Raw genomic sequence first — 288358 nt, 5'->3', positions numbered from 1 at the left:
TGAAAGTTATTTCTCCTGTTATGTTATCAAATATTCTTCTTCCTTTCCCTTTCTCCAGCAATGGTAGCTGTGGTTAAAACTCTCCAGTGGCTTTATAATAGAAATTTTCAGTGCTCAATTGTTGACTCCTTATCAGATATGTAGGTTATTCTATCTTAGCAGTAAATTTTTGGAAAATGTTATAGGAAAGTGATAGAAACAAACCCACTTGCAGACAAGGCTCTACTTAAGGGATACTCATGCATATAGAATTACTGTAAAATTCAAGAAATCAAATATAAAGTGCTAATATCAGGGGAAACTGGATAAAGATTATATAGGAACTATCTGTATTATCTCTGCAGATTTTCCATACATTTAAAATTATTCCAAAACAAAAAGTTTATTAAAAAACAAAAAAGCTCAGGGAATCAGAACCAAAGTCACAGGTAATTTATCTTCCCTCTAACCGCTTTACCAGATTGCGGTCTCTTTTCCTCCTTTGCACATTTACTTATGTATCTCACATACACAGGATCCTTTACATCTGCTAAGAGATTGGAGCTGTCATCTTACTCCTGAGGAGAAAGGCCAGCTTGGTGGCTGCTGGTTTGAAGTTCCCTGTTCAAATGCCAATGTAGATAAAGACATGATTGCTCTGAGAGCTTAGCCAGGTCACTTCCCTCTCTATGATTTCCTTTTGTCTTATGCCTAAAGGGACAGATAATTCTTACCTCCCACCTCTACCAGAAAAGGATAGAAAGTTAAAATGTTAATCTGAACATATTTTTTAAAAGTAAAAACACTTTTAAGTGCCAGTTTCATTCACAATACAGAATATTAATATCTACTGGTTTTGTCAGCCTTAGATAGTAAGCACCTCAGGACAGATCCTGCTTGTTGAATCACAATAGATACTCTTGAGTCCTTTCACAAATAATGATTCCAATCCTTAACCCTAAGGTTTTAATCCTGAAATTTAGGATTCCTATATAGTAGCTTCTGTAGTATATCAGTATTAACAATGCACCCATTCTCATTTCCTAAATATTTGTTTTACTTCTAATACAGCACAAAGATCTCAAAACTCTGGTTTTGTAACACTGCTTACATCCTGAGAAAGGACTTGTGCCCAGAATCATATAAACACATAGATACCTACTCAAAGACCCACTTGGACTCTCCCATTTGGCTGCCATTTCACTCCTGCCTCTCTCTGCGTTTAACCTTTTGTCCCCTTCAGAGCAGTTAGCAGAAGCCACAGTATGAGGAATGGGGGTTCTTAGAAGCCGCTGAGATCAAAAGGGTCCACCCTGCATGAAGAGCATTTTTCTCTTCCTGGGCAGTTTCTGCTACTGCTGGGGAAGGGCGACGGGGGAGATTTTTCTACTAATTCCAAGCTGACATCTTCAGAGTAGGAATTTAAAAGTTTCACAACTAGAAGAAATGCATAACTTAATGGTTACAGGTGATGTACACAGCCTTCTGTGTTAAGAAGAGAGGCAAAGCCTAAAGATTCTTACCCCAAGTGGAGTACCACATAAACTGTGTATGAGGAAATCTGTTGAACAAATGTTAGCTGCCTACCCTCCTCTACCTTCTGACTGCAGATTTGCTTTTCTTTGGAAATGATAGACCTTTTCTTTCCTACAAATCCAGACAAAATATCATTGAGCCTCAAGAACTGAGAAGTCCCCATTGTCACCTCCTAGAGTCCATCCCAACATTTTGCAACTCCAAGGTACAAGTCACTCCTGCTTTCCAGAAAATACCCCAGAGCAGGGGGCGCAAAGAGCAGAGAGGGCCTCCACCTTAGATGCAAGAGAAAGTCTCCGCCCACCCCTTAGTCACCTTGCTGGCTCTGCAACCTTTCCAAAAATATAGTGAGAATTATCAGTATATGGAGGGACCTGAATACAATCAGATTTTTAGAGATCTGACAAAGTTCAAATATATGAAAATTTAGAGCTACACTGCCTAATACGGTAACCAGCAGCCACATATGGCTATTTAAATTTAAATTACTTTAAATTAAATAAAATTGAAAACTCTGTTCCCAAGTCACACTAGCCACTAGTGGCTATTGCGCTGGACAGCCCAAATATGAAGCATTTCCATCACTGCAGAAAGTTATATTGGGCAGCACTGATATAGATGGTACAGAGAAGTACATTTGGACTCTTAAAACCCTGGTATCTCATCTTTAATTCCTTGAGTAAACATGCACTGAGTATTTATTTCATGCAAGACATTGGAAAAAAGTGCGATGAAGCATACAAAGATGAATAGGATGGTAACTGGGCATTGGGAGCTTACGTTTGAGATTTAGAAATATACATATAAATAACTACCTATATGATAAGACAGGAATATGTACTATAACAGAAGAACAAGCAAATTACTGTGCTTAGACAAGTAGGGATGGATAAAACCATTTCACACTCATCTTCGGCAGTCCCGGGATTCCAAGATAACCAGCACTGCCCTGACTGAGAAACTGCACATTTCCATGCTGTCAGCTCCATGTAAACAGCATCTGAATGCATTCCATCCAAACTGATTTGAAAACTTGTCCAAAATAAAACTTCCTTTGGTGAGGAGATGTAAGAAACATAAGAGGTACCACATGCTAATGGAAAGAACACAGGACTCAAAGTGAGAAGAGCTGTTTGAGAGCTAGTCCTATTTTTACAAGCTGTGTGACCTTGGGTAAGCCTCTAACTTCTCTGAGCCTCAAGATCTTCATTTTCAAAGTGGGGGAAACAATTCCTACCCATATCTGTCCCATAAGCTACTACTGTAAGAATAACCATGAAAATGAAAGCACCTCAGAAACAGTAGAATGTTGTATTATTATTATCATTGAAAAGTGACATGAAACTTTGGAGGACATATAAATCCATTGCTGGCACGTAACTCTGGACTGCATGTGGAGGGTTCAAATTCTGTACAAGGAATGATACCAAATTCTGAATCTGTAAATCTTTATCTAGATTTAAAAGCAAAAATACATACTCCCCGTCATCACACCTATCTCTTCTACTGGGGTCATGGCCATGGAGAATTCACTGCATCTTAATCCCAGAGGACAATTTGCCTCATGCCAGCATGAAGGAGGCCATGGCACTGATGGTGAACTTACCTTGAATGATGAATTAAAGTTTTCCTGACTAGGGCAAATCAACAAATGAATGGGAGAGGGAGAGGTTTGTTTGTTATGGAGAATAGAATGGATCAGTGGGATCATTGCTACAATGTACAAATGGAAGGAAACGAGGTCTTGGAACAATTGCTAGATATGTGTTCTGTTGATTTCATGAGGAATTTTAATAAGAATTTCACACTTTGTAACCACAAGCCTTTGAGTCTGTTGGTGAAAATGCTAAATGCTTCTGTAAACGTAAAATGACACCACTTTTACTTTCCTGCAACTCCTGGCAATAGCATGGGATGATTTCTTTTTCAGCAGTGTGTGACTACATTGGGTTTTTTTCCAGATGTGTAGGGAATGGTTTCAATTACCTGGTGCCATGCCTTAATTTTTGAGCACCCCCTCGAACCTATTGGGTTTGGCAACTCCAGTAAAAGGGTGGAACCATGGAGGGGGCCTTCCAGCCATCCAAGCTATGGTTTCACCATGCTCACCATGTAGCTGGCACAGACTCACATACAATAGAATAGAAGTGCTTATACTGGGATGCAAGGCCCTGAATAGCATAAATTTTCAACAAGGAGGCCTAAGGTTAAAATAATAAACTTCAAATGATGTATGCCACATGTGACATTTTGGCTCCAGACGTAACAACCCAAACCAAGGTCTTTTGCTTGACAATTCCAAAACAATATTACTCTCCTAGGTTTCTGATTTTGATTTTGCCTCAATTGCTCACAGATTACACTTTGGCAAACTTGGAGACAACATAGTACTGTTTAAAATGCATATGCCGGGAAGCCTGCAAGATGATCTGCACTAAATCATCCCTGAATTCTTCGTTCCTGTGGTCACTTAACCATTTCCACAAATATGGCATGGACTTTTTCTTCTGGAGGAAAATTTGAAATAATCGCTCTAAGTAAGTAGTACAGTGAACTCTCCCCCTCCCCAAATAAAACTATAGACATTTGTTCTAATATAATTGGCCATTTATCCCGGATCTCAGCAATTTATAGCTCAACTGTCTGAAACTGAAATCACAACATTTTAATAGCAAATTATAGACTTATCAGTCACAGAAAAGTCCGGAAGTGGGCTCCAAAAAGGCCAAACTTTGGTATGCATTTCATAACCTAGTTAAAAGGTCCAATAGTCTTTGCATTTCTTCATTTTGAAGTTATATTTTTAAATTTTGAAGATTTTGAAGCACATATTTTATCTTGAAATGCTTCAGCCTTAATGTCCTTAAGTTCAGGAGTATAAAACAATCATGGAAATAACCATTATTTAGTTTTCTCTTCTATCACCTTATCTTTCTGAGGAAGGTAAGTTATTGATAACCTTCCCTTGTTACATTATAATAAGCTAGTATGAGACCCAAGATCACAAAAGCGATTAGTAATGAAAACAATGGTGAATATTTAGGGACTTGAAGGTGACCTTATCTGAAAATATAATGATGGATTTTTCCATACTTTAGTTGAACTACATAAGCATAGGTAAATTTGTAATAAAAGTACTATATAATACAATAGTAAAATATTAAAAGATCAATGAGAAACTCAACCAGACTGTTTCTAAATCACAGAGTAAATGCATGAGAGGTGGCTAAATGTTTTTTTTTTTTTTTCTTTAAAGCTCTTCAGAAAAACTACTTAAAGGCAAAATAATATATCAGTGGGGCACAGGCAGAAGTGGAAAAATGCAAATCAAACGTAATCCAAGTATATACAGATAAAAGCTAAAGGAAGCAATGCACTCTGGGAGAAAAGCCAAAGGGAGTCAAATGACCATAAAATTTCAGAGCTGGGGAAACCTGGGAGCTTACCTATTCTACCCCAGTATTTTACAAATGAAGAAAATAAGGCTCAGAAAAGGAATCAGCCTAAATTGAGGACAGGGAGAGAATCACAGTTAAGTCCTCTCCTCCTATTCAACCAGTGCTCATTCTACTAGACACTAGTCTTTAGTCCCATTTCTGGCCAGGACACTTAATTGTCCATGGGTGACAATGGACAAATCACAAAATCCTTCCATACTTCTGATTTCTCCTCTGAAAAAGCAGGATAGTATCAACTACTCCATCGTCTTCATTAGATGATTGTACAATATTATTATATAGACAATTAGCATAATAAAGTTACATGCTCAAAAGAATGAAAAGATAAACATCAAAGTAGTTTGTTTTTTAAAGATTATTTGAAGTTACAAATGGACAGGAAATTCTCAAAGTTCAAGGCCCTAAAGAAGGCTAGAGTCAGTACATTCACCGACCAGTCATAAAACAAAGATGTTTTATCTTCTTTCAAATGCTTTTCCAAAGTTATCCAAGTCAAAATGATCATGGAGGAGAAAAGAAAATCATGGCATCTGAATTAATAGGCATTAGACACTTGAAACATGGAACTGCAATAAATGAGCAAATATAAATTTAGGAATTTTCCTTTTGTGTTATCCTCATAGTTATTCATGATACAGGTAATACTATTTGAAAGCAAAGATAAACATTCTACACTGATGCCAGCAAACATTCTTTGTAGCAAAAACTTACTAATGAACATCTTCTCAGCAGCGGGTCCCTACTACCTACCAAGAAGAAAAACAAACTACTTATTTTTCTTGAATTTTTTTCAATTTTTATATTATCTCGTATATTAAGCAAAAAGATGACTGAGGGGCTTCCCTGGTGGCGCAGTGGTTAAGAGTCCGCCTGCCGATGCAGGGGACGCGGGTTCATGCCCCGGTCCAGGAAGATCCCACATGCCGCGGAGCGGCTGGGCCCGTGAGCCATGGCCGCGGAGCCTGTGCTCCGCAACGAGAGAGGCCACAACAGTGAGAGGCCCACGTACGCGAAAAAAAAAAAAAAAAGATGACTGAAAGCCTCTGGGCCCTTTAAATCATATTTTATTGCATTTCCCTTCACCTAGTCATATTATGGGAAGAAAGAGCCCGTTCTTGTTAATACTTCTTTATGAAAGATACCAACATGTGATTACTTCTCACCCAAATTATATGAAGAAATTGGCATAGAAATATATTATTAGCTTATTTCATTATAATTAATGTGCTTATGACGACTAAAGAAAATAAGGATTCTTGTATGACCCTGTGTCTTGAAGGTTCTTTGCTCATAGGAAAACCCTGTCCTTTTCTAATACATTCAAGTCTTTCTAGCTTAAAAGCATGGAAATAAGCACAGATTCCAATTACAACAAATATAACCAATATAAACAACCAATAAGTTGTTTTATTTTTCATTTTTTAAAATTTATTTATTTATTTTATTTATTTTTGGCTGCGTTGGGTCTTCGTTGCTGTGCACGGGCTTTCTCTAGTTGCAGCCAGTGGGGGCTACTTTTCATTGCGGTGTGTGAGCTTCTCATTGCGGTGGCTTCTCTTGCTGTGGAGCACAGGCTCTAGGCACCCGGGCTTCAGTAGCTGTGGCACATGGGCTCAGCAGGTGTGGCTCACAAGCTCTAGAGCACAGGCTCAGTAGTTGTGGCGTGCGGGTTTAGTTGCTCCGTAGCATGTGGGATCTTCCTGGACCAGGGCTTGAACCCGTGTCCCCTGCATTGGCAGATGGATTCTTAACCACTGTGCCATCAGGGAAGTCCCAATAAGTTGTTTTAAAAAAAGGTTTATTAGAAAAAAGTTCAGGGACTTTCCTGGTGGTCCAGTGTTTAAGACTCCATGCTCCCAATGCAGGGGGCCCAGGTTCAATCCCTGGTCAGGGAACTAGATCCCACATGTCATGACTAAAAGATCCCACACGCTGCAACGAAGATGCCGCGTGCTGCAACTAAGACCTGGAGCAGCCAAATAAATAAATATTTAAAAAAAGAAAAAGAAAAGAAAAGAGTTCAGAAATGAACCCATCACATAGGCCACCATGCTATCACCTGTATGATCTGAAATCTTAAATATATCAAGCACACAGCTACACATACTCCTTCAGTTACTGATGAGTTCATTTTGTTCTGTTCTCTGATGACAGACCGATTCTCTGATCCATACCACCATCTGTCCTGCTCAGACCCTTAGTCATAAGAGAAACCTAGCAAGAGCGTATGGTGTAAAAGCAAATCCCTCACCACTACAGTACTGAGGTGGGATTCTTCAAGGCAGAGACCCTATGGTAAAGTAATGAGGACTAAAAATGGAAAAGGACTTCCAGTTCTGGCCACAACAGAGAAACTTTTCCTCTTAAAATTATTAAGCTTGACAAGACATATGAAATAATTGTTTTCAGATGTTGGATAACAAGCAAAATCTGATCCCTGAAAGAAGGGAAATGAACAAGGTGAGCCTGGAAGTACTTTACAGATCTCAGTGTGGGGTGGGAGGAAACAGATCAGAATTCAGGGCCACTGAGGCAGCTGGAATTCATGGGGCATGGTACTAGAGAGAAAGGGGCTGTGTAATTTGTTTGTACAAATACACAATTCCAAGTTGAGAAAAGTGCTATAAAAGGATAATAGGAGCTCCAGAATTCTGCACAGGGGCCCCCTTGAGACTTTGGCTGAATACTAGGCAACAGATGCACAGAACAAGACTCCACAAAGCCAGGAAAGAACAACTATAGGGAGCTATGGGCCTAACAACTACCACAGTTTCCCCAAGATTTGGAAATGTTCAAGTTTCAATCTGCCAAAGTAGAGAGACCTCACTAAACACTCTGAGCATTTGACAGAACCTAGGAACACCATGCCGTAGGAAGAAGACTACTCTAGTCCTGGTAAAGGCACTCCATATCTGCCCTAGCAAAGCTGAAAATCAAAGCTGAAAAATCTCAAAAGATCAAACTACTGGCTGTTTTGCCAACCACACCATGTAAACCCCTTAGTAATACAAGGTGTTAACTATGCTGCTTGTCATTAAATCATGGCCAGTGTGTGTTTATGCTGCATTAGATCAGACAATCTTACTCCAGATCTACAGACAAAATCCTAAGCGATTAGGAAGTGAACTAGATGGAAACTATATGTGGACTCTGTTCTTTCTTACCTGGTATTTTTCAGTACCAAGGCAGAAGCCATGGTTTACAAATTCAGCAGTCTTACAAGGAGATCCCTCGAAACTTATCTCAGTATTTTCAAAAATCCCACAAACACTCATCAATGGCATCAAACTCCTTTCTCCTAAAAATACTAACTCACACTCACATTTACAAGTGTTTGTTGGTGTCAGGCAATGTGCTGAGCTCATTACATGCATCATCTCATCTTCACAATCCTATGAGATGGGATTAATGTTACTCTTATTTGCAGATGAGAAAAGAGAGGCTTGCAGTGGTTTGGTATAATGTACTAAATGTGACAGGTGGTAAGGGATGGAGGAGGGTCTCTAACCCACAGCTGTAGGATTCCAAAGCCAGGCACTTAAACACTCAACTGATTCCCTATGTTGAGAGTGAACATATGGATTCTACTCTCAGAATTCCCACACAAAAATTTCCACAAGAACATAGCAATCAGGTAAGTAAATAAAAGCCAGACTTTCCCTTATGCCTCATGCCTGATTTCTTCCTATCCCAGGCAGCTAGGGCAAACTAAATTGTATGACTTTTGTTTTGATCTGGGCATGGGTTAAGGGGTGTGGTAGCATCTTTAAATTTTAAATTATGGGGTCTGAATAACTTTTTCTCTGTTGTGGTATTTTTATCAAAAATGGCAATTTCCAAAGGAGCCCAAATTTCTTGATATAGTCTACTCTAAACTCTCGTCTATAATTTTCGCTCTGAACATAACTTTCCCTATTGGTTCAGCTAATCATTTAAAGATGCTATAGACATTCTTAAATATTTAGACTTTCATGAAAGACCTGGCTGCTACAAAAACTCACAGAATAAACCTAGACAAGTCAGTGAATCTTCCTGGGTCACAGTTTCCCTGTCTACAAAGTGAGGATCTTGAAATACATTGGCATTTGCCAAATTACATATGACAGAATACCTGTCCTAAGAGATGCCCCGCCCTCAGACCAGGTCAAATAAATAGGAGAAAAACTGCAAACAGCTGCTCCCATGTAGAGACTCATGACGCATTAGCAATGGATACTCTGCTTGCAAATTAAAGCCTCAGGAAAGTTCAGCAGTAAAGAAATCTGTTTAACTGTGTTTAATTTGGAATTTCCCACACCTATTTGACTCTAAAACCATTTCCCTGAAAAAATGTCTACAAACATCCCATGGAAGTAATATCCATTTATTTACTCAAAAAACTATTTATTGAGCATCTACTATATGCCAGACAGTACACTGGGTACTGAGGATACAAAAATAAACATAGTCTCTGTCTCCCTCAGAGTCTAGAGTTTAGTTGAGAAGATAGACAATAAATAAGCAAGAAGTAAACAAACATATGATTTCATGTTAAGAAAAGTACTATGAAGGAAATAGTTTTTTAAATATAAAATAATGACAAGTTGGGCGTTTTTAGATGGGATAGTGAGAAAAAGCCGCTTTGGCCTCTCTAATATCATTAAACATTATTAGTATCATTTAAGATGATATTTGAAGGATGAGAACGAGACTGCATGTGAAGAGCAGGGGAAGGCATTCCAGGCAAAATATGAGCATCTGTGAAAACCCCAGGGTGTGAAAATGCTTAACGAGTTCAGAGAATTGATAGGCCAGTGAGGCAGAAGAGGAGGAGTGACTTCAGGAGGGACTGGAGAGACTGGTAGGGGCCAGGTCATGCAGGGCTTCTGGGCCACAGAAAAGAGCTTGGGTTTCATTCTAAGCACAATGGAAAGGAGTTTAAAATAGGAAGTCACCTGACAACATTTAGGTTTTTTTTAAAGGTCACCCTAGGGGCTTCCAGGGTGGCGCAGTGGTTGAGAGTCCGCCTGCCGATGCAGAGGACACGGGTTAGTGCCCCAGTCCGGGAGGATCCCACATGCCACGGAGTGGCTAGGCCCGTGAGCCATGGCCGCTGAGCCTGCGCGTCTGGAGCCTGTGCTCCGCAACGGGAGAGGCCACAACAGTGAGAGGCCCGCGTAATGCAAAAAAAAAAAAAAAAAAAAGATCATACACAAATGATCAAGTGAGATTTATCCCAGGGATGCAATGATAATTCAACATATGCAAATCAATCAATGTGATACACCATATTAACAAGTTAAAGAATAAAAACCATATGATCATCTCAACAGATGCAGAAAAAGCTTTTGACAAAATTCAACACCCATTTATGATACAAACTCTCCAGAAAGTGGGCATAGAGGGAACCTACCTCAACATAATAAAGGTCATATATGACAAACCCACAGCAAATATCATTCTCAATGGTGAAAAACTGAAAGCATTTCCTCTAAGATCAGGAACAAGACAAGGATGTCCACTCGCGCCACTATTATTCAACATAGTTTTGCCACGGCAATCAGAGAAGAAAAAGAAATAAAAGGAACACAAACTGGAAAAGAAGAAGTAAAACTGTCACTATGTGCAGATGACATGATACTATACATAGAGAATCCTAAAGATGCCACCAGAAAACTACTAGAGCTAATCAATGAATTTGGTAAAGTTGCAGGATAAAAAATTAATGCGCAGAAATCTCTTGCATTCCTATACACTAATGAGGAAATATCTGAAAGAGAAATTAAGGAAACACTACCATTTACCACTGTAACAAAAAGAATAAAATACCTAGGAATAAACCTACCTAGGGAGACAAAAGACCTGTATGCAGAAAACTATAAGACACTGTTGAAAGAAATTAAAGATGATACGAACAGATGGAGAGATATACCATGTTCTTGGATTGGAAGAATCAATATTGTGAAAATGACTATACTACTCAAAGCAATCTACAGATTCAATGCAATCCCTAGCAAATTACCAATGGCATTTTTTACAGAACTAAAACAAAAAATCTTAAAATTTGTATGGAGACACAGAACACCCCTAATAGCCAAAGCAGTCTTGAGGGACAAAAACCGAGCTGAAGGAATCAGACTCCCTGACTTCAGACTATACTAAAAAGCTATGGTAATCAAGACAGTTTAGTACTGGCACAAAAACAGAGATATAGGTCAATGGAACAGGATAGAAAGCATAGAGGTAAACCCACGCACCTATGGTCAACTAATCTATGACAAAGGAGGCAAGGATATACAATGGAGAAAAGACAGTCTCTTCAGTAAGTGATGCTGGTAAAACTGGACAGCTACATGTAGAAGAATGAAATTAGAACACTCCCTAACACCTTACACAAAAATGAACTCAAAATGGATTAAAGAACTAAATGTAAGACCGGACACCATAAAACTCTTAGAGGAAAACATAGGAAGAACACTCTTTGACACAAATCACAGCAAGATCTTTTTTGATCCACCTCCTAGAGTAATGGAAATAAAAACAAAAATAAACAAATGGGACCTAATGAAACTTCAAAGCTTTTGCACAGCAAAGGAAACTACAAACAAGATGAAAAGACAACCCTCAGAATGGGAGAAAATATTTGCAAACGAATCAACGGACAAAGGATTAATCTCCAAAATATATAAACAGCTCATGCAGCTCAATATTAAAGAAACAAACAACCCAATCTGAAAATGGGCAGAAGACCTAAACAGACATTTCTCCAAAGAGAAAATACAGGTGGCCGAGAAGCATATGAAAAGCTGCTCAAAATCACTAATTCTGAGAGAAATGCAAATCAAAACTACAATGAGGTATCACCTCACACCAGTTAGAATGGGCATCATCAGAAAATCTACAAACAACAAATGCTGGAGAGGCTGTGGAGAAAGGGGAACCCTCTTGCACTGTTCGTGGGAATGTAAATCGATACAACCACTATACAGAACAGTATGGAGGTTCCTTAAAAAACTAAAAATAGAATTACCATATGACCCAGCAATCCCACTACTGGGCATATACCCAGAGAAAACCATAATTCAAAAAGACACATGCACCCCAATGTTCACTGCAGTACTATTTACAATAGCCAGGTCATGAAAGCAACCTAAATGTCCATGGACACATGAATGGATAAAGAAGATGTGGTACATATATACAATGGAATATTACTCAGCCATAAAGAGGAACGAAGTTGGGTCATTTGTAGAGACGTGGATCAATCTAGAGACTGTCATACAGAGTAAAGTAAATCAGAAAGAGAAAAACAAATATTGCATATTAATACATATATGTGAAACCTAGAAAAATGGTACAGATAAACCGGTTTGCAGGTCAGTAATTGAGACATGGATGTAGAGAACAAACGCATGGACACCAAGGGGGGAAAGTGGGGGGCGGGGGGTGGGGTGGTATGATGAATTGGGAGATTGGGATTGACATGTATACACTGATGTGTATAAAATAGATGACTAATAAGAACCTGCTGCATAAAAAAATAAATAAAATAAAATTCAAAAAATAAAAATGAAATAAAATAGCTTAGCAGAAGTCTTGCTCTAAAACAGGGTGTGATCTCTTTAATGTACTGTGAAGCTTTTGCATGTATGGCCATTGTTGATTCTCCTACTCTAGTTTTTTCGGGTCTCTTATTGGTGCCCTTTGCTCGAATTTCTTTTCTTTTATCTTAGGTATCTCATATTTCTCAACATCCTGCTCAAGGAAGTTTCTGGTTAGCTTCTGACACTGTCTTAATTTATAACAAGAAGTGAAAACAAATTCTCCATCCATAACTGAAACATAGCACTATGCCTGATATATGGTTTTGAAAGGCCTTGACATGTTTTCTCATCTATGTCACCCACAGAATCTTATTCTACAGTCTGAACTTGGTTTTAATATCCTGTAAAATTCTGTAGTTGGAGAGAAGACTTAAAAGGTTTTGAGATTTTGCTAGTTTCTGGAAGGTTTTTATGGGCTGCAAGTCATGAGTGAAATTATTTACTTGCTATTGAGTTTACTATGTAAAACAGACTTCTAGTCCCCTCCACCTGGAAGCGTACAGAACCCACTGAACCAACCTTACCCACTGGGGGCAGACACCAAAAAAAACAGGAACTACGAACCTGCAGCCTGTGAACAGGAGACACCAAACACAGTAAGTTAAGCAACATGAGAAGACAGAGAAACACACAGCAGATAAATGAGCAAGGGAAAAACCCACCAGACCAAACAAATGAAGAGGAAATAGGCAGTCTACCTGAAAAAAAAGTCAGAGTAATGATAGTAAAGATGATCCCAAATCTTAGAAATACAATGGAGAAAATACAAGAAATGTTTAACAAGGACCTAGAAGAAATAAAGAGCAAACAAACAGTGATGAACAGCACAATAAATGAAATTAAAAATTCTCTAGAAGAAATCAATAGCAGAATAACTGAGGACGAAGAATGGATAAGTGGTCTGGAAGATAAAAAGTGGAAGTAACTACTGCAGAGCAGAAAAAAGAAAAAAGAATGAGAAGAATTGAGGAAAGTCTAATAGACCTCCGGGACAACATTAAATGTACAAACATTCGAATTATAGGCGTCCCAGAAGAAAAAGAGAAAAAGAAAGGGACTGAGAAAATATTTGAAGAGATTATAGTTGAAAACTTCCCTAACATGGGAGAGGAAAGAGTCAATCAACTCCAAGAAGCGCAAAGAGTCCCATACACGAAAAATCCAGGGAGAAACACAACAAGACACATATTAATCAAAGTATCAAAAATTGAATACAAAGAAAAAATATTAAAAGCAGCAAGGGAAAAACAACAAATAACATACAAGGGAATCCCCATAAGGTTAAGAGCTGATCTTCCAGCAGAAACCTTGCAAGCCAGAAGGGAGTGGCAAGACACATTTAAAGTGATGAAAGGGAAAAACCTACAACCAACATTACTCTACCAAGCGAGGATCTCATTCACATTCGTCAGAGAAATTAAAACTTTTACAGAAGAGCAAAATCTAAGAGAATTCAGCACCACCAAACCATTACAACGAATGCTAAAGGAACTTCTCTAGGCAGGAAACACAAGAGAAGGAAAAGACCTACAATAACAAAACCAAAACAATTAAGAAAATGGTAATAGGAACATACATATCAATAATTACCTTAAATGTAGATGGACTAAATGCTCCCACCAAAAGACATAGACTGGCTGAATGGATACAAAAACAAGACCCATATATATGCTGTCTACAAGAGACCCACTTCAGACGTAGGGACACATACAGACTGAAAGAGAGGGGATGGAAAAAGATATTCCATGCAAACGGAAATCAAAAGGAAGCTGGTGTAGCAATTCTCGTATCAGACAAAATACACTTAAAATAAAGACTGTTACAAGAGACAAAGAAGAACACTACCTAATGATCAAGGGATCAATCCAAGAAGAAGATATAACAATTGTAAATATATATGCACCCAAAATAGGAGCACCTCAATACATAAGGCAAATGCTAACAGCTATAAAAGAGGAAATTGACAATAACACAATAATAGTGGGAGACTTTAACACCCCACTTTCACCAATGGACAGATCATCCAAAATGAAAATAAATAAGGAAACACAAGCTTTAAATGATACATTAAACAAGACGGACTTCATTGATATTTATAGGATATTCCATCCGAAAACAACAGAATACACTCACTTCTCAAGTGCTCATAGAACATTCTCCAGGATAGATCATATCTTGGGTCACAAATCAAGCCTTGGTAAATTTAAGAAAATTGAAATAGTATCAAGTATCTTTTCCGACCACAATGCTATGAGACTAGATATCAATTACAGGAAAAAATCTGTAAAAAATACAAACACATGGAGGCTAAACAACACACTACTTAATAATCAAGAGATCACTGAAGAAATCAAAGAGAAAATCAAAAAATACCTAGAAACAAATGACAATGAAAACACGATGACCCAAAACCTATGGGATCCAGCAAAAGCAGTTCTAAGAGAGAAGTTTACAGCAATACAATCCTAACTCAAGAAATAAGAAACACCTCAAATAAACAACCTAACCTTACATCTAAAGCAATTAGAGAAAGAAGAACAAAAAAACACCAAAGTTAGCAGAAGGAAAGAAATCATAAATATCAGATCAGAAATAAATGAAAAAATAGCAAAGATCAATAAGACCAAAAGCTGGTTCTTTGAGACGATAAACAAAATTGATAAACCATTAGCCAGACTCATCAAGAAAAAAAGGGAGAAGACTCAAATCAATAGATTAGAAATGAAAAAGGAGAAATAACAAGTGACACTGCAGAAATACAGAGGACCATGAGAGATTACTACAAGCAACTATATGTAAATGAAATGGACAACCTGGAAGAAATGAACAAATTCTTACAAAAGCACAACATCCCTAGACAGAACCAGGAAGACACAGAAGGTATAAACAGACCAATCACAAGCACTGAGATTGAGACTGTGATTAAAAATCTTTCAGCAAACAAAAGCCCAGGACCAGATGGCTTCACAGGAAAATTCTATCAAACATTTAGAGAAGAGCTAACACCCATCATTCTCAAACTCTTCCAAAAATAGCAGAGGGAGGAACACTCCCAAAACTCATTCTACAAGGCCACCATAACCCTGATACCAAAACCAGACAAAGATGTCACAAAGACAAAGAAAGAAAACTACAGGCCAATATCACTGATGAGCATAGATGCAAAAATCCTCAACAAAATACTAGCAAACAGAATCCAACAGCACATTAAAAGGATCATACACTGTGATCAAGTACGGTTTATCCCAGGAATGCAAGGATTCTTCAATACATGCAAATCAATCAATGTGATACACCATATTAACAAATTGAAGGAGAAAAACCATATGATCATCTCAATAGATGCAGAAAAAGCTTTTGACAAAATTCATCACCGATTTATCATGAAAACCCTGCAGAAAGTAGGCATAGAGGGAACTTACCTCAACATAATAAAGGCCATATATGACAAACCCACAGCAAACATCATTCTCAATGGTGACAAACTGAAACTATTTCCACTAAGATCAGAAACAAGACAAGGCTGCCCACTCTCACCACTATTATTCAACATAGTTTTGGAAGTTTTAGCCACAGCAACCAGAGAAGGAAAAGAAATAAATGGAATCCAAATTGGAAAAGAAGAAGTAAAGCTGTCATTGTTTGCAGAGGATATGATACTATACATAGAGAATCCTAAAGATGCCACCAGAAAACTACTAGAGCTAATCAATGAATTTGGTAAAGTTGCAGGATAAAAAATTAATGCACAGAAATCTCTTGCATTCCTATAAACTAATAATGAAAAATTTGAAAGAGAAATTAAGGAAACACTCCCATTTACCACTGCAACAAAAAGAATACAATATCTAAGAATAAACCTACCTAAGGAGAAAAAGGACCTGTATGTAGAAAACTATAAGACACTAATGAAAGAAATTAAACATGATACGAACAGATGGAGAGATATACCATGTTCTTGGATTGGAAGAATTAACATGGTGAAAATGACTATACTACCCAAAGCAATCTACAGATTCGGTGCAATCCCTATCAAACTACCAATGGCATTTTTCACAGAACTAGAACAAAAAATTTCACAATTTGTATGGAAACACAAAAGACCCCAAATGGCCAAAGCAATCTTGAGAAAGAAAAACAGAGCTGGAGGAATCAGGTTCCCTGACTTTGGACTATACTACAAAGCTACAGTAATCAAGACAGTATGGTACTGGCACAAAAACAGAAATATACATCAATGGAACAGGATAGAAAGCCCAGAGATAAGCCCACACACATATATGGTCACCTTATTTTTGATAAAGGAGGCAAGGATATACAATGGAGAAAAGACAGCCTCTTCAATAAGTGGTGCTGGGAAAACTGGACAGCTACATATAAAAGAATGAAATTAGAACACTCCCTAACACCATACACAAAAATAAACTCAAAATGCATTAAAGACCTAAATGTAAGGCCAGACACTATCAAACTCTTAAGAGGAAAACATAGGCAGAACACTCTATAACATACATCACAGCAAGATCCTTTTTGACCCACCTCCTAGAGAAATGGAAATAAAAACAAAAATAAACAAATGGGACCTAATGAAACTTAAAATCTTTTGCAGAGCAAAGGAAACCATAAACAAGACCAAAAGACAACCCTCAGAATGGGAGAAAATATTTGCAAACGCAGCAATGGACAAAGGATTACTCTCCAAAATATACAAGCAGCTCATGCAGCTCAATATCAAAAAAACAAACAACCCAATCCTAAAATGGGCAGAACGCCTAAATAGACATTTCTCCAAAGAAGATACACAGATTGCCAACAAACACATGAAAGAATGCTCCACATCATTAATCATTAGAGAAATGTAAATCAAAACTACAATGAGATATCATCTCACACCGGTCAGAATGGCCATCATCAAAAAATCTACAAACAATAAATGCTGGAGAGGGTGTGGAGAAAAGGGAACCCTCTTGCACTGTGGGTGTGAATGTAAATTGATATAGCCACTATGGAGAACAGTATGGAGGTTCCTTAAAAAACTAAAAATAGAACTACCATATGATCCAGCAATCCCACTACTGGGCATATACCCTGAGAAAACCATAATTCAAAAAGAGTCATTGGGCTTCCCTGGTGGCGCAGTGGTTGAGAGTCCGCCTGCCGATGCAGGGGACACGGGTTCGTGCCCCTATCCCGGAAGATCCCACATGCCGCGGAGCGGCTGGGCCCGCGAGCCATGGCCGCGGAGCCTGTGTGTCCGGAGCCTGTGCTCCGCAACGGGAGAGGCCACAGCAGTGAGAGGCCCGCGTACAGCAAAAAAAAAAAAAAAAAAAAAAAAGAGTCATGTACCACAATGTTCATTGCAGCTCTATTTACAATAGCTAGGACATGGAAGCAACCTAACTGTCCATCGACAGATGAATGGATAAAGAAGATTTGGCACATATATACAATGGAATATTACTCAGTCATAAAAAGAAACGAAATTGAATTTTTTGTAGTAAGGTGCATGGACCTAGAGTCTGTAATACAGAGTGAAGTAAATCAGAAAGAGAAAAACAAATACCATATGCTAACACATATATATGGAATACAAAAAAAAATGGTCATGAAGAACCTAGGGGCAGGACGGGAATAAAGACTCAGACCTACTAGAGAATGGACTTGAGGACAAGGGGAGGCGGAAGGGTAAGCTGGGACAACGTGAGAGTGGCATGAACATATATACACTACCAAATGTAAAACAGATAGCTAGTGGGAAGCAGTCGCATAGCACAGGCAGATCTGCTCAGTGCTTTGTGACCACCTAGAGGGGTGGGATAGGGAGGGTGCGAGGGAGGAAGATGCAAGAGGGAAGAGATATGGGGATATATGTATATGTATAGCTGATTCACTTTGTTATAAAGCAGGAACTAACACAAGAATGTAAAGCAACTATACTCGAATAAAGATGTTAAAAAACAAAAACAAAAACAAAAGGAGTCATGTACCACAATGTTCATTGCAGCTCTATTTACAATAGCCAGGACATGGAGCAACCTAAGTGTCCATCAACAGATGAATGGATAAAGAAGATGTGGCACATGTATACAATGGAATATTACTTAGCCATAAAAAGAAACGAAATTGAGTTATTTGTAGTGAGGTGGATGGACCTACAGACTGTCATACAGAGTGAAGTAAATCAGAAAGAGAAAAATAAATACTGTATGCTAACACATATATATGGAATCTTAAAAAAAAAAAGGTTCTCAGGAAACTAGGGGCAAGACAGGAATAAAGACGCAGATGTAGAGAATGGATTTGAGGACATGGGGAGGAGGAAGGGTAAGCTGGGGCGAAGTGAGAGTGTGGCATGGACTTATATACACTACCAAATGTAAAATAGATAGCTAGGGGGAAGCAGCCGCATAGCACAGGGACATCAGCTCGGTACTTTGTGACCACCTAGAGGGGTGGGATAGGGAGGGTGGGAGGGAGACGCAAGAGGGAGGAGATATGGGGATATATGTATATGTATAGCTAACTCACTTTGTTATAAAGCAGAAACTAACACACCATTGTAAAGAAATTATACTACAATAAAGATGTTAAAAAAAAGAGACTTCTAAATAGGCTGCCTTAGGCTTTTCAGTGCTACATAGAATTATGATGTAAAAACTGTATAACAGTGTGGGAGAGAAAAGATAAGTTTAGAGGAAAATACCTCAAGTAACCTGAAGAATTTTTTAATAAACCCTTTTATGTTTCTACGACACATATTCTCCCTGACCTTCAACCTTAGTATCTATTATCCCTGCATGTGGTGTTTCCAAGAGTGGGTAAAGAATTCTGGCATCCATGTGTATGTTTGTGTGTATATGTGTATATATGCGTGTAACATTTGCATATATACATAACATACATAAGAGTTGGTGGCACATAAGATATATCATATCTCCTCCAAACCCCAATGAAGATGAAAAAAATATTTTCGAGAAGAAAACTGATATTTGCATATAGATAGATAGGGATACATCCAACTCCCAGCTTACTGTTTTCTTCATCATCTTGAATCCCTACAGCAAAGGTATGCCCAGGACCACAGACTATTTTTTCTCCATAGCAGGAATTCTGAATTTGCACATGTGAAAGCAAAGAATATCAGGGGTTCACATGTAAAAATCTTCATGAGTAAAAAAATGCAGTATTCATCACTGTCTTCGACAGAACCAAAAAGGTCAAATAACAGAGGATATTTAAGAAAACTAAGGTATTGACTGATTCAATGATCCAATCTGATATTTCTGCAAGATCTAATTCATAGTGCCAAGACATCATTCCAGTAAATCAAGTTGAAAAGAAAAGAGGCTTATTTTTATAATCCATCTTTCCTCAGCAAGGTTGGTTTCCATAGCCACAGGCTTGTCAGCCAGCTGGTTTGGTTAATGATGACCCTTGGGAGGCAACAATATGGGTCTCCATTTCTCCATCTCTATTTGCAAAGCACAGCCAAATTGGTTCTAGAAGTTGTCTGAGAAGTAGACTGTGTCCCCAAAGAGACTAATACTCTCTGATCAGCAACATCCTCAATAAAAAGGGCAGACAGTAATTCTTGGTTTGTCTACAATCCAATACTCTCTTAGGGAGCAGTAAGGCTGCCATGGAATTCCCCTCAGCCTGAGGAGAAAGGCAAACAAATCCATCGCCCTATCAAACAGCCTGGATGTTTTTTCTTTAATACTCAGAAATCCCAGGGTTTCTTTCGGAACCTCAGCTGCTTCATCTATAAACAGAGAGGTTTGCTCAGTCTCTTCTGTTCCAACATGCTGATTCTGCTCCCTGACCTAACAATTTCTGTTCCACCATAAAAACTTCTCATGATCTTTCTGCCCCACTTCTCTTTTCCAATGCTGGCCACACAACAAAGCACTGGTACCCAGTAGGACACTCTTCTGGTTTGTTAAGCCAAAAGCCACATGATTTCTCCACCTTTGTAACTCAGTCTTTTAGCTCTAGCCTGATTTGGGAACCAAACACTCAAGATATAGAACACTAAATTTGTCAAAAGTGCATCACATTTCAAAAGCACAGCAATAAGTTTTTGTTGATCCCGCTGACCTTCCAAGCTATTATTCAGTTTCTCTCCTTTTCTTGCCAAATTTAATTATATGATCTACAGAACACCACCTCTCCTACTGTCACAAAATTGTCACCAAATTCCTTTTTATTTTATTATTTTATTTTTATTTATTTTTATTTTTTATTTTTATTTTTTATTTATTTTTTTTTTTTGCTGTACGTGGGCCTCTCACTGTTGTGGCCTCTCCCGTTGCGGAGCAACAGGCTCCGGACGCGCAGGCTGAACGGCCATGGCTCACGGGCCCAACCGCTCCGCGGCATGTGGGATCCTCCCAGACCGGGGCACGAACCCGTATCCCCTGCATCGGCAGGCGGACTCTCAACCACTGCGCCACCAGGGAAGCCCCTATTTTTTATTTTTTGCAGTACGCGGGCCTCTCACTGCTGTGGCCTCTCCCGTTGCGGAGCACAGGCTCCGGACGCGCAGGCTCAGCGGCCGTGGCCCACGGGCCCATCCGCTCTGCGGCACGCGGGAACTTCCCAGACCGGGGCACAAACCCACGCCCCCTGCATCGGCAGGCGGACTGTCAACCACTGCGCCACCAGGGAAGCCCCAAATTCCTTTTTAAATAGCTGAGATAAGATTTAACTGCCAACACTCCACTGAAATATTTCTCTTGAAGGTCACAAATGACTAAATCAAGGCTAAAGCTGATGAGTTTTTCTCAGTCCTTATTATTCTTGATCTTTTCTCAGCATTTGACACAGTTAATGACCTCCTGTTTTTCAGATTATGTCCCCCCATGGATTCTGTGACACCGTCTAATCGCAGTGTCCCATTTTGTGGCTGCTCCTTCTCCATCTCCTTCTGGCTTATGTTTCACCTCCTAGTACCCAAATGTGTCTTTTCCCAAGGTCCTGACCTCTATTCTTCAATCCTTTAGTCTATGCCCAATCCCTCTGAAACTTCATCTACTTCCATGTCTTCAATTATCATTGATAACCTCCAAATAGACATCTGTGACTTTCAAGTCCACAGCTCTGAGTGTTCATGGCTCTATAGATTTATTTACCAGAAATTTCCCCCTTAAACATTCTGTTCTAATTTTTAAATCAACATACCCAAAGCTGAAGGCTTTGTCTTTCCAGCTCCCAAACCAGTTAACTGTCCAAAACTTCTCTATTTGGTCAGTAGAAACACCAACCTAGAGACCTGAAAACATTCACTTTACACTTCATGTGGTAAATATGAATTGATGGTCTCTTTTATGCCAGGCAGAATTCTAAGTACTAAGTACTAGAAACACAATGATAAGGCCCAAGCCTTGTCCTCAAAGGGTTCGCCCTCTACTTCCTCTACCATATATTTATTCCATAATCCCTTTTAATTGGGATTATAATATTTTCCCCCAAACCATCTCCTCTTTGAACTTTGCTTTTTCTGCCCATATATACCTCAACTGGCCTCCTACTTATACTCAAAGTTCTAAAGTAATCCTTCATTTCTTCTTCCTTTACACCCTATTGCTTTCTAGGTTCTATCAAATTTCCTTTGTAATGTTACTCACACTCAATAGTAAACATTTACTGGGTGACTTCCAACTGCTAAGCACTGTGCTAAGCAAGGAGAACACAATGATAAAGATGACACAAAGTCTCTGCCTTCAACAACTTCAGAGTTAGTGTAAGAAAGAGACGGGTAAATAAATAATTACAGTGCAGCAGCGCAAATATTATAAATGGGCCTAAAAGAGAAGCCCCTAACCTAACCTGGATTCAAGGAAGACTTCCCAAAGAACATGACTCTTGAGTTGGGCTATAACATATTACATGGTGTTAACCTATCAGACTGGGGCATTCCAGACAGGACAACAGCAAGTGGTTCAGTAGAACTGAAGTATGTACACAGGGAGTGACAAGCAAGAGGTGAGACTGGGAAAGTAGAAATGGGTCACATTAAACGTAAGAGTCATGGCATTTTATAGGCTGAATTATGTCCTCCAAAAGACATGTTGAAATCCTTCTAGCCCCTGGTACTTGTAAATGTGATGTTATTTGGAAATAGGGTCTTGGCACATGTAATCAAGTTAAGATGAGGTCATTAGGATGAGCCCTAATTCAAGATGACTGGTGTCCTTATAAGAGGAAAATTCACATGGACATAGAGAACAGGCTGGTGGTTGCCAAGGGGGAGGGGGTTGGGGGAGGGATGGAGAGGTAGGTTGGGGTTAGCACATGTATAAACAATAAGGTCCTACCATATAGCACAGAGAACTGTACTCAATATCTTACAATAAACCATAATGGAAAAGAATATTAAAAAAAGAATACATATATATGCATAACCAAATCACTTTGTTCCACAGCAATAATTAACACAACATTGTAAATCAACTATACTTCAATTAAAAAAAAAGAATAAAAAAAAAAGAAGAGAAAATATTCCATGAGAAGACAGACACACTCAGGGAAAACACCCTGTGACAATGGAATCAGAGATAGAAGCACTGCAGCTGCAAGGCAAGGAATGCCTGAGGTTACTACAAGAAAAGGCCAGGAAGTATGCTCGCTTAGAGGATGGTCCTACTAACACCTTGATTTCAAGCTTTTGGCCCCCAGTACTGTGAGAGAATAAATTTCTGCACAGTTAATTTTTTTTTTAACCAAAGTAATAAAATTTACATTTAACACCACTAAGATTTCCCTACTTCTGTCCACCTCATTCCTACTCATCCTTCAGTCCTAGCTCAACTCTTATTTCCATGAAGACTTTTGTCTTCAACAGAATGTTTGATTCTATTTCACCAACATTTACTAAGCACCTACCATATCCGATACATTATACTAGCTGGTACAGATAAAACAAAAATTTTTTAAAATCAAAAACTATGCTTCCTTTCACAAAATAGTTTACAAACCAGCAATAGAAAACACACCACGGTATCATTCTTTCAACCAACAGACATGTATTGAGTGTATGTGTCCAGCATAGTTCTGGGTTTTGATGAAACAGTGACCAGAACTAATGAAAATGCTTGCTCTAATGGTACTTACATTAGATGGGAGGCAGGCAGGAGCAGGGAACAGACTATAAAACAGAAAAAATAGTTTAAAATGTACAGTACACCTGAATGTGATAAGTACAATAAATAAAGCAGGAAAGAGAAACAGGAAGTGTTAGAATGGGTTCTCTAATGATCCCTACTTCTCTATATCCAAAATTTGATGGGTTGAACTTAATGGTGAAAGACTGAATAGTTTACTACTATGATAGGAATGAGACAAGAATGTCCATTCTCACTACTTCTATTCAACATTGTACTGAAGATTCTAGCCATAACAATTAGGGAAGAAAATGAAATAAAAGGCATCCATATTGGAAAGCAAGAAATAAAATTATATCTATTTGCAGATAACATGATCTTGTATATAGAAAATCCTAAGAGATCCACTAAAAAACTATTAGAACTAATAAACATGTTCAGTAAGGTTGCATAATACAAGATCAATATACAAAACTCGACTGCATTTCTATACAATAGTGATGAGAAAACCAAAAGTGAAATTAAGGAAATAATTCCATGTACAATATTAGCAAAAAGTAAAATACTTAAGAATAAATTTAACAAAAGGAATGCAAAACTTCTACTCTGGAAACTATAAAATATAGCTGAAAGAAATTAAAGGAGGCCTAAATAAATGGAAATACATCATTGTTCATGGACTGGAGGACAATATTGTTAAGATGGCTTTAGTACCCACAGTGATCTACAGGTTCATCAAAATTCCTATATAAATTCCAGATGGCTTCCTTGCAGAAATTGAGAAGCTGATGCTAAAATTCATATGGAAATTCAAGAAACTCAGAAGAGCCAAAAAAAATCTTGAAAAAGAAGAAGACATTGAAGGACTCACAATTCCTGATTTCAGAGTTTACTTCAAAACTACAGCAATTAATACAGTAGGTTCTAGCATAAGAATAGACATGTAGATCAACAGAATAGAATTGAGAGTCTAGAAATAAATCCTCACATTTACAGCCAATTGATTTTTGGCAAGGGTGCCAAGAAAATTTAATGTGGGAAGAAAAATCTTTTCAAAAAAGTGGTGCTGGGTGAAACAACTTGATATCCACATGCAAAGGAATGAACTTGGATCCCTAACTCACATCGTATACAAAAATAACTCAAATGTTCATCAACTGATCAGTAGATAAAATGTGGTGTATCCATACAATGGAATATTATTCAGCAACATAATGAAGTTCTGATGCATGCTTCAACATGGATGAAACTTGAAAACATTATGCTAAGTGAAAGAAGGCAATTACAAAAACCACTATTATATAATTCCATTTATATGAAATGTCCAGGACAGGCAAATCTACAGAGACTAAGAGTAGAATAGAGTTGCCTAGGGCTGAGGAGGTTAGGGGAATGGAAAATGGCTGCTAACGGATTGGTGTTTCTTTCTGAGGTGACGAAGATGTTTTAAAATCAGTTGTGGATTGTTATGCAACTCTGTGAATATACTAAGAACAACCTAATTGTACACTTTAAGTGAGTCAACTGAATGATTTGTGAGTTATACCTCAATAAAACTGTCATATTTTTTAATTGATTGGTTGAGCCTAGGTCATATGCCTACACCCTAGCTGCAAAGAAGCATGGGAAAGTGACTACTATCTGGCTTTTTCAGTCCTCCTCTTACCAAAACTCATATGATAAGAATTCTCCAAATCTAGAAGGACAACTCAGATCCTAGGCAGCCCAAAAAAATTGATAAATATTTTCTAGGTCAGCTAAGAGTGTAATAAGTACTACATGAGTAATACCAAGTGCAAAAAGCATTAAGTCTCCCAGGAGGAAAAAAATTTTTTGAAAGGAAAAGCATTGGTAGTGGCCCTTCCCTAAGCTCATTCATCACATGTTCTATTCTGCTGTCTTGGGTATATATTATTCTTACCTCCTCTAAGAAATTATAAGCTCCTTGGGATCACTTGAGATTATAAACTCCTTGAGATCTACTTTTCTTGAAGTTATCAACCAAATCTAGCAAGTGTCATATGGTCAGTAATTGATTTAATTAGTTGTGGTATCATACAGCTTCACCACAACTGTCAGTTTTATTTACTTATTTATTTTTTTAATAACTTTTTAAAAAAATAAATTTATTTTTGGCTGCATTGGGTCTTTGCTGATGCGTACGGGCTTTCTCTAGTTGCGGCGAGCAGGGGGACCACCCTCCGTTGCAGTGAGCAGGCCTCTCACTGCAGTGGCCTCTCTTGTTGCAGAGCACGGGCTCTAGGTACGTGGGTTTCAGGAGTTGTGGCATGCAGGCCCAGCAGCCGTGGCTCGCAGACTCAGTAATTGTGGTGCACAGGCCCAATTGCTCCATGGCATGTGGGATCTTCCCAGACCAGGGTTGGAACCCGCGTCCCCTGCACTGGCAGGCAGATTCCTAACCACTGCACCACCAGGGAAGCCCAGTTTTATTATTTTAAGTTTAGGATTATTTTTATCCAGCTTTTAAAATTATGTATTAATTGAAAAATTTTGGAGCTTTTAAATATTAAGGGGGTTCTCATGTAACTGGTTGATTGGGTTACTGTACCCCTTTCAAAATGTAGCTAAAATCAGCTTTTTAGTAACAAACCTCCTTCTTTGTGACTTTTGCTTAGAGAAATATTTTCAATTAATGGATTGGTTACTTTACTTTGTAAGGAACTACTTCAGCTCTTTACAAAGCATCTTGCACTCTTAACTTGATAAAGCTCTAGGCCCAAAAGTTCATATGTAGATTGAAAATGAAAATCATGTAAACCCCTCCAGTGTTAAAGTAAGGGGTCGGAGAGGGGGACCCAGAACACCATGATTTGTAATTTTGACAAAATGCAAATAAGTGTGTTTTTATATGACAATTTATCTTAAAAATAAAATACTTTACTACTAATGGTAATACTTAACACTGCATGTGACAAAGCAACAGGGCATAAAGATTCCTGATATGTCATTTTTTAATTTCTCAATTAAGCCACAGGAAATAGAAAAATCTATATTCTGTGTTAAAATACACAGACTTACAGTTGTTGTTTAAGCAAGTTTAATTTATTTTTTTCATATATTCAGTTATATATATATATATATATATATATATATATATATACACACACACACACACATATATGTGTTCCTATCTACATTTCATCCTATAACAAAACAAAAAAATTTTTTTAAGTGTTTGAATTTGGGAAACTATAAAACAACAGAATCTATATTTATGGTGGGCTTACCCTTTTTTTTACAGTTTGTATTTATGTCAACTTTCAATTTATTTCTTCAAAATAATTGCATAGCTAATTATCCTGGATATTTAATCATCCTCAGAGCTTGAAGTGTCCATTTTTTTTACATTATCTATACCTAGAAAGGCTTATGGAAAGTAACAACAACACAAAAAGCAGATATTTTCAAATCCTCGGTCCAATTTAACTTAAGGGATCCTTACACATCCTGATACAATTTCAACTCAAGCAGCCTAACTACCACTGTTATGAAATTCCATATGATAGCATTTTAATCTGTACTTAAGAAAAAGCACTAAATAATTTATATTTACACTTCTTTCAAGTTTTATGTGCTTAGAATCTAATAGTCTCTCTTCAAAAGCCAAAGAGAAAGAGCATGATTTTGTAAATAAGATGTGTGTTCCAATGGCAAGTATTTATTGGGTTTGAGTTTTTGTTTTACTGTAACCATTACTGTGTTACATCATTCACAAGTATTTTCCTAGTCTACAGCTAGTGCTTGGGACAATGGAAAATATAAATATGATTTTCATTTGTTTGTTGAATATTTCCAACTGAACAGGGAATATTTTGTCTCCTTGATCTCGGTGCTGTTTATTTTTTGTTTGTTTTAGTTTTTTTAGCTAAGATAAAGCAAATAATCTTGGGAAGACTGATTCTGCTAGACTGTAATTTTTTTTTCTTAGTGAAATCTACGAACTGAGTATATACTCTTCTAAGTCAGCCATTATGGATATTTTCTGCTAGTGTTCTAAAAACTCAAATATTGGGGGAAAAAATCTAGAAAGAATGGCATGGTTCAAAGGGATTCAATTATAATGAATATTTGTCTTTGGCATTTTCATACTTCATTTGAGAAAGATAACTTTCTTACCACACCCTAAATGAAACCAGTTTTGGCCCATGAGCTAAACTTCAAGCATATCATTCTCTGACCAGCTCACTCTGTCCCATACCCAACATGATAACTTCAGTCCATTGAAGTTACCAACTTTTCACTGTCCTTGCTCCTTGTGTACTCACTTCTCTACTTAGTCAGCCTAAACTCCAAAGTCAATCACTAAATCATTCCCGAGTGACATTCAACTCCCCTTCCCCACCCTTCCTGTTCTAAGTCACTTGGTAAAACCTCAACCCTCATTAAATCCTACTCTGCCTGCTCCACATGGCTCACTGATATCACTTTAAATTCATGATCTCTAACCCTAAGTGGGCCCTCCATGCTACCTGGTACTCACACTGTATTTCCCTAATCAAATCATTGTCCCACTCTCCTAGGCTACTGCATCATAATCTCTACCACCACCCTCTCCCTTATCCTCACTCTCAGCTGATGACCTTGCTTCCTATTTCAATGAAGGAGCCATAGGGATTCTTTTAAAACAAATCAAATAGTGTTATCTCTCTGCTCAAAACCCTCTAGTGGCTTCCCCTTCTCCCTCATAGTAAACACCAAAGTCCTTACAATGACTTACAAAGCCCTAAATGAAGTGGCCCTATTACCTCTCTGACTTTATCCCCTATGTTCTCCCCTCCATTACTATTCCTGCTTTACCAGCCTCCTTGTTGTTCAGTTAACACAATCAAGCACTCTCCTACCCCAGGGCCATGGCACTTGCTGTTTCTTCTGCCCAGAACACTCTTCCCTCAGATATATTTACACGGCTCACTTCTTGGCTTCCATTTTCTTTGTTCTCAGTGAGGTGTTCTCTGACCATTTGATTTAAATTGGAATCCTATCCTTCACCCTAGAACTCCCTCTACCCCATTCCTGCTTCATTTTCCTCCATAGCACTTATTACCATCTGCATACTATATGTTTTAATTATTTGTTTTGTTTTTTGTCTATATCCACCCACTAGAATGTAAGCTTGAGCCTATGGGCCAGGATGGTGGCCTATTTTGTCCACTGTTGAAACCCCAGCATCTAGAATAGTACCTGATACATAGTGGGTACTTAATAAATATTTGTTGGAGAAATGAATGAGTGAATGAATGAATGAATACAGCATCTTTACTAAAGGAGGTATGTCTAAACCTTACCTATTGGCTTGCTAGTTTATGTCAGCTTGTTGCCTCTGTAACCATTAACAAAGAACATTTAAATCCAAATTTATATTTGACTGGCAAAAAGGAAAAGTCAGACAATCATGAAAATAATGTTACACTGCCAGGGTTGAGCAGCTATGACCAATGCTGTGTCTAGCAGGAGCATCTGTGAGCAGTTTCTTTGCCCAGAAAATAAGGAGCAGCTGTAGTCGTTTCTCAGCAGATATCTCAGAAATAATGACTTGTAACTCAAAGCTGCTTTTTCTCTAATCGTAAGACTCACAAAAATTATATTAGGGCAATGAAATTTACTTAAGTCCCACTCACATTAACCAATACTACTCACCTCACCATAAAAATGCTTTTTAAGTAACTAAAGGTTGCCTTCATGTTAGTCAAAGTTAATGGCATGTCTAAGCAATGCAAAAATAATATTTTATCAATATATAAATATAACCAAATTTTACTGTACCATTAATCACTCAAAGTGTTTTCCTATATCTATTTTTAAAGACAGCATTAGGGGCTTCCCTGGTGGCACAGTGGTTAAGAATCCACCTGCCAATGCAGGGGACACGGGTTCGAGCCCTGGTCCAGGAAGATCCCACATGCCACGGAGCAACTAAGCCCGTGCACCACAACTACTGAGCCTGCATTCTAGAGCCCGCGAGCCACAACTACTGAGCCTGCATTCTAGAGCTCGCGAGCCACAACTACTGACCCCACGTGCCACAACTACTGAGGCCGCACACTTAGAGCCCGTGCTCCTCAACAAGAGAAGCCACCACAATGAGAAGCCCGCATACCAGAACAAAGAGTAGCCCCCGCTTGCCGCAACTAGAGAAAGCCCGCGTGCAGCAACAAAGACGAAACGCAGCCAAAAATAAAATAAATTAAATAAATAATTTTTTTTAAAAAAAGACAGCATTAAATCATTAGATCTATATTATTAACACATTACAATCTGGGGTGTTGGGTTAGAAATTTTGAGTAGTGGTTTGGAAATTTTTTTTTTTTTTTTGCGGTACTAGGGCCTCTCACTGTTGTGGCCTCTCCCGTTGAGGAGCACAGGCTCTGGACACGCAGGCTCAGCGGCCCCGCGGCATGTGGGATCCTCCCAGGCCGGGGCACGAACCCGTGTCCCCTGCATCAGCAGGCGGACTCTCAACCACTGCGCCACCAGGGAAGCCCAGAAATTTTTTTGAAGGAAAAAAAAAGCAAGATCAATTTTCCTCTTGCAGACTTTAGTAGGTACTATGAAAGTCACATATATTACCTCCCACAGAAATCATTTAAATTCCCTCTTCCATCTCAGCATTCAGAACAACAACCCAGCAAAGCATTGAAAAACTCCTCAAATTTAAACCATTAAAATGAAATCTGTCTCTGAATGTTTGAAAGGATTTACTGTAAAAATATCAGTTGACATTAACTTAATAAAGTTAATCACTCATGACCCTGAAGGAGGAAAATGGTGGAGGAGGGAGCTGGAAAACATTACAGAATTTAATGTTGCTAAAGGGAAGGGACTTGGGGGATTACTATTAATTCACCATAGCTAAATTCAAATACAAGCTTTTCTTTGTGTTATTTTCTTGTGGTGTCATTTTTTGCATCAAAATTAACCAAGAAGACGGAGATCACCTTCCTCCCCACAGATACACCAAAAATACAGCTACACGTGGAACAACTCCTACAGAACACCTACTGAACGCTAGCAGAAGAACCCAGACCTCCCCAAAGGCAAGAAACTCCCCACGTACCTGGGTAGGGCAAAGCGGAGAGATTCGCGCACAGAGGTTAGGTGCCAACTGGCACTCACCAGCCTGAGAGGCTTGTCTGCTCGCCCGCCGGGGCGGGCGGCGCTGGGAGCTGAGGCTCGGGCTTCAGTCGGAGCGAAGGGAGAGGACTGGGGCTGGCAACGTGAACACAGCCTGAAGGGGCGAAGGCGCCACAGCTAGCCGGGAGGGAGTCCAGGAAAAAGTCTGGACCTGCTGAAGAGGCAAGAGACTTTTTCTTCCCTCTTTGTTTCCTGGTGCGCGAGGAGAGGGGATTAAGAGCGCTGCTTAAAGGAGCTCCAGAAACGGGCGCGAGCCGCGGCTGAAAGCACGGACGCCAGAGACGGGCGTGGGACGCTGGGGCTGCTGCCGCCACCACAAGGCCTGTGTGCGAGCGCAGGTCACTGTCCACGCCCCCCCTTCCGGGGAGCCTGTGCAGCCCGTCACTGCCGGGGTCCCGGGATCCACGGACGGCTTCCCTGGGAGAACGCACGGCGCGCCTCGGGCTGGTGCAACGACACGCCGGCCTCTGCCGCTGCAGGCTCGCCCCGCCTACGTGCCCCTCCCTCCCCACCCTGGCCTCAGTGAGCCAGAGTCCCCGAAGAGGGACTCTGCTCCTTTAACCCTGTCCTGTCTGAGCGAAGAACAGACGCCCTCCGGCAACCTACACGGAGAGGCGGGGCCCAATCCAAAGCTGAGACACGGGAGCTGTGAGAACAAAGAAGAGAAAGGGAAATCTCTCCCAGCAGCCTCAGAAGCAGCGGATTAAAGCTCCACAATCAACTTGATGTACCCTGCATCTGTGGAATACATGAATAGACAACGAATCATCCCAAATTGAGGAGCCAGGAGTCAGTGCTGTGCCTCTGAGGTGGGAGAGCCAACTTCAGGACACTGGTCCACAAGAGACCTCCCAGCTCCACAAAATATCAAATGGCGAAAATCTCCCAGACATCTCCATCTCAACACCAGCACCCAGCTTCACTCAACGACCAGCAAGGTACAGTGCTGGACACCCTAAGCCAAACAACTAGCAAGACAGGAACACAATGCCACCCATTAGCAGAGAGGCTGCCTAAAATCATAAAACATCCACAGACACCCCAAAACACACCACCAGACGTGGACCTGCCCACCAGAAAGACAAGATCCAGCATCATCCACCAGAACACAGGCACTAGTCCCCTCCACCAGGAAGCCTATACAACCCACTGAATCAAACTTAGCCACTGGTGACAGACACCAAAAACAACGGGAACTACGAACCTGCACCCTGCAAAAAGGAGACCCCAAACACAGTAACATAAGCAAAATGAGAAGACAGAAAAACACACAGCAGGAGAAGGAGCAAGATAAAAACCCACCAGACCTAACAAATGAAGAGGAAATAGGCAGTCTACCTGAAAAGGAACTCAGAATAATGATAGTAAAAATGATCCAAAATCTTGGAAATAGAATAGACAAAATGCAAGAAACAGTTAACAAGGACCTAGAAAAACTAAAGATGAATCAAGCAATGATTAAAAACACAATAAATGAAATTAAAAATACTCTAGATGGGATCAATAGCAGAATAACTGAGGCAGAAGAACGGATAAGTGACGTGGAAGATAAAATAGTGGAAATAACTACTGCAGAGCAGAAGAAAGAAAAAAGAATGAAAAGAATTGAGGACAGTCTCAGAGACCTCTAGGACAACATTAAACGCACCAACATTAGAATTATAGGGGTTCCAGAAGAAGAAGAGAAAAAGAAAGGGACTAAGAAAATATTTGAAGAGATTATAGTTGAAAACTTCCCTAATGTGGGAAAGGAAATAGTCAAGTCCAGGAGGCACAGAGAGTCCCATACAGGATAAATCCAAGGAGAAATACGCCAAGACACATATTAATCAAACTGTCAAAAATTAAATACAAAGAAAACATATTAAAAGCAGCAAGGGAAAAACAACAAATAACACACAAGGGAATCCCCATAAGGTTAACAGCTGATCTTTCAGCAGAAACTCTGCAAGCCAGAAGGGACTGGCAGGACATATTTAAAGTGATGAAGGACAAAAACCTGCAACCAAGATTACTCTACCCAACAAGGATCTCATTCAGATTTGATGGAGAAATTAAAACGTTTACAGACAAGCAAAAGCTGAGAGAGTTCAGCACCACCAGACCAGCTTTACAACAAATGCTAAAGGAACTTCTCTAGGCAAGAAACACAACAGAAGGAAAAGACCTACAATACGAACCCAAAACAATTAACAAAATGGGAATAGGAACATACATATCGATAATTACCTTAAATGTAAATGGACTAAATGCTCCCACCAAAAGACACAGATTGGCTGGATGGATACAAAAACAAGACCCATATATATGCTGTCTACAAGAGACCCACTTCAGACCTAGAGACACATACAGACTGAAAGTAAGGGGATGGAAAAGGATATTCCATGCAAATGGAAACCAAAAGAAAGTTGGAGTAGCAATTCTCATATCAGACAAAATAGACTTTAAAATAAAGACTACTAGAAGAGACAAAGAAGGACACTACATAATGATCAAGGGATCAATCCAAGAAGAAGATATAACAATTGTAAATATTTATGCACCCAACATAGGAGCACCTCAATACATAAAGCAAATATTAACAGCCATAAAAGGGGAAATTGACAGTAACACAATCATAGTAGGGGACTTTAACACCCCATTTTCACCAATGGACAGATCATCCAAAATGAAAATAAATAAGGAAACACAAGCTTTAAATGATACATTAAACAAGATGGACTTAATTGATATTTATAGGACATTCCATCCAAAAACAATAGAATACACATTTTTCTCAAGTGCTCATGGAACACTCTCCAGGATAGATCATATCTTGGGTAACAAATCAAGCCTTGGTAAATTTAAGAAAATTGAAATTATATCAAGTATCGTTTCTGACCACAATGCTATGAGACTAGATATCAATTACAGGAAAAGAGCTGTAAAAAATACAAACACATGGAGGCTAAACAATACACTACTTAATAACGAAGTGATCACTGAAGAAATCAAAGAGGAAATTAAAAAATACCTAGAAACAAATGACAATGGAGACATGATGCCCAAAACCTATGGGATGCAGCAAAAGCAGTTCTAAGAGGGAAGTTTATAGCAATCCAATCCCACCTTAAGAAACAGGAAACATCTCGAACAACCTAACCTTGCACCTAAAGCAATTAGAGAAAGAAGAACAAAAACACCCCAAAGTTAGCAGAAGGAAAGAAATCATAAAAATCAGATCAGAAATAAATGAAAAAGATGTGAAGGAAACGATAGCAAAGATCAATAAAACAAAAAGCTGGTTCTTTGAGAAGATAAACAAAATTGATAAACCATTAGCCAGACTCATCAAGAAAAAAAGGGAGAAGACTCAAATCAATAGAATTAGAAATGAAAAAGGAGAAGTAACAACTGACACTGCAGAAATACAAAAGATCATGAGAGATTACTACAAGCAACTCTATGCCAATAAAATGGACAACCTGGAAGAAATGGACAAATTCTTAGAAATGCACAACCTGCCAAGACTGAATCAGGAAGAAATAGAAAATAGGAACAGACCAATCACAAGCACTGAAATTGAAACTGTGATAAAAAATCTTCCAACAAACAAAACCCCAGCACCAGATGGCTTCACAGGCGAATTCTATCAAACATTTAGAGAAGAGCTAACACCTATCCTTCTCAAACTCTTCCAAAATATAGCAGAGGGAGGAACACTCCCAAACTCATTCTACGAGGCCACCATCACCTTGATACCAAAACCAGACAAGGATGTCACAAAGAAGGAAAACTACAGGCCAATATCACTGATGAACATAGATGCAAAAATCCTCAACAAAATACTAGCAAACAGAATCCAACAGCACATTAAAAGGATCATACACCATGATCAAGTGGGGTTTATTCCAGGAATGCAAGGATTCTTCAATATACGCAAATCAATCAACGTGATACACCATATTAACAAATTGAAGGAGAAAAACCATATGATCATCTCAATAGATGCAGAGAAAGCTTTCGACAAAATTCAACACCCATTTATGATAAAAACCCTGCAGAAAGTAGGCATAGAGGGAACCTTCCTCAACATAATAAAGGCCATATATGACAAACCCACAGTCAACATCATCCTCAATGGTGAAAAACTGAAACCATTTCTACCAAGATCAGGAACAAGACAAGGTTGCCCACTCTCACCACTCTTATTCAACCTAGTTTTGGAAGTTTTAGCCACAGCAATCAGAGAAGAAAAGGAAATAAAAGGAATCCAAATTGGAAAAGAAGAAGTAAAGCTGTCACTGTTTGCAGATGACATGATACTATACATAGAGAATCCTAAAGATGCTACCAGAAAACTACTAGAGCTAATCAATGAATTTGGTAAAGTAGCAGGATACAAAATTAATGCACAGAAATCTCTAGCATTCCTATATACTAATGATGAAAAATCGGAAAGTGAAATCAAGAAAACACCCCCATTTACCATTGCAACAAAAAGAAAAAAATATCTAGGAATAAACCTACCTAAGGAGACAAAAGACCTGTATGCAGAAAATTATAAGACACTGATGAAAGAAATTAAAGATGATACAAATAGATGGAGAGATATACCATGTTCTTGGATTGGAAGAATCAACATTGTGAAAATGACTCTACTACCCAAAGCAATCTACAGATTCAGTGCAATCCCTATCAAACTACCACTGGCATTTTTCACAGAACTAGAACAAAAAATTTCACAATTTTTTTTAGGAGTTTATTAATTAATTTATTTATTTTTGCTGTGTTGGGTCTTCGTTTCTTTGTAAGGGCTTTCTCTAATTGTGGCAAGCGGGGGCCACTCTTCATCGCGGTGTGCGGGCCTCTCACTATCGTGGCCTCTCTTGTTGTGGAGCACAAGCTTCAGACACGCAGGCTCAGTAGTTGTGGCTCACGGGCCCAGTTGCTCCGTGGCATGTGGGATCCTCCCAGACCAGGGCTCGAACCCATATCCCCTGCACTAGCAGGCAGATTCTCAACCACTGCGCCTCCAGGGAAGCCCAAAAATTTCACAATTTGTATGGAAACACAAAAGACCCCGAATAGCCAAAGCAATCTTGAGAACGAAAAATGGAGCTGGAGGAATCAGGCTCCCTGACTTCAGAGTATACTACAAAGCTACTGTAATCAAGACAGTATGGTACTGGCACCAAAACAGAAAGATAGATCAATGGAACAGGATAGAAAGCCCAGAGATAAACCCACGCACATATGGTCACCTTATCTTTGATAAAGGAGGCAGGAATGTACAGTGGAGAAAGGACAGTCTCTTCAATAAGTGGTGCTGGGAAAACTGGACAGGGACGTGTAAAAGTATGAGATTAGATCACTCCCTAACACCATACACAAAAATAAGCTCAAAATGGATTAAAGACCTAAATGTAAGGCCAGACACTATCAAACTCTTAGAGGAAAACATAGGCAGCACACTCTATGACATAAATCACAGCAAGATCCTTTTTGACCCACCTCCTAGAGATATGGAAATAAAGACAAAAATAAACACATGGGACCTAATGAAACTTAAAAGCTTTTGCAGAGCAAAGGAAACCATAAACAAGACCAAAAGAAAACCCTCAGAATGGGAGAAAATATTTGCAAATGAAGCAACTGACAAAGGATTAATCTCCAAAATTTGTAAACAGCTCATGCAGCTCAATAGCAAAAAAACAAACAACCCAATCCAAAAATGGGCATAAGACCTAAATAGGCATTTCTCCAAAGAAGATATACAGACTGCCAACAAACACATGAAAGAATGCTCAACATCATTAATCATTAGAGAAATGCACATCAAAACTACAATGAGATATCATCTCACACCAGTCAGAATGGCCATCATCAAGAAATCTAGAAACAATAAATGCTGGAGAGGGTGTGGAGAAAAGGGAACCCTCTTGCACTGCTGGTGGGAATGTGAATTGGTACAGCCACTATGGAGAACAGTAGGGAGGTTCCTTAAAAAACTAAAAATAGAACTACCATATGACCCAGCAATCCCACTACTAGGCATATACCCTGAGAAAACCATAATTCAAAAAGAGACATGTACCAAAATGTACATTGCAGCTCTATTCACAATAGCCCGGAGATGGAAACAACTTAAGTGTCCATCATCGGATGAATGGATAAAGAAGATGTGGCACATATATACAATGGAATATTGCTCAGCCATAAAAAGAAACGAAACTGAGCTATTTGTAATGAGGTGGATAGACCTAGAGTCTGTCATACAGAGTGAAGTAAGTCAGAAAGAGAAAGACAAATACTGTATGCTAACACATATATATGTAATTTAAGGGAAAAAAATGTCATGAAGAACCTAGGGGTAAAACGGGAATAAAGACACAGACCTACTTGAGAATGGACTTGAGGATATGGGGAGGGGGAAGGGTAAGCTGTGACAAAGCAAAAGAGAGGCATGGACATATATACACTACCAAACGTAAGGTAGATAGATAGTGGGAAGCAGCCACAGAGCACAGGGAGATCAGCTCGGTGCTTTGTGACCGCCTGGAGGGGTGGGATGGGGTGTGTGGGAGGGAGGGAGATGCATGAGGGAAGGGATGTGGGAACAGATGTATATGTATGACTGATTCACTTTGTTATAAAGCAGAAAAAAAAAAACTACAAATAGAACTACCATATGACCCAGCAATCCCACTACTAGGCATATACCCTGAGAAAACCATAATTCAAAAAGAGTCATGTACCAAAATGTTTATAGCAGCCCTATTTACAATAGCCCGGAGATTGAAGCAACCTAAGTGTCCATCATCGGATGAATGGATAAAGAAGATGTGGCACATATATACAATGGAATATTACTCAGCCATAAAAAGAAATGAAATTGAGCTATTTGTAATGAGGTGGATGGACCTAGAGTCTGTCATACAGAGTGAAGTAAGTCAGAAAGAGAAAGACAAATACCGTATGCTGACACATATATATGGAATTTAAGAAAAAAATGCCATGAAGAACATAGGGGTAAGACAGGAATAAAGACACAGACCTACTAGAGAATGGATTGAGGATATGGGGAGGGGGAAGGGTAAGCTGTGACAAAGCGAAAGAGAGGCATGGACATATATACACTACCAAACGTAAGGTAGATAGCTAGTGGGAAGCAGCTGCATAGCACAGGGAGATCAGCTCGGTGCTTTGTGACCGCCTGGAGGGGTGGGATAGGGAGGGTGGGAGGGAGACGCAAGAGGGAGGGGATATGGGAACATATGTATATGTATAACTGATTCATTTTGTTATAAAGCAGAAACTAACACACCATTGTTAAGCAATTATACTCCAATAAAGATGTAAAAAAAATTAACCAAGAAATAGCCACTAGAAATTTCTCATTTGAATTTATTACTTACATAAGCTAGTTAAAATCTATATAAAAGTTTTAAGACAAATTATTTGACTTGGATCCAACTACAGTGTTTGTTTTTGTAAAGCTGCTATTTTGTGCTTGATAACCATAGATGTGAGAAACAGCAAATCTGTCATTCCTTCTATACTAACCATTGTTTATTGATTCCAAAATGTGCAGAGCTATGTAGGGAAGTCAGGGAGTGATGAGCTGAGAGAGGCAGCTTTCTGCCCCCTTGTAGCACTTGAGGATAGAGCCACCCAGTTCAGCTACCATCTGATATTATTCCCTGTTTTGTGAATGCCTGTCTTATCTCCCCCAAGACTGAACCTAGAGCAGTGCTGGAAATTTTCCATGTCCTCTATTGACCATACATTCTTCAAGGTTAGGACCATGTCTGATTCACCTTTCTAATTCTCACAAAACTAGCTTCATTAAAGTCATGGATTTATATATTCCCTATTAAACAACAAGCCCTTAAAAGAATAAAACACCCAGTCTGATTAATCTTTTATTCCCTAAAACAGTGCCTTAAACCTAGGTGGCAATACATATATATATATATATATATATATATGGTATATACACACATATACATATATATACTTGATGCTGAATTAATGAATAATGAATAAATAAATATCAAATACTCTACAACCCCTTGATAAGTGACCAACTTTGTGGTCCAAGCCCTCCTATCCCAGCTGCCTGCTTCAGAGATCGGGAAATCAGAACTATTTATGCTGCAGTAACTTCAACATATCTTGGACCATTACCAGCAGAATTTACAATAACATGCAATATTCATGTCCTAGAGCTAGTCCTTCAAACTGGTAAGATGAAAATCAATTTCTCTAGGATTTTAACTAGTTTTTAACAAAAACTAGTTAAAACTAGTTTGGCCACTAGGTGGCACTGGAATTAGCCATGGCTGCAGTTTGGGAAGGGGCTCTGTTCCAAAAGTCCTTTGGTAAGTATATAACCTGAAACCCTGAAAACATTCATTTTAAAAATAGATAAAACTAAAAGACCCCCAGAAAACTTATAATTCTAACTAAAAATTTATAGCATGCTTTACAGTACCAGTTACAGACCACCACAATAAAGTGAGTCACAAGGAATTTCTTGGTTTCCCAGTGTATATAAAAGTTATGTAATACACAGTATTGTAGTCTATTAAGTGTGCAATAGCATTATGTCTAAAAAAGTCATATACATACCTTAATTTAAAGCTCATTGATTGCCACTGTAAAGCAGTTATTCTCCAATAAAGATGTTTAAATAAATAAATAAATAAATAAATAAATAAAACTAATTGATTGCTGAAAAATGCTAACCATCATCTGAGGCTTCAGTGAGTCATAATCTTCTTGCTAGTGGAGGGTCCTGCTTGGATGCTGATGGCTGCTGACTGATCAGGGTGGTGGTTGCTGAAGGTTGGGGTGGCCGTGAACATTTTTAAAAATAAGACAACAGTGAAGTGTAGTGCATGAATTGACTCTTCCTTTCATGAATGATTCCTCTGTAGCATGTAATGATGTTTGACAGCACTTTACCCACGATAGGACTTCTTTCAAAATTGGAGTCAATCCTCCCCAACCCTGCTACTGCTTTATCAACTAAGTTTATATAATACTCCAAAGCTTTTCTTGTCATTTCGACAGTCTTCACAGCATTGTCACCAGGCATAGATTCCATGTCAAGAAGCCACTTTCTTTACACATCCATAAAAAGCAACTTCTCAGCCATTAAAATTTTATGAGACTGCAGCAATTCAGTCACATTTTCAGGCTCCACTTCTAATTCTAGTTCTCTCCCTGAGGGTTGGATTCAACTTCTTCCAAACTCCTGTTAATGCTGAAATTTGACCTCTTCCCATGAATCACGAAGGTTCTTAATGGCACCTAAATGGTGGATCTTTTCCAGAAGGTTTTTGATTTACTTTGCCCAGATCCATCAGAAGAATCACTATCTATGGCAGCTATAGCCTTATGAAATGTATTTCTTAGTAAGAAGACTTAAAAGTTGAAATTACTCCTAGTTCCATGGGCTGCAGAAGAATGTTATATTAGCAGGCATGGAAACAAACATTAATCTCCTGTACATCTCCATCAGAGCTCTTGGGTGACCAGACGCATTGTCAATGAGCAGTAATATTTTGAAAGGAATCTTTTTTCCTGAACAGTAGGTGGGCTTAAAATATTCAGTAGATCATGTTGTAAACAGATTCACTGTCACCTAAGCTTTGTTGTTCCATTTATTAAAGCACAGGCAGAGTAGATTGAGCATAATTCTGAAGAGCCCTAAGATTTCTGGAATGATAAATGAGCATTGGCTTCAACTTCAAGTCATCATCTGCATGATCTCCCAACAAAAGAATCAGCCTGTCTCTCTTGAAGCTTTGAAGCCAGGCATTGACTTCTCCTCTCTAGCTATGAAAATCCTAGAATGCATCTTCTTCCAGTAGAAGGCTGTTCCACTTACATTGAAAATCTGTTGTTTAGTGCAGTCACCTTCATTAACCGTCTTAACTAGATCTTCTGCATAACTTGCTGCAGCTTCTATTCAATACAACAGCTCTTGCTGCTTCACCTTGCACTTTTATGTTATGGAGATGGCTTTTTTCCTTAAACCTCATGAACCAACCCCTGCTAACTTCCAACTTTTCTTCCGCAGCTTCCTCACCTCTCTCAACCTTCATAGAATTGAAGAGAGTTAGGGCCTTGCTCTGGATTAGGCTTTGGCTTAAGGGAATGTTGTGGCTGGTTTGATCTTCTATCCAGACCACTAAAACTTTCTACATATCAACAATAAGGCTGTTTCACTTTCTCTCCTTTTGTGTGTTCACTGGAGTAGCACATTTAATTGCCTTCAAGAACATTTCCTTTGCATTCACTGCTTGGCTGTTTGGGGCAAGAGGCCTAAGTTTCGGCCTATCTCTGTTTTTGACATGCCTTCTCACTAGGCTTAATCATTTCTAGCTTTTGATTTAAACTGAGAGAAGTGTGACTCTTCACTTGAACACTTAGAGGCCTTTGTCGGGTTATTAACTGGCCTAATTTCAATATTGTTGTTTCTCAGGGAATAGGGAGGCCGGAGGAGAGGGTAAGAGAAGGGGAATCAGCTGGTCGGCGGAGCAGTCAGAACACACACAACATTTATCAATTAAGTTCACCATCTAGTAAGGACATGGTTCTTGGTGCCCCAGAACAATTACAATAGTAACATCAAAGATCACTGATCTCACATCACCATAACAAATAAAATAATAATGAAAAATTCTGAAACATTGCAAGAATTACCAAAATGAGACACAGAGTCATGAAGTGAACAAATGCTGTTGGAAAAACAACACTGATAGACTTGCTCAATGCACGGTTGCCACAGATTTTCAGTTTAGAAAACCACAATAACTTCCAAGTACAATAAAGTGAAGGGCAACAAAACAATGTATGCCTGTATTTGTAAAATCTGACAACCCTCACTATAAGAGAGGAGGAAAGCACGAAAGTGATAACGGCAAGTCTTTGGGTATCCAAAGAACTGCAGTGAAAATAACCTACCTGTCAGGAAACCCAGACTCAAACTCCCCTGGACATCTCCCCTCAGGAGGAGAGATTGCTAGAGATGGAATGGAGCCTCCCAAGACTACGGATGAGCCTAGTGTTGAGGCAGGCAAGACTATAGAACAGAGTAGAAAACAGTATAGAAAACACCAGAGTGCACCATATATAGTAAGGGTAATTATTGTTTCCTTAACAACAGACATGAAATTTTTACATTGGTATATATGTACTGGTATCGAGTCATCATGTAAAGTACATTTCTTACTGAAGTGCAGTCAAAAGCAAAGGCAGTTGTCCTCAGTGAATGTGTGACTATAAAAGACATATGTAAGTAGGGAAGTATGTATAGTATGTTAGCCTATTTATCTGAGCATTTCCTACTCCTTACTACGTATCTTTGATATGAGTGGCAGAGACTGGCTGTGTTCTTTTCTTTCTTGATGAAGTATCAGCCCACAGCTCTCAGATGCTTTGCAGCTCTGTGGGATCATGTGACTAGTCCTCACTAGTGGAATGTGGGGAAGATGATGTGTGTCACCTCCAATAAGGTGATTAAGAGCATGGGTAACTTCTCCACACTCTCTCCCCACCTGGTCTGAAGGCTGAAAGGCCTTAGAAGATGTCAGAACAATTCACCGAAAAAGGCCTGGATTCCTGCAGGAAGCAAAGCTCCAATCTATCCCTGACAACCTGCATTGGCTGTGACATGCATGAGAAACCATCCTTTTTTGTGTTGAGCCACATTTTGGGTTGTTTGACTAATCTGACTACCACAATTCTATTTTTATTTATACAGAAGGCAGATAATTCATAATTGCAAATATACTCAAGCCAGTATAAACTGCTACGCAAATGGACTCTATAAAAGTGTACCAGGGCTTCCCTGGTGGCGCGGTGGTTGAGAGACCGCCTGCCAATGCAGGGGACACGGGTTCGTGCCCCGGTCCGGGAGGATCCCACGTGCCGCGGAGCGGCTGGGCCCGTGAGCCATGGCCGCTGAGACTGCAAGTCCGGAGCCTGTGCTCCGCAAAGGGAGAGGCCACGGCAGTGAGAGGCCCACGTACCACAAAAAAAAAAAAAAAAAAAAAAAAAGTGTACCAGCCTTGAACAAGCTGCTTCAATAATGTTTTCCATTTTATTAGCATAAAGATGGCATTTATAGTTACCAATGGTTTTGTAATTGTGAATGTATATTAGCAATATTACCAGTTTGATCCTAGAGATTCTTTTTCTATATGCTAATTTGTATATGAATCATAATAGGAAAATAGTGGTTGTTTGTATGTATTGTCATTTATAAGCAAAAAGTTTGGAACCATTAATGCCAGGATAGTGAGAAATAAATTACATACATCTGATACCCTTCCAAATAATCTTATATAAGAATACAATGCTATGTGCATTTAGCCTCACCTATCTTTCTTGATAGTGGGATTAATTCTCTAAATAAATAACTTATAAAAGTAACTCAAAAGAATCCATTTAACTTGTGTTGCTGCCCGAGTCTTCAGTCTCTATTACCTCCAGGATAAGGGCCAAACTCCACACCATTTCGTGCCCTTCATGTCCCTGCTCATCTCCCTTGACACAGTCCTCACGGCCCTGTCCTCCCACACTGAAACAATACTGAATTACTTGCAGTTTGTACAAATCAGCTAAAAAGCATATTTAAAATGCAGATTTCTGGAGCCCAGTGTTAAGAGTCTAAAATTCGTTAGATTTGGGGTAAGACCCTGGGCTCTGAATTTTAATAAATATCCCAGGTGACTCTGATGCAGGTGAATTATAAATCACCTGTTGAGAAATACTATTTCAAACAAATTATAAAAGTATTTAAGGGCTTCCCTGGTGGCGCAGTGGTTAAGAATCCGCCTACCAATGCAGGGGACACGGGTTCAAGCCCTGGTCCGGGAAGATGCCACATGCCGTGGAGCAACTAAGCCCATGCGCCACAACTACTGAGCCTGCGCTCTAGAGCCCACGAGCCACAACTACTGAGCCCACGTGCTGCAACTACTGAAGCCCGTGCACCTAGAGCCTGTGCTCTACAACAAGAGAAACCACCGCAACGAGAAGCCTGCGCACCGCAACGAAGAGTAGCCCCCGCTCACCACAACCAGAGAAAGCCCGCGTGCAGCAACAAAGACCCAATGCAGCCAAAATAAATAAATAAATAAATATTTTTTTTAAAAAAAAGTATTTAATATTTTAAGATGTTTTACAAAATTTTAATAAGGAATAATGCTACAAAGTGTATTTTTAATATTTTTAAAGATATAAAAGTTCCTTTTATATGAAGTTATAAAAATAACTAGGTAGTACATTTCTAAAGTATGTACTGAATTTATTTCTAAAATAACTAAACAACTAAGCCATTTTTCACTTTAAGAAAAGTATTAACTATTCTAACTTCAACTGCAATTTTTAAAAATTCTGAATCTATATATTAAAAAGCAAAAGACTGGATCAATTTCTACATTGATTAGGCTGATTTGAAAAAACAGACAGCAGTAATATAAATAGGTAATATTACCATCTGAATCATCAGGAATAAACAACCACAGGTTAAATTCAATAGGAAAAAAAAACAGCCTCCAATTGCCAGTAGAGGCTATAATCTCACAGTAAGAGTCAAAACAAAAATTCATTCTTCAAAATTACATTGTAATCAGAAGAATAGTTCCACATACATGAACTAATCATGTCCCACTATAACCTCTTAACCATTAGTTTAGTTCCCAGAACTAGACTATCTTTAGTGAAATTTGGAAACATAGACCTAAATTTTCATTCCCTACTTCACTTCAATCCTACTCACTTCAGTAAGTATTTTTTCAAATCACTGCCATATTTTTTACACTCCTCATCTATACTATAGGACTAACATTTGCCAATAACCTTAAGAGCAAAAACAAACAGATAAGCAAAAAACCCGTAATCATATCTCTGCCAAAATTTGAGATTCTAGGAAATAAATCACTGGATATAAATGCAAAATGTAATTATCCTGAAGGTTTTCCCTGTTGCAGTATTGGTAGAGCACAGATTTCAAAGGTAAGAAAAAAGATCATTCTCATGATTAACATTAATAAATATTTATTGAGGTTCCTATTGGGTATTTGGCAATGTACCAGTCAGTGATCTAGCAATGTGATCAGACGTTAAGTTTGAAATAGATTCACATTGCAAAGAAATATATAACCTAAATTAGAGTTCCAGGAATTGGAGACTGACCAGGTTCTCCTCTGGGAAAAAATTCAAACATATGAAGAGCTGACTGGGTACATAAGAACTGGACACAAATCTCAATGGCTGAGCTAAACTACTTTCTCAGATGCCAATCTTACAAACATCATTTTCAGATTTCTTCTATAAAGAGGTACAACCATAATCCCCGGAAGACCTGAAGGAGCACCTACTCTGAAGTCTAGGACTTCCTTCTCTGAAATCTATGAACCACGTTAGCTCTTCTCCACAGCCCTCTAAGCAGGGTAGCCCAAAGGAATCTCAGTTTTAATAAAACCTAAAGCCTTCCCACAGAGTATGCTCTATTCAGATTTCCAGACTTGGCTTCTTAGATTAGGGGGTCTTTTTAACCAATTTGTAGAGCTTTAGTAAAGACAGGAAACAACATGTTGTACAGTAGTTAAGACAAAAACTCTGTGTCAAAGGCTCAAAAGCCCATTCTACTTTTTTTTTTTTTTTTTTTTTTTTTTTTTGTGGTACGCGGGCCTCTCACTGTTGTGGCCTCTCCCGTTGCGGAGCACAGGCTCCAGACACGCAAGCTCAGCGGCCACGGCTCACGGGCCCAGCCACTCCGCGGCGTGTGGGATCTTCCCAGACTGGGGCACGAACCCGTGTCCCCTGCACCGGCAGGCTGACTCAACAACTGCGCCACCAGGGAAGCCCCCATTCTACTTTTGACTCACCCTGGGACCTATGAAGGTGATTTCACTTCTCTGGAACTCTTTTTTCTCATCTAGAAAATGGAAAGATGAATACTAACCTGCTTTGATCAGAGGATTGTTAGATGGGAGAAAAATGCATTTGTAAGGGTTTTTAGAAAATGCAAAGAGCTATAGAAAGGTTAGATAATAAAAGTTTTGTCTAAGCAAGACTGGAATGGCAACTTCTCTTCATTTTTACCTTCTGTTGAACTCACCTTGCTTTTCAGGCTACAAAAGAAGGAACCCTATATTTCCTCCCTAAGAAAGTTTTTAAAAATAGTTTTTAAATGCCTTTTATATTCATGTTTCAGCTTCTCCTGGAATTGGCTTTTTTCCTCCAGCATTATATATCCAAGATAATGAGGAATTCAGAAGAACCACTTGTTGATGAAAACATCCATAGGCTGGCTGGCCTGATGCCCATCATAGATGAGTACAGTCCATGAGCAACTAGAGAAATCTGCCTCTTTCTACACAAACAGTTGGGCCCTTCATCTTGTATCACAGACTTAAGGCCCAACAGCCGTTTATCAAATTCTCATGGAATAGGAATACCTCTCCCAAGGAATCTGAATTTTGAATAGGTTGGATTTCTTACCAACTTAGGAGCTTTTCCACTTCTGGTTTATTTTCTAAAGTTTTCATTTCCTTCTATTATACAGTTTACAAAGCACTTCTGCATACTTTAGCACATGTACAACCATAGTACATGGTGGAGGAATACTACTTTAATGAATTCACACATATGTATGAAATTATCTGTCTACCCACTTAATGAATGGATGTCCTCAGGACAAGGTAATGAAAAAGACAAATGTTCTACTCTACCCCCAAATTTTACAGCCATCATATTTTGTGTTTCTGATGGCAAAAAAAAGAGAAATAATCTTGTCTTGACAAGATATTTTTAATGTCTTATTTCACCCATCCTGAAACTAAAAACATAAAATATAAAAATAAGATATAACTTTGAGTTCTAGAAAAAGATATCCCCTTTAACCCATCCATAAATACCAGATAAGTGATGGACAGTAATTATTTTTCACATGGGAGCGCTTTCTTAAAAAAGTAAAAAAAAAACACTACATGTATGGCCGCACATTACAGTTAGATAGAAACTTAGAATTCTTAGTTTTCACATACATTATTTAATTTAACCTCACAACAACCCTGTGATGTAGGCAGAGAAGCTGTTAGTATCCCCATTTTCCAGATGAGTAAACTGAAATTCAGAGGAGCCTAAGAACATGGACTTCTATGCTTAGTAATAAATGATAGAGCTAAAAGTCAAACCCCGGACTAGACTTTTTATACTACACAGTGCTGCTTGCCTTAGTTATTTTAGGAAGAGTAGAAAATAAGACTAGAAAGGCAAGCAGAGGCCAGATCATAGAGGGTCTTGAATGCCAGACAATGCCAAATCATTCAAGGATCATTGCTGGGGGTTTTTTTGCGGGGAAGGTTTATTTTTTTGGTTTGTGTTTTAAATCAGAGGTGAGCTGTAGGAAGATTAATCTGGCAGATATATACATAATAGATTAAAGGAAAGAGAGTGTATCAGTCTGGCTACACTCAGGAGACAGGAACCACACAGTAATTTGAATAGGAGAAGCTTAGCTTTAAAAAATTATTTAACTATGATAGAGGAGTAACTATAAAGATGTAAGAGAACTCTAAAGAGAATATTATGGTTGATGAAGAGTACACAGGGGAGAAGAAATTTGGATAGACGGCCTCCTCCCCAAGGCATGGGTAAAGACCTCATTGGAGAAGGTATGGTTGCAGCCCACTAGATAGTGGAGATGTTTGCTGGGTTGGCCAGGCCAGAGTTGGTCCACAGTCACCGCATAGGAAGAGATAACCCTCCAGGGAGTAGGCGAGCAGAGGCTTGTGAGTGAGCACACAGAAGGTATCAGGGCACTACTACTGGTATGAGGCCTGGTGCACATGGTATCCACGGCAGGACCATTACAGGGAATGTTCTGGAGTGCAAGCAAGCAAGGCTGGTGGGCATATACACAGAAAAAATCAGGGTGCCACTGCCAGCAGGCAACCTGGGGCATACCAGTGTCTACCTTGGGAGGGTTGAAGCAAGGTTCAGGACAGATCTGTGACATCACCAATGGACTGCCCATTCTGGGACACATTTCACGTAGAGCACCAGTAGATGGCCCTCCCACACACATCACTGACAGACCCCAAAGCAGGAGCAAGGAAAAGCAAAATGTAGCACATGGACCAGGGAGAGAAGCCCTCATCTTCGGGCAATGTCCCTCCAGCAACCTCTGCTGACAACACTTAACATTGTGCTCACTGTGACAGAGAAATGCTTAGAGTCAGTCCATTACCCCAAGCAGGTACGTGGAGCTGAAAGACAGTAAACTGATGACTGGGACAGATAGCTTGAAAGTTCTCCTCCCCTCCCACCTGAACCATAGTAACAACAAGAGAAATTGCCACTGATTGGAACTATGATTTACTAAGGGTCATACAACTATTTTCCAGGCTGTTCTTTCTGAGTTCTTGTAAATGTAATCTTCAGTTGGTTCCTTAAAAATGTTCTCCTATTGCATCTTTAATGATCATTCTAAAGTAAAATTCTAGCTCTTCAAAATCTTTCTTCATCTTCCCTTTTTGGGAAAAGGCAATTAGAAAAAAGGAAAGGGAAAGATGGCATCTAGGAGAGTGTAGACATTCATTCCCACATCCTGCCACAGACAACTAAAGCTAACCATGGCAGGAAGATCAGTTTGAAAGCAACTGGAACTTCAGTTAAAAACAACTTTTCTATCCATCAGTGACTGATCCTCTTGCCCGCTTGACAAACACTTCTCGCTTAAGGTAGGGGGATCAAAAACCTTTTCCCATTGATCTCTTCAAGCTAGTCACACCCATTCAGGAATGAAAGAGACCAAAAGGAAAGGGGGAATTAAGGTGGATAGTATTTATTAAGCAAACATTGCAAAAAATATGTTCTTGCTCATAGGTTTGTAAATAAGGGAATATCTGGTGCAAACTTCTCCACCCATAATGTATATAAATGGATTTCTGGAAGCTCTTTAATATTTAGTGTTTTTAAAGTCTATAATGAAGGAGGAAAGTCCAAGCCGGGAAGAACAAAACAAAATGAGAGAAAACTCTGAGTTCTTCCATCTATATAGAAAATGTGCTGCCTTTTATATATCAGTTAACTTTCTTTTTCTTTTTAATAGTTGTATAACAATGATTCATCTTTTACTGTAAGAGCCCCCCTTTCAAGTATTCCACAATACATATTAATCAAGAACTTTAAAAATCATATTCTTCAATGATACAATTCCATTTGATATTGTTGATCATTCACCACTTCTAGTGGCTTCCATAATACAATGTTCTCCTAATTTTCCTCCTACCTCTCTCCCTAGAGCACTGGAATTTCTCAGGGTTCTGTTGTAGGCCTCTTCTTTCCTCACCCTACTCATCTATCTCCTCAGTGATCAACTGCATGGTTTCAATTACCACCTACATGGAAATGACATAAATATGTTTCTGCAGCCTAGACCTGTCTTCTAAGCAACAGACCTATACATCCAACTGCCTCTAAACACAATATGAATGCCTCCCAGGCACCTCAAAACCAGCATGTATAAAACTAAAGTCATCACCTTGCCCATAAACTTCTTCTTGCTCCTTTATTCTTTATTTCTATGAATGGCACCACCATACACCGAGTTACCCAAACCAGAAACCTAGAAGCCATTCTTGATTCTTCCCTCCCCATCAATTCCCACAGGAAATTCTATTTCCCAAATATTTCTGAAATCTACCCACCTCTCTCTGTTTCCTCCAGCAACTCCCCTAACTCATAGCACTATCGTCTGATGCCCTCTTAGTGAAGGTCTTTCCATCCAACCCATTCTCCACACAGCAGCCGGAGACATTCTCATACATCAGAAATCACATCACATGATAATAAGGGCTTAAAATCCATCAGTCACTCTTAGAATAAAGTCCAAACTTAACATGACTTAAAAAGTCCTTATCTTGGGACTTCCCTGGAAGTCCAGTGGTTAAGAATCTGCCTTCCAATGAAGGAGACGCAGGTTCGATCCCTCGTCGGGAAACTAAGATACCACATACCACATGCCGGGGGGCAACTAAGCCCACATGCTCTGGAGCCCGCGCACCACAACTAGAGAAGCTCGCACACCACAACGAAAGATCCCACATGCCACAACTAAGATCCTGCGTGCTACAACGAAGACCTGATGCAGCCAAATATATAAATAAATTTTTAAGTCCTTATTTTGCCCAGCCTACCTCTCCATACTCATCTTTTCTCCCTCTTCCTTCACCAACACCTCCAAAGTCTCTTGTTTTCTCTTGCCTGTGAGCCTTTGTATATGCCGTTGACTCTGTAGACGCCTGTTCCCTTCCACCTGGCCCTGTGCTCTCGGGCTATTCCTAGTCATGCTGAGATTAAATGGCTCATCCCCTGAAGCGCCTCCTCAAAATCCCCTGGATTGTGAAGCAAGCCTATCTTGTACTCCCAGAGCACCCTATACTTCACCCCAATCTAAGCATTACCATGCCTTATTTTTCTTTACTTTTTTAAATATCAGCTTTGTTGAAGTATAATTGACATACAGTTAAATTAGCCAATTTAAATGTATAATTTAATACATTTTGACAAATGTATCAGTTTTGTAACAACCACCACAATCAAGGTATAGAACTGTCCAATCAGCCCAAAAAGTTCCATTGTGCTTTTTTCCAGTCAATTAACTCCCTGCACCTCTGGCTTCAGATTAACTGCTGATCTGCTCTGTCACTATAGGTTTGCCTTTTCCAGAATATCATATAAATGGAATCACACATACATACATACATACATACATACATAGGCAGTTATAAGTGGCTGGCTTCTTTCACTTAAAGCAATGCTTCTGAAATTCATCCCTCTTGTTGCATATAAGAGTAGTTCATTCCGGGACTTCCCTGGTGGCATAGTGGTTAAGAATCCGTCTGCCAATGCAGGGGACACGGGTTCCATCTCTGGTCAAGGAAGATCCCACATGCCGCAGAGCAACTAAACCCGTGTGCCACAACTACTGAGCCTGCGCTCTAGAGCCCATGAGCCACAACTACTGAATCCATGTGCCACAACTACTGAAGCCCATATGCCTAGAGCCCATGCTCCACAACAAGAGAAGCCACCACAATGAGAAGCCCACACACTGCAATGAAGAGTAGCCCCCGCTTGCCACAGCTAGAGAAAGCCTACATGCAGCAACGAAGACCCAACGTAGCCAAAAATAAATAAATAAACAAAACTTTTTAAAAAGAGAGTAGTTCCTTTTTTTTTTTAATTGCTGTGTAACATTCCATTACATAAATGTACCAGTTTGTTTTCCCACACACTTGTTTCCAAAAATGCTTGTTTCCAGTTTGGAGTTATTAGGAATAAAGCTGCTATTAACATTTGCAAGTCTTTGGACATATATTTTTATTTTACCTAGGCAAAGCCCTCCAAGTAGGATTGTTGGATCATATGGTGAGTATATGTTTAACTTTATAAGAAACTGCCAAATTGCTTTCCAAAGTGCTTGTTTCATTTTGCATTTTCACCAATATACGAGAGTTCTAGTTGCTCTGTCTTCTTGACAACACTTGGTATCATCAGTTATTTTAACTTTAGCCACTCAAGTGGGTATATAGTGGTTTCACGCTGTGGTTTTGATTTGCATTTCTCTAATGACTAATGATGTCAAATGTCTTTTCATATACTTACTTGCCATTTATACACCTTCTTTAGTAAAGTACCTGTTCATTTCTTTTGCCCACTGTTGTGTTGGGTTCTTTGACTTTTTATTACTGGGTTATAAGTTTCTCTGTATATTCTGATACAAGTTCTTTATTAAATATGTGTCTTGAAAATATTTTTTCCCAGTCCAAGTCTTTCCTTTTCATTTTCTTAATAGTGTCTTTTGAAAAGCAAAAGATTTCAGTTTTAATGTCATCCAATTTATCCATTTTTCTTGTATATCACACTTTATTTTAACGGCTTTGTTAACCATGTATCTTCCTCCTACAGAATAAGCTCAATGAAGGCTGACAACATGTTTCTCTTGCTTATTATTTTATTTCTTGTGCCTGACATGTAAGGTACTCAACACCAGGCACATAAAGCACACAAAAATATTTAATCAATTGATTATAATTAATAAAAATATGGAGGTACAACTAAGTTTTCTGTACTAGACAAACCAATTACTATTACCTGCTGCACTCCCAGCCTGTTAGGCTGCCATGTTTTGTGCTATGTGGTTCTCTACCTCCCTCATTCTTGGCCACATATTACGACGCTAGAGAAAAACAAGGGCATCCCATTCTCAAGCTGACCATCTCACTATACAGGGCTCTCATGTGGGTAAATCTGTTCAAACAGAGACAAGCTAGACCAATAAGAGTCTCGTTAATAGAAACTTGAATTGAAAAATACAGAGAAAGGGGCTTCCCTGGTGGCACAGTGGTTGAGAATCTGCCTGCCAATGCAGGGGACACGGGTTCGAGCCCTGGTCTGGGAAGATCCCACATGCCACAGAGCAACTAAGCCCGTGAGCCACAACTACTGAGCCTGCACGTCTGGAGCCTGTGCTCTGCAACAAGAGAGGCCGCGACAGTGAGAGGCCCGCACACCACGATGAAGAGCAGCCCCCGCTCACCGCAACTAGAGAAAGCCCTTGTACAGAAACGAAGACCCAAGACAGCCAAAAATTAATTAATTAATTGATTTTTTTTAAAAAAGAAAAATACAGAGAAATAAGCAGTTAATAGAGAGATAAGAAGCTGAAATGATGTAGGAAAAAAGGTCATGAAATAGAACAGAAGCCATGAACAAGATGACATTCTGAAGATGAAATCTGTGAGGTAGATAAAGGAAACCAAGTGTACTATGGTAGTTATCAACCTGACCACACATCTAGATAACTTGAGAAACTTAAAAGTTTAGTCATCTGGGTCCCATCCCAGTTTATTTACTCAACAAAGTACTTACTCAACAATTTTTTTAACATCTACTAGGTACCAGACACTGTTCTAGGCACAGGATACAGTTGTGAAGAAAACAAATAAAAACTCTTAACTTTACTGAGATTTATTGAGTCAGATTCTACAGGGATGTAACTAGACATGTATATATTTGCTATAGATTAAGTGTCTGTGTCCCTCCAACAATCATAGGTGAAATGTTAGCCCTCAAGGTAATGGTACTAGGAGGTGGGGCCATGGGGAAGTGATTTAAGTCATGAGAGTAGAACCCTCATGAATGGGACTAGTGCCTTTATATATAAAAGAGGCCAGAAGAGAGGTCTTCACCAGAACTCAACCATGCTGGCATCCTCATCTTAGGCTTCTAGCCTCCAGAACTGTGAAAATTAATTTCTGTTGTTTATGAGCCACCCAGGTTTGTGGTGCTTTGTTACAGCAGCCCAAACTAAGTAAGACAATATTTTCAAGCTCCATGGATGAGTCTAAGACTCAAGAACTACTTGAGTCCAGACTCAATAATTACTGAAGAAGAGAAGGGAGTTGGAAGTGGGAAAAGGGAGATGACACAGAAAAACAAGAGACAGAGAATTGCTGAGTTATGTTAAAGGTAGAGATCTAGTCTAAAGATCTGTGAACTCCTGGTACTGAGGTCCAAGGAGCCACCTGGGATTTTGTTCAGCTTCAGTAAGACTCAGTTATAGTGTGGTTTCTACTTTCCCATGAAGCTTAGCTTGTCCCAGACTCTTGTGAGGCCTGGCCACAAAGCTGAGATGCCTGTTTTATTTACCTTCCTCCTCATTATTTGAAGTAACTTGAGAGGTTCTGTTCCTTAGAACAAAAATAACTGAACTAAACCCATGTCCTAAACTCAGGTCCTTTCTTGCCCTAGATGAGAGGCAGATAACTGACAACAACATGCCTAGTTTTTTCCAGGCCTTCTAGTCTATTCCTCTAGACACTGACTGAGGACCAGTGAGAACGTAAGGCAGTTCCAAGTGGGACACTTAGGACAGTACCATCTGCATATGAGTATCCCATATGAGTATGAGTAAGAGTATTATCCCACTGCCTCACAGACTTTTACTGCCTATTGTTTATTCACCAGAGCAAACCCCTTAGACAACAGTCCAGACTGGACCTGAGTCAATCACTCTCTTTTGGATACCATATTTTGACTGTTGGCCACTAGTCTTGGGGTTTCCAAGCCTGACTTTCAGTTCTGACCATGCCCAGACCCAGCTAAGTCCCCTCCCCCAACATGTCTCCCTCCAAGTTATTGATTAATTCAACAGATATTTGAGTCTCTAATATGTGTCAGACACTATGTTAGTCATTAGGATCCTGAATCTGGGCAGGGGAAGATCTTGAGTTTGATTTTGGAGTTTGTTTTTGATGGAAATGGTAGCAATGCTCGACGGCAGTTGGAAATGTAGACCTGGAGCTTGGGAAATAGCTGGGAGTAGATGAGCTTGTCAAGAGAGTAGACGAGGAAAAGAAAGCCGAGCCTTGGTTAATGGCCAAAATAAAGAATATAGAAAAGATAGGTCAGTTTTAGAAAAGAAGGAGGAGGAGGAGGGGGAGGAGGAGAAGAAGAGGAAGCAGAAGGAGAAGAAAAAGGGAGACAAAGTAAGCAAAAGAAGATCCAAAACAATGCAGTGTCATAAAAGACATTAGAGCAGAGAATTTCAAGAAGGGGTAGGAGGGGGGAATTCAACAATGTCAAAAGCTGGGCGTGGGGGGCATTAAACAATGTCAAAAGTTGCGAATCAAAAGTTGCAGCAAAATATAAAAGAAAATAAGAAATGAGAAATCCTATCCGGAGATGAGTGAATGAGAATGAATAAATATTTTAAGACTGATTCAAAATGAAAAGTATAGTAAAATAATGGCTTTAATTTACAACTTTGAAACATTTAACAAAGTTTGCAAAAGGTCACACAGGCCAAGCGTCAACAGAGTGAAGTAGATGGGAAAGAAAGTGATCAGAAAGTTAACCAGCCAGCTCAAGGACTCAAGAAGAAAGGCATGCAGCAGGAAAAAATAACCACTATTTTTCTGAAATTCCCACTATTGCTTATAAAAACCACAACGCTCCTTAAAGTTTGAAAATATTTTAAATATGCTTCACTTTGCAGATTTGGAAACAGTACCCTAGAGAGAATTCATTTTGAAGGAAAAGGAGCCAAAAAAGAAAAAAGAAAAAAAAAAATGGGATCGCTTAAGTAGCCATGTGTGATCTTTCTTTGATGGCACTCACTGGGCGTTCTCTGAATTTACGATCAGGGGCTTCTAATTGATAAAGCTTTGATAGCACAAAAGGTCACCGTGGATTACTCAGCCCTGCTTTGCAACATACTGTGCTCTTCACACACATTAGCAATTAACTGCAATAAATAATGACATGAGTCACCCCTTTCAAACACAGGACAGCATCCTGAAGCTCCTTACCTGCAGTAAACAGCAGTAGGAACTGGCCTTTGTAGTAAACACTTTCCATTCCATAGTAAAATTCATCTCTGAAGCTTGTCTGATATTTTTTCCCATTTAACACACATATTTTATATGGGATCTAAGTCTATTCCCCCAGATGATAAGAAACCATATTTTGAAATAAAATCTCTGTAACATAAATGATATAAGTATGAACCTACCATTTTAAAAAATCTCTTTAATTAAATTATTCCTTCTTATAACCAAGAACACTTTATTGTCCTAATGATTTATTATTTTAATTCAGTCCAACTGGCAAGAAGGAATTAGGTACCATTCTGTTGTAACATGTCTCATTCCCATTCCAATTTTGTTCACAATAAATGTGTTATAGTTCTTCCATTGGCAGTCAAGGAAACTTCATACAAAAGCAGCATTTACTTGGAGTTACAACAGAGCCAAGCAATACATATGCTATTTGACAGTTTGGAATATCTGTTTTCCAGCATTCATCTGGAGTTGTTATTGGAACCATTAAAATTATTTTTTTACAGTTTTTAAAGGCCCAAGACATATTAATTTGTCCTGATGGATGGTATAATGTGTTCACGTAAAAGAAAAACAAGTATTACATAAAACATGACTAAACTGGTCAACCACCCCTCTTTACCTTTCTTTCGACTCCATGTGTTTAATTCACTCTCCATTAAAAATGGCAACCAGTAAAAAATAAAACCCCCAGTTTGATTTACTTTTTACTGGGTGATATTCACACTCATCACACTCCTTATCACAATGAGCAATGTCATTTTTGATCCAAAATAAGATTGAAACTTTTACTTTCACACAAAACTAACACAGATCGTCTGATAATGGTAGAGAACTTCGTACAAACTGCCTCATTTAAAAGGCCCATTTAATGTCACATTTCATTAATATGGCCTGTCTTAAATCAGACAGGCTCTCTTACAAGGAGCCAATCTTTATCTTTATTTAAAATCGGAGTGTGTGGCTTATCTGTCACTATAAAAGACCTTGCCTTCTTTGTACAGGGGTAGAAGTTAAATCTGAGGAGCAGGGTGAGCTCTTTGACACAACCAGGACAATCCAATTTACAAACAGATTGTATCCAAAGGTTCTTTTGTCAGTCTATTATAGGATTTTAAAAGCATTTTATCATAGAAACAATGTTATACTTACTGGTCACGTTCTTAGGAAAGCCCATAAAAGCCTGTTTAACCTACCATATAGTTGTGTTAACAGTTTAATAGTACCAAAGTGCACCTGTGCTAAATAATACCATAGAACTGTGCACAATGTTTCTATGAGAAAATTCATTGAGAGTGCCAAGTTTTTATGCCTGTGACATAGCTTCCCAGTAACACCCTCTTCACTCCCTCTTGCAGACTTCCCTCCCTGTTGAGCAACAGGAGTTGGACTTCCTTGCCCTGAATAAAAGCCACCAATGTTGGCCACTATTATTTGGAGCCAGCATAGAGGAAGAATCACAAATGGTAGGTGAAGACAGAGACTAATGGCAAGGGGTGAGGGTGTGGGATAGAGTCTAATAGGTTAAGGATGGATGGAAGTCTCTTGCCAGCATACACCTCGGACCGCATTCCTTGGTCTAACCTGGGCATCATCATGCCTTTCTTTCTTCCTGAGAATTATTCTGTCTGATTCACCTTCAATTGCTATTATCTGTTGCTTCTACCAAGGTTTCTCTCTTTCACCTAAGTCGACTGCACCACAAAATAGCATTCTTGGCTTTTCTCCTTTGCTCCTGTGTGTCCTTCTGAAATTTCTTAAAGATTGTTGTAGCTGCTAACAAAGGAAGTCAGGGAATAAAAAAGCTCTCCGAAATTTACTTTCCACATCTTTTTTGTTAATTTAGACTAAGTTAAGAAAGACAGAAGTACACCTGGATGATAACAATAGGTTTGGAGGGGACAAAACAAGGTATGAATTTGTTCTACAACATTCAAGAGCAAGATAGATCACATTAAATGGATATATTCTATGTAGGAAAAAAATCTGGCTCAGCCTCCCACAAGCCAGAGTTGGTATCAAGATATTCTAATTCACATTTGAGAGACTGCCTTCTCCCCTTCAACTCCCCCAGTGGGACCCTGAAAACAGGGTAAATCTCTTCTTCTGACCCTCAGATCATCATGGTCACACATGATGTTCACTGCTTAAGCCCACCAGTCCATTCAAAGACAGACCACACCATTCTTCTGTGCCAGGGATCTATTAAGTCAACTTCCAAGACAGTCATAAATGCTCCCTGCCCAGAGCATCAACAAGCCCCACCTCAACTCCCCATCAGAAGATCTCACTTCGAGGGTAAAGTGTACAGGTTCCATCTACTCATAAATCTGTCACCTAGATTGGCACCCCACCCAAATCTCTGAAAGCTAATCCCACTCTTGCCAGTTCTGTATCCCCTGCTCTCCTCAAAAAAACCCCTCCCCCAAGCTTGATGTTCCCACTGCTACTCTCCTCCTACATCTGTATTCCCAAAACAAAAACTTGGGTGGTAGGGTTTTATTCCAGGTACCAAGAAACTCTCATTTTTGCTCTTTTTTCAGGCATTCTATATAAGGGCTGTTTACAACACCCTGAAGCTAGGAAGCCCAGAATCAGAACATAACAACTTCTGGGGATTGTGGAAAAAATTTTAAATTATGTCAATAAATTATCCTGCCAAATATATTTCAGAGGAACTCCCAGACTCACGTTTTTCTGTGTTTTTGTTTTTTCTTTAGTGACAGGTTGGCTGTAAACCAAGCCAGAGATGTAAGTGATACAGTGAGAAGGTCTAACATCCATATAATTGGAGTTCCAGAGGGAGAGGAGAGAGTGAATAGGGCAGAACAGAAAGAAAATCTGAAGAGATAATGTGTGATTATTTTCCAAGACTGAAAAAATACAGCAAGATATAGAATTAAGAATGCCTATAAATCCTAAGAAGGATAAGAAAAAGATGACTACACTTAGGCACAGCAACCAGAAATCACTAATCTTTTAGGTGTGATGGTTTTGTGATGATTCAATAGATAAATTTAATAATAAAAGTTTTAGCAATCCTTATCTTTTGGACATACATACTCAGATTTATGGCTGAAATTATATTATGTCAAAATAATCAAGGAATGAAGAAGTAGGTAGGGATATAAAGAGGAATAAATTGCTAATTTATTGTTGTGCATTGTTGTGCAACAGATCTCTAGAACTTTTTCATCTTACAAACTGAACTCTATACCCATTAAACACCACCACCCCATTTCCCTCCCTCAAGTCCCTGAAAACTACAATTCTTCTTTGTGTTTCTATAAATTTGACTACCTTAGATACCTCATATAAGTGGAATCATACAATATTTGTTTTTTTGTGACTGGCTTATTTCACTTATAATGTTCTCAAGGTTCATCCATGTTGTAGCATGACAGGATTTCCTTTCTTTTTAAAGTTGAATAATATTCCATTGTATATGTATGCCACATTTTGTTTATCCATTCCTTTGTCAATGGACATTTAGGTTACTTCCCACCTCTTGGCTACTATGAATAATGCTGCTATAATTATGGGTGTGCAAGTATCTCTTCATGGTCCTGCTTTCAATTCTTTTGGATGCATATTCAGAAGTAGAATTTCTGGATCATATGGTAATTTTATCTTTAATTTTTCAAGGAATTGCCATACTGTTTTCCATAGCAGATGCACCATTTTACATTCCCACCAATGGTGCACAGGGTTCTAATTTTTCCACATCCTCATTATACTTATTATTTTCTGTTTTTTTGATAGTGGTCATCCTAATGGGTGATATTTCTTTGTGGTTTTGATTTGCATTTCTCTAATGATTAGTAAAGCCATCTTGTTTTCCAAGATGGACCTGAAGGACTTATGGGAGTTGCTCAGCTAATTGAATCCAGAAGCATAAGGGGCATGGTTGAGGTCAATACTGCAGTTTGCCTCATCTACTGTCTAGAGTCCACCTGATACGTATGTGTTTATATGAAACAAAGTGAATGGATTTGGTTCTAATCTTGGTTGTTCAGACTAATCAGAGTGGCTGAGAGTGGCATATTCTTGGGGAAAATTACTAGCAGCTAAGATGGTATAGAAACAAGGGGTGGATATTGTTGGGAAACAATTCTCCATGGGTCTCTTACATTTCTGCACATCTTGCAAGCTAAGACACTAAGTTCCTTTGTTCTGGACTATCTTTCCAAGGATGTTTGTATACTGAATAGCCTTGGAAAGATCTTGGGACAGATCTTGGAAGATAGTATGTCCCTTTGAAGCTTCAAAAGACAATCAAGCTTACTGACCATTATAAAAGTTTCAGGTTTCCTAAACTCAGGGTCTCTTTCCTGTAATGCAACTCACTGTGTGTGCAGATGTCACCTGGCTCTCTTCACATTGCCCTGGGGAAAGTGGGGCTCAGAGAACTGGCACAAATGCTAATTCCCGGGCTGTTGTTATTGCTGTGAGTAATAAACAATCCTTTGTCTCTGATCCAGGAGCCAGAGCAGACACAAAACTGTGTCAGGCTACCTTATACCTTGTAAATAGGATAAAATCTCAGCTCTTTTACCATTCTTGACAAATATGTACAAAATAAAAGTAATACAAATAACACAGAACCTAAAAGATGTAGATAAAGCAATGCTCAGAAGAATATACATAGTCTTAGAAACTTCTTTTAATGGTCAAAAAGAATGAAAATTAATGAATTAAGCATTCAGCTCAAGATCCTAGAAAAGGACAATAAAATAAACCTAAGGAAAGCAAAAGAAAGATAACAGCAAGAAAAAATTAAACAGAAAATGAAAGAAAATGACAGAATGTATTTTTAAATATCAGTTCTTAAAATAAATAAATACATTAGATAAACATTCATGATTCTAACTAAGAAAAAATGGAGGAAAAAATTATATTTTTAAAGTAAAATTTAGAAATAACCATAGAATTAGAGGATATTAAAAGAACAATAAACTCCTTTGCTCAAATTCATGAAAATAAATCATTTGCTAATATGGTGTCATTTTGTTTTAATGAAGCCAGCAAAACACCGATACCAAAACTCAACATATATTGCACAAAAGAAAACTATATAGATCAATTTAATTATATATACTCATAAATCTTAATTAAATCATTACCAAATGGGATTTAGCAGCACATTTAAAAAATAATACATTCTGGCCAGCTACATTATAGCAGGGATGATAGGATACTCATTATTAGCAATGTATTAACATAATCCATCACATTAATAAGCTGAAAAGAAAAATCATAATATCCATAGATTAAATAGTAGCATTTGATCAAATTCACATCTATTCTTCATTTTAACTAAGTAATTCTTAATAAAAAAGGGATAAATAGAGTCTTGTTTCACACAATTTTATAACATCATATACATCCTGCATAACTGAGAAATACCAGACACATTTCTATGGAAGTTAAGAAAAAGAATGCCTATTATTAGCATGATTAGTTAACAGTGTTGTGGAAGTATCAGCTGACACAATAATTAGAAAAAGGAATGGGTAATAAAATTTAAGATAAAATGAGTGAATAAATAGCCTTTCCGGATACAAACGTCAGTTACAAAATATAATGAAATAAAAGATCCCATTTACAATAGCAATAATAAGATTAAATGCCTAGTAATAAATTTAGCAAGAACTATGTCAAAGTTATATAAAGAAAAACCTTAAAATGCTACAAGTCACACACATGCAAAAAGAAAACTTGAATGGAAACAACGTGATATGACAGATATTAGTAAAGAAATGAAACATATTTCTCAGTGGAGAAAGAAAGAATTATTCAATAAATGGTGTTAAAATGGATCAAATTTTAATTTTTTAATCATAAAACTACTAGAAGAAAACATGGGAAATGATCTTATAATATCGGAATGGGAAAGCATTTCTAAACCATGAAAGAAAAACTAAATAAACCCAAGTTCATGTAAATTAAAATATTCTACATGAAAAAAACAAAAGATTAAAGCTAAAAGTTAGGGGAAAAAATATAGCATTATTAAAGCCTAAAGGCTAACTTTCTTAATATATAAAGAGGTTCTGCAAAAAGACAAACAGTTCAATTGTGGGGGATAAATGGTCAACAGGAATAAAAAGACAATTTAAAGAAAAAAGAAATACATGAGGCTTTAAATATATGAAAAATTGATCAACCTCACTCATAATAAAATGTAAACTGAAGTTAGGAGATACCAATTTTTTTTTTTTCTGGCGGTACGAGGGCCTCTCACTGTTGTGGCCTCTCCTGCTGCGGAGCACAGGCTCCGGACGCGCAGGCTCAGCGGCCATGGCTCACGGGCCCAGCCGCTCCGCGGCATGTGGGATCCTCCCAGACCGGGGAACGAACCCGTGTCCCCTGCATCGGCAGGCGGACTCTCAACCACTGCGCCACCAGGGAAGCCCTATCAAAATTTTAAATGCACTTATCTTTTGATCCAACAATTCTACTTCTCAGAATATGTCCTACAGATATTTTGTACATGTGAAAAATGATATGGAAAGAAAGATTCCTGCAGAAATGTTTTTAATGGCAATAAATTAAATGTCCATTAAGATTAGTTAAATAAATAATGGTAGTACATCCATCCAAATGACTGCTATGCAGCCATTAATAAAAGCAGTTCCTTTTGTATTGATAAAGAATGATCCCTAAGCTATAAAAAAGCAAATTAAAACTATGCTAATACATGCTCATGGAATACAATTCTGAGGTTACAAATGGATTTAGAATACAAAATGAGTTTAGGCAATAATGTGTAAATTGATGTTCAAGATCAATTAACAATCAAGTAACGGGAATTCTGGCATTGTACTTAAGCCTAGAAAAGAGGGGTAAGACACAAAAGAAGTAAAATCAGAGTCTAGAGAAAGATGAGCCATACAGACAGAAAGTGAGAGCCTATGGAGGGGCACAGATTGCGAAAAATTCCCTGTGGTAGGGAAATAACTGGTAAGTTTCTAGAAAAAAACTTTAAGTAAAGGCAACAGCTCACTGGATGATTGTAAAGATCTGATCAACCATGTTTTAGAACCATTGTTCCAGGTGGTTCCTATGCAGACTTTCAGATGGAAAAGACATATATGAAACTGAACACAAAAATTTCAAGGGCCACCTCACTAATAGAATGTAAAAATCTCACGGCTACAAAGGACCTAAGAAAAAAATATAGGCTTGCTTATGTTGTCTGCAGATGGTTACCAGGCATTGCATGAGAATAGCATGCCCAAATTCAAGCATTAGAGAGGCTTTATTAGCAGAACATATGGTCCAAAGTTGCATTCTCCAATATGGTAGCCACTAGCCATATGCACTAATTAAATTTACATTTTAATTAATTAAAACGTTTGTAAAAATAAAATTCAGTTCCTCAGTCTCTCTAGCCACATTTCAAATACTCAATAGCCACATGAGGCAGTGCCTATTGGATAGAACAGATAGAGAAATTTCCATCATTGCAGAAGGTTCTATTGGGTAGCACTGGTCTAAAATATAGCATTGGCACTAAGTTGCTAGTCTAATTTTGTCAACCCTTATTATTATTAATTTACTATTTTTTATGATTAATAAATACCTTATGAGTTGAGATTAACATTTGACGTCTAGAAGTGAATAGAAGCATTACAGTTAATGATAAGTGTATATTAGAATAGATATGTCTTAAATTCAAAGTTCTTACCCTTGGACATCAAAAATATAATCAATGTAGGTATCCAAATAAGTATAACAGATGTGTACCATATAGCAAACCACATGAAACAACTGAGGTAAGGACTGAAGGTTAAAAAACACAAAAAGCACTGGATACTGGAACTAGAGGTGGGGAAAACACAAAAACAGACTTAGGGGAAAAAAATCAAAAAAGGGAAACAAAATCAAAAAAGCGTAGGGGAAGCCGAGGATAAGCAGCAGTTGGTGGAGGGCTTTGAAGGTCAGAGGCTTGCATATCATCAGAGGGCAACAGTGAAACCTCGAAAGGACTCCTATTGGGCCTTTCACCACAGCATCACCACAGCTGACAACTGCCACCTTCTTGAAATATTCTCTTCTAGATTCCATGACTCCATGCAGCCTTAGTTTTTTTCCACCCTATCTCAAAATGCTGGAGAACCTCAGGCTGGGTTTCACACTCCCTTCTCTGCTGCTCCTTTAAATCATTATCAAGGATTTAAATATTTGTATGTCATTGATCCCAATAAAGTTGCAAAAAAGGAAAAAAATTAATTCTCCTTCAAGCTCCACTCATATATTCAAATAGCTTATCTGGCATGTTTGCTTGGATTTTCCCTCCAGCATCTTGTCTAGTAGAGGCCTTCTGAGAAACACCAGTAAGCATCACTTGGAGTACAATGGAACTAATTCACAGGCAGAAAGTCTGCAAGTTGCATGATTCCCTTGTCCTCTAGCCATTCTGTGGGGAGGACTGCTTGGGCCAGTGAGCAACTGAACATACCATGGATATATCCTCCAACAGAGCAAGCCTGCCCCCTTCCACTGTTGCACTAGGTTCTGTGGGTGCAAGCCCTATATTTGGGGCACCCGGTTCTCAAGAAAGGTGTTTGCCAGTACTGGGAAAAATCCTGATGATATCTGGTGTTCTTCGGGATAGGGGTAGTAAAGTGCTGCCTCTCCCACCAGGGGAAAAAGGAGCCAGTAGTGCCAGCTCACTTCCAGCCAATCCACGGGGGTGACAAGGTTGTATCTACATCTCAAGTTTAACATGACTAAAACTGAATTCTTTATTCCTTCTATCTTAAACCCTTTCTTCCCCCCAACTTAGTTCCATCTCGAAAGATACTACCACATATCCATCGTTCAAACTAGAAATCACAGGGTTATCCTAGAATCCCCCCTTCTCCCTAATTCCTTACATCCAATCCACCGTCAAATTCTATACAGCTGTATTATCTAATATTGGCTGTCAGCCACATGTGGCCACTGAACACTTGAAATGGGGCTGGTCCAAACTGAGATGTGCTTTAAGCATAAAGTACACATCAGATTTTGAAGACTTAGTACAAAAAAAGAACGGCAAATATCTCACTAATAATTTTTATATTGATTATGTGTTAAAGTAGTAATATTTTGGATATATTGGGTTAGATAAAATACGTTATTAAAATTAATTTCCTATTTCCTTTTACTTTTTTAATATGGTTATGAGAAATTTTTAAATATATATTTGTGGTTCACATTATATTTCTATTGGACAGTGTTGCTATAGAGCATATCCATCAAAATCTTCCAAATCTACTGTCACCACCTTCACCCAAGTCACCACCCTTTCTTGCCTGAACTACTACAATGGTCTTCTTATTAATCTTCATGCTTCTTCAACTGTCCCATTCTAACTGATTCTCTTTAAATTTAGAAATCCTTTTAAAATATGTCTTATTATATTTCTTACTTTCTTAATATCTCTCAATGGTTTCTCATTGTCCTTAAAATCCAAGTTTCCTATCATGGACTTTGAGGCCCTGCATATGATATGATTGTAGCTTTCCATGTGTCTGCCCATCACTATCATGTCTTCTAAAGCCACACAGTAGGCACTCACTATTCTCCAGCAGCACCTGGCATCCTTCAGTTCCTAAGACATACTATCTTTATACCCACCAGGGCCGTCACATCAACCGTTCCCTATGCCTGGAATGTTCTGTGTGGCTTTTTGGCTGTCTCCATCTCATTCAAGTCTCACCTTATACATTAGTTCCCTAAGTGGCCCTCCCTGATCAGTCTAAAGGTTTCTGCCCTTTACTCTCCATCCAAGAACTCTGTTTCCTTCACTTTTCTCAATTTACAGTTAGTTATTTGTATGCTTAATGGTTTGTCTCTCTTCCTCTGCTAGACTGTAAACCCCATGACAGATGGGGCCAGGTCTGTTCAACCTACCAGTGCAGACCCAGTGTTGGTCAAGGAATTTATTTTAGGGGCAGTGTATAGAAAATCTAAGAGTTGGGATTGGTTAGAGATGAAAAGGTTAGAGGTTAAAAAAAAAATGGATCCAAGAATTGCCTAGAGAAGAATATGTCAAAATTAAAGTTAATTGATACTAGAAGCTTCAATTCTGGATCATCTTTGGGAGAATTAGATTCGAATATATGATCTAGAAGTATTCTAATATCTTTTGTTTCTAAATAGTTCAGTATTGGCCAAGAGATCTAATCATTATTTTATCAGAATATTAATTTAACATATGATTTGAAGATGAATCTCAAATCATACCTCCCCAAGTACTCCTCTTGTTTTCCTACCAGTCCTTGGTAGGAAACTTCTGTAACTTCTGTCATATTGAGTGGACATATTGAGTGGAAACAATATGGGATTCCCTCATGAAGCTCTGAGCATAATATAATATGGTGACCTGATAAACTCAGACCAGGCCTCCTTGGAGGCCAGTTCTCTTCCCTATAGCTCTCAAATGGCATATTCCCTTAACCACAGTGGAGCAGGATTGTCAAGTCTCAAATATATCTAAAAACAGGTCATAAATGGCATGTGATATGGGAGACTGCTCACAGTATGTTTATAAAAATAGGTTTAAAACAATGATAATAATCCAGTGTCAAACACAACAGTACATAATTGGTATTCAGCAAATATGTGTTGAAAAAGTTATTAATTTTAGCTAGAAAACAGATTATATTTATCTTTCACACATAATGCATATGCATAAGAAAGAAAAGACTAGAAAGTTTAACAAGTGCTATTTCTGGGGTATGAGGAGAATAGGTACTTTTTGTGTGTCTGCTTTTCTACATTTTCCAACATTGTGTAATTATATGATTAATACGCAATCAGGGAAAAATGTTATTTTTATAAACAAACCAATAAACTGTCAAAGCTACTACTGCACTCTTCCAGGCTCCCAAGGGCCTCAATTTTGGCAGAGACTCAGACTGCGGTAACTATATAAATATCAGTTTGATTGGGAAATGAAAGGAGAAAGGGGTAACTTGGGTTTCTGAATGACCTAGTTGGTCAAGCCATTACCCAAGGGACTCCTTTGCTCACTGACGCTAGGGAAGAATGTAGAGAAGTACAAAGCAAAACTTATCTAAGTAAGTATTAACTTCAGCTGCAGAGGCAGGAGGGGGAAAAACGACCTTCCCTACATGATGACAATTCTGTTCTAGAGTTTGTTGTTAAGTTTTCAAATGTCAGGTAGAGTGTGGACCAGAATTCAACTTGATGAAGGCATGATTGCAGACAATAAAGACATGAAAGATAGCATTTAACTGCAGAGGTTTCAACATCTTTTGTGGCTACCATAACAGGTAGGGCATGCATTATACACATGGTGCTTTATACTAAAGGCATTTTAAATTTATTTCTAATTCTATCATTCTCCCTTACACACTGATCCTCAAAACTAGAATTGTTCACCCAGTGATAGTTAAGTGGGTGAGGTCACCAAAACTGCTACGTTAAATGCCATGGGAGACCCAGGAGCATACACATTTGTATGTGCAATGTCTTCTAAACAAAAAAGAAACCACGATGGTTTATAATGTGCCTATTTGTTATATAACGTTTAGTCTTACAAAATCTGATTCCCTCCCTTCAGATGTCACCATTAAAATCTTTATTAAAAACAAACAAGCAAACAAACAAAAAAATCCTCAAGTCCGAAAAGAATGAAAGTTAACAAACTATATCAACTGCAATCGCATGGAGACCATACCACCTTATGCTGGGTTTTTCGTAGAGACACATAACAAATACTACACAAGTTTAAAGATGAAAATTAAACAAGGACAGCTGATCTGGCAGTATAACTGACAAAGTTCAAAGACATGGCTGCATAATATTTTTACGCATTAAGATTGTGTAACAAACAAGAAGAGAACTACAAACCTAGGTTAAAATGCAAAAAGTGCCCTAATCATATCATTTTGGAACTGTCTGAGACAATTGAACAGTAATATTTGCTTACAAGGAATGAATAACCATTCAAGGAGTACAGCTTGTGTACACTTTTAAACAGACATTAAACTATCAGGGAAAAAACTGTATACAAGAGTATCAGTTTATTTCTTCCAGCTTGAGGCTGACAGAACCTACAGATAAAATGATCCCCTGCTAACTCCCTTGGTATTTAAAGGATTCTTTGCTTAGTTTGAATTATCAGCCAGACTTATAGCTGACATTAGAAAACTGTATAAACCAAACTGCTGTCTACAGTCCTCCCTGCAGTACATGAACTTCTGTACACAAGTAAACACAGGGTGACTAGGACTTAGTTTTAATTCTTTTATCAGTTATTAATTACCTTTACTTGTCAATTAAATACATAATTTATATAATTTTTAACTAATTATTTTATCATACACACAGATAAACTTTAATTCTGTTAATAATTTTCACATTTAGCTAAATTAACAAGCTTCAGCTACGTGTATCATGCTTACATGAAATGCAGTCATATAGCTTTGGTCAGGAGAAAAAGGTACTCTGAAGAAGCTGAGCAAGTCTGAAGAGATACAATCCCATATGCAGGGAGGAATAATGCTGACCCAAGTGCATTAATTTTGCTATAGACCCTTCAGTTAATGCTCAGAGTGTAACATGAAAATCAGTACTCACTTGCTGCAGGAAAGCAAAAAGGAAGGAATGCCTCTAACTTGGGTCCACATATCCTACTTTCCTTAGAAAAGGAGGCTGTGTGTGGTTGCCTAGAGACTAAATCCAGTTTACTAATCAAAGAAACACACCAGTTCTCCACGGGGCATGGAAGTTCATCAGAGGCCTTGTTCTTTTGTGGAAAAAGGCCGAAGTCTAAATTTATCTGTACTCGTGGGGTAGCAAGACCAAGCAGGGGGCAACTGCCCTCTTGGTGTTATTTTTCCAACAGCATTTGCTCACTCCGTGTCTCTGTGTCTCATTTTGGTAATTCTTGAAGTATTTTGAAATTTTTCATTATTATTTTATTTGTTATGGTGATCTGTGATCAGTGATCTTTGATGTTACTATCGTAATTGTTTTGTGGTGTCATGAACCATGCCCATATTAGATGGTGAACTTAATTGATAAATGTTGTGTGTGTTCTGACTGCTCCACCAACCAGCTGACACCCCTTCTCTTTCCCTCTCCTCAGGCCTCCCTATTCCCTGAGACACAACAGTATTGAAATTAGGCCAGTTAATAACCCAACAAAGGCCTCTAAGTATTCAAGTGAAAGGAAGAGTCACACGTCTCTCACTTTAAATCAGAAGCTTAGTGACTTGGAAAACCAAGACAGACGGAAAGCTTAGCCTCTTGCACCAAACAGCCAAGCTATGAATGCAAAGGAAATGTTCTTGAAGGCAATTAAATGTGCTACTCCAGTGAACACACAAAGGATAAGAAAGTGAAACAGCCTTATTGTTGATATGTAGAAAGTTTTAGTGGTCTGGATAGAAGATCAAACCAGCCACAACATTCCCTTAAGCCAAAGCCTAATCCAGAGCAAGGCCCTAACTCTCTTCAATTCTATGAAGGCTGAGAGAGGTGAGGAAGCTGCAGAAGAAAAGTTAGAAGTTAGCAGGGGTTGGTTCATGAGGTTTAAGGAAAAAAGCCATCTCCATAACATAAAAGCGTTAAGGTGAAGCAGCAAGAGCTGATGTACTGAATAGAAGCTGCAGCAAGTTATGCAGAAGATCTAGTTAAGATGGTTAATGAAGGTGACTGCACTAAACAACAGATTTTCAATGTAGATGGAACAGCCTTCTATTGGAAGAAGATGCATTCTAGGATTTTCATAGCTAGAGAGGAGAAGTCAATGCCTGGCTTCAAAGCTTCAAGAGAGACAGGCTGATTCTTTTTTTGGGGGGATCATGCAGATGATGACTTGAAGTTGAAGCCAATGCTCATTTATCATTCCAGAAATCTTAGGGCTCTTCAGAATTATGCTCAATCTACTCTGCCTGTGCTCTAATAAATGGAACAACAAAGCTTAGGTGACAGTGCGTCTGTTAACAACATGATCTACTGAATACTTTAAGCCCACCTACTGCTCAGGAGAAAAGATTCCTTTCAAAATATTACTGCTCATTGACAACGCGTCTGGTCACCCAAGAGCTCTGATGGAGATGCACAGATTAATGTTGTTTTCATGCCTGCTAACACAACATCTGTTCTGCAGCCCGTGGATCAAGGAGTCGTTTCAAGTCTTATTATTTATGAAAGACATTTTATAAGGCTATAGTTGCCATAGATTTTGATTCCTCTGATGGATCTGGGCAAAGTAAATTGAATACCTTCTGGAAAAGATTCACCATCCCTTTTTTTTTTTAATTGAAGTACAGTTGAATATGTTCTTTTTCATATTCTTTTCCATACGGTTTATTACAGAGTATTAAGGATTCACCATTCTAGATGCCACTAAGAACCTTTGTAAAAAAATTTTTTTTAATTTAAAAATTTTAAAAAAAAGAAACTTCGTGATTCATGCAACGAAGTCAAAATATCAACAGTAATAGGAGTTCGGAAAAAGTTGAATCCAGCCCCCATGGATGACTTTGGTGGGGGAGGCGGTTCAAGACATCAGTGGAGGAAGGAACTGTAAATGTGGTAGAAAGAGGGAGGAAACTACAATTAAAGTGAAGCCTGAAGATGTGACTGAATTGCTGTAATTTCATGATAAAACTTTAAAGGATGAGAAGTTGCTTCTTATGGATGAGCAAAGAACGGGGCTTCCTGAGATGGAAACTATTCCTGGTGAAGATACTGTGAAGACTGTTGAAATAACATCAAATGATTTAGACTATTACATAAACTTAGTTGATAACACAGTAGCAGGGCTGGAGAGGATTGACCCCAATTTTTAAAGAAGTTCTACTGTGGGTAAAATACTGTCAAACAGCATTACATGCTACAGAGAAATCATTCATGAAAGGAAGAGTCAATTCATGCACTAAACTTCACTGTTGTCTTGTTTTAGGAAATGTCCACAGCCACCCCAACCTTCAGCAACCACCATCCTGATCAGTCAGCAGTCATCAACATCCTGGCAGGACGCTCCACCAGCAAGAAGATTATGACTCACCGAAGCCTCAGATGATACTTAGCATTTTTTAGCAATTAAGTATTTTTAATTAAGGTTTGTATTGTTTTTTTAGACAGTATGCTATTGCACACTTAACGGACTACAGTATAAACAATTTTCATACGCACTGGGAAACCAAGACATTCCATGTGACTCACTTTATTGCAACATTCACTTTATTGCAGTGATCTGCAACTGAACCCACAATAATCTCTACAATAATCTCCGAGATATGTCTATAACTCAATTTTTCAAAAGAACTGACTCTACTTCAATCAGACTCAAACCTAAAATATGACATGTTGTAAGCTATTACATAAAAAATAAACAAGGTCCTACTGTATAGCACAGGGAACTATATTCAATTATCTTGTAATAAACTCTAATGGAAAAGAATCTGAAAAAAGTATATATTCTGAATCACTTTGCTGTACACCAGAAACTAACAAAAGATCGTAAATTAACTATACTTCAAAAACAATTATATATGTTTGTGTGTATATATATATATAATGTTAATCTTGCCTGACAGGCATTAGCCATTTGTTTCTACAAAGAATACAAAGGAAGCTGTCCCTCCCCAACCCCCCCAAATAAGTACTGTATTTTACTTCTGTGCATCCCACATCCTCCTTGGCCATTGGCAACTGTTGCTGTATCATCTCATCAGCCCAGGTACAATCCTCATGACCAGCTGATGCCAATAAACTTTTATTTCCTCTGCCCACCTCCTTCACGTTCCTTATAAACTTGTTAGATTTCAAAGCAATACCTCAGAAAGTATTCCCATACAACTCAGAAGACTTAAGGAATTAAGGGGGTTCATGTCCCCTTCCTCCTTCAAAGCCAGTAAAAGTGCATCAAGTCCTTACATCATATCACTCTGACCTCCTCTCTTACCTCCCTCTTTGACTTTTAAGGACCCCTTTGATTACACTCAGCCCAGCCAGATAATCTGGGACAACCTCCCCATCTCAGGACCTTAAGCCATAACAATAAAATTTACTCCCAATACTACTACTGTACCCAGACAACAGGATATTATTTGGCAACATAAATGAATGAAATACTGATACATGGTACAAAATGAACCTTAGAAACATTATGCTAAGTGAAAGAAGCCAGTCACAAAAGACCACAAATTGTATGATTCCATTTATATGAAACATTCAGAATAGGCAATCCTATAGACAGCAAGTAGATCAGTGGTTGCTTAGGGCTAGGAAAGTAGGAGGGGGATAATGGAGATTGACTGCTAATGGGTAAAGGGTTTCTTTTAAAGGGCACAAACACATTTTAAAGTTAGATTGTGGTGATTATTACACAGCGCTATGAGTATTTTTAAAAATTGAATTGCATACTTTAAATTGAATTGTATGGTATATGAATTATACATTGATAAAGCTGTTGTTAAAAATAGTACCGTATTTATTATGGCTACCATTGAAAAGTTACTATGTGCAAGAAACCTTAGAGACCCTATATCATCTGATTCTTAACAACTCTGTGAGGTCAATTTTTCATCTTATAGATGAGAAAACAAGTTCAGTAAAATTAAAATATTTATACAAAGTTACAGAGCTGGTCAGGAATAGTACCCAGATATACTACTCTAAAGAAATGTCTCTATACAGTCCATGCTTTCTAAATTATGCCATGTTTGCCATCAAATAGTTTATTGGAAATATAAGAGATCACTGACATACAAATGGCCTTGAAAAAACAGGCATTTGGTTTCTATCACTGGTGGGAGTAAGTTTTTTTGAGGCATCAATGATAAGAAATAAGGCTTAACACAGGGAATTATACCCATTATCTTGGGGGGGGCAGTGTATGTACCTATCTTATATATACCTATAATGGAGTATAATCTGCAAAAATAATACTGAATCACTATGCCATACACCTGAAACACAATACTGTAAATCAACTATATGTACTTCAATAAAAGAAAAAAAAAGGCTGAAAAGGTTAGCATCATTGTTAAATTCAAGATCCACATCTAGAAAACAAATGCCTCTGGAGAGCAATTAAAACTAATTAATGTCATATAATTTGTTCCTTCTCTTTCAGTTTATGTCAGAGCTAGACTGTGAATGTCTTCAAGATACAGATGTCATGTTTGTCAGTTCTTAAGTCAACACCTCTAATAATTCTTGGTTCTTTGTATTAATAGAAACACCAACAAAATATAAATATACAGAAACCATCATTATTTCTTTAAACTACACTCATTAGGCAAAAGTATTCCTTTATTTAGATTTTATTACTTACATTTAGTTTTTTATCCATACATTTAGAGGAAACTACAAACACTAACTTATTAGCCATTCCAGAAAGATAGGTGGATAAAAAAAGTATAAGAGGAAGAAATACAGATACTATACTAAAGGTACACTTCTTCATCTAAAATGCAACTAATCATCTATTTAGTTGTTATATCAGTCTGTTTGCTGCTGTAACAAATTATCATAAACTCAGTGGCTTAAAACAACACCAGTTTATTATCTTTTGGTTCTGTAGGTCTGAAGTCTGACATGGGTCCCACTGGGCTAAATTCAAGGTCTCAGCACGGCTGCGTTCCTTTCTGAGGCACTAGGGAGGAATGCTTCCTTGCCTTTTCCATTTTCTAGAGGCTACCTGCATTCCTTGGTTCATGTCCACTTCCTCCTTCAAAGCCAGTAAAAGTGGGTCAAGTCCTTCTTACACTGCATCACTCTGACCTCTTCTTTTACCTCCCTCTTCCACTTTTAAGGACCCTTATGATTATACTGGGCCCACCCAGATAATCCAGGAAAACCTCCCCAACTCAGGACCTCAAATTAAGGTCCTTAACTTAATCACATCTGCAAAGTCCTTTTATAATGTAACGAAACATATCCACAGGTTCTGGGAATTAAGACATTGATATCTTTGGGTAACCATTATTCTGCCTATCACAGTTGCTCTTATCTTCAAAGAAATCAGGATATACCCATAGTAAATTGAGCCTGAACTGGAGGAGTGGTGGGGCATACTAATGGTTTAAATAGAGTACGTCGAATTTGGGATGAAAAATTCCTTTTTGTTGTCATATTCTTACTGACACTCTATTTTGAAGATGAACCGTAATCAGATACATGGAATAATAGGAGAAATAGGTTGCCATTCAAAACCATGATAGGAAATAGAACTATCTAAATGAACCTGTCAATTTTCAAATCTGAACAGAAACCAAAAAAGCTTATTTTGTACTTTCTTTTTACACATTGTTCTGCCATAGCACTCATCAACTACCATTCATACAAAAGCCACAGCCTGTATCATAAAATTGGGTGTTGTACTAGTTCAAACTACAGAAAAGGTAGCTGGGAAGACTATACCAGGGCATAATGACCATGAGTTTTTTGGGGGGTTTTTTGGGGTTTTTTTGCGGTATGCCGGCCTTTCACTGTTGTGGCGTCTCCCGTTGCGGAGCACAGGCTCCGGACGCGCAGGCTCAGCGGCCATGGCTCACGGGCCCAGCCGCTCCGCAGCACGTGGGATCTTCCAGGGCCGGGGCACGAACCCGCGTCCCCTGCATCGGCAGGCAGACTCTCAACTACTGCGCCACCAGGGAAGCCCGACCATGAGTTTTTATGAACCTTTAAACTAAAATATCCAAAGAAACATTATATACGTATATGTGGTTAAGAAAACAAACCTCCTTTTTGAAAGGTCCAAGTTCAAAATGAAATTATGTCACTACATTATAAGACTGACTTTTGCTTAATTCCCCAGAACAACATTCCCGTCCAGTGTTTAACTTTTTCAATTTAGCGTTATATCTTTTTTGACTCCAAGACAGAAGACTGATGTTTGACGTACTCAAGTTATAGCCAGCATTTACCAATTCTTTGATTCGACTTTTTAAAGTGCTTATGCTTGAATCCAAAATCTGAGGATTTTCAATTATTTGTGAAATGCTAATTTTTTCTTCTATGAGGCAGTCTATTTTATCCCTAAACTTTTTCTCTCCCAAGAAGATCACATCTGGACAGCTTAAAACAAACTTCCGTATCTCTTGTGCAGTACACCCAAGAGAAAACAGTCTTGCTTTGATATTTGTGTAGTTTCTTCTCATACAGTCATTGGAAAGGTCTAGGATTTTAGCTCCTGGACCATGTATCAAAACAAGCAGCTGCTCATTGTTCAAGTTGAAAGCTGACTGTAAAAATTCAATATTAGTTTTTACCCGTTTGGTGCTCTGAATTAAGATGAAAGGGTTTTTAAAAATTATCTTCCTGACAAAACCTGTGGGATCATTGTGACCCAAAGACAAACAGACTTCTTGCAAAAATTCAACCATCTGTTTATTCAGCTCAAGACTATTGGAGAAGGTACGCGGGGCACTGGTCAACAATCGACAAAGGCATTTACGGGTCAATCCAACTGAGTAGAGGAACTCTATATTTTTCTCTAAGTTTAGGTTGTTACTGGACCGAAAAAAGGATTCAGGAGAACGTTCCAAAACAGCTACAATTTCAAGGTCTGATGTCACAATTCTTCTCCACAGATCCCACCGATTTGAAAGACTTTCAGGTGTGCGTGTCATGGCTCGTGGATATCTTGATATGATGCTAGCAATCACTTCTTTGCTAGCTCCTTTAGACAGAAGGAATGTCTTCAGGTTCTGCTCATTAGTACCTCTCCTATTAAAAACTCCAGGCTGTCGTTTCTTTGCCATGTCAACATCTACACCCATACTAAGTAGGTTATTCAGCAGTTCTTCATTTTCCAAAGGTTCACTGTCTGCATTATCACATTTCATTCTGAAAAGCCTAAATGAAACTGATTTAAAGAGGATTTCTGCTGAAAATCGGATCATCCAACGTCTTGAACCAAAAAGAAAGTTACTTCTCATATACAAGAGGTTTCTTGGTGCCATAATGGTCAGGTAGCCCAAACCTTTTGGAATGCTGTATAAAACAACATATATAATATTATACAAACACACATGTTAAAGAGATAAAAGACCATATTATGACCCTGTAAGTATCATGGTCATTTCTGTAAGAAAATACCTAGGGATCCAGCTCTCCTGGTGCTGTTGTAACAATCCCACCACCACACTCCCACTCCCTAGCTCACTGCTTCTGGTTATCTGTGGGTCAGGGGCCACTCCTATTCTTAACATAAAGAAAAGCAGTACAGCATCATCACTGCCCCAGAATTATTCCTGCCTTTACCTTCCTCTTTTAATTTGGCCTTGCCTGCCTTGGCTACCCAAAACCAACTGCCCCTCTCCATCTCTGCTTTATCTTCCTGGTTTCCAAATCTCTGGCTTATTCCTACTAATTGATGCTTTCAATTCTGCCTTGTCTTCTAAGTTACTAGATCTTTGGCCTTGCCTCTGCCCATAGATACCAGACTTCTCTGCCTCTGTTCTCACTTCCTGGTTATCAAACTCTAAACCTAGGGGACTTCCCTGGTGGCACAGTGTTTAAGAATCCGCCTGCCAATGCAGGGAACATGAGTACTACCCCTGGTCCGGGAAGATCCCACATGCCGCGGAGCAACTAAGCCTGTGCACCACAACTACTGAGGAGCCTGCGCTCTAGAGCCCGTGAGGCACAACTACTGAAGCCCGCGTGCCTAGAGCCCATGCTCCGCAACGAGAAGCCACCGCAATGAGAAGCCTGCGCAACAAAACGAAGAGTAGCCCTCACTCGCCACAACTAGAGAAAGCCCGCGCGCAGCAAGGAAGACCCAACACAGCCAAAAAAAAAAAAAATTTTTTTTAAGCCTCTAAATCTAGCCCTGAAAACCAACACTTTATACTACCTAATTTCCACCTTAAACACCTTTTTCTAGATTCATGGTACTCTTTAAACCCATGCTATCATTAGAACCTTAATTCTTATCTTACATAGCTCCTGATCCCAATCTCCATGTCACTCAATTTACCCTAATGTCCCCTTGGTTCTTGGGTTAACCCAACAACTCCAAACCAATTTTCATCTTCATAATGATCTAGCTGGGATATTTCATACACACAGTCCACCACCGCATGTGGAACTATACAGAGAGATGGGATGTAAACATTTTAAAAGTTACTTTTGCCATTCTCCTCACCACCATTTTATAAAAGACTAACTCAGGGCTCTCTGCATCTGTGTCACAACACATGTAACTTTGATCAAGTGACTCAAACCTTGATAACTCATTTTCCTGATCATTTAGAAATAGGGCATAAGATGGATGAACTTATACATGATAATAATCATAGGTCCCTACTAAAACAAGCACCTCTATTTATAGGAAATATTTTATGAGAAAATCAACAGAAGTTTTCTTCTGTTATCCAGATTGTCAGATGGTTTATGTTCCTAAGTTGTTTGTGGTCTGAGTCATACAACAACACATAATACTTTTTTAACTGTACTTTCTCCTTTTCAGACTATACAGCTGTGACAAACTTAGTTCTTGATTCCTAATTACTTACAACAGGCTCTTATCACTTAAAAGAGGCATTTCCCTTCTCCTCTCTGCTAATTAAGCATAAAATAGAAAATAGAGATAGATGGTTCCAACTCACCACGAACATTTCTGGGCTTGAGATACTGCTTTCAAGATCCATATAAGAAAAGCTCCTCTGTGTCTGTCCTTTTAATTACTACAATCTAACAAGAACTTGGATTATGCCTACAGGCTGGGAACATTCCTGTAACTCAGATAATCCACCAATCATCAAAGAATTAACAAAAGATTCCAAAACTATAGATTCAAATAACATTCAAACAAAACGCAGAACACTCACAAAGTAAACAGCAAACAGCAAAAGCACATTTTAGATTGCCCTATATTCTGAGTTCACTATTCTTCATGTCTCCATAATACCACATACTACTCTATAACTACATACTCTTCCAAAAATGCATGAAGACAGAAACTTAAAAATAAGATCCTCCTAACAAAAGAATGAAGGCTTTACCTTGCCCTGCTCAACAACTTGCTCTCTCTTCCAGATGCTCAGGGTGACCTCTACTGGATCATGGGACAGAACACTGACAACTGTAGATAAAACCAGTGCTTTCCAAAGAGGGGTGAGAGATTATCCAATGGGACGCAGGAAGAAAACAGTAGAACTCCAACTTGTATTTGTCTTGGCCTTTTAAAATTTCTACTTTTTACATGTTTCACCATGTAAAAATGTATACAATAGTACTATAAAACATGTATATAACTAATTAGTAAATAAATATACCTATATTGGAGGTACATTTATAAACCTTTTTATTAAGATTGTACATGTTCAAAAATGTCTATGACTACTACTCTAGACTACACTCTACTCTTGAGAAACAGGGCTGAACGAGTCACAGAAAGTTCAAAAGAAATTCTACTGATGAAAAACTAAAAGTAAGTAAAAATATATGCCAAATATCTTAACAAAAGAGGAATAAATTAAGGTTTCTCCTGAATCTGTCATAGGGGGATTTTGTCTTTGTGTATAATTTATTCTCCATGGAAATATCTTTCACACAATTTAATATGTCCAAAACCAAACTGAGCATCCTTCCCAGCCCCCAAACCAGCCCTCCTCTGATTAATGAAATCACTATTACTCAGTAATCACTCATGATAAAAAAAATCTGAAAGTAAGCTTTGTTTTTTTTTCTCTTCCTCAACCCCACAGTCATTAAATCATGTAGATTCAGCTTCTTCAGTATCTCTGAAATCCAATCACTCTACTCTTTGCTATTCTCTCAGACTATAACAGCCGCTTAACTTGCTTCTCTAACATCAGTCACTCAAAACTGCCCCCACAGTACACCTGTAAAACAAAGATGTGATCAAGTCCCTCATTCCCTGATTCCCTGATCTCTGTAGCTCTCCCCTAGAAGGTAAAGTCTTCAGACTGACCTTTCTAGCTATCTCTTCTGTTCTACAACCTCACAACAAAGCACCATGGCTCTCAAATCTCGGGTCCTAAACATCCTTGACCATTCTTGTCTCCCTGCCTTTTTTTTTAAGCTGTTCTTTCAGAAAGGCCTATCCTCCTAATGTCTATTCACAGTACAAGATCCCATTCAAACAGTATCTTCCCACAAACCTTTAACTTAAGAAATACTTGAAGTGAATCATTTGTTTTATAGTAATTTGTTACTAAGAGTCTAAAACTAAGTGTTCTATTTACATAGGGGAAAAAAGAGCTGAACTGGACTTAAAACTAGCAACAAAAATTTGGTTTTGATTACAATACTATAAATGCAATAAATTGATCCCCCCCAAAATGGTATGAACAGTCTTAGCTAAGCCTAAAAACAATGGTAACTAGTATCAATAGTTGGTAAACATATGAAGAAATGGGGAGAATTCTCAAATATTACTGTTGTTAAGGAATTTGGTACCATCCATCATATCTTTCAACCCAGCATTTCTACTTCTTGGAGATTATCCAAAGGAAATAAAGGACAAGAATACACATTTGTTATTTAAAAAAAAAAAAAAAAAAAAAAGATGACCATTATAATATTACTTGCCACAGCAAAAAAGAAGAAACCCAAATGGCCACCAATAGTAGAATGATTAATAAGTAGTGGTACATGTATACAATATAATACTACACAGCCTCCTTTTTTTGTGTGTTTTGTTTGTTTGTTTGTTTGTTTTGCGGTACGCGGGCCTCTCACTGTTGTGGCCTCTCTCGTTGCGGAGCACAGGCTCCGGACGCGCAGGCTCAGCGGCCATGGCTCACGGGCCCAGCCACTCCACAGCATGTGGGATCTTCCCGGACCGGTGCACGAACCCGTGTTCCCTGCATCGGCAGGCAGACTCTCAACCACTGCACCACCAGGGAAGCCCCTACACAGCCTCCTTTTAAAAATGAGGCAGGGACTTCTCTGGTGGCGCAGTGGTTGAGAATCTGCCTGCTAATGCAGGGGACACGGGTTCGAGCCCTGGCTGGGAAGATCACACATGCCACAGAGCAACTAGGTCCGTGAGCCACAACTACTGAGCCTGCGCGTCTGGAGCCTGTGCTCTGCAACAAGAGAAGCCGCGATGGTGAGAGGCCCGCACACTGCAAACTAGAGAAAGCCCTCGCACAGAAACGAAGACCCAACACAGCCAAAAATAAATAAATAAATAAATAGAAATTTTAAAATGAGGCAGATCTAACACAATAGAAAGATGTCCTAGACATTCTAAGTGGCAACCTGCTTAACAGCATAGTGGCTAGGATAATAACACTTAAATAAAAAGTGGGGAGGGGACATTAATATATACAGAGAGGGGAAAAATAGAATAACCGTTATTTTTCAGTTTTCAACACAAAAAAAGTTAAGCCTGATGACTATCAATTTATTTTACTCCTTTAGCATCCAATCTCCATTCAAAATACTATTACATCTAGCGTGGTGAATAAATACTTAAACAACCTAATGCAAGAAGTACCAACTGCTTCAATCTACAAATTTCAAAACTAATTAATATTCCATAACTTATTTCCATCTGTCTCTCAAATTGACGTTTTTAATTACCAAAGCCACTATTCCAAGAGCTAAAGGCCAAAATTAACAAATACACTGAACATCTCTGTACCTGTAACTTGTGAGGTCTAAGGAATAAAGGAAGATTTACGAGCCCCTCTGCTCCACAATTCCCCAGACAAAGGGGCTTTTAATGGAAATGAGTAATCACTGGTTCCAGGATTCTACATTCCAGTTAGTCTTCTTTTGACAAAACGAGCTAAGTTGGGAGATCTTTACAGCAATGAACTTCTCACCTCATTTGTCTTAAGGAAAGAGAACTTTGCATTCCTCCAGAAAAGCTGAAAAATAGCCGTTTCCTAGAAATGGAAAAATAAAAGGGGGGGGGGACAAAATAACGTCAGGACTTGTAATACAGAATAAGGAGCTCAATCTCAGCTAACACTGCATAATGTTCTCGTGAGATGCATAACCTCTTGTATACTAGGCATCTCTCAGAGATACTGAGAAGAAAATGGCAAGTACAAGCCCGAGTATGAGAGGTAAAGGCGGCAGAATCAAGAGTATAATTTGTAAAACCAGAACTAAGTGCTTCACACACATTATCTTACTTAACACCCACAACTTAAAAGGTCGGCATCATTCCTAAAATTACAAAACTCAGAAAAAGCGCCGAGCTCCCTTACTAGCTTGACTTAGCTCGTTGAAGCAAGGTTCGAACCCAGTTGAGTCTTTAACTCAAAAATTCCACGGGGGACTTCCCTGGTGGCGCAGGGGTTGAGAGTCCGCCTGTCGCTGCAGGGGACACGGGTTCGTGCCCCGGTCCGGGAAGATCCCACATGCCGCGGAGAGGCTGGGCCCGTGAGCCATGGCCGCTGAGCCTGCGCGTCCGGAGCCTGTGCTCCGCAACGCGAGAGGCCACGACAGTGAGAGGCCTGCGTACCGCAAAAAAAAAAAAAAAAAAAAAAAAAAATTCCACGGGTATTTTCACGGGTTCTTCCATCCCTCTTCCTCCCACAAAGAAACTCTACAAGGGACTGCACGGGAATGGGACTCCGTTACACAGCACAGTCACCCAGACCCGCTTCTAAAAAGAAAAAGCACACCAGCAGCGAGTCACCGACCTCAACCTGGACTATAACTGGGCGCTGTAGATACCTTTACTTTCCCTTCTGGGGTCTGGAGAAGAACAGAGGGACGGAAGTGGACAGGAATAACTTCCGGCGAGGGGCCGCGCACAGAGGTGACGTCACCCTCCTGGCGCCCCCCGGGGGCCACGCGGCCGCCTTCCGTAGCCTGACGCTAGGGCCCCGGCAGAGGGCAGCAGGAGACCGCGGTGAGCAGGGGAAACCGGTCTTCAGCTTTGATTTTGGAGGGCGGGGCGGGACTCCGAGCTTTCCCAAGACCCGGCCAAAGGCCCAGAGTTGCTGCGGGGATCCGTAGCTTGCAGGCGACACGCGGTAGGAAAGTCACTGTTATATACGTGAAGTTTGCAGCCTGATAGGATGATTACGCTTATTAATGGGATTAACATGGCGTGGATGAACACCTCCGCGTTTGGTGCAGGAAAACGCGTGTGAACAGCTCCAGGTTTTCGTTATTGAACTACCTGGTAAATCCTGAAGTGTGGCTGCTAGTCCGAATTCAGTCAGCCTTCAGGACGGGAAGTAATTCTAGCGTTCTTCGATTTAAGTGCCTACAATAAAAATTATTTCTGGTTCTTTTGAAATTGTGACGAATTTGTGCTATTTAAAATCAAAGTTTTGGGACTTCCCCGGCAGTCCTGTGGTTAAGACTCTGCGCTCCCAATGCAGGGAGCATGGCTTCCATCCCAGGTGGGGGAACTAGGATCCGGCGTGCCCCAGGGCGCGGCCAAAAAATAAAAAATAATAATAAATAAATAAAAGTTTCAGTAGAAACAATCTCCGCAGCCAGTGCGTTTTTGTCACCTCTGGGGGTGTCGCCTTAAACCTTCGTGGTCCCCTCAGTCCCCAAAAGAAGGCTTATACAGAGATAAATGAAATAATCATCAGGTTGCCACTTATCTTCTGGAGGAACTGGTAGTTTAGTCCTTGGAAAAACAGAGTTGGGGAGAGGGTTGATCCTGAATTCTACTACAAGGAAGAATTTCCTGCATTACCCTCTTCTATGTAGGAGCATAGTGGTAGAATTTTCTTCATCCCATTTCTGCACCAATGAACCAATTAGTGTTTTATCCTCACTCTGTCCCTTAGACGACTCCTAGCTGGTTTGTTGTCACTTTGTTTTGAATTAACATTCTATTTTGTTGGTTTATAAGGATAAAGATTTACCTTTGAGACTTTACTAATAATCTATCTGTTAAGTGAAACGATTTACTCCAGTTCCTCCAGGTTAAAAAAAATTGTCTGGAAAAATTAGAAATGGTCTCTTTATGTGAGTTTCTAAAATCTATTTCTGCATGGAAGGAGCTCATATATCCCAGTTAATATTTACTATTATATATAAATATATAAATATATGTATATAAGTATATAAATATTATATCTACAAACTGCCTTACAATCAGAATGTAAAACAATAAAATCTTTTTTAGGAATCATTGAACTTCAGACTTTAAGAAGACGTTTGGGATTATGGAGCCTCAGTCCTCTCCTTTTACAGATGAGACATTGAAACCCTTAGAGTAGAAGCCAGCAAGAGAATGCACGTCTTATGACTCCTTGACCAGTAAGTTTTCTGTGATTTATACCACATGCTTTGTTGTACTGACCTAGATTATCAAAGGTTCTTTCAGACTTACTTAAGCAACCTCACTGTTTGTTATTTGTGATGTCATGTAGGCAAAGGAGATTGGTTCTTTTGAAAATAAGTTCCATATTTCCTATCCCAAATTTTCTGATTACAAATATATTTTAAATACATATTATAAAACACTGAATAAGAAAAGTATAATAATGGTTGGATTAGAACGGTGTATTATTGATTCGTTTTTCCTTCTCATATTTCTGCAAAGAGGTTTAATCATTAATGATTTGTGAAATGTTGTCATTAACTTCAATAAGACCAAGGACTATTACTTGGTTGTCATTGGTGGTGTGTTAGAATGGAACCTGTATATACCTTGCCTGTATTTTATTCATTATTCACTATATCCTGCCTGCCACCACTATTTTCAGGATGGGGGGGATATAGTGGAAAACAAGACAAAGCCCTGCCCTCCTGGGATAATATTATCCCTCCTGGGATATTATTTCCAGGATAGGTCTCACTCAGCCTGAGTATCTGCTCATCTACATGCTTTCCCAAGACCATAGCTGACCCAAGGCCCTACTAAAATGATGTAATTAAGAAAAAGAAAGTGTGGTTAGAAACACTGGGGGACTGTGTGTGGGAGAAGATCAGTGGCAGGGAGTAAGCGATGATGAAGGAACAAAGAGGAAAAGGAATGAGATGAAGTAGTAGCAACATGGTAGAGAATTTTTCCTAGAAGCTGTTCTAAAGTTTTCATCTTTCTGGATTTTTAATAAAGACTAAAGTAACTCAGTTTTTAAGTCGAATTTATATTGTCATATATCTCTTTTACAATTCTCTTTCTTTTCTGAAACCATGGTGATATTGGATGGTATATGTATTTTTAAATGACCTTACTTGGGGAAAGAAAAAGTTGGTAAATTGAATTGGATCTCTCCTTCCCCAATCCCCTTTTTATTTGAAAGTCTGTTGCAGGGAAAGGTTAGACTCTGGATAGACTTTGGAGCCCTACTTCCTCAAGTTGGACTTAGACACTCAGGGGATGGGCTGAAAGTCAAGCACGAATATAGTATCTGTGCTATATTCAGAAACACCTCTGCCTTTTTATAACTAAGTTTGTTTCTTTGTTTTTGTTTTTGTTTTTTTACTGTGCCAAAGGTACTTGCCTGACCAGCTCTGCCCAGGAAATGTCCTTAGTTTTTCATGTAAATAGACTTCCAGCAAACCACAAGCCTTTGGTTGACCACTCATGTTTGAATCTCAGAAGACCCAATTAAGGTCAGACAGGAAATGGTCCTCCATTCCCCCACCCCCTATTCAATAAAACAACACCCATAGACTCCTGGACTCAGTGGACAAATGGACCACCCACACCCCGTCAACTTCCTAGACAGAGTGCCAGCTTCCTGCAAGTCTCACTTTAGGGCCTTCAGAGGAGCATCAGGTCTCTACCCAGAACTCTCTTCCTCCATTCTGTTGCCTGGCCGTTTGGTTTGCATGAAAACAAATGGAAAAGCTACAAACTGCTTAAGGCTGAGTAAAGCAGTAAAGTTACTCAGATAGTCACAAGTGGTTAATATTCTTTCTGTATGCAAACAAAAGAGCTAGCTTAATTTCCCCCCTTTTGAAAACAATTGTTTTTAATAACCTTATATTTATGAAGAGTTTCCTGCTGGCAACTTTCTTTCTCTGAAATGTGCCTAACCAGGGTCTAGAAAGACTTCCTGAGTCAGCTTTCCTACTTCCAGGCTCATTACCACAAGGGTCTGTGGCAAGGAACTGGATACTTAGCCTGGCAAATTTGCTGATTCCAGACCTGATATGATCCTGGATTCTCATGGTAGTTAGACTGCCACCATCAGCAGGATAGAGTTGGCTAAGAGAAACGCCATAATACTTGAGACTCCATTCAGTCTGGTGAGTTTAAGTACCTTTTGGGTTGTTTGATCCTATGTTACCCTGCCTTCCATTACCATGAAACAGTTCTTAATTACTGGTAGAAAATGTTATCTTACCACAGAGCAGGGGAGCAAATATTCACAAGATGGAATACAATCTGCCTTTTCCAAAATTATCTCCCTTCCTGTTTACAGTATATCTTGAAATTCCACCTTTAGACATTTATTCCTTGGTATTTATAGCATGGTGATTTTAAATCAGAAACATATTTGAAAGGGAAAACAAATTAAGCCAACAGTCAGCAAACTTTTTCTATAAAGGGCCAGATGGTAAATATTTTAGGCTTTGTGGGCCACATACTATCTCTGTTACACAGTCTTTTCTTTCTCTCTTTCTTTTTCTTACAACTCTTTAAAACTGTAAAAACTGTTTTTAGCTCAAGGGCAGCCTGGCCACTGGCCATAGTCTGCCCACACCTGCATTAAACTATAATGAGCTACTCACAGATATCTGTAACGTAGTTTGTTGACTTAAAGACATCCAAAGAATAGGAATTTTGAGAGAAAGGACTCAAAACAGAAAAATATTAATAATATTTGAAAACATTCGTATAACAGTATCTACTAGGTACTAGTCTAATCACTTCACCTATATTAATTGATTTAATTCTATGGTAGAAATAATATTATCTCCATTTTACAGAAGAGGAAACTGAGGTAGAGGCTAAGTAACTTGCCCAAGCTCACACAGCTAGTAAGTGATTGGAAACTTAGTAGTCCAGCACCAGAGTCTATGATCATAATTGCTATGCTGACACTCAGAGAGAAATATTTTAATTCACCATAGAAAATACAAAAATAGAAATATTTTTCTATAGAAATTAAAAGGGGGGGTAAAAATTCACCCATAATTCCATCACCTAGAAATAATCACTATTCACATTTTATTTATGTCCTTTTGGTTTATATTCTTCCAGAATATTCTTATAGATAAAATTATCTTTCTTATTCAGTTCTATGAGGTAGGTATTATAGTTTTACAGATGAGGAAGTTGAGGCTTAGATAGATTAAGTGACTTTTTCAAGATCATAAAGCTAATATGTGTATGGAACCAGGATTTCAACCTGGGTGGTAGCTTCCAGAACCTGTCCTCCTAACTCCAGGCCTATACTATATTCAAGTTTATACTTGTCACACTTAAAATGTCCTTTTCCATCTCTTTTTTATAAAGAACAGTCACCCATGTTTTCTTTCAGAATGTTACTGTTTTTCTCGTTTTTCCTTTAAATCCTTGAATTATCTGGCTCTTATTTGGGAATAGAAAACATGGTAGAGATTCAGTTGTTTCTTTTTCAAATTGCTAGCCAATTATTCCAACATCATTTAATGAATAATACTTTCTTTGCCCACTGCTTTGAAATGCCACCATTATCATATACTAAACAACAGAGTAATCTTACTTTTTTTTTTTTTTTTTTTTGCGGTACGCGGGCCTCTCACTGTTGTGGCCTCTCCCATTGCGGAGCACAGGCTCCGGACGTGCAGGTTCAGAGACCATGGCTCACGGGCCCAGCCTCTCCACGGCATGTGGGATCTTCCCGGACTGGGGCATGAACCCGTGTCCCCTGCATTGGCAGGCGGACTCTCAACCACTGCGTCACCAGGGAAGCCCAACCATTTTTGAATGACTGCATTTCATTTTGGGAAGACATTTCTTAAGGTTCTGTTGTGATCTGACTTAAGGGTTGATATGAAGAAAGGAAAGTAGGTTTCAGCCTGGTATGGGAATTTTCCTTTATGGATGATTTTTCCCTTGAAAAATAAAGGCCAAGGATTCAGGTGAGCATGTTTTAGCTCAAACTCTTCAGTTTTTATAGAAGTGTGAAAAATGGAAGCTGAGCTTGAAGGAATATCAGTGATTATCTTGTCCAACCCCCTTACTTATAGATAAGGAAACTGAGGCCTAAAATGGTAAAAATGACTTATCTAACAAATAATGTTGCTAGTTAGTGACTGTATTACACAGAATTCTTTCACTTGTAAGTGACAGAAATACAACTCAAACTAATTCAAGCAAAAAAAGGGGATTCTCTTATAACATGGGAATGAGAGGGACAGAGATTTCCTCAGGCATGACTATATCCAGAAATTAAATTAGGTCCACAGCTCTCTCTCTGCATCTTATCTTCTCTCTGTATGTAGGTATGATTCTCTCAGGCTCTTCTATGGGGCAAGATACATGGCTGCAAGTATCTCTGAGGTTACATCCTTTTAACTGGTAACTCAAGGGAAAAGGGAGAAATCCTCTTAGTCTTGAACGTAAAATCCAAAGTAAGGACTCTGGCTTTCTTTGAGTCATTTGACCACCCAATTATTTCAGGGCAGGAGTAAGCATGGCAGGATGTAATGTGATTGGCAATCCCAACAGAACCATTTGGAGTAGGGGAGATGCAATTTCTGAAAGGAAAAGAAGGGTTACTATTGCTAGAATGAAGAAAGGGAAATTGGACAGACAAAAACATCTCTGTCCAACTGAGAATCACACCACACCTGGAAGTGATGCTCAGTCAGGTAACTTCATGCTAAAGTCAAGTGTTTTGGTGTGCTGGGTAAAAGGGTTTGGAGAGATAGAGACAGAAGTCAAGAACTAGAAGAGACTCCCACAATGGTATCTGGAAGAGAGGCCATGAGGACATCCATATCAAGTAGCAGCCTACCAGAGTTATTTTTAGATGATTTTTGTTATTGTTTTTGTTCATCTTGCTAACCCTTGTTCCCCTTATTATTACTATAATAACCTCTTTTTAAGTAAACAAAACAGAACATCTCTGCCCACTACTGTAGTTGTAAAGCCAGAACTGGAATTGAGATCTTTGATCTTCCATTCCAATCCTCTTCTCATTCATCTATTCATTCATTTAACACAGATATGTATAGTACTCTATCAGGATTGTATTTAGCTGCAAGTAAAGAATCACTAGTCAATGGTGTCTTACATAGCAAAAAGTCTAGAGACAGGACTTAGTTGTTGGCACTGTTTTCTTTTTTTTTTCTTTCCCATACAGTTTCTTATGGGATATTGAATATAGTTCCCTGTGCTATATAATAGGACCTTGTTGTTGGCATTGTTTTCTAATACCACCTAGTCTCAGTTTCCCAAGCATGACATTGCACGTCCTTGCCTCTAATCCTTTGCTTGCTCCTCTGCTGTCCATCTCCACTTGTTAGTCACTGTTTTAGTCCAGTAGGGCTGCTATAGCAAATACCATAGACTGGGTGGTTTAAAACAACAAACATTTCTCACAGTCCTGGAGGCTGGGGAGTCCAAGATCAAGGTGCCAGCAGATTCAGTATCTGGTGAGGACCCTTCCTGGTAGACGGCTGTCTTTTCCTATGTCTTTACATGGTGGAAAGGAACAAGAGAGCTCTCTAGGGTCTCTTTTATAAGGGCACTAATCCCATTTGTGAGGGCTTTACCGTTATAATCTAATCATCTCCCAAGTTCTACTTTCTTAGCAAATTTCAAGTATACAATACAGTATTATTAACTATAGTCTCTGCACTGTACATTCATTCTCATAGATATCTAAAGCTTTCTGCCTGGTATTAAGTGAATAAATCAATGAATAAATGATTGAACTAATTTACTGACTGTGCAACTCAGCTTCCTCATCTGAACCTTATTTCTTTCAGTTGGTCATTTAATATTTATGCATCACCCAGTGGGCACCTGAGAAACAATGAAACTTAAGAAACACTCCCTGCGTTTAACAAGTCTAATGGAGATATTCACAGTCCGAAAGAAAAATGTTGAACCAGATGATATTGAAGATCCCTTCCTCCCCTAAACTTCTGTGATTCTACTGAGTGGGAGGTTTGCACTCCGTGTACTGAGGTGGTAGATTTATGATCACACAAAGATGGCTCATTCTTCCTCCCATCTTAAGCACTCAAATCGGTGCAAAAAGAATAGATTCTGATAATTTTAAATGACTGCTAACCTTGGCTAGACATTGGGAAGGGGAAATGGGTGCTGCTTGTCAAATAATCACTGAGGAGATAATTTAGGGCTGCCTCTAAGCGAAATAACAAAGAATAGGAAGGCTTACCTTTCTGCCATCCAGCCTTCTCACTGCATTCCTAATTCCTGTATCTGCTAAATAGTTAGTACCCTCGTGCTTCCCACTGAGTCCCTCAAATCTCACTTTGACACTAGGCAAGCCAGCTGTGCATAAAGTGTCCCCTACACCAAAGCTGCCTGTAGAACTTCTCTCTTCACCCTTACCCGTGAGCTGGACACTTGACTTTTCACCTCTGTATCCCTAATAATCTGCTGTTCTCAATCCTAGCTGCACATTAGCATCACTTAGGGAGCTTTTTAAACATACTGAAGCCCAGCTCTCCACCCCCAGGGATTCAGATTTAATTGGTTTGACGTGACATCCAGACATTGGTCTCATTTTTTGTTTGGTTTAGTTTTGGTTTTGGTTTTTTTAACCCTCAGCGGTGATTCTAATGTATAGCCAGAATTGAGAACTGCTGTACCTTTGAAGCTGGACTTGCTTAATTTTCACCTACTGACAAAGCCCCACTCTGGATTCTGGGACCAATTCTGTTCCTAGCCAAGGAAAATTCAAAGAGCTTTAGGCTAGCAGCTCAGCAACTCAGAGCTTAATCCCACTGTGGCCTGAACTCCCAGTTCCAGTAATTACAGGCTGTTGTTTGTTCCTTGTGATTAAGCCTGTGCCCCAAAGGAACATGGGGAGTAAAAGAAGGGGAAACGGTTGCTGGGCAGGCAAAACAGTAGGTGTTTAATGCCTTCCCACTGCATTCTGTCCCCCATCCCCTGCTCAAACCATTGTAACAAAGTTGACCTGAATAGACAGTGTGTCTTGATGACAGGCGTGGATAGGAAATTGTCTGACCTAACATCACTCAGCCATGCCTATGTCAAGCTGCCAGATTTTTCTCTTTATTTCATTACACACGCCTCTGTTAGTGATACTTTTTAATAATCTCTTCCCCGGAGACATCTTATCTTTAATCTCCTTTCCTTTCTTCTCCCCCTCCCTTAACTTGGAACTGGTTATTTCTAGAATCTTCTCCTCTCCCTTGATCCATTTTTACCTCCCCCACCATGAGTGTAATCATGCCTAAGCATAAAACTACTTTCAGTGGTATATGTAAACCAGAAAAAAAGAGAAGCGACATATTTTAAAGTAGAATTTTGGTGTAACGGAAGAATAACCTCTAGAGTTCATAAAAGAGCTAATAAAAACTCTTCACAGTTCTCACAAGAGTCTATATTCTTTTTATTCTCCCCTAAAGAAATCTTTTCTTCAGAAACCAGCATTCAACATAAGTTATTTTTAATCAGTTTGTTGTTTTCTGCTTTAATACTTGTTTTACAACAGTTTGGGGTTTTACTATTTTTATAACACTTCATTTTATAGATTTTTCTCAGAACATTAGCACCATCTATAACATTGTCTTAATTGAAAATTCTACTCTGGTACCAAAGTTTTGGAACCCAACTTATCTGTAAATTGAGGACTGCATGAATATACCTAGCACCATGCTGGACAGTCCCTTACCTAAGTAGCCTGATTTTCCATTGTCACAGGAGACAGTCCATAAGGTTTGACAAAGGAGAGGAATGAATATGAGGGCAGATTTTAATGACATCTGTTTCTGTTGGTAAGGTTGATGACTTCCCAGCCATCAGTGACATAGAGGAAGTTAGTCTCTTCTTCAGCGCAGGAGAATTTACTATATATCATTTTCCCAGTACCAAGGAGAGTATCATAACACAGCACTCCTTATACCCAGGTAATTACTATGACAGTCTGAAGAAGCAATCCCTATTGTGATGTCTAGAACTATTCTCAGAAAAAATACTTTTAAAATTCAAATATTTATCTAGTTAAAGATAAGTGCTCTAAAATAGGTTCATTTTTCCTGACATTAAATATAAACCTTAGCTTTATTCTGTTCTCTTTTTTTTTTAGATGTTGGGGTAGGAGTTTATTACTTAATTAATTAATTTTTGCTGTGTTGCGTCTTCGTTTCTGTGCGAGGGCTTTCTCTAGTTGTGGCAAGCGGAGGCCACTCCTCATCGAGGTGCGCGGGCCTCTCACTATCGCGGCCCCTCTTGTTGCGGAGCACAGGCTCCAGACGCGCAGGCTCAGCAGTTGTGGCTCACGGGCCCAGTTGCTCCGCGGCATGTGGGATCCTCCCAGACCAGGGCTCGAACCCGCGTCCCCTGCACTAGCAGGCAGATTCTCAACCACTGCACCACCAGGGAAACCCTCTGTTCTCTATTTTGATCAGACACTGTGATTCTCTGTGAACATTAGCAAAAGACAAAAAAAAAGAATTCTCAAATATTTTAAAGCACATAAAGCAATTAAATTTTTTCTATTATGTAGTGAATTATATGTTGTGTGTTGCCCTTGAGAATATCACAATCATGATTTATGATCTGTATGTATTTTTAGTACATATTTAAATTAGTCATTGTGAATCAGGTATCCTAAGATCACTTAATTAATTACCTGCATTATCTAACCCCTACTTAAATTTCTTCTCTAGACATATTACTCCTACAGACTAAATTATTCATCTCACCAAACTTTCTAAGCTGACAAAGCCACTTGCTATCTAGCTCAAGTACTATTGTGAAAGCAAGTCTCAGCTCAACAAATACTTTCTCTTTTATTAAAAGATAATGGTAAAGAACCATCATGTCTAAAAATACTTACTTGGAGCTTAGAATCTGTCAGACCATATGCTGTACGACTCCAAGATCCAGGAAACAAAGGCATCCTTCTCCAGGGGGTATGTATTACTACATTCTAGAGGCTCGAGTGGCAGTCCAGTTGTATGACTGCACAGTCATTTAAGCAGTTTTTTAAATTTATTAATTTTATTTATTTATTTTGGGCTGTGTTGGATCTTCATTGCTGCACGCGGGCTTTCTCTAGTTGCGGTGAGTGGGGGCTACTCTTTGTTTTGATGTGCAGGCTTCTCATTGTGGTGGCTTCTCGTTGTAGAGCACGGGCTCTAGGTGCATGGGCTTCAGCAGTTGTGGCACGTGGGCTCTAGAGTGCAGGCTCAGTAGTGGTGGCACACGGGCTTAGTTGCTCCGCCACATGTGGAATCTTCCCGGACCAGGACTCGAACCCGTGTCCCCTGCATTGGCAGGTGGGTTCTTAACCACTGCGCCACCAGGGAAGTCCCTGAGATTTCTTTTAAGGAAATGACTTTTCTTGTTTCTCATTGACAGTCAATGAAATAACCACAAACTATAGGATATGAGGCCGTCTTCATCTCTGAGCAAGATAGCATGTTATAAAACTTTATAAGATCTTTGTAATTCTTTTTCTAATTGAAATTTTACCATTGTTTTCTGGTAGATGTTATTTAATTGTTTTAAAGTTTAAAACTTCTTTTAAAACTTGAAATAAGTTTTCAAACCTATTGCCATGAATTTCTAAGTATGTTTTACATATGTGGTGCACATTTTATCTCAGTAACATTTTACAGATTTTCTATGGTACCAACTCAACCATCTTCAGAGATTTAATTACAGTTTTACCCTAGAATATCATTCTGAGACTGTATACATAGTACATTGAAGCAACTTGGCAGTTACTCAGTTTAGACCACAAACAGTTCCAGCCTCCAAAGGGGATTCTTTTCTACCTTTATAACTATCAAATCTCCACTTCTCTTTAGATTCCAGAGGCCCAGCTACGTTGGTATATTTACAAAACCAAACACTTTTAAAATGTTAAGGTTAAGAGGTCCAAGTCTTCTCTAATTACTTAGCAATGATTGTGCAGGTAGTTGTAAAGATAGAAATGTCTGTTCTTTGTTAGCAAAAGAACTTAAGTCCTCTTCAAGTGCTGAAAGAGGAAAGAAGAAATAAAAGTAATATCAGGCAGTGTGTTTCTTCTAGGACATGAGGCTATATTCCTTTTAATTTTTAAAATTATGTATATGTGTGTATATATATGTATGTGTATATGTAAAGAAAGTTTTACATACACATGATACAAAGATACAAAAGCATATACAATAAAAACCTGTCTCTCGCCTTTTATTCAGTTACCCAGTTCCCCTCTCTGAAGGCAAACACTGTACACAGTTTCATGGCGATTCTTCCAACAATAATCCATGCATTTGCCAACGTACATGTATAAATTCCCTCTCACTCTCTCTTTCTCTTCCTCTCCTTTCACACAAAATGTAGTATACCATATACTCTGCTCTGTTCCTTGAGTTTTCACTCTTGAAAATTGTTCCAAATCTGTCATGTAAAAGTCATCATTCCAGCTACTGTCTGCATAGAATTCCACAGTACAAGTATACCATAATTCATCTAAACAGTCTGTTAACAACAAGCATTTACTAATGTTTCCCATATTTCATTATTACAAATAGGCTGCAATAAATGTTTCATTTGTATATATTTTGTGTTGCACGTATGAAAGATTATCTGTAGAATAAAAACCTAGGAGTTGAAATGATTGGGTCAAAGAGTGTAAGCATTTTTAACTTTGACAAATAGAACCAAATTACCCTCCATGAAAGTTGTACCAATTTTCACTCCCAACAGTAATGTATGAAAAGGAAACAATGTTTTTGACTAGGACCCACTTCATATTTGTACTCCAAAAGAAATAAAAGGACAAATATATTCTTTTTACATGTTATAAATGTTAGGAAACTCTAACATTTGAAAGATAGAAAATATAAAGTAAGATAGCAAGCTGACAGTATATAGTAACCATTTCATAGTTTGTTGACAAGAAAGAAAACTATCATCATGTTACGAGAATTTTGAATTCTATTTTTCAAAACCATGAAAACTGTTAAATCTTTCTATTTCTTTGATAATACTATTACTAAAAGTAATAAAGAGTTATTTCTAATAATAACAATAGAGGAAATATTATATGAGATTTCTAAAACTTTCATGATACATAAAACAAGTAAATATATTATTGGACTGTGACAGTTAAAAAATATTTATTAATAATTATTTATTATTACAATAATGGGTATCATAATGTTACAAGACTCTAATTAGCCCTCAAATTTATGAATAGCTATTCTGAAAGTATACCTTAAAATTATTTTAGGGAAAAATGCCCTTGAAGAAATATTTAATAGTGCTAAAAAAATTCTTGACTGGAAGACTAGGTGCTATGTTATTCATAAAATGAAAAAAGCTTTAAAAACTTATAAAAATAATAGAAATGGTACAGAAAAATCTAAGCACATAGTTTTAGAGGTAAGAACCTTAAGGAGTATGAATGTAAAACCAGATAGTTCTTCCCTCAGTAAGGTTTCTATGGCTACCAGGTGACTATTCCATAAAAAGGAGAATAAGGTATGCGTTGGCGCCAGCTCAGATTGTCACTTCTAGATATTTGTGATGTAAATAGATTAAAATCTATTTTTATGAAGAATTGATGAATTAAGCTCAGAGTGATCTGTTCTATAAAATTTCATAACAGTGATATGAGTTATAATTTTAAAAGTTAGAAATAGTAATCAAATCTTCTTTATTAGGAAACAAATTCTCAAGAATTCTCAACCATCCTGTTGTCATCCAAAATTCATTTTGTTGTTCAAAATTTATGCTCAACTGCCAAGTCAATACCACTGTGTGGATTTTTCTGATCATATTGTGGGAATTGGGCTAAATAGTTCAGTGGTAAACCTTATTACTGAAACTCTGATTAGAAGTGGCTGAACAAGTAGTTTTTTGTTTGTTTTTTAATAAATTTATTTATTTATTTATTTTTGGCTGTGTTGGGTCTTCATTGCTGCACACAGGCTTTCTCTAGTTGTGGCAAGTGGGGGCTACTCTTCATTGTGGTGTGCGGGCTTCTCATTGCGGTGGCTTCTCTCGTTGCAGAGCATGGGCTCTAGGCACGCGACCTTCAGTAGTTGTGGCACGTGGGCTCAGTAGTTGTGGCTCGCGGGCTCTAGAGCGCAGGCTCAGTAGTTGTGGTGCACAGGCTTAGTTGCTCCGTGGTATGTGGGACCTTCCTGGACCAGGGATTGAACCCATGTCCCCTGCATTGGCAGGCAAATTCTCAACCACTATGCCACCAGGGAAGTCCCTGAACGAGTAGTTTTAAAGACAAAGTCCCACACAGCTAGTTATCACATTTAAATTGTGTCTGCAAAATACAAAAGAAAACAGTTGGGTCGAACAACTGCTGGTCAAATAGGTGAAACATAAAATCAGTCAAACCAGTCTTTCAGTATCATGTAAGGGATAAACTGTCACTTGACTGGATTTCACCCAAATATTTATCATGCTATAATCTTGGATCTGTTCTCAGATGACAGCAGAAAAGGTGGCAAAACACTGCTTTACAGTAGTCCTTTAAAATTAACCTAATTGTGTAACTGTCACGTATTTCATCACAATTCATGAGTGAAAAAGCAGGACTACGACATAGGATGCACATCACATGAAAATAAAGTAGCTCTGCTCTTTAAGAAGAATGGGCAAGAAATGTACAAAAATGATTGAGTGTGCTTAACACTAATATTAAGTTTTCTGTCCTGATTCACTCACATTTTCATGTTCATCATCATCATCACCATCACCATTTCTAGCATCAGCATCATATATGATACAAATACATTAAGTAGGTTTAAAAAGAAAGGGCCAATTTTTCATCCTACTGTCATTTCAACACATTTCATTTCTGTAGTTATTTATGTTGACCATCTTTAAGATATTGTGTAATTTTCCACAGCAGTATCTTCTCTCTCAGGAAGGTAACATTTCATATAATTCAGGAGTATAAAAAGAATTGATCTGATACCTCTTCAGATAAACAATTCTCCTTATACAAAGGTAGAAGTCAACCTCTGGCTTTTTAGAATTGTGTATCTTAACGTGTTCCCCAGATGCTGCTACCATGGTGACAGACTAACTGGTAACATTCCGGGCTGCTATATTGTAACAGCTGCTTCCATTATTTCTTAAAGCAGAAAAATGATTTGAAAAAATGAATGACTAAAATTCAATGTTCGTGAAGTCATTGTCCCTCTTTCTATGTATGTATGATGCTGTGTCAGCTAAACACAAGATCGGAGACTAGATCAATATCCTAATGACATTTCTCATGTGCAGTCTCTATTGTTTTCTTCATCCTTTTGTTAATTTTTAAATTAATGAATTCATTAATAAACGGACATTTAGCCACCCTGACAACTAATATCTGTACAGTCAACCAAAAAATCACCCATAGAAGTTGATTGGATTCAGTTATTAAAATATCCAGAAACAGACAAGTGAAATATTTCTTTTTAGATTATGTTTAATTATTTTTGAAGCAAGCATTATCAAATGAATTAATCAGATATCTAATTGTCTTTCCTTCATACTTTGCAAAAAGATTCTAAGATCACAATGATTTGCTTTCTATAAAAATAGCTATAGGTAATGAGTGCTTTATATGTGTTAGCTGGTTTAAGTCTTATAATAACCCTGAAAATGATAAATTATCATCTTTGCTTTACAGATGAGGAAATTGCAACTCAGAAGAGTTCAATAACTTGTCTACAGTTACACAGTTAGCAAGGTTGTAGCAGAGCTGGACTTGCAACCAGACGTCAACTCCAAATATATACTCACTCATTTATGAATGAAAGCAAAAATGTTTCATAGATTTTATTCTTCAGAGAATAGAACCAGATGAGATTAATTTGAATCATAACAGGAAGTAGTGAAGTTTACTATAGAGAATGTTATTTTTCAATGAGGATGGAATGTGGAAAGGAACACCCAGGGATTTGCTACTATGGTATTGGTAATGTTCCAATTCTTAAATTGAGTGGTGGGTTGACTGGTGCTCATTATATTTTATATATATATATATATATATATATATGTATATGTATATGTATATATTATATATCCTTACACATGTGTTACATTTTCCAGTATGTATTAAAATATTACATAATAAAACTATTTTAAAATAAATTTTAAAACAAATTAATTATTGAGAGATGTTGTGAAATATCTTAAAAAAAAATCAGATATTTTCCCCTGGGTAACCTCAATGTATTGTAATTAATGAGTGGGTTCCATGCAACCCACCATGGCACACACAAAAGTCCTGACCGAGTATTTACCCATTGTAACTGTTACTTTGCTATTTCTGTGTCAGAACTCAAATGACTCTACTGGGTATTAGGGAAAATCTACTCCTAAAATAAAATTAGAACAAAATCCCCAGAGGATTAATTTTCTTACCGGAAGGTCATTTCGATTCAAGTGGACAGTCTTGAATTTGGATTTCAGTATTCCTATTAAATCAGCAGGTACCTTTCCTTGATATTAAGATATTGAGTTTTTAAAATGGCAAATCATTGTAACATCATCGCGTTGAAGCCCAAACATGTTCAATTCCTCAAAAGAATGGTTTCTTTCTGTAAGTGTACGTGTTCTGACAAAATGCCCTTAATGAAAGCTGGCTAATTCACGATTTTTCAGGACTATCCCATTCTCACAGAGATCTGATTGGCCAACCTTTATTGTGGTCTGGTCTTATTCATTTATTTTTGTTTTAAAGCAATCATGCCTGTGGTCATAAAAAAGTCAGCCCACAACCCCACTTTTCAGTAGTAACCATTGTCTTTTACCATTTGTGTTCAGTTCCTTTTATTACTTCTGTAAACTCTAAAGGACATTTTTACAATACTATTTCTTCACTTTACATGAACTTATTAAATTTTAATTTTTACTTTTATCAAAATTGAATTCACATAGCCTAAAAAGTCAAATAGTACTACAAAGCTTATAGTGAAGAATAGGAGACTCTCAGAGTCCTGTCTCTCTCAATCTCTCATGCCCAGTCTCCAGAGTTGGCTTCTTTCAGCTCTTTTCTCTTTCTTTAGCTACTTATATTCATAATTCTAAATAATATGCTTATACTGCTATTTTTCCTATTCCATTTTAGGTGTTTATATATCAACTTTTTACTCTGAAAAATTTGGATTCGGCTTCTGTACTTAATGTCCCCACATTCTTTTCTACCCATCTTAGAATTTTTAGTCAAATTATTTGACCATTATTTTATTATTACTATGCAAATATTGTTCATAACTAAGCCACATAGTGTTGTTTAGTTTTCTATTTACTTGTTTCTAATTGTTTCATGAACTCTTTAACAGGACTGTAGAAGTCCTTTCCTTATGAGTAAATATATCACGTGAGCTATTAGTTCTGGTTTTTAATTCAGAGGGATGCTTCCTGGAGTCCAGGTCCTCCTGTTTCTGTATAGATCGATCACTCTCAAGACCTTCTGCATGATGACAGCCTAGAATTTTACTAATTATTATCCTAGGTTTTCCCTTCACCTTTCCCCTTGTGTTGAATCAGTTGGTTCCTGGAACCTATATCTTCCTATTTCATGTTTTTTTTCCCCCCTCATTTTAGTGGAGTCTGTCATCTGATAGCTTCCTAAGAAAGAGTTCATGAGAATAATAATTTTGAAATCTTGCAAGTCTGAAAGCATCTTTAATTTACCCTCCTTAACAGTTTGCCTTTAAATCCAGGGAGGCTGGAAAACATTTTCGTCTACATTTTTTATGGCATTGGTCTCTTGTCTTCCAGTTTCCAACGTTGCTGCTGAGAAGCACAGTGCCACTCTGATTCCTGAATCTGTTTTTTTCCTCTATGGGAGGTTTTTTTAAACATACGTTCACTCATTCAAAAATATTTGTTAGGCAGCCATTACTGTGCTAGGTTCTGTTTTAGAGGCTAAGGATTATGGCATTGAAAAGAGAAGGACATACATCTCTGCTTTTGTGGAACGTATATTCTAGTGGTGGGTGGGCAACAAATAATAAGCAAAATAAATGTAAAATATATAATATATTAGATAGTGATAAGTGATAAGTACTCAAGCAGATAGTGATAAGTACTCAAGCAGAGAAGGAGAATATGCAGTGTGAGGGGTGGAAATTTGGATGGACCAGGGCCTTACTTAGAAGGGAACTTTGAGTGAAGACTTGAAGGAAGTGAGGGAGCAAGCCACGCTGATATCCAAGGGATGACCATTGTGGGCAGAGAGAACACTAAGTGCACAGGCCCTGAGACAAGTGTCTGTCTTGTTTACAGAACATTAGGAAGCCAGTGTGGCTGGAGCAGATATACGAGGTACAAGGTAAAAGGCAACGAGCTCTGAGCAGTAAGATGGAGCCAGATCTTGTAAGAATTTGGCTTTTTATTCTAAAAGAGATGAGTTGCTATTGGAAAGTTTTAAGCAGAAACGTGACTGTTCTCACTTTTGATGGCTGGGTAAAGGTAGAGGGTAGAGGTAGGGCAAGCACTCAGAATGCTATTATGATAATCCAGGTGAGAAGTAATGGTAGTGTGGACCAGAGTGGTGCTAGTGGAGATGTGAGAAATGGTCAAATTCTGGGCGTATTTTAAAGGTAAAGCTAACAGCATTTGCTGACTTACTTGATGTGGGGTGTGAACGAAAGGAGTCAAGCATGACTCCAAGGTTTTTGACCTGCAAAAATGGAAGAAAGGAGTTGCCCTTAAGTGAGGTGGGGAAGCCTATGGGAGGAACAAGTTGGAGAGTATATATCAATATGTCAGTTTTGTCCATGTTAAATCTGAGATACCAAGTAGAGATGTGAAACAGAGAGACTAGGGAGAAGTCCAAGGTAAGATAGAAATTTAAGAGTCATCAGTATACTGATGGTCATATGCCATTCAAATGCCTGGATGAGATCTCCCCTTTGTGAGTATATACAACTCCAAGAACTGAGCCCTGAGGCACTTCAACAGTTAGAGGTTGAAGAGATGAAAAGGAATCAGTAGAAAAGACAGAAAAGGAGCAGCCAGAAGGTGAAGAGGAAAACTAGGTAAATATCATGCGTCCCTGCAAGTCAGGTAAAGAAGTGTCTCAAGGAGGAGAGAGTCATCATCTGTATCAAATCCCACTGATAGGTAGGTCAAGGAAGATGAAGTTTGAGAGATGACCATTGGATTTGGCATCATAGAGATCATCATCTACTTTGTGTAGAACAATTTTGATAGCATGATGGAGGTGAAAATAATGATTAGAGTGGGTTTAGGAGAGAATGAGCAGAGAGAAATGGGAGATAGATGGAGTGTTGCTGACAAGGAAAGGAGAAAAATAGAGCAGTAGCTGGGAAAGGAAAGAGAAGGTTGGTTTTACACACACACACACACACACACACACACGAGTCAGAGTGAGAGAGCTAGAGAGCAAGAGGGAGAGAGAGAACATATTTGTATTCTAATGAAAAGTTATCCTGGAGACAGAAAATTTGATGACTTGGGAGAAAAAGGGGAGAATTACTGAAGCAATCTCCTTGAGTAGGCAAAAGGGAATGAAATCTAATGCACAGGTGGAGAAATTTGCCTTCGCTCGGAGAAGACATCAAAAGTAAAGGGAGAATGTATAACGGGAGCCTCATCATGTGGATCTTGTGGTGGTAGGAGTTTATGGAAGATCTCTCTTATTTAATTCCAAACTCTTCCCAGCAAAATAAAGCAAAATTGTTAGCTGAAAGTTAGGATGCTGGCAGAGGGTTGGAATTTAATGAGAGGAGAAAGTATGAAGCAGTCACTATGAGAGAGAATGAATCACGGAAATACGACATGAGTAATGTAGCATTAAGAGCCCACTTGAGGGCTTCCCTGGTGGCGCAGTGGTTAAGAATCTGCCTGCCAATGCAGGGGACATGGGTTCGAGCCCTGGTCCGGGAAGATCCCACATGCCGCAGAGCAACTAAGCCCATGGGCCACAATTACTGAGCCTGCGCTCTAGAGCCCATGAGCCACACTACTGAGCCCATGTGCCACAACTACAGAAGCCTGCGAGCCTAGAGTCCGTGCTCCACAACAAGAGAAGCCACCACAATGAGAAGCCCACACACTGCAACGAAAGGCAAGCCCCGCTCGCCACAACTAGAGAAAGCCCTCACGCAGCAGGGAAAATCCAGTGCAGCCAAAAATAAATAAATAAATAAAAGAGCCCACTTAGGCTTAGTGTCATTAACTTAAAGTGAAACCAGTCAGCATGGTTTTCCTGCAGTCTTGTTGGTGGGACTTGGGTACAAAGAGTGAGTTTAGTGTTGGATTTAACCAGAGTTGTGGTTTTCTTAAGCAAGGACAAAGAAGGAAGAGGGGCAAGACAGATGAGGATACAAGATATCTTTATGCCCAGAGTTCTATAATTTTTTCAGTGATTGCCTTGCTGGAGTACTTTCATTCGCTATAGTAGACAATTTGTGGGCTTTCAAAGTGGAATGTCCTGCTTTTTAGTTCTAGGAAATTCTGTTGTATTATTTCTTTCATATTTATCCCTGCCACTTTCTCTTTATCACTTTCTGAAACTCCTACTAGTTGAATTTTAGACCTCTAATTTTCTTATCTTTTCTCATGCATTTCCTTCTCTGCCTTGTTTTATTCTACTTTGCAGGAAATTTCCTGAAGGTTAGCTTCCAACTCTTTTAATGAATTTTTCATTTTCACTATTCTTTTCATTTTCCAAGAGCTTGTTCTTGGTCACCGAATATTGCCTTTTATATAGCCTCCTGTTTTTGCCTCATGTACACAATCAACACTCTCTCTTTATCTCTGGGGATAAATATTATATGCTCTTAAAATTCTTTTTTCCTTCACTCTCCACACTGTCTCTGTTTCCTCTAAGTTCCTTGTTTATTTTGGCTTCCTTTCTTTTTTAATGTATTTATTTATTTTTTGGTCGCACCACACGGCTTGTGGGATCTTAGTTCCCCAGCCAGGGCCCATGAACCCAGGCCCTCAGCAGTGAAAGCACCAAGTTTTAACCACTGGACCACCAGGGAATTCCCTTGCCTTCCATTTTAAATGTTAACAGTTTCCTTCAAGTGTCTTGTAATTTTTGATTATCTGATTGTATGTGTGTATACTGGCAGGGCATGCTGATGAATGAGCTCCTTTAAGGGTGATTTGAAGGGCTGTTGAGTTAGAGAGCATCCAGTGTATTGATCCATTTCCTAAGAGAGGATTCTCGCAATATTCCATCTGGCAACATATGTCTAGTGTCCCATGTTCTGGATGCCAAGAAGGGAAATGGGGGCAGAGAAGCTTATTCAGTTCTCCTACATCAGTTTGGCATCTCACCCTTGACCTCAGCTGTTCCTGGTGTCTAAAGGAACAATTTTGACACCAGCTGTTCCTGGTGTCAGAATTTCTAGGTAGGACTTCTGGTTTCCAGTTCCGCATGTAAGGAGCTTGGAAGTCTATCCTAACAAGTGAAAAAACTGAACAGACTGAAAAATCATGCTTCTTCGATCTATAAGAGAGGGGAGGACACAGGGCCAGCCCCCCAAGATTGGAGAGATAGGTGAATACAGGGAGTCACAGCTTACCAGAGCAGAGATTCCTGGGTAGAAACAACTGGGGAAACCAGTGCCGAGGTAGGAAAACCTGAACTGTAATTGATGAATTGCTGGAGACTCAGTATGGACAAGTATGAGAGTTAAAATCTTGGATGGTTATGTGAGCTAGACAATTGAGGCTTGACCACTAAATATATATCTATGTAAGACATATAAGAAATTAAAAATAATTCAATAGAGCAGCAATTCTTTATTCCTGTCTCTTCCCATTCCCCAACCCTGCAGAAAAGTAATAGCAAATTGTAGATGCTGTTTCTGTTTTCTGAGAAGGAACATCACAATAGCAAAGCTTCATAATTTGACCAAGAACTATATGGAGTTAAAATATTTTTATGGGAATTTTCTAGACACTTTTGGCAACTGAGTGGGGGAGGGGAAGGTGCTAGTCTTTATTTCTATGATTTTACTAAATGTTTTCTCAAAAAGCCTCTGATTTTTTCCTTGTTTGGAAAAAAGTTTGTTTAATCTTTTGAAACCACTTTGTCACTGACTAGTTTTAATTTAATGTTTTTGCAATTGTGCTTCTACTGTCTTTTAAAGATTACAAAGGTGAAATTGCAAAACTGAAAATATTCCAGTTACTTTAGAAAGTTTCAGTGTAGATATTGTATATCATTGTCTTCTGAATTCTTTGAGACTCTGAATATTTTCTTAACAGATTATAACTGATCATTATTCTAATATCTTATGCAAAGTTTTACCATCGTTTAAATATTAAAATGAGGACAGATTACAGAATGTGTCAAGCTACAGAACTGCAGTGTGGTCTACAAGAACTATGATTAATAGCTACAATATCTTTCTTTAATTCAAAGTAAGGTCATTTTTTAGGGACTTCCCTGATGGTCCAGTGGTTAAGACTCTGTGCTTCCAATGCAAGTGATGAGGGTTTGATCCCTGGTCTGGAAACTAAGATCCCAGATGCTGCGTGGCATGGCCAAAAAAAAAAGCAAAGTAAGATCGTGTTTTAACTTTTATAAGGAAATACAGTTTTTTAATTTACAGTTATAAAAACACCCTAATGAGGGTCAGAAATTGTAAAGGTCCTTTTCATATATTTGTTATGCAAAAAAGAACACAACAAAACCCTGCTTTAAACCCAATAAAATTGTGATGCATTGTCCTGTGATAGCAAGGAGAAAGTAAACAGAGACATGGTTAAGGGCACTAAACTTTACCATCTGAAAGACCCAAGATCAAGGTCTGCCTCTGCCTTTTATCAGCCCCATGACCTTGGGAAAGTTGCTTAACCTCTTTACAGCTCAGTCTCCTCATACCAACATGGAGATAATACATTCTTCATAGAGTTGTTAGAATTATGTTGAGATAGTGTACATAAAGCATTTAGTACTTAATTGATAGGTACTTGGGAGTCACTCAACAAATATTAGCTGTCACAATTAGTTTTATGGTGGGTAATTTGAACTTTTTCAGCCTGTATAATTTCTTCTTATTTTAGCAACTGTAGTTTTGTTCCTTTTTGGGGACCCAAATTCCAAAACAAAAGAATGTTTTATAACACCTTGTTCTTTATTCTTATTTGTCCTCTTCTTTATTTTAAAAAACAATTCTTGGGCTTCCCTGGTGGCGCAGTGGTTGAGAGTCCGCCTGCCGATGCAGGGGACACGGGTTCGTGCCCCGGTCCGGGAAGATCCCACATGCCGCGGAGTGGCTGGGCCCGTGAGCCATGGCCGCTGAGCCTGCGTGTCTGGAGCCTGTGCTCCACAATGGGAGAGGCCACAACAGTGAGAGGCCCGCGTACCGCAAAAAGAAAAAAAAAAAAAAGCAAACCTAAAAATTTATATTGTCCAAAGCTGCACCATCCAAAATAATAACCACTAGCTACATGTGGCTGTTTAAGTTAAAATGTTAAAAAATTAAAAATTCAGTCCCTTAGTTGCACTAGCCACATTTGAAGTGTGCAGTAACCACATGAGGCTCGTGGCTACCACACTAGTACAGATATAGAATATTTCTTCAGTCATTGTTGAAAGTTCTATAGGACAGCACTGCTCAAGAAAGGGGGGAAAAGAACAAATAAAAATCCTTTTCCATCATCAGAACAAAACTTAATTGGCAAACTTAATTGATTTGGGGAACTATCAAAGAGCAGTGGGTAGTTCTACTACAGAAATATTTAGTTAATATTTAAATGAATATTAAAGCAAGGGAGGAGGAAGGGAAGGAAGGAGAGAGAGTGGGAGGGAAGGATGGGGACAGAGAAGGAGAGGAGTGTACAATATTCATTCATTTTTTCAATAAATATTTATTGAGCACCTACCATGTGCCAGACTTCTGGGGTATAATAGTGAACAAAATAAACAGAGCCACTGTTCTGGGGACACTTGTGGCATGAGATGGGAGAGAGACATAAAATAAACAAATGATGTTAGGTAATGACAAGTACCATGAAAAAAAATAAAGCCAGGCAAGGCCAGGACATTTTTATGGGATGTTCAGAAAAGACCTTCTCTGATAAGATGATAATTGTGCAGAGATGAGAGAGAGGATTGGAAAGTGAGCTGTCTGGCTCTCTTGAGAAAGAACATTCCAGGCAGTGGGAATAGCAAGTGCAAAGACCCTGAGTCAGGTACATGCTTGGCTTTTTGGAGAAAGACCAAGGAGGCCAATTTGGCGGGATCAGAGTAAGTAAGGCAGAGAGGGTTGATGAGATCAAAGACCTGATCTAGTAGCCTCGTGAAGATTTTGGGTTTTACTCTGATGTGTAATGCCATTAAAGGGTTTCAAGCAGAGGAATGAAATGATATGACTCACATTTTATAGGATCAGTCTGGCTATAGTGTAGAGAATATACCAAGAGGAGGCAAGGGTAAAACAGAGAGACCAGCTATGACCTTAGCAAAAATCAAGGTAAGAGATGATGGTCGCTTGGACTAGGGTGATACTTGTGGAAGGGGAACAAGTGGCAGGATTATGGATATATGTGAGCACAATTTACTATTAGACTAAATATGAGTTATGAGAGAAAGAGAAAAGACCAGGATAACTCCAAGATTATTGGTCCGAGGAACTCCTAAATTAGGATTACCATTTACCGGGATAGGGAAAACTATTGAAAGAGCAGATTTTAGATATATTTTTAAAGTTTGGCTTTGAATATTTTTAAGTGTGTATTGTACATTCAAGTAGAGTTGTCAAATAAGTAATTAGATATATGAAGTTGGAGTTCAAGGGAGAGTCCAAGCTGGAATTATAAGTAGGCAGCAGATAGGTTGTATTTTAAGCAATGGCACTAGGTGAGATGACCAAAGTAGTGAGTGGAGATAGAGAAAAGATCCGAGAACTGACTTTGGGCACTGCAACATTTAGAGGTCAGGAAAGCAAGAAGGAACCAGATCTGAGCATTGGATTTGGCAATAAGCTGGCTTTAGGTGACCCTGACAAGAGCAGTTGGGGTAGAGTTGTATGGATGAAAGCCTGTTCTCTACCTCTAGCCCCCATAGCACAAAGGGTTTTGGGGAGGAACAGCTACCACTTAAGAGGACTTCAGGGAAAGCAGTGTGTTAAGGGAGAACAAGTTTCAGCAGATCAAGAAGTGAAGGAAAAGATCAAAGAAGAGGTTTTAGATATTTGGGATTTTGCTGACTACACTTGTGAGTTCTGAAGGTCACATTGGAAAGGTTCGATTTTAGAGATGAAAGAGAAATAGGGGAAGGAAGCAAAAGGTAAGGGTGTATTACAGAACATCTGAAAGTTTCTCTTGAGTTTTAGTTGTAAAAAAAAGTAAGAAAGGGGACTTGGTAGCGCAGTGATTAAGAATCCGCCTGCCAATGCAGGGGACACAGGTTTGATTCCTGATCTGGGAAGATCCCACATGCCATGGAGCACCTAAGCCCGTGTGCCACAACTACTGAGCCTGCGCTCTAGAGCCCGTGAGCCACAACTACTGAGCCCACGCGCCACAACTACTGAAGCCCGCGAGCCCTAGAGCCTGCATGCTGCAACTACTGAAGCCCGCGTGCTCTTGGAGCCTGCCTGCCGCAACTACTGAGACCACGTGCTGCAACTACTGAAGCCCACACACCTAGAGCCTGTGCTCCACAACAAGAGAAGCCACCGCAATGAGAAGCCCACGCACCACAACGAAGAGTAGCCCCCACTCGCTGCAACTAGAGAAAGCCCGCGTGCAGCAATGAAGACCCAACACAGCCAAAAATAAATAAAACTTTTTTAAAAAGTAAGAAACAATGTGGAGAATTGAACCCATTAATTCAATTGTTTGTTCTGCTCAAGTCTTCTAGATTATTCCATTAATTCTCCTGTTTAGGTTGTACTGTGCAGATATAACTTTCATAAACTCAAAGATAAACATATGAGATTAAAGAGAAGAACTCAAAACTGTATACAGTGATTGTTTACTTTCTCTAGTTCTTAGGGACTGCGACATGACTGCTATAATAATTTTTTTATATAAATTTATTTTATTTATTTATTTTTGGCTACATTGGGTCTTCATTGCTGCGTGCGGGCTTTCTCTAGTTGCCATGAGCGGCGGGGAGCAGGGGGTGGTGGCTACTCTTCGTTGCGCTGTGTGGGCTTCTCACTGCAGTGGCTTCTCTTGTTGTGGAGCACGGGCTTTAGGCGTGCAGGCTTCAGTAGTTGTGGCACGCGGGCTCAGTAGCTGTGGCTCACAGGCTCTAGAGTGCAGGCTCAGTAGTTGTGGCCACAGGCTTGGTTGCTCCGTGGCATGTGGGATCTTCCCAGACCAGGGCTTGAACCCATGTCCCCTGCATTGGCAGGCGGATTCTTAACCACTGCGCCACCAAGGAAGTCCCTGCTATAATAATTTGGATTAAGATATATGGAACAGAAATTGTCACAGGAAAATTTATTGAAAACTAACTCATGTTTTTCATTAAACAGGTAATTGGAAGAAAAATAATCATGAAAATTACAGCAATACTGATAAAAGAGTGTCTGATCCATTTCCATATATCTTCACATGTAATCCATTTTTTTAAAGATGGATTGGTCAGTCTATGCGGGATTGAATTTCATTGACATGTAAACCCACATTTCCTATTGTATAAGAATGCAAAGCTAATCAGATGTGCATACCAAAAGTAAGGACAAATTTTGTGAAATCATTACTTATACCAATATATAGAGCATATCATGCTACATTTATACAAATGAGTTGTATACCTTACATTACTAGTTTTTTAGGGCTATTCAGGTAATGGGAACCTTTATAATTAAAATGAAAATCAAATATTTATTGGCAACCTGCTCAACCAAAGACTTTACAGCCAATGAATAGCATGCGTTAAAAATGCTGTTTTTGTATATAAGGGCTGGGTAATGAAAATGTTTGATGGTGATCTCCTCTAACAGCCAATACAAATACCTTTTGAGTTATAAAATGCATTCTATAAGCCCCCTTATTAGTTTTTCACTTCTAAGGACATGTGCTTTGCCAAACTGGTATGTTTAAAATGGTGTCTGAGTACAGTTTTAATTTGCATTTGTCTCATTATGAGCTAGGTCCAGGATTTTTTCATCCATTAAAGTACTTTTTTAAAATATTAATGTATTAACAGTTCTTTTTCTGTGACCTGTTAATATCTTTTGTCAATTTTTCAAACCTAGATTATTTAAAGATGAGCTTCCCCTATTAAAATTTTATCATGTATACATTTCCCCAAATTTAAATCCTACAGCAAAAACTATAATTTAAGTGGTATAAAAGAAATGATAATTTTATATCTGTGTTGGTATGTATTTGTCAAATCATTACTTACAGAATAGGAGCTGTCTTAGTCTGTTTGGCTTGCTATAACAGAATACCATAAACTGGGTGGTTTATAATAAACAGGAATTTATTTCTCACAGTACTGGAGGCTTGAGGTCTGAGATCAGTTCTGGGTTGCAGATTGCCACCTTCTCATTGTATCCTTACATGCCAGAAAGAGTGAAGGAGCTCTCTGGGATCTCTTTTATAAGGGCACTAATCCCTTTCATGAGGGCTCTGCCCTCAAGACGTAATCACCTACAAAAGGCCCTACCTTCTAATACCATCACAACAGAGGTTCAGATTTCCACATAGGCACAGGGAGATCAGCTCAGTGCTTTGTGACTACCTAGAGGGGTGGGATAGGGAGGGTGGGAGGGATATGCAAGAGGGAGGAGATATGGGGATATATGTATATGTATAGCTGATTCACTTTGTTATAAAGCAGAAACTAACACACCATTGTAAAGCAATTATACTCCAATGAAGATGCTTTAAAAAAAAAAAAGATTTCCACATATGGGGACTTCCCTGGTGGTCCTGTGGGTAAGACTCCACTCTCCCAATGCAAGGGGCCCGGGTTTGATCCCCGGTCAGGGAGCTAGATCCCACATGCATGCCACAACTGAAGATCCCGCATGCTGCAACTAGGACCCGGTACAGCCAAAACAAATAAATAAATAAATATTTTTTAAAAAGAAAGATTTCTGGGCTTCCCTGTTGGCGCAGTGGTTGGGAGTCTGCCTGCCGATGCAGGGAACGTGGGTTCGTGCCCCGGTCCGGGAGGATCCCACATGCCGCGGAGCGGCTGGGCCTGTGGGCCAGGGCCGCTGAGCCTGCGTGTCCGGAGCCTGCGCGTCCGGAGCCTGTGCTCCGCGGCGGGAGAGGCCACAGCGGTGAGAGGCCCGCGTACCGCAAAAAAAAAAAAAAAAGAAAGATTTCCACATGTGAATTTTGGGGGCCACAAACATTCAGTTTATAGCACTAGCCTCGTCCTCAGACCACCTGCATTACCGTCACATGGGTTGCTTGTTAAAAATACAGATTCCTGGGTCCTTTCAGTTCTTTTCAGACCTTCTGGCCTAGGAAATTTATATTTCTAATAAACACTCCATGTAATTCATATGCACTTTAAAGTTTGAGAACCACTGTTGGAGACAGTATGAAATCAAGAAATTAACAAATGTAATCTGGACATTAACAAAATATGAAGTTTTTTTAAAGCTACTATAGAAATGTTTAAAGATAAAAGTTAAGTCACTCCTATAAAGGAAAATCAGCAAACTTTACAACTCTAAATTATATCTGTAGACTTTGAGATTCTATATTTTAAATTAGTAATTTAGGATATTTTCTTTCAAAAAGTGGTACTATGTCATATCTCAGTTTATTTGTCAGTATAAATGTCAGATTCGATTCCTTCTAACACATTAGCTCTTTCAAACCTTTAGATAGCCTTTATTAAATCGTTGCTGCAGAGTTCCAAATGATATTCCAGTCACTAGTAGAAACAGAAGTTTGTGATGATTACTGGGTTGACAGCTTATTCCAAGAGACTCTCTAGTAAAGTTTTATAGACTGCTACACACACATACCTACACGCATACACACATAAACACACACACACGGGTATATAAACATATTCAGAATTACCTTACATACCTTCACAATGGTAAGTTCTAGTCCTGGTTTCTTGGGTGAATAGAAATTTATGTGAAGATATATATATTAATTCTGGGTTTATAGAAAGCATTCAAATATTTCATATTATTTTGCCCTTTTTTTTAAGTGGCATACAGTTTACATAAGATCTATTTGTTAGGCTTTATAAGATGCAAAGGAAAGTTATACTCCGTTTATCTTTGGCAGTGGAGGTTTCGTGCAAGGACATACTGGGATGTAAGTAGCCCAGGACAGTATCTCTTTTTTTTTTTTTTGTGGTACGCGGGCCTCTCACTGCCATGGCCTCTCCCTTTGCGGAGCACAGGCTCCGGACGTGCCGGCTCAGCGGCCATGGCTCACGGGCCCAGCCGCTCCACTGGCATGTGGGATCCTCCCGGACTGGGGCACGAACCCGCGTCCCCTGCATCGGCAGGCCAACCCCCAACCACTGCGCCACCAGGGAAGCCCCAGGACAGTATCTTCTGAGTCATAGTGTTACTCCAGAACTTCCAAGACTGAGAAGTATATCAAGTATCATGGAAAATTGGAATCATGCCTAAATTCTCTTAGTTCACAAGGCATCTGACTTTCCAAGAGGGAGACAGTGTGATTAGGTCCATATATCACCATTCAAAATGAGTGCTGAAATTGGTTAGAATTTTATGCCACACTAACTCACAGGAGGTCAGCCTCCTTTGTGTGCAGTCTTTTTAGAGGTCCAAACATTTGTAGCCCAGGATAAACAAAGCTGGTTTCACTCAAATCCAGCACAAGCCATAGCAAATCAGGGCAGTTTCCCTAAGAAGGGCACTGTAAGTGTAGAGGGTATTTAACATTTCACAGACTCTTGGCTGAAACAGGAGAGACACTGAAAGATTATTTGAAATTTCCTTTCATATTTAAACTACGTGTACCTTGACTCCAAAAACTACATGGACCCTTGATACAACTCCTTAAGAAATTCATTTAGATTATATTCTATGACTACTTGGTGGCATGAAAATCCTTGAAGATCTAAAGTTAGTATACTCTTCAGTAATCAATGGCAATATCTTGGATTACAGGCATATAATTCCATCTTGATAGAAGTTAACACCTCAGATTTCTCTAACACTTTGTTAGGTTCATTAGGCCACTTTAAACAAGTTCTAATTTCATAAGTCATAAATAATCTTTTGAAACCTTAAAATTTAACCCAAAAAATCATAAGTTTTATTTAATACATTCTTTTTTTTTAAATTTATTTTTGGCTGCGTTGGGTCTCTTCGTAGCTGCACACAGTCTTTCTCTAGTTGCGGTGAGCGGGGGCTACTCTTCGTTGCAGTGTGCAGGCTTCTCATTGCAGTGGTTTCTCTTGTCTCTGAGCGCGGGCTTTAGGCACGTGGGCTTCATAAGCTGTGGCATGTGGGCTCAGTAGTTGTGGCTCGCAGGCTCTAGAGCACAGTCTCAGTAGTTGTGGTGCACGGGCTTAGTTGCTCTGAAGCATGTGGGATCTTCCCAGACCAGGGATCAAACCCATGTCTCCTGCTTTGGCAGGTGGATTCTTAACCACTGCGCCACCAGGGAAGTCCTATTTAATACATTCTGTAAGCATGTATTTATTCCTTTCAAACTCAAGTACTGATTTCATTTGGAGAAGCAGCTTAATACAATGGAGTAAGGCTTAAATTAAGGGGTCTGGGACTAGTTCTGGTTAAGACTTTTGCTACCTAACCATGGAAAGTTGGGCAAGTCATTTAATCTCTTAATCTTTCAGTTTCTCATTCTATAAAATGTAAAAGGTATACCACTATGTTCCCTCCTATTTTCTTTTTATATACTTTCACCTCTATTTATAAGTAAAAATAATCATTTTTGGTTTTAGGATTTAATGTCTCCTTTTTCTTCATCTTAACCCTAATTACAAATGGTACTAGTTACATTTGAAAAATAAAAAATAAGCTCAATTGTATGTCCCATAAATATTTGTCTTGTGATGACTCTGGCATTGTATATGGATTTCTGGCATTGTGTAAATGTGATTTAGCAATTGCTTCATGGGGAGCCCAGTGAGCATCTGACTAGAGTAGGGAGTTGGGAAGCAGGGGGAGTTGGAGTTAGGACTACCTAGTAAAACTAGGGCAGAATATGGAGGGCTTTGAATGACAGATTTAGGGATTTGAAGTTCATTTTATTGGGCAATAGGAAGTCATTTTATAATGGAATGACAGTGAAAGTTATGTTTTAGAAAGCTAATGTGACAGACTTATAAGGACTAGAAGGTAGTGGAGAGGAATGAAACTGACATACCAGCTTGGAGTCTTCTGAAATTTTCAAAATATAAGTTAATGGGGGTATAATCTACCATGTTGGCACTGGAAAAAGAAAAACCGGGAAGGAATCAAGACATCCTGGGAAAGAAAGCACAACAGGACATGTGCCTGATACATATGGTGGATGTGGTAGAGAGGAACTCAAGATGTTTCCAAGACTTCAAGTTGAAGAGACTGGAAGAAGGTCATTAACTGAAATAGAGAATTTTGCAAGTGTTGCTACTGGATGGAAGATTTGAGCATAGTTTTAGGCAGTTTGCATGTCAAGTGATGGTAGAGAATGCTCAGTGGAAATGGTAGGTGGCAATGTCTTCTAATTAGGGAAATAAAGCCATGAAGACAGACGAAGTGGTGAAACACTGAGTGGATGATTATCTGATTTACCAAAAAAGTCATAGGTGAAAGTTTCTCTGAATAATTTTGAGATAACATTTTTATTACCATAGGATCATGTATCTGGATATTCAATGTTTTGTTCTAGGCTTGGAAAAATTGAAGGGAACAATCAGTAAAATCCTTGGTATTTCTGTTTCACAATAACTGCTTTTGAAAAATGAGAAAGATGTATACCTGTTTGTAAAGAACTACTGATGAGACATTTGGGGGACTCTGACTCATTTTAAATCTGACTCATTTTTAGATGGTTTGTATAACAAAATACAGAATTCACCAGTGGCTGAGGTGCCTTAAAGAACAGGATTAAAATTTAAAAGCCTATGTACATTTTAAATATTTGTGGAGAAGGACATGATTGAATTGTATATTGATAATTTACTCAGGTAAAAACTCTAGAAAGCCACATGTTAAAGAGAAAATAAAACCAGAATTGTAAGGAGAAAATGTGTCTGCATTTAAAGGAAAATGAGGTTAATATGTCAATCATGTGGTATTGTCACTAAAATATGTGTGACACATAAATAGTAATTAAGCACATAGGAAAACCCAAGATAATTGTGGTATGGTGAGACAAATAGTTCAAATATTTAATGAAAATCACTTGGTTAACTTAAATGAATTATATAGAATTTGGCAAAGATCCAGAGAATGGCAACTGAAATGACCAAATGTATTTTATTTTATTTTATTACTATTTTTTTTGCGGTACGCAGGCCTCTCACTGTTGTGGCCTCTCCCATTGCAGAGCACGGGCTCCGGACGCGCAGGCTCAGTGGCCATGGCTCACGGGCCCAGCCGCTGCACGGCATGTGGGATCTTCCTGGACGGGGCACGAACCCCTGTCCCCTGCATAGGCAGGCAGACTCTCAACCACTGTGCCACCAGGGAAGCCCGACCAAATGTATTTTAGATAGACCATATAAGAAAGGGCTAAAGAAAAATTATTTAATCAATAAGAGAAAAGGCTAATGAAAAACTGTAATGTCCCTCCTCCTGAATTTAGGAGGTATATTTTGTTCCAGACAATATAAGAGAGAAGAACCATCTTTTTATTTTTTTCTTTTTAATATAGGATCTAAGGAATTGCCTCTGCTGCTGCAGGTTTTGTGAAGTCAAGGTCTACTGATACGTATTGGCTACTAAATGAAATGGCAGACAGGTTGTATCTGACCAATTTGTGAAAGATCAAATAACATGAAATGGGAATTACAATATACTGGGGGGAGGGATGGAGAAAGCTTCTCAAAATATGATTTGGCTACAGTTAGAGCAATCTCTTGTTTGCTGATCATGATAGGTATTCTTCACAGGCCTGTTTGCTATCTTGCCAATAAGGGGCTAACACTATTTAATCTGAAAATATAAAAAGTACTTTTAGAAATCTTTAATTCCTCTGGGGAAATAAGTATAGTGTAGTATTCTCACTATTAAGAAGGCAAGTCAACAGTAAAAGAAGTGTAGCTTAATTATGAGTTTTACAGATGTTATAAACAGAATCACTAGAATGTAACTTGAATCAGGGATGACAAATCGATATCATTTCCCTTTTCAATTCTGGTCCATTGGAAGTGACTTCCAAGGGCTCTTTGTTGAGAATGATACTGCAGCAGTACTTGCACTCAGTAGGAAACAGTTAATGATTGATTTACAATGACATCCCAGGAAGCCTCCAGTGACCTTTACCTTGCTAAACCAAGTGGTCATTTCTCAGTCCTCAACTTACTTAACCTATTAGCAGCAGTTGCCACAGTTCATCACTCTCTCCTCCTTCACTTTCTTCACTTGGTTGCTGGTTCCTCTTACCAAGCTAGCCAGTGTTCTCAGTCTCATTTGCTGATTCCTTTCACCTTCCCTCCCTCTTAGAGTGCTCCGAGACTCAGTCATTCTATCACTTCTCTATCTAAACCTGCCCCCAAGAGCAGCACGGTCTAATAAAAAATAATGTGAGCCATGAATGCAAACTGCATATGTAATTTGAAATTTTCTAATAGCTACATTAAAAAAAGCAAAAATAAACTGATGAAATTCATATATATATTATTTAACCCAATATACTCCAAATATTAGCATTTCAAAATATAATCAATATAAATATATTACTTTAAAAAATTGATGTATTAATGAGCTATTAAATTATTTTTCTTTCAGGAAGCATTTTATTGTTGCTCCAAGTTTAAGAATTTTCACTGACAGAAAATCAACACGTTTAGAAAATTTCCCGTATAAATCTGCTCAGCTTTTGAATCTTGGTTTTGTAGCCATATTTCTCTCCAATATAGGGAATCATTCTATCAATGATTGATAGAACAGTCTTAACCTTCAATTTCAATACTGGGCCTTGACTAAGGAAGCTCTTCAGGACCAGTTTTAATTTAGAAAGAGTGGCTTTGTCTAAAGGAGATGCAGTAGTAACCATGTAAGGTAATTCTCTATGGTGGACACTCATCATTAACATTAATGAGATATTTTAAATTATTTTGTTTTAAATACTGTCTTCAAAATCCAATGTGTTACACTTACGGCATATTTTAGTTCAGACTAGCCATATTTCATATGCTCAATAGCCACCTGTGGCTAATGCCTGCTGTATTGGACAGCATGGTCCTGGATGATCTCATCCAAGGCCTTAACTTAAAATGCTATCTATATGCTGATTATTCTCAAATTTATATTTGGACCTCTCTTCTGAACTCCAGACTCAGATATCCAGGAGTATATTTGACATCACTCCTTGGATACCTAATATGTATCTCTAATTTATCATGTTCTCCTCCAAATTTACTCTTCCCCATCTCAGTTACTGGCATCTCCATCATTTTAGTTGCTCAGGCCAAAAACACTGGAGTCAACCCTGATTCCTCTTTTTACCTCAAACTTCATATTCGATCTACAACTCCTGTGGCACTATTAGTTCCATGTTCAAGATATATCCAGAATCTAATTCACTACCACTACCATGGTCCAAACTCCCTGTATCTCTTGTCTAGGTTATTGCAGTAGCATCCAAAATGATGCCCCATAGTCCAGTCTCCTCCTAGCAGCCAGATGTCCTTTAATAACATAATCCAGATCATGTCACCCATCTGCTCAAAATTCTCCAGTGGCTCCTGATCTCACTCAGTGTAACAGCCAGTCCTTATGACCTTCAGAACTCTACAGGATCTGGCCTCCTGTTACTTCTCTGACCGCATCTCCTACTGTCCTCCTCCTTGCTCACTCTACTCTAGCCATCCTTGTCTCCTGCTTTTCCTTTAACATGACAGTCAAGTCATGATCTAGCTTCAGGACCTTTAGACTTGCAATATCTCACTTATCCCCATGGCTCACTCTCTCATCTCTTCCAATTCTCTGCTCAAATATCTTCTCAGGGAATGACTTGAATGAATCATGACATGACATGACATGAATAGCTGTCATAAGGAGGCGGCAGAGCACTAGTGCCCCACACTTGCCCTTCTAACAGCACTCAACGCACAATTAACTTTCCACATTTATTGAGCACCCATTATATATAAAAGACACGTATGATTGGCTGCTCTTAGTAAAGGGAAACATTGAAATAATCATTGCTTTAGAAGGTTCTCGAACATTTTCAGCACATACTGGAACAAATGTTTCTTGAACATTTTCAGCACACACTGGAACAAACAGGTGAATTCCTTAGTCACTGAGAAAGCAGCATCTATTAACAAACAGGAATATCTTGTCAGATATTGTAGGGGTTCCTCCTCTTAGGCAATCAGAATCTACAAACACAGTCCCTCAGTCCAGGCAGTATTTAAATCACTGCAGTATTAGAACACTTGGTTCCAGTCCTAGTTTTATTCTTAGCTTGGTAGATGACAAGCTTCTTTTATTGTCTCAATTCTTTTATTCCCATGATAAAATGTTTAATCTCATCCACTTCTCAATTCAGGTTAGGAAAATAGGACTATATACTTGGGTGTTACAAGCTGCCACAATTATGTATGAATTATGAAGTTTGAGAACAAAAAACTCTTTTAAATCTAAGAATTTCTAAATCTGGACTATTTAAAACTAGTCTTCAGTTTGTGGTAGACTTAAGATTTTTAGTTTTTTTCCTTTTTCTTTTTTTAACCCCAATTTTCACTTAACACCACTTCTGTGATTTAACTGATAGCTTATTTCAGTTCACACCTGCTAGTTTTTCAGTCTAACTTAACCCAAAACAAAGGAGAAACATGATCAACCTGGATCAACCTGAGAAATCAAAAAGCGTAGTTAGTTCATAGCAGGAATGAATTTGAGAGTATGATGATGGGGAGGAAAAAGGAAGTAATGAGGGAACAGATGAAAATAAAAGAAAGTCATTTAAAAATGACTAAATTTATTAAAGTGGCTCAGTTCAATCCAACAAGTGTTTATTGGGTGCAAAGCATTACGCTGGTCTTTTTAGTGATGCCAAGATGAGCGAGACAGTCTTTGCCATTAAGGAGGCAGAAGTATGAGGTGAATTAAGAAGGGCCACAAGTTATTAAAATATCATGCAGAGTACATAAGGGAAATACAAGGAGAAAGTAAACTGACATTAAGGATGTTTTAATATGCCAGGGGCAGTCACATGTTAACTCACATATATTAACAAGCCTTCCAAAACTTCCAGGTAAGCTACAGGAGGATAGGTAACTTGTTCAAGATCATTTAAGCTAGAATGTCTATATTGGCTTCGTCTTCAACCCGGGTTCCAAAGCCTAGGCTCCTTTCAGAACACCATAGCTAAGGGGAAGCTCTAAGGAGGGGTGGGAGAGGATTAAGTTAGGCTGGAGGTAACAAAGAGATCAGAAAAGGTATCCCGGACGGCGCGTGAGGTGGGCCTTGAAGATGAACCGGAGACTGGGCAGCCCCGTGGGAGGAAAAGGGAGGGGCCTTCTGCTAAGGAAGGAGTGAGGGCTACTGGCTGCTCTCCCAATCCTCCGGGTTGAGCAGTCGTCCGGTAGGTCCCCTCCCCGCCCCCCATCTTTTCCTTTGGGGTTTTTCAGCGTTCACCGATTTCACCTTTAGGGACGTGTGTTTTCTTTTTTCCCTTGAAATTTTAAACATCTCCATGTTTTAAAAGCGACCAGAGTCCCTTGTACGGTGGTGGGGGTCCGACCGGCGCCACTGGCGCACCCCCTCTCTCCCACCTCCTCAGCCAGGCCGCCACCTGGGGAGTGGCGTTAGTCCCCGGGGAAGGGGGCTCTCTCCCGCCGGATTCTCGCCTGTGGGCGCCGACGTCGGAGGCCGGGTTGGGGCAGCCCCCGCGGCGGCGCGCATGGTTGGCGAGGGCGGGGCGGGGCGGGGCGGGACCGGGCGGGACCGGGCGGGACCGCGGGCGCACCTGCCCCGAGCGGCCGGGCCCGCGGCGGCTGCGCGGACAACGTCCCCCTTCCTCCCGTCCCGCCGTGTGTTTACGTGGAGACGAAGATGGCGGCGGCGGTGACGACGCTACCCGTGTGGCCGAAGACGGTCAGCCAGTGAGCGCCGAGACTAGTTCCACTCGGGCGGGGGGGAGCGCCTGGCCCAGCCCTGCTCCCCGGGCCGCGGAGCTTACGGTCGCACCCCCGTGTGAACCGACCTTTCCGTTCCGTCTTCCCCCAGCCTTCCCTGCAGAAGCTATGGAGGACGAAGAGAGACAGAAGAAGCTGGAGGCTGGCAAAGCCAAGGTAAGAGAGCTGGAGGCCGCCTGGCCTGCGCTGGGAGGTGGTGGCTGGGAAGGGTTGGGAGGGGGCCTGGGAAGCGGAGATCTTAGCAGCCCTGGTGCGCCGCCTGGGGAGGGAGGTGCTGCAGGGTATGCGTTTCCCCCTCGCCTTCTCTCCCTTTTCCAACTGAAAAAGCCTGGTGATAAACTACCTAGCGGATACTTCCGTGATGATTGGGTGCTGTGGCTCCTTTCTCGTGAATGCCCAAATATTAAAAATCCCTCTTTTACTGTACTGCCATAAGCTGATATTTATTGCTTTTAAATCTCCAACGTTTCGCTTTTTTAGGGAGTTCTCTGGGTTGTGCAGGCATTGTGCTTTTCAGGGTGGGGATTTGGGGCCTTTCTTTATTCGGTAGGGGATTTGTACGCTCATCATCAGCTTGGCTTTCTTAGGTGGCACGCTGGCACTCTTGGGTGTGTGATTGGCCTGTGACAGCTGCCTCAGCCGTGGCTTGAGTGTGCCACAAGTGCCAGCTGTGAACTTCACTTTAGGGCCGTTTTTAGAAGCATGGCTTTGTATGTTTGTGTTTGGAGGTCTTTGTCATGGCATGCGCTTTGTATTGTGTGGAATGTTAATGCAGTGTGTGAATGGAACTCCTGGGGACGCAAGGTTCCATATTCTAAGCAACACCTATAGAATTCCTGCTTTAAATAATTGAATTGTTTTATATATCTTGTTGAGTCCCAATGTGTATGAAAAAACCTGTAAAGCAAACAATGCAAAAGGTATTATTCACTGGGTTTCATGAAAAATTTAACATAGACAAAATATAAATTAAATAGAATATTTCTTTTAAAAATTACATGTTTGAGCATATTTTCTGTCTGGCCTCAAAGGCTCCCTTCCTCCCTATAATGAAATTACCGTTTTTAGACTATATTTTGTCTTATTAGAGATCACTGTTAGTAACCATAGTTGCACCTCAATTAAATTATAATATAGTTAACTGTTTCTTCTCTCTTCCTCACCTTCTCCTTCCTCCAAATAAACAAATAAACGAGACTGGGTCTGTGATTTCAGTAATCACTGAAGGGCCGTACTGCAGAGATACAGTGGTAGATGCTTAGCACAAGTTTCTTAAATGAATATAAACATATGAACTAGCTTCATATTACCTAAGGTCAAAGCGTGAGTGCTTGTATGTTATCGGGTAGATTATTATTTTAGGATCTATACATCGAAGGAGAAGGGAATCGAGGCATCTTTAGAAGCCCAAAGTTGCTAACATTTCTGCAGTCTGAGGGTCTGAGTGTGATCTGTGAATCCAAGAAAGTGGAGGTACAGTGTGCACCTCCTTCCAAAAACATCGAAGTTCTGTTCTAATTAGACATTTTGTTTGTCTGTTTGTTACCTGAGAATTTTTACTGTCTGCCTCCAGAAGTATCTTTCCTAAGTATATGTGAACAGTCCAAAAAACGTAGTTTACTTTGGACAGCACAGTTCATAATACAGGATTTATTTAAATTGCTTTGATTTGGCAAAAAATAATTCTAGGGCTTCCCTGGTGGCGCAGTGGTTGAGAGTCCGCCTGCTGATGCAGGGGACACGGGTTCGTGCCCCGGTCCGGGAAGATCCCACATGCCGCGGAGCGGCTAGGCCGGTGAGCCATGGCCGCTGAGCCTGTGCGTCCGGAGCCTGTGCTCCGCAGCGGGAGAGGCCACAACAGTGAGAGGCCCGTGTACCGCAAAAAAAAAAAAAAAAGAAGAAAAAAATAATAATAATTCTAGTTTCTTTGTGTGTATGTGTGTTTTTTGTTTTTCAAAATTCTGCCTATGGGATAAAAATCTTCTTTTAACATTCACTTTTATTGTAGAAGATTATCTTCTATAATAGATCCCAACTTTTCCAGTCAGAAATAAATCTGTGAGACATGTAAGGCAAGATATATTTGCTGGAGCATTGGCGACACAATATAAAAACACTGGAACAAACTTCAAAGACAATATTAGGAGAATCGTTTTCTAAACTATATTAATGTGATGGAATATTATTCAGCCGTTAAGGTTATGAAGACTGATAGGAACACGGAAAATAGAGTGAAAACAGCATCATCAAAAATAGTGTAGACATTACTTCATTTGTATAAATGTGTGCTTTTAGATTAGGACTTAAAAACTTTGGATTGTAAGTGTAAGGTCGTTCAGCAAACCTGTATCGAACTCCTGTTTTATACCAAGAGCCGGAGATAACAGAGGTGCTGATAGTCTCTGTTTTCATGTTGCTCAAAGTTTAGTGGGACGGACAGACACTGGGTAATAAGTAGAATGAGAGAGATGGTATAGTAGGATATTGGGCGAATTTTTTCATTTGGTAAAATGTGTTAAATGTTGCTACCTCATTTTTAAGACTGTTTTACAAAGAAGGCTCTTGATACTGATATTAAGGCAGTCTAGCATATCTATCAGGTAGTAAGTACTCAGTAAATATTTGCTTAGTGAATGAATGAGCAGAATGACTATGAGTTGTTAATGGGTGCTACTTTACTAGCATGTTGTAATTTAATAACAGTATTCCACAATTCTCTTAATTGGAAGTATCTTATTGCTGGCATTAGAAATCTCTTAAAATCATCATTTCTAAAACTTATTCAGATACTTGGTTCTCTAAATGTCTTGTTTGTTCATTGGACTTAAATATTGTATTTGATAGTCTAGTTTTACAAACCACAACTTGTAAATATTTTACTTGGTGTTTGGTAAGCTGTTCATTGGAAAACTTCCTTTCTATATATCTATAACTGATCATTTTTTTTAAATGACCTGTCGTGTATACAGTATAGTATACTTTATAAAATGTGTTATACCAAGCAAAATCTGCAGCGATAGGAGAATAAATTTTGATATATATAGCCATTAAAATAATTCTATAGAAACTTTCTCATTGGGGAAAATGCCCACAAATAATGCCAGATTAATAAAAATGTTACTGAAAAAAATGTATGTACATATTTATATATGAAGACACCTGAAAAAAAAATGCACCGAGATATAAATGATGGTTATCTCTGGGTGGTGGGTTATAGGCAATTTTAATTTTCTTTACACTTTTAGTATTTTCTAAATTCTCTGCAATGTATTTCTTTTATGACCAGTAAAAATGTTTAAATGCCATTTTTAAAAACAGTAAAAGCTTATCAAATATAGTATGTTGAATAACATGTTATATTTTATGATCATTTTACAGAAAAAGGAAAAGAGGCACAGAATAACTAGGTTTCCCAAGGGCACTGACATTAGTGTAGTCCTGGAACTATAATTCTTATTCCAGTGCTTCTTGCATTATATAGTTGGGATTCTATATTAGACATTTATAGATATCCTTTCTGACTTTGTAGTTCTTATCCTTTTTCTCTGTCAGTTCTCATTGCCACGAACATGCTTATCTTGGCTTGCTCCATCTCCTCTGCCTTCTCCCCTAACTTGCTGTTTTAGATTTGCTGTGACTAGAGAACCCAGTAACTGAGCTTGATACAGTGGTTTGTAATAACCAAGCATTGATGGAGCCTGGTGAATGGGCTTTATGACAGCTTAGTTCTTCTGCTACCTGTTGGTTTTTTCGTTTGCTGTTGAGTCCTCAGCTACTTCCTCAGTGTTGATGTAGTAAGAAGCCTGACCCGTGGAAATGTGAGACATTTCTGCATTAAGTAAATATTTTTAGAGCTGGGCTAACCCCCCTGCAAGGTGCTGACAGGGACGGTACTACGTAGGCTGTCCTTGTGTTGATCCAAACTATTCTAACTTCACTTTAAATGACTTCATTTTTTCCCCAAGTAAAATTATTTACAGTATTATATAAAGAAAGTATTGTAATATTAGCTAACAAAATTAGAGGACAGTTATGTATTCAGTATAAAATTACTTCTGCAAATTCACCTTAGGTATACTTTTTAACATTCTGCTAATGTAGTAGAATTCAGTAAAACCAAAGTTTTTAATCAACTATTCAGCATTTTATATAATTGGCATTATTTGTTGAATAATTATTTAAAATTTTTGCCTATTGCATTCAGTAGATACTAATCATATGATTTTTATTTGTTTAATGAGCATTTTCAGTTTGGAAAGTAGTGCCAATTGTATGCAAAAAAGGACGGTGCTCTGTGCAAGCTGTATATTAGGTTATTGATAACAGGACTTTTCAATTACTGTTTCCACTCAGATAGACAAAGTTAGTTATGGTGTACAATTGTTCTTTGCATATTTCAGACACAGTGCTCCACCACTAAGAAAGTTGCTCTCCATCCTTGTTTCTTTTCAACTTTCTAGATTTTAATTGTTATATGTGACATAGCTTGCTTAGCTTTCAAAGTGTATACAGGAGTTTGATACCATCAACATTTATTGCAACAGTGGTGCATTGTCTGTGACTTAAAAACTAATTCATGACCTTTAGGCTTTGTTGGAAGAAAAACAAAGCAAAACATGATTTTTAGATTATGAGCTTTAAGAGAGAATATGGAGGAAAGAATGGGCAGAACAGGTTTCTTGAAGTATGTATTGAAGAAAGGTTTTTAAGGCCATTCCAAGAAATGGCAGGAACAGGGATAGAGAAGTGGTTGGGTAAAAAAGATCCTTAAGATCCAATGAAGAGAGATTTGGCAAGGAGGTCTGTGGTGTCCTGTCAGTGAAACTGAAAGTCGAATGAGCACATGGAAAAGAGGAAGTGAAAAAGATAGGACATACCCAAGTGACTGGAATATGGCAAGATTGGGGCAAAAATTATTTTCAAACAAAACACCTCTTATTTTTATATGTAAAAAAGTTTGTCGTAAGAACTAAACTGTGACCGTAAAATATTTATCTGTTATAGGCTACTGATTATTGAAATGTAAGTGAATTTCTTCTAATATGGAAGCTAAAAAAGGTTCTCATGGTAAATTGTTAAACATTAAATGATAAGGAACATTATTTATATTTATTTCTCAATTAATTTCCATTGAAATTGGATATCTTATTGCATTAGTTAGCATCTCTTTAAAAAGTTTAATTTGGAAAGCTTCAGAATTTTTTAAAGTTTCTTTATAAACTTATAAAGGTTGTTTTGCATCTGGGGCATGGCATCTATGTGTATTTATATGCTATTTGTCGTACAAGAACGGGCACTAGGTCTTTGGAGACATTTACTGGCTTATTTGTTCAACTAACAGTTTTGAACGCCTACAACTGCAGCTATGGACTTTTACTTGGCAAGCATTTATTTAAATTATCATGAGTCTGTGCCTTATTGTCTGTGGGAATAATCCTGTCACAGTCCATGACTCTTAGCAGGTGTTTTTGAAGAATAAATGCGGTAATGATTGAGAGCTTTTTGAGTTCTTCTGGTGCTAGATATAAAGAATCTATGATTTTTTTTTTTACTTGAGGTGGAAGTCATATAAAAATTAACCATCTTAAAACAATTCAGAGGCACAACAGTTCAGCGTTGTACAACCACTTCTATCTAGTTCTGAAACATTTTTAATCATCCCAGAGTAAAGCCCTGTATCCATTAAGAAGATACTCTTCATTCCCTACTTCCCCCAGCCTCTAGCAACCACCAGTCTGCTTTCTGTTTCTATCAGTTTATATATTCTACATATTTCATATAAATGTAATCATATACTGTTTGACCCTTAATGTCTGGTTTTTTTGGTTTGTTTTTTTTCACTTAGTATAATGTTTTCAAGGTTCATCAGTGTTATAGTAGGTATCAGTTCTTCATTTCCTTTTATGGCTGAATAATGTTTTGTTGTATGTATATACCACATTTTGTTTATTTATTCATTGATGGCCATTTGAGTTGTTCCTACCTTATGGCTATTGTGAATAGTGCTGCTTTGAAGATTTGTATATAGTATTTGAGTACCAGTTTTCATTTCCCTTGGGTCTATATCTAGGAGTAGAATTTCTGGATCATAAGGTAATTCTATGTTTTTTGAGGAACCACCAAACTTTTTCCATAGTGCCTGTATCCATTCCCACCAGCAGTGTATGAGGGTTCTAATTTCTCCATATCCTCACCAACACTTATTGTTTTCCATTTTTTTTAAGTATATTTGTTTTATTTTTATTTTTGGCTGTGTTGTGTCTTAATTGCTGCGCGCGGGCTTTCTCTAGTTGCAGCTGGTGGGGGCTACTCTCATTGAGGTGAGCGGGCTTCTCATTGCAGTGGCTTCTCTTGTTGCAGAGCACAGGCTCTAGTTGCGAGGGCTTCAGTAGTTGTGGCATGTGGGCTCAGTAGTTGTGGCTCGCGGGTTCTAGAGTGCAGGCTCAGTAGCGGTGGTGCACGGGCTTAGTTGCTCTGTGGCATGTGGGATCTTCCCGGACCCAGGCTCCAACCCGTGTCCTCTGCATTGGCAGGCAGATTCTTAACCACTGTGCCAGCAGGGAAGCCCCTCTATTTTTTTTAAATTATAGCTGCTATTCTAGTGGGTGGGAAGTGGTATCTCATTTTGCTTTTGCTCTTTAATTTTCTAATGACTAAGGATGTTGAACATCTTTTCATGTGCTTATTGGCCATTTGTCTGTCTGTCTTTGGAGAAATGTCTATTCAAGTCCTTTGCCCATTTTTTTTTTTTTTTTTTTTTTTTTTTTCTGGACGCGCAGGCTCAGCGGCCATGGCTCACAGGCCCAGCCACTCTGCGGCATGTGGGATCTTCCCGGACCAGGGCACGAACCCGTATCCCCTGCATCGGCAGGCGGACTCTCAACCGCTGTGCCACCAGGGAAGCCCTGCCCATTTTTTAATTCTATTGTTACCAACTTCTTTTACATAATATTACTGATTATTACTTATTATATTTATATTACATATATATTTATATACTGAGAGAGAGAGAGAGAGGGAGAAACATGCAGTCAGGCAGATGATGGAGAGAGGTAGAGAGAGATACACGTCTCCATGGGATCATCTTCCATCTTTTTTTTAGGCCTTCTGGGCTATGCCAAAATTTAAACTGTTCCTTCCTTTGCCTAAGTTCCTGGTAGTTTGATTAGAGCATAGTGCTAAAATTTGAATTCTGTGTGGGCCAGTGAGTCATTTCATTCCATAGCCAGTTGTTTTACAAGTGCATGCAGCTGGTTCCAGAGGCACCTATTGGGTTTTTTGCTTGACTATTACCAATCCATTTTCACTGTGGGAAAAAAACCCTAATCTTCTTTAGTAACAAAAAGACCTGCCATTTTCATATGTGAACACAGTAGATCTGTACAGATATTTTACTGGTGTAAGATACTTTTCTTGTCATGTTGACTCCCCTTTTACTTCTAGAGTTTTTGTGGTCATGGTCACCAAAATATAACTTAGGATACTTAATGCTCATCTAGGTACACTGCATAAAGCTGTGGTCGATTTGCACGTGGATTTAATGCTGTTAAAAACAGAATTGTTCCAGAAGTGGTTTTGCCTAGGTTATTTATTTAAACCTATAGATTCTTTTGTACCATGAAAAATTCCTTCATCCTTTTGTTTCATGAACAGTGTGGTGTTTGTTTTCAGTTGCCATCAGAGTTATGATTCTTATTGTGGTTTGCTATTCACTGAGATTCTTATGTGGTCTAAAAGTTTCTCTGTAAGTCTAACTTTTTTTTCCTTTTAAGAAATCATTTCTTAAAGCCCCCAAATTTACTTCTTTTCTTTTAAGATGTCATTTCTCAAAGCCCCCCAAATTATTAATTTTCACTAGTAAGAACTATACTAAACTATTCAAAATCCTAATCTATAAAGATTTGAATTTATAAATTGTATTAATTGAATAGGTTCTCTGGTTACAGAGCTCTGAAAAACTAACAGGGTATAAAGTCTAGAATCTCTTTCCTTCTTTTTCTTGATACTGAACACACAAAATTAGTAAAGAAAATTCCTTGTTTACTAGGGCTCATTCATTGTGGACTCTGATTAGACTGTATTTATTCCTCAGGGTTCTCACTTTTTCAAGTTGATACTGCCTTATTGTTTCCCCAGGGAAGATAGGGACAGGGACCAATTATAACTAAAAATATTCTTCAGATTTATGAAAAACCAAGTTTAATGTATGAAAGTGTGTAAGAGGATGCAGGGGAAAGAGATGCAGGGATTTGCGATGGGCATGGGGTGGTGATCTGAGTTAATTACTACACCATTTATGCTCTGTTGACTGTATGTATAAGTTGATTTCTAAAGTCAAATAAATAAGTAGATGCTCTAAAGGGCAAAGTATTAGAAAATGTGTAAAACCTGCATTAGCAAATATTTGCTGGGAGTTTATATATGAAATAATAGGTTTTGGCTGAAAGTTATAGAAACTTTTCAAAGATAACTTAAAATATTGGGAATATTTTAATGTAAAACCATCTACATTTGCCAAACATATTTAATTTTTAATTTGTATAAATTCCTCTTCTAATGAAAATATATGTCTGAGCATTTCTACTCCCTTTAACAAGAGAACTCTCACTTTTCCATTTTAACCAATAGCAATTTTTAGTAAAGTTTGAGAAAAAGAGAAGATAATAATTTGGGATTATTTTTTAGGTGAGAAGAATATATATATTTTTTTGATTAAAAGGGTGAAATGCAATATAAGTAATTTTAATAGGCATTGGTGTTTTAGTCTTATGACAGAGAGTCTATATAGTCTTTTTTTCCTCTGTGATTTGGATTTAAAATTTTTAACGTTTGGGACTTCCCCAGTGGTGCAGTGGTTAAGAATCTGCCTGCCAATGCAGGGGACACGGGTTCGATCCCTGGTCCGGGAAGATCCCACGTGCCACGGAGCAACTAAGCCTGTGTGCCACAACTACTGAGCCTGAACTCTAGAGCCCGCGAGCCACAACTACTGAGCCAGTGTGCCGTAGAGCCCACGTACCACAACTACTGAGCCCACATGCTGCAACTACTGAAACCCGCATGCTCCAGGGCCCACGTGCTACAACTACTGAGCCTGCATGCTGCAGCTACTGAAGCCTGCACGCCTAGAGCCCATGCTCCGCAACAAGAGAAGCCACTGCAATGAGAAGCCCGTGCACCGCAAGGAAGAGTAGCTCCCGCTCACTACAACTAGAGAAAGCCCACACACAGCAAAGACCCAACGCAGTCAAAAATAAATAACTAAATAAAAATTTTAATGTTCTTTTCTGTCTTATGTGCCATCATATTTTTGAGGTTCAGTAGTTTATACCTATTGAGAAAGCATCTCAGTTGAAAACTAAAACCCTTTGAATTATTCTGCAATTATCTTCCTGTGTCCTGTGTACTCATAACCCAATCCCATTAATTGTTTTTTATTCAGAATTTGTCTTCTACTTAGCCTTTTTCTTCCCATTCTAACACCACAACCCAGTAGGCCCACATTATCTCACCTTCTATTTGGTTTCCCTGACTCACTCTCCTTTACCTTTCAGAGCCAACCAATCACCACATTCTGCTGACTTTACCTTCTAAATATTTCTTGATTTATCCCCACTTCTGTTTCTACCTCATTGTCTTTCACTTGGAGAGTGGGAAGGTTGACAGTGGAAGAAAGAAGAGTATGAATTTGTGATGATAGTAGCTACCAATTTTTGAGCACTTTCTAATGCTAGGCATTATGCTAAGTGTTTTACATTCATTTTCTTATTTAATCCTTATAACTATTCTAAGAGCTGTGGATACTGTTTCTATCCCTATTTCACAGGTGGAAAAACCAGAGAGGTTAAGTAATTTGCACAAAGTCATGGTGGCAGAGCAAGGATTCAAACCCACTCTGACCTAAGAGATTGTGTTCTTAACTTCAGCCCTGCACTGGCTAAACAGTGATCCTTGGTCACTGTTTAGGAGGTAGGATTGAGAGGCCTTGGTAATTGTTGTAAAGGGTAAGAGAGATGCTATGATCTGAATGTTCATTTCCCCCTAGAAATCATATGTAGCGATCGTACCCCCCAAGGTGATTGTATTAGGAGGTGGCGCCTTTGGGAAATGACTAAGTCATGAGAGCAGAGCCTAGGATTACTGCCCTTACAAAAGAGAGATTCCTTTCCCCTTTCCACCATGTGAGGCTATAGCAAAACAATGGCCATCTGTGAACTAGAAAGTGGGCTCTCACCAGACACCAGATCTGCTGGTTCCCTGATCTTGGACTTACAGCCTCCAGAATGGTGAGAAATAGATTTCTGATGTTTATATGCCACCCAGTCTATGATATTTTATTATAGCAGCCCAAACAGACTAAGATAAGGGAAGACTCTAGTTTTCTGACTTGAGCAACTTAAGGGATGTTGGTCTCTGAGATAGGGGAACATGGACAAATTTGGGTGAAGAGGATTTGAGTGAAATGGGTCTCTGAGATAGGAAATGTGGGCATTTTTGGAGGGTAACAAATATTTTAGTAAGATGAAGATGACTTTTGTTTTGGATACATTGAGTCAGAGGACATCCTAGAAGAGTGGCCCAGTGTAAAACTGAATATGAGTCTGTTCCTTTAAAAGGCCATGCTAGAGATAAATATTTGGCTTAAAGATACTGGCTGACACTCTGGGAGTGGGGAGTTCACTCAAGACAACGACTAAATGGGATGCATACTGAGAGGTGAATTCTGTGGAGACACCCATGTTTAAAAAACAGGTGGAGAAGTATCTGCAAAGGATACTGGATACAAACTGTTTACAAAGCTAGGAGGTGATGATGTCTGTGAGACTAAGGGGAGAGTTTCAAGTAAGAAGGAGTGGCCACTTGTCAAAAATGAGAAATCAAGTATGATGGAGACTTGAAAAGTGACCTTGAGCTTTAGCAACAGTTGGTGAGAAAGGGAAGCGAAGAATTCAGATTACTGTGGGATGGAGAATGAATGTGAATCAGGAAAGGGTGGTGAATGCTACCTACTTTTTCAAAGATTTTTTTGTGAAAAGCAGTATAATAGTAGTGGTTATGAGCTTGGACTAGATGAGATAGTCTGGGATCAAATTCTGGCTCTGCAGTTTATTAGCTTTGTGACTTCAGGCAAGTTTTTTAAACTTCTCAGTACTTGTTTCCCATCTGGAAAATGAGAAGAATAATAGTACCTGCTTTGGGGTTGTTGTGAGGATTCAACTAATACATATAAAGCTCGTAGAAGATTGTCAGTTATAAAAACTTTTCAAGAAGTGTTAGCCATCATCATCATTATTCTCATGCTGGAAAACTAGATTGGGGAAATAGGCTGGGATCAGATAATGAGGAGCCATATGTGTTAGTTGAGACAGTATGGATTTTATCTTAAAAGTAGCCAAAAACTGTCAAAGAATGTATATTTGACATGTTTAACCTTTGAAAAGGGTTACGGTTTTCCAAAAAACATATCCCATATTCAGGTAGGTATGCTGCCCCCAGGTGGCAGGTATATGTTATTGCTATACAGATGAAGCAGTGAAACCATTAGTTTTTGGGGTTTTTTAATATAAAATACTGACTGATTCAAATAGCTAAATGTAAGCACCCTACTTCTAGCAGGGCACTTTGTTCCCAAAAAACTGATTATTTAAGTGAAGGAGAGAAAAAGAGCATTATAGTAACGATAGAGAGATTTCAAAGGAAGCTAAGAGAAGTATAGTTGGGCCTCATGGGAAACAGAACAGCCATTTGGAACCAATGCCATTCTCTCTATCATCCCTTATTTCACTTTCACAATATCTGATGCTCCTCTCTTTGCAGATCAGCTTCTTTTGCTTGTACATCAGTTTGCACATGACCAAAAATGAAGGATGAATCCCCAAATTTGTTCTATTCAATGGAATTGTTTCCCACTATAGACACTTAAACATAAGTGGGGGAGAGAGAAAAATTATTTAAATAGTGCCAGCAAATCAATTCATAGAATAAGCATCTAGCTTAGTGGTTCCCAAACTTTGCTGCACATTAGACGCCTCTGGAAAGATTTAAACAATTTCAAAGCCTAAGTCACACTCCAACCCCAAATCAGAAGGTCTGAGGTGCAATCCAGGACTCACTATTTTTTAAAGATCCTCAATGTGCAGTAAAGTTTGGGACCCACTGACATAGCTAACGTGTGTGATTCTGCAAAACTAGGTGATTATACATCATGAACCCTTATATGCCAGCTACTTTACTTGATGTGCAACTAAAGAAGTAAGGATGATTTCATCAGAAGGAAAACTGGCTGTGCTGAATACGCAAAAAAAATATTTTAGTCTGCAACATAACTAGTAGGTTGATAACATAAATGTACTTTATGGGTGAGTTTAGGGATATTTATATGATTATTGCATCATGCACTGATTTTCAAATCCTTCAATAAGATTCATCTCCCCTCTGTTACTTTCTGGACATCTTTTCTAACTCTTTGTTCCCTAATTCCAAGAGAAGAGTCTAATCAACTGCCTTTTTTCTCATCACACTAGACTGGGAGGAGCAGCTGGGGTGTCCTGTATGGTAGGAGCTATGAGCACTGGCCAGTTTCCTCAGCAGGAAGTTCTAAATACATACTTTAAAAATACTTAAATATGTTTCACCTGCAAAAGAATACATATAAAATATATAGATAAGAAAAATGATTTTTTTAAAATGACCTCTATGCCTGTCACCCAGTTTAAGAAATATACACATTCAAATACAGTTGAAATCTTTCCCAATCTAATCCCACCCCCTCTCTACCTAAGGTAACTACAATTCTGAATTTTCTTTATCAGTGCCTTGCTTTTCTGTACCACGTATGTTTACATAATATATTAGTTTTGCTGTTTTTGAACTTAATGGTATCATATTATAAGCAGTACTCAGTGCGTTTCTTTTTGTTCAGTATTATGTAAAGATGTTCACACCTGCATACTATTCCATTATAGGAATTTACCTCATTTAGCATTCTCATATCAATGAGCATTTGGGTTGTTTCCAGTTTTTCTGTTACAAACACTGGTGCTGTGTTAACTTTTGCCCATTTTCCAATGCACATGCCAAGGGCCTAGAGGTGTGCAGAGATCATAATCCCACGGTCCTTCAGTCCTCGGGGAGTAGTGAGTGTGTTGTGGAATGAGATAGGAAGAGGAAGCAAAACCAAAGCCAACTTACATTTATGTGTTTATTATACACCCAGTTTCATCACAGATGATCTCTGACAGATCATTGGAGCTGTTGATGGGCACTGGATATCTGACAGGATGGGCCATTGAAGTGACCAGATACAGCAGTTCTTTTATTTTTTAAGTCGATATTTCCTGCAAAAAAAAATATGCGTATAAGAGAGAATAATATTCTATTATCTGTGGCTTATAAATGAACAAACCTCAGATGATAAGCTGGCATGTATTTTTGCTGCTGAGGGTGATAGCATCTGTTACAGATATACCTTGTTTTAGGGATTCTCCTTTACATGAACTGCTATTTATTTGTTTATTTTTATTCTTTTTTTTTTTTTTTTTTTTTTTTTTTTTTTTTTTTTTTTTGTGGTGCGCGGGCCTCTCACTGTTGTGGCCTCTCCCGTTGCGGAGCACAGGCTCTGGACGCGCAGGCTCAGCGGCCATGGCTCACGGGCCCAGCCGCTCCACGGCATGTGAGATCTTCCCGGACCGGGGCACGAACCCATATCCCCTGCATCGGCAGGCGGACTGTCAACCACTGCGCCACCAGGGAAGCCCTATTTGTTTATTTTTGATGAGATTAAGCTTTATACTATGCAGAAACTAGGTAAGGTTGGGGCAAAGTGCCATCGTTCTCACCGTTCAGTGTTAGCAGTAAATGAGGTGACAGTGAAATGAAACAGAAGTTGGTGGCATCTGGACAGTGAGGTGTATTAATCTGTCACTGTTAGCAGTTATGCTTATGGGATGTCTGGAGAGGGTGTGTGGAGAGGCTGATGAAAGACGCCAGGCCCCAGGACAGCATAATTCCTGGGACTTCTGCCTTATTTCTGTCTTTTGGGATGAGATTTTTGGTAGATGTGTAGTTGTATTATATCCTTTTAAAAACAGTGATATTAACATATGGGCCCATAGTTTTATTAGTGAATATTCTTTACAGATCTTTGGGGAAGGGAGGGAGGCAGTGAAAATCTTTCAGAAAAGAAAACAATTACCCATAGTCTCATAACCTACAAGTAATCACTATTAACAGTTTGTTCATTCTTTTGTTTCTATGTATATTTTTAAACTTAGCTTGAATCATACTCTGCATGCAGTTTTGGCCTCTTTTCTCCCCCAGCTTTATGTTGAGAGCATTTTCCCACATTAAATTTTTTTGGAAAGCATTATCTTTGACAGGTACATAATATTACGTTGTATGGTTGTACAGTAATGTAACCATGGACCTGATATATCATTTTAGTTTTTTTTTTAGAAACTATACAGGTATTCTGAAGTTCTGAGGAATAAGCCTAAAATTATTGCTTATGGTTCCTCTTTTCTGTAAAAAAAAAAAAAATCTTTTTTTTCACTCAACAAATTTTTATTGAGAACCTATATGCAGGCACTATTCGAGACTTAAGAGTATTACATAGGCTTTGATTTTGATTAAAAATCCCTGCCCTCCTGGAGCATATCTTCTAGTTATTTGTTCTGCAATGATAATTTGACTTCATATACTTCTTATAGTAACATGAGCCTAAAACAGTATTTTGATAATTTTATATACTTAGAAGTGATTTGTTCTAAACACTATACTGTAATCATTCCACTTTTTTTTTTTTTTTTTTTTTCTTTTTGCGGTATGCGGGCCTCTCACTGCTGTGGCCTCTCCCGCTGCGGAGCACAGGCTCCGGACGCGCAGGCCCAGCGGCCATGGCTCACGGGCCCAGCCGCTCCGCGGCACATGGGATCCTCCCAGACCGGGGCACGAACCCGTATCCCCTGCATCGGCAGGCGGACTCTCAACCACTGCGCCACCAGGGAGGCCCTCATTCCACTTTTTATTCTATATCTTTTTTCATTTGGGATCATTTAGTAATAGATACTGTTTATTGAACTGTTTTTTCAAGCAACAGTTAAAAAGAAACTTTGTTATAATGTAGAATTCTAGTTTTTCTTCTAAGTGAGAGTATGGGGAAGAAAAAGGGAAAGGAACAGTTGAAAAAAACTTTTCCAATTTAAGCATTAAAAGCTGGAAGAAATTTTATTGATTGATTGACATATAATTGATCTATAATATTATTTTCAAGTGTACAACATAGAGATTTAATATTTTTATAGGTTATACTCCATTTAAAGTTATTATAAAATATAGGCTATATTCCCTGTGCTGTACAGTATATCCTTGTACCTTACTTAAAATATATATATATATTTTTTTTTGCGGTACGTGGGCCTCTCAGTGTTGTGGCCTCTCCCGTTGCAGAGCACAGGCTCCGGATGCGCATGGGCCCAGCCACTCCGTGGCATGTGGGATCTTCCCAGACCGGGGCACGAGCCCGTGTCCCCTGCATTGGCAGGCGGACTCTCAACCACTGCGCCACCAGGGAGGCCCACTTATAATATTTTATACATAGTAGTTTGTACCACTTAATCCCCTACCACTGTATCTTGCCCCTTGCCCCACTGGTAACCACTAGTTTGTTCTCTATATCTGAGTCTGTTTCTGTTTTGTTATATTCATTTGTTTGTTCTATTTTTTAGATTCCACATATAAGTGAAAGCATACAGTATTTGCCTTTCTCTGTCTGACTTATTTCAGTAAGCATAAAACCCTCTGGTCCATCCATGTTGATACAAATGGCAGAAGTTCATTCTTTTTTATGGCTGAGTAATATTCCATTGTATGTATACCACATTTTCTTTATCCATTCATCTGTTGATGGACACTTAGGTTGCTTCCATATGTTGGCTATTGTAAATAATGCTACTGTGAACATTGGGGTGCATGTATCTTTTTGAATTAGTGTTTTTGTTTTCTTAGGATATATCGCCTAGGAGTGGACTTGCTGGATCATATGGTAAAACTGAAAGAAGCTTTAAGAGATCCTTCTAATCCTCCTCTTCATTGTACAGTTGAAAAAACTGAGTTCTCTTGAGGTTAAGGGGCTTGTCCAGTGTCACATAGCTAGCTTATTAGAGTCTCTGTAAACACAACAGTCCAGTACTCTAATATATGTAATCCATATTCTTTTTGAAACATTATTTTCGCTCAAAAAATATTTGGGCTTACTATGTGCCAGACAATGAAATGTGTTAAAATTTGCAAAATTAAGGTCACTTTTTCAGTTCGAGAGTCTATTTTCTTCTTAGACTTAAAAGTGTTCCAAAACTTTAAGAAAAATTCTGCATTGAATGAGGTTGTAGGATATAAATAAGACTGCTGGATCCATAAGGGAAAGTCCTGTGGTCTTTTCCATATCTGATTTCCTCGGGTCTCTTTGGCACTGTTATTTTCCAACAGTTTGTATTTTGTCATATCGTTGGAAAATATTCTTCAGAGCATCTTTAAAGTGTTGCTTTTGTCTTCTTTGTTTTCAGTTGCCCTACTTCAGCTCTACATACAAATTGTGTTTGGGTCAACTGTGTTATTCTTCTGTGTTTTCATAGTTAGGTCCCTGAAGTTTTGTTGTAATAGCTTGTACAGCATTCTTGTTCAACATTCATTAGGGAATATCACAAAGGTAAAGGCTGCACGGACAGGTACAAATAGTTACATAATTAGAATTAGGATTTCTTAAATTTTCTACAGTAAAAACAGCTACTTACAGCTGCTTTTGAAGACTAGAGAAAGTAGATAACATTTTAAAAATATTTTATAATTTCTTGGTGTATGTGTGTGTTGTGTGTGTGTTTTTTCCCTAGTGTTGTCAAAAAAGTATTTGTTTTGGTGATTTCATTTGTTCATGCCTTTAAACTTCATGTTCTAGATTTAATGTTAGTGTTTTTAAGTTTAATGACAAATGAAGGAAAAGAGCTCAGAATGCATGGAATGCAAATTGGTATAATGGAAAGAATACTGGATTTGGAGTCAGATGTTCTTGTTATATTTTGCTACTTTTGGGCAAGTAACTCATATTTGTCTTCAAATCTCAGCTTCCACATTCTTTTCTCAATATTTCATGACTTCTCCCTTACATTCCCATTCAAATTAAGTCTTTCTATTTTAGACTTTTTTTAGTACCTGTACTTTTTCTTTTTTTTTTTTTTTTTTGTGGTATGTGGGCCTCACGCTGTTGTGGCCTCTCCCGTTGCAGAGCACAGGCTCTGGACGCGCAGGCTCAACGGCCATGGCTCACGGGCCCAGCTGCTCCGCGGCATGTGGGATCTTCCCGGACTGGGGCACGAACCCGTGTCCCCTGCATCGGCAGGCGGGCTCTCAACCACTGCGCCACCAGGGAAGCCCTGTACTTTTTCTTCAAAGCACTTTTTGTCTCTTGAAATGATATATTTCTGTATTTGTCCATATTTGTTTAATTTTTTTTCTTCCTAACTGGATTACAATTCAGAGGAGTAGGGTTTGTATCTGTTTCATTACTACCTACCCTGCACAGGGCAGACACATGATAATTTATTCCATAAACTCAATATTTATTCCATAAACACAATAAATATTTTTAAAATAAATGAACTACTCACTACTGTCTGTCATATGCCAAGATACTTCCTTCACAGCTGTAAAACTCTATAACCACACCTCTTACAGAAAGCCTTTTTTGAGAAAATCAGGACAAGAGAAGTTCCCGTACTAGCTCCTTAAAGATATATAGGACTGTTGAGTTTACAAAATTGTACACTAACTTTTACCTTGTTTCTCACAACTCAATGAAATATTAGGCTGGCTTAGACTAAAAGATCCTACTGTTAAGACAGTGTATTTCGACTCATGTCTAGCTTTGTGCCTGGCACATAAACACCTGATGAACTCTCAAGACACAAAACAAATTCCAGTTAGTACTTTTATTGAAGTGACATTATAAAAACTTGACATTTTTTTACAGCATTAAAAAAAATTCCTTGTTTTATTGAGAATGATCATTTATAAATAAATATTGAGTTTATGAAATAAATTATTAGTCATTTTTATTTAATTATTTATTCGTGTTCTGGTCAGGGTAAGACATTTGCTTGAGATCTGAATTAGTTTTGAAAGACAAGGGTATATGGACATATCTTTCCAGTAAATCTTGCAGCTATTTCCGTGCCTGCATATGTTAACATTTTTATAATTGGCTTCCAAATGACAAACACAGATGTCTGTAGTCTGAATTTCCAGCATGTTTTAGAATAAATGTTTTTCCAGTAATTTAAAATGTACCATTGCAGTATCAAATGATTAGCTAATTGAATAGTTTCTGATTTTTGCTTATCTGCCAGCTTGCCATTTTTCAGGTTTAAAATAAAAATAGATAGCTATTTATGATGTGATTTACGATGTGATTTTGTTCCTTTTCTCATGTTTTTACAAAACAGAACTCTTCCTAAAAAGCTATTATGGGCATTGTTTTTCTGAGAATTTAATTTTGTCATTTGCTTAGTTTTTCTGTTTATTTGTTTTGCCTAGTGGGGTAGAGAGATTATGGTGAGAGGGAATATTTTATGTTTTAATTCATTTAATTGCCACTTTGAATTCTGAGACCATGGAACTTTTTTAGATAGTGGAATTAGATATGCCAGTTTATCATCTTAGTTCTTAGGTTCTGTGGAACAGTGCTTAAAATTATTGCTTAATGTTAACTTTTCTATAAAAGGTATGTTATCTTTTTCACTCATCATGTATTTATTGAGTACTGTTCTAGATTTTGAATATATAGCAGTGAACAAAAGTTCTTACATTCATGGAGTTTACCTTCTGGTTAATTGTTCTGAAAAAATAATATGACTTCATGTAATCAATAACATAGGCCTAAAACAATGTCTTGGTAATTTTATGTCCTTAGAAGTGATTAATTCTAAACACTGTAATTGAACTATTCTCTCTCTTTTTTTTTTTTTTTTTAACAGCTGCGTTGCATCTTCTTTGCAGCGCGCAGGCTTTCTCTAGTTGCAGCGAGCAGGGGCTACTCTTCACTGTGGTGTGTGGGCTTCTCATTGCAGTGCCTTCTCTTGTTGCAGAGCACAGGCTCTAGGCCTGCGGGCTTCAGTAGTTGTGGCACACAGCCTTCGTAGTTGTGGCTCGTGGGCTTTAGAGCGCAGGCTCAGTAGTTGTGGCGCATGGACTTAGTTGCTCTGCGGCATGTGGGATCTTCCTGGACCAGGGCTCGAACCCTTGTCCCCTGCATTGTCAGGCAGTTTCTTAACCACTGCGCCACCAAGGAAGTCCCTATTCTACTTTTTTTTTTTTTTTTTTGCGGTACGCGGGCCTCTCACTGTTGTGGTCTCTCCCGTTGCGGAGCACAGGCTCCGGACGCGCAGGCTCAGCGGCCATGGCTCACGGGCCCAGCTGCTCTGCGGCATGTGGGATCTTCCCGGACTGGGGCACGAACCCGTGTCCCCTGCATCGGCAGGAGGACTCTCAACCACTGCGCCACCAGGGAAGCCCCCCATTCTACTTTTTATTCCATATCTATTATTAACCTTTTCATTGGGTTCATTTAATAATGGATACTGTTGTCTCAGGCAACAGGTTTTTTGTTTTTTTTTTTAATCAGTCTTTTTATAGTACAGGATTTTAGTTTTCTCTTTTGTTATGTATTTGTACATATAAATAAATATTAAATATAAATTATATATCCTAACAGAGTTGGAATTTTAAACAAAATCTTCATCATTGTCCTGATATCCTCTGCTGTCTGAATATATTTTTAAATCTTAAGAATGTCATTAACATTTTTTTGCTTTTGCATTCTTTCTGAGGGATCGATTTAAAATGATGTCCCTAGACTTTTGATTCTATTTACAGATAATATATAATAGTGTTTCAGTTGGTTTATTTTTAAGAATGAATTTGCTCTCCAAAGTAGTTTAAATGCATTCCAGCAGCTTAATAATGTACAGATAGAGGCAACTGGTCTTGCATCTGTTCCTTAAGCAGATAGTAGAATAACTGACTAGTTGCTGATCAACTGGGGAAGAAATTTAAATGTGATATATTTTTATATAGCAAGGTCAGTGATTAGATATTTCTGACATTAATTAGACACCTTTATTAAGTAAACAATACATATCTATAAACTTTTCTTCATTTACAGCAGACAAAAGTATAATATATGCTGTATGTTATTCTATAGATTCTAGTACTTGTCACATATTTTGATAGTTAATGATATCAATATCATCAAGATTGCTTTAATCCTTCATATCATAAGACATTTACTGGCCGTCTTTGTAATTGGTCTAATTTATATATTAATATGTTTGTATATTTCCTCTGTTTCCTCTTTTTAAGGCACAAAGGGCTTATACCTGCTCTTATGCTTTTGTTTCTCTCAGAATGACTGAGTTCAAATTAAATTTAGGAATTGGTAGTTAATAGTTGCTTCATATAAAATTTGGAAAATTTATGCACCAAAAAGGAAATTTCAAGTGAGCATAAGGAAAAATACCTGTAATCCTAAATCCAGAGACAGACCAAAATTGTTATGGTTATATTCTTCCAGAATTTATCCATGCCTCTGTGTAGAATGTTATTAAAATTTAAGATAGGTATAATTGTTGAAGGCTGTGAGCCTGAGGCCTGCCTTATCTTTGTTAAAAGAGATGCACTTAATTTTCCTTTTACTAAAAAAGGTTATATTGCAATATTATACCTAATGTTGTATATAAACATTTACTATTAATAATGGTTTACATTAATATTTTTAATATTAATAATGGTTTGCATTAGTATTATTTTAATTGAATTAATCTAGTGTTGCCCAAAATATGTTATCCATACTTCTGATATAGGTAGTGATGAGATATTTTAGGTGATATCCTGATCCAGTATTAAATAACAGTGGATAGTATTGTAAAAAAAAAGCTATTACTTTTCCAGGTTTCTTACAAGCCAAAAGTCTGATACTTATAGATCCTTAGCACCCCTCTAACACTTCCCTGTTTCTTTTAGAACCATCAGCAATATATCTAGCTAAAATTTTAATAATACAGTTTTATTTTTCATTGTGTTCATTTTTGGTTTTTTTTTTTTTTTTTTTTTTTTTTTTTTTGTGGCACGTGGGCCTCTCACTGTTGCGGCCCCTCCCGCTGCGGAGCACAGACTCCGGACGCACATGCTCAGCGGCCATGGCTCATGGGCCCAGCTACCCCGCGGCATGTGGGATCCTCCTGGACCGGGGCACGATCCTGCGTCTCCCCCATCGGCAGGCGGACTCTCAACCACTGCGCCACCAGGGAAGCCCTCATTTTTGTTTTTATTTTTAAAAAAATGACAAGTGATACTTTTAATTTATGTCAAGGATAGAAAGTATCCTTTTAAAATAAATTTAAATAAGAAAAGTACACTAGTTAAAACATATTAAGTAACTGGTAAGTTTAGGTGACACTAGGATATGGCAAAAATCCTGATGATGGTATGCAAATGATTAAGGGCTAGGAGGCTCTACTGTTTGATACTGAAAATATTTATAATTTTTTCCATTATAAACAAGTCTGCATTGATCATTTGTATAGCTAAAGCTTTTTGCATGAAATAATTACATTTACTAATATACGTAAGTGGAAGTCACAGAAATTCCGCAAAGCAAATGCATTTAGAGCTCCTATGTTTTCATATAATCTCATATCCAGAGATTATACTCTCACTAAACAGTGAATGAGAATGCCTGTTTTTTATTCTACCCAACGCTGGGCTAATTTTTTTTTCTTTAGACATGATATTTTCAGTTCTTCTCAACATTTGAACAGCATTCATTCAGAAATACCTAGTTTCTTTGCAATTCAGTAGTCATTCTTGTGTTAAACACAGTAACCATTGTCCATTATTTTGTCATCATTTTAGTGATGGGTTGATCTTTTAAAGAAAGTGACTCCAAATCTACTTTTTTCTTAATGCTGATAAAGAAAAATTATCTTTGACAATAACGATGATTTTTTTTTTCTGTAGCTTGCCAAGTTTCGACAAAGGAAAGCTCAATCTGATGGGCAGAATCCTAAGAAGCAGAAAAAAAAGAGGAAAACTTCAAGTAGTAAACATGACATGTCAGCATACCATGCTGTGAATATTGAGCAATCACAGAGTGATGAAATGTGCACAAATAGTTCTCAGAGATTAGGATCAGCTGTGAGTCCTGAATCCACAATAATGAGAACTCTACACAGTGGAGAAATAGTTAAACATGACCAGGTCTTCTCTGTTGAAGTAAGTATTCATCCAGATTTTTAAATACTAGCATTCTAAGTGTAAAGTTGTAATGGCAACACTCATTAGCACCCTATGCGATTTTTGTGAGCTTGATTTAACAAACACTTATTGAGCAGCTGTATTACGCCAAAGATTGAGCACCAAGGATACCAAGATAAATATGACAGTCTCTATCCTTGAAAGTCACTCTAGTGGGGAAGGTGGATGTAAGATAGGCTGTGTACCTTGATTAGAGAGAGCCATGCTAGCAACAATGCACATGGTGTCCTAAAGTACCATGATTTGGGGGAATGCCCAAATCAGTCTTGTGTGTGTTATTTGGGAAAGTTTCCAGGAAGAGAACCAAGTCTTGAGGTGTACATTAGAGTTAGCTAGAGGCAAAGAAGTAGGGCAGACAACCTCCATGCTAAAGAATCAGCATTCTCAAAGACATGAAACAGTGTGATGTGATTTGGAAACCTTAAGTAGTTTAGTTTTAAACGGATCTCAAAGTGATCAGGATAGGTTGGTGGTAATGGTGAACAGAGGGAGGCTGTACCTGGCCCATAGAAAGTTTTCCTCAATAAATGCTAATTTTCTTCCTCCCATTAATGATGGAATTTTCAAGAATAAGGAGATGAGGGAGAAGTTAAGAGTGGATTGGGTGGTGGGTGGGATGGTGGAGCTACCAACTAAGACCAGGAGTAGAGAACAATGCCATACTTAGGAGGAAGAGTGTTGTACAAGGCAAAAAATGATCATTTGGATTGTGCCCTGGAATATTTAGGTAGAAATAGGATTTAGATATATAGAGATTTGAGCTTTAGTCAAGAGTCAAAGATGTCATAGAGATTTGCTATTCATCATAAAAGTGGATCTGAGTTTTTCCTTCTTAGAGTTTTTTGAGCATTTTGGATATATAGATTAATGTTTTTTATCAACTTTGGGAAGTTTTCAACCATTATATCTTTGAATATTCTTTCTGACCCTTTCCTCTCCTTCTGAGTCTCCCTTATTCATATGTTAGTATGTTTGTTGCACAGGTCTTTGATGATCTGTTCATTTTTTAAAAATTCTTTTTTCTTTTTCTCAGACTGGATAATTACAGTTGAACTATGTTGAAGTTTGCTCTGATTCTTCTTCCTCCTCAGATCTCCTGTTAAGCCCCTCTAGTGAATTTTACATTTCAGTTATTTTACTTTTAACTCCAGAATTTCTCTTTGGTTCTTTTATAAATTCTTTCTTTTTTTATATTCCCTATTTGGCGAGGCATTGTTCTTATAATTTTCTTTAGTTTTTTAGACATTATTTCCTTCATTTATTTGACTTTTTAAAAAATAGCTAATTTAAAATCTTTGTCTGTTAAGTCCAATATCTATGGTTCCTCAGGGACAGTTTCTACTGACTACTGTTTTTCTTGTGTATGGGCCATACTTTACTTTTTCTTTGTGTATTTGTAATTTTTTAAATATTTATTTATTTATTTTTGGCTGCATTGGTTTTCTTTGCTGCAAGTGGGCTTTCTCTAGTTGCAAAGAACGGGCTACTCTTCATTGCGGTGTGCAGGCTTCTCACTGCAGTGGCTTCTCTTGTTGCGTAGCACAGGCTCTAAGCACACGGGCTTCAGTAGTTGTGGCTCGTGGGCTCTAGAGTGCAGGCTCAGTAGTTGTGGCACATGGGCTTAGTTGCTCCACGGCATTTGGGATCTTCCCGGGCCAGCGCTTGAACCCATGTCCCCTGCATTGGCAGGTGAATTCTTAACCACTGCGCCACCAGGGAAGCCCTGTATTTGTAACTTTTTGTTGAAATATAGATCTTTTGTATAATACAATATAGTAACCATGGTGCTTGATTTGATTTGAAGATGTTTTTATTTTCATTTTCTGCCTAACAAATCAATACTTGGGCTTTCACTGGAATTTTAGCATTTCAAGTACAGTGTCTTGTTCACCATTTTATCCTCAGTAGCACAGTTCTTAGTACACAATATGCATTTAATCAATAGCCATTTAAAAGAATAAGTAAGTGAGCGAACCATAAGGACTTGCATCATGAAAGTGGGTTTTTTTGGTGGTTTTTATTTATTTATTTATTTTTTGGCCACACTGGGTCTTCATTGCTGCGCACAGGCTTTCTCTAGTTGTGGTGAGTGGGGGCTACTCTTCGTTGCAGTGCACAGGCTTCTCATTGCAGTGGCTTCTCTTGTTGCTGAACACAGGCTCTAGGCACACAGGCTTCAGTAGTTTCAGCATGCAGGCTCAGTAGTTGCAGCATGCAGGCTCAGTAGTTGTGGCACATGCGGCCCAGAGTGTGCAGACTTCAGTAGTTGCAGCACACAGGCTCTAGAGCACACGGGCTTCAGTAGTTGTGGTGCGCAGGCTCAGTAGTTGTGGCACATGGGCTCAGTTGCCCGTGGCATGTGGTATCTTCCCGGACCAGAGATCGAACCGATGTCCCCTGCATTGGCAGGTGGATTCTTAACCACTGGACCATCTGGGAAGTCCCATGAAAGTGTTTTAGATTTAAAAGAGGGCCACATAAGTTCGGAACCACTGCTACAGGATTTTAGAATAGGAGTAAGCTTATTTCTGTTCCTGGCATCATTACTACATCAGAGAGGAGGTTGACTGGGAACTTGATCTTGAGTGCTGAATAAAATTTCCGTAAGTGTAGATGAGAAAGGAGACAGTGATGCTTCCTGTTTGGTTTTTTTTTCGATTTTTGCTTTTTTTGTTTGTTTGGTTGGGGTTTTTTTGTTTTTTGTTTCTGTTAATTTTTTTGAGCTCATTGGACAGGTACTTTATTATCTTTCCCCATTTTGGAGGAGTACTTCTCAGACTTCCATGTATATACAGATCACATGTGGGATCTTTTTAAAATGTAGATTCTGATTCAGCAGGTCTGGGTGGGGCCCATGAATCAGCTTTTTTTAAATTTTTAATGTTTTTAAATTGAAATATAGTTGATTTACAATGTTGAGTTAGTTTCTGGTGTACAGCAAAGTGATTCAGTTATAAGTATATATACATATACTTATGTATATATATGCATCCATATATATGTATATATACTTATTCAGATTCTTTTCCATTAGGGTTTATTACAAGATATAGAACATAGTTCCATGTGCTATACAGTAGGATCTTGTTGTTTATCTATTTTATATATAGTAGATTGTATCTGCTAATCCCAGAGTTCTAATTTATCACTCCCTGCCTTCCTCTTTGGTAACCATAAGTTTGTTTTCTACGTCTGAGTTTGTTTCTATTTTGTAAATAAGTTCATTTGTGTCATTTTTTTTTAGATTCCACATGTAAGTTATATCATATGATGTTTGTCTTTCTCTGTTTGACTTACTTCACTTACTGTGATAATCTCTAAGTCCTTGTATGTTGCTGCAAATGGCATTATTTCTTTTTTATGGCTGAGTAATATTCCATTTTATTTTTATATATATGTATATATCACATCTTCTTTATCCATTCATCTGTCGATGGACACTTAGGTTGTTTCTGTGTCTTAGCTATTGTAAATAGTACTGCTATGAACATTGGGGTGCATGTATCTTTTCCAATTAGAGTTTTCTCCATATATATGCCCAGGAGGGGAATTGCTGGATCATATGATAATCATATGAGTATTATGTTGGCTGTGAGTTTGTGATAAATAACTTTTATTATGTTGAGATATGTTCCCTCTATACCAACTTTAGTAAGAGTTTTTAATCATGAATGGATATTTCACAAAAGTAAACTCAAAATGGATTAAAGACCTAAATATAAGACTGGATACTATAAAACTCTTAGAGGAAAACATAGGCAGAACACTCTTTGGCATAAATTGCAGCAATATCTTTTTCGACCCGTCTCCTAGAGTAATGGAAATAAAAAGAAAAATAAACACCTAATTAAACCCAAAAGCTTTTGCACAGCAAAGGAAACCATAAACAAAATGAAAAGATGATGCACAGAATAGGAGAAAATATTTGCAAGTGATGTGACCGACAGTGGATTAATCTCCAAAACTTACAAACAGCTCATATGGCTTAATATAAAAGAAAAACCAACCCAATCAAAAAATGGGCAGAAGACCTATATACACATTTTACCAAAGAAGATATACAGGTGGCCAAGAGGCACGTGAAAAGATGCTCAACATCGCTAATTATTAGAGAAATGCAAATCAAAACTACAATGAGATACCACCTCACACCAGTCAGAATGGCCATCATCACAAAGTCTACAAACAATAAATGCTGGAGAGGGTGTGGAGAAAAGGGAACCCTCCTGTTACTGGTGGGAATATAAATTGGTATAGCCACTATGAAGAACAGTATGGAGGTTCCTTAAAAAACTAAAAATAGGGCTTCCCTGGTGGCACAGTGGTTGAGAGTCTGCCTGCCGATGCAGGGGACACGGGTTCGTGCCCCGGTCCGGGAAGATCCCACATGCCGCGGAGCGGCTGGGCCCAGGAGCCATGGCCACTGAGCCTGCGCGTCCGGAGCCTGTGCTCCGCAACGGGAGAGGCCACAACAGTGAGAGGCGCGCGTACCGCAAAAAAACAAACAAACAAACAAAAAAAAACTAAAAATAGAGCTAACATATGATCCAGTAATCCCACTCCTGAGCATATATCTGGAGAAAACCATGGTTCAAAAGGGTACATGCACCCCAGTGTTCATTGCAGTGCTGTTTACAATAGCTAAGACATGGAAACAGTCTAAATATCCATTGACAGCTGAATGGATAAAGAAGATGTGGTACATATATACAATGGAATATTACTCAGCCATTAAGAAGAATGATGGATGGACCTAGAGTCTTTCATACAGAGTGAAGTAAGTCAGAGAAAGACAAATATCATATGATATTGTTTATATGTGAAATCTAAAAAAATGATACAAATGAACTAATTTACAAAACAGGAAACAGACTCACAGACTTAGAGAATGAATTTATGGTTACCAGGGGAAGAGTGGGGGGAGGGATAGATTGGGAGTTTGAGATTAACATGTACACACTGCTATATTTAAAATAGATAACCCTATTAGAATTTTTTAATGTTTCTTTACGTGTATACACAGGATAATTTTATAGATGTAAACATTATGTTTAATTGTATTCAATAACATGAACACAAAAGTAAAATAAACAAAATAATAAAACATAAAATAAAATAGATAACCAACAAGGACCTACTGTATAGCACATCAAATTCTGCTTAGTAGTCTGTAATAACCTAAATGGGAAAAGAACTTGAAAAAGAATAGATACATGTGTATGTATAACTGAATCACTTTGCTGTACACCTGAAACTAACACAACATTGTTAATCAACTATACTCCAATATAAAATAAAATTTTTAAAATTTTTAAAGAAGAATGGATGTTGCATTTTATCAAATGCTTTTTCTGCATCTATTGAGATGATCATGTGGTTTTTGTCTTTTCTTCTGTTGATGTGGTGTATCACATTGATTGATTTGCATATGTTGAACCATCCTTGTGAACCTCAGATGAATCCAGCTTAATCATGGTGTATGATCCTTTTTAATGTGTTGGTGGATTTGGTTTGCTAATATTTTGTGGAGGATTTTCGCATCTATATTCATCAAAGATATTGTAACTTTCTTTTTTTGTGGTATCTTTGTCTGGTTTGGGTATCAAGGTGATAGTGGCTTCATACAATGACTTTAGGAGTTTTCCCTCCCCTTTAATCTTTTGGAAGAATTTGAGTAGGATTGATATAAGTTCTTCTTTGTATGTTTAGTAATCCCCCAGTAAAGCCATCCAGTTCTGGACTTTTGTTTGAAGGGAGTTTTTTAAAATTACAGATTGTGTTTCACTTGTAGTGATCAGTCTGTTCAAATTCTCTATTTCTTCTTGATTCAGTTTTGGTGGGCTGTATGTTTCTAGAAACTGGTCCATTTCTTCTAGGTTGTCCAATTTGTTGGCACATAATTGTTCATAGTATTCTCTTACATTTTTTTGTATTTCTGTGGTATCGGTTGTTATTTCTTCTCTTTCATTTCTTATTTTATTTTGGTCCTCTTTTCTTCTTGGTGAGCCCTGCCAGAGGTTTGTCAATTTTGTCCTTTCAAAACACCAGCTCTTCGTTTCAGTGATTATTTCTATTGTTTTTTTTTTCTTTTTATTATTTTTTTTAATTTTAGTTTTTTTGCGGTACGAGGGCCTCTCACTGTTGTGGCCTCTCCCGTTGCGGAGCACAGGCTCCGGACGTGCAGGCTCAGTGGCCATGGCCCACAGGCCCAGCCGCTCCGTGGCATGTGGGATCTTCCCAGACCGGGGCACAAACCCGTATCCCCTGCATCGGCAGGCGGACTCTCAACCACTGCGTCACCAGGGAAGCCCTCTATTGTTTTTTAAATCTCTGTTTTATTTATTTCCTCTCTGATCTTTATTATTTCCTTCCTTCTGCTGACTTTAGGTTTTGCTTTTTCTTCTTCTAATTCTTTTAGGTGGTAGGTTAGGTTGTTGATTTGAGAAATTTCTTGTTTTTTGAGTAAGTACTGTGTCACTATGAACTTACCTCTTAGGACTGCTTTTGCTGCATCTCATAGCTTTTGTATGGTTGTGTTTTCATTGTCATGTGTCTCAAGGTATTTTTTAAATTTCATTGTTGAGCCATTAGTTTTTTAGTAGCAAATTGTTTAGTCTCCCTGTAATCATTTTTTCTCATTTTTCTCTTTGCAGTTGACTTCTACTTTCATGCTGTTGTGATCAAAAAAGATGCTTGAAATAATTTCTATCCTTTTAAATTTGTTTAGGCTTGCCACGTGTCCTAGTATGTGGTCTATCCCAGGGAATATTGCATGTGCGCTTGAAAAGAATGTAGTCTGTTTTGGGGGGCTGTAATGTCCTGAAAATATCAATTGAGTCTAACTGTTCTATTGTGTCATTTATGATCTCTGTTGCTTTATTGATTTTCTGTCTGGAAGATCTGTCCATTGATGTCAGAGGGGTGTTAAAGTCTCCTATTATTATTATATTTCCATCAGTTTCTCCCTTTATGTCCGTTAGTATTTGTTTTATGTAGGTGCTTCTATATTGGGTTCATATATGGTTCATATTTGTTGAGTGAAAAAATGAAATATCTGGGTCTCTTTTCTCACTTGTAAAATTAGATTCTTAGATTTGATGAGAGCGTGTGAACAGTGAAAGCAGTGAAAATTTAGGTTTCCTCTTTGACTCTTCCTAGTACTTCTAAGCTGAGGGAAGCTTAGAAAAGCCACTCACTTCATACCCAAATCCCAGGGATGTAAGGATGAAGCAAGAATGTCTTTGAAAGTTTTTTGTAAGCTGCAACAGTGTTAATAACAACAGAGGTTGGTAATTTTCTAGAAGTTGTTGCTACTTTTCTAGCACCAAAATTTGATGATTCTTCATTTTAAAGAAATTGAACTTTTTGGAGTAACAATTTAAGACTTTATTTTATTTAAAAGAGATGTAAGAATTAGAGGGATGATATCTTTTTTGGTGCTTTTGTCTTACAAATGATTTGTAGTATATAAAAGACCCTGTGTGAAAGTACTTCTTGATACTTTTATATTTAGAAAACTGCCTAGTGATAAATTTTAGATGTGTTATTTAGCCATTGTGATACATAATCAGTGGAATTTTTAAAGAATTTAATAATTTTTTGCCTGTTTTTTAGTAATATTTTTTGAGTATTCTATCATAAGTTACCAGTAGTAATGGGCTAATAAAGTACAATATTTGGAGAGGGGACGCAGTAGAAAGCCTTTAATATAATCAGTTTTTACTTTCTGTTTTAGCCGGAAAGTGAAATTTCAACCACGGCAGATGATTATAGTTCAGAGGTAAGGATAAGTAACACTGTGATTGACATTTCTTTTTTTTTTGAAATTATTGTTGATTATTAATACTTTATTACTTGTAACTCACATGCTTTATGTTTTTATAAATATAAGAATATAGCACAGTATGATGTAATGTAAATGACCTAGAAAACCTGAAGTTTATATTTTTCTGACATATCTTTTTTCAGATTATTAACTAAAGTCTTAAATCTGTTTGAATAAGTTGGTCCTTAATTAGATTGAGGCCTTGTTTTAGTTTCTAAGAAAGTGTTTGAAATTGGGTTTCTAGGATACATGATATAAGGTATCCATATTTAACACAGTAAACATTTCATATTATAGGGTATTTTATTTTGTGTAATGCTTTTTACAACTGCTTGAATTCTAGTTAATTACATAAATTCATTTATTGAAATTAATGTTACAGTAGTGATTTTTAATTTAGGTGTTAAAAGCTAACGTGGGCATTGGACACTTTAGGAAATACCTTCTTTATGTGTTAATAAATATATGTCATTTTATCTTTTTCTTATTTTTTTCTTATTCTTTTAGATATGATTGTCATTTTTTTTTGGTCCAGTATTTGAGGACATGGAAAACTTACTTACTTTGAATGGTTCAACAACTCAGTGTATTCTATAAGTTTTGATTTATTGTAGATGTCTAATAGGAAAGAAAACTTCATGTACTTAAATGAACTTATTACTGTTTTGGATTGCTAATGGGAGTGAAAACTTTTACACTTCAAAAGTTTAATGTGTTTAAAAGCTGGGAATATACTTATTAGTGATCTGGTCAGGGAAATAATTAACCAATGTTAAATAAATAAATTAGTACCCAGTTTAGGCTACATAAATTTGCCTTTATGGGAAGTATCTCAGTTTAAAATTACAGCTTGCAATTCAGAGAATCTGCCCTTGTGACTTTAAATTTGGGACTTAGATATTAAAACATTGCTTTTCTCTTCCATAATACCTTAATTCTTAGAGCTTGTCTTTCTTGATTGAAGTTTAAGATGGTTTGGCACTTGAACTACTGGTAACTTTCGGGCAGCCCTGGATTCCACAAGTGCATTTTTTTTTTCTTTATACCAAAGTGAATTTTTTTTATAATCTAAGTGGCTACAGATCAGACCATCTAATACATGCCTGTGAAATTTGGTTCAAATTTATATTTTAAATTTTTATTGTGATACCTAGTAAATATGATGCATTTCAAAATGAGGTACAAATAATTTTAAATATAAGTCCTACAGATAAAAGTTAAAGCATGTTGTCCAGGTCTTCCCTGGTGGTTCAGTGGTTAAGAAGCTGTCCTGACAATGCACACGGGTTCAAGCCCAGGTCTGGGAAGATCCCACGTGTCGTGGAGCAACTAAGCCCATGTGGAGCAACTAAGCCCATGCGCCACAACTACTGAGCCTGTGCTTTAGAGCCCGCAAGCCACAACTATTGAGCCCGCATGCCACAACTACTGAAGCCCGTGTGCCTAAAGCCCATACTGTGCCACAAAGAGAAGCTACCGCAATGAGAAGCCCTCGTGCTGCAACTAGAGAAAGCTTGCGCTCAGTGGTGAAGACCCAATGCAGCCAAAAATAAATAAATTTATTTTTTTTAAGTGTAATACAAATCTTAAAAAAAACAAAAAAACATGTTGTCCATGATTTAACAATAAGAAATATATTTTACATATATGTGTATTTAATTTTATATATTTATGTATGTATTACATATATGTGTATAGTTGTATACATGAATAATTGTGCACATGAGTAATATATACATATTCATACATACATATTTTTTGAAACCAAACTTTCAGGAAAAGATACTTTACTATGTGACCAGTCCTCTGATACTTCTTCTTTCTAACACTGGTCACAAAAACTCAATTGATTAGCTGATTTATAAGTTGAAAAAATTAGTGATTTAGAAGGTTACGTTGAAAGATAATTATGAAATAATCTTTGACAGATTTGACCAGATTTGAATCATAATCCTTCTAATATTATCCATTTTGGGCCTAGTTTCATAATGGATTATACTTTGAGAAATTTACATATTTTACTATGTGTATAGAAAATAGTATAAAATTGATAGTCTGTGAAATATTTGATGATGTCTCATCAAGATTGCTAAAATGGGTACGGCTTCAATCCATGATACTCTGGACTAGTTTTGGGTCTTTAGCTACTTGATTTAATGACATTGGACTGGTTTGACTGAGCTAGAATTTCAGGGGACTTCTAAGCCATATTCACAGTCTTAGGAGGCAGAAAAATGTTCAGTAGGTCAAATTTATAAACCAAAGAATACACAACATGGTAAATCAACTATATTTCAATAAAAATAAAAAAATTAACAAGGAGTAAATCTCACACTGTAGTACTCTTCATATTAGAACTCTTAAGGGACCTCTAAAATGAAATTCCTTTCTAGGCAACACATATAACTTCACTACAAATAACAGATTTGTGAAGTATAAAACAGTCTTGGCTGCTCTGGTTTGCATTTGAATATTCTTAAAATTTCAAACTTACATGGTTTTAATCATAAGACACATAATTATCTTGTATTTTGTCTAAATATCACTGTCATTTTTCTGGTACATAGGGAAATAAGGTGATGTAAAAGAGAAGGGGCTTTGGAGCCAGAAAGTCCTATTTTCAAATTTCAGCTTATTCACCTCTGAGCAGGATGAATTTGGACACATCACTTAAACTCTGAAATACAGTTTCCTTACCTGTAAAATGGGGGAAATAATATCTATACCACAGGGTAGTTTTGAGGGTTATTTGGTAATTTTAGTATGATGTTTGATATATAAAAAACAATCAGCAAAGCTTGTGGGTTTTTTTACTGTGCTTCACTAGATGTATGCTTTTCTTCACACTAAGTTTATATGAAACTAATGAGTGATGAGAATTCTTTTAACAGTTTATTCTCAGAAGGATTTCAGATTCTGATTCTATGTTTTATTAGCAATTAGTTTAGAAATTTTATTTTGATAGATACGGTATGTGCTTAATGTTCTTGACTTCTGTGGCTAGTATACCCCTTGGATTAAAAAATGAATTCAGGTCTAGAAAGGATTAGTCAGATAATTTTATCCTGTGATCTCCCTAAGATCTGTTCTGTATAAAAATATATCCAATTATGTATACTAGAGAAATCAGACTAAATAAAAAATACCCTTCTTACGAGTTAATTTAAATTATACAGAATCTTTTTAGTTCTTGGTGAAGGGACGTTTCATATCTAGAATACCATATTTACATAAAATATTTTTATCGATACCATTAGAGCAGGGTTATTTGGGGAAAGTTGGAAATGCTACAGGCAACATACAGAGATAAGTAAATAAATATGCTTTGCTATGTATAGAAAGATGAAATGATAGTAGGGCTTACAGTCTTTTTATGGACTTCAACTGATTATTCAGAACTTCTTAACCAAGTCACTTACAGGACTCACGACATTTATGAAGTGACTGGCTGGAGTTGGAGACATAGCCTATAGCCAGCCATTAAGTAACGTAAAATTAGCTTTTCAACTTGACTTGGGTTTCTTTCTTTCTTCTTTTTAACTTCACCTTATTTTCATTTTCTCCCTCCCTGTCTTCAGCTTATATACTGAAGGTGTACAACATGGTGCTTGATACTTAACTTTGACTTTGAATGAATGATCTTAACTTCATTAGTTTCTTGGCTCTAATTCTAGGAGTCAGCTAGGCACACTGAACTCCTATAATTTTTATGAACTTTATGAACTATTAGATTCTTCTTATTTTTTATTAAAACATCCATTATTAATATTTTTGTACATACTGCCAAATTAAGTATAATAAGGATAAGGTGTTAATCATAAATAAAGAGTGAGTTGTTCTTCTGTGTTTTTGAACTGATGTCCACTGAAAGGAAAAGTTTTTGTGTGAAGAACATTTTATGATTATAAAATAAGAGTCATCTTTCCTCTGATTCTTTCTGAACAGCAGTATTTTTAGGAGATGATACTTACTCTACAGAACATTTTAAAATTTAGAATGTACCTTATTTGTACTTTCCCAAATCTTCAAGTTGTCTACATAGATTGAGTAAATTATGAATTCAAAAAGACTATATTAGTATAGCCTAAAGGTTAAATAACTTTGAAAAATGCCACAGTAAAGAACGACATAAGGAAAAGTTAAGGTTTCTTCAGTTGGAGGAGTCTGTTCATCCAATCTTCATGTTTCAAGCTATTAATGTGCCTTCATATTATGGTTTACCAAGTATTGTGTTAAAACGCTAGTGTAAGAAGATGAGATAAATGCTCTACCTGTTAGGTATCAGTGAAGTAATTATCTAGATTAAAAAATATAATCATTTATTGCTAACTATTAATGATCCTAATATTCTGTTGAGTGTTTCTTTTCTAACTTTGAAATATAGTTTAGTTCTGGTGTATAATCTCTTATTACCTATTTACATGATATTAAATTTTTAAGAACTGTTAATATTGACAAGATTTTAATGTTTATTATAATAACAAGTTTTGAAAACAGTCATGTAGTATTTTAAGAAGCCAATACATATGACTTGCTCAAGTGTAAAATGTGCTCAACTTAGAGAAAAGTTAAGCTGAATGTTGGCTATTTAATGTGTTAGATTCAATTATTATAAATAGATAACTAATTTATGTAAGTGATATCATCACCACTTAAAGGAATATCCTTTGCTTAATATGATATTTGAAAATATTCATAAAATCCATTTCATTATACTGTTACCCTAAAGGAAAAGTTTAGTAGATGTTTATCAAAGTGCTTCATTTCAAAATCAAGAAAAGCTAATTGAAATTTAGAATTTAATTTGAAAGTTATTGCAAGTGACTTTATTAATAATCTTAATAGAGTTAGTATTGCTGTGTTTTAATAGTTTTCACAAATTCTAATAATGTGTTGCCATAAAGGTGAAATTTTTTTTAACTTTAAGCTTTGTTTTTTGAAATTATCCTTGGGAGAAAAAAAAGGAATCAAACTCTGGAAAGAACTCTTAATTAGGATCTTCACTTTTTAAAGTGTTGTGATCCATATCAACCTAATCCTAATTCTAAGTTATTCTATTCTATGTATTTCAACAGTAAAAACTTCATTATCTTGGATTCTGTTAACACAGAATTGTGAGAAATTAAACATAAACAGGAATGAAGTTCACTTGTTTGCTGTTAGGGGGAAGGAAGGTATTATTGAGTAGATTAATTGATCTGAAATTAATCTCCCACCAGGGCAACCCCAGAGACATATTCTGCCAACCTCCTGCGTCCTACCACAAAATGTCTGTGATAGAGACACCTGTATTCTGGAAAATCTCCACATCTGTCAGGGTTGGCATGGCTATCATAGTACCCTCAGGGGAAAGTTCTTGGGGGAGTTTTCCTCGGCTCTTGACATCTCCTCCTACTTCTTCACCTGCTTGCCAACCTTCAATAGATTTACATCAGTAAACAGTTTTACTTTAAAATGAATAGGGCTTAATCAAAAAACAATTATTTAAATGATTTTAAGGCAGTGTTTTGTAGAGGAGGATCTTGTAACTAGAGGTTTATAGTTATTCTTAAGACAAAAGAGAAACTGTACTTAGAACCTTAATTCACTTAAATGAAAATGTATAGCACAGTGTCTTTTGCATTGTAAGAACTCAAATGTATGAGGAATTCTTTGGCATTTAAAATGGTCATAATGTCTTTTAGATGTTTAAATTTAATCACTATATCTGTTTTTGCCAATGAGGCATTTTCCTTAGGCATAAGAAAAGCATGAATACAGTTAGCACAAATATAATTGTTAGCTTTAAATAAAATTCTAAAACCATAATATTTCAGGAAATTGTTTTTATACAGGTAAATGGTTGCAGTTTTGTGGCGAGAACAGGAAAGCCTACAAATTTATTAAGGGTACAGTATTTAAAACTACTCATTATACTAATTTTTTATTCTATTTAAAACCATTGGATTACTAACAAAGCTTTTTCCTGTATGTACTTCTTTCAGTGTGTGATTTCTAAATGCTTTTAATGTGTAACAAAACAAAATTATCCACCTTTTGTTATAAAACTCAATTGTAACAGAATTTGCAGATATCTTGTTTTTGCTCTTGAGGTATATATATATCACATTAGCAACAATGTAGGTTGTCATGCCAGTAAACTCCCAAGTGATGAGTGATGTTTTAAATTAGACTTTGCTGTAGGATTCAGATTTTGAATCCCTTTTCCTGAGGGAATGTTGCCAGTACTGAATTATTAAAAATCTGGATTGGTTTAGGAAGAAGAATTTGGTGTTGATGATTCTTATTCTGAACACGGAGCACAGTACAATCAGACCCACCTAGAGATGATGGAAAATGAATTGGCTGGGAAACAACATGAGATTGAAGAGCTAAACAGAGAACTAGAAGAAATGAGGGCCACCTGTGGGACTGAAGGACTGAAGCAGGTGTGTTTACCTTATGTGGCTTTTGGTTTGTTACAAAACAAAAATAGGAAATTTTAATGATAGTAGAGGTACATTCTTTAAAGATGGGTTTTTTAAATGGTGACTTCAAGTCACCTCATTATATTTGTCCTTATACATATCATAAACAACATCGCTTAAAACTAGTCCATTAACAAGGCTAATATAATGAGATCTTTTTTTTAACTTTATGAGATAGCTAGTCTGACATCACTTCAGTAGGGATAGATGTTTTTGTAAGCAGCCTGAGAGAAAATTATGTTGCATACCACATCAGTCAATATATTGACTTAAACTCATTAAAAATGTCAGCCAATCTTTGTAAGTAACTTCTTGTGGTTAAAATGACATCTGTTGTTTGTGGCAGTCAGTTATGAAAACAAGGTGAAATAAGACATTGATGAGGATGACAATATATTTCAGTTTCATCTTCTTTAGAAACAAGGCTTAAACATGCCTATGATGGTAATGCCTACAAACATTGGAGCATCCCTAAATATAAAGACACTTGTCCTTCTAGAAGTAGATATATGGATAAGTCAAATCTGATGTATTTTGTTCCCTAGTTCAGATGGTTTTTTAAAAGTTGATGTGGAAGTAAAACTAATTCCCGCAAGATAATAGCTTTCAAGTATGCTTACAGATTGTGATAATTCTGCCAATGCATTTTGAATATCATATTTTTGAAGAAGTTAGCTGTACTAATATTTAATTTTGTTAAAAAATCAAATATAGCACGTTTAATTTTCACTGATTTTTTTAGTTGCAAGAATTTGAAGCTGCCATTAAACAGAGAGATGGCATCATAACCCAACTCACTGCTAATTTACAACAAGCTAGAAGAGAAAAGGATGAGACAATGAGAGAATTTTTAGAGTTGACAGAACAGAGTCAAAAATTACAGATTCAATTCCAGCATGTAAGTATTACTAATAGAATAAAATTTATTAAATTTTTAGGAATGAATTTAAAATTTTTTTCTTATATTTTCCAGAACAAATAAATATTTAAAAGCCATTTGCTTTTTATGTATTATTTTGAAAAAACTAGTAAATACTTCTTATGTTAACCAGGAATTTAATTTGTACTTCTTGAGTGGTTTTGTGCTATTATTTTCTTTTCCTCATCTGTATTTTAAAATCTTTTAAGTCCGATAAGGTGGATTTTTGCAGAAATTAACCTGTAGTTACATCCAACCTTTGTCAACCCTGGTATGATTTTATTTTAGTTAGGTTCTGAAATGGTAACTAGACTGAATATATTCCACTTACCTTTAATTAGAGCCATAGGAATCTGATTGTATTAATTAAGGTTTCTGTTGATGAGTAACAGAAAATAATTTTAGATAAGGGAGGAATTTATCAGCTTAGGTAATGTACTCATACTCATCTGATCAGCTATGGCGGCATGTTTGCTGGGGTCTCAAGCCTGTGAATCCAGTACAGTTCCCAGAGAGCAACTATGAGCCGAGTAACACCCCCCAAAGAATGTCTTTTCCTTAGTGTACTCACTTAAGAATTTAATACTTTGGGGTTTCTTTCTATTTTCAAGTTACAGGCTAGTGAAACTCTGAGAAACAGCACTCATAGTAGCACAGCTGCAGATTTACTACAAGCCAAACAACAGATCCTCACTCATCAGCAACAGCTGGAAGAACAAGACCATCTGTTAGAAGATTATCACAAAAAGAAAGAAGACTTCAAAATGCAAATTAGTTTCTTGCAAGAGAAAATTAGAGCATATGAAATGGTATGTTTAAGGAAGTCAACCAATGTGCATCAACTTTACAATTAACTTTAAAGTTTTTTATCCTAGTGTTTATCTTTTTGTTACACACATGAATCAGAAAGTTTCATAATTAAGAAAGTTCTTTAAGCATGTAAGATAATTTATTTCAAAAGCAGTTGGGAGTCTTTCAGTAATAGGTTTTAAGATTATACTCATTGGGACTTCCCTGGTGGTCCAGTGGGTAAGAATCCACACTCCCAATGCAGGCAGCCCACGTATGATCTAGGTCCCACATGCATGCCGCAACTGAGAGCCCACATGCTGCAGCTAAACATGCCGCAGCTAAACATGCCACAACGAAGATCTCGAGTGCCACAACTAAGACTTGGCGCAGCCTAAATAAATAAATAAATATTTGTGTGGGGGGGTAATACTCATTACTGACTTCTTTGAAAGTGATCAGCCTATGTTAAATTGAGTTCTCCAGAGAATCTACATTTATAACCAGAACTTCTGTGCTTTTTTTCTTTTACATCTAGAGATGTTTCTACTCATTTTAGCCATGGTTATGAAATTCTGAAAATATTTTCATGGCAAAATGAAGTTTCATGGATTTTAATTAGAAAAAAATACAGATTCTCTTTATTCATGGTAGTTATGTGTTATAAAGTTGCCTGGAACACTTATTCAGTGCTCCCAGGGGATATATATACACATACATACATACATGCACACACAAATACATATCATATAGATTTTTTTGGCTCTTTCCACTATATTTTATTTTTTAATTTTATTGAAGTATATTGGATTTACAGTGTTGTGCATATCATATAGATTATAATATTAAATCCTAAGAAAACATCCTGGTAGATTATATTTTGTTTAATTTTCAAAAGAGAAATGAGGGTTAGAAGTGTTAACTGACTTGCCTAAGGGTGCCTTCCCCACAAGTAGTTGCCAGAATTGGGATTCCAACCCTATTGGACTGACCCAGAGCCAGAATTTCTTGCAGTACGCTCTGCTACCCCCTACCATCTCCATTCTCATGGTCTCCATGCTTGTCCTCTCCATATGAGAGCTTAAACAAAAAAGCATTGTGCTCACCTTGCTTGATGCCAGTTGGAATCATGCATGCCATGAAACTCAATTTTTTTAATTAATTTATTTTTGGCTGCTTTGGGTCTTCGTTGCTGCACATGGGCTTTCTCTAGTTGTGGCGAGCAGGGGCTACTCTTTGTTGTGGCGTGCAGGCTTCTCATTGCGGTGGCTTCTCTTGCTGTGGAGCATGGGCTCTAGGCACGTGGGCTCCAGTAGTTGTGGCACATGGGCTCAGTAGTTGTGGCTTGTAGGCTCTAGAGCGCAGGCTCAGTAGTTACGGTGCATGGGCTTAGTTGTTCTGCGGCATGTGGGATCTTCCCGACCAGGGCTTGAAGCTGTGTCCCCTGCATTGGCAGGTGGATTCTTAACCACTGCACCACCAGGAAAGTCCCAGCAACTCAAATTTTTTACCACTCTGTGCACTTTTTCAAATGACTGTGAGTATTGATTTCAGGGTTATATGTAAATTTAAGCAAGTAAGCAAATTCACAGATATGAAATCTTTGAATAATGAGGGCAGACTATACATATAATACAGTACTTTTTATAAACTTAGGAGGTTCTTCTGCAAAATGTTGAGAAATTGTCAAAACAAGACTATCGTTTGGATAATAATAAAAGTATTAGGTAGCATTTATTTTTGTTTACTTGGTACCAGGCAATATTCAAAGCATCATACACATACTAACTCATTGAATCATCACACCAACCTTATGAGGTAGAGATACCATTATCACCTCCATTTTACAGATGAGGACATCAGAGCAAAGCAAGATGAAGTAAATTGCCCAGACATACAGGTAATAAATTGGTAGAGCCAGATTTCAAATCTAGGTGGTATGATTCCAGAGACTGTCTCTAGCAAAGCAAGATGAAGTAAATTACCCAGATATACAGGTAATAAATTGGTAGAGCCAGATTTCAAATCTAGGTAGTATGATTCCAGAGACTGTCTCTAAGGAAAATAGGAAATGTACAATATTAATATACTGAAATTATGAAATGGACATGCTTTACAACCAAGGTAATTTAAAAATCATATTGTAGATGTTTACAGAACACTTGTTTTGCATCATGCTCTTGCAAGAGATAGTGATGTTTAAATGTGCTTTTTTCTTCACTGGAACTCATGGTTTAGTAGGCATGTATGCAAGACACCACAAAACAAGGCTAAGTATGGTTAAAAAGTGCTTTGAGGGCTTCCCTGGTGGCGCAGTGGTTGAGAGTCCGCCTGCCGATGCAGGGGACACGGGTTCGTGCCCTGGTCTGGGAAGATCCCACATGCCGCGGAGCAGCTGGGCCCGTGAGCCATGGCTGTTGAGCCTGTGCGTCCGGAGCCTGTGCTCCGCAACGGGAGAGGCCACAACAGTGAGAGGCCCATGTAACGCAAAAAAATAAAAAATAAAAAATAAAAAAATAAAAAAAAATAAAAAAATAAAATAAAAAAAAAAAAAAGTGCTTTGAAAATTCTTAGTAAGTGTGGCTTCATAAGGGAAGTGATTCAGGGTAGGCTTTAGCTGGAAGGTGATATTTGAGGTAAGTCTGTATATTGGAACAATCCCCTTTTAATTGTACTTTGTTTTCTCCCTAACTGGTGTAATATATGGCACATAGCAGCTACTCAATACTAATTTGGTAAGTAAGTGAATAAATTATGAATCTGAACTGATGAGATGGGGAGGACATTTTAGAGAGGGTGGAGTATGCATAAAGACCGAGGCTGAAACATGTTAGAAGTGTATATAGTCATCAAAAAATAGTTTAATAAGAAAACAGTAGTCTTTGGAAATGAGTTTTTCCAGGAGCTAAGAGTAGAAAGTCAGCCTAGGCCTAGGTTAGAAAAGCCTGGGCAGTCGGGTTTTATCGTACTTATTATATTGTATTCAGTAGGCAGTATAATTTGAGATTATTTAAAATTCAAGTAATTCATTTTCATAGGGGGAATAACCTTTGTTTATTTGAATGTTAGCAAGAATACTTTTGTTATCAGTCCCTTTTTCATTACATACATTTTTTTTTCTCTTTGAATGAATCCCTGGGTAGTAGTTCCATTAAAGCAACTGAGGGACTAGGGCATTAGGATGATAGTTGGAACTGCTTTGGTTTCTGAGGCAACTGCATTAACTGTTCCAGGTTCATTCTTACTGTCCTAATCCGCTGAACTTCCCATGGTACAGTCGTCACAGGCAGGAACTATATTATTCCTTACTCTCTCAGGTCTGTTTCCAAAAAATAGAGGGATTGTATCCTTAACCACAGAGCTATCTTTTTTTTGCAACACCATATAAGTGGTTTAAAACCATGTACTTTGGAATAAATGGTAGTAAGAAAAGTGAACCATGAATTTGTACTATTTAATAATTGAATGAAGAATTGTTGTTTGCAGTAATATCAGGTGTTGGACAGTTTTGAATTGATACTTTTTATTTTATGAGGGTTCCCCCCCATGAAAAACCAGGATATATAAATAAATATTAAAGATTTTATAAAAACGTTAACATTTTCAAGACTAATTGCTTAACAGTTTAACTGAAGTTGACTGCTGTGAACTGATTTTACTTTCTTAGAGACTCCAAATGCCTTACAGATTTTTTTCTAGTATATAAATATATTATGTGTGTATGTCGCACAGTGAGAATTAATACCTTAATATATTTATTTTATTTTAGATTCAAGCATATTCTGTGAGACAGAGAAAATAATATCATCTTTATTTTACAGGTGAAAACACCAAGATTTAAAGAGATTAAACTGATTTAAATGTCATATTTTAGTCCGAAATTAAAGTCTGAAGGCTTAGTACTTGCTAGTAACTTATGGTGACATTGATGGGATATGTGATACCAAGACGAAAGCTGATAGGATTTTGCTCAAGTGAGCATGAGATCAAGGGATGTTAGACGAATCAAATGTTCAGTGGCATTAGGCTGTGATAACCTCATATATCCGTCTCACAGTAGGAATGGTCATGCCTTTGGACTGAAATTCTTAATTCTGTTTACAATAGACGCCTACCTTGCTTTCTACGTTTGGTATGGTTTTCCCAGAGGGATTAGAATTCTCAAAGCCTCATGGTACCTTGATTCTCTTTTCTGAACTGTACTTAAATGGGGACTGCCAATATTTCTCTCTGAGGCTTTCTTTTTTCCTAGGCCCTGTCATTCCTTTTTTTAGGTATGTTAATACATTCATTTGAGGTGCCTTTTAAGTCCTCTTGGCCTTGGACTTTTGTCTCCTGAAGGTGATTTTAATTACTTTACATATATTCTGTTCCATTCTGTGGATTTTACTTTTCTTTTGGTCCTTGGAACTACAGCCCTTAACTACTCAGGCAACTAAGTAACAGAGACAAAACTTTGTCTCCAGGGCTTCTACTCGACTCCCTTATGCTCTAACACTTCTGTGAATGATTAGGGACATAGGGACATACCTCGGCATATGTTCTGGGTTTTGATTTATCCACAGTTCCAAAATAGAGTCCCAAATCAGAACTGGGGGGAAAAAAATCTGTCCTGCTTTCAAATTTCTATTCACACCAAAAATCTAGAATCAAATTGATATGCCATAAATGGTTTAATTGTCTTGCATATCACTTGCGATTCAACCACTTAAGCATGGCATATCCCTGAACTTTTAATTCATTTAGCCCCAGGAGTGAAGTTAAGGCTGACTTACAGGAACCTGTGTTTGTTGTTTTACTCTTTTCATACTTGCCCACCAAACCTTCAGGTCAGTAAAATACTATATGGGAGGAACTCTGATTTATTTTTAGGACTATCTTCTGGAAATGTAAAGAGTATGTAGTGCTCTAGCTATTGCAAATACTAAATACATAGAATGTTAATCAGTTAATAAGAAAGAAGAATGTATAATGGTTTAGACACATTTTAATCCCACTGAATTTTTAAACTAAAAAATTTAGTCATAGCAATGTAAGAAAAATTTCTTCCCACCAAGAAGGCCAACACTGCTCATAGGTAGTGTTGACTACACAAGTCCTGTGTCTCATTGACATAAGAAAAATTAAGGGGCAGGCTCAGCAGCTACTTTTTGTAGGATAATGTAAAAAGCAGTCTTCTGTCAGTCTTTTGGTAATGGGGTTAAGGGGTATAAGTAACCAGGAACTAAAAATGCCATTTTTATATTTTCATTTTTTCTTTATAAAGGAACAGGATAAAAAAGTAGAAAGCTCAAGTAAAGAAATACAGGAAAAGGAAGCAGTCATTGAAGAATTAAATACAAAAATAATAGAAGAAGAAAAAAAAACTCTTGAGCTAAAGGATAAAGTCACAACTGCTGATAAATTACTGGAAGAATTACAAGAACAGGTTGTACAAAAGAACCAAGAGATAAAAAATATGAAATTAGAGCTGACTAATTCCAAGCAAAAGGAAAGACAGTGTTCTGAGGAAATAAAACAATTAATGGGGACAGTTGAAGAACTTCAGAAGAAAAATCATAAAGATAGTCAGTTTGAAACTGATATTCTACAAAGAATGGAACAAGAAACACAAAGAAAGTTAGAACAACTCCGGGCAGAGCTGGATGAGATGTATGGGCAGCAGATAGTACAGATGAAACAAGAATTAATAAAACAACACATGTCACAGATAGATGAACTTAAAGCACAACATAAGGGAGAAATGGAGAATGCTTTAAGATCATATCCAAATATTACAGTTAATGAAGATCAAATAAAGTTAATGAATATGGCAATAAATGAACTGAATATAAAATTGCAAGATACTAACTCTCAAAAGGAAAAACTCAAGGAAGAACTAGGAGTAATTTCAGGAGAAAAGTCTGTTCTACAGAGACAGCTTGAAGACCTTTTTGAAGAATTGAGCTTTTCAAGGGACCAAATTCAGAGGGCTAGACAGACTATAGCTGAACAAGAAAGTAAACTCAATGAAGCACACAAGTCCCTTAGTACAGTGAAAGATTTGAAAGCGGAGATTATTTCTGCATCTGAATCCAGGAAGGAACTAGAATTAAAACATGAAGCAGAAGTTACACATTATAAGATAAAGCTTGAAATGTTAGAAAGAGAAAAAAATGCTGTATTAGACAGAATGGCTGAATCACAAGAAGCTGAGCTAGAGAGGCTGAGGACACAGCTCCTGTTTAGTCATGAAGAAGAACTTTCCAAACTGAAGGAAGATTTGGAAATTGAACATCGAATAAATATTGAAAAGCTTAAAGATAACTTAGGCATTCACTATAAACAGCAGATAGATGGCTTACAGAATGAAATGAGTCAAAAGATAGAAACCATGCAGTTTGAAAAAGACAATTTGATAACTAAGCAGAACCAGTTAATTTTGGAAATTTCAAAGCTGAAAGATTTACAGCAATCCCTTGTGAATTCAAAATCAGAAGAAATGACCCTTCAAATCAATGAACTTCAAAAAGAAATTGAAATACTCAGACAAGAAGAAAAGGAAAAGGGTACACTTGAACAAGAAGTTCAAGAATTACAACTTAAAACTGAATTATTGGAGAAACAAATGAAGGAAAAAGAGGATGACCTTCAAGAAAAATTTGCACAACTTGAAGCAGAGAATAGCATTCTTAAAGATGAAAAGAAGGCCCTTGAAGACATGTTGAAAATATATACTCCTCTTAACCAAGAAGAAAGATTAATTTCCATAGACTCCATTAAGTCCAGATCCAAAGACTGTAGCTGGCAAAAAGAAATAGAAATTCTTACAGAGAAAAATGAGAACCTCAAAAAACAATGTATTCAGCTAACTGAAGAGATTGAAAAGCAAAGGAACACTTTTTCATTTGCTGAAAAAAATTTTGAAGTTAATTATCAAGAGTTACAGGAGGATTATGCTTGCCTTCTCAAGGTAAAAACCGATTTAGAAGACAGTAAAAATAAACAAGAAGTTGAATATAAAAGTAAGCTTAAAGCACTTAGTGAAGAGCTTCATCATTTGCAAAGAATAAACCCAACTCTAGTGAAAATAAAAAGTTCAGTCTTTGATGATGACAAAACTTTTACAGCAGAACCATTGGAAATTGGTGAGGTTGTTGAGAAAGATACAACAGAACTTATGGAAAAGCTTGAGGTAACCAAGCGAGAAAAATTAGAACTGTCAGAGAGACTGTCTGATCTTTCTGAACAATTAAAACAGAAACATAGCGAGATTAGTTTTCTAAGGGAAGAAGTTAAATCTTTAAAACAAGAAAAAGAGCAAGTTTTATTGAGATGTAGAGAGCTAGAAATCATAATTAACCATAATAGGACAGAAGATGTAAATGTGTGTGCTGTCCATTTAAGCTCTTTAAAAGATGGAGTTTTGACAAGCAGGGATTCTGGAGGGTGTGTTCCTAAAATAAGTAAAGATTTTGGTGAAGAATCAAAAATAATGGAGTTAAATAAAATTCCTTTTGAAAATATGACTCTTGGAAAAGAAAACAAGCAAGAATGGTTTTTTGATCACTTGCCGTCAGTGACAAATGAATCATCACTTGGGACAACTGAACCAGGTGAAAATGATAAACTTCAGCAGGAGCTCAGTGTACTTAAATCAGAACAGGTATGTTTACTTACATGTATATGCTACAGCGTACATTTCATACTAAAAGTTTTCATCTTCATAAAACATAAATTAACCTTACAAGAGAATGAAAGTAAACCCTGTAATGTAATTCTCACTTAAGCCTATCATTTATCATTTCTTTTATCTTTTTTATTCTTAAACATTGTTGCCTTAAATGTTGTTGCTGCTCTTTTAATCTTTTAGTTAATCTGCTCAGGAAATAGAACATAGAACACGTTTTCTTTGAAAAGGCAAGAGTTTGAATAACAAGAGTCTGAGCTTTAGAAAAGTTATTTTGTAATATTTTGTTGCAATCCCAAAGATTGGTTTCAGTCTCATTTTGTATTGGTGTTTTCAAGGTTCCACAACTGAAAATTAACTCTCAAACTTTTAGTACTCCATATAGTTGTTCAGTAGTTATGAAACTATATTTCCCTGAGAAAAAAATCTTGGTTTAAATCCTAGCGTTTTCTCAGAGTCTTGTTTTACCTGAAGCGGGGGCAGGGGTGGGGGAATGTATTAATTCTAAATACAGTTAAACAGTGCATATAATGAGTAATACTAGGTCACTCCTGACGATTTTTATTTGCTGGATACTGAAAATAGAAATGACATGAAAATTCCACTGGACATCTTGTATGGTGCTAACCTAGAGCTTTATGTGTTTCTTCATTTCTATAACAAGTATTTATTGAGTCTCTTGCCAGGTAGGAATAGTGGTGAACAAGAGAAAGAAGGTTCCTGCTCTCAAAGAGCATATATTCTAGTGAGGGAGGCAGGCAATAAATGAGGAAACAAGTAGAATAGGTAAGAAAAGTGATATTTTATAAAGAAAATAAAACAGATAATGTGATAGAGAATGGTGGGTAGTGGTGGTGGCAGCATTAAATAGGGTGGTCAGGAAAGGTGTCTAGGAGGAAGTAACATCTGAGCTGCCATCTGAATGGCAGCGAGGAGTCTACCACATGGAAATTAGAGCAATTGTGATTACAGAGATGGGTTTGAGGAACAGAATAAAGACGTATTTAGCTGAGTTTGAGGGAAGGAGAGTGGAAGAAAAAGTTTGAAGAAGCAAAAGACCAGATCTTGTAGAGCTTTACAGACTGCGTAAGCAGTTGACATTTTATTCTGTATACAGTAGGAAGCCACTGGAAAGTTTTTTATTTTTACTTCTAATAAATGTACTCACATTTATGATCTTATATCAGATGTAAGGATATTTTAAATTTTAATAACCTAAATAGAGTTAAGATGTTCTAACTGCATAACTATTAATGCTTTGTTAAATATCTGAAATAGTTTTCAAAATCATAATTGGTTTTAATGTAATCACTCCTAAAAATGCCAGAGATCATTTAAATTTTTTTAAAAAGCATTACTGGGGGAGGACCTAAATTTGAAGCTATCACAATGGTCAAATTTTCTCAGTAAGAATGTTATTTTTTCTAACTAAAGACATTTTCAGTGACATTCAGATACCATCTCCTTGACATTAACTTCCATAAAGTAAACAGAGGCAAACCCATAAGCTGTCCCTGCCCCACTCATCACTACCAAGACAAACCCCCTTAGTGATGGGGAGAGGAGTGAGGTGTGTGTCTGTGGAAGGAAGCTCACAGAAGAAATTGAGCAACAACTTATATAATAACACCTAAGAGCAATCTAAATATGCTTAGAAATAATGCTGAAGCCACAAAAATACTTCTCCTTTGGGACTAAACTAATTGGCTCATAAACATGAAAAGATACTTCAACATTATAAATTGATATAATAATAGAAGAGCATTTTATACCTGTCAGATTGGCAAAATAAGTTTCACAATAAAAAGTGATGAGAATGTGGGGAGATGAGTATTCACTTACACTGTTAAATATCAGTGTAAATTGGTGTAATTATATTTTTAAAATGTGTTAAAATCTAGTGCAATTAATATACGTCATCTATGATGCAGCATTTACATTTCTAGGTGGCACTCAGTGTAGTCCCTGACCAGCAGCATCAGCATCACTTGAAAACAGGTTAAAATTCAAATTCTGGGGCCCACACCAGACCTCCTGAACTAGACGCTCTGGAAGAGGGGCCCAGCAATCTGTTTTAATAAGCACTCCAGGTGATTTTGATGTGTGCTAAAGTTTGAGAACCACTACACTAGAGAAACACTAGCATATTTGTACAAGGACATATGTATATGAATTTATTGCAGCATTTTTTGAAATATCAAAAAAATTAGAAATGATCCAGTTGATCTCCAAAAAGGAAATGCACAAATTGTGCTATATTCATATATATAATACCACAGTTACATTCATCTGTATCTCCATGGATAGATCTTAGAAGTATATTGAATGAGAAGAGTAATTTGCAAAATAAATACCATTTTGCACCATTTATGTAAATTCTTAAAAACAAAATATAATGCATTGTTTATAGGTGCATTGAGAAGTGAGGGTATAAGAAATGAACTGTACTTGCAGCAAATTTATGATCAAATTTATGGTAATGATGGCCTCTGGAGAAGGAGGAATGAGAACATAGTAGATTAAATTTTATCTATGTTTTCTTTCTAAACCAAAAAAATATGTAGGGAGGAGAGAAATGAAAAAAAAAGATAAAATAATTGTATTTGTTAATTTGGGATGTGGGTACATAGTGTTTATTACATTATTATTTGCATTTCTCTATACTTGTTTTAAAATGTTATTTTTGAACAAAAATGAAAGATCAGGCAGTCCTAGCTATACCAAATATCAAAATTTACTATGAAGTTAAAGTAATGAAAATATTGTGCTATTTTCCTTGAAAAAGATAGGTAGGTCAGTGTAACAGAATAAGGAGAAAAAAATTAAATTAGACATCACTTCTCTTACATGAAATTTTAAACTATAATTTCAGGTATTTCCTCCCTTGTAATCAGTATATGCAAAAAAAAGTTAAATTCTTGATTTGTCATTTAAAAATATTCTAACCTACACATTAATTTACTTTAAGAATGATTTAAGGCTACAGATGGAAGCTCAACGTATTTGCCTCTCTCTGGTTTATTCAACTCATGTGGATCAGGTTCGTGAATATATGAAAAAGGAAAAAGATAAAGCTCTTTGCAGTCTTAAGCAGGAGCTTATTTCTGCTCAAGAGGATAAGATCAAGGAACTTCAGAAAATACACCAGCTAGAGCTACAGAATATAAAAACACAAGAAACAGGTAAATGATTTCTAACAAAATTATAAGTATTATGAAACAAATAAGTATCACTTAGAGCCCACCACTCCATGATTCTGTTCTTGACTTAGACCCCATAGAGGAACATGACTGGGTATTCCAGTCCTGGACTCATTTGTTCATATAATCATAGGATACTCGTTTAAGTGCTTGAGAAATATAAAAATCACTGAGTTATTTTCCCCAAGAAGTCAACAATCCTGTGGGGAAGCAATATATAATAACTCTTAGAAAACAATAGGAAAATTTCTATACTAGAAGAATGAACACAAAGAATGGAAGGAGAGAGGAGAAAAGTCTAGTACTTCCTGGAAGAGTGAGGCAGTAGGCAGGAGTAGGGAGGTTGGAATTTTAGCGAAAGCTCTTGAGTCTTAAATGTAGAGGTATGAGAGACTGCATCCAGTTTGGAGAGTTGAGAATTCAAGGTGTGTGAAAAAGTACTGAGGGATAAAGATGGAAAGATTGGCAGGAGCTTGGTAAGAAAAGGCTTCATATACCCTAAGTGAAGCATGTTTAATCTTTATGCCAATGGTGATAAGACCCAATGCAGGATTTTCAATAGTGGGAGTAACATCGTAAGATTTTTAAGATGACAGCATTGGGGCAAATTGGGAGAGGTGATAAGTGATGGGAAGACCAGTTAAGCAACTCTGGCAGTAATTCTGTTAACATTAAGATGTTGAACTAAAATGTCATTGGAGATTGGAGAAGGAAGGAAAGTTTAAGAGTTAAAGAGGTAGGCTGTAGGGGCTTCCCTGGTGGCGCAGTGGTTGAGAGTCCGCCTGCCAATGCAGGGGACACGGGTTCGTGCCCTGGTCCAGGGAGATCCTACATACTGTGGAGCGGCTGGGCCCGTGAGCCATGGCCGCTGAGCCTGCGCGTCCGGAGCCTGTGCTCCGCAACAGGAGAGGCCACAACAGTGAGAGGCCCGCATACCGCAAAAAAAAAAAAAAAAAAGAGGTAGGCTGTAGTCTGCAGTTAATATTAACAGTAAAAGGGGAAGGAATTGAGAATGATCTCTAAGTTTCTAGCTTGAGTAGTTGGATTGAGGGTGACTAGCCATGAGGAGGATAAGGACCAGATTTGTGGAAAAAATAGTAAATTAAGCTTGGAACATTGAGTTAAAAATACCTGTTGGGCTTCCCTGGTGGCGCAGTGGTTGAGAGTCTGCCTGCCAGTGCAGGGGACACGGGTTCGTGCCCTGGTCCGGGGGGATCCCACGTGCCGCGGAGCGGCTGGGCCCGTGAGCCATGGCCGCTGAGCCTGCGCGTCCGGAGCCTGTGCTCCGCAATGGGAGAGGCCACAACAGTGAGAGGCCCGCGTACCACATTAAAAAAAAAAAAAAAAAAATACCTGTTGACTTTGAAAAAGAGATATCTAAGGGGTAGGACAGGAATAATGACGCAGATGTAGAGAATGGACTTGAGGACATGGGGAGGGGGAAGGGTAAGCTGGGATGAAGTGAGAGAGTGGCATGGACGTATATACGCTACCAAATGTAAAATAGATAGCTAGTGGGAAGCAGCCGCATAGCACAGGGAGATCAGCTTGGTGCTTTGTGACCACCTAGAGAGGTAGGATAGGGACGGTGGGAGGGAGACGCAAGAGGGAGGAGATATGGGGATATATGTATACATATAGCTGATTCACTGTTGTACAGCAGAAACTAACACAACGTTGTAAAGCAATTATACTCCAGTAAAGATGTTTTTTAAAAAAAACCCACAAATAAATTAATTAATTAAAAAAAGAGAGAGAGATATCTATTAGGCAGTTGAAAATAGAAAGCTGAAACCTAAGAGGGAGGATTAGGCACAAGATAAAGATTTGTAAATCAAAAGACCATTTGAGGCCAAGGACAAGAATGAGATGCCCTGGGAGACTGTAGAGTGAGCCAGAGACTAAGATGGTACTGTGTAAGGAGCAATATTTAAGGAACCGTTAAGTGGAAGACTAGTTGCAGTTAACTTTTACCTTTAATACTTATTTAATTACTCAATTAAATTAAACTTCCTCTGTTCAAGGTATTTTTAGGCCCCCACTCTGGACAGATCTGCCTTTGGGAATGAGGTGGCTCATAAGTTTGGAATTGTTTTGTTGAACAGAGTAGAATTTAAAGTGTGGCTTAAATAAGAATACTGTACGTTTTTACTTCAGCAGTTCTTTGTCAGTTGAATAAGATTTTAAGCATATATTGTTTGTATTGGTATCCTCTTCAGATAGAATCTGTAGTGTTTCAGACTACAAGTTAATTAATGGGTCCGTTAATGGGTGATGAAGTCAGTCCAGTGATAAAGAAGAACAGAACACATTGGCGTGCATAGCATGTAGAAATAGTAAATGTTGACTTGTGAGATTTTTGTTTCAGTTTTATATGGATGTATATATGTAATAGGTTATGCTGTATGATGTATTTCTAGTATTGGGTTGTAGTAAAAAAATTGTAAGTCACTTCTTTGTACCATTTTGTGGGATATAAATTGAAAATCCTACAAATTATCTTAGATGGTTAACGTTGAGCAGCACAAAATAACATTGAAAGAAATAAAAAATTTTAAACTAATCCTATTGCCAGGAAGCTTCCAGTTGACATAGGTTTAATATGAAAATAGTTTCTAAGTATGTAAGCTGAACATTTTAATGCAATATCTATTCTATTAGGTGATGAAGTGAAGCCTTTACAGATGCTCATTGGAAAACTTCACAGGGCAGTGTCTGAAGAATGTTCTCATTTTACACAGGTAAGGTATTAGTTAAAAAGTACTTTTACCATAATTCAAAAAGATACACGAACCACAGTGTTCATTGCAGCACTATTTACAATATCCAGGACATGGAAGCAACCTAAATGTCCATCAGTAGATGAATGGATAAAGAAGATATGGCACATATATACAGTGGAATATTACCTAGCCATAAAAAGAAACAAAATTGAGTTATTTGTAATGAGGTGGGTGGACTTAGAGTGTCATACAGAGTGAAGTAAGTCAGAAAGAGAAAAACAAATACCGTATGCTAATGCACATATATGGAATCTAAAAAAACAGTACTGATGAACTTAGTGGCAGGGCAGGAATAAAGACGCAGACGTAGAGAACGGACTTGAGGACACGGGGAAGGGGAAGCTGGGACACAGTGAGGGAGTAGCACTGACATATATACACTACAAATGTAAAATAGATGGCTAGTGGGAAGCTGCTGCATAGCACAGGGAGATCAGCTCGGTGCTTTGTGATGACCTAGAGGGGTGGGATAGGGAGGGTGGGAGGGAGGCTCAAGAGGGAGGAGATATGGGGATATATGTATACGTATAGCTGACTCACTTTGTTGTACAACATAAACTAACACAACAGTGTGAAGCAATTATACTCCAATAAAGGTATATATTTTTTTAAAGTACTTTTAGACAAGAAATGCTAAATTTTGTTACTACAAATTTGATAGGCAGAATCATCTGAGTTAGTTTTCCCTACTGTCTTACCTCGGAACTGTATTTAGAAAATACTGCTGAGTTTTTAAGTTTAAAATGAGCATTTAAATGTTTTCCTGATAATCAGTTTGAAACAAAAGAAATTTAGGTAAATTATCTCAGCAGTAGAATACACAAAAGGTATGCCTAATTAAAAAAAACAGACCAATAGAGCCTTAAGCAGGTCTGTCTCCTACCCCTGCCCACTTTGGTGGTTGAGTGATTTGATGACTTACCTGGGGATCTTGCACAAGACTAGTGAGATAAGATTTCACACTATAGATTGCCAAATCTGAAAACTAATTATGCCAAGTATAATTATATTTGTGAAGATCGGGTGAAATAGGAGCGCTTCTACACTGCTGGTGGGAGTGTACTACCTTGAGAAGCAGATTGACAAGGTATATTGTTGAAGATATGTACATCGTACAGCCCAGGCATTTACTTCTACTTAGGCTCACATTTGTGCACAACCAGATATGTTCATTGCAAGAATGTCTATGTTAAGTCAAAAATTAGAAACAACTCAGATTTTTATCTACAGGCAAATGAATAAACAAATTGTGTTATATCTGTACAATGGAACACCATATTGCAGTGTTTGCTAGGTGTACTAATATCAGCAAATCTCAAAAGAAAAAGTATAAAAACATGCATGTTAGAGTAATCACCTGTGGGCAGAGAGACAGGTGAATGAAATAGGTAAGCAGTACTTAATTCAGAAATCTTCAAATCTGTATGTAATGTTCAATTTCTTTTTAAAAATATGGATATAATATGACAAAATATTAGTATTTGTTACAGCTAGGTAATAGATGAACTATTTTTTCTGCATATTTGAAATAGTTCAAAATTTAAAATACATGCCTAGGCTTGTCACAGATCTCCATCTCAGCCTGTGTATTTGTAAATCAAAGAGGGAGGAGGATGGTATTAGTTGGGAAGGTAAAGCTCCCTTACTGATTCTGATTACCTACAGAATAGTTCAAAAACAGTATTCAGAAAAGCAAAAGAAAGTCAGAAATAACCACATTCATTCAGCCTCCACCTCCCGAAGGGTTCCGGCATTGATTGTCCTTTCATATCCATTGTTGATAGTCTGTACCTATGGAAAGAGGGCCCAAGTCACAGTAGTTTATTTATAAACTGACTTTATATTTTCTTTTCTTCCATTAATGTTTTTACTTGACCCCTAATCTGAAGTTGAAATATGAATCAAGTTGTTGTAATGGAGAGGTCCCCTGGAGTTCATCGTGAAACCTGATTTTGTCACTAATCATTGATGTTACTAGTTACTTCATCTTTCTGGATCTGTTGTCTCACCTGTAAATTGGGTGATCAGGTTTCTACCAACCTGAATCAATTTATCAATTTATGATAAAATTCTACCTTAGGGACAGTGTTGAAAATTTAATAAAGTCAATTATTAATAGTATAGTTTAACTTTTAGGCAAATCTCAAGAAATAGCAACAATAAACAAATTGGTTAAGTCTAGAAGTTGTTGATTGTTATTTTCAGTTGCATGAGGGGCACAGGTGAAACTTATTTAGAGGGCTTATGAGATGATTATGCGGCATATGTTATTTGTAAGTGATGATAAAATTGTCTGTTGCTCAGGAGAAAAACCAGAATGATGGGTCAAATATTTTTTTTCCATGTATAAACCACAGAATAGTATTCTCTTATGTTAAAGGGTATGAATGTGATCTCCTACTTCATATATTATAATTTCTATAGAATTTATAGACTACTTTTTGAACTTCTGTCCTCATCTTTTGGTGTTTTTTCAAGGGTAGTTGACCTTACAGAGATAACATCAGAATAGGATCCAAGCCAGAAAGTGGTAGATTAAAGTACAAGATATATTCATTATTAGGAAGAAGCAAAAAGTTATAATTTGATAGATATATTTGATATATATTATAGATAATGAAGACTATCAGTATTTTCCTGGTGTAAGAAGAATTTCACATTCTCTATGTGGAGAGAGATTTAGACTTGGTTATTTCTTTTGCAGCGTGATGTGATATACAGAGAGTGTTTTCTTACTGATTTTTCTGTGCCATTTTGACTGTTTTTTTTTGTTTTTTTTTGTTTTTTGTGGTACTCGGGCCTCTCACTGTTGTGGCCTCTCCCATTGTGGAGCACAGGCTCCAGACGCGCAGGCTCAGTGGCCATGGCTCACGGGCCCAGCCGCTCCGCGGCATGTGGGATCTTCCCAGACCGGGGCACGAACCCGTGTCTCCTGCATCGGCAGGCAGACTCTCCACCACTGCGCCACTAGGGAAGCCCTTGACTGTCTTTTGCATATAGAAAAATAGTGTTTAATGATCTTTAGTGGCAGAAATCAAAATTTTAATTCCATAAAATACCTAATTTTGTTGTCAACAGACTTTTTGCAGTGTCCTTGGTGAACATTATACTTCTGCTTTAAAATGTGAAGTAAATGTAGAAGAGAAAGAGAAAGAGACTTCCGGTGTTCACACTTCTGAAAATCAAGAATTAGAATTGCAAGATTATAAATATGAAGTTCAAGGTAATAAAGGCTTTACCACATTATTGAACAGAGTAATTTTCTTAAATGACTTGATAAACTTTCTCAGTTAATTCATGATTTTATCACTTAGCCAATTTGAGTTATCTTAACATCTTGTTTTTTCAGGTTCATGAAATCTTAAATCTTTAATGTACATTTTTAGTTTTACAATGCAGTAAGCGTGATATAAAGAGAACCAAAGCTGTCTACAAGTTTCTTTGTCTCCTTATCCTCTGTTCCTCTACTTCCATCTTTTCCTTACTATAATTCTTAATTTTATACCATAGATCCAAACCTTTAAAAGTTGTGGTATTTTATTGAATAAGTTTATGTCAGGGTTTTATTTTTTAAAAAAAGAATAAGACATTCAGTTATCTTTCTTAATAGGAATCCTATATTAGTTCATTTTTACAAATTAAACCTCATTTTTTTTGATATTCCTTCACAGATAAAATGTTTCCTACCCCTGTCCATTTGTATGAAGAATGAACAAATATGTACAAATTAATGAATGCCAAAAGAAATTAATGTATTTTAATGTGAAATTGTCAAGTTAATCTTTGTAGCAGGTGTTCCACATTAATGAGGTTTTAATTGTTGGTTACTAAATCTATGAATTTTACTTCTAGCAGGCAATTTTCTGAAGTTATGAATAGATGAGTAATACTTATTGAAAGAAGCAGACTTTTATTATAGAGTGAAATTATTATAATTGTTTATCATTTAGATTTTCAAGAAAATGTGCAAACTCTTCTCAACAAAGTAACAGAAGAATACAACAAACTCTTGGTACTTCAGTCACGATTAAGTAAGGTCTGTAAGATGGAAAATGTATTATGATGTTTGCATTTATTGTATTACCTGCTATTTTGTAAGCTATTTCATCAACCAAGAATTTCTAAAATAAGTGAACATGAAAAGAAAATTAGGGAAAAGTGACATATATTTATAGTATCAGTGAGCTGAAGGAGTTTCTGCAGTTTGAATACTCTTTACCCCTTTAGAGAGTTTTTGAAGTCATGATAAAGTTAAAATGTATATAAAATGTCAAATTGTAAACTTTGTGAAACGGTTGCATTTAATTTTACATATAACATTTTTTAAAGCAGTGAGTCTGTTTTAGAGAAAAATGTGATTAGTTGTTTAGAATATAGCTGGTTTCACATGGTGTGTTATATAAAATTTCTTTCAAGCAGATATTTTAGAAATGTGCACATAGTAACTAAGTAAGAGAGTATAGATGGCATCATATAATTTATTAACTATATCAGAAAAATAATGTGTATTAGTTCTTCCTCTTTCTCTTCCCCTCCTTTTTTTTCCCATTCTATTTTACCCCCTTTCTCCTTTCCCTCTCTCTTCCTCTTTCTGTGCAATTAAAGCACAACCTTATCCAGCCTTTCCTAAAATCTATAAACCTATCCCAGTGTCTTACAGATAACTATGTAGGAGGACAGGTGGATGGTGGATAGATTTAAAGCCCTTCTTTAATTCCACATTTCTCTACAATTACTAGTTTTCTTTCTCCTTCCATTCATAGCTAGATATTGAACCCTATTCAGAATCATCATACCATTTTCTTACCAGTACCCTTAGTAGTCTAGACTTCTTGTTTTTCTGCTGCCCTTATCCTGCCTCTGAGAACCCTTCTTCTTCACTCATACTTGGGTTTCTGAGGGCTGCTAAGAAAATTAGATGGTGATGTGGTTTGGTGACACTGCATAATCATGGTCTCTGACTGCAGCTGGACCCTCAGGATCACTTGACAATTCTTTTATATTGTCATTTATTCTCTCATAGTCCCCTCAGTGGATGCTACCTAATGTTATAACTTCCCTCGAGTCATACATTCCATTTCTACTCCCCTTTTTTCTTTGCAGGTGGCCTTATTTCTCATTTTTCTGTGAGTATGGGAGCTATCAGTTATAAATTATCTCATCTTGCTCCTTCTAGACCATATGTATTTCTTCAAATCTGACAATACTCTGTTTTCCTTCTGTCTCAGAAGAAGTTATCCCTTTTTATAACCAAGGTTATTTTATTTCCTGTCCTTTTGTTAATATCACCTTCTGTCTCCTCTAAGATTGATAACCTGTTTCTTCCCTCCTTTTTGTGCTTTCAGCTTCTTTGTCTGTTTTTCTTATTTCTGTCTTTCTTGCCCCTTGCATAGTCCTCTTGTCTCCACTATTTAGAACATAACCAGTCTTCTTGAATCTAATATCTCCCTTTGTGGTTTTCTTTCAACTTCATTGTCATATTCTTTGAAGGAAAGAATAGACTGTAGTCATAGTTTCCCATCTCTTCCTGTCTTGCTCTCTCTTCCACCCACTGTAAACAAGCTCCAAACTTATACTTCACTAAACTTTCTTTGGTGAAAGTTACCAGTGAATTCTTAATTATCAGATTTTCTTTCTGATTTCTTACCTTCCATCCTTGTATTCTTTCGTTCTTTTAAAAATATGTTGGTTTTCCTTATGGCAGTACATAGTTGAAGTTATTAAATAGTGTAGGAGGGCTTACAGTAAACAAGTCACTACAGTGATGTTTGTCATTTTGCCTCTTTCCTTTCAGGACAGTGAGTGAGGAACAGTTTCCTTTGGTGAGACACAAACCTCCCTTCCCCAGTGCCAGAATGTGGGAGGCTACTCTGGAACACAAACACCCACACTTGCCTCCTTAGTTCTCCCCAGACACTTCTTTCAGTTTGTTTTGAGAAAAACTTTTACCTTCCACCAGGCTTCTTCCTGGCTGAATCAGCAGAAAGTGCTATACTGTGATTAGTTAAAGGTCAATATATTTGTTTTCTGATCTCTGCCTGTCATTGATCTCTCTCTGAGCCTGGGGCCTTTCTAGGGTTCTACTAGCTAAGCTAACTGTCTGCTATAACTGTGGCTCCCTTCACGTGTGCTTTAGGCCGCTGCTTCCTCCACCCTGCTTAATCAGTATTCTGCTACCCCTTTTCTGTTGAAATCTTTCTTAGTCTCTTTTATTTTTTGGTTTATTATGGATTTATACCTTTTAAAGATTCATTATGGTTTTAATTGAGTCATGGGGAGGGAGGAGAGATACATGTCAGAGATCATGAACATAAATGCCTACGTGAGCTCAGCTCATAAAGTAAATGAAGAAGGCCAAGTGAAAGCTGGAAAAGTGAAACCTGGAGAAAACATACCTCATCTAAAGGGGGCAGAGACTTCTCAGCTTCACATGTTGTTGTCACGTAGGAACAGGGCCCAGTGTTGTTTATTCCTTCAGTTTATCAATTTTATGTGAGGTCTTTTGCTTTTTTAAGTGTTGGGAAGTATTAAAAATAAAAAGGATTTTTTTCCCCCTAATTGAGAAACAATTAGGAAGGAAAAAAAATCAAGAAAAGGTGTTTGGTACCCAGAAGAATACTTCTGTAGCCTAGAATTAAAGTCAGACTTCTACTTTGCAACTGTAGATGTAAATACATGCTCAGTGTTATCTTGAACTAGTTTTCTTTTTAATTCTGTTATTTTTTTTATTTTGTAGTATTAGCTACTTTCTTAGAATATTTTCTTCCCTTAGCTTCTGTGACTTCAATTCTGTGGCTTTTTAAGCCTTCGTTGTGGGTTTTGCCCACCCATTTATAGTCACCAAGAATCTGTGCTTGATCTGCTAATTATGCTGTATGCTGCCTTCATTCACTTCCATGGCTTCCAGATCTCTGTGTCTAGTCAGTTCTTACTCCTGAGCTACAGAGTCGTATATCTAATTGGATATCTCTACTCAAGTATCCTTTATGTATGTCTCAATCAACATTGAAATTGAATTTATTAATTTCTTCCCCTTAAACCAGCTTCTCTCCCTTCTCAGTTTTGAAGAGTGACATTCAACCAGAAACTTGAGGATCATATCATCCTAGACAGTTCTCTCCCTTAACTCCTGATCTCACATCATACTGAAATATACTCTGAAGGGAGTACAAAAGAAATGAAAGATGTATACTTGTTCTCATTCAGTTATTCAGCCAGTAATTTTTATTTGCTAATTATATGCTAGGTTATACTGTGTACTGGGAATAAAGCAGTATACAGTGTAAATAGTCACTAGACGGAAGGAATTGATAAATTGATGGACTTCATAGGCTAATTCAAGAAATATGATGTGTGTATATATATATATATATGTATGTATATAAAATAGTTATCCAAGGCAACATTTAATTAGTGTTCAGAAGCTTCCCTGGCGGTCCAGTAGTGTTAAGACTCTGTGCTTCCACTGCAAGGGGCATGGGTTTGATCCCTGGTCGGGGAACTCCAATCCACGTGCTGCAAGGTGCAGCCAAAAAAATAAAAAATAAAATAAAAGCCAAGTACTTTTGGAATTAAGCAAATATGTAGATGAGTATAGGTACAAATAATTAAGGAAGAATTCTTGGAGGAAGTGGGACTTGAATTGGACCATGAAAGATGTGTAGGTTTAGGTAAGGAAGGGGAAGGGAAATAGCATTCCAGGTGGAAGAGGTGATATGATCAAAGTCTTGGAGGTGTAAGTGTGATATATTAGGGACATATTGCTCAGAGAGTAATGGACTTTAAGATTAGAGAGGTTAGACTGTACCAAACTTTGAATGCTAGGTGACACTTTTGTGGACATTAAAAAGCTGTTGGAGATTTGTGATCATGGTCTAGACATCATGAAGTTGAACTTTTAGGGAGATTAATCTGGTGGCAGTGGGAGGTAGGAAATAAGAAGGGACGATTCATAAGATATTTTAAGGAAGGGCCTAAAGAATTTGGTAGTCAGTTGATGTGGAAGTAAAAGGAGAGGAACAAGACCAAGACAACTCATTATTTTTTTCATTCCCTGTATCAGTGAAACTTACACCTTACATGTCTGTATAATAAGGCAGAGTATGGGTGTGCTGAGGGTCCCTAAGACCACTCCTCACTTCAGTGGTTCACCAGAAGAACTCACAGGATTCAACATAATAGTGGTACTCAAGGCTAAGATTTATTACAGCAAAAGGATACAAAGCAAAATCAGCCCCATAAAGGTTTGAAAAGGAGCATGGGGCAAAGTCTGGAGGAAATAGGCACAAACTTCTAAAATTCTCTCCTAGTGGAGTCACAGGAAGACACACTTCATTCCTCTAGCAGTTGTGACGATACGTGCTAAGTTTTGACTACTAAGGAAGCTCATCTAAGCCTAGGAAACCATAGTTCTTTTTTATCAGGTGTCAGCCAAATAGGCATCCTCTGCCAGAACATACCAAATTCAGACTTCCAGAAAGAAAGCATGTGTTCAGCATAAACCATATTGCTTGTACATGAGACTCTCTTACAATTTAGGGAAACTTTTATATTAGTGTAGAGAATCGTTTACCAGCTAAGTTTCCAGATGCCAGCCAAGGGCCAGACTTGTAAGCAGGCCTTTTTAAAGAGATAGAAATCTCACAACTTCTGCATTAACTCTTTTCTGCACAATAGATAAAAAAGTGAATTTCACATTTTATCCCAGCAAGTTGGCTACAACTGTAGAGGCATCCCAGAGGTTGATTGGGGTGAGTCAGTCGGCAGTACATCACTGCTTAACCTGCTAGCCTCACCTACTAATCCTCTTCCTCATTTTAGCCATATTGAAAAACTTAGAGTTTCCAAAATACACCCATATCTTTCAGACCCCTGGGGCTTTTTTGCATGCTGTTTTTTCTGTCTAACACTGTCCTTCCCCCTCCGATTTGCTTAGTGTATTCCTACTTATAATTCCAGTTGGTTCAAATGTTATTTCTTTTGTGTCACCTTTTTTTTTAAGCATCTTTATTAGAGTATAATTGCTTTACAATGGTGTGTTAATTTCTGCTTTATAACAAAGTGAATCAGCCATACATATACATATATCCCCATATCTCCTTCCTCTTGCAACTCCTTCCCACCCTTCCTATCCCATCCCTCTAGGTGGTCACAAACCACCCAGCTGATCTCCCTGTGCTATGCGGCTACTTCCCACTAGCTAGTACATTTGGTAGTGTATATATGTCCATGCCACTCTCTCACTTCGTCCCAGATTACCCTTTGTGTCGTCTTCTTTACCTATCCTCCTAGACTAGAAATTTCTCCCTCCATTCTCTTAGTATCTGTACTTTTTATTTTTTTGCACTTACCTTTCTCCATTATTTTAAATACTTGATTACCTTCCTTTCTTTCCTGTTCCATAGCTCCTTGTTCAAACTTTCATTTTCAAACTTACAAGTTCAAACTTACATTACTTTTCGTGTTATTGTAATTGTTTACTCTTCTGCCTCTTCCACTAGACTAAACCCCACTAAACCCTTCAGAATCAGGAAGTCTTCTCTTTATTTTCATTTCCTCTTCTTAGCACAGTGCTTTGTTTAGCACATGGTAAAGGCATACTATATGTTTGCTGAATGAATTAAGTGACAGTATAGAAAGGTTGAGCTGTAAACTGAAGTATTTACCTGATGGGCTTTATTTTCTCTAGGAAGTAGGAGGCAAGATCCTTGGTTGAAATGTACACAGCGGGTAGGAGTGAGGTAGAGGACGTGGTAAGAGTAGTACCAGCTGAAATAGCCTTCGTAGGAAATAGCTTTTATCCTGTTGCTCACCTTCTTCTACAGTATCCTTTGTTCATCTAGTATAGCAAGTCCAAACTCATCCCTTGCTTTTATGGTGTTGTTTATACCTGTCTTATTTATCTAGCGCAATTTCTCCCGTCCCTCAAGATCATTGTCTTCACTACTTATAGCAGGTCATTCTTTTACAAATGCTCTTATTCTTTCTTCCATGTAAACTTTCCTAATCATTGCCCAAAATGATGGAGGCCCAAATCAAATTTGACTTCCTCCATAATTACTCAGACCCACATCAGTCTTTCTTCTGTTATTGCCCTTTAGTCAAACATTATAGTTTAATGCTTCTCTAATTGTTTAATTTTACTTCCCCAATTAGTTGATGAATTCTGTGAGGGCAGATACACTTTTTTTTTTTTTTTTTTTTTACTCTTTTTATATTCTTACTCTCCCTTGTCACAGTACTGGCCACATAGTAGACCGATTATTAAATATTTGAGGAATGACTAAATTAATACACACACATCTGACATATTGTTGCCTAGTTTTAATAGTTAAGGAAATAAGCTGAGGTTTATCTGTTTTTGCTGTTTTCCTTCCTTTTGTATAAAGAACAGCATACATTTGTCAGTTACCTGGTTGTATGTGAGTTATATCCAGAGATTAATAGCAGGTATGTTATTAAGTATTGATAATATAAAATTTACTGTGTATGAGTTGAAAATTCAGAGATCAAGTCATACTTTAAATATTATTATGAACTTTATACCAAATTCTGTGCAGCTCCTATTTTTATAGTAAAATGAAATTCCTTCTGGTTATGAAAGAACATTGTGTTTACTAATATAATATCAGTGCTGTGAAGGGAATGGGATGTGAGTCACTGTGTCAAGAGAGCGTGGAATAACTTGGAAGGGAAAATACTTGTATTAGAGTGTCACAATTTTAGGTGATTTTGGAAAAAACATTTTAAAAGTAAAGTTGCTTTTATATAGTTTTCACAATCCTGGGTCATATATTTATGTCACTGCTTTTCTTCTGTTATTTTCAATAGATTCAAGGACAGCAGACAGGTGATGTGAAACTTGAATTTGCAGAAGAAAACCTACCAAAAGAGGAAGCAGACTTTTTATCAACCCATCCTCAGATGACAAATTTTCAAGACACTGGTAAATTTTGATTGTATACCGTAATGTGGTGTTTTTATACCAAATGTTCAGTAATTTGATTTTTTGCTTTAAAATTTGAGACAACTTAGTGCGTTGGGCATTTCACTGTAACCCTCTTTGGTCTCAGTTTTCTCATCCTTAAAATGAAAGATTTAGACTACTCATGTCTTCCCACTTCTTACATTCTCTGGTTATAAATTATTTTCAATTTAAAGACTTAAAATTGGTAGTTTTAGGGGTACTGCAGCCATGAAGATAGAAGAAATGATCTTGAATTACACTATTCATGTTTTCTTGTTATCATCAGTCTAAATGAGTTTAAATTGATACCTGAGTTATTACTACTAAAAAACATTTTTCAAAGAAGAATTAATATTCTCTGCACATTCAAAACAGTAATTGTGGTATTTCACTAAGAAATTTGTATTGAAATGTGCATTTTCTTCCATTCATGTAACTCAGATGTTTGTCATAAAAGAAAGTTATCTGCTCTGCAAGATACCGAAAAAATTAAACAACTTGAAGGACAAGTTCAAGAATTAGAAAACCTCGTATCCTCTTTGCAGCAGCAACTGAAAGAAACTGAAGAAAACTATGGGGCAGAGATTCATTCTTTGCAGGAAAGGCTACAAGCTGTTAATGAGTTTACAGTTCAGCCAAGGTATCCATCTACTTATAATTTCATTCAATAGTATTTGTAGCTTAGTAACAATCATAGTATGGTTGTTTTAAGAAAAAAAGTGTAACTTAAGCAAATTTGCTTGAAAGAGATGGGCTATAGCATTGCCAAGAAATAAGAACAGGAGATAATTCTTCATCTCTGAAATAAATGTTAATGTAAACCAAATACATTTTATAATAGGAATTTTACTTACACCTTTATTTTATAAAGATGCTTGTTGTTATGAATATGCTAAGTTAAATCAGGCGGTGTGCATGTTACTTGTTGTTTATTGTATGCCCAGTCTTTGCTACTTTGATATAGGAAGTACACAAAGAATATAAGATATGATCATTCCAGTCATACTGGACTTTCTCCACTTGGTTGTCTAATGCTCAGATTCACCATGTCCAAAATACAGCTCTGGATCTTCCCCTCAAAATTTGCTCCTCTGCAGCCATCTAACTCCACCTCTGGTGACTCCTCTTTCAAACCTCACTTCCAGTCTATCAAGAAATGCTGTTATATCTACTTCCAAAATAAATCTAAACTGTACCACTTTTCATCCCCTGGTCCTGTTTTTATATATATATATAAACTATATATATAACTGTTTTATATATATAAAACAATATATTTATATAAAATAAAAACAAGTCTATATTATATTTGGAGGGGAGGTTTATTTATTTGTTTTTGTTATCTGTCCCCTGTGAAGAAGTTCAAGCTTTGTAAGGGGATTTTTGTTTATTTACTCACTGTATCCCAAACCCTATAATAATTCCCTATGTATAGTAGGTGCTCAATAAATATTTTTTAAATGAATGAACAGTTTATAATTTAGTAGGGAAGTGTGCTGTAGTATTTAACTAGCTCTATAAAGTCCTCAGAGATTTAACCTAACTTTGACTGGCTCTGCTGCTCTAAGAGTGATGTCTCTATAGGCACTTGTTATTGGAACCTAAAGACAAGGGGGTTTTTTGTTTTGTTTTGGGTTTTATTGGAGACAAAATACTGAATTTCCACACTTCTTCGGAAGCATTCTGTTTCTCCATCTTTTATTCAGGGTCTGTATGTAGGCTTTGGAATTGTTTATCCAGCATTGGCACAGCCTTATAAAGCTTCCATTTTATTTGAGGTCAGTGGTTCCCAAACTTTACCATGCATTAAAAACATTGGAGGTTTTTGAAATTATTAGTGTTTGAAATTATTATTTTTTCATTGTTATTATTGAAATTACAGGTTACTGGATTTTACATTTGAAGAGTTAGATTCAGTAGCTTTGAGATGGTTTCTGGTCATCTGTATTTGTAACAAGATAATTCTGAAGCAGGCAGTCCATAGATTGATATTTGGAAACTATTTAGGGTTTTTGATAAGGAAGAAAATAGGTATATAGCAAGAACTCTTTCATAACCACTTACAGTATTTCAAGTTTCCTTCCTTTAATTAGTGATGTTTTCTCTCCAAAGCATGAAGAAAAGGAAGTTTTCTGGAAGTGTAGACCTACTTTGCTGTTCTTGCACTTGGGCTTTTGCCAGCTCATCATGCTTTTTTAGAGTTTCTCTAATAATCCCTGGAAATGTATTAACAATACCTTTCAACGAAAACCATTAGTTTTCTCCCACCCTGCAAAAATGAGGCTTATTGACTGCCATGTTCACTCCTATGAACATGTATTTAGTTATTTCTTGTTAAATGTCATCACATATTTGGATACAACTATAGCACTTTTTGAATAAAGAATATACTGTTCTCCTAAGATAGACTTGAACTAGTTTAAGAAAAATAATTGTCATTCATTTAACAAGTATTTGGTGATGTCATACTAGAAACCTCTTGGCGATGTAGTATGGAATTGGAACAACCATGAGCTTTAGAGTCATACAGACCTACATTTGACTCCTGATTTGACCTTTGATTGGCTATGTGGTCTTGGGCTGATATATAAACATGTCTAAGTAATATTAGGGAATAAAAACTATCGTGAGATCGTGAGGATTAAAAGAAACCATGACTGGGAAGAGACTTGGCTAGATGTCATGGGGGAAACTTTAGATGTATATAAAGTGGTCCTTTACCTCAGGGGACTTCAATCCAATCATTGAAATAATACTTATTCACAAAACTAATTTTTTTCAAGTAATGATTGGGGAATATAACATGACGATACAGCCAAAGTGCTGGAACATAAACCCATGTCTTTGTGGCATTTTTCAGTGCCCATCACTTGACATTTCTGCAATGATATTTTTTGGAGTGGCTCCAGGGGGAATGGAAATGAAGGGTTGACTATGAGACACTTAAGATAGAAGGAATCTTGGGAGCAAAGCAGAGGAAAGATGACCTCTGTTGTTTGAGCTAGAGAATATGGAGGTTTATGATGTATTAATATAAATAGAGAAATCAGACAGGTGGAGGGTGGGTAGGACCTTAATTTGTAAGATGGGAACAGTGAATTTGGTTTTAGCCAGACTATTTTTTTTTAATTTTGGATAAACACTTTCAAATGCTATAAAATTACAGAATTGAAGTCCTTATGGACTAAGCAGCATTTTTTTTTTGAAGTTTGGGTCTTTATAGCTGGATAAATAATCAGGATTTTCCATGGGCTATGAAAATAAGAAGACATGAAACAAAGGATCATAATAGTGTATGCAAGAAACTATGAGGAAACAGACAAAATGATAAGAAAGAAGAACCAGGAAAGGGCAGAGAATAAAGACAAGAAGAATGAGTTTGTACGATCATGTAACATGAATATAGAAGATGTATAGGCAAGTCACAACAGAAGAAACTTTCACGACCAGTAGCATTTGAAAGAATGTGTAATCTCAAAAATAAAGACATACATGTTCTAAGAAAGTTTTAAGACTGTTATGACTCTGTGTTGTTGAAGTTTTGAGAAAATACTTAAATGGTACTGTTATGGAGTTAAATTAATGTAAGTTTTTCAAATATGGCATTATATTAAAATTTTAAATGTTAAAAATTATAGGATTTTTTTATGTAGAAACATCTACAGATGTGTGCAAAGATATATTTGTGAAGATTTACACTGTAGCTTTATTTGTAAGAGTGAACATTTGGAAATGACCAAATACAATACAATCCAGAATAAGGACATGAATACCAAAAGATACATGAATAGATTAAAAACAAAAAATTCCAGAAGTGGTTATGTATAAATTAAGAATCTTTCTTATTGTCACTGCCCACCTGTTCCACTAGAGGTAATCAGTGTTACTTTTTTTAAAAATGAAGGTCTTATTTATTTATTTATTTATTGGCTGCATTGGGTCTTTGTTGCTGCGTGCGGGCTTTCCCTAGTTGCAGTGAGCGGGGGCTACTCTGTTGTGGTGCGCGGGCTTCTCATTGCGGTGGCTTCTCTTGTTGCAGAGCATGGGCTCTAGGCACGTGGGCTTCAGTAGTTGTGACACATGAGCTCTGTAGTTGTGGCTCACTGGCTCTAGAGAGCAGGCTCAGTAGTTATGGCGCACGGGCATAGCTGCTCCACGGCATGTAGGATCCTCCTGGACCAGGGATTGAACCCGTGTCCCCTGCGTTGGCAGGTGGATTCTTAACCACTGCGCCACCAGGGAAGCCCATCAGTGTTGCTTTTGATGCGTATTCTTCCAGACTTTTTTCTGTGTGTGTGTGTGTGTGTGTGTGTGTGTGTAAATTTTTAATAAAAATGAGATTTTACAAACTTTTTTACTCAATAATAGCATAGGTAACTTTAAAAAGATGTTAATACTTATAAACAGCTCCATGTCATGCTTTTGTAGTAGACTTTATACAATGGCATAAAATTCAGGGATAATCTGTTAAAATATTCTATCATTTAATTCTGCTGCTTTATTTTTAATCAGTCAAAAATATGACTTAAGTTACAATACCTGTAACTCTTGACCTGTCATTCTTGTTTCCATTGCCCCAATACACATTTTATGCATGCTGTAAATTTGGACTAACAGTAAAATTTACACACAACACTAATTCTTTCATCCTCATTTATTTTTAGCTTTTCCATTGATTCAATGGTAATTACTGAATCTGATGTACAGAAAACAGTATACCCTGGAAGTTGTCTAAAACAGAACATCGATGGTGCAACAGAGGTATTATATCTTTAAACTGTTATGTACACTGATTTTATTTTTGTTACTATCAATATTTTTTTTTTTTTTTTTTTTTTTTTTTTTTGCGGTATGTGGGCCTCTCACTGTTGTGGCCTCTCCCGTTGCAGAGCACAGGCTCCGGACGCGCAGGCTCAGCAGCCATGGCTCACGGGCCCAGCCGCTCTGCGGCATGTGGGATCTTCCCGGACCAGGGCACGAACTCGTGTCCCCTGCATCGGCAGGCGGACTCTCAACCACTGCACCACCAGGGAAGCCCTGTTACTATCATTTTTATGTCTGTGGTTTAATAATTATCCAATAAATAGTTGCTAAGAATTAAGTATAGTAAATATGAGGATAATACCTTATGTAAAAGACCCAGAAGAATATATAAGTGAAGAAATTTGATGTACTTTCATAGCATAGGAAAAACACAAGAAAGTTAAAATTGAGAGGTGTTTTTTTCCCCCTAAATACGTTCTAGTTTAAAATTTGTCTTGTTTTATATAACATGGGGTGTATTACAAATTAGTTTCAGTGCCCTGAACTTTATAACAGATTAGTTTCAGAAAAGAGAAACAGCTTTCCTTCCTACCATGGGGAGTTGAACTAGGCTGTCTCTAGAATAGTATTTAGGAATTCCCAAAATTCAGTATGCTAGGGCTGGGACATTGGATGAGGCTTTCTTCAGCACAGGCCATGCTATAGAAAAGCCCCTCATCTTTTACAGTATATCTCATCTAGCTAAACCGCCTTTTACCTCTCCTCAGCACTGTATATATTCCCAATCTGTGGCCAGTTTTCTCAAACATAACTGTAAAACCCTGATCTTCACTCAGTAAATTTTTAGTTCTTAAGTCCTACAGAAAAAGATCATTGCCCTCTCTCATTCTGGATATAGAAGAGAGACATTGGCCACATTCTCAGTTCTTCCACATTCATCCCACATGGAATATCTGTTTGGATGACATTCAGATAATTGGTAAATAAAGAAGTACTTTCTTGCCAAGAACATGTTTACATTTAAATAACCATTCTTTTTTTTTCTGTTTATAAAAGTAATTTGTATTTGTAGAAAACTGGATACTATTAATAAGTACCAAGAAGAAAAGAAATTTGTTTATAATGTCATGAGCAAAGATAGCCACTGTTAACGTTACTTAAAATTAAATACATGCACATCTTATTAATTATATTTAAGAAGTATCTTTTCCCCACTCTAGAACTGTGTGTTAGTAATTATAAATATATTTCTCACTTTGCATCTTTGTTAAGTTCACAGTAGTAAGTACAATTATTTAGTAGAATTGTACACTAGAATTATTCACTAGAATTATTGTTTTTAATTAAGGGAGCAGAAATTTATTAAAATTTTTCAGAAGCTTTCTAAAAAACAGTAATCTTTTGAAGATATTTGAGAGTAGAAGTTTAAAAATAAGTGGTGTATAATTAGTGTAAATAAATATGTCATATTTTGCTTTTTAATTTAGTTTTCTGGTGAATTTGGAGTGAAACAGGAAACAAATATGGTTAAGTTGCTGGAAAAACAGTACCAAGAACGATTAGAAGAAGAAGTAGCTAAGGTAAGTTTATAGTTTATTTGGAAGGTTATTGTGGTCTGTATTCCCTTTTAGCCTTCAAAAAACATACATTTTATTGGTGGTAATGCACTTTATTTTTTGTTGTAAATTTTATACATAGCTCATTTAAGTTGTCAAATACTGGTATTAACCACAATTGCCTTTGAATGGAATGTTCTGTGAATTTTTCTTTTGAGAAAAAAGCATTCTCCTCTTGATGTAGAATAGCAATTAGAAACTTTGCAGAGTTACAAATTTGTTACCTTGTGAGTAGTACCGTAGGAAAGAGTTTGGCCTTCCTTAAAGGTGGGGAATATGGTAGGAAATGAGAAAAGTGCTTGGTCTTTTACGTATTACCTTTGCCTTTGCCTCACTCCTCCCAAGAAGTGATGTTAATGACTGTAGATGCTGTTGGCTGCTATGCCCAGAGCTATTCTTGTAATCTCTTGAGCACCAAGCATATCACCTAGAATACCGTTATGATTCCATTTCTTTTGTCTCTGTATTCTCTTTTAAAATACTTGTACCTAATTGGGTTCTTATTTTGGAACAGCTGAATTCTGAGTTTGCTTGTTTTTTATAGTATTTAAACTGTTCCAATGTAACAATCATAGTGGAGTATATGCATTTTAAAGTGGAAGGAGTGACAGAACTTACAGGAAATGCATGAGGAATTAGTTTAAACATAAATTAGATGAGGAGGTCAAGACTCAAGGAAATATGTGGGCCATAAAGACCTACTCACTTCTGTATCTGAATTGAATATTTAGTTCACAGTAAAAAGTGAGGCACCATCACTTTTATATAGCTCTCACTATCTAGTTCTTTTAGAGACTTGCAGGTTTTCTTTTGTACTTATCTTTTACATAAATTTCTCAAGTGAAATGTTTATAGCAGAGCATCGTAGTATAGTAGTTAAGAGCATGAGGTTTGGTATAGGATTTACCATGCTTTAAGTTCTTGTTCTTCTGCTTTACTAGATTTGTGATCTTAGGAAAGTGACTTAAGTTTTCAATCTCAGCTCCCTCTATGTTAAAAGAGGAGAATAATAGAAATAATAGTAATTCTTGTGAAGATTCAATGAACTAATACATATAAAGCACATAGAAGATAGTAAAGACTCATAAGTGACATTTTTAAAGTAGTCTTACTACTATGATAATGGTGATGATATAAATCTGTTTTGTGAAGCATCATTTATCCAAGCTGATAGCAGATTACCAAAGTACATGTCAGTAAAAACTGTTCCAAAGGCAGCCAAGGTACTGTGATCTAAGAGACAACATTTGATGGCCCAGCTTGATCCTAGAATAGTATAGATGGTTCATATTAGTCACCAGTACAGATAGGATTATGCTCTACCCTATAACCCTCACATACGATATTAGAAAAAGACTGAGAAACATTGTTTGAAAAGCACAGGGTATATAGAAGAAGCCAGTAGAGGTAGTGATTCCCAACATAGATAACATTAGATTCAGCCTGTGATTTGGGTAGGTACTACTGAAAAAATAGACATTCATTAACATTTCACTGCCAGGCAGTATTCTGAATGCTAGGGTATAACAGAGGAAAAAGAGATGAAATCATTACTCCTATAGACCTAACATTTTAGTTGGTGCAAATAGACAATATACATACAGATGGTAGTAAATACTATGAAGAAAAAAATGAACCAGGGTAATAGGACCAGGAAATTCCATGGGGAGTGAGATGGTGTTATTTTATATAGGGTAATAACAGAAGACCTCACTTTTGAAGCGACATTAGGGCAGAAACCAGATGGAAGTGAGAAAGTGAATCGTGAAGATAATAGATTGAGCACCTTTTAAGAAAGTGGGATGCAAAAGAAAAAGTCAACAGTTCTCCAGTGGATGTCTTCAAGAGGTGTCCGGGGAGAACTGGCAAGAGTGTGAAGGTCACCTGCCCAACTGCCAGCTTTGCTGAGTTGGAGGATGGTTTGATTCAGTCCTGCCACCTCTGTATTCATGGGTTCCATTTGGAGAAATATTGTGAAGTCCTGGTACAGATTTATCTCCTCAGCAGATGTTAACTAGATACAAGAAGAAGAAATACAGGGAAAGAGGGGCAAGGACTTGCCCTTCAAGAGAAGATAATACTGCAGGTAATTTGATCTAAGCAAATGGAAGAATGGAGTTACTGTTTACTTAGGTGCTGGATGTAGGATGAAAAAGAACACAAAGGAGTAGTTTCTGGAGAGGAGTGGGTGACTTAAGGATTCAGCTTTCCTGTTATATACAAAACACTTATTAAATGTGTAAATATAAGTGTTAAGGAAGTGATTGGATATATAAATCTAGAGTTCAGGAACTAAGATAAAACTAGACATGTAAATACAGTAGTTAGTATCTAGTGTTTTTCAAGCTATGAGATATAACTTCTTTTTAAGTAATGAAATCAATTTATTGGTTTGGGACCAGGATTTTAATATTAATGGAAAAGTTCAATTATATAAAACATATACACACAAGTACCTATGTATGCTTTGGGTCACAATATAAAAATTTTTTTATTGTTGTTGTATGGGTATATTTACCATGGTTGCAGTGAAAAATATTGAAAAATATTAATATAGTGAGTGTAAATAGAGCAGGGACCTGGGAACTGAGCCTAGAGAACGCCGATGTTTAATGCTTTTCTTTCTTTTTTTTTTTAAATTAATTTATTTATTTTTGGCTGCATTGGGTCTTCGTTGCTGCACGCAGGCTTTCTCTAGTTGCAGTGAGTGGGGGCTGCTCATCGTAGTGGTGCACGGGCTTCTTGTTGCGGTGGCTTCTCTTGTTGCGGAGCACGGGCTCTAGAGCGCAGGCTCAGTAGTTATGGTGCACAGGCTTAGTTGCTCCGCAGCATGTGGGATCTTCCCGGACCAGGGCTCAAACCTGTGTCCCCTGCATTGGCAGGCGGATTCTTAACCACTGCGCCACCAGGGAAGCCCAGTGCCGATGTTTAGAGGTCAGAGAAATGAGGAAGAACAAAGGAGGTGAAGAAGGAGTGGTAAATTAAATATGGAAAGGACAAAAGATTGCATCACAGAAGCCAATAATAAAAGTGTATCAAGAAGAGAATGTACTGGGCTTCCCTGGTGGCACAGTGGTTGAGAGTCCGCCTGCCGATGCAGGGGACACGGGTTCGTGCCCTGGTCTGGGAAGATCCCACATGCCGTGGAGCGGCTGGGCCCGTGAGCCATGGCCGCTGGGCCTGCACGGCCGGAGCCTGTGCTCCGCAATGGGAGGGGCCACAACAGTGAGAGGCCTGCATACCGCAAAAAAAAAAAAAAGAAGAGAATGTACTAAACTGTGTCAGATGTTTCTGATAAGTCAAGAAAGATTAGAAGTGCAAATAAATCATTGGACTTTACAATGAAATCATTGGTGACTTTCACAAGAACACATTTGATGGGATGGTAAAGACAAACTGATTACATTGGATTTGAGAGAGAGTGAAGGAGAAGAATGAGGAATTATTTTGAGTCTTACTTGAAAGAGGGCAAGTACAGTGGTAGCTAAAGGGTGATGTAGGCAGTCAAGTAGTGGATTTTTGTTGTTGCTGGTTTGTTTTTGTTTAAGATGAAGGATATCACATCGTATTTCTATGCTAATAGAAGTGATTGAGGAGAAAGGGAAAAAAATAGCTGATTAAAGAGAGAGGAACAGTTGCTGGAGCAATGTCCATGAGTAGATGAGAAGAGATGCAATCCCCTGAAAAGTTGCCATTAGATAGGAGCATGGTAGTTTAATCCATTAAAACAGGAAGGAAGGTAAGAATATTTGACTCATGATTTGGGTATGTTTTCAGATGCAGTATTTGGAGACTGTGGAAGTTCTTTTCTGGTTGCTTCTGTTTTCTCAGTAAAATAAAAAGCAAAGTCGGCACCTGAGAATGAGAAAGGAAGAGATGTTGGAGCTTTAAGGAGAAAACAAGAAAACAAAGGGCTAAGAGGAGGAATAAGAAATGGAAAAGACAAGGGAAATTGAGTAGAATCACCCAGTATCACTAATGGCTCATTTCAAGGGTAGTGGTTGTGAATTTAAAATGAGACCAGTCAGCTTGGTTTTTTATTTTTCTCCTCAATTAAGTTCAGCTACACAGGCACAGAGTAGGCAGAGTTAATTGTAAACACAGGGGAAATTTGGTTAGATGGTGTGGTGAATAGAAAGGAGAGAATTACAAGGTAGATGAGTGTTTTTTTGTTTGTTTCAAACCACACAGTTCTTTTCATTATTTGTTATCCATTTCTAATCTAAATGAATATACAAAAGAAAGTGATCTTGGGCTTCCCTGGTGGCGGAGTGGTTGAGAGTCCGCCTGCCGATGCAGGGGGACACAGGTTCGTGCCCGGGTCCAGGAGGATCCCACATGCCGCGGAGTGGCTGGGCCCGTGAGCCATGGCCGCTGAGCCTGCGCGTCTGGAGCCTGTGCTCCGCAATGGGAAAGACCACAACACTGAGAGGCCCACATACCCGGGGTGGTGGGGGGGGAAGTGATCTTTATGATACCAGCTTTTCAGAATTTCAAAAGTTTAGTTTGTGACTTAACATATGGTCAGGTTTTTGTTGTTTGCTTGTAATCATCCTTATTGAGGTGTAATTTACATGAAATTTACATTCCCTAATTATAAGTGCAAAATTTAGTGAATTTTAACAAACGTTTGCATGTATGAAACGAACACCACAATCAAGATTTAAAACATTTCCATCACCTCCAAAGTGTTTTCATGTCCCTTTGGAGCCAGTCTCCTCCATTTTATATTGTTGGGTTCTACAATATTTAATAATACTTTGCCAAGACTGTTTGGGGAATTCCCAGGTTCAGTCCCTGGTGGGGAATTAGGATCCCACAAGCTACATGGTGTGGCCGAGATAAAAAGAATATTTGTCTGTATTCAGTTTTCATGAGAAACATTATCCCTTAGCTTTATTTTCTTATAATGTCTTTGGTTTTGATATTAGGATAATGCTGGTCTTATAAAATGCTGAAATATATTCCTTCTTCTATTTTCCAGAAGAATTTATGTCGTACTGGTACTATTTCAGACTTAAATATTTTGTAGAATTAGATAATGAATCTTACTGGGCCTAGAGTTTACCTTGTTGGAAGGTTTTTTTTTTTTTTTTTTTAAATGAATTCAGTTTCTTTAATAGATTTTGTTATTTACAGGTGCTGTATTTAGAGTGAGCTTTGGTAGTTTGTGTCACTCAAGGAATTGGTCCATTTCATCTAAGCTGTTGAATTTATTTTTGGTAAAGCTGTTTATAGTATCCCTTCATCATTTAATGGCTGTGGGATCTGAATGTTATCTGTACTTTCTCACTTTTTTCCTTGTCAGTGTAGCTGGAAATTTATTGATTATATTGATATTTCAAAGGATCCAGCTTTTGGGTTTTTTTAAATTGTTTTTGTTTTATTTTCATTGGTTGTTCTTTATTTTTTGCTTGTTTCTGTTTGCTTTGGGTTTAATTTGCTCTTCTTTTTCTAGTTTCCTAAAAGACCTTTCTTCTTTTCCAATATATGCATTTAATGCCATAAGTTTCCCTTTAAGTTATTCTTTAAGCTTCATTCCACAAATTTTCATTCAATCCAAATCTTTTATTTCTCTTTTTACCTCCTTTTTGATTCATCGGTTATTTAGAAATATGTTGTTTGATATCCATGTCTTTGGGATTTTCAGATATCTTCCTATTGATTCATTTGATTAATATAATTTTTAATTTCTTCATGGCTAGGCATACCTTGTATGATTTCAGTTCATTTAAATTTGTTGCCCCAAATATGTTCTGTCTGGTTGGATACTCCATGCATACTTGAAAAGAATATGTATTATGCTGTTTTTCACACTTTGTTTCCCTTTGGTGTTATTCCCCTTCAGCCTGAAAAACGTCCTTTAGCGTTTGTTTGGTTTTTTTTAGAGTGGATCTCCTGGCAACAATTTCGACATGTGAGAAAGTATATGTCATCTAATTCTGAATTGTATCTTGAACATTTTGAATATTTGGTTCTGTAGACTCGAGGTCTTATAATCCTGTGGAGACTGTGAATTTTTTTTTTTTTTTAACTAAGACAACCCAGTTAGGTTCAGACCACAAGTTCTGTTTCACCCTCTCTATACAGATTTCTTCTCCAAGATTTTTTTCTTCTTCTTCTCCAAGTTTTGACTCCCTCTGCTATTTCCCTGCTTTTGTTTACTTTTCAGAATTCTCAGGTAGTTTGCTTTTGTATTTTGTTCAGAGTTTTCAGTTGCAGTCAGTGGGAGAGAGGCCATAGCAAGCTTACTTTATGCTGACTGGAATTACAAATCTCTATGTAGTGTTTTTTTTATTCCACAATTTAGATGCAGTTATTATTGCTTTATACCTATCAGTGTTTAGATTTATCCACATATTTACAAAAAAAGTTTTAATTTTCTAATCCTTTCTTAGGCCTTAACTTCTAGGATCATTTTTCTGCTTAAGGGACATCCTTTAGAAGTTCTTTTATTGATGGTCTATTCAGAGTAAACTCTGTTTTTGTCTTCATTTTATATCTTTATTTTGTTTTTATTTATGAAAGATGGTTTTGTTCACCATTTGAATCTGAGTTGACAGTTATTTTTATGTCAAAACTGTAAAGATAACATTCCATTGTTTTCTGACTTTTCTTGTTTATGCTGAGAAAGTGCTTGTTGTTTTAACTGTTGTTCCCTCATAGGGAATACATTTTTTTTCTGGAGACTTTAAGGTCTTCTTTTTGTTTTTGGTGTTCTCTTTATTTGTTCTTCTATGATTCATTGGCCTTCTTGAATCTTAGGAGTGGTGTATTCTGTATTCTCAGTCATTATCTCATGAAATATTTTCTTTCCATTGTTCTCTAGTGTGTCCTCCTGGAACTCTTGATTAGATGTTGGTTGAATATTCTCACTCTGTTCTTCATATCTTTTTGCTTCTCTTTCATATTTTTAATCTTTTTGTCTTTCCACGTTGCATTCTTAGTATTGAGAGAGAGGCAGATCAGGTTCAAGGCAAGAGATTAAAATAGAGGCCAGTTTTAAGGCCTTGACCACTAGTTAGATAAGATTGAAAGTATGTTTTGCTGAGCTGTATTGCCTGGTTCACTAATTCTTTCATCTCTGTCTTTGACATTTTGCTGTAATGGGCATATTTTCCAGATGACAGTGTCCAGAACATTACCACCAAACCCTGGTTCTGGGTAAGCTGGAAAAGGCATCCAGGAAGTCCAGTTTAGTAGGTGAGATGTAGTAGTGGTTTGTCTGGGCAGAAACAGTATAATATGTAGTGTTTAAGGTGCTTGAGCTCTATAATTAGACACAGTTTGATTCAAATCTCTAACATTTGTTACATATGTTACCATTGATTTGGCTCCTAATCTTGCTGTGCTTCAGTTTTCTCAGCACTGACTACTGTTATTATAATTATTCTTCCTAATTCAATTGTAACAGATCTTCCAGGCAGATTTGTTCTGATGTGGAAGTAATACTGTAATGTTACATTTTAGAAGGTGGGCCTAGGTAAGACTGCAAAATTTCAACCCCCCTTTCACCATTTATTTGCTCTTTGTTTTGGGGGTCAAAGAGACAAGCAGATCACTCAGTCTCTTAATCTACTTAATCTTTCTCCTGAGTTTCCTCATCTGATTAAATTGGGGTAATAATTGTACCTACCTTGTAGGATTTTTATTTTCATTTTATTTTTTTTAATTTTTTAAACATTTTTATTGGAGTATAATTGCTTTACAGTGTTGTGTTAGTTTCTGCTGTATAACAAAGTGAATCAGCTATATGTATACATATATGCCCATATCCCCTCTCTCTTTCGTCTCCCTCCCACCTTCCCTATCGCACCCCTCTAGGTGGTCACAAAGCATGGAGCTGATCTCCCTGTGCTATGTAGCTGCTTATTGTAGGATTTAAATGAAATAATACAAGGGATTGATAAATGATTGTTGCTGCTTTTATTCTTGCTGTACTTGTCCGTTATCATCAGCATCATTCTATTGAAGTAGGACTCCATTCAGCTGCTAGAAGACATAGCAACTGGGAGGAAGGAGGGGAGGCTAGCAGGAACCAGGTGGGAATCAGGACCCCAGATATGCAAATCAAGTTCAAGACAGGACACTAACATACATGTGGAAACTAGAAAAATGGTACAGATGAACCTATTTGCAAAGCAGAAATAGAGGCACAGACGTAGAGAACAAACATATGGACACCAAGGAGGGTAAGGCAGGGTGGGATGGATTGGGAGGTTGGGATTGACATATATACACTACTACGTATAAAATAGATAACTAGTGAGACCCTGCTTTATAGCACAGGGAGCTCTATTCAGTGCTCTGTGGTGACCTAAATGGAAAAGAAATCCAACAAAGAAGGGATATTTGTATACATATAGCTGATTCACTTCGCTGTACAACAGAAACTAACACAACATTGTAAAGCAAATACCCCAATTAAAAAAAAAAAAGGCGGACATTAAAGTGATAGTTCAGTTATATGGCCAGGACCAACAGGAAAACCAGAAAAGGTTGAAGGTCAATAGGCACAAAAGTTTCAAATCCCAGGCATGCCGTATCTTATATCTTAGACTATGGCAATCAGGCTTCCCCCACTGCAAATTATATGTGGAGATGGGACTCAAAATAAAGTTATCCATACAGTTGGTTCTCAGAGGCTTAGACTTGTCAGAGCCAAGGCTGCTAGTCAGAATTTCTAAGTACCTGTGGTAGATGGAACTAAAATAAGCAGGAATTCAGGATCACAGTTGAAGTGGAAAATAAAATAGATTAGATTGAATTGTATCATCATCCTTACCAATGATGCCGAAAGCTCAGCTTCTCTGTACTCTGGTGCTGAATCAAATCTTCGAGACAGAGTTTGGGATGAAGTATTGATAGAAGAGGATAGCTTTATTGCTTTGCCAGGCAAAGGGGGACACAGCAGGCTCCTGCCCTTGAAAAACTGTGTTCCACCCTGGGAGGATTTGATGAGTTTTAAAGCAATAGTTTAAGGGTGGGGTCTCTGACAAGATCAGGGCTTGCCCTCCCTTAATCTCGTCTGAGGTGGTTGGTCTCCTAATCTTGATGACCTTCTCTGGTCCCTTTAATCTGGCCTCAGGTGGTTTCTTGGCTACTCCTCCCTTGATGAGCAACTGTTGGAATCTACCCTTTGGAACTCAGGGAAGGTCATGGAGGCTGGAGTCTTGCCTACAAGAAACCCGGGGGAAAAAAAGATCTCTGTGTGGGAGCCGCGCAGGGCCTCGCTAGGTTTCACTAATCACAGAAACCTAGTGTTACTGAGTCCAAGCTCACTCTGCTCACTGCACAACAGGCCAGTAAATCGGGAGATGAGGTGTTGAGGCAAGAAATACAACTTTATTTGGAAAGCCGTTAGACCGAGAAGATGGCAGACTAATGTCTCCAAAAAACCTTCTTATTGGGGTTTGGATGCCAGTTTCTTTTAAGAACAGAGAGTGGGAAGAAGTGGGGAAGTAAAGTAAAAAGGCCATAAGTCTTACAGATATCTCCTGGGATGGCCAGCCTCAGGGCAGGGATGTGTTAATTTCTTCTTTTCTGCAGCCATTCACAGGTGGGCAGGGTCAGATTGTCTCCCTCACTGTGAGCTGAACAAAGGCACTTTAGTTTCACATTCAGGCAGAGGGGCAGGGTTCCGTGAGGCAGGCCATTATGTATGATTATAATAACAAAAGCAACAAAAAGCAAAGGTTAAAGTAAAAGAAGCAGATTGAAAGGTGGAGTCAAAATTGGCTCTTCCCTGTTACACTCCTGCTGTACTTCTGGGGATTTACTGCAAGGAAATCAGAAAGAATATGCCCAATGATATGGTTTAAAAGATTTCATAACAGTGGTGTTTAGTGTTAAGAATGGATTCAGTCTCAGGGCTTCCCTGGTGGTGCAGTGATTGAGAGTCCGCCTGCCGATGCAGGGGACACAGGTTCGTGCCCTGGTCTGGGAAGATCCCACATGCCATGGAGCAGCTGGGCCCGTGAGCCATGGCCGCTGAGCCTGCGTGTCCAGAGCCTGTGCTCTGCAAGGGAAGAGGCCATAACAGTGAGAGGCCCACGTACCGCAAAAAAAAAAAAAAAAGAATGGATTCAGTCTGAATGTCAACATAGAGAATTGATTAAATAAATTTATAGTACATCTGTATAATATGAAACTTTAAACCCATTTAAAATTATATAGAAATATATTTCTTGACTTAAAGATATTTAAATTTCTATACCAAACATTTATTGCTGTTACGGTAAGAAAAATTTTTTTACAATTATTCATTTTTAAAAGGCAGGCAGTAAAATACTTTGACAGTAGATTAATTGTAAAATAGAGAATCTTTATCTCCTTATCATTTTATCCTAGGATTTCTTTTAGTTTAAAAGCATGAGGGCATCTTTTTACTAGTCTGTGTAATTTTGAGAGGCAACTTGCTTTTTAAATTCCTGGTAGTATTTATAGATCTAATCGTTTTTTGTTTGCTTCATTTCTTTAGGTCATTGTGTCAATGAGTATAGCATTTGCTCAGCAAACTGAACTATCTAGAATATCTGGGGAAAAAGAAGATGCTCCATCTTCAAAACAAGCATCTCCTCTCTGTCAGGAAGAACATTATTTAAATGAAATGAAATTATCACAAGGTCACTTTGGTTTTCAGACTTTGGAGGCAACAGACAAGAAATTTAAAGAAGAATTTAAACCACTTAGTAAAGAGTTAGGAGAAGATGGAAAGGAAGTTCTGTTATCAGACAAGGGTAATCTTGATGATATACTAGAATCAAAGGACTGTGAACTGACTATTTCAGAAGAAATGTTCTCTAAAGATAAAACATTTATGGTCAGAGAATCTGTAAGTATGCTTCCTTCAGTATAAAAACTTATTTAAAAAAAGTGTGGGGGCTTCCCTGGTGGCGCAGTGGTTGAGAGTCCACCTGCAAATGCAGGGGACACGGGTTCGTGCCCCGGTCCGGGAAGATCCCACATGTCGCGGAGCGGCTAGGCCCGTGAGCCATGGCCACTGAGCCTGTGCATCCGGAGCCTGTGCTCTGCAACGGGAGAGGCCACAACAGTGAGAGGCCTGCGTACCACAAAAAAAAAAAAAAAAAAAGTGTGACTTTCCTCACTATAAAAATATTAACAGTAATATTGCTTAATGGAGAAGATAAGTATTCAATTCAGTCTCAACTTGGGATTTTTAAAGTGTAAGAATAAATGACTTAATATTATTATTAAATAAAACTAGTCAGGGGCCTCCCTGGTGGCGCAGTGGTTGAGAGTCTGCCTGCCAATGCAGGGGATACGGGTTCGTGCCCCGGTCTGGGAGGATCCCATATGCCGCGGAGCGGCTGGGCCCGTGAGCCATGGCCGCTGAGCCTGCGCATCCGGAGCCTGTGCTCCGCAGCGGGAGAGGCCACAACGGTGAGAGGCCCGCGTACTGCAAAAAAAAAAAAAAAAAAACTAGTCAGATTCATAGTATTCCTGTTTGTCCTATACACATTGTGCATGGTAAAACCTCATTGTAAGTTATACCTACATTAATTTTGTTTCAGTCAATTCAAGATCAGTTATACTACAATTTGGCAATATGTATGATTAAAAGATTTGCTTAATTTAATAGGATAATATCACAAGGAAAGAGCTGCCCATTTGAGAAGACAATTTAAAGCAGTCTACTCTATTTATACTAATACTCCTTTTCTTTACTTATTCATTAGTGGAAGATCTATCCTGTGTCTATACCTCAACTGTTTGGGCCTTTAACAGAATGTAGTAAATTCTGCTTCTTTTAAAATTATCTTAATTCATATTTTTTATTAATGTTCATGATAGGTTATATCTTTTTAGAGGCATATTCAATTAAAATTGTCAACTCTTTATGAAGTGCAAAGTTGTGAGGTAATCATGTAAACCTCTTTAATTTGCCAGCAACTGTTCAAGGCAGAATGATTTGTTTAAGTAGTAGCTCTTTAGGAGTCGAGGTACTTGTTGAAACCCATTAAGGAGTGGACTTATGAGTATGAGAAAGTGGAATATAAGGCTTTTATTTCCAAATAAAAATTATTGAAGTTTGTTTCTTATCAAGCATTCTCTGTAGTACTCTGATGACCACTGCATAATATAAATTAAAGAGATAAAATTTCTCTTTTTATAAATTTAATTTTAAAATACAAGTGTTCCATTTATATTATTTTCTTATAAAATGTCAAGAGAAATAATGGAGTTATTCATTCATTAAGAGTAGAAGGAATCTTGAATGTCTTTCTTAATTCTTCTCCTCCCTTAGATTACGTCTGAAATAACTGATAGTTACTTTGCTTTTGGAGAACAACATGTATAATGATAATAAACTAACTTCACATTGATTTGAAATTATAATTAAGACAAATTTTAAAAATTATTTATGTTTTAGTTTAATCATGAGAATTTTAAAATGAGGTGCTTTGTGGGGTTAGTATTAGAATTACTTTCGTTTGTATTTAAAATATCAATGCTGACAGATTTCCACAAAATGTTTTATGGTTGAAATTTTAATTAACTAATTAATTTATTTTTTTTACTGTTATAGCTCCATGATGAGATTTTGGTATCAAGTATGGATGCTTCTAGACAACTAATGTTAAATGAAGAACAGTTAGAAGATATGAGGCAGGAACTTGTACGACAATACCAAGAACATCAACAGGCAACGGAACTTTTAAGGCAGGCACACATGCGGCAGATGGAGAGACAGCGAGAAGACCAGGAACAGCTGCAAGAAGAGATCAAGAGGCTGAATAAACAATTAGCCCAGGTATGGGACCCAGAGTCCCTTTCCTCCCCAATTAAAATAGCAGTGTTCTTCATATAGCTTTTTTTTTTAAGTCAGAATTATTGCCGTGATATGAATAAATACAAATATTTAACATCAGGAACAGACTCCACCAGCACAACAGCCTAAGATCTTGTTAGGGACACCTAACTCAACCTTGGAGTGCACTATCTCTCTACTGTTTGAGATATCTGCCTTTTTAGGCATTGAAAAAGTGGTTACAAGGCTGTTTGTTTTTAAACATTCAATTGACCATACATGGCAAAAGTACTTTGACAGTTTTGGAAATTCTTTGTGCTGAGGTGCAGTTGATATTCAGTTTTCCCATGTTTATTTATAGTTTTGTGAGTTCACCAATTAGCATCTCCAAGGTTTACCTTTATCTATCTTTATTCTATCTTTTTAATCATGAATGGAAATCTGAAGTAGTATGTTTCTGGAACTTTCTCCAGGGAAACATCTCTTCTTGATTTGAGAAATGCAAATTTACATAATGTTCTTACCACTTTCTTGACTAAATTTACATATTCCTTGGTATTTGGGAGCTGGATTCTTTTCAATTGCTGTATATAATATACTCACAAAATCATTGTAGAAAAGCAAATATTTATGTAAAAGTTCTTATAAAAACAAATTTGTTCAATTTATTTTGAAAAGTTAAGCTAAAACAAGAGATAACAAATAGAGAAGTCTTGAAATATAGTTTCAGATATAGAATAATAGGAAAATTGGGAGTTGAACATAAGATATATCATTTGGAAAAATTAATTTTGCTTTTCTTCATTGCATTTTGTGAATTTAAACTTCTGAATGTTCAATGCAAAACTGGCATATAAAAATAATATTAATTGAGCTGCAAAAATTGCTGAATATTTAGGCCTAATTAACTTTAAGTTTCAAATTTTGCATTGAACTTTATATATGCTTTTAACCCTTAATCATGGAATATGAAGCAGGGTAGAACCAGGGCCTGTTGGTTCCAGGGGGTTAAAAGAAGTCTGCTTAATATTCCTGCTTTTTCCTTCTATCGCAAACAATATTCTCTCATGACCTTTTTTCTTATTTAGAGATCCTCAATAGATAATGAAAACCTGGTTTCAGAGAGAGAGAGGGTGCTTTTAGAGGAGCTGGAAGCACTAAAGCAGCTGTCTCTAGCTGGAAGAGAGAAGCTGTGTTGTGAGCTGCGCAACAGCAGTACGCAAACACAGGTAGTATGGACTTTGACCCACCTAGGAGCAGTGGATCCACAATGCAGTAGGATCTGTGTGTCTTTGTTGTTTGTGTGAAATGTATTTTTTATAGGTATGAACTTAACATATTTGTGATTGTTTACATTTAAGGTAGGTGGGGTCAAGATTCCTTACATTCCATTTAAGGTAATTTGAATCTGACAGTGGTTTAGCAACAGCTGTTGTTTTACCAAGGAGCAGAGTAACCTAACAAACTTTATTGTTGCATTGTAGCATGCCTTAGCTTGAACCCATTAAATTTTTTTCAACTGCACCAGACTGTTTTTATCTTTTTTGATAATGCTAATCTCTTGATAAAATATAGTTAAATACTATTTCAAACAGTATCTGTTTTGCACGCAGAGATTTCTTCTGTTTCATGTCATAACAGTATAGAAGAATGACATGCTATTTCCAAGATGACAGGTTTTCTTTCTGTCTTGTCCTCTCTATCTTTTTACAAACTTAAACAGAATGCAAATGAAAACCAAGGAGAAATTGAGGAGCAGACCTTTAAAGAAAAGGAATTGGACAGAAAACCTGAAGAGGTGCCTCCTGAAATTCTGTCCAGTGAAAGGTATACAGAATGCATATTTTTTCAATGTAAAGTGAGTTAAAATAGTTGTCTCAATATTATAAACTTTATTTGTCCTTATTTTTATTTTGTACATTTATTTTATTTGTACATTGTACTCTTTATGTAAAAAATCAGTTTTTGATGATAAAATAGACAAATATAAAAAATCTTTTGTATATAAAGTAATTTTATTGGATATTGATCATATACTTCATTCAGTGAATGATAAGGCATTCTCTGGTTATTGAACCTTTCTTGATTAATTTTATTCTGCTCATATGCCATTTTTTATCCTAAAAAACAAAGTTGTGCTTGTGAGTTTATTCCTTCACTGTTCGGACATGCATTCAGTATAAGCCACCCCCTGGTTTGTTCATGACGAGAAAAAAAATGATTTTAGTGATAGTCTGCATTTAACTTTTTTCATGCATTTACTTTATAACAGATGAGACCTTTTAATCCACATCCCACTTTTTTAGAGGAATAAATTAATGATCCAATGTGAACAAAACTTTCCCTTACTTTGATTTTATAGAGATTAATATGAAAATGAGAATAGTTACCCCACATTAATATTAGGAGTTTAAGCACAGTATTTTAAAATTTGTTTTGGTCAAATGAAAATAATTTCTCTAATTTTAAATTAAAACTAATATCTACTAACTTAATTTCCTCCTTTTCCAATCTGTGACTGTCAACCCTCTGTGTCCTCCTAACCTCCTTCCTCAGCTTGCATGGAGGAATTTGGCCCCTAAGATTTTGGCTTCCCCATTGGATCATCAGTATGGAACACAGTCAGTACGGAACTCAAACAAGAAAGACAGTGTATGAAAATTAGAGTTACCATGGCAATATAAAATAAACAAAATGTTTATTTTATATTATTTATCTCTAATTGGTATATTTTTTAAATTATACAGTGTTTAGTTTTTAGGAATTTTTGTAGCAAGTGTTGATAAATGAGTATTCCTATTTATTTCTTTTTACCATCATATTAATTTTAATCACTTCTCTTATGTAGAAATATTTTCAAATTATCCTAGTCCGGGGGTGTTTGGGGCTTGAACAAAACCTCAGAAAAAGTTCTAGAAATAAAACCCTTTACTTACTTCCTACTAATAACTAAATTATTTAGAGTTTTATTTTTAATCTCCTTGCTTATGTAACCAGAAAACTTGATCTAGGTGTAAAAATAGAACTGTCTTTTTCACTTGACAAATACTGAAGGAAGACGGCTCCATTTATTACTTTGTCTTAAAATAGTTATGTCACGTGCCTGTGAAAACAGATATCCTTTAACCAGCTTGTCAGTGATCTCCCATAGTGTGAAGTTGAGAGAGAAACTGTCGTTAAGTCAGAGGACCTTTACCATGAAAGTTTCTTCTTTTGTCTCCATGTTTTAAATATATAGTTTGCCACTGTAGTACCTTTGTTGAATTAAGCTGTTAGGACAAGAGAGTTGTTTAGTTATTCAAAAGGTTAATCATTAACCTTCTGAGTCACCGTTTAGGGAAGTATATTTCTTGACACATGAAGATGTTTGTGTTAAGGAAAAGTGAAAGCTTATGAAAACACTTTGTCCAGGATAATCCTATTTTTGTTTTTAAAATGTCTGTATTTATGAGAGAGGAAGAGGAGGGCAAATGTCTAGAAGGCTAGGCATTAAAATGTTAACCGTGATTATCTGTGAGTACTAAGATATTTTGGTGGGTGGTTAGGAGCATTTTAAAAATTTTTTTAAATAAGAATGTATTACCTGTAAAAAATGAGAGATGCACTATTCCATTTGGTTGAAAATAGGTTCCTTCTCCTGGCTGAAATGAGTGTGGTATATGTAACTTGAGAAGTTTCTGTCTCTGGAGCAGATATAATAATCAACTGCTCGGGGTATATTACCTCTGGTGTTAGCAGATAATGAAATTGTACTATAGACCTTTTTAAAAACAGGTCTCTGCCTGTTTTTGTAGTTTAACCATGTAGATCATCACCATTAAGTTACAGAAATAAAAGCATATTTTTTTCTGGTGGAATTTTTGAATTTATTTTAAAATAAATTATTTAACATAAAAGAAGATTAAATGTAAAATGTATAAGAGTAACCATCAGTGGTATTACCAGCTCAATAACTTGCATTTGCTTAGGTACTGCCACACTTTTTAAAACTGAAATTTTGCATCTCCCTAAAATTTTCTTCTAATTTTCAAACTCTACTGGCTTAAAAATATAGTTATTTGATTTCTTTCAGGTCAGTAAAATGCTGCACATTTTCAAAAAATATTATAGTTCACTGATGAAAATTTTTCAGAAGAAAACAAAATTTATAATTATAAAATAAACACAAAAAGCACTTCATTGTAAGTGCTATTGTATATTATTGTAATAGGATCATATGAAGTTTTATTTTTTATTTTTTAGTTTTATTTTTTAAGTCAAATATTTTGTAGTGTATCTTTTTGTGGAACATAAGCGTTTGCTTTAAAAAGATTAAATATTTTAATAAATGTTTCCTTATGTATACAGGTATACACTCCAGAAAGCTAATAGCAGACTTTTGAAGATCCTCTTAGAAGTTGTAAAGACAACAGCAGCTGTTGAAGAAACAATTGGTCGCCATGTCCTTGGTATTCTAGATAGATCTAGTAAAGGCCAGTCACTGACCAGCCTGATTTGGAGGTCAGAAGCAGAGACACCAATAAAGTCGTGTGTCCATGAGGAACACACAGGAGGTAAAAGTTTTATATGCTGTTGAAACTCTTGTCATTATCTTCAGTAAATCTTGCTGAGTTCAGGGCGCTTTACTAGTGTTGAAAATACAGAAGAGAGAATATTAAAGTATTTTCCAATAAAAAGACCTCAAACGCAAATACACTAGAGCCACTCTTCTTAAGACACCGTTATTGTTTAGCATTTGCAAATGGGTGTCTTAGAGTTGTCATTACATATACTTAGGGTTATTACTCTGCTACATAAACCAAAGGCTGTTTAATTTCTCCACCAATAAAAGAAAAATTCCATATCACCACTCAGGTCTCTTACCAATATCTGTGAGGTATAAGCAACATTCTGAAACCACCCTCTAAAGGGAAGAGTTTTTGTCAGATGGAGAAAGATAGGATCTGGATGCTTGGACCAGAAGAGCAAGGCCTTCCCTCACTACCATTCCATACCCAAGAACTTCTCCCCAGTTGGAAGCCAATCATCTAAAAATAAAAATGCCAGTTTATGCAATTTTTGAGAACATTCTGTTTGTTAAGTTTCATGTGGAGCAAGGAGAAGAAATTATCCCACTTAGAGAAAGTTTACTTAATTACAGGTTGGCCAGTAATATGTTTCTAAGTGCAGAGAAAAGCTTGATTTGGAATTTAAGTAAAATTGATTCTAAAAACTTAGTTGAATTCAAAGATAATTTTAAAAACTGCTTTTAGTAAAGTAAGAGCCAAAATAATACTGTAACTTTAAACTTTCAAACTCACTCTTTTCAAACTTTGTAGAAGTATTTTTTTTTAATTAAGTTCACTCTTGGTTAAGTTCTCAGTCAAGGGCTATGTGTTTTCTGCATATGAATCTTGATGTATAGAAAAGAATTAAGTAATATTTTCTTGATCTCATTGTAAAAGTATTTATCAAATTATGGGTTTTGTTGTTGTTGTTGTTTTGTTTTTTTGTGGTACGCGGGCCTCTCACTGTTGTGGCCTCTCCCGTTGCGAAGCGCAGGCTCAGCAGCCACGGGTCACGGGCCCAGCCGCTCCGCAGCATGTGGGATCTTCCCAGACCGGGGCACGAACCCGTGTCTTCTGCATCAGCAGGCGGACTCTCAACCGCTGCGCCACCAGGGAAGCCCAAATTATGTTTTTTTAAAAACAGTTGTCTCGTAAACTAGTTTCACTTAACCATTTGGGAAAGGGGGCATTTTGCTGTGCTACAGGTAAGACCTACACCATGTTCAAAAGACACTCTGAGGAATGTTCTGTACATTACAAGAATATTTTGTGCTTTTTTTGTTAGCAGTTCTCCTAGACACTTCTCCGAGTGGTTGCTGAAGTATTTGGCAAACAACATATCTTTTTTTTTTTAATAAATTTATTTATTTATTTGTTTATTTTTGGCTGTGTTGGGTCTTCGTTGCTGTGTGCAGGCTTTCTCTAGTTGTGGAGAGCGGGGGCTACTCTTCATTGCAGTGTACGAGCTTCTCATTGTGGTGGCTTCTCTTGTTGCAGAGCATGGGCTCTAGGCACGCGGGCTTCAGTAGTTGTGGCACACTGGCTCAGTAGTTGTGGCTCGCGGGCTCTAGAGTGCAGGCTTAGTTGTGGCGCATGGGCTTAGTTGCTCTGCAGCATGTGGGATCTTCCCGGACCAGGGCTCGAACCCATGTCCCCTGCATTGGCAGGTGGATTCTTAACCACTGTGCCACCAGGGAAGCCCCAAACAACATATCTTAAAAGACAGCAAACTCACTTTTAGAGCGGTGTTCCCATAGTTATAAAAAGGAATAAATTGGTAATTTGTTGTTGTTGTTGTTGTGTTACTTTTATTTTATTTATTTATTATTTTTAATTTTTATTGGAGTATAGTTGCTTTATAATGTGTTAGTTTCTACTATACAGCAAAGCGAATCAGCTATACATAAACATATATCCCCTCTTTTTTGGATTTCCTTCCCATTTAGGTCACCACAGAGCATTGAGTAGAGTTCCTGTGCTGTACAGTAGGTTCTCATTAGTTATCTGTTTTATACATAGTATCAATAGTGTATATATATGTCAATCCCACTCTCCCAATTCATCCCCCCTGCCCCCCACTCTTGGTATCCATGCATTTGTTCTCTACGTCTGTCTCTGTTTTTCTGCTTTGTAAATAAGATCGTCTACACCAAGTTTTTCAGATTCCACATATATGCATTAATATATGATATTCTTTCTCACTTCACTCTGTATGACAGACTCTAGGTCCATCCACGTCTCTACAAATGACCCAATTTCGTTCCTTTTTATGGCTGTGTAGTATTCCATTGTATATATGTACCACATCTTCTTTTTCCATTCCTCTGGTGATGGACATTTAGGTTGTTTCCATGTCCTGACTATTGTAAATAGTGCTGCTGTGAACATTGGGGTGTATGTGTCTTTTTGAGTTATGGTTTTCTCTGGGTATATGCGCAGTAGTGGGATTGGTGGGTCACATGGTAGTTCTATTTTTAGTTTTTTTAAGGAACCTCCATACTGTTCTCCAAAATGGCTGTATCAATTTACATTCCCACCAACAGTGCAAGAGGTTTCCCTTTTCTTCACAGCCTCTCTAGCATTTATTGTTTGTAGATTTTGTGATGATGGCCATTCTGACCTGTATGAGGTGATAACCTCATTGTAGTTTTGATTTGCATTTCTCTCATGATTAGTGATACTGAGCATCTTTTCATGTGTTTGTTGGCCATCTGTATGTCTTCTTTGGAGAAATGTCTGTTTAGGTCTTCTGCCCATATTTTGATTGGGTTGTTTGTTTTTTTGATACCAAGCTGCATGAGCTGCTTGTATATTTTGGAGATTAATCCTTTGTTAGTTGCTTTGTTTGCAAATACTTTCTCCTATTCTGAGGGTTGTCTTTTCATCTTGTTTATAGTTTCCTTTGCTGTGCAAAAGCTTCTGAGTTTCACATGGTCCCATTTGTTTGTTTTTGTTTTTATTTTCATTACTCTAGGAGGTGGGTCAAAAAGGATCTTGCTGTGATTATGTGATTATGTTTAATTTATGTCAGAGAGTGTTTCGCCTGTTTTTCCTCTAAGAGTCTTATAGTATCTGGCATTACATTTAGGTCTTTAATGCATTTTGAGTTTATTTTTGTGTATGGTGTTAGGGAGTGTTCTAATTTCATTCTTTTACATGTAGCTTAGAGGATTATGTTATATTCCTTTTCTGTGAGAAGGCAGACCTGGAAGGACATCACGTCTCCTAGGCTACTTTCTTATGCATGGTTATGCATCTGAGTCTCCCAAATAGATTAAATATGTCTATGTCCTATTTTAAGATACCCAATAATAGTTTTTCAATTATAAGTAATTTAATCAGTTCAGTTATACAGTTGTATTGAACAATGTCTTTTTGCTCTCTGCTTTACACCAATTTTAGTCCAGTGAAGGAGGCACTGAAATTCCGATTCAAGGCAAAATAAAACCATGGTACTTAATGTTTTACTTAATACCACTTTATGTATTTGAATCAGTTAAGCCTTTTGAAATAAGTATTTAATTATTTAACTGTTAATAGATACTGAAAGAATAATATTAAGATACAAAAGGGAAAAGTAAATCCTCTGCTAAGAAATACAGTATGAAGACTAGTAAAGCAGAGGTAAGAATTTTGCTGCTGTTATGTGTAATTTCCATTTGATTAGTTTTTATATTTTTGTGTTTGGCAGTGATGTGCTAGTCTTAATAACAAAATTAGGAAGATCACGAGGTATCATTTGGGGGCACTTAGATTCACTTTGCATCTTGAAGGAAATATTGAATTAATAGAATTTATAATTTAAAACGGAAGAAGATAATGTCTTTAAAATATTGACACCATGTTCCATACGTAAGAATTTTTCAGATGTTTCTTCAGATTTTTAATGAAAGTATTATTGTAAAAACTAAAATAAACTTTTGAAATATTTCTTTTATGTCTTATTTAATATAACAAGAAGCTCAGTTTTAATCTGATTCTGAAGGAACTCTTGCTTTTCAATTTTTATATATGACCTTTTGTTGTGAGCAGTAGCACTTGTCATCTATTTGCAGCCCTCAAGTCTGAACTTGTTTAGAGTTTAAACATGTGTGGACTTGTTAACTCTCTAAAAAAATAAATAATTGACTTGCTAATGTTTGCTTCCTCGTAAGAGCAACCTAGTTTATGAAATTGAAGGGAAATTTTGAGCCAATGTGAAATCGCTTGAACTTGAGTGAATATTAGACTAGTTCGTAAAAATGAGTTCCCCTAAGATATGTTGAAAGAAGAGGTCCTTTAGGTCTACACTGTGATGGTTCAGTAGTAAAATACATACATCCCGCTTAGAAGACCAGGGACTAAATCTTATTTGCTGCAGCTTTTTTTGGAGCAGTGTGTTGTTACAGCAAGAACACTGGATTAGTATGAGGAGGTCCTTGTTCTAGCTCACTGTGACCTTGAGCAAGTCTCTTAGCCTCCTGGGGCCTCACTTTAGTTTACTCATCTGTTAAGTGTAAGAGTCAGACAAGAGTCAGTGGTTTCCATTTAGAACCCCCGAGATCTTTAGGCCACTGGGGCAGGGGAATGCTCTATCCTATCACCCACCCTGCTTAAACTGAGAAGCTTCTTACTATCTGTATGGAATGAACATGGTAAAATCCATAAAAAAAGTGACTGAAGACCTTTTGAATAACCATCATCTACCATGTTTAAGACACAGATCTGAGTGGTTGGCCAATCTGAAATCATGATTCTTTTCACCAAACTGGTCATTCTGAGATTTCTATTGGCATTTTATAAAATTGCCCTGCCCATTTATCTTTTTCTCTAATTTTTCCTGCCAAAGACTAGTTATAATAAATACAGTACAAGTTTGATGTTGTTCTCATTCCTTTATTTCACTGGAATAAACAAAGTTCTGTATCTTCATTGGAACATATTTGATTATTTTTATTCATTTGTTTATATCTTCAAAATGTTATCAGTAAAATACATTAAGCTGGTTCACATCTTCATATTTTCTAAGTACTTTAACGCCTATTTTTTATTAGCCATTTAAAAAATTAACATTCAGTGGCTTTTTATAAGCCAGTTTGTTTTATATATCCTTTGTATTTTGTGTTTGAGATTTGCTCCCATGCAATATATAGTATCTTCAGGTTTTTTCCTCACCATGGATTCCTTCTCTGTACCCTAAAACATGCTGATATCTTCATAATAAAAAAAATTGTTTTTCTCAACTTTGCTCCCCCCTTAAGGTAAACCGCAACAAACTCTATGAGAGATTAGACCAGCTCTTTCTTCCACCAGCTTTGGTTTCTGTTCCTATAGTACCAAAGCTGTTCTAAGGACAGCAGTGACCTTCTGATTGTCGCGTCCAGTAGCATCTTCTCAGTCCTTGTCCCGTTTGACTTTCTAGACAAATAGCATTATTGAAGTCTCTCTCTTTCTGAAACATTCTCTTCTTGTCTCCTGGAACATCTCTCTCCTGTCTTTCTCTGACTTTTTTTTTTACACAGGTTCTTCTGTTGGCTTATGCTCCAACCATGTTTGTCCTCTTCTCACTAAATATTGCTCCTAAAGCAAATGTGTCTACTTCCAAGGTTCAACTCTCACCTTTCTACAGTGACTCCTAAGTCTCTACAGACCCATATTTCCAGAAGTTGACTTCCCTCCTCCACATAGCCCATTAACACTTCAGACTAATCATTTTTCATGCTTACTCTGTATACTTTCTCCTAATTTTTTAGTATTTCTTTTAATGACTCTTCTGTCCTCTAAGAATCATCTAAGCTGGAAACCCAGAGTCATCTTTTACTGCTTTTCTTTCTCTCTTGTCTTATACATTCAGTTTTTTCCAACCTGTGACCAGCCCCCGTCCGTCTTTAACATTTCTTATCTGGGCAATTGAAATAGTATTCTAACCAGACTCTTCTCCTTCTCCAACCCTTCCTCTGCATTGCTGCAGTTTGCTTCCTGATTCACACATTTGGTATTATCTTCCTGCTCAAAAAACGAGTTACTTCCCCATTATTTATAACAAAAAAACCCAGGTTCCTGAAAAATTTAAGACCATTCACAACTTGGATCCAGCCTACTTTCTAGCAACCTTTTTTCTGCTCTCTCCCCTACCTCATCCTTGCTTTGCCACATACTTGCACCCCACAAAGCTGCCTTGATTGCCCATTATATCAGACTATCATCTTTCCTGAGATTTGTCAGATTCTCTGTATCCATTAAAAGGAAATGTCCCTAGAATGCATTTAATTCCTTAGATAAAGATGCTATATTACATAGGTATTTTTAGTTTTTTTAACACCAGTTGTAAACTAATTTTTCTTGCTTCCATAACTTCATCAAAAATATCATTTATTTTCTAGACTACATTAATTTTATTTACTGGCTTTGTAATATACATTGTTCTGTACTTTATCTGAACTCATTTTGAATTCTAAGATCATTTTGAACTCATGAATATTTATAAACTGTTAATCCCTATTATCAAGACATTCAGTTTTGAATATGTGGGATAATGTAAGTAAATACCAGTCTAGTTGTTGTTTTTCAGTTTTGAAAATAAAAATGCAAAATGAAATTGTATTTTCTGCTACACTAAGAATTAGATAAACCTATGTAGTAGCAAACATTTAAAGTCATTTTCTCTAGGGACTTCCCTGGTGGTCCAGTGGTTGACTTTGCCTTCCAATGCGGGGGATGTGGGTTCGATCCCTGTCGGGGAGCTAAGATCCCACATGCCTCACTGGCCAAAAAACCAAAACATAAAACAGAAGCAGTATTCTAACAAATTCAATAAAGACCTTAAAAAAGAAAAAAGGTCCACACAGTGTCATTTTCTAGAATGCAGTTTTGGATTCTTCAGCCAGTGATTTATACAGAGGAGGTGTTTAGTGAATCTTGAATTGTGCTGGGACTTCCCTGATGGCACAGTGGTTAAGAATCCACCTGCTAATGCAGGGTACACAGGTTCGAGCCATGGTCCAGGAAGATCCCACATGCTGCGGAGCAACTAAGCCCATGCGCCACAACTACTGAAGCCCAGGAGCCTAGAGCCCGTGCTCCACAACAAGAGAAACCACCGCAGTGAGAAGCCCACGCATTGCAACGAAGAGTAGCCCCCGCTCGCTGCAGCTAGAGAAAGCCTGCGTGCAGCAATGGAGGCCCAAGGCAGCCAAAAATAAATAAATAAAATGTTGAATTGTGCTGAGTTCAGATTTTGTATCTGAAACCGCATCTGATATCATTACTACATGAGATTGAGAGACTTCCATATGACATCAGCTACTTTAGCAAGACTTTTTAATAAATAACTCTTATTCTCCTGGGTGATTGTATCAAACTGAATGTTTATTCCAGGTACTTTGGAAATTACAATTTCTTGTGACTTTAATTTGTTAACTTTGTACAGTTACTGATAAGAAATATCTACTACTTGTAATAAAAGAATAGGTGATCCCTCTTCAGGAAATTTCATTGTTCGATTGTAGCATGCTGCCCACAGATAAGTACTGTATTCCCTGGCAGTGATAAATAACATATGCTTTTATTTCAGTTTAGAGAAAACGCTTCTAAAGCTTTATCTTCTGCCCAGGTAAACTCAGTTTTCTTTACATAAGAAAAAAGACTAGTGTGGAAACACAAGTCCATAGTTAAAATTAGAACTGCTTATTAGTCTAACCTTTTCCCAGGATAGCTATTAAAAAAGTAGCAAGTTGCAAAAAGATTTTAGTCCCTTTTACTGTCTAGCCGAGCAGGTGATGCTGCCCAGTATAGTGCTTAGAAATCAAAGGGTCTGTTCCATGCAAAATCAAGCCCTTCTGTCGTTCCATACACCTGGAATATCCCATTGCACAACGTTTTCTTTTCATGTTGTTGTTTAGATATTGGTTTTTCATTACACCATGTGTAATGTCCTTGCGGATAGGAACCAAATCTTGCCACCTATGTGTCTCCATTACTTAGTAAACCCTACGTGATGGGCATTTAGTAAATATCTGTTGAAAGGTGTTTTAAATTTTTTATTAAAGAAAAAATACTAATTATCCCAAATATTAATTTCTGCCAAGCCCTATTAGCTAGCATAGCATTATTCTTCCCCTTCTTATACCTGGTAGGTTATCAAATAACACTACATTCTGTATTTGCCTATTTTATTTGTTTTGTTGCAGTGTTAACTAAGATACCTTATAGTTCCAATGATTTCAAGTTTTAATTTGATTTTATTTTGTAACCTTTTTTTTTTACTATAATTATTATAATTGATTTATACATTTAAGATACTGTTTTTCTGGTTACAGATGAATCTAAACCCTCTTATTCTGGAAGTGATATACCAAGGAGTGACAATAGCATGTGGTCCAAAGTAACTGAGGAAGGAACGGAGCTGTCACAGCAGCTCATGAGGAGTGGCTTTACTGGAAATGAAATAGACCCTGAGAATGAAGAACTTATGCTGAACATTAGCTCTCGACTACAAGCGGCAGTTGAAAAACTCCTAGAAGCCATAAGTGAAACTAGTAGTCAGGTAACCTCCTTATGTTGCTAATATATACTGAGTTGGAAATAAGTTTTCTTTTAAGCCAGGGAACGAGAACTAAATGTTTTCTCTTTACTGTCTCACAGAAATCTAGTTTGGTTCCCCTTTAATAATTGGTTGTCTTTGTGACAACTAATTGCTGATGGAGTCTTTAAATTCTAAAATTCAATGTTTTAATTTTCAGATTTTTCTAGACTCTTACACATTACTTCTTTTGATACCAAAAGAGATTTTAACTTTACCATTGTGTGAAATATTCCATTATAATATATATTATTTATTTGAAGGAATGGTATAAGGAATCTCTAAAGCAAACTGTGTGCTCAAGTATGTCATAGCAGTACTATTAAATATAACAGATCAAGCTTACCATTCCTTCCCGTGATTTTTACATTCTTTTCACAAATATGATTAGAATACCTCACTTTACTACCTTGGTAGGAAATTAGAGTGAGGGACAGTTTCTACATTGAAGTATTGTTTTCATAGAACTTTTGAGAGTATATACCATTGTATTTATACCTTAACTTGCAATTTTCTCTGTCTATAAAATTTTTATACCCTGTATAGTAATTGTCTCTTAAGTACTCTATGCAGAATTTTAAAAATTGTTTGCTGTTTTAAAATGAAGTAATTTCACTTATTTTAAAAATATTTAATTTAACTGTAGAATCACAACTCTTAATCAAATGAGTGCTTCATTGTCATAAGCTACAGGGCCAGTATTATTAACATTTTTCACTGATATCTTTATTCAGAGTATTCTAGATCCCATGTGCATTTTAAACAAAAGTTGAGAAGTTGAAAGAGTATCTTTGATCTCTTGCTATTTCTTATGTCTGGCCTCCATTGATGCTACTTTTTTTTCTTCAAGAAATTATTCTGTTTCTGCAGTAGCAATGACTATTGGATGCTACTCTCCTTAGTAAACGGAGCCAATTCTGGCATTTTCAGCTGTTGCTTTTCAGCACTTTTAATGCTTGAATATGCATCATAATTATTCCTTTTATCCTGTGAAAGTCATACAGATGATTCTATACTGAATTTCTACATGATCTTGCTTTTTTTTTTCTTTTTTGCTTATTTCAGCCACGTTGGTATTTAATTTCTGTGTTTATCTTTTATACCTTGAGAACAGCTGTTAATACTTTTCCTTTTTTGACCACTATTAAATACTCTTGACCTGGATCTTGAGCTCTGTTAATACTGTTGCTGCTACCTGATACTCATTGTAATTTATGGACAATCTAGTTAATGCAATATATTTGTCATTTGACATGCCCCATGGAAAAAGGGTATATAAATCAGAAACGATCAGTGGTTGGACTTGTTCCTACAGGCTACTGAAGAGAAACTTTCCCCATAATCCATTAACACTGTCAACAGACAAGTGCGGGAGATCCACCTGAAACACTCAGTCTTCCAGGCTAAGATTACAGCTTATCAAATCTGTTTATGTGTCCAGGTAGTGAGGTACAGTAGGAGCCTGATGATTCTCCATTTGTTAAATACTAAAGTGGCAATATATTATGTAGATTTTACTGTATTGTTTTAGTTTAAATATCACTGAATAGATCACAGAAATTTTGCCCAGAGCAGTAAGTAGTTCTCAAAGTGTGGTCTCTAAAGCAGCAACATAAACATCACTAAAGAGTTGTTCTGAATGTAAGTTCTCAGTCCCCACCCCAGACCTACCGAATGAATGGGCCCCCAAACCTGTGTTTTAACAAGTCCTTTAGGTGATACTGATACAGACTAAAGTTTGAGAACCACTGACCTAGAAATTATTATAATATTCACATTATTCTAGCGGAATTTTGAAGTGTTCTACTAATATCTGTTATATAAAAGGTTGAAGTAGTTGTTGACACTTGATATAAAAATCATTTTTCTTAGATGAATTATATTTTTAAGGCAGTGGGAATAGGAGCTCTGTAAGATTTTCTTTAAATTTAGTTCAGTTACTACTCTTCAATGGAGAGATGTTTAAAGACATTGACTTCTTCAGAATATTCTCATTAATAACTAAAATTATTTTGAACATGATGAATATTTTTAACAGTCAGATTGATGCAAAATAATGTGTAGTCCTCTTTGTGAAATGACTAATATTCCATTTTCTTTTTAATGAGTCATTATTTGGTTCTTCTTCATAATGGAATATTTCCCTTTTATCTTGATTCTTTTTCACTTGTCATAAAAAAATCTAAAACAGAACTGACACTGCTATATCTTTTTTTTGCTTGCAGTGAAAGAGAAATTCAGGTAAATAGTTCTGCATAGGATACCCTGAGAGTAGAAAAGAGAGCAGCATCTGACAGTTTAGGGTAAGGTAAGAACAAGTAAAGCTTATTGGAGGACTCGATGCTTTGAGATGACTCACTCATTCATCAAATTTATTGAACACCTGGTATGTAACAATTGCTCTTCTAGATACTGGAGGTACAGCACTGAACAAAAATGTACAAAGTCCCTACTCTCACAGAGGTTACAATATAATGGTGGGGACTCATAATAAATAAACATAGTATGCCGGATGGTGATGCCTACTGTGAAGGAAAATAAAATAGGGGGAGGTAGACCATGATGGGGGAAGAGGACATTTTACGTAGGAAAATTAAGGAAGACCTCTCTGACACTGTGATAGTCAAGCATCTACCTTAAGGAAGTATGGGAGACAGCCACATAGGTAAGTTGGGGAAGAACGTTTCAGGCAAAGGAATAGTGAGTACGAGGCCCTGAGGTGGTCATTGAGGTGGTCACGTGCTAGTTCTTTGTGTGGTTGACAAAGAGGCCAGTGTAGCTGGAGCAAGAAGAGTGGACAAAGTGTGGGAGACGAGGTCATAGTGATACCTGGGAACCAGATCACATGGAACTTGGAATTTAATTCTTAAAGAGATGTAGTCATTGGGTACAATTTTTTAACTTGTCATTTTGAAGTAATTTCAGACTTACAGAAAAGTTGCAAAACTAGCACCAAGAGTACCCATGTACTCTTCACTCAACTTTCCCTAATGTTCACATCTTGTGTAATCACACTATAGTTATCAAAACTTAGAAATTAAAAGTGGTACAATACTATAAACTACAGACTGGATTTTACCAGTTTTCCCACTAATGCCCTTTTTCTGTTCTAGGATCTATTCCAGGATCGCACATTGCATTTAGTTGTCATGTCTTCATCTTCTCCAGACTCTGTTAGTTCCTGAGTCTTTCTTTGCCTTTCATGACCTTGACACTTGAAAAGGACTGGCCAGTTATTTTGTTGAATATCCCTCGGTGTGATTTTGTCTATTTTCTCATGATTACATGAAGCTTATTCATTTTTGAGAAGAATACCACTGAAGTTATGTGCCCTTCTCTGTGTCAAATCGAAAGGCACATGTCTTATTACAGGTGCTGTTAATCTCGATTACTTGTGGTGTTAGCTGGGTTTCTACACTGTTTGATACTATGCAAATTTCCTGTTTCTCTTTAAACTTCCATACACTAATCTTAGCATCCATTGGTAGATCTTGCCTGCACGGTTATTACTGTGGTGTTCCAGTGGTGATTTTCTATCATCATTCATTCATCATTCCTTCATTTATTGATTGGAATTATTCTGTAAGAGCTGTTTCTTTTTTCTATTATTTATTTATTTATTTTTTTGCTGCACGCAGGCTTTCTCTGGTTGTGGCAAGTGGGGGCTCCTCTTTGTTGCAGTGCGTGGGCTTCTCATTGCAGTGGCTTCTCTTGTTGCAGAGCACGGGCTCTAGGAGCGTGGGCTCTAGAGCGCAGGCTCAGTAGTTGTGGCGCACGGGCTTAGTTGTTCCACGACGTGTGGGATCTTCCCGGACCAGGGATTGAACCCGTGTCCCCTGCGTTGGCAGGCGGAGTCTTAACCACTGCACCACCAGGGAAGTCCCAAGAGCTGTTTCTTCACTCACATTTATTTACTTAACTAATCGAGTTTCATATGAACTCATAGCTATTAATTTTTTTCAGTGGTTTATAATCCAATACTACAGTAGTTTGTTTTGTTCCAGCTTTGGCATTAAGAACTCTTTCAGGTTGGCACTTGTGCACTTTCAAAATGCTTACTCTTTTGAGCATTTGCACTATCAGAGACTCCAGGCCCATCTTGTATTTTCCCTGCCCCAGCCCTAGAGTCAACTACTTCTCCAAGGAATTCAAGTTCCCTTTATTGGAGAAAGATAATTAGAAACCAAGACCTGGGTGCTATATGTGCTTATTGTTAACTAAGGTGTTATGGTCCTCTCAGCAGACAGTTTGAAAATATATGTAGTGTATTAATCCTTGCATATATATTTATTTTTATATCTTTCTGTATCTATAATAGAAATATAATTTCGTATCGATACCTCCAGTCCCCATCTAGTACCACAGCATTCTTTCTCCCCTTTCCCCTTTCCTTTGTAACTTTGTTCTCCAAAGGCGAGAAACCAGGCTCTCATAATCTACAGTAGTTTTATTCATTTGTTAAGCATTTATACCCATAAAGTAATTTCATACCCATATATACCCATAAAGTAATTTTACAGTTGCTAACCTATATCCCTGTGAAAAACAAATTTACTAACTAGAGTGCAGTATTTATGTACAGTAGTTTTTGGTCTTTAGCCTTACCGTACAGAATTAAAATACTGTTTTTCAAAGTATCATAGGTTAACTCTTTTCTCCCCACGCCTTTAGTGTGGTTTTGTTATTCACTTTTAATACAATAAGAATTATTTATTATAATTTTTATTCCATTTTGGGTTCCCCCACACTTTGGTTAATTTTTTTAAAATTTACATATGGTAAATTTCATTTGTGCATAGACAGTTCTTTTGGTTGTGACAGATGCATAGAGTTATGTGTCTACCACATAGAACATTTCTATCACCCCAAAATTCCCTGGTGCTGCTCTGTTCTTTTATAGTCAGCCCCTCCTCCACCTCCTGCCCTTGAAGATCACCAGCTGCTTTCTGTCCCTATAGTTTTGTCTTTTCCAGAGTGTCATTAATGAAATCATACATTATGCATTATTTTGAGTTTGGTTTCATTGTCTTAACAAAATACTTATAAGATTCATCTATGTGTGTTAATACTTTGTTTCTTTTTAGAGCTGAGGAGTATTCCATTGAATGGATGCACCCATATGTTTATCCAAAGGACATACAAATTGTTTCCAGCTCCGGGTCATTAGAGATTTTTCAGCAACTGATCTAACTTACATTTACCAAAAGGATCACTTTGACCCCCTTGTTAAATATAGACTGGGGGGGTGGAGGGATGCAGGACAGAAGCAAAGAAACCAGTTGGAGAACTTGCCCAGGCTTTATAAGTTAGGTGTAAGTTAGAATTTGAATCCAGGCAGTCTGGCTTCAGGGTCCATGCTCTTAACTGCCACTTTTTCTGCCCTTTGAAAATGAAAGGAGTGAATCATTCTGTCAGTTACTGCTGACAGGTCATGTTATAGCCTGAGGAGTAGATTTTGAAATCTGGGAGGTGTGTGCGTGTGGGGGGGAGGGTCGTTGGTTACTTTACAAGAGCAGTTTCAGTGAAGTAATGGAGGTGAAAGCATAATTCAAGGGAAAATGAGAGGGAAAATGAGTCTTTTAAGTAAAGACTTACAAGACAAGTAGAAACTAAGTGGGTGAGTCAAGAAGAAAATTTGTGGCACATGGCATAGCATGTTGGTATAAACCAGCATGATGTGTTTGAGGATACTGGGTAGTTTTGTGATATAAACATCCAGGGTGGAATGTGGGGAACAGAGGGTAGAAGGATAGCGGTGGTTAGCACATAGTCCCTTGAGGGCTTAGTTAAGGAGATTTAACTTTATGCTGAAAAGTGTGGGGAGTCATTGAAATATTTTTGGTAGAAAATAATAATATCAAATTTGTGTTTTAGAGAGAATTCCTCTGGCAACAGTGGGGTGAATATATGGGCAGGAAAATAGTGAGGAGAGATGCTGAATGTGCAGAAACAGGAGACTCTTAAAATATTCCAGTGAAAAGGGATAGAAATCAAGTTAGGGCAAGAGGGAAGTGATTTTAAAACTTGTAGAAGCTGAATTTGATAGAAGTTGGTGTGACATTGAATGTAGGGGTTAAGGAAGGGGAGAGGAAACCACACGTGAATCCTTGACCAACTAAGTTGTTGGTGTATTTCCCTTACTGAGATGGGGGATGCAAAAGAAGTGAATAACGAGTTCAGTTTTAGGTAATCTGAGTTTGAAATGCGTAGAAGGAGAAGATATTCCCTAGAATCTAGAGTTTGGGAAACTAGATTGGAAGTTGTCACCATTTTTTTTTTTTTTTTTATGGTACGCGGGCCTCTCACTGTTGTGGCCTCTCCTGTTGCAGAGCACAGCCTCTGGACACGCAGGCTCAGCAGCCATGGCTCACAGGCCCAGCCGCTCCACGGCCTGTGGGATCTTCCCAGACTGGGGCACGAACCTGTGTCCCCTGCATCGGCAGGCGGACTCTCAACCACTGCGCCACCAGGGAATCCCTGTCATCATTTTAAAGACTTTTGAAACCATGGTTTTCGAGAGTGTACAGAGCTAATTTTTTGTCCTGGTAGAGTGCTGAGATTTAAAAGAGAATAAAGTTAGATAAATCTACAAAAGATATTGAGAATGAGAGAGGAAAATCAAGAGAATAGTGTCATAAAAGCCAGATGAGGAGTGATTTTCCATAAGTGTCAGATACCACAGAAAGGTAACGGATGCTGTGGATTTAGTGTCCTTTGGATATTTCAGTATAGGTGTCATCAGTGACCTTGGTGAGAACAGTTTCATGGAGTTGATAGAGGAGAAATTCAAAATTCAGACATTTACAGAAATAGAGTTGAAGAAATAGAGATAGCAATTTCATGATACCTGGCCGTGAAGAAAACAGGAGACCATTAGCTTGAAAGGGGCAGAATGTTTTTTTGAAGATTCAGGTGTTTATATTGAGTAGCAATGGAAAAGTTGAAGATGCACATCAGAGAGGATGGGCTTTGTGGAGCCAGATTCTTGGGGTAGGTGAGGGTGGAATCTGGAACACAAGTGGAAGCTGTGGCCTTTGGATCCGAGAGACTCTGCCTCCTTTAAGATTGGTGAGAGAAGTTATTGCCAGTGATTGTGGGCTTTTGTTTGGAGTTGGGGAGGAGTTTCACTGAAAAGGCCCTGTAGTCTAAGTAAATACTGTCAAATAATCAAGGTTCTTTCTTTCCTTTTTTTTTTTACTGGTTTGGTTTTTTTGTTTGTTTGTTTGTTTGTTTGTTTGTTTGTTTTTGTTTGTTTTTTTTTTTTGGTTTTTTTTTGCGGTATGCGGGCCTCTCACTGCTGTGGCCTCTCCCGCTGCGGAGCACACGCTCCGGATGCACAGGCCCAGCGGCCATGGCTCACGGGCCCAGCCGCTCCGCGGCATATGGGATCCTCCTGGACCGGGGCACGAACCCGTATCCCCTGCATCGGCAGGCGGACTCTCAACCACTGCGCCACCAGGGAGGCCCACTGGTTTGGTTTTATATGTTATATAATTTTAGTGGGAAATCATGATTAAGTCTTGTACTTAGTTTTAAGTTTAGGGGCTGCTTTAGGTTCCATAGATGCATCTTGCTTTAATAAAAGAATTAATAAGCGTTTTCTTTACTAAGTATCAGGGTATCTGCCTTTATAGCCTGATTTCATAATATCTTTTATGAGTATTTTACTTTATGTATTTGATTTCATAAGTGATTTGCCCAATGGCATGTCAAAATCCATATAATAATATATTTACTGTGATGGATTTTACTTCTCTTTTGCTGAGACAGGCTGCTATAAATATTGAATATATTCAGGCTTGTATTCAACCTATTGCAGTTTCTTATTGGTTGGGATGGCTTTTGTTGGAATAGGAGTAAAATTGCTGAAAGTCTAGTCTCAAGCCCTTAGAAAGTTAATCTCTTTAACATTATCTTTATTTAGTAGTGTCTTTGTGGTTCTGCAGAGAAGTTTTATCTTTGAGAGTGTGGTTTTAGATTCTTTTTCTTTCTTTCTTTCTTTTTTTTTTTTTTTGGCTGCTCTGCGGCATGCGGGCTTTTCTCTCGTGTGGAGAGTGGGGGGAGGCTACACTTTGTTGTGGTGCGCGGGCTCATTGCAGTGGCTCCTCTTGTTGCGGAGCACGAACTCTAGGTGCTTGGGCTTCAGTAGTTGTGGCTCGCGGGCTCTAGAGCTCAGGCTCAGTAGTTGTGGTGCACGGGCTTAGTTGCTCTGTGGCTTGTGGGATCTTCCTGGACCAGGGCTCGAACCCACGTCCCCTGCATTGGCAGGTGGATTCTTAACCACTGCGCCACCAGGGAAGTCCCTGTTTCAGATTCTTGATTCTTGGGTCAGGTAGAAATAGGCATCAGTCTGTTATGTGGAAGTAGTGTTTTAGCAATTAAAGTTTTCCAGAATCCAGAGGTACTGTTTAGAGCCATAGGAGATTATTTACCAAGAGATTCTTTCAGGCGTTAGAAGAAAACAGTGAATGAGGAATTTACTCCCAAAGAAATGATTTTTATTATAGGCAACTCTCATGAATTTATTAATAATCATTTTTTAGAATAATGGAACTTAAGGTACTTTTCTATATTTTCTCCAAAAAGGAGCCTTTTTATGAGGATGAAACAGTAGTACGGTAAGTTAAGATTTTGTTTTGTCATTGTTATATTTTAGAATATAAACTGTGGGCTTCCCTGATGGCACAGTGGTTAAGAATCCACCTGCCAGTGCAGGGGACACAGGTTCAAGCCCTGGTCCAGGAAGATCCCACATGCCGCGGAGCAACTAAGCCCGTGTGCCACAACTACTGAGCCTGTGCTCTAGAGCCCGCGAGCCACAACTACTGAGCCCACATGCCACAGCTACTGAAGCCCACGCGCCTATAGCCTGTGCTCCACAACAAGAGAAGCCACTGCAGTGAGAAGCCCATGCACCGCAACGAAGAGTAGCCCCCCACTCGCAGCAATGAAAACCCAGTGCAGCCAAAAATAAATAAGTAAAAAGCAAATAAATTTATTTAAAAAAATAAAAATAAAACATAAACCATAGTAAAGTGTTGAAATACCTTTGCCATTAGGTGTTGCTCCCAGTGTGTGTATTATAAGCATCAGGGTATTGTAGCCAGGATTCAGTCTATTAAGTAACTTAAAAAAATAAAAAATAAATCAAAATACAAAAGAGAACAACAGAAGTGGTTTACAGGTTGGGGGAAATATTTCTAGGGAAAAGGTTAAATAGCTTGATATTGTACAATTAAAGTAAAGCTAAAAACATAACTCTATACTGCAAATTAATAGCCTTCAAATATACATTAAAATCTTGATTATCTGAAACCAGGGGATAATGAGCTAGTCTGGATAATTAAAAGGGTGTCCTCTTAAAAATTGAAATTATTTTAACTTTTTGATTGCAAAGGGTTTTATGTGCTTTCTAAAATTAAAAAAAAGAATATAATTTGAATTATTCCAATTCAAAGTAATCTATCTGGACATCAATATATATAATATACCATCAGTTAATATGCTGTTTTGGGGAGAGCTATTTGCCCCTATCTTAAATCATCTTTACTGCCGTTTTGAGTCTTTTCCCCCTTTAATTTTACTCTGTTTTCTTTGTGGTTAGTTTCTTAACCTTGACTTATGGTCCTGGTTATAAGGGGGTACACCTTACTTATAAATTTTTGTTTTACATGGATAAACACAGGTTTTACATGCTTTCAAAAGTAGGGAAAAAATAGACTATAATTTGAATTATTTTAATTCAGGGTCACCTTTCTGAACATTTAATATAGTGTGCCGTCAGTTAATGTACTGTTAATGAGGGCTGTTTGCCCCATTCTAAGTCATCTTTTTTTTTTTAAACAGAACAGGAGTATTTATTTATTTTTAAATTTATTTATTTATTTTGGGCTGTGTTGGGTCTTCGTTTCTGTATGAGGGCTTTCTCTAGTTGTGGCAAGCGGGGACCACTCTTCATCGCGACGCGCAGGCCTCTCACTGTCGTGGCCTCTCTTGTTGCGGAGCACAGGCTCCAGATGCGCAGGCTCAGTAGTTTTGGCTCACGGACCTAGTTGCTCCGCGGCATGTGGGATCTTCCCAGACCAGGGCTCGAACCCGTGTCCCCTGCATTAGCAGGCAGATTCTCAACCACTGCGCCACCAGGGAAGCCCCCTAAGTCATCTTAATCTGCGGCTTTTTTGAGTCTTTTCCTCCTAGTTTTCTCTTTTCTTTGTGGTTAGTTCTTGGCTTGACCTAAATGTTTCTATTTATAAAGGGATATGTCTTACTTTCAGGGTTTTGTTTTTGCTTCAAATAAGAGAACTTGGACACCAGGTTATGAAAATAAACTTATTCTCAGAGGGAGCTGAGAAAGAGTATTTTGAGAGGTGTTTGATATGTTGAACATGGGTCCAGCCAGTTCATAAAGTGAACATCTAGGATGTTGATGATTTTGTGTCTGCTGAAGCCCCAGTAAAGTCAAATTTAGCTGCACCAGTGGTGTGGTTAGATCTCCATCTTGTACAGATGTTATGATGGTTTCACAAACTAACTGGAGGTGTCACATAAGAAACCATAATAAACAGAAATTTGTCATTGCCTAGTCCAGAATTCTAGGAAGCAGCTGCCCCTCCACTACCCCAAACCATATCCCTGTAGATTCTGAGCTTTCCATAGAAAATCTTATTTTCTCTGCCCTAATTATTAACTTACTGTGAAGGGTTTGAGTATTGACTCCTCTAAAGATATTTTGTATAGTGAAAGTGGCTATAAAATTGATTTTTGTTGATGTGCTTGCTTTAGTGTGGGTTTTTCCATAGTAGATAAAGGTTTTGTGAGTTAAGGATACTTAGTTACTGGGTAGAGAAAAGACACCACAATGAAAGGTTTTCCATTTATTTAAAACAACTTTCACTATTGAGGATTTTTAATATTAAAAAGTATGTTGTTCATCTTTTAAATTCTGAGAAGCTGTTTTATTCACTATTGCCGAGGTTTCTGGAGCTACCAAAAGGCCATTATACACCACTTGTGCTTTTAAGTTTTAGTCAGAGTTCATAGGATACCTTAAGTGGTATAATTACCAATTATTATATACAATGCAGCTTTTAAAAAGAGGGGTTTTTTTTCCTTAAGAATTACTCTGTAAACAATTCAGTGTGGAAATAGTTTATAACCGATGTTATAAACTATCTATGTTTAGTTATGTAAACTATGTTTAGTTTTAATGACTCCTCAAAAGAATGAGTATTATTTTAAGGAAATATCAAAAGGAAATACTTAGTTTTCCAGAAATAGTTATGATTATTGGATATAGTTGAAGAACTAATTGGTAATGTGGACTCAAACCTACTTGTTTTCACATTTTTAAATTAAAACAATTTTTTAATGGAATGGAAAAACACTAGCTTATCTTAGAAGCATTATAAACTTATCTGGATATCCTTTTCAGAGCTCTGACGTGGAACTTGGATCCTGTTAGGCAGGCTTTTTTGTGGGTGTATGAATTCAGATTCCACCTGTCAGTGTACCTATAGGTAAAGACATTAAGTCACACCCTCTGTTCTGACCTTTCCCCAGGGGACACTGACTAGAATTCTTTGGCTCAGCATGAGAGGCTATTTGAATAGCTCAGATCAGAAGAGCACTTCGTGAAGCAGCAAGAGCAAGGGAAATAATGTTGCAACTACATTTTTTAAGACTGCTACTATGGAGACTTAAAACTTGACTTTCCCTACCAGGTTCTGCTTGGAAGGCTTTTATTTCCACAGACATATTTTGATACCAGAGGCAGTTTTATTGCTTAGCTAATTAGATATTTATATTTTTATTCTTCCATTCTTCAACAATTTAGTAATTATTCTAATTAAAAACGTGTTTGTTTGCTTTTAGTTTTGTTTTTTTGTTTTTGTTCTGGTTTTTTTGATGAAGACTGATGGAGATCTAGTTCTTTTTAGATTTGTGGGTTTTTTATTTTGTTGTTTAGTTGTATGAATTAATTTTATAATGTTTATTTGATGGTGCTAAGGAGAAATTTTCATACTGCTATGGTATATCTGGATAAACTAAACAGAACTTTCTTAGTGTAGTGGAATACTGGTACAGCAAATGAGGAAAATTAGCATCTACAGCTTCTAGAATGGATTCTTACAGGACCTGTTTGGCAGCTGTCAAACTTAGTGGCTCGTGGTTGGAAGAACAAGATGAAGACATTTATGAGGTTGAATCTCGGGTGCCTTTACCACATCCTTTTCCTCTATGTGAACATTTGGATGAAAATAACTCAGTAATTGTTAATACTTCTATTTTTCATTTTATTCATAAAAGAAATGGGCATATATTAAAGCTTATTTCCAAAATTTCCCTGCCTACCCCTCCTTATTCAGTAAGTATAAAAATTTGTTTTTTTACAGTTTTATTTTATGCTTTCAGTTTTTTATACATTTAGTTTAAAACTGTAATGAGAAATGAACTTTAAATGTCTTTGGTAAGGGCAAATGGAATAGAATCTTGTTTTCTTCTTGTTTGGTGTGTTACTACTCATTCATCCTGTAATGATTAATGTATTGAAGTGCTAAATTTTGTCCACAAGCCCCAACTTGGCTACGTTTTTCATTCCAGAAAGCAGAATGAGATAATATTTCAGTTCTCCCATGCCAGGCAAGCTGTTTAAAAATATCCTGCTTGTCCTTAAGAATCTTACTTCTATATGCTTATGATGCCAATCCTGAGTCAAAATGGAATGATTATATTTGAAAGAATATGCATTGTCATACCTAAAACAGCTAAGTGAATTGTTATTGAGCCAGTTAGGAAATGTTTACAATCATATGGCATATTGCCTGTAGTTCCGGAAAAGAAAAAAGGAAACCTGGATTCTTATTTCAGTTTTTTTGCTAACTCCCTAAGGCGCTTATTTTTAATATGCCTACTAATCCTATGAGGAAATACCTTTTTCTGCTTTTTATGTGAAATGTATGTTATAAGCAGTGTTAAGGGTATTTAGCATAGTTAGTATTTCAGGTTCATTTGACACTTAAATGTTGTGAATGATTCACTACAGGTTACTCAGTATGTTGTCTGCCATTTTTTGTGACTTTTATGGCTTTAATTATATGTACTAGCTAGTATTTAACAAGACAGATGCTTTCAGAATAGTTTTGTTACCTCCCCTAAAGCTTTTATATTAAAGTGACAGATTATTTACTAATGATACATACTTTTAATGTAGTAAGTTTATTAAATTATGTGAAAATGTTGAATATGATATTTTTATATATTTCACATTATTAAGTATTAGGTTATAGGTATTATATAAATATTAGGAATAAACTGTGCCTTAACTGGATGAAAGAGGTTTTTTTAAGTATAATGTATTTAAATAAATATTTATTTGAAGGAATTTATTTATTTGAAGGAATCTCTTATTTCAGTAAATGTGGGTGCCATCTTCTATAATAAGTGAAATTTGTTTCCTAGATCTACTGTATTTGAGTCCCAGGTTTTTTGTTTTGCTTTGTAAAACTGAAGTTATTTCTGGTGGTTTCATAGTAATATTTAAATGCATCTTAAGGCAGGTTTAGATCTTGTCAGAAAATAGAATATAGAAGCCAACTTATTTTTCTTATCTAAAGCAAGTGTTTATTTTGTTGTAAGTGCATTGTTGTATTTGTACAGTAGATTTGAAAAAGGAAAAGAAAAACTCATATCCTAATTAGTTAGAGCTATGAACTCTTTTAGAGATTTCATATATTTCAGGCAACCATTTTACAATGTACAGAAAAAAATTACATATGTACATGTGAAAGCAATTGATTTATTTTTTAAATATAGGCTGTGACTAAGTTCAGGAGCAGGGCTTTTTATAAATTAGTTCATATTTTATGGTCATTTTTTAATTTTAAAAATTAATGTATACTGGTTATCCACATTTAAAGGAAAAGTCTTTTGCCAGTCAAAAGTAAAAATATATATAAAGTTTTATCTTTGTTCAGGTAACAACATATTATTACAGATATTTTAGGAAATATTTTGTGATTAAAATGCATGCTTAATTTTCCATTATGAATCTTAAATGTGTATGCATATTATTTTCAAGTAATGGGTTGTGAATGATATTTAAAATATCATATTAAAACAAGAATAATTGCACAATAGATATGTGAGATACTGATTTATCCAACCACAAAATGGTACCACAAAAAGTTTTACTTAGTAACTCTAAAATCTATTTGCTATGGTAAATTTTTTTTAAATGTAATGGTGTTAATATTAAATACCAGAAACATTTGTGCTCAGTTTTTCCCCATGTAGTTGTTTTAATAAAAACAGATAAAGCAAGTGCTAGCAGTAAGAAGCCCAGAAAACTAAAGCAGAGAGTGCTTTTCTGCAGTTTCATGCAGCTGATAACAGTGATCACTGTTTTTGAGCGCTTTGGCCTTGAGCCGGTACTTGACTGTCATCTTAAAAATTGTTTAAGAATGTGGTCAGTCGGGGCTTCCCTGGTGGCGCAGTGGTTGAGAGTCCGCCTGCCGATGCAGGGGACACGGGTTCGTGCCCCGGTCTGGGAAGATCCCACATGCCGCAGAGCGGCTAGGCCCGTGAGCCATGGCTGCTGAGCCTGCGCATCCGGAGCCTGTGCTCTGCAAGGGGAGAGGCCACAACAGTGAGAGGCCCGCCTACCGCAAAAAAAAAAAAAAAAAAAAAAAAAAAAGAATGTGGTCAGTATATGCCAATGACAGCATTTTAAGGAGGCTGTGTTTATAGATAAAGCCTCTATATTCTAAGGTTTTGAAAATAAACTGAATATTCATTTAGAGTCTTGTAGATGTTTCACAAATGGACAAAAGTATAAAGCTTTTAGTTAAAATATGGGTTGAACTTCATTTTGTTGTGCCACTATGATTTTATTCATTGATGACATTGCATTAATTATTTATTATTAGTTCCCCACAGTGTACAGCAGGAGTCACAGTCAATAAGTGTTAAATACAGAAAACATAAAGCTTATCATAGAACACATAGTTACATAAAATTCTTTACCAAATACAAAAAGAGCCTGTGTATTATTAACTTTATATCTCTCTTCATATGATAGCATACAGATCTAGTGATGTAAAGTGGTTTATTTTCAAAAGAAGCTTTTTTTTTTGTTCAATAAAATTAGAATACATATCTTATGGAAAGTTGTACACAGCTAATCTACTTATCTACTGATTTACCCTACCTACTAGTACTAGCATGCACTAGAAATATTAAATGACTACAGTTCAACAGTATATCTTTATTTTCAGTTAAAATTCTTTTTTTTTTTTTTTTTTAAGCTTTAATGGGGCATGACACTGGTATTCTTAACACTTTGTCTTCCTTCACGTCTACTGTCCCTCTTTGTTTAGCTGGAACATGCGAAAGTTACACAGACAGAATTGATGCGTGAGTCATTTAGACAGAAACAAGAAGTGACAGAGTCCCTTAAGTGCCAAGAAGAACTGCGAGAGCGCCTTCATGAGGAGTGCAGGGCCAGAGAACAGCTGACTGTGGAGCTCAGCAAGGCTGAGGGTGAGCACCCTGCCATTGGCAACTGAGGGTGGAGAAATTTCAAGTCTAAAAATAAATTGTGGTGCAAGCCAGGTTTGGAAACCACCAGTCTACTTTTAATTTCAAATGCCCGTTGAAAAGTAGTTATAGTTTGTCTTCAGAATTCCTCTAAGCAGTTTTAAAAACTATATATATTTTTTAATTATAAAAAGTACTTAGTAGAATTATAGAAAGTATTTAAAATTTTAGAAAATACAGAAATGAATGATAGTGAATTGTTACCATAATCCCACCATAAGACAACTGTTATAATTTAAAGATGAGGAAACTGGAGCAAAGAGATGCTAATAAATTGTTCAGTAACCACTAAATCGTGATTCCAGGCTTTAAGCCTGTAAAGCTCCATGCTGTTTATATCCTACCATGCTGTTGTGGGTGTTGGCCTTCTAGAATCACTTAAAATATCAACTTTCTCTAGTATATTTAAAATGTGATTCAGTTCACAAGCATCTGATTTATATTAAACTTTCCAGGAACCTATCTATTTATATCCATTTAATAAAGTGTGTTGTACCTACATGATGTGATACGTTAGCGTAACAGAAAATTCAGAGGAATTACTTATTTAGACACATATTTAATAAGAAAAGGCTGTATTGAGCATACCATAGTTACTGCTATCATCAGCAGCAAATTCATTCAAGATTTAATAGGTTGGAATGATTTAAAATTTGCTTACAGAACACCTTTTATTTATATAAATATAATGGTAAAATTTGAAATAATAATTACATTCCTTGTTAATTTTATTTTGTAGGTGTCATTGATGGCTATGCAGATGAAAAAACACTTTTTGAAAGGCAAATTCAGGAAAAAACTGATATAATAGATCGTCTTGAGCAGGAGTTGTTATGTGCAGGTAATAGATTACAAGAATTAGAAGCAGAGCAACAGCAGATCCAAGAAGAAAGAGAATTACTGTCGAGGCAGAAGGAAGCTATGAAAGCTGAGGCAGGCCCAGTTGAACAGCGTATGTATTTTTAGACTTTATATGAAACATTCCTGAAAAGTTCAAGATGACTTTTTTCCCCCTTTCAGTGACATTATTTGTATATTTTATATAGGGATTGAAAAATAATAAGAAAATCTACCTTATTGGTAATTGCCTTATTAGCCAACCATGTGGAATCAATTTTTTTTTCTTTCTCCTTTGGCATATTTTGACAGAAAAAGATAATTCTTCATTTATCCTCAAACCTCTGCCTAAAGAGAAAGCTGCATATAATGAGGCAGGATATTTTTTAAACTGTGTAAGATTTAGTTCTTTTAATTGCAGAAAGGCAGCAAAATGTATACTTGGATTAACTAAATAAGAGCACTAGTAGTGAGCACGTGAGGTGGATTTCAGCCTGCAGGATAATAGATTGAAAAGGTCACTGGCTGTTAGAAGCAGGTTGACATCTAGTTTAATATAAGCAGGACTTCAAAGAATAAATAAGTTTACAAATAACTGTTATTTGAAAAACTTAAATGAGACATTAGGTAACATCTTAAAGTTTGTTCGGTGGTAAAAATAAATGTCAGTCTTTGTAACAGTGGAACTTTAAATCCTTTTAATCATATCTTCTCACTTTTATATTACACATGCAGTCAGATTATAAATGTGTAGTTTTACTAATTGAATTTTATCAATTTAGAGATACAGCATACATTTTTGTAATATGGTGAAGTTTTTCTGGTTGCTCAAATTTGTTTAGCACAGGTTTAGGGTTGGAATTTTTAACGTGGAAAGTATATGTATGATACATGTAAAAGGTTTAAGAAATACTGATACATCTGAAAATGTTACCAATGATAATAATCAGTGGTTTCAACTTTTACTTCTAATTCTTTGGTGTATGTGTATTATTCTATTTTAGGAAATAGAAGACATGTAAATTATATTTTTGTTCTGTGTGTGTGTTTTTTCTTTCCTAATAGGACTAGTAGATGCTGCAGTCGATGCAGCACCTGGAGCAGGTGTGTTTATACAATTGCATGGCCATTGGGTGACCCTTGGATTTTTCAACCAACTAACATATCTCTAATTTTGCTGTTTTGTTTCATACTTACAGTTTTTCTATTTAACAACAGAAAAACTCTTCTTACAATAAAAATACATATTTATATTTGGAATTAACAATTGCGATTCATAGTGACCATCATCTTATTATATCTATTATTCCACAGAGCTTAAGACCATTTCAGTTTTTTAAAGAAAACGTTGGTTTATTAAAAGTTTTTTCTTTTTTTTTTTTTTTTTTTTTTTTTTTTTTTTTTTTTTTTTTTTCTTTTTGCGGTATGCGGGCCTCTCACTGTTGTGGCCTCTCCCGTTGCGGAGCACAGGCTCCGGACGCGCAGGCCCAGCGGCCATGGCTCACGGGCCCAGCCGCTCCGCGGCATATGGGATCCTCCCAGACCGGGGCACGAACCCGTATCCCCTGCATCCGCAGGCGGACTCTCAACCACTGCGCCACCAGGGAGGCCCAAAAGTTTTTTCTTTAACAAATATATTAAACTCTTACAGCCTTTGAGTTTTCAAAATACTCTGTTCTAAATCAGGAAGTATGAAGATGATGGTATCAATAGGATCAGTGAAATTTAATAAAGAGACTTTCTGGTTGATTAACTTTTATATTAACATCTAAATCAGTATTGTTTTAAAAGGAAAGCTGTTTTCTGTAGATTTCTAATCGTGAGAACAGTGTTGACAGACCAGTTAGCGTAAAGACTCTAGAGTTATATTCCTTCCATTTTCTTCATTAGAGAATTGTTCTACTTTGCTATATGTAATTTATTATTGTATGATTAATATTAATAATAATGGCTAACACTTATATGTAGTGCTTACCATAGTCTAGGCACTGTTCTTCACATATATTAACTCATTTGATTCCACAGTAACTCTTAGAGATCAGTACTGTTACTATCCCCAGTTTACATATAAGGAAATTGAAGGACATCATTTTAAGTGTTGCAGAGACTAGTGGCAGTTAGGATGTGAACTCACAGTCTTTGCTCTTAAGCACCACACCACACTACCTCTCATACTTGTCAATTTTCCCGTGACACACATACATGTGAGCATGCAAGACTAAGTCAGGAATATGGATCTAATAAGGAGTAAGGCTAACAGGAAATTCTGATTCTAGTTGTATTTCTTTTCTGTAACTCTTACTTGCCTTGGTTAAAGATTTACAGTATTTGATCTCTGTGTGTATTGTGTATGCATATAAAAATGACTTTATGGGTTTAAATGAATTGATTTTTGCCTGAGTTGAGTTCTTTCTGTGTTTGAATTTGGTTAGACTTTGCTCTTTTCCTTATAGTGAAAGTGGATTTTGAGGGGGTCATTTGCTATGCTCTTTTCACAAAAATATTGTTTTTAGTGACAGGACGTATTCTTTTTGTTAATTCTGTACAATTTTATTGATACTAGCTTGCTTACTTATATAGGAATATGTTATTTTGATATTTTCATAAGAGTATTTTCCTTTTTTACATGTGTTTGAAGTAAAACTCGGCTCCTTTGTTTCATGAAGTTAAAATTTGAATACAGTTATGGGTGGTTTTACTATCATAACATCATTAATTGTGATTTAATGTAGTATATTTTTGCACTTACAAACAGAATTACTACAGGAGACAGAAAAACTGATGAAGGAAAAACTAGAGGTACAGTGTCAAGCTGAAAAAGTATGTGATGACCTTCAAAAACAAGTGAAAGCTCTAGAAATAGATGTCGAGGAACAAGTCAGTAGATTTATAGAGCTGGAACAGGAAAAAAATGCTGAACTAATGGATTTAAGACAGCAAAACCAAGCACTGGAAAAGCAGTTAGAAAAAATGAGAAAATTTTTAGATGTAAGTATTCTCAACATTAATATTAATTTTCTCAGTGGAATGCTACTTGCTGCTCTTCTGGGTTGTGGATTTTAAATTATGGAGGGACTCTTAAATTCTGATATTTCCATCTATATGTGTCATCTACTAATTAATTGAAAAGTACTATTTCGATTAAAAATTCTAGTAATTTTTATTGTGCAGCTTTCAGAATTAAAAGCAGTACAGGCAGATTATGAGTAAGCCCTACCAGTTAGTCTTTCCAAATTCATAGTTAAGAAGTTTGTCCTAGTCTTTTTCTTAACCAATAACCAAAGCAAGTTAGGATCCTAAAAGCTAATTGGCCACCACTGTTTAACCCATAAGAGATACACACACAGGTAACAAGTGTGCCCTGGAAGCAAAGGGCTGGAACAGTTGTCATGCTGTCATTACTCTCTTCCAAAAAGATGTTAAGTCTCTAATTTCACATGGATTTTCTTCCTTGGGATTTCATTTAAGCCATGTGTTATCTTCACAGATCATAGAATAAGATTCTTACACATTTTATAATTTTAGATGTAAAATGAAAGAAATTGATTTACTACACAATTTGTTCTACTTTTTTTGTTTAATGACTAAATTAATAGTGGAATTCCTCCTTTCTTCCAAAAAAGTAAATTCATTTTAAGAAGAACATATGTATTTCATTCTGTGTTTAACATTACTTGAATTTTTAAAAGTGTTGTGCTTCAGATAACATTTAAATGCTTGAATTTTTGTTGAAGAGCCATAAGAGGTTATGTACCATACAACAAATGTTATCTTTTTAAACCTTTTTGGTTTGGGGTATTCCCGTGATCATCAGTTGTTTGTCTTCAAACAAAACTGTGCCTACAATTAAAGGGAAGTAAGGGAAATACTAGCTTCAATAAATATTATTTCTTCAGTTACTATTATTATTAAACTTCAGGAGCAAGCCATTGATAGAGAACACGAGAGAGATGTATTCCAACAGGAAATACAGAAACTAGAACAGCAGCTTAAGGTCGTACCTCGATTCCAGCCTATCAGTGAACATCAAACTAGAGAGGTAAGAATTTTACTGATACTGTCTACCATACAATAATTTGTATATTATGTGTAAAATAAGATGTATATAATAAAAAACTTAAAAGGAGCTCTTTCTATTGTATATAAATCTTCAAAATCAGAAACTTAAATATTACTTCAATATGAGAAGGTTCTTGAAACCCTAAAAACTCCAAAGAAGTATAAAATACCTATAAACTCATTGTAGTAAAATGTTATTTACATTCTAATTTAATAGAAGGAAACTGATGTAGAACAGCCTTATCTATTGGAGCAGTAGAAAAGTTATCAATCCCCACAGAGTTTATAGTTATTCATCTTGTTCCTAACCTTTTTAGATTTTGAAAAGTAGCTGTGTGTTCGTTGACACTCAAAAGAATATTTAAGCTCTAGAACTTCCTGTCATTTCCTACTATTTGCTTTCTTATATTTAAAGAGTGAGCTGCCTCATTCATGAAACTTCAAGAAACTAACAAGGATGTGTGTATTTGATTTTCTTCCAAATCACTGATCCATTTGTTTTCTCCTTACTTTGCCAGATCTGAGTCCCCAGCTTCTGATTTTTTCAGGATCAAAAAAAAAAAAAAAAAATCTAACTGTAACAGTGTATCGTGCCATTTTGCTATACCTCCTTTACTGTCTTTTCCTTTGACCTCACTTCAAACTTAGTCCACCTTTTATTGTTAAAGTTTCTCCTCAGGCTTTATTACTGTCATCCTTGAACCTGTAATTGTAGGTAAGCTTGCATTTCTTCTAATGTTTTGAGGAATAAGTGCCATTTTTAGATAATTTCCTGAAAATATCTCACTGAAATAAGGTAGAATTTCTTTTTTTCTTACCATCACATTTCTTTTTTTTAAATAAGCTTTCTCTCTTCACTTGATTAGAACTAATTTCACAAGCTATCTTATTGATCCTTCCTGTATCCTTCCATCACAGAGCCATTCACTTGAATGGTGCTGCATATCAGAATCACTTAGGGAAACTTTCAGGGTGCACAAATCCCTGTCAGCACCTGGCATTCTCATCTCTATTCTGGGCTGGTGGAATCTGTAGGCTGCAAAGCTTTCCAAGTGACTGTATTAAAGGTCCCCAATTTCCTCCCATTCCTGTGGTATTTAGAACCATTGTATTATTATATGTATCGATATAACCATTTGTGGAAAGAAAAACATAATCCATGAAAGTTTTTTAGATCATCTTATCTTACACATAAATGTTAAGTCAGTACTGTGTAAACTTGTTTTCTTTATTAGGTTTTGGTGTGGCTGTGCCATTAGAGCTTGTAATTCAACATTATTCAAAAATGTATTGTTGCTCCTCCTAGCTAGAGAAACTGTTAGTCTTAGGAGAACTTTTTTAAAAGGTTTGGTGAGAGCAATATTATTTCTCTTTTACTAGTACTGCTTAGATGTATCAACTCAGAAAATGTTGCTGTAGTTGGAGACAATAGTGCTATCCGTATCAAAAATAAAATTAGCATAGCATCTAAAAATCCTTTTTGAAATGAGGATAGATATATTATTAACATGCTTACATTTTTTAACATTACAGTTTTTGCTTATTCTATTTCCAGGTTGAACAGTTAACAAATCATCTGAAAGAAAAAACAGACAAGTGCAGTGAGCTTTTGCTCTCTAAAGAGCAACTTCAGAGAGATATACAGGAGCGTAATGAAGAAATTGAGAAACTGGAGTTCAGAGTAAGGGAATTGGAGCAAGCCTTACTCATGAGTACGGACAGTTTTCAAAAGGTGTGACATTTTCTTTGGGTTAATTTTATCAAGTGTTTTAGTACGGGTTACTCTTAGTTACATGGACATCAGTTTTTTTAAATTAAAAAAATCACTGATGATTCTTTGTTGATATTATTGCATAATGTATATATCTTGATGTCTTCATTGACATCATAACCATTTCTGTTTATTCTTATCTCCAAATGTTCCTTGCATATCTGAGTCCTGATAAAGAAAGATTAATTAAACCAGAAGAATTAATTGCCCTTTTAACCATCAGTAAGTTTGTGATTCTAAAATAATAGCAAAGTGAAAAAAGCTGTAAGCACCAGTTTAGGCTGATGCTTTACCCCAAACTAAGAAGCAATGAGATCTGTTCCTGTTATGCTACAGAAAGCAAAAAGGAATGAAAGAAGAGCAGGATAAGGAAATTGGGAGGGGAGCAGTTGAGGGGATAGCCTTCATTTTATCTGAGAAATGAATTTTAAGATTGTCAAGCAATTCCTGTCTTAATTTGTATAAAATGCATTCAAGACTGAATGTTGTAACTTTTGATCATTCTCTAATGTAGACTATCTACTTCTAATTAGAGAAATAGAATTGCTACTTCTCTAATTAAAATGGATAGTCAGGATTTAATGTCTGAAATTTTGATAAAATTCTTATATATTTAAAGGTAGAGGACCAAAAACAGTTTGGATCAGTAGAAGCTAAAACGGAATTGTCTCTAGAAATACAATTGCAGGCTGAGCGAGACGCCATAGACAGAAAGGAAAAAGAGGTAAGTTTATTTTTAATGACAAAGTGTGGCTTGAATTATTTTAGAAAATATCATTTGATTAGAATGAAGTTTATCGTCTAAAACCAGAGTTTAGAGTGTTTCTTAGCTTATTGCCTAAGTTGAACTTGGAAGACAGTAAACATTTGAACAAATAAACTGGAATGAAGAAGAGGGGACAAGTAAAAACGCTTGGACACGGGAGGAAGTTTTGAGGACAGAAAAGGTGGCTGGTTTGGTAGGTATGAATTCAGTGAAGAGGAGAGTGCAGAGAGATAGTAGGGTTTGGGCCCAAGGCAATATCTTCCTCTTGACCTTACCATAGGCTTTTAATTACTGCTACTTTGCTGTGGGTTTTGGTTTTTTTTAAGTTGTATTGCCCTGGGAGATAATAGTGCATTTTTACAGTGTGCCAAACATATTCTTAAAACAAAAGATTAATAATAAAGTAATTCTATAAAGTTCTTTTATGTTTTCCTACTCCCTCCCTTTCCCCCCAAAAAAAAACCAGAAAATGCACTTTTAAAACAGCAATAATTTCCAGTTTCTAATTATTTAAATCTTTGTCTCCATTAGTTTTTCTAAAGCATATTGTACTATATGTCGTCTAGCTATATCATATTTTAAATGTTTCAGAATTTTTAATTACATTTTTATCTCTTTCCATGTAATTTTCTCAGGACATTTGATGTATTTTAAGAAATATTTATTGAATGTAAACAGTATATTAATGTTAACGAGTGCTTTGAAAAATAGAAGAATGATTTAGACGTCAGCTAAAACTATAGCTTGGAGAACTTGTAGTTTGGAGGAGAAAAAAGTCATCTATATAAATGACTAATGGAAATGATCATTTCCATGAGAATGGTTATGTTCTCATTTTCACGTAGTACTGACTAATGTTTATCTAAGAGATTCGTATTTTGTTTTTTGGCTTTTATGTGAGAGACAGAGAACATTTTTGTTGATATGTAACCACTTCTGTGTGTTTTGGAAAGAATTAACATTTAAAGATTTACCTTACACTAAATAATCAAATAAATTGTCTGCTTTCTAAAAAGATGGAACTCCAAAACTGGTCGCAAAGGCAATGATAATTGATTATGGATAACTGATTAAGTTTACTAATTTTATATTTTTATTGTCATTTGAATTTTATTTAATGCTACTTAACACCTTAATTTCTTAAAGTAAGTATCCAATAACTGCCTACCATTTACTTAGAATCATAGTTGTTGCAACTACAAGAGGCCTTAGAGAGCTTCTGTCAACCAGCTCCCAGTTTTTACAGATGAAACAGAGGAGACATGTTGAATGAGTTGAGAATTAAACTGATGGCTAACGTTGGTCTACTAATACTTGCCACTGTTATTCACGTTTGAATAACAGTGACAAGTATTCTGTCAGAACCCACTCACTCAGTAACTGGAGACTGAAAGACAGGAATGTAAAATTGAAACATATATCTTTTAATGAAAATAACTTCTTAAGCATTCTCTCCTGTACTAGGCAAATGTTTTCAGATATCTGACAGTATAAACATAAGATGTCTATGTGTCATTATATCTGAGATACTTCCTACTACTCCCATAGCCTGTTTGTGTAAAACTTTTTTTTAAAGTTTATTACAGTATTTAGAAATTCAAAATGAATAGAAAGAGAAGAAAACCTTAGAAGATAGGAATTTCAGGATGTATAAGAGAAGGAGAATAATGTGGAGAGAAATAGAAGGAAGAATTTCTTTAAGAAAAAGATGCCTTCAGTTAGGTTTTAGCTCTGTGAAGGTTTTAGCTCTTTATAGAGTTAAAGAGATCTAGCTTACAAATGGCAATAGTAAATAATAATAGTTAACTTTGTTGAAGTCTGTGCTAGAAAGTGCTAAGTATTTTAAACGCCTTATGTCATTAACCCTTGCAGTCTCCCTGAGGATAGGTTCTATTGATATTTCCACTTTATACATGAGTAAACCAGATCTTAAGAGAGGTTAAGGAACTTGCTCATGGTCACACAGTAAGTGGTTAAACAAGAATTCCTCCTCGATTTCTCTGATTCTGGAGCCCTGTGATGCTATACTGCCAAAACATCCGGGCATGTTTTGCCCTGTTGGTGAGAAGTATTATAGATTGTCATTCAACATTTATTGAACTCCTGTTTGTAGAACACCACTGTCCAGTTGTAAAACCAGTACCCATCTTCAAGGAATCTCCTATCTAACTAGGATATGTATACATACATACACACATACACACACACACACATTTGAAAGAGAAGAATACTTAAAAGAAAACACAAATAGGTGCAAATTAATGTAATCCAAACAGTCTAGATATCATTTGGTAGCTAAATAGAACAAGGTTAAACCAGAAAGCTACCATTCTATTTTTAGACCTTAATAATATTTTTCTAGTTTTTGGTTGTCATAGACTCAGTAATAAGACAGCCAGGGACTGCAACTGAAGTCTGGCTGAGTAAGAGGAGAGAATGCCTTACAGTGTCATTTTGGGAATTGAAGTCTCTGTTTTGATGCCTCAAGTTCAGCTACTTATGATGGGAATGTTAGTGCTTTAGACCAGAACTTCTCAAACTTTAATGTGCGTATGAATCCCCTGGGGATCTTGTTAAAGTGAAGAATCTGATTCAGTAGGTCTGGGGTGCGGCTTGAGAATCTCTGCTTCTAACATGTTCCCAGGTGAGGCCACTTCTGCTCCAGGGACCACTCTTTGAATATTAAGGCTAAGAATTTGACCATAAACTGTTTCATCAAAAAAGAAAATAAGTATCAGGTGAGGCAGGGCAAGGGCAGCAATTTTGAACTTAAATATCTATGTATGTGTTGAAATAATACCTTGTCATCAAACGTAGTCGTAGAAGATAGGGATAAGTGTAAATACCGTTACATTAGTTAACTTTGAAGAAGATATAATCATCACAATTTTCAACAAACTAACCTGATAATTATATATGCACAGCTACTAACTATATTTAAGGTGTGCCTACTGAGTTTAATATCAGTGTTAAAGAAAATTATTTAAATATGTCTTAGACATTAGTTATTAGAAGCAGGATAAATGATAGTTAAGAATGTAAGCTTCCAGAGGTAAACTCCTGAGGTTCAAAAACTGGCTTCCACATACTAGCCTTGTGACTGGAGGTCAAGGTGCTCCTCTCAGTGACTCCCTTTTTCATCTCTGAAATGGAGATAATCCTAGTAAAGATCTCATAAAGTTGTTATAGGGTTTTTTAAAAAAATAATACATATAAAGCATCTTATGCAGTGCCTAACAGTAAATTGTCTATAAATGATGGCTATTGTTACTAATATCAGTATGATTTCTATTAATGAAATATTAGGCTAAATGATTCTGAAGGTCTTTGCCTTGCTAATGCTAAGATATGATTCTGATTACGTATCGGTGTGTAATCAGAATATGCGCCCTTTCAAGTTCTAAGGTAATAAATGATTTATATGTACTTTCTGAGCCAGCTGCCACTAAATGCTGCTCTTGTGTCTTAGGTTGCTTTTAATGCAGCAATTTTGCTCATAGGTAAATACACATTTGAAAATCCATTCATTAAAAATGTATTAAGAAGCTACAAAGCATTGAGCTAAATGACTGTTCCTCTCCTCAACCAAACCCAAATTATTAAACCAAACTCTTAATATTCATCATTAGTTTCAGTCTCTACACAGCCATCAAAGAGCAATTGCTTTACCATTAGTGGTAATCTGTGCTCAGAAATGAGCTGAATTTCAGTTGTCCTACATATAGGAACACTCTAATTTTCTCCTAAAATGGTTTTACTAACTTACTCTTTAAGTTTCTGTTATTTCAGACCTAAGGGTCTCTTGCTCTTAGCGTCTACCTCTGCTTCCTTCTGCTCAAATAAGGCACATGGCTGCCAAACCTTTCATTGGGTTAAGTATTAATATGGACTAAATTGAGCTAATCTCACTTGGTGGCTAAAATAACTGACCTAATTCTACAGCTTTCTTGAGCATTTTTAATAGCAATTAATTTAACATAAAATAAGATCTAAAATGGGGACTCTTTCCCTTCCTCCCATGACTCTTTTATGCTTTATCAGAGGATAATTTTAGGTAGGAAATGGCTCCTTGTATCCTCCCTCTGAAGGTCTCGTCTTTGCTTTGGGCAGGATGGTTTAAAGGTGTTTAGTTTGAAAATGTCTAGAAACCACAGTTACATCTGGCTTAAATCATACTGATTAATACTGATATTTCCTTTATTCTCATGGCTCACGTGTTTTAAGCATATATACTATAGAGCCAATACAGCACTCTTCATTCTCTCTTGACAAATAAACATTTGTATGAACAGTTTTTTCTCTTTCCTTTTGATAATTTTGGTATCAAAGATCACAAACTTAGAAGAACAGTTGGAACAGTTCAGAGAAGAACTGGAAAATAAGAATGAAGAAGTCCAGCAACTACATATGCAATTAGAAATACAGAAAAAGGAATCTACTACCCGCCTACAAGAACTTGAACAAGAAAACAAATTATTTAAGGTAATTACTTAAGGAAAACGTTGCCTCTAAATAATTCATTGTTTTTGTCTTGTGTAGTAGTTGTAGTATTAAGTATTTGCTAAATCCAGCCGCTAAATAATACTTAAAAGAGGAACATTCGCTGCAGATGGATTTGCATGGAATTTCTCTTCAAGCCAACATAAACATTTGAATTCATCAGAAATAAAAAATTTTGGAGACCTTTATCAAAACATTTTAAGAATTATTGATTTACAATAATTATATAATAGCTCTGATTTTTTTTTTCATTTGTATGTTTTAGATGCTATAGCTTGGTAAGAGTTAATTGACAGAACGTTCTGAAAATCACGTGTAATGCCCTATCCAACTGGGATGGTTATTTTTGTTCCTAGGATGAAATGGAGAAACTGGGATTTGCCATAAAGCAAGCTGATCCTATCTCTACCCAGGACCAACATGTACTATTTGGGAAATTTGCTCAAATAATGCAGGAAAAAGAGGTAGAAATTGACCAACTGAATGAGCAAATTACAAAACTTCAGCATCAACTTAAAATTACAACAGATAACAAGGTACACTAATTTAAAATTATTACATGAAATTATTTAAACTAGAATTTTATTTTTGTTTTTTATTGAAGTATAGTTGATTTACAATATTGTGTTAGTTTCAGGTGCACAGCAAAGTGATCTAGGTTTTTTTATTTTCAGATTATTTTCCATTATAGGTTATTACAAAATATTAAACAGAGTTCCCTGTGTTATAAAGTAAATCTTTGTTCTTTATCTATTTTATGTATAGTAATTTGTGCTGCTGTGAACATTGAGGTGCATGTATCTTTTCAAATAAGAGTTTTTGTCTTTTTTGGATACATGCCCGGGAGTAGGATTGCTGGATCATATAGTAGCTCTGTTTTCAGGTTTTTAAGGAACCTCTATACTGTTTTCCATAGTGGCTAAGCTAGAATTTTAAAGGGCAAGGTGGTTATTTTTCAGTTTCTTGGTGAATGTAAAAACCAAGTAAAACTTTAATTCTCTTTTACCCATTAATTTTAATTTAATAAGACATACTGGTTTAACAAGCTATGTATATGTTTATCCCTTCCTAACATTGTCAAAGATTTTTGATGTTTTATAGGGAGTCTCTGGTGACTCAGATTTCATCATATCACTATAACCAAATCTATTAAAAATTCTTCTATTTTGTGTGAGTTAAATAAGATAATGACATTTGAGCACTGTTTTAGACTTTTATTTCAGTACTTTATCCTGTTATAGACTGTTATATTTCAATACTGCATCCTTTTCAATTAGATTGTATTGATATTGACTATTTTACTTATAGGAAATCATCTATTAAATGCCTAAATCACTTTATGTTTAATGACTTTCTGAATGAAGTTCTAAATAAGGTTCTTGTTTGATGTGATGGAGGACTGTTGGTCTATATTAAAATTAATTTAGGATGTCTGAGAATAAATTATTTGTGTGTGTGTGATCAACACTTTAAGATCCTGCCCTAAAATAAAATAAAATTCCCTAAATATAAATACATATTTATTGTATATGTTACTTTTTTGTTAACTAATAGGTTATTGAAGAAAAAAATGAACTAATAAGGGATCTTGAAACCCAGATAGAATGTTTGATGAGTGATCAAGAACGTGTGAAGAAAAATAGCGAAGAAGAAATTGAGCAGCTCAATGAAGTGATTGAAAAGCTTCAACAGGAATTGGCAAATATTGAACAGAAGACATCAGTGGTTACTAATTCTCTCCCAGAAGAAGCAGATAGTTTAAAACATCAGTTGGATATAGTAATAGCTGAAAAACTGGCTTTGGAACAGCAAGTAGAAACCACTAATGAAGAAATGGCCTTGACAAAAAGTGTACTTAAAGAAACCAATTTAAAAATGAACCAGCTAACACAAGAATTACGTAGCTTAAAGAGAGAACGTGAAAATATGGAAAAAATCCATAGTATACCAGAGAAAAGTGTTAACATGGCTATAGATGATCTGAGCAGAAACAAACCTGGACTAGAAGTAGTCCTTACTGAGGGTGCTCGTAAACCCCTAGAAAATCCGACTTACCTCAAATCTTTTGAAGAAAACAGCAAAGTTTCCATAAGCAGTTTGCAAACACAGGTGCTACAACTTGAGAGCACTGTGAGTGCAAAGGACTTAGAACTTACCCAATGTCATAAACAAATAAAGGACCTGCAGGAGCAAGGCCAGTCTGAAAAAGAAGCACTGAAAAAGAAGATGGCAAACCTGCAAAATATACTTGAGGAAAAGGTGGCTGCTGCTCTTGTGAGTCAGGTCCAACTCGAAGCAGTTAAAGAATATGTAAAATTCTGTCAAGATAAACAAGCAGTTTCACCAGAACCTGGAGGAACAAATACACAGAATTTAAACCAACTAACAGAAAATGAGGTGGAGTCAAATGTGTCAGCACTGACCTTGAGAATATCAGAATTAGAAAGCCAGGTGGTTGAAATGCAGGTAGAAACTGCAGAAAAAAATGCTTTGGAAAAAGAAAAGAAGCTACTAGAACTACAGAAGCTATTGGAGGACAATGAGAAAAAACAGGGAAGCAAAGAAAGGAAAAGAAGCCCTCTAGGAGATTTTGAAGTTCTCAAGGTTAGTTTGTATTTGATTTTTTTCCACTTAAATACCCTAAGAAACTAACTCTCTTTTCCCTGTTCCTTAAACTTACTGCTAATTTATTAAATACAGTGTTCTTTACGTCTAGCAATTCATATATAAAGGGTTTTTATAAAAAATATTACCATTCCATACAGTCATTTTTATCACCAGAACAATGGATACAAACTATATTTTGTGGTCTTAAAATCACAATATTTTTTTCACTATCATAGTCATTAAGTAGAGCAGTCAGAAGAAACTTGGAAATGTTAAGTATAGCAAATGTCCTCTGGAACTTGTGTGAGTTTTTTCCTTTTTCCTCTAACATGCATGTTAAGTGGTCATCATTCCTTTTCAGTAATGAAAATGTCAAAATATATTAGTGTTCTAGTGAATTAATGTATGAGTGTTAAGTCATTCACTTTTGCAGATTTTATACCTCATAATAGATTTCATCCTTTCACCCCTTTAGGTCTACTTATGTGAAGATCTGAAATCACAGTTATTTCTTAGCATAGGATAGGACAGGTGTGAAAGGACTTTAATTTTCAAATTCTCACTTTATATATTTATAATTTTGAGAAGTTAATGTATAGTCCTATCTGAACACCAGAAATTAACTGATATATTAGGATTCTATAAATATTTATTTCGCAAAGGATAACAATTCTTTCCATTTACTAGGCTTTTTCCTCCTAGCTCGCTGGAACTATATAAATTACTGTAAATGATATTTAAAATGGTAATGTGATGGGACTTCCCTGGTGGTCCAGTGGTTAAGAATCTGCCTTCCAATTCAGGGGACATGGGTTCGAACCCTGGTCGGGGAACAAAGATCCCACATGCCACAGGGCAACTAAGCCCACACGTCACAACTACTGAGCACATGAGCCACAACTACAGAGCCCATGTGCTCTGGAGCCTGCACGCTGCAACTACTGAGCCCACATACCACGATTAGAGAGAAGCCCATGCGCCTCAACAAAAGATCCCGCATGCTGCAGCAAAGAACCCGCCTGCCCCAACCAAGACCTGGCGCAGCCATAAATAAATAAATAAATAAATAAATAAATAAATACTTTAAAATAAATAAAATAAAATAGCAATGTGACTTTCCATATATATAAAACTTATAAAATAACACGTGGTATCTTTTGAGGAAAGTGATATAAATATGAAACTTTTTTGAATGGATAAACAAACTATTTTCATTAATTATAATATTTTAGGATATGTTCTAATGACATGATTTACCTTTCATTCCCAGAAATATCTTTCTTTTCTTACTGTCTCAAGAATATAAAATGGGGACTTCCCCAGTGGTCCAATGGTAAAGAATCCACCTTCCAATACAGGGGATGTGGGTTCATTCCCTGGTCGGGGAACTAAGATCCTACATGCCTTGAGGCCACTAAACCTGTGCACCACAACTACAGAGCCCACGCACCCGGGAGACTGCACGCCACAGCTAGAGAAGAGAAAAAAAGAAAAAAAACCCGCACGCCACAACTAGAGTGAAGTCCGCATGCCGCACCGAAAGGTCTCGCATGCCTCAGCAAAGATCCCACGTGCCTCAGTGAAGACCCGATGCAGCCAAAAAAATAAAATAGAGAATATAAAACGATGGCTGTGAAGAGTTTCCCTGTTTGTTGAAAGAACATGGATCATTTTAACCCGTTTTATCTGATAAGCAGTCTTTCCTGAAAAAGCTTTATTGGAATGCAAAGTACCTTGAACTTGGCTTTGTTTTTTGAAAATAACGTGTTCATGTTTTCCACTGCCATTTAGACAACTGCTGAGCTGATTCATACCAGTGAAGAAAATGAATTTTTTGGTCGATTTGAGACTCTTACAGCTGAGTCAGCAGCTACCAAAGAAGAACTTGCCAGTTATAAAGAGAAGGCAGAAAAACTTCAAGAAGAGCTTTTGGTAAAATAAGTAACATAGCTTCGATTTCTGCCTATCTTAATTTTATTTCAAAGTGTATATTCTCTTATACGAAAACAAACCCAGATCTATAATTTAACAGCTAGAAAAAAACTTGTAAATTTGATGAAAAGGTATTATATAGTTTCGTTACTCTCATCTTTCTTCTTTGGTTTTCCTTGGAATCTTTTTTAGGGGGATGCTTTTAATCTGTAGTCTGTTAATGAAAGAGGAGAAAGACATGTTAAAGAGTACTGTATATCCCCTGAGAACCAAAAGTAGAGGCTGATCAAATGATTTCACTTCTGTGGTAATCTGTGACTATACATATATGTGAATATAGATGAAAACTGTGTTTCTGAAATGTTTTTCCTGTTATTCTGAGGAAAATGAACATATTAGCATGAATTACACTCTCCTCTCTACCCTAAATTCTACATGTGATATTTTTAACTGAATGTTCTACTATTCTATTCATTACGTTTTAGGTAAAAGAAACAAATATGGCATTTCTCCAGAAAGATTTAAGCCAAGTTAGGGATCAACTCAAAAAGGCAGAAGAGAAATTATCCTACTTCTTAGAGAAAGAAGATAATACCGAGGTACAAGAAAACAGAAAGTTCTGCACGTTAGAGCCACTTCCTATAGAAGTGGGTAAAAGCTCTGCATCACAGACAGATGGTACTCTCAAGATCCACAGCAGCAATCAGACTCCACAAATTCTTGTTAGAAATGCAGGAATCCAAATTGATTTACGGAATGAATGTTCATCAGAGGAAGTCACTGAAGTAATTAATCAGTTTACTGAAAAAATTGAGCAGATGCAAGAACTACATGCTGCTGAGATTCTGGATATGGAATCCAGACATATTTCAGAAACTGAAACCTTAAAGAGAGATCACTATGTTGCTGTTCAGTTACTGACAGAGGAATGTAGTACCTTGAAGTCAGTGTTACAGTGTCTGAGATCTAAAGAGGTATTTGGTTTTCATAATGTGTTTTTTCAACATTCTATGATTTTTTTCCTCAGAATTCTATGTTTTTAAGAGACAAAGAAATTTGGGGCCATCTCTTCTTTATGATAAAATTACAATTTAAAATCTTTGCATTGTGTAGAGTCAAATAATAATGTTCCACAAAGCTCCTGTGCAGATTTAGAACCCAATGTTATCATTCCTTAATTTATTAATGTCTCTTATTATGGTAATATCCATGAAGAAAAAAATTAAAGACTTACTGTAAACCATGGATGTTTCATTTATTGTGAAAGGTGTGACATATTTAATTGTTCTTTTGTTTTTTGACAGCATTACAAAAGAATCAAACTATTCATTGGATCCTGTTTTTACTAAAGCAAAAAAAAGTTATCTTCTTTTGTTTGTTTTTTCTGATTAGGGCTCCTCAGTTCCTGAATTATCACATTCCGATGCTTACCAAACTAGAGAAATATGTTCCAGTGGTAAGTTATATAAATTTCTAGAATTTGTATAGTATTTGTTTAAAAAGAGTTTGTTTCTCTTTAATAGTCAATGGTTTTCTTTATTTTAGATTCTGGATCAGACTGGGGTCAGGGAATTTATCTTACACAAAGTCAGGGATTTGACACAGCATCAGAAGGCCGAGGCGAAGAAGGTGAAAGTTCAACAGATTCATTTCCAAAGAAAATAAAGGTACTAAAAGGCAGACATCTTTTAGTAAAACTTTCTATATTGAACATAGCAGTTTATTAGAAGTTAGTAAAGAAGATCTATACTATAGTAAGATCTCTCTGAAGAGAGAATTGCATAGCTAGAAGGAACCTTGGGGCTCTAGTTTTATTTCTGTATTCTGCAGATAATAAAGTACAGTATATTTAATAGTTATTTGTATAAAAATTTTTAAACATTTTCTATTCCTAATATTTTTGTTTGCCAAAATTATTAAAGCAGTCTCAAAGACTAGAACTTATCTCCTACATATTTCTTTCGGTCAAATTAGTGCCTAATTAAATCCAAGAAGAGCACATTAGGTAAATGTGGAACTTAGAGATGAGAGCTACACAAAGTCATAGGCTGTCTTCTGGGATTGGCTTACCCCTCCATAGGAAGAAGGCATTCAGTAATGGTAGGCTGGTGTTTCCTTTCTGCAGTGGCTTTTCTAAATCAGTCTAACTGGGATAAAACTGTGTTAAAATTTGTTTCTCTTTTCGTGTCTGACTTTGCAGTCTTGGAAAAAATGTCCTAATTCTGGCTTTTGGGTTATGGTTTCTAGGGATTACTGAGAGCTGTCCATAATGAAGGCATGCAGGTGCTGTCTCTTACTGAGTCTCCCTATAGTGACGGAGAAGACCGTTCTGTTCAGCAAGCTTCAGAATCCTGGCTAGAAGAGAGAAGAGCTTACCTCCTTACAATCTCATCTCTTAAGGATTTGATTACCAAAATGCAAATGCAAAGGGAAGCCAAGGTACTCAAAAATTATTACGCATCTAAAGAGCTTTATATGATTTTTATCAAAAATAAGTCACTTTACAAAATAAATTGTTGGCTGTTATGATGTATTTTCACATGAATTTCTATATACTGTTTAAATGCCCCAAGTTGCACACTTGAAAATAAATCTGTATCCTCTTAGATTTCTAATACTGATTTTGGTTAGTAGACAGGTATCATTTTTAGAACAGTTCTTAAACATGCTTATTTGAAAACTAACTTTTGTTTTTTATAGGCTTATGATAGTTCTCAATCTCATGAGAGCTCCTCCGACTGGCGAGGTGAACTTCTGCTTGCTCTTCAGCAGGTTTTCTTAAAGGAGCATGGTGTTCTACTAGCTGCATTTCAGACTGAGCTGACAGCTCTGGGTACTAGAGACGCAGCTGAATTATTAAACTGTTTGGAGCAGAGAATACAAGAACAGGTATCAAAATGAAACTTTAAATAAAACTTTAAAACAAAGAATGCTTTTTAATAGTAATGAGAAAATGAGCTATTGATTAGTTTCAGAGCAAGTCTGAAGGTTAAAATTTTAACAGGAACCACTAAGAATATTTAGGAGAAAAATTGTTACCTTAAATGTTTTGTCTTATGTTAGAAAATAAGCAAGAGTAAAAATTAATGAGCTAATCATCCAACTTGGGAAGTTAGAAGAAGAGTAACAAAATAAGTCCAAAGAAAATAGAAGGAATAAAATACCATCAGTTCTCATTATGTGCAGTAGTTAGATTCTGTAAAGCTGCTGTGAATGTTGAGCTTTTGCCACCAGGGGAAATACGGTGGTGGCGGGGGTGGTAGGCTTCTGTGAGCCCCTGGTGATGACATTTTTGTCAGCCCGTCAATACAGAATCTTGTTTTATGTGTTTTGTTTAAAGACACCCTATTTACTATGTATTGTTGACTCATTAATATTGATCTCATGGCCAACAGCATTATAACTTAAACCTAAACAAAAATTTTCTAACACATGCATTTTCTCTGTAATGTATCTTTCAGCCTTCTTATGCTTAGGCATACTAGACAGTACTTCATATCTATGCTCGGGGACCATTTTAAACAGCAAAATCACCAATAAAAAGCACAGAAGTATCAAAAATACAGCACTAAATAGATGGCAAAAAGGACACTTGTTTATAGTATAAGAGATGAAAGAAGGCGGCAGAGTGTCACTTTGTTCGACTTCAGCTAGGAACATGCACATGTGGCAATTTAAATTTTTTGCTGTTGTGTGCACATGTAGGAGACTAAACGTAAGAGCACCGCAAGTATTGAATTAAGGGTTACAGATAAATTTTAATGAGTAGGCAAATTCTTAAATACGTAATCCACAAATAATGAGGCTCAACTGTAATAAAGAAAAAAGAAATTAGTGAAATGCATACACTTGTACAGTAGAGAGCATAAACACGTTGAAAGTTGATTCTTTGAAAGGTGAATAAAATAGAAACTTTTCTGGAGAATAGGTTAAGGAAAATGATAAAGCACAGTTTTTTAAAAATTAGGAATAAAAACGGGATTATAACTAAAGATATGGCTGAGATATAAAAGTAATAGAATACTATGAATAATTTTACATCAATTCAAAAACTTTGGTGAAATGGGCCGATATTTATTTATGAAAGCTCATTCAGATCCAGCATTCCACTCCTGGGTATATATCCAAAAAAAACAAAAACAAAAACACTAATTCAGAACGATACATGCACTCCAAAGTTCATAGCAGCATTATTTACAATTACCAAGATATGGAAGCACCCTAAATGTCCATCAATAAATGAATAGTTAAAGAAGGGGTGTGTGTGTGTGTGTGTGTGTGTGTGTGTGTATGTATCTATGCGCCCTTTCTTTTTATTAAAAGGCTAGTATAACCCTGTTACCAAAATCAGACAAAGATAATACAGGAAAGAAACTTTATGGGCCTATTTTATTCATGAACATAGATTTTATTCATAGAACATAGCAGAAATCCTAACAAAATATTAACAAGCCAAATCCACCAATGCATATTTTTTAGAGACACAATCACCTTATACTTATCCAGGGATGCAAAGGTAGCGTACCATTAAGAAAAATTCATGTGACTGATCACTTTAACAAATTAAAGGGTAAAAAACCCCAGTGATCATCTCAAGAGATACAGTGAACAAATGAATGAATGCATTTCATATTTTAAAACACCTTAAAACAAATAACAAACTAAAAAAAAGGAACTTCATGAACTATATAAAAGGTATATCTTGCAAAAACTACAACAAGCATCATATCTGATAGTTAAATGTTAAAAACATTCCTTAACAAAGGGTTAAGTAGTTTGCTCAACCTTATCCTAAAGATGTAGCTAGAAAAGAAAAGCAAGAGAAATTAAGTAAGGGTAGGAATAGGGAAGACCCCCTCATCCACTTACATAGAAAACCAAAGAGAATCTACACATGTAGATTTTTTAAATCGATAGGAAAGTTTGGTTATGTTGTTAGATGTAAGATCAAGATGTAAAAATCTTATTTCTCAACAACAAACAAAATGTAATTTTATTTATTTATTTACTTTTGACCGCGTCACATGGCATATGGGATCGTAGTTCCCGGACGAGGGATCAAACCCACACCCCCTGCAATGGAAGCATGGAGTTGGACCACCAGAGAAGTCCAAAATTTAATTTTAAAAATAATTATTTACAGTGGCATTAAATGGACAAATTCCTAAAAGTATACAAACTACTAAAACTAAGTCATGAAAAAATAGAAAATCTGAGTAGATGTATAACAAAGAGTTAAATTAGTAATTTTAAAACTTCTCACGAAGTAAAGTTCAGTATCAGACGACTTCACTAGTGAATCCTACCAAATGTTGAAAGAGGAATTAATACCAGTTCTTCACAAACTCTTGGAAAATAAAGAAGGAAACACTTCCCAGCTCATTTTATGAGGACAATATTGCTCTGATTCTAAAGCCAGACAGAAATACCACAAGAAAATAAATCTACAGACCAAATATCTAATGAGAATAAAACAACCAGTGGAAAAATGGACAAGTGATAGATATGCGCTCATGGAAGAAATAGAGAGTATCCAATAAATATATGAAAAGATGTTCAGATAAAATGTGCTATAATTCATACTATGGAATACTATATAACATTGAAAATGAGTGTGAATTATAGCTGTATGTGTCAGGCAGGATGGTTCCCCAACATGTTCGGTGAAAAAGGCAAATTAAACAAAAATGAATACAGTATGATGCCATTTATATAAAGTTTTAAAACAGAACTGTATATTTTTAGGATATGTGTGTGTATGTACAGAGTACATGAAAATAACACCAGACTTAGAATTTGGTTGTTTCTTGAGCAGATGGTGCAGCGGAGGATGTATTCAGGGAGTTGTACACAGGAGACTTCAGCTGTATAAGGGCTGTTTCTTAGGCTAAGTGCATGGGTGTTTATTATATTATTCATCATGTTTTATTGTGTGTTTAAAGAATTTTGAAATAAATGTGGAAACTATTATCTAAAAAGTAGATCCCAATGAGCAGGAAGAGAACATTAGTAACATCTTCCCCAAATTTTAGCATGTCATTCTTCTTCAGACTTCCTGGTTGTTAATTTTATTGTCTTTACAACTTTCTTGATTTTCTCTCTTTTTTTTTTTTTTTACAGGGTATTGAATATCGAGCAGCCATGGAATGCCTCCAGAAAGCAGACAGAAGGAGTTTGTTAGCTGAAATTCAAGCACTGCATGCTCAGATGAATGGTAAGAAAATGACTCTGAAAAGAGAACAAGAGAATGATCAACCAAGCCAAGGTATGCTATATGATAGGCTCATGTGGTGACACAAATAGGTGAAATGATTTCACTTTATTATTATTCAGTTAAAACTCATTTCTTCTTAGTCAAATTTTCTTCTCATTCTCACATCAGGAAGTTAATCTACATTAATTACTCTAGGGATTAAAGGAGTGTCCAATTTGTTTTAAGAGATACATATGTGTGTGTGTGTGTCTATATATATATGAATACACACACATAATATATAATTTTTTTTAGAGTTGAAAAATATCTGTTTACATTAGGGTTCTCTGACCAGGCAAAAACTCATTCTCAGCTTTGGGAATGAAATAAAAAATGCTCAGTTATGCTGTGCCATCTAAGCTTATTGCTGCATCTTAAAAGCAACAGTTCTTGAATTTGGGAGGAGGAGGTAGTAGTGGAGGTAAGGGGGTTATTGCTCAGTCGCAAGAGAAAAAATGCTGTGTGCACCAGACAGGCTGGTAAGGACATGCTTTAAAATAGCAAAGGACTTTGCTTTTATCTCCTGTAGAGGTTGAAATTGGCTTTAGTTAGCTATGTGTGGAGAGAGAATGATGGTTAACTCTTACAGAATACTTTAATCCAACAGACAGCAATTTTCTGACATATAAACAGATATATTTAACTTAAAATGAATAAGCATTGCCTTGATCAGGTTGTTTTGCCCATTAAGTTCCTTATCTTTCTTTGTTTTGAAGCTCTATGTGAGGATAACCTAAAAGAAAAGGAAATCCTCAATGGAAGTAACGATTTCTTTTTAATACCTTTTTTGTGTGTGTGAACTGTAACATACATACAAAAAAGTGCAAAATGCAAAAATATACAGTATAAAAACTATTAAATGAATACCTGTGGAAACCTCATCCATGTCAAGTATTCCAGAATTCCCCTTCTGCTACTCTGTAGTAATATAGAACACATCTTCCTCTGTGGTACCCTAGAGGTAACCATTGTCCTGATTTTTTAACTGCCTATTTATATATTCCTAAACCACGTAAGTTTAAGGTTTTTCTTGCTCTTGAACTTTATCACTCTGTATATATTTGCGTCTTGTCTCTTTCACCTCTCTATAACATTCTTTGAAGTTACCACATTTATCTCTAGTTCATTCGTTTTTGTTACTGTATAGAATTCCCTTGTGTGAATATTTCACAATTTATATATCCATTCTGCGGTTGAACATTTAAGTTGATTCTACTTTTTAGCTACTAAATTCAGTCTCTTCTACACATTGTTATGCCATGTTTCTGATGCATACATGTATGAGTCTTCTGGATACATACCCAGGAGTAGAATTGCTAGATCATAGAATACATATCATCAAATTTATTAGACAATGCCAGACTGTTTTCCAAAGTGGTCATATCAATTTGTGCACTTTCTAGCAGTACATGAAAGTTCTGTTGCTTCACATTTCTGCCAAAAGTTGATATCGTCAGCCTTTTGTTGCCAATCTTGTGGGTATGCGGTGGATTGTTGTTGTGGTTTTAATTTACATTTCTCTAATAACTGAATTGGCTTATTTGTGGTATGATTATTGGGTAGCTGGATTTTTGCTTTTGTGGTATGCTTGTTCAAATCTTTCACTTTTCAATAGAGGAATCTTAAATTGAGCTGCAGCTGGAAATCATTAGAGATTAAAGTGAAATTTTTCATCATATCTAGTGAAGATACATACATGTCTTTGTCTTCATTTCTGTTTAATATAAAGGTAGAAACACCTATACTTTTGCCAATTTTGAAAATTATACCAGTCTCACATTTGTCATTGAAAAGCTGAAGAATTTAAATATCTTTAAATATTTTAGAAAAAACAGGTATAATGAGGTTACAAATTAAATATATCCCTTATATTTAGACATAGGATTAATTGCAGATTATTTTTGGAGAATTTATTAGTATTTTACTTAACTAAATAGGACCCTGTTGAAAGCTTAGTTAGTATCATAGTATCACATAGATACATATTTATAAATGTAAATCCTTAGACTCTACTCTCTAAGAAATAGTTTTAAAAGCCTCAATTAACATGAATACTCTAAAGCCAATGTAATTCCTGTCTCCTGACATCGGTAATATGAATTGTAATAGGAAGTAATGAACTTTGATAAAATGTTTTAAATTAAAAATACATTTATGGTAGAATAGAGTAACAGAAGAACAGAGTAAAAATCACCCCTGGAATCACCTAAATCCTAAACTAATGACTATTAAAACCCAGGAAATATGTCTCCAGACACATTTCATTGTGCATATGTACATAAGTTTATATTTTTTATAAAAATGGATCCTGATGTATATATTTCGTTACATTTTTTTCATTTATTATCCTTAGGGATTTAAATATTTCACTTTGTTTTCATTGTGACAGACATGTAGCAAGGGTTCGGTATGTTTTTAAAGAAAAAACCGTGATCCAAAATGGCGTTTGGACTTCCCACTTTTGTTATAATGCAATTCCTAGGGATTGTCTGCGAAGGAGGGCTGAACAAAACAAGCAAGCAGTGCTAATCGTTGTAGTCAGAGTTACGGGGTGACTCCTGCAAGTACTTCGGCTATCAAAAATCATTGGAATTTTTTAGTGTGAGCTATCAAAATTCTGAATGAACAAATATAAGTTCCTATTTATAGTATTATGTGAACACCTCGTTTTTTTTTTTTTTTCAAGTCTTGTATCCAGTAATGAATTGTTAAGTTTTTCATCCTTATATATTTATACAAAGTTCTGAAATCTTGACAATATAGCAGTACGAGGAAAATATGCATATGCATGTATTTATGTAAATTGCTAACTTTGGGGGCTGTAATCTTTTCGCATTAGCTTTATAGTAATCTCTTAAATAACAAGTCAGTTATTATCAACAAAATATTTATAAGCCAAATACGAGTTGCTAGATCATATTTTAAATATTAATAAATTTTCATTTAGAACTCTTGGAATACAATATGCAGCAGAAGCAGTCTCAAATGCTGGAGATGCAAGTGGAGCTCAGCAGTGTGAAAGACAGAGCAACAGAACTGCAGGAACAACTGAGTTCTGAGAAAATGGTGGTTGCTGAACTGAAAAGTGAACTTGCACAAGCTAAACTGGAACTGGAAACAACACTCAAGGCACAGCATAAGCACCTAAAGGAATTAGAGGCATTCAGGTGTGCCAGGCTTCCTAATTATAAACCTGTGTTAGTGAACGACTTGGAGTAATTTTGTCACAGACATTGTGCAGATCTTACAAAAATGTAACATTGTATATAATATTTAAATAACATGAAACTGTTACTTATAGGAAAAACTACAGTGGAAAGGAAGCACCCAAAATTTTTCCAAATGATAAACTCATGATTAGGTATTTTGGCATATTCTCTACGTGGCTTCAGTTCTGTTTGAGACTTGTTGTTGTATAAGATACATAAATTTGACCTTCATTTTACCACCAAGTAATTTGTAGTGATATTTATGATCTCAGTGGAATTCATGGTTTAGTTAGCTAAAATACACAAAATTTTTTGAAGATAATGCTTGTAAACAGGATAAATTTGTTGGTGTAAATACTGAGATAGTCTGCTTGTCAAGGACACATTACAAGTATAGTCATTATTTTGAACTTTTTCACACACAAACGATGGTTCTTATGTTCAGTAGAAGTTAAAGGAAATTTTTTTTCATATTATTTTGTAACAATAAATTGTTTACAATGGTAAATAATAACTAATAGTTGTATTACTAGCAACAGTTAATTTGACTGAACCACAGTCAAAAAATCTTCAATCTTTACATGGTTTATATTTTCCTATTAGCAGGCTTATATTTTCCTATTAGCGAGTTTATTTTTTTATTATTATTTTTTTAAATTAATTAATTTATTTTTGGCTGCACTGGGTCTTCGTTGCTGCGCACAGGCTTTCTCTAGTTGCAGCGAGCGGGGGCTACTCTTCCTTGCCGTGCACGGGCTTCTCATTGTGGTGGCTTCTCTTGTTGTGGAGCATGGGCTCTAGGTACATGGGCTTCAGTAGTTGTGGCACGTGAGCTCAGTTGTGGCTCATGGGCTCTAGAGCGCAGGCTCAGTAGTTGTGGCGCATGGGCTTAATTGCTCCGCAGCATGTGGGATCTTCCCGGACCAGGGATCGAACCCATGTCCCCTGCATTGGCAGGCGGATTCTTAACCACTGAGCCACCAGGGAAGCCCCACCTAGTTTATAATATGCCACCACTTTTCAGTGGAAGCTGTTCTCTCTCAATAATATACTTAGTCAAAGTAGTTTTATGAAAGTTCATTTGTCTCTGTGATTTAGGTTGGAAGTTAAAGATAAAACGGATGAAGTACATTTGCTTAATGACACATTAGCAAGTGAACAGAAAAAGTCCAGAGAGCTCCAGTGGGCTTTGGAGAAAGAGAAAGCCAAGCTGGGACGCAGTGAAGAGCGGGATAAAGAAGAACTTGAGGTATCGTTATCTTTGTCTTTAAATGTCTGTGAAAAAATCCAGTGATAGAAGAGAGACGTTCCTCTTCCTAAAATGTTGACCATAGACTCATTATTAGGTATAATAAGTCATTCATTATGTGTTGAATATTATAATGTTATCTAAAGTATTATCAGGAATTGCTAATGGTATGATCTTTTTTTGTTTTGCTGCATCCAAGGATGCATAGAGACTGTTGTGCTACAGCATGTGTTTTAGGAATTTGAATTAGTGCATATGTAATTTGATAAATATGGCAATTGTGTCTTTTTAACGCAGAAGTAGTTTAGGTTCCTGTTTTCTCCTAGGGAAGGAGAGCAGCGATACTTTTCTGGCAGCAGGAGCCCTTGCTACTATATTTTAAGACGCTGGGCTCTCTCCCAGAGAGGCACACCCCAGCCTTGCACAGCTCACAGCTCAGAGCAGGTTGTACTGCAGGCAGTGCCACTTTAACAGTTCCCCCTGGCTCGGAGCTCTTCTTCTATCCACATAATCCTGGTACTTGCTAGCTCTGTGCTAAAAAACTGTAGCCAGAATCCAGATTTTCTGCCCTGTTACTTTTTTGTTTTTTTTTTTTTTTAATATTCACCATGGACGGTAGCCTCCAGGCACAGTGAGCTTTCTACCTAGCAAGGACATGTTATTTCCTCAGGTATTGATTACTATTTTTTTAATCATTACAAATTTTTATAGGTTTTGAGTAGTTTGTCCCTAACCCTGCTCTCCTCATAAGCCCTATTATTTTTAGTTATGTGGTATGGTATTGGAAAATTCAAAGGTTTTCAGGAACTCCCATCACATTATATCAGAAATACTTTTATTTTCTTTTTTTTTTAAACTTTATTTATTTTATTTTATTTTTATTTTTGGCTGCATTGGGTCTTTGTTGCTGTGCGCAGGTTTTCACTAGTTGCGGGGAGCGGGGGCTACTACTCTTCGTTGCGGTGCACGGGCTTCTCATTGCAGTGGCCTCTCTTTGTTGTGGAGCACGGGCTCTAGGTGCACGGGCTCAGTAGTTGTGGCTCGCGGGCTCTAGAGCGCAGGCTTAATACTTGTGGCACATGGGCCTAGTTGCTCCACGGCATGTGGGATCTTCCGGGACCAGGGCTCAAACTCGTGTGCCCTGCATTGGCAGACGGATTCTTAACCACTGTGCCACCACAGAAGCCCAGAAATACTTTTATTTTTAAAGGTTATTAATCCTAGAAGAAATGTACTCTGCTTCATATTTCTTAACCAGATATGATTAGTGTTGGGAGAGAAAGTATTACGTACCTTAGCTCTATTTTGTTGATATTCTTTGACAGAAATCAACTGGCTGTCCAAATAATTACACTCTAACCACTGAAAATACAAGTTAGTAAATTGGATAATCAGTTCTTTTACCAGATACTATCAACTTAGTATTAATAAAGGCACAATTGTATACTTAATGTTATTGCAAGTATTCTCCATAGTATTAACATAAATTCTTAAATTCAACTTTCTCCTACAAGGATCTGAAATTTTCACTTGAGGGTCAGAAACAAAGGAATATTCAGCTAAATCAACTTTTGGAACAACAGAAACAACAACTAAATGAATCACAGCAGAAAATAGAATCACAAAGAGTGCTACATGATGCCCAGTTATCCGAAGAACGAGGTCGAAACTTGGAGCTTCAAGTACTTCTTGAATCTGAGAAAGTTCGAATTCGGGAAATGAGTAGTACCCTGGATAGGGAGCGGGAATTACATGCACAACTACAGAGCAGTGATGATAGTGGGCAGTCTCGGCCATCCTTACCCTCTGAGGACCTCCTTAAAGAGCTTCAGAAACAGCTAGAGGAGAAACACAGTCGCATAGTTGAATTGTTAAATGAGACTGAGAAATATAAACTGGATTCTTTGCAAACAAGACAGCAAATGGAAAAGGATAGGCAGGTTCACAGGAAGACACTGCAGACAGAACAAGAGGCCAACACTGAGGGACAGAAAAAAATGTATGAGCTTCAGTCCAAAGTGGAAGATCTTCAGCGCCAACTGGAAGAGAAAAGGCAACAGGTTTATAAGTTAGATCTTGAAGGAAAACGACTGCAAGGAATTATGCAGGAATTCCAAAAGCAGGAACTAGAACGAGAAGAAAAACGAGAAAGTAGAAGAATTCTGTATCAGAATCTTAATGAGGTAAATTGACATTTTGTTTTAAAATATTTTTTTAAAGAATACTGTAGCTGTTTGATCATTTAATTTTGATATTGGATTAAATTATTTAAATAGCTATGTACAAATCATTTAAAAATGAAATCTATAGAAGCTTATTTGGAATAAAAACAATAACTGTGTTCCCCTAAGAAAGAATGTGATGTGCTATTTATTTTATAATGATTGCTTTTTCTTTTTCTGTCCAAAATTGCCAGCCAACCACTTGGAGTTTAACCAATGATCGAACCAGAAATTGGGTTCTTCAACAGAAAATAGGAGAGACAAAGGAATCAAGCTATCCTAAAATGATTGAAATGAATGGAGGAGGAGCTGGCTATAATCATGAATTAGAAATGATCAGACAAAAACTTCAACGTGTGGCTTCAAAACTACAGCATCTAGCCCAGAAAGCCTCCAATAGGTTAGAATTTTCTGCCTGACCTTTGGAAATGGCATTCTTAGACAAGCTGGACAGAATCTGTCCCTCACTCTTAGCTAGCCAAGGGTGGGAAATTCAAATTTTAAAGTTAATTCATGTTTACATTAGGAGGTGATATTCTTTAACAAAACTCATATACCTGAAAACAAATATCGTTAACATCCTGACTCAGGGAAAGAGAACACTTAATGTAAAGGAGAAGTAAGAGGTGAAGCAGTGTTGCCTGATCTGTAATGTTTGTGTTAGTCAACACTGCTCCTTGAGATGATATATTTTGACTTTTTGCCCTTTCTTTTTTGAAGACTACAGTTTGAAACAGCAGATGATGAAGATTTTGTTTGGGTTCAGGAAAATATTGATGGAATTGTTTTACAACTACAAAAATTAACTGGCCAGCCAGGCGAAGAGGTAAGACTTTCTAAAAACACTTTGTATAGTATCGAGAGCAAAGATTTAATGGAAATTATATGAATCATTTGAAACTGGCACTGTACTTTCTAAAGAGTTTTAATTTTATCTTTTCATTTATTTAAAATGTTAATAATGTTAATATTGATGTGCTCAATATTATAATTATTATAATTATAATTATTATATTATAATAATGTTGCCTTTCCCCAATAGAAGATAGTGAAAGTTTGAGGGGAAACAAAATTATCATTATTGAATAATTATGGTGACTTCTTATTATATTATGATAAGTTTCTTGAAAGAATAGTCTGTCTTTTACCCTCATCACTCCATGAAACCACCCTCAGGATGCTACCAGTGTGTTGACAATTGACTAATCTGGTGAATCTTTTCAGTCCCTGTTGTTCTTGGCTTCTTTGTAGTATCTGACACTTTTGACCTCTTCCATTTTAAATACCCTCTCTTTCCTTTCCTTTTGTGTTAATATTCTCTCATTTCTTTCATCAGTCACCTTCATGAGTTCTTCTTATGCTCATCCATTTTTTTCCTCTAACTGTGAAAGCTCATTCATTCCCACAGCCTGAATTCTCAGTAGACTTAATTATTGAAAAAATACTTACATTGGGCACCTACTGTGTGCCAGGTACTATACTGGGTTCTGGGGCTATAGTGAACAAATCTGATAAAAATCTCACCTTTATGGAGCTTATCTTCTTGTGGACTATGGTTCTATTCTGAAACGTTTGTCCTGTGGTCCAGGTTTATATTTTCACTTAGTTACGAGACATCTTTCCTTTGGGAAACATACCCCATAGTGACCCCTTTAGGAATCTCACAGGCACAATCCAAACTGAACATCGTCTTCCTTTTCTTCTTCCTGTCCCAAACCCACATTTTTGGTCATGATATCACCCAGTTTAGAGAGTTGAAAGTCACCCTAGACCACTTTCCTTCATTCTTACTTGCACATCCAAGCAGTCACTAAGTCCTGTGCCTTCTACCTCCTAAGTGCCTTTAGTCATTGCCTGCATTCAGGCCTTCAGCATTTCTCACCTGGACTGTTGTCAGTAACTTCCTGATGTGTCTGCCTGACTTCAGGATCTTTCTTCTCTAATTTACGCTACTTTGCGCAGTACTATCAAAGGAATCTTTCTCGCTCGTAAATTTTGTTTATGGCATGCTCCAGCCTAAAGCCTTTCATGGCTCTTCACTACCTACATTTAGGTCTATTATCCATAAAATGAAAGCAACCTTTAATCTTAACAGGTGTGTTTTAGCTCCTTAAAAGCAACACACTCACGCTCAAGCCTTTGTGTCTTTACACGTGCTCTTCCTTCTGCTTAATATGCCCTTCTTTCCTGCCTAGCAGAGTCCTACTTATTATTTAAGACACAGCTCGAGCACTATTTCTTCATGAAATCTGTTGTTCTCAGTGACTTCACATTTTATATGCATTATTTGTAAAAGTTTGTGCTTATATGACCTTTTGCCATTTTGTCTTTTAGCCTACCTTAAGGTCCCCAAGTACTTCTTGTGGCTCATTAACTGAAAGACTACTAAGACAAAATACTGAGCTGACAGGACATATCAGCCGACTGACTGAAGAAAAGAATGATTTAAGAAGCATGGTTATGAAGCTGGAGGAGCAGATCAGGTGTTATCGACAGACAGGAGCTGGCAGAGATTATGTACGTCTGTTTTTATCATGGCAGCATACTAAGCATCTGATTCTTAGTAGGATCACTGGAAAATTTTATAGGAATGACAGTAATAATAATAGCTATTATTTATTTATGGGGAGCCTTCTCTGCCAGATTCTGGGTCATATATGTTCAGAATCTCTTATCCACACCCTGCCTTGCATTTCAGAAAACTGAAGTCAGTAGTCAAACCAAGATATACTTATCTCCAAAGCCAAGTACTTTGCTACCTATGGACCAATTGCAGATACATGTGAAGAAGTGTTCACATGTGCATTCTGCCTGTTCTTGTCAGTTATTTATCAGTAATTGTGTTCATAACTCAAGTGGAAAATGCCATTAAATTACATATTTCAGTCTAATAAACTATGGGAATTTATTTAAATTTTTTCCATTCAAAAACTACAAAATACTAAATTGCTAGCTCTGTTACCATCCATTATAAAGATAGGAAGGACCTGTAAGACCAACTGTGTGGTCAGATGCATGATAACACATCCACACAGCTTCTGTAGAGACCCACTTCCCTATGTACAAGTTGGGTTTTTTTTCCCCACTTCTCCAGTGTACTATTTCAGGCACAGGCTCAACATTTGAACCCAGATGGTCCATTTTTAAAGTCTACAAAAAAAACCAAGCAAAAAAACAGGGAATTCCTTGGTGGTCAGTGGGTTAGGACTCTGCACTTTCACTGTCGTGGCCTGGATTCCGCCTCTAGTCAGGGAACTAACATCCTGATAACCTTTATTGCAGCGTGGCCAAAAAAAAAGTCTCTAGACTTTTTTAGTTGAAAGCTCTACTAATCCAAACATCTTCTCTGGGGCCAGGCTTTCACACGGATTTTTAGTTGTAAAGTTAATCTACTCAGCAAGGTCATAAACTTAAAAGTTAGTGGATATTCTTTAATGTCAGTTGAGATTGGCTTTGAACGTCCCTGCCTGAGGTTGGAAAGCTGAGCATTCTATAACCCTCATAGGGATACCTTTAATATGTTTAATTCAGATTCTTCTTCAGAAACTTGTTCTTTAAAATCATGTAAGTAGGCTCTGGCCTCTGCAGTCTTCTAGGTTTTCATTCAGTGGTGGCCCCAACATTGAAGCCATCATTGCTTCAGAAAAAGAAGTCTGGAACAGAGAAAAGTTGACTCTCCAAAAATCCTTGAAACGGGCAGAAGCTGAAGTATACAAACTAAAAGCTGAACTAAGAAATGAAGCTTTACTTCAAAATCTGAGCCCTGATTCTGAGCACACCACTGTAAAGGTAGGAGACATCTTCCATCTAAATGTATACTAAAATTGGTCCTCTGCTTTTGCCTTATTTCATCTATCACTAACCTTAATTGTCAGACTACAGAATTTTAGGTGGCACTCAGGCTTTGTCTCTAGGTCTCTGTACTCAGTCTGTCATTGAATGCAGATCTCTAGCTGGTCACAAAAAAATTGTGGTGAGGCATGCCCAGGTTTGGGACCAGATTAAGTTCTATTAATGGTCACAGAGGCAGCACCTTGAGCTCATGGTCCCACTTCCCACAGTCTCATCCCTAAAAGACCAACAGAAAGTTAGCTTTTCAACTCCCAACAGAAGCTCTCTACTACTGTCAGTATTAGAGGATTATGCTCTGTAAGTGGTAAACCCTCTGAATAGTCTCTCTAATGACTAATGATGAATATTGTAGTACAACTACCTTCATCAGTTAACATAAAATCCAAAAAAAAAACAAGGAAAGAAAGAAAATGCTTGGAATATTTATTCCAGCTATGGAGTGAACATAAATTTATGACTCTTAAAGGGGCAGAAAACATTAACATTGAAAAAGTTAAATAGATCAGTGTTGATACTAATAAAGTAGCTCTATACAATTAAAAAAACTCAGGTGATAATGCAAAGACAAAAATTTTTGCAATGAATATGATTAATAGGAGCTAAAATCCATTCACTAAAGGTAGGCAGAAGTATAAAGGTTTAGCTTTACTTTTTACCTTTGCTGATAAAGTAGAAAACAGTGGGGCTTCCCTGGTGGCGCAGTGGTTGAGGGTCCGCCTGCCGATGCAGGGGACACGGGTTCGTGCCCCGGTCCGGGAGGATCCCACATGCCGCGGAGCGGCTGGGCCCATGGGCCACGGCCGCTGAGCCTGCGCGTCCAGAGCCTGTGCTCCGCAACGGGAGGGGCCACAGCAGTGAGAGGCCCGCGTACTGCAAAAAAATAAATAAATAAATAAAAGTAGAAAACAGTGATAGGGTACCTGCCATTCCACTACTGCCACTTTTGTAAAATAAAGTCTAGGTTATCTTCCCCTAGAGAACAGTTTGAATAACTGCTTAATAATGTCTTTACATTTTTCTTTTCTTTAAACATAGAGAATTTATGGCAAATACCTGAGGGCAGAAAGTTTTCGGAAAGCTCTCATTTATCAAAAGAAATACCTGCTTCTGTTACTGGGTGGGTTCCAAGAATGTGAGGATGCCACCCTGGCTCTGCTTGCCCGAATGGGGGGACATCCAGCCTTCACAGATTTAGAGGTGATCACCAACCGTCCAAAGGGCTTCACCAGGTTTCGGTCAGCTGTCAGAGTGTCCATGGCAATTTCGAGGTAAAATACTTGAAAGAAAATGCATTTTAATAGACTTTCTAAAGAGACTAGTTATTTTCAGTTCTCTCTCTTTTCTCTGCCAGTTGTGCTCCATATTCATATAGTATAAGACACTTGCTATCACTGAAACATGCCTACTTCTCTCTAGGTTTTCATCCTTTAGTCAGGGATACTTTATGTTATACTATAGAGAGCCTATGAAAAGGGCCCTCCCAGAGGCAGGCAGCCAGTGACTCGGCTGGGACATCCAATCTGGGTTGTCTCTCTTTATTTATTTAGTTAGTTAGTTAGTTAGTTAGTTAGTCTCTCTTTTTTTTTTAATCTGAATAAGTCCATGAACTAGTTCAGACATATAAATAAAAGAGATCATAAGACAGAAAAATGTTTTTTGAAAAGTTACTTAGGCTGACATACATTCATTTTCTTCATTACTAAAATAACTCACTCTCACAGCCCAGCTACAGAAAGCCCTGGCCTGACTCTGCATTGGACTGTGCTGTTGCTTTTGTCAATCCTTCTCTAGTAGTTCCAAGCTAGGAACTCTGGTGCTAGCTGGTATATACCCAGACACCTAGATACCTTCTCCATGCTTCCTCTCCCTTTTACTTCTATAGGAGCCAGACAGTCTCAAAGGAAAATTTTTTTTTAAGTATTACCCAATTCCGTTGTATTCAGGTTATTTACAAGTACCTCAAAAGACCACGAAGGCAGAATAAGAGGTGTGATTTATGTTTTTGTGTGCTGGGTAGCATCTGCTGGCTTTCAGCTCCTCACTGCCCTTCTAGGCCAGCCTCCATACTGCCAACGGCTTACAGCCTGCGGATTGTGTCTCCCAGACTCCTTGCCAAATGGCGTCCTTTTTGGTTCTGTCTTTTCTTGGCAGTAGCACAAGAATTAGAAGGTTGGAGAAAGCAAAGAGCTTTCCTTCCTCATCTTTTTGTCATCTTTCATTCCCTTCATCACCTTATACAGCTTGTACAGGGTTAAGTGCTGGGAGATGCATTGATAAAGAAAAAAGACGTAATCCCTGCCTAAATCCCTGAAGGCAGCTCACTTTCTAGTGGGGCATACCAGTATGCACATGACTTAGGAGACACTAAATGACAGATCACAGGAATTAGCTATTACTTTCGATTTCAAGAATTCGGGAAGGCTCCATGAAAGCCAGTTGCCATTGAAGGACTTCACTTTTTCACCCTCTTTTTCTTGACCTCTTATATGTTTATTGTATTTTGAACCTCCTAAAATTGAGCCTTGAAAATAGTTGGAATTAAGAAGTCAAACCTGGTGCTCCAGAAAGCTCTTTGGGCTAGGACGGGGCAGGCAGCAACTTGATACAGCTGGGCTGTGACACAGCCTCCCCTGTTCCTTTTGAAGCCAGCACTGTTTTTCATCCCTGATTACATGGCCTCACTGCTTTTCCAGGTTTCCCTGCTCTCTCTTGCTGCCAATTTAAGGATCTTTCTGTGCTCTTTCCATCTCATCTGCCCTTTAGTCTCCATTCTTCCTTCTTTTCATTTCTTCTCACCCTTTCTTTGCCCATCCAATTAACCTTTTCTGCTTTTGCTCTTCATCTCTTTATGTCCCATGTACCTCTAAAGCCAGAACCTGGTACTGGCAAAAGAAGAGACCTCTGGTGCCTCATGGGAAACCCTGTTCATCTGTTCCAGTCAATTTTGCCACAAACCAGGGGACATTTGCATAATCTTAGATTAGGCAGTCATGTGATTATATAGAAATTTGTTCTGCATTCATATTTAAATGTATGACTTGATTTTTGTTGTAAGTGTATGTTTATACTCTTTACACTATAGATGTTCTGTGAAATTTTTTCTTGGGATCTTTTTTAGAATGAAATTTTTGGTTCGACGGTGGCATCGAGTCACAGGTTCTGGTTCCATCAATATTAACAGGGATGGCTTTGGATTGAATCCAGGTGAAGTCAAAATAGAATTTTTTCTTATGTTGATGATGCTCTAAAATTACTCCATGTGTAATACCTTGCAAATAATGTGTTCTGGGACCTGTGTTGTCCAAGACAAAGCCCTTATAACTAACAAAGCTGGGGACCTTGCTGTTCTAAAGAGTAATAAGAGCTGATTTTTATGGAGCACTTAGTTCACACTAGGCCCTGCTTTTTTCCGTGTATTCTCATAATCCCATGATGTAAGTACAGTTATATTCTTTTTACTTTACAGACGAAAAACTGAGGCATGGAAAGCATTTGTCATTTGTCCCAAATTATCCAGTAGGAAGTGGTAGAGTCAGCATCGAACCCTGACAGTCTGGCTCCAGAGCCCACTCTTTTCACAACTGCATTTAAGGGTCTGGTTCAAGATAGGATTGCTGTTACTCTAGTATATGAAAGTTTTGATTTGAAATTTTCACAATTTAGCAATATTCAAACAGGTTTCTGTTTACCAGTAGGAGATACAACAGTTAAAATTCCTTCTCTCTACACTGAACCATTAGGGCTTCAACATTTCAGGCAAAAGGATGAGGTCAAAAGCTGGGGAGCACACAGAATTATAGACACACAGCATATCTGATATGTATTGGTAGTAAACCACCTTTACATATTTTACACAGAGAAAGAGGAAAATATATGTGGTACTCTAAGCAAAATGTTTTTGAAATACGCATCCTTATACTGAAACAGCTGAAATTTGTACCATAATGAATTCTGTGTTGTAAGTTAGCATATCTTGGTTTCAAGTTTCTTCCAGTAAAAGCCAGTATAATAGAGTGATAAAAGGACTTGGCTGTATTCATCTAATATTTTTTATCCGCATTGCCTTTTCTGTCAAACCACACACAGACACCCCTCACTTCACCTCTAGTTAAAACTAAGAAGCGGTCTTTAAAAAATAAAATAGTTTATTTTCTTAGAGGTGTAGTTCCAGATTATCAGAAATACTAATATCCAAAGGTAAATGAAACAAGCTGTACTATTGTTTTGTAGCAAGAATAATTGAAAGTGACTATAAATAGGAGATAGTTGTGTAGTACAGTATAGTAAGTCTTTTGAACCCTTAACCATTTTGTAGAAATTTTTCAAGGGCTTGGTATTTTTTTTCTTTACAAGGTACATTTTGGATTACTTTAGGTGCCGAAAAGACTGACCCATTTTATCATTCTTCTGGTGGGCTGGAGCTATATGGAGAACCAAGACATAGTGCGTATCGCTCAAGATCAGATCTGGACTATCCAAGGTCTCCTTTACCATTTCAAAATAGGTAAGAATTCGATGAAATCTATACTAATATACTAATACTTAACAGAGAATGAAGGACAGTGTTAGGGCTTTGACTTCTTTGCATTGAAATAGCTAAATGTGTCTTTAGTTATGTATTATTTACATAGTCTAAAGCTCAGAATCAAAAACAGTTTTTGAATTTGTAACTGGTTTCCAAGGGTATAGGAAACAGAGCTGATCAAGTGTTATTTAGTATATATGCTGTGGCTAGACATTGAGAAAGGTATCAACTAAAATTCAGAGTCTGGAATTATGAAAACACCTCTAAAGTTTGCAGGACAAGATGCATTTATACATATGCAGCCTTTATTGATGGCCTCTGCAACAGGCAGTGTACTGGATGGACATTATTTTGATGACTTAGTAGCTGCTTTGAATTTATCGAAGAGTTTTTTCCTTTACACATGACTCAGACTCAGTAGTATGGGGTATATAGATTGAGCAGTGTACAAGTGGTCTACCTTTTGAGGGCAGGGTGGTGGTAGGCTGAGTTACTTGTATTGTTTCTGGATAATTGGGATTCATGTTTGTATTTTTAATCTCATAGGTACCCAGGTCCTCCAGCTGATTTAAATCCTGGTTCCTTAGCATGTTCTCAGCTTCAGAATTATGATCCTGACAGAGCCCTGACAGATTATATCACTCGGCTAGAGGCACTGCAGAGACGACTTGGAACTGTACAGTCAGGTACCCTCAGGTTAACAAAGTATTGGCAGCACCATAGTGCTTGATAGACCCAGAACGCTTTCTCTCTCTGAAATTCCTTGACCTTCCTCATTAGGATAATCAAATCTTACAGTTCAGTGCCTGAGTTACCAGGCTATTTAGGAATTTAAGAATTTAAGACAAAACATGATTTATCACCCTGGATCCCATTCTCAGTCCCCCAAAATTCCTGCTCATCTCATTGAAAAGAATGATTAGGGGAAATGCACGACGAGCACCAATGTGCAAAGTACTCTGAAGTTTACACAGTCTGCTAGAGAACTTGTTCCTAAGTAATACATCGTGAGGCATGCAAATAAAGGATAGCGAGATGAGAGGAGGACGCAAGTACTTTAAGCACTTACTGCAGCCATTATCTCTACTAGGACCTTGTACTCTTACGTATGATCCAAGGAACCCATCCCATTCAAAAGACTGTAAGAATGACGTTTTATTTTTCTCTGCTCAAAAACACACGCAGAAAAATTTCATTATTAGTAGAAGTGGATTCCCTTCCTTGTTTATTGTGAGAAAAACCTCTTTTTCCCGTCTCTCTTCAGTTCACTCCTGATGCAAAGGTTTTGAATCATTTTAATTTAATGGGCTTTACATATATATATATATATGTATGTATATATATATATGTATATATATGTTACTATTATTAGAGACCCTTTTCTCCTACTATTCCCACAAAATAGATAGGACTAATAACCAGTTATTTAAGTTATTAGTTTATCTCTTCATACAAAAAATCACCTAACCCAAGAAACTTGTAGTTGTAGGAAACTTTTATTATCATAGCTGGGCTTTGTTGGTTTGAGCATCTAAATTTCACAAGACCCAGATTTTGAAGACCAAAAGATATATCAAGAGGTATAGAACATTGAACCTGCAGGGCACTTTACAGAGAATCTTAACATTAATCTCACTTAGCATGCTATGGAGCCAGCCACAGTGGCTTTTAAATATATATTAAAAATCCCTTTTAAAAAATCAGTTCAGGTCTGAATAAGACTTTTTTAGAGGAAAACAAAGCATTTTTTAAAAAATGATGGGTAATAATCTTCTGCCCATCATGAAATACTCTTAAGTCACAATCTAATTTGAAATTATTGAACTATCCTGTTCCTGTCTTATAGGTTCAACTCAGTTTCATGCTGGCATGAGAAGATAATCCTTTGAAACATCATGAATCGAAGTGATTTTAAACAAATTCCCTTTTGTAAATCAGTGGTTCTTTTGTGCTTTTGTATTGTGGATATTCAATGGGACCAATCTGAACACAGCTTATGATTGTATACAAATCCCTTGCCAGCACATGAAAACAAACTGGAATTTGTACATATAAGCATTGTGTATGTATTCATGCACAATAATCATGAAATTACATGTATATTTGTGGAATGCTAATTTAAATGATTTAAATTATAAACCTTGTGTATTTATCAAATGGGTGAAAAGATTAAACTTTTGGCATTATATTACTGTTGAATGTGTAGCTTGAGGTGTCCTGCACTTTTCTTATAAGGCTACTGAAGTTATATGTTTCTGCCTAATATATTTGCTACTGGTGATGAAGACAGATAATATCACTTGTAGAGACTTATTTTTGTATAATGGTAGAAGTTTTGAATTTTATGGGATATTTTGTCAAGTACTGAAATAAAAATGACTTCACCATTTTAACTACACTGTATTTGAACCTTCTTCACTTTTAACAAGCCATAGTTCTTGGTGCATGTCTTAGTACGTTTGGGCTGCTATAAGAAAATACCATAGCCTGGGTGGCTTGTAACAACAATAGAAATTTATTTCTATTCTATTGATTTCTAGTTCTGGAGGCTAGCAAGTCCAAGATGAAAGCGCCAGCAAATTTGACGTCTGGTGAGAGCCCATTTCCTGATTTTGTAGACTGCCATCTTCTCACTGTGTCCTCACGTGGCAGAGGGGCAAGGGGGCTCTCCAATGTCTCTTTTATAAGGGCACTAATCCCATTCGTGAGAGCTCTGCCGCCATGACCTAATCACCTCCCAAAGGCCCCACTTACAAATACCAACAAATTGGGGATTAGGTTTCAACGTACAAATCTGGGGAGACACAGACATTCAGCCTACGGTAGTATGTATCACATTATACATCTCAATTATGTAGCATTTAGAGATTCAGAAAGTTGTCCTAATTTTAGAATTAGCTACTGTTGGGATTTTTCTTTCCCTACACGGAGAAAGAGTTTTTCCATGTGCCTTTTTTATCAACTTTAAGGCTACATATAGTGTTTTTTAGAAGCCAAATGGGTATTTTCATTATTAATCCATATTTGCCCTATTATATTTAAGGTTACTTGTATCCAAAGGTGTGTCCTCACAAAGCCATGCCCACTAAGATAATACAGAATCTTAAATTTTATTAACCACAATGCAGCAGAATTAAGCAGTATTCCTGCTGTCCAATCCAAATTCAGAGTGAGACGCTTTCACAGAGATAATATAGATCTCAATGTTATTTCTTAATTAGAGTCCTCCTGATAACATGGCCATCACTAAAATAGCAAGAAGAGTAGTATTTGATACTTATTTCCAGAGGATTTTATCTTACCATTAGATATTCTGTGATTTACACCAACACAAACAGGCAATCTACACTCTTGGAAATTTCAAATTGCCTAAATTTTCCATATTAGCAGCTGGGTTCCAATAAGGAGTTCTAGAAGTTACAAATGTATTCTAAAACAGTTAGTTGAAGAGGGGAGGTTGTGGGTAAAACCTTTTTTAGCTAAACATAGCTTTCCATTCAAGGCAATTCTACTCTTAAGAGAGAATGAAGAAAAGAGCAGATAAACAAGTGCTCTGATCAATCTTATTTCATTCCCGTATCATTTGACCATCACCATCCTTATGACATTAGGCCTCTGCAGTCAAACTTGTTAATGCTTCTCAATAATTGGTCTGTGGTTAAAAACTAAATCTTGGGGCTTCCCTGGTGGCGCAGTGCTTGAGGGTTCGCCTGCCGATGCAGGGGACACGGGTTCGTGCCCCAGTCTGGGAGGATCCCACATGCCGTGGAGCGGCTGGGCCCGTGAGCCATGGCCGCTGAGCCTGTGCGTCTGGAGCCTGTGCTCCGCAATGGGAGAGGCCACAACAGTGACAGCCCCGCGTACCGCAAAAAAAAAAACTAACTAAATCTTTTTTTAAGTCTTCTTAAAACTATTCACTAAACATGGACCAGCCTTACCAGAGTTTTAACTTTTTTTTGTGCCATGAACCTCTCTAGCAATCTTGTGAAACTATGGATCCCTTCTCAGAATAATGCTTTTAAAGACATAAAATACACAGGATTGTAAAGGAAACCAACTATATAGAAATAGTCAAACTTTAAAAAATTTTTGTGATGAGTAAAGAAATAAGATCTAGCAGATCTAATAACTATAATACCGTAATGTCAAAGTAGTGATGAAAGTTAAAGATATTTCAAGAGATCTGCAACATCTATAATGGGATATGAAAAGTATGTGATTTCTGTTTGCAAAATCATGAGTACTGCTAATACTAGTGTGGTTTGTTGACTAAATTCATAAATAAAGAAAATATTAAATTACAGTTTGAAATAAGTACAAATAAAGATGGAACTTTTTTCCCATCCAAGTTCCTAGATTCCTAAATTCCACTCATTGAACCACACACTTTACAATTTGTGAATGCAGACTATACTCTCAAAGATAATTTTAATGTGAAAAACTCAACAACACAGATATTAGCTTCACAAATAGAGTTTAACATGAGTCCTCCAGCCTTTTAAACAGAACTGTAATATACATAAGGGAAAGTATGTTTACCTCATCTAGTAATATCAAAGTATGTGGTCAAATTACAGGTATCATATAGTTACGTCTCCAGTTATAATTTGAGTTGATTCTTGAACTCAGGCTTCACAGAATTTGACCAGTGATACACTCCCAAGACCCCGGCTTCGTATTACCCTTATCTTAAAGCCAGATTCCCTGATCTCAGATTTTGTATTTAAAAAGAAAAAATAAAAAGCTTGTTAACCTAAACTAACAGAACTAGTAACAAACATCCCTAATTAGATTCTGGAGAGGAAGCAGGAACCACCTTGAGCCAAAAAGAACAAAACATCCCTCAAGGACTTTATTTTGGACTTCCACACAGATGCAACTATGTGGAACCAGATACAAATTTATCAAACAGATAAATATGTAATATTTAGTAATTAGATCAAGTTACACAAGCAGTCTTTCATTAATTATTTTTTAGGAAAAACAATAATTAGTCATTGTCATAGATCTCAATTTCCTACAGACAGTGCTTCTGGTTATTTCAAATATATTTTCCTACAATATAGCTCCATCATTGCTAAATCTCATCATCCCAAAACAATAGGATTCTCTTTGATCCAAGGCTTTAAAGGTGAGTTTATTCCCTACCCACCCATCCTTACACATACATACATTGCCCAACAAATGAATAATCTGAGGCTTCCAAGTATTTCACTGGGCTTTTATACTTGCAGATCTAGTACAAGAGTTGAACACTCTGAACTTACTTGCCAAGGGCTATGTATACTCCTAAAATTAATACCTGGAAATTGTGTTACTTAGAATCTGCCAATTACCAAAGATCCCCCCCAAACTAATGAGCCTGATTTCCTTAAAGGAAAGGAAACCAACTATGTAAAAATTTATAGTTTTCCTTTATCCATCATAAGACTATTGGAAAATTTCTGAAATGCCATTGGATTTGATGGAACCATTCAGTTAAAATATAAAAACCGTAAGTTAAGCTGGCTGTCTTTTAAAATTACACACTCAAAAAAAAGTACACTGGAAGTTGTTTCGTAGACTTCATTCTCTTCAATGCTTTTGCAGTTTACAGTGATGTTTCACATTTTAGTTCCTTGCTGCCTTTTTCATTTTGATCTTCGTTTGTATCGGATAACTGGGTTTTCAGGGGTGTGAATCATTGTTGTATAATTTACAGTGGGAAAATATCCATCAATGAGATCAAATTCATATAAACGAAGCATAGTGGACCAAATTGTCTTGATTTGAACGTAAGCAAAATTCTCTCCAATACAACGATGACGCCCTGTAAGAGAAAACATTTCCATAACAGTCGGCTGAAATTCTTTCTCATGTCTTTGAACCTGGAGTGATAAAATTTGTTTATCTACAGTTAAGGTGAATAGCAGATATACAGATATTATAGTAAAAAGATGACACATTCTTTTCACAAGAATGTAAATAATAAAAATCCCAAGAGATTTTTAATGTCTCTTATTAGGGGAAACAGCACATGGGTAATTATACAATCATTTTTCCAATTGTTTATTTGAAACCTAACATCTATCTATCTAGGTTAAAAATAAGTAAGGTTTGAAACATACAGTGATAATCTAGTTTGGAAATATACTAGAATATTCTTAACTTCTGTCCCAAGACAGCCATAGTCAAAAGTTAATATGAACCTTCCAATCAAAACTTTAAATGCCATTACAAATGATAATGGAAGAAAAAAGGAATTTAATAAACCAAAAATAGCAGCACATCAAAATTTAAAAGGTCATATACGTGTAAAAACTGACAAGCTGATTATAAAATGCATACAGAAATCCAAAGGACTAGGATATCCAAAGCGATCCTTAACAAGACGAACCAAAGTTGGAGGACTTAAACTGACTTCAAATCTGACTTCAATACTAAGGTATGGCAACTGTGATAATGTGGTTTGCAATAAGAAATACGTATTTAGTCTTCCATCTTGGCACGGAGCTCCTCAAACCTGTGGAATTTCTTAAGTGAAAAGAGCAATAAAGGTCAAAGAGGAAAAGAGCCTTTTGTTATTCGTAACAAGCCCCTTTCAACCACAGGTGAGTTTGCTAATGAGGTGACTGCCAGGGGAACCAACCACGTGATTAGAGGGTTGGAACTTTCAGCAATATCCCCCAGCTTCCAGGAGGGAGAGGGTCTGGAGGTTGAATTAATCACCAATGACCAGTGATTTAATCAATCGTGCCTATGTAATAATGAAGCCGACACAAAATCCCTACAGAAGTACAGGGAAGGGACAGGACAGGGGACAGTGTTCAGAGAGCTTCGAGGATAGTAAACATGTGGAGGTGCTGGGAGGGTGGCATACCCACAGGGGGCTTGGCAGCTGTGTGCCCCTTCCTTCTACTTTGCTCTATGCTTCTCTTCAATCACGCTATTCCTGAGTTGTATACTTTTATAGTAAACCAGTAGTCTAGTAAATAAAGTTTTCTAAGTTCTGTGAGCCATTCTAACACATTATGGAACCCCAAGGAGGGGATCTAGAGAACCTCGAATTTATAGCCAGTTGGTCAGAAAAACAGGTGACAACCTGGACTTGTAATTGGCATCTAAAGTGGTGAGGGACAGTCTTGTGGGACTAAGCTGTTAACCAATGGGGTCTGCACTAACCCCAGATAAAAGCCAGATAATTGCCAGTTTAGAAATGGGGCAGAATTTGGGCTGGAGAACTAATGCCCCTTCCAACTACTTGAACAATCTATGACTCTTTTATTGATATTTATATCATATACCGTTATTGAATTTCTTTACTAAATAGTTATTAAGATCTGAAGTTCCCAAAGGACTTTATACTTTCGTTTATGTATGGAAAAGGTGTGACCAATGACAAAAATGTCATGTCACTTAAATGATCTCTTTGGAAAAACAAATAATTCATAGAATATAGTTTAATCTGTACAAAGTACCAGTGAATGGAGAAATTATTGGAGGAACGAGAGTCTGCCTGTGTTATTTTAGGATCTTAATTGAAATGCAGAGGTTTGCGTACCTATGCACAACCTGCCCAAATTTAAAGACCATCTTATCATCAGGATATATAGGCAGAGAACCAAAAAGTTCACTAACAATCCAGAAAAGCTTCCGTGCCATTGCTTTTTCTGTAATGCTGATTGTCTCATCATATTTAGCCTGAAATAATTGCCCAAATGGTGTGCTAACTCCAGTGGTTCTTTAAAACAGAATTCACAAAGAGCTTTAAATACTTATAAGGGAAAACAGGGTGGACTATAAAGATTAGAACTGATAAATTTAGATAGGTTAGAAGGTAATAGAACATTATAAGGATTCACAGAACTATTTCCTTTAGTACAAATGAAATATTTTTTCCAACCTGCAAAGATTACACTCCTACAGATGTTTGCAGAAATGTCCCTATGAGGAAAGGGAAAGATATTTGTAAATAAAATTCACATGGATTATTCTGACAGGCACAAATATGTTATCAGAACAAACATTTCAAGTGTCAAATGTAATCATCTTACCAGCTCCAAATGGCACATAAGCAAACTTCTCTCCTGATGCTGGATTGTCCTGTAAGTAGCGATCAGGATTAAAGTCCAGACGTTCTACCCATGAGTCTTTAAGTCTTTGATTGACAGTGGGAGAAACACACACCTGATGTCCTGGAGGAATGGTATACCCTGCCACAGTCTACAAATGAAAGCAACACATTTCACTAGATAATTTAAAAATATTCTAACAAATAATCAGACCATTGTGTAATAAAGCATTAATATACATGAAATATACATATATTTTAAAACTGGCTACATGATAGGCCAGTTAAAAATTATTTTAACTCAAGATGATTTCCAAATAACACACATTGGGCTGGAAGTATATACACAAATTTTAAAAAGTGATAATGCCTTGGGGGTAGGGGTGGGATTTCAAGGAACCTTTCATAATCCAATTTACACACTTCCACACTGTTACAATTTTTTTTTTTTTTTTTTTCTGTATGCGGGCCTCTCACTGTTGTGGCCTCTCCCGTTGCGGAGCACAGGCTCCGGACGCGCAGGCCCAACGGCCATGGCTCACGGGCCCAACCGCTCCGCGGCATGTGGGATCTTCCCAGACCGGGGCACGAACCCGTGTCCCCTGCATCGGCAGGCGGACTCTCAACCACTGCGCCACCAGGGAAGCCCTGTTACAATTTTTTACAACACATATGTTATTTTAAAAACAAAGAAAAATATATACTTCCATTTTTAAAAACCCTAATTGTTAAATTAAAATGTAGGGAGAACAGATGAGCATGTATACTGTCTGCAATTATGTAAAAATATTTATACATTTAAAATATGTAAAACTGAAAATTATGTAGAAGTGATTATTCTACTTTTTTAATTTAAAAAAATTCTCTTTGATATTATGATATGTCTTTTTGATAAATAACAACTGGGGGCACAGAGGAAAAGATCTAGCCAGGAGACTCACCTGAGGAGTTCTGGCCATTCTCATCATGGTCATTATAGGAGGTCGAAGTCTTAATGTTTCTTTTATGCAGCGATCAAGAAAATTTAGATCCTTGAGCTAAAAAGTGAAAAAATTTCCCGAGTTTTACAAATATTTAACATACTTCAACAGGATACAAACAAGTTCAGGGTAACTGGGAATATCTTATTTTATTACTGTCCATGGTCAGTAAAGAAAAAGAAGGCAAGATAACGGATCACTCTGAAGAATGGCATGGTAAGGACCTCCAAAAATTCACTCATCTAAAAAATGAAAACATTAGCAAAAATCATCAATGTCAGCTTTTTTGAAACCTATACACAAATGTTTAGAGCAGTGTTATTCACAGTAGCCAAAGGGTGGAAACAACCCAAATGTCGATCAACTGATGAAGAGATAAATAAATGTGGTACAGCCATACGATGGAATATTACTTGGCAATAAAACAGATTTAAGTACTGATACATGCTACAACATGGATTAACCTTGAAAACATGCTAAGTGAAAGAAGCCAGTCACAAAAGACCACATATTGTATGATTCCATTCATATGAAATGTCCGGAATAGGCAAATCCATAGAGACAAAGAGTAGATTAGTGGTTGCCAGGGGCAGGGGAAATGAAGCATGACTGCTAATGGGTACTGGCTCTCTTTTGGAAGTGATGTAAATACTCTAAAGTGAAATTGTGATGATGGTTTCACAATTCTGAATATATTTTAAAAACCAGTGAATTGTATACTTTAAGTGGGTAGATTTTATAGTATCTGAATTATGTATCAATTAAGCTATCACTTTAAAAGTTACTAAAATCAGGAATGAAAGAAGAGACATCACTATTGACCTAATAGAAATAAAAAGGATGCTAAGAGAATACTTTAACAATTGTATGCCAACAAATTAGGCAACCTAGATGAAATAGACAAATTCCTAGAAAGACACAAATTGCCAAAACTGACTTAAAAAGAAACAGAACGTATGAATAGACCTGTAACAAGTGAAGACATTGAATTGGTAATCAAAAAACTTCCCACAAAGAAAGCACAGATGTAGATGGCTTCACTGGTGAATTCTACCAGACATGTAAGAAAGAAATAACACCAATCCTTCACAAAGTCTTCCAAAAAGTAAAAGAGGAGGGAATGCTTCCAAACTCATTCTCTGAGACCAGTAATACTCTGATACCAAAACCTGTCAAAGACATAACAATAAAACTACAGACCACTATCCTTTATGAATATAGATGCAAAAATCCTCAAAAGAATACTAGTAAACTGGATCCAGGATTAGGACATTTCAGGGAAGGCTATGGGGTATTTTCTAAAAATAAAGAATCTAATCAATTTAATCTATAGTATATAGAAAATCCCAAATTGTCCCCTTTAAAAATTAGCCACACATACTCAGTGTCAGAGGCAGCAATGAAACTGAAAATCCAACAAACCTGGTCATAAGTTAAGGGAGGCAGATTCTCTCCACAGACTGTTTTCTGTTCTAAGTAACATTTTGCTTGAAGTGTTTTGTCTCTGGCCAAAAAGAAGCCCATCCAGGCGCTGGTAGTTGAGGATGTATGCTGCCCCGCCAAGAGCAGTCCAATAAGCATGCCTGCTACTTCATCATCTGTCAAAGGATGCCCATCCCTAAAGAATGGACCACATACATAAATTTAACATTTGGCAGACACATTTCATGTCTCAACCTTTATACAAAGGGTCAAAATGAATGAATTTTTCTCTTGCATTTGCCCATCACAAGTCAGAATTTTTTTTTTTTTCCTTTAGGGAAGAGACAGACCAATAGAAAATATGATACTGGTTACAAAAGACTCCATTGAGGTTTACTAGCAAACTTTTCACCATGCACAGTACTGGGATTCTAGTAAGGCACAGGATCCCAGTAATTTATGTCTCATCCATTAAAAAAGTTCAAAGGTCATAGCTACTAATTTTGCCAGCATTATTACTTTTTAAATGTACATATTATTTAACTGTTTTAATGTATAAAAAAATTTCCTGCTTCAGTTTAATATGTGACCTGAAGAGCTCTTACTTGTAAGTAGAATCTAGTAAAGTTTGGAGAATGTCATCAATTTTTTCTCCTGATTCTCTGCGTTTCTGGATTGCCTTATAGAAAATATTCTTGATCTCTCGATGAGCTCTGTCCCTGCGTCTGTAATTCAAACATGAAAATGACTTTAAAAAATAAGGTAATACTTTCAGGCATCAAACTGACAAAACTCAGAACCAAGAGAAAAAAAAGAAGCCATGAAAATCTTATATTGTTAGGTATTTCTAAGGTCCTTAAAGGCAGGAAATGTGTTTTAACATACATATCCCTGATTCTTTACACACCACCTGTGTTCTAACTAAAGGTCTAAAATAAGACTCAAATGATTATTCCGTTATAACCATTTTCCAGTTTAAGAGAAAGCAGAATACTCTTTTACATTAACGTGGAATTCCAATTTTAACCAAATTAATTCTTGAAGCAGACAGAGTCACTCTGGTTCTTCTGCAGGATTTAGCATTAGAATAAATCCCCATTTTTCACCTGAACAGAAATGAATCAACAAAGGCACAGAGAGACTACTAATATGCAAGACACTAAGCTACTCGTCAAGTCCTATAAGCAATGTTTCTCTGTATCATAGATGATCCCTGCTCTTAAGGAGATAACAATAGAGCTGTCAAGGAGACAAAGAGAAAATTAAAGAAAGGTACTAATACTTCAAAACAAACTTCACAATATACTACAAATGAGTCAAATACTTTCAAACAACTGCTTAGAAAGGCTGTAACACTTTTAGGTAGAGTTGAAAAACCATCCTGAGTACACGGAATATGTGAGATAAGTAGGTTTTAAAATATCGGAACAGATAGACAACAAATTACCTTTCTAATTAACTGAAACTTACCTTAAATAAACTCACTGTGTAAAGAAATATCGAATGCTTACAGAAGAATGGAGGCTCATAATCTCCCCCAATTTGTTGGTTTTATATTTAATTTTTATCTTTGTTAATACAAAGCAAACCAACACTACAGTAATTAAACAAAGTGAAATGACCAAGTATCGTTTCTTTATCCATACCTGAAACTAGGCAAAGGGAGCCAGCCTGGCAAGAGCCAGGCTGCGTGGCTAAAACCTCCATCCAAATCTGCATACAGTTGTGCCACCTTCTCATTGAGTTGACTTCTGATTTCCTTTCCATGTAAACAATGGCTAGCTGTTAAAATTATGAGCTCAGAAAGAGCTACAAACAAATCTAGAGGGAAAAAGATCATTCTCATTACTTTTGCCAAAAATTCTTTTGAAATGTTCTGTTTTCTTAGAGATATAAAAGTACCGTGAAGGAAATGAGAATAAAAACTTAACTCAGGAACCAACAAGATCCTATTCATACCATCAAAAAAAGCCTATAAATATGTGGCTACAACAAAGAGAGGCAAGAAACCAAATGATGGAAGGCACTCCACCTCTCTGGACAGCCAAAATAGATGCCACAAAGGTATCTAAAACCTCACTCATACTCATGAGCCCTTCATCTTGAAAAGATAAAATGAAGATAAAAATGAATGTGGTTAAAAAAAAAATGAATGTGGCTATCTGAGTTCCAGATCACAGTATAATAAAGGCAGTAAAAAGGTTATTTAGTGCATATGGGGACAATAATAAGGTGCTTTCCAAGGAATAGCAGTCCAAAGACTGAAGAATGGATTATTCCCCAGGTCAAAAGTGGGAAAAAACCTGAAAAGTGGGAAACTCAAAGGTCAGAAAAAAACTGAAGTCTTGACCACACATAAAAGAAAACTGTAACCACCGACTTGTATATCCAAACATTAGAGACAGATGCATCAGGCAAGCACATCTGGGTGACACTTTAAAAGTCATAAAAATTACCCAATCAATATCCTGTTCTTTAATTCCATGTTCACCAAACGAACTTCCAGTTATCATTTGGCTTTCCAATTAGATTGCCAAAAAAGAGAAGTTCAGCAAATATTCTGGGGTTCTTGGTGCCATAATTATATCTCACTTGTATTTATTCAGTTGGAGTTCTAGTTCATGCATCAATCAGCTTCTTGTAGAATAGGAAATATGTCCCATGAACTTTAGGTATATTAAATAAAACCAGGTTCTGGACCTTTTACAGAAGCTGAAGACCAGACCCAGAATGTGGTGACCTACACAGAGGTCTTATTGCCCTGTAGGCAGATGTTGCTTCCTGCTATGAGTATGACAATTGTCTCTGAAGGCAACAATTACTGCAGTCCAATATAAAAACTGGATTCACAGAATCCAAAGAATTTTAAGTTACATTCAATATACTCCCTATATAATGCGAGAAAGCATACAATACATTTTTTAAAGAGTTCTATTGGGAACAGCTAAAATCACACTTTTGGTGGTACAGTAAGCTTATGTATTTAAATTTATTTCTCTTGGAATAAATCATTCCCATACAATAGGAGAAAAATAATGTAATACATATATAATTAAGTCATTTAGACTTCTACTTGCACATTGGGAGTTCAAAATTTTTAATTTATTATATTAAAATGACCTTGAATGTAAGTTTTACATTCAGTTTATTTCAAAATTCAATTATGAATCACTTTTATATTATTCACATAAATGAGCTAAATAATAAACACATTAATTAACCCATTTTAAGGTTTTGCTAAATGAGCAGCAATACAGTAAGTCCCCTACATACAAACAACTTCTGTTCCGAGGGTGTATTTGTTAGTCCAATTTGTCCGTAAGTCCAACAAAATTAGCCTAGGTACCCAACTAACACAATCCACTATATAGTACTGTACTGTAATAGGTTTATAATACTTTTCACACAAATAATTCATCAAACACAAAAAACAAAGAAAACATTTTTAATCTTACAGTACAGTACCTTGAAAAGTACAGTAGTACAGTACAACAGCTGGCATACAGCACACAATCACATCTTTGAAAGTTCGCAACTTGAAGGTTCGTATGTAGGGGACTTACTGTAATCACTTCCTCTCAGGTCTTTTAACTCCACGGTAATCATAACATGTTCATTTCATTAAATCTAAGGTGGTTTTACATATGGTGTAGTTTGCTTTTTACACACACACACACACACACACGCACACACATACACATACACTCTTAAGATTTCTAGTCACAGAAAAGTAGACATATTAGGACAAATGCAAAACCAAAACATTTTGCTTACTTTTTTCTCCACTTTCTCCCCAACTTTGAAAGTACTCCTTTGTTTCTTTTTCAATTATAGAAACATGCTGTCTAAAGTGGGCTATGTTAAGACCGCTTTTTAACATTTTCTTCTGCTCCAAGAAAACCTTCAAAATATTAAGGGTATATAAGAATTAAAACACAACTTTGTTTTATCATAAGATTCATTTGGGTTATTATAACTCTTTAACACTCAAAGAAAACAATTTTCTGAAAAATTGAAAATAAAAATAAGAATAATTTTCTTAACTACACACCAGATATGGGAAATTTAAAGCACCTATGCATATATCTGAAGTAACACATAGAAGACACTTGCTATGCAGGCCCAAGACAAATGATAAATTAGGAATCCCACTTCCTGCCTTGCTTTCTATACATACACGCTTTCCCCACTCCTGACTCCACGGCTCACTAGTCCTATTCTGTTATATTCTAGTCTTCCAACCCAACCCAGATGCCAACACAATCTCCCAAAAGTCCATTACCCTTTGCTAATTTTTATCCTCCTTCACATTCTCCCATTTATTCCCAAACAAATACCATTCCTCATTTACGCTATCTTCCAAAAGTTTAATTAGAATGTAATACGGTCGGAATAAATTCACACTAAGACTAAGAATGGTTTTAGCCCTTTGGGGCAGTTCTATTTTAAGAATCTGAGAAGCTGTGTGGAAAATGAATAGCTATATCCAACCAGAGGGATTGCCCAAGGCTCTTGCTTTTGGTCTTGAGGAGAGCTATTCATTCGCCCACACCTCCTCAATCCCCAGAAGCAACAATGTCAATTCTTACCTGCTATACTAGGGTATTGGGTAATGCATGGTAGTTCACAGCCAGAGCCCACAAGTAATTGGGCTAATTATCTGATTTGCATTTTACATCAAATTGCAGCACTTTAATATTTGACTTTGGGGGAGGAAAGAAATCACACAAACTTCTAAAGCCAACAATCTCTCTAGCTCAAAAGAGCTCTTATGCTAAAATTTCAGGTGGGAGTAGGAAGGTAGGAGGCCCTCCTGATGAAGTAATGGGATTTTTCTTCTTACTCGCTCAAATCAAATCCTAATACACTAAGTTCTCATTGATTCTATTTCTTTGTACAGGAAGCCCTTTAAAATTGCTTAGTCCATGCCAGCAACTATAAGACAAAATACCCATTCTTTGTCAGCTACCCATGGTTTTCCTTCTTTTAACTGTCTCATGATTCTTCAGATTTTTGAGTCAAAGAATAAATTGCTTCTATACCTTAGATATATAATTTACACTACTAGCTATAAATATCATAGTATAGATTTGTCTTTCTTCAAGATAACAGTGTCACCTACTGGATTAGGCACATCATAGGCAACTCCCTTCCCAAACACAGGTGTTGTCAGACGACTGTAGACATCTTCTGCATTCAAGTCTTCATTTTTACTATTAAAAAGCAGTGCAGCAGCATCACTCCCCAGAAGGTAGGTAAACGTCTTGCCCACCATGGTAAAACTAAATACAGGTCCATACTAAAGTGAGAAAAGTACCCATAGTGATGTTACCAAAAAATCTGCAGTGCTAGGACACTCATCTTAAATAACAAAATAATACATTGCTGAAAATTAAAACATTCATAAACCTTAATACAATTCTTCCCCTAGTCTTTGTCCAAATTATATTCATTCAGTTGCAAATAAAATATAAATAAAACTTTCCACTCTGCTTTTTTCACTATTTATGTTGAAAATATTTTATATCTTTCACACAGACATCATATGTTAACTGTTCTTTCACTATGGTTGATGTGTCCATTTTTTACTTATTATAGATAATTATATAATGAATATCTCTGAGAATATAGATTTTTTCCCCTTTGGTTAAAGATAAATTTACAAGAGTAGCCAAAGAGTATGACCTTTCCTACAGTACTTGCTATATGAAGACACCAGAAGTTTATTTAGTTTTCAGTGTTACCACTATCTCACCAACACTGAATGATTTCATTTTTTAATTTTTTGTTTATCAAGTTAAGTGTTAAATACTTTGCAGTTTTCTGATTACTATTGCAGACTGTAGGCACTGGGGATACAATCATGAACAAAAATACTGTCTGTGACTCATGAAACTTTGTCTATTGAAAAAGATACAACTTGATCAAATAATCACATTAACAAATGTAAAACTGCAAATGTGAGAAGTACTACACAACAGAAAGCAACTCTGTGATGAGAGAATGATCAAAGGGAGACTACAAAGACAAAAAGACACCTGAGCTGAGACCTGAAGGATGGTAGCAGTTAGCCTGATGGCTGAGCATGCACAAAGGTCCTAAAGGTGAGAGAAAGAGAGGGAAAGGATGAGATGAGGGCAGAGTCTGGTAGGGCTGAGACCATACAGAGACTCGTAAGCCATATTCAGGAAGTTTTATCCTTGCAAGCAATGAAATGTGATGGAAGATTTTTAAACTGCATGGGAAAGAGACTAATCTGTGCATATTTTAAAAGAAAGATCCCTCTGGCTCCTGTATGGAGAGGAGAGAGGGACAGGAACTAAAGGAAAGCCAGAGGACCAGTGAGCCTGTTACAGGAACCTGATGATGAATACTTGGGACAAGGTAATGGAGGAGTAGTGGAGATCAGAAGCAGATGGATACAGAAGTATTTTAAAGAGAGAACCTGCAGACTTGGCAATGGATTGATGGATGGAGAAGTATCAAGAATGACTCCTAGGCCTCTGGCACATTGCAAAACTGGGAGAACAATGGTGAGAGAAGCAAATAGGACAACCAGGATTGAAGAGAGAAAAATCAAGGGTCAGACTTTTAAAATGTTGGATTTCAGGTGCCTTTGGTCAACTAAGAATCATGTGGGAGGTGGATATCCTGGTCTGAAGATCAGGGAAGAGACCTGAACCAGAGACATTAATTTGGGTGTTATCTATATCTGGCTAATAACTGAAGCTGCAGGTAGAGACAAGATCATCTAGGAAAGAATAAAGGCCAAGGACCAAACCTCAGTGAACCCCAACAGTAAATGGCCAGGCGTGAGCCCACAAATGAGTTAGAGAAGAAGTAGTCACAGAAGTAGAAGAAAAAATGAGAGAAGCCACATTTAAGGAGGGAGTGGTCATCACTGACAAATAGAGCCGAGAAGTCAAGTTCATTGGGTTTAGGACATGGAGCTCATTAGTGAAGGGGCTAAAAGACAGACTAGAGTGGACTAAAAAGTAAGTAAGTAGGACGTGTGGAAATAGGGACTAAGTACAGACAACTCACTGCAGGGGGAGGGACATGAGAGGAGACTGAGTGGCCAAGAGAAGCTTTGGTCTTTTTAAATGGGTGACCTTTGAGAACTTTCCAGAGAAAATGGGAAAGATCTAGTTGAGAGAGAAGTCAACTATAGAGAAAAGAAATAATAGCAGAAGGTTCCTGTGACAAAAGAGGGATGGAGAGTTTAATCTCCCATAGAAGGCAAAATAGTGTAATGAAATCAAGGTGACAGCATATAGTGGGCTAGAGCACAAGATTCTGGAGCCAGAATGCCGAGGTTCAAATCCCAGCTCCTCCACATACTAGCTGTGACCCTGGTCCTACAGTCAGAGAAATTAACATTGCTGTGCTTCAGTTTCCCTCACCTATAAAATGGGAATAATAATAATAATGCCTACTTCACAGAACTGTTGTCAAGATTAAGTATATACATATATTTTTATATATATACCATGATATATATATATCTATATATCTCATGTCATCCTATATTATATATACATAGAAGAAAACAGTGCATTGGCCATTGTAAATATAATGTAAGTGGTTTCTATTAGTAGTAGTAGTATTAACATCATCATTAAAAGCACAGACTCAGATATCAGACCATGTATTAATCCTGGCTTGGTCACTAGCTAGCAATGAGCCCAAGAACAAATTAAATAACCGGTTTCTCAGTTTTGTCATCTATAAAATGGATATACCTGAAAGTATTTTTGTGGAGCTTCAGTGAGATAATATATATAAAGCACTAAGTACTGCACAAAGTTAAGTGTTTTAGAATTATTAATGTAATAGGAAGAAAAGAGAATACTATTTTATATATATATTGCTGTAAGTAGATTTGTATGTTTGAAATTGGGAACATGAGGGAGTTCCCACCGGATGGTTTTTAATCTCTCTTTACAAAGGAGACAAAGTCATCTGCTTTAATAGAGAGAGGTAGGAAGATTTAGAAGTTTCAAAAAGTGAAGGTTTGAATAGTCATTGTGCTGAGTGGGAAAGTAAGCCAACCACAGAAAGATAATAGGACTGTTGAGCAGTGTTCAAAGTTCATTCAAGGTAGGCAATCACGGAATTAGAAGGACCTAATCTGGCACAAGGAAGGAAAAATGACCATTAGGCTCCCTCCAAGGTTGGATTTTTACCAGGTAAAGCACAACGAACAGCCAGGGGCAAGGAAATTTAAGGTACTGGCGAGAGTGTAACTGAAATGATAGATCATGGTCCCAAAGTGTAAAAAGAAGGAACATAAAGAAGGCTGATGGAGCAGGACAAAGTAAGTGGAACAGTGGACTGGACCATCTAATGAGGTCAAAGAATCGTTATAATGGAAGGAGCTGGAGAGGCTAACCAGGAGAAGTAGTTGTGCTCTGAGAATAGGGTGTCTAAATTAATACTGTGGAGGTAAAACAGGTAAGAGTGACAACAAGTCCAAAGCGGCACTGTGGAGCAAATGGCTGAACTGGTACGAGAAAGCTCATCGGGGAGGAGAGAGGCAAAGATTTGAGGGGCCACAGTGCTGTGTGGATCACCCAAGTGGAAGTGAAGTCACAGAAGACACGTAGAGCGGGTTAGAAAATTCCACAGACGCATGGTTAAGAAAAAGAAGGGTCAATTAGTATCAATTTTAACTATGATCAGTGAATACAAAATTGAGGCCAGTGGTTTTTAAACCATCGTTGCCAGAACTAGATTTCCTCAGAGATCATCCCAGGACATGGAAGAACATAAAAGGGTCTCCAAGGCCCCTCCAGCTCTTAAACCAGAGCAGCTCCAATTTTATCGGTTTCCTATACTGGGAATAAGTGTAAGATTACACGTTTTTTTAATGTTCTGCCGTTTAAAAGAAAATTGGAAAAGCACTCATTTATTTTCCTCTAATGATTTGGAAGACTTACCTTCTCATATGCATTTTCTAGGAATTCAACTGGACTTTTCCCAAATGCTATAGCATGTCCAAGGAATGGAACTGGAGAGAAAATATATGGTGGACTTTTCTACAGGAGGAAACAAAACAAAACAAAACCTTCCAGTTTACATTTCCTATTACAAAACATTCAGTTTAGTTTCATGACTAAAAAAAAAAAAAGAAACTTGTCCTTAATATTAAAAAGTTACCAAAAGATGAAGCACCAAAAGTAACTTAACAACAAACAAACCGCAAATACCTTAGCAGAACAGCCATAGTAAAAAGAGCAGAGGGCTTCCCTGGTGGCGCAGTGGTTGAGAGTCCACCTGCCAATGAAGGGGACACGGGTTCGTGCCCCGGTCCGGGAAGATCCCACATGCCCCAGAGCGGCTGGGCCCGTGAGCCGTGGCCGCTGAGCCTGCGCATCTGGAGCCTGTGCTCCGCAACAGGAGAGGCCACAGCAGTGAGAGGCCCACGTACCGCAAAAAAAAAAAAGCAGAAACTCAAAATCTAGTGTAAGATAAACAACTAGACAAACACCAAGGCATTGCAATTATAAATGCTGAACACTTTCTAGAATATGCCCAGTATTATTAGTGGCTCTAGGCAACTATCCTAATCATTAGTAGAAAAAACCAGAAAAGTCAAACTATGGTTTCTTCACCACTTATTTCTACTACCACTCACAATTTTAGTCCCAAAATCTTGACTAAAGAAGGTAGGGAAAAAGACAAAGTAACGTGAGGGAAAGAAGGGAAATGTTTAAGAAGCTACACTGATCAGTAAACAGAACACATTTCATGCTTCTCTCAACAAATGATCTAGATCTATTGATTCTACATCAGTTCTAGCAGGAACATTTTAGCACACACTATAAAAGGTACTTCAGATGCCCCAAAATGAGACCTGCAGATTACAACATCAAGTCTCCTGGAAATCAAACTTGGAATGATAAAAAAAGGATAATACTCCTCATATCTTTCGTGGTCTCAAATAGTAAGGAGCTCTACAAACTCACTCTTTTGCACAATAGCAGCAACAATCTTAAAACGCTAAAGTTGCCTTTGTCTTTCCAAAGACAAATAACACTTCCTCAAAAATACCACATGTAGGAAAAAAAAACTGCCAGAAAAAAAACCAAACTGCCTCATGCCTGTTATATGGTTCAAACAAAAATAATTTTTAAAACTACTTGGTCAATAGTCTGTATATTCCATTGTCAGTAAAAGGGTCGTTTTAAAAGCTACTTGGTTTGTCTGGCTAAGGATGCCTTCATCAAATGTATTAGGGAAGCATGAAGCTAGTGGTCAGTAAAGCCACTAAGTTAGAGGATCTGGTATTTTATTAGCATCATAGGAAGGTCCCTACAACACTCCAGTCACTCTCACTCTACCAAACTGAACATAGCTCCTTTCATACTGATGTAAATCGCCATTAGGGGTAATGACACAGCCCACAGGACACTGAACCACACAAGGGTAGCCACAAGGATGACGGCCAGCATGGCCGAATCTGCCAAAAACATCACCACCAGGGCCCCCACCAGGCCCGAAACACCCCCTGCGGCGGCCAGCACAGCCAACCGGACGCTCAGCGCCACAGCCAGGGCCGCAGCCACCGGATCCGGCCGTGGCCATTAGGGCCACCAGTGCCTTGGCCAACACTGCCAGCACTACGACCACAATCGAGGCAAGCACGACCCCAGCCAGGACCAGACACGCGGCCACCACCAGAAACGCGACCGACATCGCGGCGCCCAGCAGCAAGCCCAGCAAGGTCAAGGCAGTCGCGACCGCCAGCGCCACCAGCATCAGTGCCGCTGCCACCGTCCCCCACCCCCACCCCATCCCCAGCCCCCAGCGCGCCCGCCGCCACTGCCCAGCCCAGCACCACCGCGGTCCCAGACCCCGGCTAGCCCTTCGGTCGCCCTGGTCGCAGCGTCCCCCTCCAGAACCCCTGGGGGTGCACGTACCGCCCCAGCCGGCAGTGGGGCCAGGTGGCCGACGGCGAGGCGGAGCAGGTAGACCAGGCTGAGCGTGAAGGCGCAGGCAATGAGTAGCATGGATAGGAGGCTGCCGCCTGTTACTTGCTCCATAGCCTGCTCCAGCACCAACCTGCCCGCTTGCAGTAAGCCCAGCACCACCATCCCGGCCGCCACCCCCGCGTCAGTTCACCGGAGACGCTGGAGACCGAGGTCGTCCCGGCTCCTCCGAATCGACGGAGGGAGAAGAGCCGGCACACGCGACGGGAGTCGACCCCGGCCCGCAGGTCCCCCTACTAAATCCAGCCCCACCCCCTACTCCCGGCCCCTAGCGCACCACCCTGTGCGTCACAGAACGGGGCGGGGCCTGGATCTGGCCGCGCCCCTTAAAAAGGACCTCCACAACACCGAGGTCTCCTTAAGCTGGGAGAGAGGACATGAAGAAGAAGGCGGTACCTAGGGCACGGGTGGTACAGAGACAGAAGAGTATGTGGGCTTAAGTGGAGATCACCCTCTAATAATCGCGGGACACCGGAGCATGTGTGTCCTGGGTGCGGGGCGTCAGGACACAGCGCCGCGATGGGACGGGCGGAAGGATCTCAGAACGAGGGTAGCGGCGGCGTCGGCGGCAGCGGCGCGCGCTCTGTGATTGCACCGCGTGCGACTGAGGTGATCTCGGCTTATTCCGCGTCAGCTGGGCGGGTGGATGGGGCGCCGCCCCCTGCCTGGGCGCGCGAACGCACCGCGTCTGAACATGTTCGAGGGCCGCGTCCTGGCCATTCGGAGAGACAGTTTCAAATATTCGCGAAAAGGGAGATTGCGAAAGACTCCGTCTACCCACAGAAGGTTGGGACGCCGAGGTCAGTCCCATCTCACCCCAAGTAAAACCAGTCTGACAGGTATTGAAGTGCGGACATAAAG

At 37.2% G+C, this 288358-nt stretch overlaps 3 protein-coding genes across 9 annotated transcripts; 1 reads left to right on the top strand and 2 right to left on the bottom strand.

Annotated features, from left to right (window-relative positions):
• Positions 1-72542: 72542 nt before the first annotated feature.
• Positions 72543-80911, bottom strand: MTERF1 (mitochondrial transcription termination factor 1). The gene is given in 4 exon segments (XM_081243421.1): positions 72543-74028; positions 74030-75197; positions 80009-80071; positions 80837-80911. Coding segments are annotated over 3 exon segments (1221 nt in total). The 5' UTR covers positions 80041-80071; positions 80837-80911; the 3' UTR covers positions 72543-74007.
• A 36367-nt stretch (positions 80912-117278) lies between these two features.
• AKAP9 (A-kinase anchoring protein 9) lies at positions 117279-270495 on the top strand. Of its 7 annotated transcripts, none has more exons than XM_081243401.1 (50): positions 117279-117595; positions 139505-139759; positions 147537-147581; positions 153461-153514; positions 153884-154054; positions 154836-154991; positions 155624-155821; positions 161068-163446; positions 166439-166652; positions 169332-169411; positions 172532-172676; positions 173404-173489; positions 180284-180398; positions 180861-181059; positions 185084-185180; positions 186671-186763; positions 197280-197633; positions 199350-199574; positions 200660-200800; positions 201295-201398; positions 203919-204124; positions 212416-212642; positions 228053-228215; positions 229012-229224; positions 231865-232097; positions 233029-233148; positions 234724-234900; positions 235559-235663; positions 240035-240187; positions 240562-240741; positions 241760-242809; positions 244604-244744; positions 245230-245718; positions 246137-246200; positions 246290-246411; positions 246992-247183; positions 247445-247633; positions 250865-250958; positions 253945-254164; positions 255305-255455; positions 256970-257638; positions 257872-258077; positions 258398-258503; positions 260012-260194; positions 261266-261466; positions 262565-262797; positions 264648-264733; positions 265883-266033; positions 266601-266740; positions 267901-270495. In XM_081243401.1, the coding sequence occupies exons 1-50, from the start codon at positions 117548-117550 to the stop codon at positions 267933-267935; spliced, it is 11658 nt and encodes a 3885-aa protein (XP_081099527.1). In that variant the 5' UTR covers positions 117279-117547; the 3' UTR covers positions 267936-270495. The 7 variants fall into 7 exon arrangements, with proteins under 7 accessions (XP_081099527.1, XP_081099525.1, XP_081099524.1 ...); XM_081243399.1 differs by having other exon boundaries at positions 250865-251009; positions 265904-266033; XM_081243398.1 differs by having other exon boundaries at positions 250865-251009.
• On the bottom strand, positions 269272-287757 carry CYP51A1 (cytochrome P450 family 51 subfamily A member 1). The gene is made up of 10 exons (XM_081243416.1): positions 287429-287757; positions 285446-285544; positions 281629-281805; positions 280281-280407; positions 278153-278327; positions 277112-277231; positions 276507-276702; positions 275046-275141; positions 274088-274256; positions 269272-271863 (listed from the first exon to the last, which is right to left on the bottom strand). The coding sequence occupies exons 1-10, from the start codon at positions 287600-287602 to the stop codon at positions 271685-271687; spliced, it is 1512 nt and encodes a 503-aa protein (XP_081099542.1). The 5' UTR covers positions 287603-287757; the 3' UTR covers positions 269272-271684.
• Positions 287758-288358: the final 601 nt, after the last annotated feature.

This window comes from Mesoplodon bidens (assembly GCF_964165515.1).
Source record: "Mesoplodon bidens genome assembly, chromosome: 9".
Lineage (NCBI taxonomy): Eukaryota > Metazoa > Chordata > Mammalia > Artiodactyla > Ziphiidae > Mesoplodon > Mesoplodon bidens.
Note: the sequence above shows the minus strand (reverse complement) of the source record. Positions and strands in the feature narration are given on the sequence as shown.

Excerpts from the sequence above, each read along its gene's own strand:
- CYP51A1 (XM_081243416.1), bottom strand. The coding sequence starts at position 287,602 with ATGGTGGTGCTGGGCTTACTGCAAGCGGGCAGGTTGGTGCTGGAGCAG. Across the intron at positions 277,232-278,152 it reads CTCCCTTTGCCTAGTTTCAG|ACGCAGGGACAGAGCTCATC; the intron begins GTATGGATAAAG and ends TTTGAATTACAG. Across the intron at positions 274,257-275,045 it reads GAATGGCCAGAACTCCTCAG|ACTGTGGCAGGGTATACCAT; the intron begins GTGAGTCTCCTG and ends TTTCATTTGTAG.
- AKAP9 (XM_081243397.1), top strand. The coding sequence starts at position 117,548 with ATGGAGGACGAAGAGAGACAGAAGAAGCTGGAGGCTGGCAAAGCCAAG. Across the intron at positions 261,467-262,564 it reads CTGAGCACACCACTGTAAAG|AGAATTTATGGCAAATACCT; the intron begins GTAGGAGACATC and ends CTTTAAACATAG. Across the intron at positions 266,034-266,600 it reads CCTTTACCATTTCAAAATAG|GTACCCAGGTCCTCCAGCTG; the intron begins GTAAGAATTCGA and ends TTAATCTCATAG.